Raw genomic sequence first — 269,899 nt, 5'->3', positions numbered from 1 at the left:
ACTGAATACCCCCCTGAAGCCATCTGACGTCCACCAAAGTGAAAAGGATTTCAGGTAAAATGTTGCAGAAGAGAGGATATAACACTTCTGGTGTTTGCAACAAAACTCTTACTTACGGACAACATTTCATAAATCGCCTGAACATTCGGCACAGCTTTGGTGGAAACGCTGTTGTTTCTGTGCTGTACCCAGAAGAAGTTACAGTCACTCACCTGACCTGTAATTGTCTGCTATGGGTTTTTTGTGCTCACACAGATCACTGGGGTGTAGCATGCTTTAGCCCCACTTCTCAGCTGGCACTTTTTGATGTTACTTCCCTGATTTAGAAGAGAACAAGAAGCAGCTGGCACAAAGCTAGGAGCGCTGGCTTGATGCCAGATGAGTTTCCCATACAGTGCCAAAAGTAATCCTCAGTAACCTATTTAGGACAGCATTAAAGCTGCCAGAGCAAGGACTAGGAGCTAGTCCCTAGTTTTCTTTGTACTGACACTGAAAAGGGAAACAGCTTTCAGTTCTGTATCTGGGTTAGGTTCAGCCACGTGGGACTGGTTATGAGAAGCTGCTGGTTGAAAAACAGTTGTGCGTCTTAAAAAAAAAAAAAGACAGGAAAAAAAAAAAGAAAAAGCTCAATATTGCCCTTACTTCAGAATATACTTTTGTTTTAATGTGACAGTTTTCAAGTCATGCCAGGCAATAATGGCATCCTAAGGAGAACAACGTATTTAGTCAACTGCAGTGATTTAAGATTACTTAATGGCTCTGATTGGACTGTCCACCTTAATTGATGAAGCTATACTTCTTTAGGAATATCTGAGCTTTTTATCTTGCAGATACTTGTGTTTGTGAGTATATGTAATTGTATGTAATATGTAACTGCTGTAGTTTCAGACTCACGGTGAAGTTCTCCAGAGCTAAGGGGTTAGTTATTTGTCCTATGAAAATAAGTAAATGTTTATGGTGCCCATGGACAGGGGCAGCTGAGAATATGTAGCTATGACCTTCCCTTTTACAGGTGCTTTGGACAAAAAGGTGCTTTATCAGATCTTTAGGTCAGTTTGTAGTTCTAACTGTTCTATCTGACATGTTCTAGAAGCTGGGAGAGCAGACAATCCCTGAAGGAGGCTGGTCATCCCCTCTGTAGTCTGTCTGAAGTGCTTCTGCTGACCAAAAGTAAATGCAGAGCCTTAGAAATTATGGTGTACATAGTTATGACTCTCATGCTGCAGACTCTCAAGACAGATGGCATTAAGTGCTCCCACTTACCTACTGTTGGTATAAATTACCTCATAAATGTCATGGTAACCTCAAGAAGTCTGATTACTAATCTCCTAAAAACTCCTCAAACCCGTTCCTGTCTTCGAAGCAGCAGGATCATACAAAAGACTTTATAGGCACCTTTTCAGTAAGTTAATAAAACGTAAAGCCAATAATAATGGCAGCTAGTAGGTAATTCATCACGGATGGTACACTGCTAGTGTTACATCAGCATAGGACTGTCATTAGAGGCTGATATCTGTGTGTTAGCAGATGAACTATGCATTAAAAAATGAGATTTTATTTTCCACAAATGAGGTCATTAATTCAGACGCTCTTTTTGTCTCTCCTTATTGTAATGAGGTTGCTAATGCAACACAATGAAGCTGTGCTTTATCTCAAACAACTGGAAACTTGGGATTCTGAACCATTCTCTCTGTTGAATTTTTATTAGTACTGACAGTCTGGAACAGAAATTGAGATAATGCTATTTTTATTTTTTAATCTTAAATATAACATAGGGCAAAAATGAAAAGAGCATGACAGATTTCTGAGCAGAGAACAGATGGGTGGTTTGGCATGGATACAAAGATGTACACAAACTCATCATTCTTATAGTGAAATATATGCTTATGGTGCCTATCAAGTGGATCTACGGATCAAGTAGATCCCTTTCTGCTACACAGGGTGCTTTATATCGTTATACTATAAAGTATCTAACACTATTGAGAGCTAAATGGTCAAATGTTCTTGCTCTTCTTTTTGTCAGTTCTGTCACTTCTTCAGTTTTGCACAATTTGCTTTGTGGGTGCTCAGTGTAACCAAATGCTGGCTTTCGTCCTTCGCTTCCCTGGAGAGAAGGAGAGAAGTGACGGTGACCAGCAGTGTCCTGCCAGGCTGACTGAGCTCTGAGTCTCTCGTATCACGAGTGTGATCAGCAAACCATCTGCCAGCACACCTATAAGCACGTCAGGACGTGGATTTCAGAAGTCATTGATGGTTGAGTGTTCTTGGCTCTGGGAGTTGCCTGATGTGGAGAAACCAAGTCCTGTTTCTGCCACAGCAGTCGGCTGACAGACCAGCCTGTCTGTGAATGAAAACTCTGCTACAGAAACATGTTGAGCAAATAAACTGAGAAACGTGGGTGGATGTTGTGCACACTTCACTGCAGCAAGATGTCACCAACTAGGTTTCCCTTTAGCCAGTCTCTCTCTGTTCAAAGAGCTCTTTGGATCGTGTACTTCACAGTGATGTCTGGTGAACGTAACTCACTAGAGCAGGAAACTTTCCAGGGGACTGAACAGATAATTGTTTTTATAACAGTGCTAGAGTAGGTGCAAAAATAATATTTTGTTTCTTTTTTTCTTTTGTTTTGTTTTTTGACTGTGACTGCCATTTGGGGGGAAAGAAAAGGGTCACATGCCAGTCCTGCTGAAATCAATGGGAAGAGTGCAGCATCTTACTGTGTGCTATGAGAATTTTAAAGGTGAACTCACATCGTTACTTGGAGGGGAAATAAAAAATGGAACTTACAGAACCACTGAGATTCCAACTGAAAGTGTGCTTTATTTTTAATGTAGGTAACTTTTTCCTTCTGGGATGTCCTCAAAAGCATTGGTAGTGTCCAGGGCCTACCACATCAATACATGTTAGTGCCTTGAAGGGTAGGTCTGGCTGAATTGCTTCAACATAAGAGGTTGTATCTGGTAGTGTATGGCAACCTGAGGTCTATGGATTTTATGACTGCAAATGTCCTTTCTTTGTTTCAGTACAGCAATCTGTAGCTAGCACTGTTTATCAAGGTAATGTGCAAAAAAATGAGCGAAGTATCTCCATTATGACAGAAACCTGAAAAGTATGGCCCCTTCCTGTACCTTAGAACTGATTCACGTGGTCTTGCAATCTCATATTTCTTCCATTCTAGCTAAAGCTAATTGCACACAGACATCTTCTTTTATCTACCAGAAGCTTTACACATTTCCTCTTATTTATTCTCTTCTTTTTTGCACTTTTATCCTGCTGTCTGGGACACTTCCTCTGTTTTAAAACTCACTTGTAATCCCCATCTCCCCTGCCAAGCACACTGTCCTTGTATCTCATCCCACCCTGCCCTATTCTAGCCCCTTTCTAGATCCCTGTAAAGATTCTGCCATAATCAGTGAAAAAGAAAATTAGAAAACCCCAACCACGGGAAGGCTACAACCCTTCCATCCCTCCAGGCACTGTGTTGCTCAACAGTCAGCACTGCAAATCTCCACAACTGCTTTTGGCATCACTGCACAAATTCTGACTCTGCTGTGCTGTGAGTGATTAATGACTAGTTCCAGAGATTTACTCTGGTGATTCTCACATGAGGCATAAAGGAATCAATTGCCTCAGCAATGTCTGGGAGCAGAGTATGTCAGGAATATAGTTTGCTTCCCTGAGTTTATAATGAAGCATCTTATTGCACTCATTGCTCTAAGGTACTAACTTAATATGTTCTGCATCTGCTTGGTCTGAGCACTGCAGGTTTGCCTTAGCAAACTGATAGAGTTTAGTAAGGAATTCTTATTAAGAATCTCCAAAACCACAGTTATTCTTATGGTACAAAGCATTCAATTTAGCCACACTTTATTTGTTCAGCTTTTTATATACAATAGTATAAATCAGAATACTCCAAAGCAACTAACTTCTGGATACTAACCAGTCTCTGTCACCAAGTTTTAGTTTTAATGTTAGGGAAAATAGCAAGGAAAATGGCAATAGTTCTGCTCCATCATAAAGCTCTAAGACAGAATAGTTCTAACATTTGTACTAAATCTTTCTCAGTGTTAACCCTGCAGATCAGTACAATTGAGTTAGATAATTGATATATCCCTTCCTGAGATGTACGTTGGTGAAAAGGAGAGACGTTCTGTCTTGTAGTTTTGATTGGCTCAGATTCTAAATGCGTGGACTTCTGTGAAAAGAGTTTGGGCTTTTTAATTGGACTTGATTTGACTTTGAAATGTAAAAATCAGAGAACGTTCCACTGAAAGTGGAAAGTTGCAGCGTGGAGCCCAGCAGTGATGTCCTGTCTGATATGCTGACTGTCAAGAAAACTTGCTGCACTGCCAGTCTCTCATTGTCTCTATGCGTCTACAGTGTGTAATTCTGTTCTGAGGTGTCTTAGAGGCTCCTTTTGTTTAAACTTATTTTTTATCTCTACTTTTCCATCCTGGGAAGGTATGCATAATGAAATAGTATCACAGCAGCCCTTTGAGTTAGGGTAGCAATTTCATAATGAAGAAGAAATGGAAAAGTCAGATGTCTTGTGAAGAGCTGTTGTGCACTGGCAGAATGTGTCAGGAACTAGACTGACGACCAAGCCTGTGCTTCTTCTCAATGCGTAGCTTGATTCTGGTACATTTTGAAACTGGGGATGTTTGGAAGTGTCCAAAACCAGTTTTCACTGTGTACCATCACACCCAAACTTCTGTTCAACTCAAAGACTTGTTGCTACCTTTGCTCTCCCTCAGAGCCCATTGCTTTGTGCCTGTTTTCTCTGCAGAGGTGGTGTTTTTATCAGCTCATGGTATTTTTTTCCTGTGAGTGAAGAAGTCGAGCATTTTCTGTGGCTATGTAGTCTTGATGTTTTGTTTTTCTTGGGTTAATAGTACTATCTACAGGAAAGCCTGTATTCTTTAGTATCAGGAGTCAAGAAAAGACTCAAGAATTAATGTGAAGATAAGTTTGCATTGCACTGGGGCTATATTTAGGCCTACATCAAGACTATATTTAACTGTTCTTTTGATAAAGTATAACTTCTGTATCAAAGGTTCCATGGCCTTTCTTCAGTCTAAGGGCTCCCTGTTTCTACCTGCATACACAACCTTCTGATTTCCTCAGACAGGATTTTGCAGTAGCTGAAGCAGCAGTCTGCTTGGGTCCAATGGTTCTTGCATTCCCATCCCAATAGCCTGCCAATTCCAACACTACTTTATCTGATGTGTCAACGGGCCAGCAGGGTTTCATAAAATTATACTTTTCCTTCAACACTTTAATCCCTCCTTCTTTTCTCAAGAAAAATTCTTAAGACTGCAGTAAATATTGTGCCTGAGGCCTGTAGAGTGATACCCAAGTTTTAACTGTGCTGTTTGGCAATTCTTGGTTATAACACCCTGAAAAATTATTCACTATGAATCCCTCTTGGATCTAATTATGACCTGTCAGCAAACTGGGTGTGGGCAAGAACGTTTTAAAAAGCATTGTTATTCATTTTAAGCAAGAAAAACAATTTGATGCTATTTTAAGAATGCCCCGTGAGTTAAAGAAGAGAGACCCAAAACTAGTGTTTAAAGCAATTCCACAAGATCAGCTTCAAACGGTGTGGTACGGGAATCCTGTGTTGTGGTTAATGGAAAAGATTTCCAAAGACAGAGGTGGAGGATTTGTTTCATGTAACATTTTTCCACTATGGCACAATGCTTTTTGGTAGTGTTGGCTATAAACTCCTTCTGAGGTTTGAATGTATGGAGAAAAGGTTGGAGGTGCTTGGAGTTCAGTACAAAGGTCTGTAGCAGATGCAATGTAGCAGTTCACTGTAAAATTGAATTTCAATACTGTGGTGTCGCTAAGGAACATATATAACACCACACCTTCTCCCTTCTATGTTTATTCAATCTGTGATATTTAATGATCAGTTTTGCTGTCCCGTGTGGACACTACAAAAGCTTCATCAAATACACAGCTGAGATTTTTGCATGCAGGTGTGCTGTAGTGGTAGTCATACCCCTTCCCCTCAGACTGTGCTGAACAGCAAGGAGAACAAGTGGGTCAGTTTGGGCATCTTGGACTGCCTGGACTGTGGTGCTGTAGCCAGGAGCAGTCTCATTCACCTTTGGTAGTGCCTGGGAGGAAAGCAGAGAGACAGATGCATCTTAACTTTGGCTTGCCGATGTGACTCCCATCTTCAAGAAAGGCCGTAAGGAAGACCCGGGGAATTACAGGCCTGTCAGCCTGACCTCGGTATCAGGGAAAGTTATGGAACAGATGATATTGAGGGAGATCACACGACACGTGCATGGCAATAAAGGGATCAGACCCAGCCAGCACGGGTTCACCAGGGGCAGGTCGTGCTTGTCCAACCTCATCTCCTTCTATGACTGGGTGACCAGACAGGTAGATGAGGGAAAGGCTGTTGATGTAGTCTACCTGGACTTCAGCAAGGCCTTTGACACGGTCTCCCACAGTATTCTCCTAAGGAAACTGGCAGCCCGTGGTGTGGACAGGTTCACTCTTCTCTGGGTGGAGAACTGGCTGGAGGGCCGTGCCCAGAGGGTAGTGGTTAATGGAGTTAAGTCCAGCTGGCGTCCTGTAACGAGTGGTGTCCCCCAAGGGTCAGTTTTGGGGCCCATCTTGTTTAATATCTTTATTGATGACCTAGATGAGGGAATTGAGTGTACCCTCAGTAAGTTTGCAGATGACACAAAGCTGGGAGGATGTGTCAAACTGCCTGAGGGTAGGGAGGCCCTTCAGAGGGATTTGGATAGGCTGAACAGCTGGGCTGAGCAAAATGGGATGAGGTTCAATAAGACCAAGTGCCGGGTCCTGCACTTTGGCCACAATAACCCCATGCAATGCTATAGGCTTGGGGCAGAATGGCTTGAAGAATGTAGAGAGGAAAAGGACCTGGGGGTGTTGGTTGATGCTCGGCTCAACATGAGCCGGCAGTGTGCACAGGTGGCTAAGAAGGCCAACAGCATCCTGGCCTGTATTAGAAATAGTGTAGCCAGCAGGAGCAGGGAGGTGATCATCCCCCTGTACTCAGCTCTGGTGCGGCCGCACCTCGAGTACTGTGTTCAGTTTTGGGCCCCTCACTACAAGAAGGACATTGAGGCCCTGGAGCGTGTTCAGAGAAGGGCAGCAAAACTGGTGAGGGGCCTGGAGCACAAGTCTTATGAGGAGCGGCTGAGGGAGCTGGGATTGTTTAGTCTGGAGAAGAGGAGGCTCAGAGGAGACCTTATAGCACTCTACCACTTCCTGAAGGGGGGTTGTGGTGAGGAGGGGGTAGGCCTCTTCTCCCTGATAAGTAATGACAGGACGAGAGGGAATGGCCACAAGTTGCGCCAGGGAAGATTTAGATTAGACCTCAGGAAGCATTTCTTTTCTGAAAGAGTGGTCAGGCACTGGAATGGCCTGCCTAGGGAGGTGGTTGAGGCACCATCCCTAGCGCTGTTCAAGAAGCGTTTAGATGAGGTGCTTAAGGACTTAATTTAGTAGTTGGGTAGAGATAGTGATAGGAGGATGGTTGGACTAGATGATCTTATAGGTCCTTTCCAACCTTATGAACTTATGAACTTATGAACTTATGAACTGATGTCTTCCTCTCAATGCTTTTCAGCTCAGCTGAATTCAGGACAGTGGTGATCTTTTGCTAGGTCTCTAGGGAGTATACTCTGCGAAATACAAATTTCCTTGCCTTTTTGGAGTATATTTCTACCAATGTCTGTCCTTTTCTTCACTCTGCTTTTCCAATTCTGCATTATTGCAAAAAATAGCCTTTGAGGTAGCTGATGAGCCTCCCTTAGCCAAGTGGCTGCAGCCTGCCTTTGTTATTCTAGCCGTGTTTCTTATGCTTTCCCTGAGACTGCATTTTTTTAATGAAGCAGAGAACTGTTTTTTGTAATCATAGAGGCCATTTAATCAAAATATTTAATTATGTCTCTCCAATTTAAGTCTGGAGCCAGTTCAGGTTTGTTATAATTAGAACAAGATTTTCTAAATAACATTTTTCAGTATCTTTCAGCTGAATCGGAGATGAGATTCTCAACTTCTGTTTATGGCAGACATTCAGAAGAGTCTGTAAGTGTATCTGTAACTCACACTGACTTCAGTGCTGGTGTTCACAATTCCATACAGATAAACATATGCTTAAGTGCCTTGCTAGTCTAGGCCTGAATGTCAACGCACAGCTTGGGAATTTGATGTGTTTTACCAGATTAAAGAACTGAAATTATAAATAGCTGTTTTAGGACTACCCTCAAAAGTCAGTGATTTAATTTTTAATTTTAGTGAATATGTATTTTGCTGGTATTGTGATTTCCAAGTGCATTGAGACAGCAGCAAAGGGTGACCCCAAGTCACAGGGGGAACACGTGAGAGAGAGAATGTGTCAGGCCCTGCTGTGACTGTGGTCTGGTATAGTGCCAGCCTTGAATTGGAATGTGCCCTGGACATGGAATGCTAGAAAAAAGGACCAGGTAGTGCCATAGTCTTTGGATGAATGCAGAACCAGTGGTTGAATTCACACCAGAATGTCTTTCATACAGTGCTGTTTATACTAAGAAAACTGGAGTCTGATTTGCTGATGCATTAAGGTGCTCTAATGGGGGCAGACACTAGTTAGGTGTATGTATTTGTATATAGCAGTGGCTTTCTCCACATAAGATGCAGTTTCATATTCACCAGTACAAGTAAGTAGCCAGTTTTAATGTTTCTCCTCATGGAGGAGAAACACCGAGTATAGTGAGAGCTTTAAAATTCAGTTTCAAGCACAGATGTGTGAAACAAACACTTTTTGAAAGACAAAGACCTGTGCTGGGAGAAAACCTTTGAGAGTCCTGTGCCTTGGTTTTCAATCGCTAGAGGGCAGTATTGCATCAACAATGAGAGTATGACCTCTCCAGGCGTGTAAGCCTCTTACTACTGAGTTTTAATTTGGCACCTCTCAAGGGTAGCAGTGATACCAATGCTGTCTCAGTTTTATGATCATAGTGCGGCTAACAAACCTATTTCTACTTTGATTTCGGTCTAGTGATCTTAATATTCATGCATCTATATCTCCTCTGCTTCTTTTTAGCTTATCGTAAGTGCTTCAGTGAACCTTATTCACTTCTCTTTATGCAACATAAGTAAAGAAATTATGAGATGTAGGAATAGTTTCCCAAGTTATGTTATTTAGCTCAACAATATTATATAATTAATTCATTTTCCCACCTCCTCAGAAGAAGGCATCTACAAAATATTTATGCATTAGATCCTGCAGCAGAGAATGGTTAGATAGAAAAGTTGTGACAAATTATTCATCTTTTGCAGATGGGTATTGCTTTGCATTCTGTCTCAGAAGGGTGTATCTCTGCTTTGTGGTGTTGCTCCTCTCTGGCTTTTCTTTATAATGCTGGTACGATGTTTACTGTAAATGCATTAAAAAAAAAAAGTTTTGTTCATGGTGCTCATAACCAACCAAGCACTAGAACAAAACTTAACATAAATTTACACTTCAAATACTTGTACAACCCGATTTCCAGTTATAAGCAATTATGAAATGTAAAGATCTGAAATTCCTGCAGTATCAATAAAATTATTAAGCTTCCTGTGGCTAGATAGAACATTTTAAGATACAGAACTTGGCATAGGAAAATCTGTATTCTAAAAAGTGTGAAGTGCCTTCTGGGTGGCACACCTAAAACTAGAAATGTCTAATTGAGAGCTTGCTTGGTGTACTGCTGCTCTCTGCTTCCTCTGGAGCTTTATTTTGGTTGTTGTTTGCTTACCACGTTTCACTGAAATTGGCCAAGTACCTGTGGGGCTGCCCCACGCCTCCCTCCACAAGACTTGCTCCCAGCACACAGCCTGTGTCTGGGGGGTGGACCTCACATTCCTGCCCTGACCCTGACCATGCACTTTGCATTGAAAAGCTGTCGGCATTCTTGACGTGGAACTGGCTGTGAGTGATCAGTTATGCAGAGTTTATCTTGCTAGACAAACTGTGTGCTATGGGGGGATCCTCGGTGTCTTTTTAGGAGACCTTTTTGTCTTTGGTGGTGAATCTAATTGCAGATAACATAATCAACATTTATCACAATGTTTCTCTCCTACTCTGCAGACTTCTGGCTTCTCCCTTTAAAATTTACTGATGCCCTTCGAGATCTCTGAGGCCAATGTAATTCTTTCAGCTCTCCTGTTGTGTCATGGACTCCAGGATTCCCCTCTTTCCTTCAAAGCCTGGCTTTCAGGTAGCAGCTCCTCCTGCAGGGTCCAGGATGGTCCATCATCCCAGGCCTCTTCATTTTCCCCTTCTGATTTTCCTGCCTCTGAATGCAGAAAGGAGAAATCAGTCAGAGACCAGCTGAGACTTAAGATGCTCTCTGGATTTATGTCATTACTTGGGCACAGTAGGTATTGATGTTAATGCAAATGTCTTCCACTAAGACAAAGACAAAAACAAAACAAAACCAAAACACCAAAAGTTTAACTGTTCTAAATTATGTTTAAAAACAAACAAACAAAGCAGCTTCTGAAGAAGTGCAGAACAGCATAGTGCCATTGAAACCAATGGGGCAAACTGGCTTACACCAGCAACAGCTCTGCTGCTACTGGCCTCTTCTGTCTCATCAGAAATGTCTGCTATTAAAAGCACAGCCTGTAATTTGGAAACTTGCTTTCAAAAAGCTAGATTAATCACAGAATTATCTGCAGTGTGATGAAAAGGCTGTCAGAAGTTCTGTAGTTGCTGAATTTCTGACAGTTCATGGGCTTGGGCTGCTAAATGGAAAGACTTGCTTTTGTGCATGGTCCCTACTCCCTGGGTCTGCTGAAACCGAAGTCTGGCTCTGCTAGAAGCCCTGTGTTGGTAACTGCCCACAGCTAGAAAGCCACTCATCCAACCAGCTGCCAGGTGCTGCTGCTTAGTGACAGAGCTTGTGGAGACTAGCTCAACAGCTGTGCGAAGTAAGTGGGTGGTTTCAGCTCAGGTGTTCATCCACAAGCCTGACCAGCTGCCCCAGCCCCCAATTAGGGTGTACTGATGCAGACTATGGACGGGTGCAGCGAAGGAGAGCTGCTTGGTCTGCTACTGTCTGCCCTGCCACTAGGTTTGAGGCTTCATGGTGCTGAGACAACCCTCTGAGCGTCTCCTACCACCGGCACCTGCTTCTTCTGTAGCCAACAGCAGTCTTTCCGTTTCCTTCAGAGGGCACTGAGATAGGTTTCTGGTACCTCCCAATTCTGGCAAGCTGAAATAAACCTTCCTGGAGAAGGTCACCACATCACCTCCTGTGTTTTCTTTGCGTTCTCCACCATACTTATTATAAACCACCTTACACTGTCAAAAGAGTTCTGGAGGGGTTCAGCACTGTTCTAATCTCCAGCATGTTTCTCTAGGGTGAGCAGCAGACTTCAGCGTCTGCAGACTGGCAGTCTGCTGTCTTTCACTAATGCTACAATCAGTTCATTTTATTTTTTTAACTCTATGCCTTTATTTGCAGGCTCTCAGTATGAAATTTCTTTTGGTTGTTTGTCTAGTTTTCAGTTTCACAACTGAAGAACAAAAAACACTTTTAGACTTTCTTTTAAAAACTTTTTTTTCTGGGAATCAAAAAGCAGCCAAAGACAGAGTACTGAATAAGTCCAATTATGTTGCATTCTTGTGGTTGAGTAAGACATAGAGCAACTAAAACAGAGTAACATAAACAGGGAAAGCTAAATTAAATACTTACATTTGTATAGTGCAAGAGGATCCTGGGCTCAGGAATGTAATTCAATCTTTATTTATTTTTTATGTAGACGGTGCATAAAATTGCTGGAGATCTTTGCAATACAACTCTATGGTAGTGGAATACTTTTTGACTAAAGAGTCAGCTAGTGTAGTATTGGAAGGGGGGCTAAGTGTTTGCTCAGCATGCAAGAGAGCTTTGCCAAATCTAAAGAAAGGATCACTGAGTCAGTCATGGCTCTTCATAGTACAAAAGCAAATTATCAAATGGATACCTGACACCAAATGGGGAGAGAGAATGTGGGTGTCTAATTGTCATATACACGGTCTGCTCAGCATTGGAAGTGTGAAGTTCTACTTGAAGCAAAAAATGATTGTGGTATGTAAGGAATGCAGATGTTTATCTATATATCATTGCCACTGGGCCTTCTCACAGCCCTGCTAATAACTGCGCCGCAGAAAAGCTTTTGGACTTTTCCAAAACAAATCTGACCTTGCTATCACTCTGCACTTCAGTGTGCTTTGTACAAAAGAGGATACATGAACAAGCAACTGCAGCTTAGCACGGATGTTAAGAAATGGCCACAGCACAGTATTTTGTAGGTGACGATAGGGATGGAAGGATTTCTTCTGAAGGCATTGCTGTTAACTGGCAAATTATTCACTCTGTGCTTGTGATTGATGCACAACCTCTAGGGTTTACAATATCAGATGCTGGCAACTGATCCCTGAAGCACCAACACACGAAGCGGCTATTTCCTGCTGACAGATTGAACTGAAGAAGCTGTAATTTATTAAATACATTGCTAGTTGGTTTTCTATGTGCACAAATGCCAGAAGCCATTACTGGGGCGTTTAGGGAGTGAAGGAAGTTTGGTATTTATGCACAAATGAAACAGAAGGTGCATCATAACCTTAGTCAAGTGATGATCCAGTTGAAAACTATATCGATGATCAGTTTCCGTGTTTATGCACCTTTATGAAGGAAGATGCTAAGGCTCTTTATTTCCACTCTCTTCGTGTGGAAATGCATGAAAGACCAGAGGTTTTTCAACTGTACCTAGCATCTCAGTGTTGAGTTCTTACCACGGTTTTTCAGTCAGGAAAAGGTGATGAGATTTTTCACAGCTGAATGCTGTTCCTATGAGAATAATCAAATTGAATTTGGCTTTACTATTTTTAAAGATCTCTGCTTGCCTCATGATGCTGTAGGAAGAATGCTCGGTGCTTTGCCTGGACATCAGGTGTGTCAGAGCTGGTATGGGAGTGCTAGCATGAGCTAGCTTCTTGTTCATGAGGCACAGCTGCAGTCTTGTAAGAACGATTTCTCTTTTCTCCATTTCTGTGGTGGAAATGCTCAGTCAGAGCCTGAAGCAGTGATGGAGCACCTGGTGGGAAGGCAGGGCCAGCCCAGGGGAGCTCAGGTGCATGCAATGCACTGAGTGACCAGAAGGGGTGGAGCCAGGATCCACCCCTTCCAGACCTCATTTAAGGGTTGGCAGTGGGGGTGAGTGTATTTTGTTGGAGATCTCTGCCTACCTGAGACCTTCTTAAGGTAAGCAGCTTCTTTCCTTTATTTCTGTGGCTGTTACATCTGAGCAAATCCTTACTTGCTGCAGCCTAGGATCTTGCTGCCCTGCTGTCATGGCTGTGCTTTCCATTGTGTTACAGTCCCTCTTTCATTTTGAGGGCTGGGGGTTTCTCATCCAAGTGATCCCTATTGGTGGGGTGGGGAAGTGCCAAAAACTTCTCTCAGGAGTACTCAGGCATACGCATTGATGTGTGGGCTCCAGGCTTTAACAGACTTTCTGGACCTATGTGAGTAACCTCCATTTCATCCGCTGTCAGGGAACAGCTGTAGGGTTTTGCTGCAGAGAACATAGTGCCTGCCTTGTCTGGCAGCGCCACTTCCTCTGCACTCATCTGCTTCCTGGTGAGGGAATCTCCAAATTTGCCAGTGGACTGTGGTCAGAATTAAGAATTAACTGCGTGAACTTGATGTTTGTGATTTCTTTCTCTGTGGTATTTCTGGCAAATTGGGTACCTGAGTTGCTAAAGAGCTGGAATATTCTAGAAATAAAGGCATGTTTTGTAGGGATTGACAAGATGTACAGTATAATCAATGTCCAAGGGAAAGCCAGGAGAGCAGCTGGAGCCTTGCTCAGAGTGGGAGAGCTCCATTCTGTGAAAGGTAATGGAAAACTTTACTGTTTTGTTTTGGTGCTGGGTAACTTGATCTGTGTGGTTATTTTTATTCTTTTCTGTTTACATTCTTAATGCCTTTTTCTGATTTTTCAGCATATGTATACTTTTTCCTCCCTTCTCCTGTGGGCTCCTGGATAAAATTTTGCTAAAGCCCCTTCCCCCTAAAAACATAGACAAATGTAGATTAAAGCTATCTGCTTTTGCAAGAGATCTGCATTCACACCATCACTCTCTGGATTAAGATTGCTGTGGTTTATATAGGTGCAGCTGCTTTCTAATGAAAGCCCACGTCTGCCCTGGCTTTAATATCAGTTAACAGCAGTGAAGCCATTAACCCTCTCTGTTACTTCTACCCTTTGTCCTATGCACATGTGAGAAATTTGTCTTATTTCCATGGGACTTGGCAATAGAATAGGGAATCTGTAATATAAATTAAAAACAAAACCAAAAGACAATCAACAGGAAAAATTGCATCAGCCCAAGTCTGTGGTTTGTTATGTGGGCTCCTCTTGATAACTTCTGAAACTTCATCCAAATGACCTCTTCGGATCCTGGGTGGAGTAATGCTAATATGATGTAACAGACCTGAGGTCAGTGCATCTCCTCCCAGTGTGTGGTCTGTGAATAATATCTGGGCCTGTGGGTCCTAGAAGCAGTGATCTCTTTGTGAAAGAATTTAAAAAAAAAAAAAAGAGTAGTTGTATCACAGTTAATACTCCCATTTCCTCAAAGAAGCCATTCACTGTGAAGTAGGAAGGAATATGACTTTTCAACACTGATCTTTCAAAGAGTGCTGAACAGTGTGGGCTCTCTGAGGGCTGAAGTTGGGTACAGAACCCACGTGGAGACAACTTAATGAAGTCTCTATTTGATATGAGTGCTTGCAAAACAAAACATTTTTGTTTCGATGCCTACAAGTGGGTTTAATTGTCATCTTTGAGCAGTGTTAACTGCAGGATATGAGAGAGGTTATAAAACAATCGCTTCTCTCTAAACATGAATTTAAGAGTATTGTTCTAGATGTTGCACATTTTAGGATGTCAACTCTGGTGACTCCTTGCTTCAGTTTATAAATGTACTCTGTAGAAAGTCTGGTAGTTTTAAGGGCAACCTAGAGGGATGTTTTTTTAAGTAAATGGAAAATTAACCTTCTTGTGTATGCCCTATTCCCCAAAATGTTGTTTAGATTTGATATGTTAAGTATCTGAGTTTAATGGAGAAGTTCTACGTCTTTGTCTGTGCTACTGTCTCTTCTGATGTAGAGCAGAATTATTGCTATAATTATTTTATCCGGTGCTTTTATTTATATGTCGTGGTTTCAGGTTGTGAACTTAATCCTGTAAAAATTATTCTTAATTTAGGTGGTTGAGATAAAGCTTATGGATGGTTTTTGTAGTAATAGTGGACCTGGTGTATGTCTCTGTGGGGTTTCAGATAGAGATTTTTGCAGTGTCTTAAGTGGGAACGCTTTTTATTTGTGATCTCCCTTGCTTGTGCCATGGCAATAAGAATCTGATGGGAACCAGGGCACTATCTTATCAAAGGATTAATTGAAGAAATAAGCTGTGAAGGTTGTCTGTAGCATCCTTCAGAGTTTCAGAATAGGTACCTTCCATATACATTCAGATAGCAAACTAAGATTGTTATGTGTTTATCAACATACAAGTTAAGTACTACCCTGTAAATTAGTATTGTCAGTATGTCCTTGAGAGCAATTAACCAAGCTTTGCAGCGTACCATCTTACTGTGTTGTAATTGAGCCAAAAGACAGGCAGGCAGATTGGTCAGTTTGGCCTGGTGTTATGTTTCTGTTTTGTTAGCAGGAAGACCCTTTTACCAGAGGATATTCCTATATTCTTTTACTCAGGTATATTCCTCCTAATGTGCCTTTGAGTGTTTGTGTGTATAAGTGCATATTTGTCTGTGCCTAGAGTCTGCTATTCTTGCTCAAGAACAGCATCCAGTTCTTCAAATAGACTGGTTAGGGCCTGTACATAACTGCCTGAAAGAGTGTCTTTTTCCAGAGTTAGTTTGTCTAAAAAAAAAATAAATAAAAAAATAAGCACACTAAACGTTTCCTTAGGAACAGTTTCCACGCTGTTCTCTCTAAGAGGTTAATGGAAATAATATAGACAGGAGAAAAGTAGGCTCTTCAGGACAATGATTCAGAGGAGGAATCTTCATGTGCTTTTTATCGTCAGTTGTTCAGCCCTGGAAAATCCTGAGTTTTCACCAAATGCTGTTGGAAATATGAAATACCACAAGCAAGATGGATTTCAGGTAGAAATCCAGGGGAAGAAAGGCAGTAACTGGCCTTTCAGCTATGTACTGGGACCTGGGCAGGAGCCAAAGAAGGAGACACTGACATCCACCAATTGTGGATAAAGAACAGTGGCTGATCAGTTATCATAAGTAGCCTGTTTTCCTCGCATTAGTTTATCATTTTTTTATTTATTCAGTTGACAGTGCCTGCTTCTCTTCTGAGTTGGAATTGAATTGGATAAGAATGTTTTCTGAAATGAAGAGCATATATTTTCATCTATTTTCACTGAATCTGATGATAAATTTGGTGCACATTAGAGGATAATAATGGAATACTAGTAATCAATTTTTTTCTTTGCTTTAATAATCCAGAATATAGCCTGTGACCTGGGGTGAGGGGGGGGAATAACACTGTATTTATGCAATTAAGATAACTTTGTCAAGCTAGATCTCTGAGGAGATAACATGTCTGAGTAAGCATGGTTTATATATCGTAAAAAATAGTGATTTTTCTAGGTACTGATACTTGGCAAACATTGTACTGAAAGTGGGAGTACGCATAATTTTTTAGAGGTATGGCTAGTTAAGTCTGAGTTACTTTATATTAAAATTATACAGTAATGCTTTGTCATACCTCAGATGTAGTTACTGGAATAAAAGTAGATTATCCTCCAGGGGTAAGAATCACCTTTATTCCATTACTGCCTATGCAATTAAAACCACACTGGAGGGATCATGTTGCTTTAATTCCATTGGTACAATCTTTGGACAAGGCCTTCTCTGTGTTACTGAGCAAGGAAGCCTTATCTCCTAATGACCAAGACTCTGTGCCTTTTTCTGTGGGTAACTAAAAAGTGCTTCTTGTAATTGCGTTCATTTATGAGTCTTAATCTGGTCAATAACTACATTCCCAGCAGTTGTTCCTTGTGAATGTGAAAAAAGAGGAGTCTTGCTTTTCTCTAAGTAGAATCCAACTCCAAACCAGAAGTTTTTACAGATGCATCTTTCAATTACACAATAAAACTAAATTCTCATGAAGAACCCTAAATATACACCTGCCACCTGAGTGTCAGATCCAAGACTAGAGAGGGCTTACTTCTGCATAAATTCACAAGTCTTGGAGCAACCATTTCTGTTCCTTGGACAGGGAGTCCTGCATGAGCATCAGGTTTTGTGGTATCTCCTATGTACAGCAGCTATTGAGAGTTTGCTGATGCCAGAATGAAAACACAGAGCTGCCACTCCTCCAGGTTCAAATATAACCTTGGAGGAATATAAGTGGAAGTATAAGGAGATGAATAAAAAGTATGGCAGCAAGCAGATTCATTTTCTTGCATTTTACACGGCAACCAGGCCAGCACCCACACAGTAGTGGCACTCAGTGTTTTCACAGAGGTCTTCTTCATATTGCAGTAAGTAAAGCTGACCTTAAGCTGGAAATGAGTATAACTGGCAGTTTTGAAGAGTTGCTCCAGTTTTGAAAGTGCCTGTATGAAGGGGGGAATCTGTCCCCTACCTCTTCCCTTTGAATTGTCTGATATTGAATAAATGGATGCTTTTGATACTGCATTATCTTCTTGGACTGGCAGTTGTTTTTGTAGAAAGGTTTCTAGAATGCTCATGCTTTAACTCACTGAATTCAGTGTCAGAGTTACTGGTGATGATTTTTTATTTCTTTGTTTTTTACAATTGGAAGTAATTTTGATTAATTTCTCCAAGTCCTATTTTAAAGTTTCTAAAGCTCATTGTTGTTTTTGCTTCATGTCTTATGTTGTTGCTGCAGATTATCAAATTGTATAGAAAGGCTCCCATCTGGTATTTAGTCATACACTGGTTTTGATCCCCAAACCACCTTTTTTTTTTGTTCATGACACAGCTTTCTTGTGGAACTCAGGACTGGTTTTTTTTTGCCCTACTGAACATCTGCCTTTTCACTGGGAATAACCATCGTCTGATGTCTGCTCAACCTTCACTATATGAATGCGGTTGTCACTCTTTTGTCATAGAAAGCCAAATTTTCTTGTATCTGTTTTGTCTGGAATGGTTTCAGCAGCATTGCTCAAAAAAATGTTCCTGGATTAAGCTTCGTCTCTAAACCATACAAACCAACAGCAGTCACCTTGCCATGCCTCTTATGGAATAACTTGGGCAAAGCAGAATTCATAGGTCCTTGTGCCCAGGGCTTTGTAAATACAAAATGAAACCTTCCAAAGTATTAAATGCAAAAGTGCACACAGCTGAGTGATAAACCTTGTAAAATAGATTTTCTCTCTCTTGTATGTCCTTTCCTTTGTCCTTCAATTAAATCTGTAGAACATACAGAAATATCATGGTGAACGTTAATGATTTTTTATGGTTGTATTTTTTCTCAGAGCCTCAGCTGCTACAATAATTTGATTCTTCATCTTAGTTTTCAGAAGAAGTTATTGAGCTTCTTGTGAGAAAACCTCAGAAACACAAACGTCATAGACTTAAATGCTATTAAAAAGAAAAGAAGTTCAAGGTTGATTTAAAAAAAAAAAAAGGCTGCATTTTGATTTGACTCCTTATAGGGAAGAAGTTGATTTATTTTTAAATGCTTGAGTCTGACGGTCCTTAATTTATCCTCACACTTTATCACTGCTTAATTATGTCTCTTCTGAAATGGTAGGAGAGGCTCAAACTGTAGCAGACCTCAACCAGTTTCTACCAACACTTGTTTTTGTTGAATCTGTAAAAAATCTCTCCATATATTGCCACCAGTAGCTGCTTTTCCAAAACAGGACTGACTCTCAGAGCTGAGTCCCCTTCTAGCAGCTGCTGAATATGAGGGCATGTATCTCCATAATACAATGCCTCATCTTACTGGGATTCTTCCAGTGTATTTCCTGCCAAGAGCAATACAAGCCTTTCCTGGTAGACTTTAACTGAGCCAAGTGCTCTTTGATTTGAAAGTTAGTTTTGCCTCAGCAGTGAGTACAGAACTAGGCCATACAAACAGTTCCTGTATAGATCAAAAGATTATTGTATGTAGGTATTAACAGCTAGCATTATTGATATTAATGAAGAGACATACTGTGCTTACCATCTGCAGATGTTGGAGTGGGTGGGTTAGATTTAGGTTTTAGGGAATTGGAAACAATCTGATTTTTTTTTTCCATTTGGCTAATTATGAAATGATTCTTAAACATATAAGAGTGACTAATTGGGCCAATGAATTTAATGGGATGAAAGGCAAGTACAAAACTGAAGCAAAGAAAGAAAGGATAGGAAAACAACACGAGGGCTTCAGCATATATTTAGCCATGTGGGATTTCTGTAGGTACCAGAATGAAAATTTTTCCCATAACCACTCAGATCATTTTTCAGTCTTAGAAATCCAAAATTCATTAGAATTTGAACACAATAAATATCAATTGCAGAGGTCATTATTGCCAACTTGTACATGGTTTAGAATACTTATGTATCCTGTGTCAGCAAATAAATCGGTGGTTCACAGGAGGAAATGTATGTATGGGTCTCGTTACCTGCCCTGTTGCATAACTGATTATTATATATTTTCTGCTTGTATGATGCTGCATCTTAAGGTTTTAAAATAGAAAGCAAATCTTCGCATTGTATTTAGTTTGGAGAGTTGCATGGTTTTTGCTAGTGATTGTTTGCTGCTGTGAGGAAAACCTTCAATGTATTATTTATGTGCTGATTGTGGTGGCATTGCTTTTCTGACATTCAGCTTGTTTTAAAGAATGAAAGGGGCCACAAGCAAAGGAGCATGCCTGTCAGCTTTGGCTGTTGCTATAGCAAGTCCTTGCTTTTAAAAGGAAAGATGACTGGGTTTTCATGGCCTTGTGGATCATGTACCAGCAAACTTCAATGATAGCAGGTTTGTTTAAACATAAAGTAGAATATGCTAATATGCTATAAAGATGAGTAAGCTAATCTGTGGTGTTTTCTGGTATGATGGACTAATTACCCTTATAGCCATTTAGGAGGAATTTTTTGTGAGCACAGCCTACTCGGTGTCTTTTCTATGACTCCTCTTCCATCATCAGTCCCTCATCTCTTATGGACAGCTTCTTTCTTTTTTTTTGCCTCTTAGGCTAGTTATCTTGTGTGTTCTCTTTGCTCCTTACATGACCTCATTGTGACTGTACATCCCTGGGCAGTAAGGATGTACACTGTGAACGCAGGGTTTGCCTTGGTGCATTCTGCAGTGTGCCTGTAAGCTGTGCAGCGTGGACAGAGGCTGTGCTGTGGAAACAGGGCACATGTCATAGAAGTCTCATCTGCAGTGTTCTAGAAACAACAGTACCAGCATAGTGTAGCCCAACTTTAGCTAGGTTTTCCACATTCAGTAAGCAAGTAGGAGCGTGTTAAGGGAACTGGTTTTCATCTTTTAAGGCTGATGTTGTGTATGGTGTTTCCTCTGCTTGTGCACAAAGGTGAATTACCAGTTCAGGTGTAGCTGCCTCAAGTATCAGCTAGGTTTGTTTGACACTGCACACAGGCTGAGGCAGAGCAGCAAGCACAGTGTGGCTGGTGACTTGGCTGCTGGCGTGGCTCTGAGGAAATGGCATCTTTGTCTGTGCTTGAGGACAGCTGGGAGGCCTAGGCTACAAGGAAGGCCCACACCGCACCCTGCCCATGCCACAGCAGAGTTCTTTCCCTCTGTCTTCTTCACGAAGGAGATGCCATAAGGGCAAAGGGATTTGCTTGAGGCTCCACTGAAAATCAGTGGCAGCAGCAGCACTGTTTCCTGAGTCAAAGAAGTGCCTATGCTCCAAACCACTGTGGTGCTCCATCGGCTTTCTATCAGCATATTACATAATGTAAGCCTGATTAACAATGATAGGTTTTATCTAACCTGAGCCAATGAACTTTAGGCTGCATTGGAGTGAAGGGATGAATTACATGGTAATTACAGGATGCAAGAGCTCTCCAAGAACATTTTAAGTTGAATGTATTTGATATTATGCAGATATAAAAAGGCTGCAGGTGGCTGCTCTCTCAGCTTCACCTCTTGACTTTTGGACTGTGCCTCTACAGAGGATTTTCAAACACTTCTATGCTGGGACAACAGACGATGGAAGGCTGCCCAAATACAACTTGTATCCTACTGGGAGAAGAAGAAATGACCATCCTCATTTTCAGCTTCTCTGTGCATGAGCATTTCTTCCTGGCCAACAGACATAGAAAAGAAATAAACAAAAGAACTGCACTTTCAGTGAAAATTCCTGCGTAAATAGCTTGATGTAGAACAAAGGGTTTCAAATAATCTCAGGAATAAGCAATAAGCTACTGATTTACTGCACGAAAAGAAAGTTGATAACACTGTGGAAGTATCTTACTGTATATGGGAAGGCATTTTATTTGCTTTACCTAAAAACAGAGCTATATTACACTTTAGGTTTATTTTTCTTTTGGTGTGCTAGGGTGTGGGACTGTGAAAAAACTGTTTTGCATTGCATTTTATTAAATGATGTCTCATCAATGGTGTATGCTTTTATCATACTTTATTGTAGAGATAGCTGTAAGTTTTATTCCCAGGCATCACGTTTTAAACCCTTTGTCCAGACACTGATTTCAGTACTTATTGGAACTTTCTAAAGAAAGTTTTCTAGAAAGGTTTCTTTCATTGCTACTAAACTTGGATGGCAGACAAATGAAGTGGATGAAAAATATTTGTTTGGATCGTGGCATGTAGGAAAGTGATCTCAGTTCAATAGCCTGTCCCAAGACATTTGCTTTTGATGTAGTTATTTTTTGGAAAACCCTTCGCTTGCTGTAAAATGTATTATTAGTGAAAAGCTTCAAAGCAAAACATTCTTCCCTCCCACTTTTGATTATTTGATAAAGATTCTTAATGTAATCATATGGTTAAACTGATTATGCAAAACAGCTTTTTAGCAATTAATATTTGAGCAAAAACCTGTTCTAAAGAGAAACCGTAATAGGTCGTTGTTACACACTCAGATTTCATAAAGAGCTTTCATAAAGATGCTTAGCTAAGCTTGTTCTGTACAAACAGAGAAATAAAAGGCGTGAAAAAACTCATCACTTGAGTCTTTTCTGCCGTGGAATCTCACTGTGAATCTCACTGTCTTTGCTGATGCTGTGGCAGCTTCGTCTGCAACTCCCTATCATTTTTTTCTTGGAATACTTTAACATAATCAGTGCTTTTGCACTGCGATCATAAGGTTTCATTATTTTTCTTAAAGCTGTTAAAAGAGAGAGTGGTACTTTGGCATGGATTCACAACAAGCTTTGATGAGTTCCAGAGAAGTGACTGTTATACAAATACAAAGATTGAAAAGAACTTGTTATCTTTAACAAGACCTTGATTGGATGTAATAAAAGTTCCTTGTTAATTTACTGAAGTTAGCAGCTATGCTGGTAATGAATTTATAATCAACAACATTTGATCTTCTGCGGAAGCTTTTACCCCTTTCTCCCCCCCAAAAAAAAAGTTTCTGGAGAGAGTCCAGATAATTTTCTTTAATAGGGATTAAAACTTTAAAGGAGTGCTGCTTTATGGTGACCCTTTTTGGCTGTTTATCAGAATACTTATGCAGCTGGTAAATGTAACTACAAAATTCTGCGGAGGGATGACTATTTTTCCTTAAACAATCTCTGGTCTCCCCGCCCTGCCACGGGCAGCACATTGTTTACAGCAACACTGACAAAATAAAGCATCACAAAAATGAGTTACGTGAACAGGAAAGCTTTGATTGTGCGGGAATAGCTCCAAAAATGTCTTCTGTTTAATGCATGTTAAATGAAGTCATTATCCTAGAACTTTCAAGTAATCCTACCCAAATAGACATAACTTGTTTTTAACTAATTATGTTCCATTTGGAGTTCTGAGAAATAGTCTATATTTTTTAACATAAATTAGGACTGACATTCACATTAGTACTGCTACAAAATGCTGTTCAAGTATTGTGCTACATTTGTAGACAAGTTTTCCTGTTGACTCACTTGGATTTTACGGTCCTCTTTATGAACTAGTGGTGCTGGGATTTGGGGTCTTGGTGAGGAGGAGGTCATGTAAGTGTTGTTGTTTTTATTCCTTCTTTTAAAAGTCTCCAAATCAGTCCTAAATACCCTCAAGTTGCAACCCCTGCTATGTACTATCCTGTTGTGCTGGGGTGAGAGCCAATAGCACAGTGACAGATGGACGGGGCAGACAGGTGGCCCGTATAATCCATCCTATGCTATTTTTATAAGTCTATAAAAATGCAATAAAGAAAAAGGTCTCATTAGGTAGAGGCAGGGGGCTGATTGATTTGCAGGCCACACTCAGTTTATAGCTGCCTTCTGTGTGAAAGTCCACCTTACGGTGTGACTTTACCCTGTTTGCACGGCTTGTTTAGTCAGACTTAATTTACTTCTGGTAGCGCTGAGCATTATTCATGTTTTTGTGGTGTCTTCTATCCCAGTTTGGTACCTAGTATAGGCTCATTCTCAGTCCACTTTGTACAAATGAAACTCTTAAGCCAGAGGTCAGGAGGAAAGCTGGGTGACACAGTTCTACAAGTGTGCTGTCTGCAGAGGCAGGAGCTGGTTAATAGAAAGGGAAACTTAAAACTGTCAGAATCTCATTTCAGCTGGCATGTATTTTTCTGCACTGCAACAAGCAACAGCTCCGAATGTTGAGAAAGGCTAAAGGGAAGATGCTCTGTACGTGGCACATCTGGGTGATTCTCAGTGTTCCACTTTGTCTTTTGTTGTGCGTGTTTCCGGGGAAGAGGCTTTTCTGTGGAGGATGAATAAAATAATTTAATATTGTACAATGAGGCAGAGGGACTGAGGGAGCCGACTGCACCAGCTGTGCAGCTTTCTTCAGTCTGTGCTCATTGTCCTCATTGATGGCCAGTGTCACTGCACAGGCAGTGAGGTGAGCGGGGACTGAGAACATGGGACATCTTGCTGTTCGTAGTGTACTTCTGGGGATAGAACCTAAAGAAATGACTAGTTCCTACAGGCATGCTGGTAACTGCAGTTGTTTGTGTTCATATAATCAATTAATATTTCAGTGAATCCAGTTAAGCTCTTCCTTAACAGTCTCCTGCATCTATGAGATCTAGACATTCTCCTTTGGGAGTATTTTCCTTTTATTTATATTTAAGTTCCTGCTTTTACATTTTATTGGATAATGCTAATACTTAATAAGAACAGCAGTTAATGACAATTTGTAGTAGTTTCAGGGAATAGATGAACTTCAATTAAAAGTAGTGGTTAAGTCTAGTGGAAATAATTTCAGAGCATTCAGTATTATAAATGTTCCCCCAAGTTTTCAGTCTTAAGAGGTCTGTTACTTGGCAAGTTGGAAATTCTCACAACTTAGCTGATGGCATTTCAATTCATTTACTCTTTCTTACTGGATATCTGAAAGTTCTCTTCAACCTTAGAAGAATAAAATGAGAATGCTGGCAAACTTAAACAGCTTTGTTCTAGCCAATAATTACTTGCTAAATTGTATCATCATGCCAGAAAAGATTTGAGTCCGGAGTTCAAGTAAGAGATTCCAGTTACCACTGTACAACCTTCCTCAGAGTCCACTGGAAAACAAAAAAAATCTGAGTATTTAGTTCAATCTCCATGTCTATTTTTTTATTATTATTATTATTGTGCTCATTCTTCGTTATTGCTGTTGTTGTCTTCTTCCCTTCCACTTCCTTTTTATTCAGAGAGAGAAACAAGCAAGCAAACAAGCGATCTCCACATGATAGTCAACCACCCAACTCATCCATACCCTTCGATACTATATGTTAACCCCCAGAGTTGGTTCTTCAAAGCCATAGACTGGATTTGAGGAACCAATTTCTGTTAATTTTAATGGAGGTTGCACATCCATCCCCTGAGGCAGCTTTGAAAAATCTCCACCAGATTCTTTATGGCTTTTAGAGGAAACAAGATGTTTACCCAGTGATGTAGCTGCATTTCCTTAAGCACTGCTGGTGTAAAGTTAAGAATCATCTTACTTCCTCAAATGCAAGTGTGCCATTTTTCTCTGCAGCTAAATTTTCTGTTTCATTTCCATGGAGTCCTCTATATAAGACAATTTCAAAAGGGAAGAGCAGTTTTGGAAAGAAACTTGTAGAAGATCCTTTTTTCGTGTAAGAAAAATAATACCATTTTGTTTGACATGTACCCTGTACCAATCATTTATATTCTTCTTCTCTGGATGCTCCATTGACAGCTTTCTTCAGAAAACTGATTTCCTTCAATTCTGCTCTGAATGATTTATTTAGAACATATTTTATCTTAACAATAGAGGCTTTCAAAATGAAATTACTGAACCAGGGAAGGGAGAAGGAACGGGAGAACTGTGGATCCTAACAGTACTAATAAACAGTAAACCTAAGAACATTTTCTATTCTTTTACACACATACCTGGCAATAGTCTGGATTCACTTCCTTATGCACTGGTACTCTTCCATCTGAACTGACTCTGAGAAATAATAAGATCAAAACTCCAGCCTTTATGTTAAGACAGTTTCCTTAGGAGTATGTGTTCTGCAAACATTTCCTTTGAAAAATGCAACAGTTTGCCATGAATATAAATGGAAGTATCCCTAGTTATAGTAATGTGGATGGCTGCTAAATTGCATTTAAATTGTCCTTGTTTAATATATGTTCTGTGTTGTCTTCTGTGTATATACCCTTAGTTATGTTTTTGTCAGATTTGTTTTTTAAAATGCATTATAAATCTGATTTCCTCATAAACCAGTCTGGAAAAGGCCATCTGTACTGGAAACTGTTTTTAGTGACTTGACACTTTGGCTCTTTTATGTCGTGAAACGAGTTTTAATTTTCTTAACATAGGCCAGGCATGGTACATAAACTTCTTCCCCCCCAGGGAGGCTTTTATGTTTGATTCCTTTAGTGGCAAAGCTTTTGAATTTCTCCCCTTGATTGACTTGATTATGATCTTACCAGTATATATCCTTCATGTTGATGAATTCCTGGTAGGCATCCTCAAAGGAGTTTACAAGCCTCAATGCTAGATGAAACAGAAGAATTAAATTATCCTTGCAAAAGCTGCTACTAGTGGAAATAGGAAGTTGAATGTTAGTGCTAAAGATTTATTTATTCTCTGGGTATCTAATTTGAGATACTGGGGAAAGGCTCCTTTCTAGGGAATTGGTGCTCTAAGGTTTCTGCCAGGTGACTCTGAAGCTGCACAAACTCAGAACTCAGTTTGGAAACGTGGGCCCCAAACCCTGTGAACGTTGTCCTGGTTTGCTCTTCTCAATGTGACTGCAGTGACTTCTACTCCATACTTCATATATCCATTTATTTACCTTTCATCATGGGAGTGCCAAGGGATGCTCTGAGATCCTAGGGCTGAGAAAGCCACGGTGAATGCAGCAATACCGGAATGCACGCACAGAGGTGAAACTAGGAAGATATTTTGACTTTAACATTGTGGAAATTGTTGAGTTGCTAGTGTAAAGAAAGATTCATGGTTTTGGTTTTGGATTTTTTTGCTGGGTTTGTTTGTGTGTTCAGGAAGGAAAATCTTTTTTTGGCTCTCTTCTAGCACTTAGTAATGCACCCTGATCAAAGCATGAGTAATTTTTGGTACTCAGCTTTACAGTCATTTGCTTTCATGACATTAAACTTGTTGAAGATCCATTAGGAAAGTGAGGATTTATGAGGGCTGTTTCAAAAGTAATGCCTCCTGTTTTATTATTTTGGCCCAAGATGTCAGAGTGGATGTTGATGGGATGGCAGCGGAGATTGAATCTTCCTACCAATATCCCACTGTTTTGTTGCCATGTGACAGATGGCAGCAGAGAAGCACACTTCATGAGGAAACAGTGGCACTCGCTGACATCCATTGATGCTTCCTGAACATTTCTAGAGACCAGTCAGTGGGTGTGAGCACAGCGAGGTGGTGGGGTGGAGCATTTCAGCAGTGGTGACAGCAGTATGAAAGACAAGCCGTGTTGTGGATGGCCATGCACAGCTGTCACACTGTGAAATGGAGCTCTTCCATATGGATTAGCAGATTACAATGAGGGAACTGTGTACAGAGCTGAACATCAACTTCTGTGCATTGGAAATGATGGTGACATTGTTGGAATATCAGAAAGTTTGTATCAGGTGGGGCCCATGAATGCTCATACTGGAGCAGAAAGAGCACTGTATGCATGTTTGTGAGGACCTGTTGAACCAATAAGAGGCTGAAGGTGACAGTTGCCTGAATTGCATCACTACTGATGGCGAGACTGTCACTGCTACAAGCAGTGTCAAAATGGTAGTTCTTGGAGTAGTGACACGTGAAGTCCCCGCTGAAGAAGCTGAACATGCTGCCCTCAGTTGGTAGTGTGATGTGCACTGCCTTTTGGAATGGGAAGGGAGTGATCCTTCTGGATTTCCTGCAACTTGGACGAACCGTGAACTCTGACTGCTGCGTTATAATGGTGGCTAAGGTGAAAGCTGGAACTTCCAGAGCCGGGCCACAGAAGAAGACGGCCTTTCTCTTGCAACACAGTAATGCCAGACTTTATACCAACTTGAAGACCATGAAGTACGTTGCCAGTCTTGGTTGGACTGTGTTATAGTGTGGATCTGATGCTTTCAGACTTCCATCTGTTCAGGCTGATGGAAGATGGGCTGTGTGGGCAACATCTTCCTAGCAACAATGGGAGCAGCTGTGATGCAGTGGGTCACGTTTACAAGTGCAGCACACACGCTCTTGTTGATCTCTGGAAAAAATGCATACCTAACGCTGGTGACTATGTGGAGAAGCAGTGTTTTGTAGCTGATAATCTGCTCTATCAAGTAATGTTATTGAAGTCTTTGTAGCTGCTGTAGTTTCCATGGAAATAAATAGGGGGTATTATTTTTTGAGCCGCCTATGTAAATTTTATGCTGCTAAAAATCTAGCAGAAGCATAAGAAAATCTGTTAGCAAAGTGATGGTAAGTCTGGGTGCTGCACCTTTAAACACCAAATGAGCAGGAAGGAGTCAAGAAGCCTTTCCAGTAGGACACTGGAGCCAGACTGACCTGCTTATTCCCCTTTTGTGCTTTCACACCCATATAAGTAAACAGAGATGATTGGAAAAGGAAGCTAAGTGGGGAGAAGCAGGATCATCGTCCTATTTTTCACATCCTTTTTTTTTTTTCCCCTCATCAGAAAACTGTAGGCTGAGAGTTATTGCAAACTAATTCACATAGATGGCAATAAATAATACTGGAAGGGCAAACAGGAGAAATACAGACTTAAGCTGCCTGAACACCAACATCACTTTAGACCTGAACATCCATATGTGTAAATTATTTTCTAAATTCCTAAAATACAAATACTACAGAAATGCAGTGCAGGACAGCAGGAGTGCCTCAGTACAGAGCTTCCCATATGTTGACTGTAAGTCTCTGCTGTCATTGTCATCGTTGTTAGAGCTGCCTGAAAATGTTCCAAATTTTATGAAAACTGTCATGACCTCGTTTCCCGACTTGACAAATAAAAGGATGCTTTTTCAGGGTGGAGAGAAGTGTTATTATCACTAGTGAAAGCAAGTTTCTTTTTTTAAAAACTGTTTTAATAGTTGTTTCCATTCTGGTAGGTCTGTGTGTATAGAAAATGATGCCAGAATGTTAACAGTGCACACTGCCAGAAATCAGTTCTGATTTCCCTCTTTCTTGCTGTCCTATTATAAAAGTAAAATGATCAGTGTTTTAGTTATTGCTTCTCCTATTCATGTTAGTTTCTAATCTGCTTTAACACCCTGGACATCAGCAGTCTCCTGCAGTAGTATTTTCTAAGACTCTATGCTGACAGACGAATTTTTTTAACCAGTTTTGACTTTGCTGCTATTCAGTAGAGCAGAGAAGGAGGACAGTAAGGGTTTGTTAAGGTCTTGGGGTGCAGCTGGTTCCCAGGGGTAACCTTTTTGATCGTAACCCAGTAGTGCTCTTATATTCCACCCAAACCACTTTTTCTCCAGAACCTTTTGCTGTGTACCTAGGCAAATCCACACTACAGACAACTGGAATTGTTTATCCCAGAAACCAGAGGTTTCTAATTCTGTAAATAGTTCTAAATGAAGACTGGAAAGTATCTGTCAGAGATGTATTTGCTTATGAGAGTATTAATAAATGAACGTGAATAGCACAGAAATAATTTCAGTCAGAAAACTCCTGAGTTAGCCACAGTTTTTTGGAATATGTAGTATGGAAAAATATTTCTCCATTTGCTTTCTGATGAGGTTCTGATATTTTCAGAGCTCTGTAGATGCTTTCAGTCCAAGAAGAAATCTGATGGTGCTGATAAGTTCTGTGATTTGCATTTTGTAAGTGAGGCCACAAAGAAGGTTGAGATGCTGTTAGTTTCAGCACGTGCTGGGGATCATCTGCCTGGTGACACTGAGACGTGAGCTGTAAAAGCTCAGTTTGACCCAGTATGGCTCTGACAGGTCAGATCCCTTCCCTAAGGGACTTACAGTTGCTATACCGTGTAGGTTGCATTTGCGAAAAATTTGAAGCTGTCATTTTTCTGTGCTGTGCCCAGATGTGTGGCTATGAATGTTTCACAGTCCACTCCAATGGCTGTGGTGGGGGAAGTATGTCTGGAAATAAGGTTTCTCCTACAGAAATATGACAAAAATGGCAGCCAAGACCACAGCAGAGGGCTTGCATGCAGGCAGGAGGTGAAGAGCTGCATGGGAGACTGCTCAGGAATCTTCAGTCAACAATTGTTACCCAGCAATGGACAAGACAAGGCTGATGTGGTGGTTTCCTCACCCTTTCTTTTCCATTATACATCCTTTTCTCATGTTTGCCTTCTGCTCGGAACTTTTAAAGACTTTTTTTCCTTCCCCCTTTGCTTCCTTCCTGCTTACAGAGAGTAGTTAGTCACACAGCCATCCGGGGCTCTGAGACCGTGGGGGCCTTGTGGGAGTTTCACTCACTGTTCTGTTGCATTTTCTTCTTGAGGCTTATGTTCTAACAACCGTGCCAGTAAGTTGACAGAAAAGCCTCCCTGCTCTCCAGTAGCCTTTAGCACTTTTGAGTTGTTGGGCAAAACTAATTGAATTTGTAGAAACAGAAAATAATGAGGAAAAATGCAGATGAGGTAAGGGAAAAGCTTCAGGGACTGCACTAGAATGTAGATGAGGGAAATCAGATCCTGGGAATTGTCACTTCTAGAATGGCTTTGACTCTGAATGAATATGAATTAAAAAAAATACATATTTATCATTGCCTTGTTTAATGGTGTAGCATGTTAGCAATTTAGCTGTCACCTAGAGGCACTTTGTTCCACAACCAAATAGCGGCACTGCATCTTCTCCCTTCAGTTATGTTATTTCTTTTTGGCATGAGTTTACTCAAAATGATCACCACTGCCTTTCCACTGATATGATCAACTGCATAAATAAGGTGCTTGAAATAAGGGGCTTTGCAGTCTGAGGGCAGAAGGATTGGAAAGCAAGGCAGATTGTGAGAGCTGAGGGAAATACTAGGGCCTGATAGCTAGAGTTGATGGGGCAGGGAGGAGGATTTGGGTACAGCTGAGCTCAGCACAAAGCACAAGGGAGTGCAAAACAGGTGCTAGTACCAGACTGGAGGAATATTGCACAACACTGATATGTAGTGGAAGTGAAATTGAATTGTCTGCAGTGTTGAAATGAGATGAAATAGTGCTTATAGCTTCTGCTCAGTCAGATGATGAAATATATATTCCTGGGCTGCCTGCATGTTCCGGAGACCTCCCTGTTCTAGTAAATCTACCTCTGATGTAATAAATAAACAGGTTTTTAGATCTTACTAAATCTTTCCTGCTACATTTATCACCAACGTTTTGGTGTAGTTGTTTAAGGAAAAGGGTGGGAAAATTCCTTTTTCATTGAGAAAGTGGACATTTGAGGAATGACTCAGCACAGAAATACATAAATGCCTACCATGATGCTCAATGACTTGTGTGGTTCTCTTCCCTCTTGGCCCCTCTCCTCCAGGTGAGCTGGCCCACTCAGGTGACACAGCAGGGGTGAGTCCCTGTGTGCCATGGAGCAGGCTGTGCTGCTGGGAGAGACTGAAGGCACAAATGGGATTGTAAAGTGCTTGGACTTCAGCTCCCATAGGGTGCCATGAAAATACTCCCTAGCTGTGATGGGACTGTCGGTTTTCTTCATGAGCTTCCTGTTTGTTTGGTTTTTTTTGTGGAATTTTAGTAAAGATCAGTGCACAACTTTCTAGTATTCTCAGACACTCTTCCGCCATGTACTTGGCAAGGATTGAAACATGTTCATGGCCTCCACTGGTCTGATTCCCAGAGCTCACTGGAATGGAGTATACTTAAAAGCTCTTGGCGCCTACTGGGCAAAGGAGAAATTAATGACAAATGCTTCCAAAATGTGAAAGCCTAAAACCTTCAGTCTTTTAAAACCTGGTTCCCGTTGGTGCTAACTTCCTTTTCATTGCCAGATAATGAACCTCCACTTCTGTTATGCGTCCTCTTCTTCAGCGTGGTTCTGTGCATAGCTCCCGTCGTGGTCAATTAGCTGGCAGGAGAGGCCCACAGCAGCAGAGACTGTTGCTTAATTGTTACTGTGGGATCCTGGTGAAATGTGCAGTTGCTCGGGCTCATTTACAATTCTAACACATCCAGCACACCCTGCATCAGGAGTCCTGTGAACTGGACAAAAGTTAGAAAGTGGCAGCACTGTTCCTGGCCAAAAGCTCATTAAGATAGACATCTCCTGCTAGTGAACATCACACAGATGACACAGGCAGCTCGCTCCAAACGAGAGACATTCTTTTGTTCTGCTTTATGAGGGCTTTCTGATAAAAAAAAAAAAAAAAAAAGAATTTGAGGCTACTCAAAGGGCCAGCTGTGATATGAAGGAACAGGTTTAAAATAGCTCTCGGGCAGTAAATGCTTAATGATCAGATCTTTCATTGGTCTTGGAACATTTGAGGAAACTCAGCCAGCTAAAATATTTGTTGATTACTTTAACAGAGGCCCTTTGTTCACATTATCATGCAGAGTAATTAAGCCGATGCAAGCTAGTCCCCTTAGCTATGTACATAATTAAAATGTTAGACTGTGATTAAACAGACAGTATTGGCACAGGGAGCACCTATTCACTTCATAATAGAGTCCCATCACTGTGTTAGGCTTGTTTTCACCTTATGTTATTTGTTGTTATTTTGGAAAAATGAGATTTATACATGACAGATTGTGGTAGCTGTGCTTCCAGCAAGGAGCTAATGAGATCTTACAATGGAGAAAAGAGATATCCGAAGTATTCAGTACATAGAGCAAAATACAAGAAAAGCACATTAATCCATCTTACTGTATTTCAAAGTTCATTTTACAGAGGCTGTCCTTGGGTTTGGTATCTCCTATGCTCTAATCAAACCTCCAAAGTGAAAAGATGATGGTTGTATTGCAGCTGGAGCTTTGTCAGGAAGGCAAGCTCTTTGAACATAAGAATATTTTAATTCAATACATTTCCACCTTTGTTAATTTTTGGATTATCCTTTATAAGGCAAAAGCTTATTGTCAAACATTCATTCTGAGGTCTGAGGTCTCCCAAGCCTAAAAACAAACTTTTGTTTGGGATTCACTCTCAGTTGACAGTGATGATAAGTTAGGATATTGGCAGCAGCAGACTGCCTTTTCCCATGCTTTTGCAGAAGCAAAGACCTTTTTATTTCCAGGGCAGTAGAGCTGGAATTTTTCAGAATTTCTCCCGAACAGAAGTTCTTAGAAGGTAGATGTCTGTTCTTCTCCTTGTTTTGGTCACAAAGACTCCTTTTACTGAAAATTCCCCAAAGCAGAATAAGTACAAGAAGGTATCCTTAAGTCTATGACTAGGAGGAGGCTGAAATGGAAGAGACTCTTGATAGAAGCTGTTATTTTGATGCAAAGGAGATGTCTCTATTGTTTTTTACTTTGTTTGCGTGTTCCAGTGCAGTAAACAGTCACTCAGAGGGTGGGATGCACTGGAACAGGTTGCCCAGAGAGGTGGTGGAGACGCCCCATCCCTGGTGGCATCCAAGGCAAGGCTGGATGTGGCTCTGGGCAGCCTGCTCTAGTGGTTGGTGACCCTGTCCATGGCAGGGGAGTTGAAACTAAACAGTCTTTGAGGTCTTTTTCAACCCAGGCCATTCTATGGTTCTGTGACTTTAAGATGTGTTGGCTGTGGAGGCAATCCCAGAAGAGATCCCATATTTTATTTTGACTGCCTGACATGTATGAGACTAGAGAGATCTTTAATTACAATTAAGGTCCTTGAATGTGCTTGGTGAGATGGAAATAAAAGCTAGACTGGTCCTTAAATCCTGTGTTCATCCCACTGACCTGAAGTAGAACCGAGAGTGGTGACATGTCTGCTGTGCTCCGTAATCCTTTGAGCTAAGCAGTGCCCAAGGAACCTCTGCTTGGAAGTCTGATTTCACAGGTTGTGCAGCAGGACTTGTAATGAGAGATTTGCAATGGCTCTGAAAACAGCAGTTTAAGAGGAAAACGTGAAGATTAGAACAAATCTTTCTCCATATGCTTATAGCAGATGTTGCCACAACTTCCCTCGCTTTTTAACTTGTGCCTTTGGTCCAGATTGAAGTGCTTTTCCTGTGTCTGGTCAGATGTTCCTCTAAGGTGCTATTAGGCTGATTTCCACAGAACTTGGCTTGGCAGTTTAAAATCCTACTCGATGTATCTTTTCTGCTGAGTTTCACTGAAACTTTCAGAGTTTGTCATGACTAATGTGGATTTACAGGGAAGCATATTTTAAGAGAACAGCGGCAGGTAATGAGTTTCTGGTAGATTTGAGCTGTGTAACCAGAAATCAAGAGGACTCCATTTGCTTGGTACTGAATTTCTGGCTTTAAGAGTCTTCCTGCAGACACGTGTTACTGGAGATTAATTCTTGAGGTACTCTTTTAGCAAATGCACCTTTCAACATTTTAATAGTTACCAAAAAGATAAAACATTGCTTAGGAAGTAAACTACGATGGGGAAGCCAGACCACAGAGCACCAGTTCTCAGTGCTGATCAGTCAAGTGTAGTTCTGTAGCTGCCATGTGTTTTTTCTGGTCCTCAATTTCTCTATGGTTTGCTTAACTTACTGCTTGAAATGTGAATTATTACTAACTATGTTTTGTTAGGTATTCCATTTATTAATATGAGCTGTGATCATCATAAGCATGGCAGTTATAATAGCTTTCTCTTACTAAGAGTGATCTCATCATTAGCACCATTTCGATGGAGTCAATAATTCCCAACATGTGCTGAGAAGGAAGAAACTGGGAGCTCATTGCAAGCTGATGTCATGGGAAGAGCCTGGTCTCTTCAGCAGGGACTCAGTGCAAAGGGCTCTGAAAAATGTCTGATTTGGTGCTGTGAAGAAAATGCAGGGTGGAAAAAGCTGTTTTAAGTCCTTAAATAACTGTATGAAATGCAAAGCTTTGACAATTATTATCAATCGAGTCTTTCAGTTATTTATGACTGCAAAATAATAGAAACTAGTCTAAATTTTCCTTCAGTTCCTAAGTAATCTGCCTTTTTTCCTCTTGCTTGTGAAAGCAATCCGTAATTTATAAACTAAGTCTTTCAAACAAAATAGCAGTGGGGTTTTTATTTCCAGAAATTTAGCGCATTCGTTGAAGCTCAAAATAACTTCTCTTTTTTTAAATTTAGGCTTGTTTATAGTCATGTACATGGTGTGCAGTGAGTGAGAAAGGCTACTGGTAGGATTTGCTTGTGTGATTTTTCAACTGTTTTGCATTAATATGAGTGGCAAAGTTAAACTTACTGGATAATGAGTCCTGATTGTAAACATCCTCCAATGTTTATTTTAGTGCTGTCACTGGACCATTTTTTTAGAGGATGCCACTGTCTGGCGTGATCTAACTGCGAAGATTTTGTGAGACTTAGCTTACGTGAATAGATACTGTGAAAGTGTTCAAAGCACGGATGTGTTTTCTACTAGCACAGAATTAAGAACATGAACTCAGGCACCAAAATACAGCTTTTTGGACCATACTGTCACTTGGAGCTACACATAATAAATTAAGATTATTTTTTTAATTAACTGTATTTGCAATCAAATCTTTTAATGATGGCTGTCTATTACTTTATGAGCTGTGTATAAAATCGTAATTACAAATAAGTAAGAATTTCATCAGTGAGAAGAACACTCCAAGATGTCACTTCCCTTGCTTGGTGCTACTGTAGACTTTCCTTCTACATCCTGAGTACTCTACAAAAAGTTTGTACTTGAACTGCATATTTAACAGTGCCTGTGCATTATGCACAACATTTTAATAGAGGAAATTTTAAAAAATATTAAAGTCAAGCTAGATATTTTAATGGTAAAGCCTTAATCTTCCCATTCACAGATGCAGAGCAAAAATATTCACTGGTGCATAAACCTTAAGCATCACTTGAGTCCTCTTCATAGCTCTGAAGTTAGGGCACAGAATAAGGCGGAAATGATCGTTTCCCCATCCTGTCTGTTTGCACAGACTCGAGTGGCAGTGTGGCTATAAGTCTGGCTGTACCTTCGCTACACACAAAACACTAAAGCATGCTGAAATGTGCTCAGTGCCTGTGCAGTGTGTGTCAGTACAGGTTCTTGGGGGACTGAAAATTCTTAAGGGACTTTATCTTGAAGAGACTGAGTATTTTTTTATTCACTTCAGTGGGAATAGGTGTAGTTTTAATTTTTCTTGGCCTACGTTTTCTTGGTGTTGCAATTGTGAATCAGACGAAGAAAGAAATAGAAGTAAATCTATAGGGGATGAAACTGACTTTGGTGGAGAGATCAAGTAATTGCTGGTGCTGTTTGAGAAGCAGTTAGCTACACTTAAAGCTTGTGTGTGTGCTGGACTGTCTCGGTCTCCTGTGCTGAGGTCAGCTGAGGACAAAGTGAGAGGTTTTGCTTTGAGTGAAAGAGAAATGAGGCTCATTGCTTTTTTTTTTTTTTTTTGAACAAACTGACCTAGCAGCCGGTGTGCCTACATTAAAAGCTCTTTGCTCGGGTTAAACTCAATTATTTGTTTTTGCTTTGGCTGCTTTGCATTCTTGCTCACAGTTGGGTTGGTGTTATGTGAGAAGGGCAGGGTTGTGGGTTCATATTCATATACTCATGTTGTTGCAGACATACTTTACCCAAGAAGTAAAATAGTCCAAAACCTCAATGGACATGAAGACATTTTTCAAACCTCAAACAAAAGCAATAAATGGAAATAAGGATTAACTTTGTCAATTTTCACCCCTCCCACAATAAATCTCACAAATCTTGGCTTTTATCTTAGATGGATAACACAATAGGCACCAGAGCACACCAACGTTACGCAAATACTTCATGTGCTATCAATTAGTTTGAAAGTATTCATCATCTGAATTGTGAAATGGTTTGACCTTTCTTCCTAATGGAGAGTGTACGAAGATGTGAGATTTAGGCTGTCACGTTCTTTCTCTTGTTAGGTATCCTTCAAAGTTACTTCAGAAGAGCTCAGTTCTGACTAGGCTCTCCCTTGTTACCCTGCCCCTCTCGTTGCTCTGTGGAATGACACAGGGTTAGAGATGATCTGTTCTGTGACAGGGGAGTAGGGGTGAAGCAAGAAGCAAAACTGTTTAGTTTTGTGCTAAAAAACGATTTGGAAGTTATGAAATCAAGAGAATATGTTCAGAGGGAATGCAGTTGGGCAGTCCTGCCTGGCAACAACTCCCACCCCTCATCCAGCTCCTCCTGGGAAGGAAAGGGCTGCTGCAAGAGGAGGTGGGAGCAGAGTCATGGAAAGGACTCTTGTAACTCACCCAGCAACATCACACACAGAACAGCTTGCTTTATCAACAACTTTAGAGTTTATTAACTTATAAAACCAGGTCAAAGTGATACAAGTACATAAATAAGTACTGTAACAGACATACATCCCATGAACAGAATCGAAAGCATGATGACACTGTGTATTTTATTGCCCCAAGTGATGAAAAACTGTAAAAATGCAACACTGCATTTTACTAAATTATGCTTATCATTTTTTTTGCTCTTCTTAGAACGTGTTTATTATAAAATAAATACACAATCTGGACTCCACCACTCCCGTCACAAATACAAAAAGCTGATTGCTGCCTTCTTAAAAAGCAAACCTGGTATGCTTTTCTCTCAGTCTTTGTTCACCAGCTACTACTACAGACTATGTCCATGAGGTGAGAAGGCCACTGCTGCTTTTCCCACCAGATAGCTACAGTTCCTCAGGATGTCTTCCTTACAGCATCTTCACCAAAGGAAAGATTAGGATAATTCATGGCTTATTGGAAATTTATAGCGAGATGTAGCACTTCTACAGCACATTTCAACCCAATAGATGCCACATGCTGTGGGTTTTGCTAAGACCAAGCTGGTGCTTCTGCAGTTAATTATGTTGTGGTGAGGCCTCAGGACCTCAGTTAGGATGCCCTGCTCCTCTTCCACATACCCACACAGCACTTATGGAGGCTATGACACTGTGGAAATTCAATGGGACAAATCACTTTTTCTTATGGCCAGGTGCCTGTTCAGACTCTGTGCACATGGTGGTGATGTCTGTGCCCCTGCGTGGCTCCGTGAGGAGAGGCTGGGGCTGCCATGCGCCGTCACAGGGCTGCAAAGGCATGGCTGTGCCCAGCAGTGACCCCTCTCAGGAAAGGGGGATTTCAGAAAGGGAAAAATGGGTCTGGCAGTGAGGGGAGGATTGTGAGGAGGCGTCCCAGGCCTGGGCTCCCTGCAGCCTCGCTGGGCGGCTCTGCTGACAGGACTGGGGCTGTACAGGACCTGCGCTGGAGCAGCTGTCCTCACTGCAGCCTGGCGAGGTTTGGTTCTTACTGACATCAGACTGGAGTGATTTTTTTAATTGCAGATCCACCTGCCTGCTCCCCTTTTAGCATGTTTTCATGACACAGTGAACTGTGTTGAACACGTGGCAGGGAGGGAAGTGTTCCTATATGTTAGTTATTCTTCATCCAGGCCTAGGGATGTCATGATGATTATATGCAGGACTCTAAAGTTACGATGTCCTGGATCACTCGATGAGTTATTCTCCTAATTCCCTCCAGCTTTTCCATCACTTTCAGCCTGTCCTTCTTACTTGCTTCTCTTTGCTGGGAAGCCCTGTGCTGCCCTGCCCACATCAGAGCAGGGCCCGTTCAGCACAAGGTAGCCTGGCTGAGGGGACCTGTGGGGAGGTTATCCATGTCCCCTTGGGGTGGTGAAGCTTTGCCTGAAACCTGCTTTTGGTATTCAGTGCTGAGCTCTCCTGCACCTCCGTCTCTTTAGAAATGGGTACACTGCTGCAGTGCTGTTGCTGGCAGAACAACAAACCTCTGAATCCTTGCAGTCACTGTGACTTCAGTCCCTATGAAGACCCAGCCTCTGGCTCGGCCCATTTCCATGAAGCTTTGTTTCCTAGTGTGTGTTTAAACAGCAGTGTTCTTACCCACTTCTGGAGCAGAAAATGGAGTCAAAGCCAGCAGTCATTTGCTACTTGGAAATTCACCCAACACTGCAGCCCTGGGGCGGTGCAGCATTCTGATGACACTTCAGAAAAAATATTTTTTTCAAAATAATGACCTTCTGCTTCTTTTTTGGCAGATGAGAGCCACCTTTCTTAAACACTGTAGTTGTGCTGTACTAAATTTAACAGAGTATTCCAAAATTCTTTTTCACTGAGATAAGAGTTTTCAGAGGGCTACTGTGTTCTAGAAGCTTGCTGTAGCTGTTTGGTATTTGTCATGGGCGAAATCTGTCCTTGAAGCTTGAGAACTGGGAAGTCGCCATCAGAAAAATGCAGAAGATTGGCTTTGTAACAAACCAGAACAAATAAATTAAGCTCTGTTGCAATGGAGGAGTTACTAACTGGGAGGTGCAACCCCCTACGAGTTCTGAAAGTGCTGCAAGTATTTTACCACCTTCTTCAGCATCACTTTAGAAGGCAGTCTATCAGCCAAGACCGCGTGTTAATCAGGCCCAGAAGAATGAAGTTATTAGGGCTGTGATTGAGAGATAATACGTACATTTTTCAGAGAAGTGGTGGTGGAAACAGTGAAAACCACTTAAAAGCGAACATTTGCTCAAGTTGCTACAAAAATATAGTGATTGCCACTAACACCTGCTGTTCAGTTTATGGACTTTGTTTGCTCAACTACAAGACATCATCCCAAAGGCAGGCTGCTTAGGAGTTTGTTAGTTTAATTCTGCTTTTTATGTCTCCGACACAAGTATTGTAGCACTTGTCTTTTTCTTCCACTACTTTAAAAAAATCCACAAGCTGTTTCAACTCCAGAAATGGTATGAGCTCGGCACAGGAAATAATGCTTTCCATAGCTCCTGCGCATTTATTAGGTGTCCTTCTTTTCATTAGTTTCAATACTTTGACAAATAATAAAAATGTTCTGTTTTCTCTTTTTAACTTGTAAAGAAATGCAACTCTGGGAAAGTACAGTCTCTCTTTCTACTTCCCCCACCAGTAACACAGAGCCTTCTAGTCTTTTGGAGGAGATATTTGAACGATTGACACAGACCACTACACATAAAGCAGCAAATTTGCTGTGCATGATGTGAATAATTACTGCGTTATAGTTTTGGTTTTTAGGGCAACTGTTGACTTAAGCAAAATAAGCCTGCAGTCCAGCTGCAGATCCAAGTTTTCATAAGTTTTCTTGTGTTTCTCCCTCCAGTGCTGTCTCCCTTAACAGTGACCCTTTTCAGACTTCTCAAGGTACAAAACCTTTACCAAATCCTCAAGCTCAGTCCTGCACACTCTGCTTTCACACATTTGGCTGATCTGAGCTTCTCCCTCGCTAAATATTTTCCACTGGCCTGAAAACAAAAACACAAAGGAGAAAGACACTGACTTAGGAAGGACATAGGGAACTTTGGAGTCACTTACAAGCATTCTCCAGACAGACTGATTCACAGTGGTCAAAGAGAGGACGTCCAATCCTCCCGTGGAAAGTATTCAAAGTATCTTACAGTCATCTAGCATATCCCATGAAAGACTCTTTTGTTATAAATAATAAACAAGAACCTGAGTATCCTTTTCTTTAAGCAAGTAGTACTATTTGCTTCCACCATTCATGAAGTCAGGTCCTCTGATTTATGACAGTCATATAAGCACTTAAATATGACGGTAAATGAAAGCATTTAGAAGTCAGCATTTCATGCAATATGAACTCCAACTACCTGCATATTATACAAACTGTATCAGATAAAAACGTTCAGGTATAGTTTTGCTAAGGTTATTAGAATTGCTCGCAGCCCTGAGAACTAGGATATAATAGTACAGATAACAATGACAAGTGCAGAGAAGACTAAAAGGAACAAATCAGGAAACCTTCTAGACAGAAAGGTGTCTGCTTCTCACTTAGTGTGTATTATCAAGAATAGATTGTTCCTGGACAAAATACTTCCCTGCCTACTAGGAACCTCAGAAAAAATGACAGTTTGTAGTGCAAAAGAACTAGTAACTAAAAATGCCTATACCTTAATTAAATTGTCAAATGAGGAGTCATATCTTATTCTAGATTAAATGCAAAAAAGAAAATGAAGTAAGAGTGGTAAATGAATTGTACTGCTTTTCAAAAGACAAGTTTTAATAATAAAAAAAATACTAAGAACATAGAAAGAGCTTCTTTCAAGTACAACACTTATATGTATACAGGCTTCCATAAAGCCAAGTAGTGCTGTTGTACTGACATCAGTCATATTTCAGACTCAAGGCATTATAGGCAGAAAACAGCCAATTTGTTTTCTCAAAATGACAGGAGACTAACACAGCGTGCTATGTGCACCTACATTTTAAATTGCTATATTTTGATTTTATACGAAGCCACGTACTGGAGGAACACAAGGCTGTTTGTCTGCATTGAGTAAACTGGTGTATTTTTCAAGGCTGTGTGGATGGGGAATAGAAGCCTGAAGAGGTCAGAATGTTACTTACTAGAGGTTGTCCTTGTTATCTGTTTGAAGTAGGGAAGCTCTTCAAAGTCCCTCTTGGACATTTTCTCAGTGTAGAAGTGACGCAGAATCCCTTCAGCAAAGATACAAGAAGTGGCTGTTACTGGAAACATGCCCATTGCTCTAAGCCTGGGGTGCTGCCTGGCCTGCACGTAGAATTACTGCTGTTTTGAGCAACGTTGTGAAATAATCCTTACCAATAATGTGGATTTTCAGCCTATTCTGTCAGTTTGCTACCCCAGTGCTTATCTTTAGAGGATTCATAATTGCAGAGAGTTGCTGAGGGGTGTGAGAATTAGCTGATTTTTTTCTGACACAGCTAAAATCTTTCTTAGCTTGGACAAATGTAGAATTACAACAGGAGCCAAAATCTCAAGTGTCTTGGAGGAAAAACAACCAACCAAACAAAAAACCAGTACAATTTTGTTGTGAGCTGCCATTTTGCCTGTCATGAGTTAGCAGATGTCACTGACAAGTCATCATAAGGCTTTGTGGCTTCTTGAACGCATGGTGGCTATTAACCATCAGATCCCCTGCAACTTTGGTTCTGTTCACATTTGGGGTTTGGCGTTGTGCTTTAAAATGCATTCTGGATATAATTTCCATGGAAAGGGCTGCACCATATGAGGTTTTCCTTAGGGGATCACATCCTTACTTAAATTGAATTAAGTAGATAGGATCTTTAAGGAGCTGGAGATAATATTTTTTTCTGTATTAACTGCTGAGAATTTGCAGTAGTGCAAATCTGAAAACTTCTCAATTTCCTTCTAATTTTACCAGTTGGTTTAATAAAAGAAACTGCTTTCACCCTTAGTACATTTATTGTCAATATTCTAGGCCATCACGAATGCAGTTACAATCACTATGGAACACAGGACAGATGGGACAGACAGCAATTTCAATGGAAAACTTTTTGGTCCAGCTGAATAAGCATTTGGTTCAAACCCCACTGTTCACATCTCTGTCAGATTATACATTATATTACTGACAACTGACTTGGTTTTGTTGTTTTGGTCATAATGAAGGCCAGGGGTTTGTAGAACTAGAAATTTTGGTGTTATTAATAACATAGAGCAAAATGTAGTAGTAGACATGGCTGTAGCACTGGTATCCAAAATAGTGAAAGAACAGCAGTCTTTAGATGCTTGGAATTTAAGCTGCTCTGGCATTTCAATGAGAGATGATGTATTTTAAAATATATAACTTGTTCAACTCACCTTTTCTGATTGTCCACACGTGTATTTCTATTTGGGGTGGTTTTTCAGTCTCTACTGCAATTTTTCTGATCGTTTCTCCTTCCTCTGTGAAAACGGATTCATAGACGGGAAAGGTCTCTTTCCCACAGAAGTAATCTTTGTTGTCAGAGTTTTGACTTGGCACTTCTTCTGTTTAAGAAAAAAGCCCAAAACACATTCTACAGCTGTAAACAAGTCTTCCAGAAATTACTTGGCACTAAACCAAGCAGGTTTAGTTTTAAATTAGAATTTTCATAGAGTCGTGGAATATCCCAGGTTGGAAAGGACCCACAAGGACCATCAAGTCCAACTCATGTGTTCGCTCACATAGTCTTTCAAATCCATCTCCAGCTAAGCCAAAGACATTTAATAGCATTATATTCTGCTGGGTTCCCACTGCCTGTCTCTGGTGGCAAGAGAGTATTTGTATTTATAATGCAGTTTCATAAAGAAATGAGCTATATTGGTCTGTGAGAATCCTCAGGATTTTTGAACCACTGTCCACTTTTCAAGCATATTTGAAATAACAGTGGAAGTCTCAGAGGTAATTAACCAATAACGGAAATCAGTGGTTCAAGAGAGTGAAGAAACATGAGCTAATGTTTTGTTGAGGAAAATGGCTGGGGGAGAACCCTACTTATTCTTCATTTTGCTCAGCAGCAGGGGCCGTGTAGGGATGTGGCCAGCTAGCAGTGCAGTGCATGCCTGGGCTAGCAACAGGACACATTATCTCAGGACTGCCTGGTGGACTCACAGGACATACAAGTGGAAATTGTAATTATTCTAATGGTAATTGGAAGTTGGACAAGAATGGGAGAGAGATGATCCAATGATTTGAATGTTCTGTGAGTACTGTGGTGGGGAAAGAACTGCAGTTCTGACAGTACTGAACCATTTACGTTTCTGTAATATTCTCTTTGGAAATGAGTGTCAGGAAGTCATGCTAGCAGCAGAGAGAAAGACAGGGACTGATGAGGACATGTGCCCCACACAGCAAGCCCCTCATTTGAGGAACAGCAGTGAACAGGAGGGCTAGGCAGGCAGCTCTGTGTGTCTCACATGGATACCTCTGCGCATAAATGAGAACTGTGGGCCCTGCTATTGCTATTTTCATCAGATCTTGTGACCAAAGCCCTTGACATGCACAGAAAAAGGTGGTTAATGAACAACTGTTTTACCTGGACAGACTTTGCAGCATTTTCCTTCTACTTTCTGAGGGTATTTGCAGGGATATTGTTCTGGGCAATGAATTTTCTTACATTCTTGTTTGGTGATGTTGCAGGTGCACAACACACACTCTACAATTCCAAAGGCCCGGAGATTAGGGTGCCAAGATTCTCCATGGGAGTATGTTTTGCCATTTGAAACACAGACTACAAAAGAAAAGAGAAGGTAGAAAAAGTACAACTGGAAAAGGTATGTTTGTTGGCTGCTTCTCCATGAATTTTCATTTGATTCTTGCATATTTGTTTAAATCAGTGTCTATACATAATTTGTTAGTGTCTCTGGCTCACTTCACTACTTTTTTGCTTCAGTCAGAGTTTTGACTCTTAAAATGAGCCAGAGCCTGTGATCACTCTTTTCTGAGCAGATTGGCCTTGATTCCAAATTCCACGGTGCCAGCGTCCATCACTATTTTGAGGACAATGGAGAAGGTGGCTGAGTCAAGTATTTGAGCAGCCCCTCTCCAGCACACGCATTTCAGTTGTGCACCATTAACCAGCTTATAAAACTAACTCCTCCTTCCCACAACTGATCTCAGTCCACGCACAGGGCATAGCATGCTAAATTGGTTCAGGCTTTTAGTATTGAATCTGCAGTGGGCAAAATCGTCACGTTTGCTACAAGTTATCTGCACAACTGCTCCTAGCATTAGCTGAAGGTGGCTTTTGCAGGGAGAGCCATACTATGAAAAAGATGGATTAGTGCCACCTGGGCCTTTAATACTGCAGTCACACAGGACGTCTGCTACGTAACACAGTGCAAAAGCAATGGGATGTTACAAAAAGAAGTCTGATGTCATTTGTGGAGATATGTATGACCGTAGGTATATAGGGACATTTGGCCTTTGGAATCACAAGGAAACATTAACTTGAAGGATGTCTGTGGGGCTGAGATTTCATTCCAAGAGCATCTAAGCATCTCAGAATATATATAATTTTCATCTGTGCCCCTGAGAGACAGAGAAATACAGCTGCCAAAAGGAGAGTGGAAAAATTCCTACCTGGTAGAAGCCAGTTTGGGTCACCCTGCACTTAATGGGGATTATATCACTTTACACCATGTTCGCATTTGTCCTATAAACCTTTCTTCTTTCTTTTTAAATATTTTATAAACACAAAGAAAAATGCAAACTAATCCTAACAAGGTGAAAGAAAGGGCATTGCCTGAATTCTAAAAGCAACTGCAGTGAAGCTGGGGTATATTGCAAATATTTCCAATTCCTCTAATATGCCATCATTTTTATTAATGCTTTTATTTGTAAAATATGTTCCTGTTTTGCCTGTAACTTTCAAAGGCAATTTAATTTTTATCTGTAATCTGAAATTTACATCTAACTGGTAACAGATGTGATCAACTGGCTTATACTTTACTGAGTTACTGAGATTTGTGGTGAGTGTTCTTTGTAATGTATTGTCTTTCGTGGGGTTATGGTATCATTTGGTTTATAATTTGCTACTTTTTAACTCTTTAAGACATGGCTTTATTTTAGAGGTGGAAAACAGTTTTGTTTCTCACGTGAAAGCAAATAATGTATTATCTGTATACTGAAAACGTGAGAGAAAAAGGATCTGTTCAGCACAGAACAGTCTGGGGTAGCAAATGAAGCCTCCAGTAGAAGCCAGTATATGGCATATAACTTCTAGCTCCCAGATGCCCTGTTTTTAGTGTTCTTCCCACTCAGAATTATAAATCTGTATCCATACAACTACATGGCATTTCCACGTCAGGAGAATTGCTATGTGTTGTTTTTTGGTTTTTTTTTAATTTTGTTGTGTCTCAAGGGACATATGCATTAATTTATAAATTACTAGTTAATTATGGAAGAACAAAAGAAAATACATGGTCAGCATTCTGGTTTCCACCAAGGGGATCACTCAGACACTCTCCAGGCAGTGAATGTGTGAAGCAGCAGCCGTTACTATACTGCGTTCAGAAATATGCTATTCATCTGCATGCTTTTTATTTGCTGAAACAAATCGGTTAGAAATTGCTTTGATGATGTCTTTATGTGTGAATTACATGTCAAAGATATTACACTGTGCGGAGATTCCTGCTCCTAGATTCAGCATAAAACACTGGCATGATCTGAATGCTTTTTCATGGTTGTTCAGGTGGATAATAAAGATCCTATGGCCAACATTCCTTCTGTTAGTTAATACCTTGAAAGATTAGTTGGCCCTAATACACGAGCTTTTAACTCTTTGTGGGTAGTTTCTGAGTGCCTACTGACTGGTGTTTGTGGATAACTGCTTCTCTGAACATGCACTTTCACAGCTATTTATTTTATGGCTGCTTCGACCTGTTCCTACAGACCTCCGCTGGCTTTTGTACACTCACTGTGGGAACTGAGCATCCTGTCCTTTTGGTTGTACAGCACCCGCTGTCTCATGAGCTGGACAACAGATATTTTCCTTTTTTTTTTTTCTGTCCTATAATGCAGCAGGAATGCCTTAGTCATGTTTGTATAAGGTCTGCAGTATGGGCTCGAAGTCCTGCTGCCCACATAATGTAATGACATATTATCAGAAAGCACTAAGGGATTCGTTGCTTTGGTTAACTTTGCCTGGTAACAGCTCAGACATCCAATCCAGGCTAATTACCTGTTCTGCTTCTACTGTTAGACATGGGGGGAGGAAAAGGACCCCCTGCATCTCAGACAACCAGCTTAAAGTGGGGGAAGTCATGATATTTTCTTTCTTTGGAATAATTTTCTAAGCCTCAGAGGCAGAAAACTTCCAATTCTACAGCAAAGTTTTATGGCCTGAGTTTTGTGGGACAGTTTAAATACATTCAGTTTGCAGCTAATAAAGTTATAAAATAAGTGACAGTGTAAAGAACATAACCAGAGTCTATTTCCTACTGGACAAATCCCTGTGTGAACCAGTTGGCAAATTTATGGGCATCATAGTGTCCTTTGAGGCACTTAGTGCTCACTTCACTGGTCACAGCAGCATGTGTTTTCTGAATTATGTAGTACAGTATCACAAAGTAATTCAGAGAGCAACACAATAATGTTGTGCCTATGCAGACTGAAATGACCTGTTGTATTGGCAGGCACAACTGACCTCAGTCAAGAGCTTATTTCCTATCCTTTCATCTGTTGCTTTTGCCCTCTGATTTGCATTGGGTTTCTTGCTATCAGTGTGAACTTCCAAGATTCTGCTGTGTATTTTGAGAAAAGATATTTGTAGGTGGTAAATGCCTGACCCAGAGTAATACCATACAAAACACTTGTCTTTACCTCGTCCGTGCTTGTGCTTGTTGTTGATAACAATTTGTACTATCGTTCCTGATGCTTGCTGGGGATCTGGTAGGACTCCACGGTTACTTCTGGCACTGTGAAATCGTGGAACATTGACTACCTGCCTGGTGGAGCTGGGTGACAGCTCATAGTGGGAGCGGTGGTAAGAGTGTCTCTGGGGACAGAAAGAGAGCAGGAAAGTGTCTCATTCCAAAGAGCACAAAGAGAGAGGCTGTACTAGAAGATTAACACAGGCAGTGATTGTTGCCACTATCATCAACTAGGCATTAAGTGTAAGGAATGGCACCACACAAAAAAGGCCTCACAGGTTTTGCAGGTACTTAACATGGCAATAAAGTCAACTACACATACACAGTTGGAACTTCTCTCACCAGACTGTATATTCAGTGTAGATGTCTACATCTAAATTGATCACCTGAAGTCTTTTATCAAGTACTTCTTGAATGTGATCCATCTGACCTGTTGTAAATCTCAGATGAATCACAACCCAGAAGTCCCCATTTAGCTCCATTTATTAGAAACAGAATTCAGTTAGGCACCTTCTTTACTTATGTCTGCTTTAAGAATATGTGAGCCTTCCTCATCAAAGCTGCTTTCTGCTTGGACTGCAGTGGGAGAACACATGTGCAGGATGACCATCCAGCTTCTTGTTTGCATCCAGCTGCTCTGAACTCTCATGCTGGGTTAGCCAACTATACACAGGCTGAGCAGAACCTTACTTCAGTCTGTCTTGCAGACTGGGAAATCTCATTTGATTTGTGTAGAAAAGTAGTCTGTGCAGTGTGTTCTCTAGAGCAAAAGTGCTGGCTATTTTCAGAGAATTATTTTCCAAAATACCCATGGGCATGAAAGGATAGTGTGTACTACAGCAGGTATTTTATGAGGCATGTTTCTTCTCACTAATCCAAAGACCTGTTGGTTCATGTATTTGGGTAGTGTGCCTAACGCTTAAAAGCTCTTCATGTTCTCTCCAAGTGCTGTTACAAAAAGCCTCTCTTGAGTAAGTTGTTAGTGGTTACTGTTAACCCCAGAGGCAGTGAAGCCCCTGAAGTAAATATACATATGTATATATATGTCAACTAGGAACTAAGAGTTTGTAATTATGATTCTGAAGTGTTGCTTGCATAGCAAACAAAACACTGTTTGTTTTTTTTTTTACTGAATTTTATTCTCATAGAGCATGTACAGTAAATACCAAATTCAGAGCCTACGGGAGCTCGTGTAAGTTTGTAATTCAGACTTATTCATGAATTCAGGTTGAGTTTATTAAGGGGCTTGCTGCAGTAGATATTCCTATGCCTTGTCAGACCTGTTAACATCCTCTTGTTACTTTTTTTTCCCCCCACAATGTAGTGGCATGCATGGCCAGAAAATTCTTTATTTGAATTTTTTATATCTTATATATTTTTTTTAATCTTTATTATATATAGAAATGTCTTTAAATCACAGGTCATACTTACAGCTTCCCTGTTGGCTGGCTGTCGGAAGATGTCTCCATCAGCCTGCTCCCAGGATAGCTCTCCATCTCCTGTACATGAAGCAGAGCAGTATCAGTTAGGGGAGTCATTGTGCAAGGACCTTGGAGATACCTAGGGAAAAGTCTCACTCAGCTTCGCAGTTAAATTTATCGGTCTTTAGTCTGACTTGATTGTGTTAGATTCTGTAGAGATGACTTCCAGACATCCTGGAATATCTGTCCTGCACATATATTTATGTGCATACATATCCCCCTCCATATGGGTGGTTGCTTTTCATTTATTTATTTATTTATGCTTCATTTTAAAAAGTATATATTATCTACAGTTTGCATGGAAGGCAGCAAGTAACTGCAATGAGTTACGGCAGAGATGTTATATATGAGAAACTGGCCCACTAAGACCAGATCCCATGTAAGCTCACAGGATGCTATATCTGAATGTAGAAAGCATGAGATGTTGAAGCATTCATTTTTGAATTGGGCCAACAAAAGTAGTACAGAAGTGAGGCTCATAACACTAATGACCCTCATAACGAAGCAAGGACATGCTGACTTGTCTTTTAAATAGAAAAGGTTTTGCTAGAGCACTTGCAGTCTGTACATGTAATGCAGAAGTAGTGAATGCTCTTGGGAATCAGTGTGAGGGACTTGCAGAGCCAGCCTCTGGTTCCCCACAGCCAAACATGTGATCATGGAAAAAGTTGGAAAGAAGAAACTCCGTTTCGATTCAGGAGTAACATCCAGCTGTTTTTTGGGTAAAGACAAGCTTCATAAATACATACATAGCTAGTGTGAGCCACATGAACATTACGACAGGCAACCATCAGTTTCAGGCTAGAGAGAATACAGCTGTAAGAGTTGTTGAAGACCTACTGAGAGGTGTTCCTTGACAGGACAAGCCATGGAACTTGAACTGATATCTGGTTCTTGGAAAACTTGTACCAGAGCAGGGCAAATCATTTAGTGTGGAGCTGACCTTGGAATTTATGCCAGCCTTGGAATTCAGATATAGGTACTGATAAAGTTGTTTTGCTAGTGGCACGAAGTCTAGCTCTGTGTGTGCTAAGCAATTACTCTGGCACACCGCGCAGTACTGCCTCATCATGAGCCTGCTGGGTTACACAAATGGCACACAACAGTGCCAGGCACAAGCTCGGGCTCCTAAGGCAGGACAGCTGCAGCAGTGGCATGTGATCCTGGTGTGGGACAGCCATTGTGCTGATGCAACTGTGTCTCCAGTTCTGGAGTGAACTTGAATTCACTCAGTCAGATCCATCGAGGTTCCGCTACCTTATGATATTTTTTGAGAACTTTCCATTTAACTGAAGGGGAAGTTGAATCGTGAGGTACAAATCTTCATCCTTGCTCAGGCAAGTCACAGTCAGTATTCAGTCACAGCTGAATTTTGCTGCATACAGATTGATACCTAATTTAAACTGAATTGAAATTCACCTCTGAATTTAAACTTTTATGTCTGGTACAACTTGAGTAGGTCTGATAACTCATCAGATAGAAGCTCGTCTTTTACTTCAAAACCTGTCTAGCCAAAAGCAATAACAACTATTTGAGCTCACTCACTCACTATTTGAATCACTGATTTTCTTCATCATTATCATTAGTCCATTCTTTCCTTGTGTCAGTTTAGGAAAACAAAGCTAGTAATGATGCCCTGCTGGAATTAGATGTTTAATTTCCCAACATGCATTGGGTTGTGAGTAAATGAGAAACTTGCAGACAGCATCCTAAGTGACAGTGCTGGTGCACAGACAGAGGAAGCAGTACATGCCAATTTGTGTCCTGTGCATGTGTAACACTTACCTCTGCAAACTGGACAGCAGGACTCTGGAACAGAAACTGGGAAAGAGCAAGTTAATTTGGGACAGGTCTTCAGCCCACAGTACACATTTCCTTCCTGCCAGTAAAACACAAGGAGTATTTAGAAGGAGTCATCAATTCTATTGTACTGTATATGCACTTTTATAGACATGTTTAAATCTAGTATGGGTGTTTACATATATGCCACTGAAGTAGCCAAAAGCAGAATATTAAACTAATGAAGAGTCTGAATAGCATTTCTTAAAAGTATTGTCATGCAGTGGGAACTCCTTTTGTTTTACAAAAAGGAGAAAAGGTAAATAAGTAAAAGTGTGGGGAGGGAAAGAACTGCCATTACTATAGACCTAAAAACCTAACATTTACACCTGGTGAAAATTCTTCCCCCCACTCTCCCTTAGTTGTGTCATACTGCTGACCTGGAGGAAGAACTTTGCAGTGACACCTCCAGTCACTAATTTGTTCAGTAGCTGGCCTGTTCAGTTTGTCATTAATGCTGAATATGATGATAATTTGATCAGAGGAGGTCCTGATCATGTTGAGAGGGATGTTTCAGTTCAAAAAGTGCCTCCAAAGAGTCACTGGGTGACTGCTCAAATATGCTGGATTTTAAATTGGTGGCACCTCAGGAATGAGTCTGGGGCCCAGTGCTGACTTACAGAGCTGTCCGGTCCCAGCTGGTGGGGCTCTTATCAGCTAAGCCAAAATGAATCCAGTTTCATTCCATGACTCAGTGCTGTATTTTCCAGTCAGGTTGAAGTGAAATGTTCTATAAATGCCAAGAAGCAGTTGTTTACCTGCTGCCTTGCACTGCACGCTTACCTACAGCAGATGTCTGACAGGGTGAGCTTTGTCCTCTGTGTTTGGGCAGGAGGCAGCCTGGCATTCACCAGGTGCCATGGACTGACTCGTAGTGCTTTTGCAAGTTTCTGCATTAAACCCCATTTCCCAGCCTCTACTGTGTGCTATGGACTGTGTGCATTTCAGTGCCATGTCTTCTGGAAAGGTGAAATGAAGCTCAGACAGAGCAGGGCTCTGACGAGCTGTGGTACTTACTGAGCAGCTGCACTGGGCACACTGGTTTGCTTGCCTGTTTTGGAAAAGCCCCTCTGCCACAAACATTTCACCATGATGGTAGGTGGTGCCATTGTATTCACAGGATTTTCCAGTGATTTTGCTGCTTACTGAGAACAGGGAGTCTTCTGAAAGCAATGGGAAAGGAACACTTCATGCAAATTGTCCTAACAACAAGCAGTACCACAAGTACAGGGATAGAAAAGCTTCCCTGTTTCTCTTTATTATCAAAGGACAAGTTTTGTCATTCTGCAGAAAATGAGTGAAATTCTCACGCTGCTACCTTGCTGAACTTTCGTAATTCACACTTTGAGTTGGCTGTCCCAGTTAATCTTTGGATTTTGATTTGACCATGAAGGCCAGCACTGATTGCCCTCTCCCATGCTGCTATGTTTTCTCTTGTCCTGTCTTCTACAGCCTTTACAATTAGAACAGGCAGGTGCAGTTAAATTTACATGGCTTTTGGTGTTTTAATGTAGAAGGCATGAGGCCCTGTATATACACAGAATTCCACTGTCAGTAACACCTTTATGGCATTGTTTTCCCCTTCTTAGAACTGGTATTGCTTTATTAATGATATGCAGTGCCGTAGCACATAGGAGTCAGTTGCAGGTTAGCCAGGTGTACCACAGGGCAAGCAAAAAGCTGCTTCTGTGCCATCCACAGCACTGACCTGGTGGGCAGGAGGATTGATCCTGATGATGGAACTCTGTTAAGAGCTAACAGGCCTAAGAGTAACTGTACTATGTACTATATAAATGTTTGTTCCCTATGGCCTTCACCCTTTGTTGCTGTTGTTTTCAGAATGAACGAAACTTTTTGAAGGCAGACTGCAAAAGCCACCCAAGGCCAATGCTTGTCTTACATACATTAGAAGATGAGATGTGCAGGTCAGTGCATTTTGCAGAACTGAGTGCATACAATGAAGAGCACAAGATGTCAGTGTCTGCTCAATCCTGAAACTTCTTGTTTCAACTCAAGATCTTATGGAGTTCTGCACCACATGGGTCAAATTTTCTTCTTAAAGTTATCTGCATCTCAAGTTAAAACAATCCCTAGACTGTTTAACTATCACACAGCTGACAAACTCAGCAAAGGGATTATATTTCACCTATGAAATATGCCGCTTGATACATACTGGCAGCAAATATGGCACTAATACGTTTACATTTGTATGAATTTAGCATCTCAACATGGGAAGAGGCAATTTCAACGCGAGCTCTATGGAACTAACAGTGGAGTGTTTGTTCTCTGGAGCCAGCATCACTGCAGATTTCTAGGAACACAGCTGAAATTTCATTCATTGGGTTTGGGCTTTCATGTAAAGGAAACCTGACCTGAGCATTTGGGTTTTGCTGTACTCCCTTTTATTGTCTATCAGGTGAACCCGGGGAGATTACTTTTTGAGAAACTATGCTGCCACAGAGTGCCAATTTCTCAGCTCAGTTTTCTGGTCATAAATACTGGCATTAAACACTGACATTTAGGGGTTTTGATAAAAGCATATCTTTTGTTATGTTGGTTTCATCAGATATTAGTTATCTTTCGAATGGTAAATGTAAAATCTGACTGAGGAACGTACACATACTGCAGTGTTTGAAAATCTGGTGGGTCAACAATGAACCTGTGGGAGAAAGGCTGAAGTTATCCATTTAGGGGCCATTTAGGGCCCCAGGCCTGATATTTGATTTCTCTTCAGAGTGAGCATCGGAGTAACAAATGCAGCATTATTTCAGTGCAATCAGAGATGTGTATGGTACCCTTCCAACATCTTACAGAAAGCTTTGACACAAAAATGCAATGTTTTTTGGTTTACTAGTAATGCACATTCTGGAATAGCAAGATGCATGTTCTAATTAAGACAGATTTCCAAGTAATCAGCAAAAGATTCAAGTAACAAATCCAGCAACTGTCTCATTAGGCACAAATATCTGAAACCACAAATAAAGAAGTGCTTCTCAGGACCGTGTCACTTCCCAAAAGTTATGCCACCACAATTTTTTGGAAAGCCCAAGAAAGCTGAAAAAGGAATTATCAAACCCTAGATGTCCCCTGTACCTCAGGTAACTGGAAGAACAGTTGAACTGGGAGGAAAATTAAAGGAGAAATGAAAGAAATAGTTCTTGCTTGAATAAGAAATGAAAGATAGTTCTTGCTTGGATATGAGAGCATGTGCAAGGCAGTTACTGTGCCCTATGTCCAAAGACAGCATTGACTTGTGGCTTGCAGATGCTTGCAAAGATTACTCCTTGAATGACTCATTACTGCCATCAGAATATTGGATGAAGAGTGTGAATTTTACTGCATGTTTACCTTGGTACATGCCACACTGCTCAGATCACTACAAACTCTCCAAATGCCTTTAAATAGTAGCTTTTGAATAACACAAGGAGGATGGTCAACTTTCATTTATATACTTCTTTTTATCCCCATATCCTCAATCATTTATATCCAGCAAGACTTAAACGGTTGTAGGGTTCCTGTGGATTACAGGGTTACAGCCCTGTATATGACAGCTGAGTCAAGAAATGCAAGGCTAAGTGAGGAGCTATTGCTGCCTTTCTAACTAGAAGAGGAGGAAAAAAAAACAAAAACAGTGTTTCTTACATAGCCCATGCTTACTCTGACTTCTGCCTTAGTTTCCAACACTGTCAGGTTAAATGATAACTAGATATCTCCTCAACTGTTTAAAAAGATGATGCTTTATACTGATGCATTATTCAAGGCGGAAAAGGACAGCTGGCAATAGGATGGCTTGCTCTGGACCAGTTCACAATTTTCTGCTGTATTATTTGCTTAATAATAGAGTCTACACAGAAGATAGACTCCTATATATATATATATCCTATAGGAGTATATATACTCCTAGATAATATATATATATAATTATACTCCTAAGTATAATTATCTCTCTGAGACCCTTCAGGTTTGGCACAGAAAGGGTAGAAAACCAAGTGAGACTATTAGAAATGTATCTGAAATGATGTGGGATGGCTATCTGAGATCAGCAGAGGACCAGGAGGGTCACAGTGCAATCATGCACTCCAGCTGGGAATGGAATTACTGTAGCCAGGATGGCCTTTCAGTAACAAGAACCAAGAGGCTGTGTCTTTCTCAACCCTGAGCAGATGGTGGCAGAGACAAACTTTCCTTTTCAACAGAACTGCGATACAAGTGCTCTGCGGACAACAGTAGCTGGCTGAGTGTGTGGTTTTGCTCATCTGGATTTCTTTTGAAGTTGATTGTAAAGGTTAGGCCTCTAAATCATAACAGCTCAATCATAACACACAGCCCAAAACACACATATGCCTGACTGTCTTTGGAATGTGGGTGGTAATTCTATTGCTATTTGGATGTCTTATTTAATATAATAATCATAAGAAAAGTCGGTTTCAGTAACAGGCAGCAAGACCATGGTTTTGGTCCTGATACTGCACATACCTGTGCATGTGGTTTTCTTTGAGCACATTAAGTGAATGGGTCTATTTAGTTGCATAAAACAAGGTTTAGAAGTTTCAGATCGAGACTGCATGATTCTTAGTGCAGAAAAATACATGCAGTCATAGACTGGAGAGGCCGTACTGATGAGTGCAGTTGACCTCCTCCAAACACAGATCTGAAGCTGCAAGGAAGCTTTGTAACACATGCCTGTATGTAGCTTCTGGAGAGAAAAAATCAGCCTGAGATTGACTTTCTACAGCTAGGGCTTGTCTTGGTTTCTTTTCTAGTGCTCTTTGAATCATGGCTAATTAGAGGAGTTCAAACTCCCTCATATCATATTCTCCTGTAGAATGTGAAATTGTAGACATTGTATATTCTTCTAATAAGTGCCAGGTTGGAACTTTGAAAAATGTTGCCCTTAATGTTGATATCAGCATGCATTATTCTGTGCCTCAGTTAAGGTACATAAGAACTGGGTTAGCTAACTGCAAACATGCTGCATTGCTCAAAGCCCTGTTTGTAAACCTTGTTCGTTAATCACAACAGTTCCTGTAGCTTTACCTGGCAGTTTAACAGTGCTGAGTAACACTGCCTTAATTAGCTGCTTCTGTAAAGCACCAGGCAAACCATCTGTGTGAATCCTTTCAATTAACTAGATTCAATGTGACATCATTTCTGGCATTCATAGCCTGTCAGTGGAAGCAATATAAAACATAGGCTGAAGATGTTATATATAGCATCAATGGAAAAGGTAGTATCTTTGTTTTTGTGGCTGCCATTTGTTCTCCAAGTGTGCAGACTTCAAAATAGAGGTTGACAGGCCAAGCCTGTATTGCCTGCAATTTTACAGGGTTCATGATAAGACCAAGAAATCATTTTACTAACTTTTACAAGTTAGTAAAATGGATAGCCTGACTTATCACAGGTTTAGCATTAGGTGACAGCAAGGAGCTAAAATGTGGAGCCTAGGCTGAGCACGACTTGCTATGAGTTTGAAGTGACCCTGCAGGTGTCTTTAAAAGTTTAGAGTCTGGCTGAAGGTTTCAGGGTTTACAAGCAGGCAACAGAATACAACCATATCAAAAAATGGATTTGTTTTGAAAATTTTATTTTTGAAAAGCAATTGGATACTGTGGTGACTGTGCTTATACCAAGCATTCCTTTCTTCCAAACCTGGGATTCTCACCACCTTCTTTTGTCTCCCTTAGGCTGTTTTTCATTGGTGTGCCATACACACAGTAAATCTGGCCTCAGTAAAGCCAACAGAAAGCTTTCTTCAGGATTCAGCCTAGGTGCTTGCTGTCACTGTGTATCATTGCTGAATAATTAAGATTCTGAGTGGGGAGATGGAAACTTGTAATGGGAGGAACTGTTGAAGTAGAAAAAAAACAAGATTTTCTATCCATTCAGATCTGTAGTGAAGCCTGATATGAATGTTCACTCTGAACTAGATCTACTATCTCTATAGCTATATCTATAGCTATAGCTATATTATATATATATATATACACTGTATATAGCTTACTGTGTGAACTGTTGTCCATTTGACAAAAAAAGTTTGCCATGAAGGGACACTAACTTAACATGCAGTGCCCATGCTTTCCTAACAGACTGTGATGTAACAGAATTAGATATGAATTTGATAAACCACAGAAATCTTCTGGTTCAGTGGAGATTTTCTGGCTCAGTCACAAATTTTTCACAGAAACCCACACTGGATAATCGGGGGTGGGGGGTATTCGTATGCACAGTGGCCAAGAATTGCAGGAGCTTTCTGGCTTCTGGAGCTCCCAGTCTCCAGGGAGCAACAGGACAATGTCACATGGATCACAGGCAACTTTGGAAATGGCATCTTTTAACCTTTTCTGCTTACATCTGTATTTCTTCCTGAGTTGTTATAAAAGCTTGTTCCTGAGATGCTTTATCCTTACTTGGATATGAAGCAGAAGAGCATCAGTTATCTGCAACTAATCCCTTGAATAGCTTAGACAGATTCCACTGGCAGTTCCTGCTCTTTGGATCAGTGGTAACATCACTGGAAGTATCTGTGTGTGGGTAGTGAAAAGCAGTAACTGGCTATGGGCAGAGTAACCCTATGGGAAATGTTACCAGAGGGTGGCTTTCTTGAGGTGAGGAAGGGCTTCAGAATCCATACCTTACTACAGTCAATGAGGCTTGCAACTTGGATCCTTCTGTACATACAGATATACTTGCTAAGAAACTGGCAAAGCAAACTTCCAGTCAGTATAGTCATGGCCTGACAATTGGTGAGCTATTTATGATAAGAAGTTTGATCTGCAGCCAATATTAAATTGAAATGGTAACCAAGTGTACATCTGAAGAGGAGATGGTACAAATTAGGCAAGGAAGGTGTGCAAGCAAAACTCTTGCTTCTGCAATCTGCTCAGCAGGGTCTGGCAGCACCCTGCACAGCACTCTGGAAGGGTCTGTGGGCTTTTATTGCATCTCCATAAGATACATTATTGTAAAATATTCTGACTGTTCTTGTTAGTACTTTCCTTAACACTCTCACTAATGCTTATTTTAGTATCAGAACATCTGGTAAAGATCATTTAAAAAAAAACCTAGAGACTCTTGGCTTGCTGACTTAGAAACTATTTTTAAACTGCAACATTCAGAGTCACCTAGTGTCATTTACTGAAAAAGATGGGCTTTTAACATCAAGCAGAAATGTGAGGCACTCAGCCTGGCTTGGTTTTTGCAGTTTGTCTGTTTTATTAACCACCCTTATAAAAACAAGCAAGTGCTAAACAGTCTGAAATTAATCGTGAGGTTTAATGCCTTAAGAGACTTACCATACTGGGAACTGTTCTGCAGATAGTCTCTCTGGTCTGTTATAGGTGGATAGATGACAGATAATGAATTTTAATCCAGAGAGGATTTTATGACGTTTTCTGAATCAACATGGAGCACAAGCATTTGTTTTGGAGCCCTATTCACTAGGCAAGGAATTGAATCCTGCTGTAATTCAGGGGCCACTGTTAGCAGTGAGATCTCTTCTTCGTAATCACTTGTATTCCTATTGACATCTCTCCTGCGTAATCACTTGCATTCCCAATGAACTTTAGTACTTACTGAACAAAACTGGAGGAGTTAGCTTAGTTGCAACAGCTACTTCAAAGCTCTCTAGGCTGTACCCCTGTGCAGAAAGCTCTCTTTGGACACCAGCTAACTGGCCAATGCACACTGTGCTTCCATACAGAAATCAGGTCACCCCAAATTGCAACGTGACATCATGTGAGACCATATTACTTGTCTTGACATTTAAAATTGGCACAAGAATTGCAGGATGACTATTCAGAGGCAACATACAAAGAGCAATTATGGAGGTCCTTAATCAAAATGAAACAATTCTTGGAAGTGTGCCGATTGTGAGCATTTCTAGTGCCAAAGGGGAGCAGAACTAGAGCATGAGAGTAACTCTCCCTATTTTGCTTATTGAAAAATACCTGAAACCTGACTCAGCTTAGATCCACATGCTGTCCAACAAAGTGGGCAGCAATTAAGGTGACCTCAGATTTGTTTTCAGAACATTGTTTGCCTGTGTAGGAGCTGCACGTACCTCTAGGTCTCCCTGATAAAAGTTTATTGTTACTTCTCCACCATTGTGAAGTCAAGGTCTGTTCCCTGCAAGCAAACGTGTTTTCTGGAGTAACTTACTCAGTTAATCAGTAGAAAGATTCAGGGCTAATTCTTGCTTTTTGAGTCTTTATACTGGTGGATTTTTACTGCAGTGCTAAAGCTGACATAATGGCTGTGTCAGGTTCCACTGCGAAGAACAAACCATGGGAGGCCCCAAATTACTAAGTGAAGTAGCCTGGGAAACAGTAATGGGATCACTTATTCCTTTGCAGAAAAGTGTATTTCTGGATAAAATCTTGCAGGTGAAGTTGCTGGTTACAAATGGAGTTGAAAAGCAGCTATGTAGAATAAAAAGCCAGTGTGCAATGACTGCAATTGGTGGTAAGAGCTGGAAGCATAAATGCAGGGAGGACAGAGATGCAGGTAAGATGTAGGAAGCATTTTTTGTTACCTCTCTAGCTCTCTTCTGCTACTCCCAGAATGCAGGCTCCAGTTGCCAGAGGCCTACCAGTGTGAAAAATGCAGTGTTTTCATCTGCCAGTGAAATATTTTTAGGACAAAATGGGCCATCCTTCACAGGGATTGTGCATCTGTCTCAGAATGGATTTCACTTTGTATTTGTGTGTGGTGCAAGACTTCCTGAAATTAGTGAACTCAAGCAGTGTCACTTGTGACTGCAGCTCTATCCTGGGTAGGAAGTGTGCCTCCTGCCCAACTTCAGCTCTTGTCTGAAGGTGCAGCTGGGACTGACAGCAGTAAAAGATGTTCTTGGCTTTTTTTTAATTTTTTTTTTTTTGAGTTTCTGGTGAGTGTTAAAACTTTGGCCCTAAGGTTGCACCTTGTACATGGTGTAGAGCATCTTTCTCACCATAGCACAGATTAGTTCATTTCTTTCAGATGGGTCCCAGTGACACTATGGAATGACTGCTCAAATAAAACAGTCTTCAGTGAATAATTCTGGAGGCTGGGACTCCAAGCAACGTGTCACATTTTAATTTGAATTTAGGGACAGCAGTATTGAAAAACAGCTGGAATAGTATGCATGGATGCAAGCAATCATGCAGCTGTTGTAATCAGCAGTATCCTTGTGTTCAAAAAATGTGCAGTTGTAATACTTAGGGACAGGGTACAGTGGGCAGTATGGGTGGTATGTGGACGGTTGGATGAGATGACCTTAGAGGCCTTTTCCAACCTTCCAACCTTACTGATTCTATGATTCTGTGACTCGTCCTGTCACCTAAGGAATCAGAGCTCTGAAAAAGTGGTAATGAGTACTTTGACCCCTGCTGCCTTGGTGTCTGTGTTCCAAGGGGTTCAGCCAAAGCTCTTCCCAGTCCTAAAAAGAAGCTAAGCGCTAGTGACGTTCCAAGCAGAGAATAAAGAAACCTGCCTCCAGGCAGAAATCCTCTGCACTAGGCTCTTCCCTCTGCTATGCAATAAGCCAATGGAATATGGTTATTATATATATGAAACAGCTATTCACTATGAGACACATATTTGCAATAGAGAAATGAATATGTGTTGATAATCTGATCCTTACAAACTCAGAACAGAGCCTAAGACTTAAGTAAGTGAGGGCAGTATCCTGCAGAAAGGGATTATGCAGCTTGCTAGGAGAGTGACAGTCAAACAGATTTTGACGTACTTACACTGAACAAATCTGGAACAACTCTGTTGATTGGACTAACCTTGATGCATCCAAACTATTTTTAACATACTCTTTCCGAAAAGATCCTCATGTTTATATGGGAAAAGGATGACACAAATAATATATGTCTGTGTTTATGCAGTGCATTTCATTCATAAATAGCAGTGCTTTCATATAACACACAGCACTTGCCTATTTTCCTGCAGTCCCAATGAAACTAAGGTTAAACAACAGCAGTAGGTTTGCTTTGTGCACAGAGATTCAGTTAATGCTCATATTCTGATCCATTTGTACCAGAGGATTCTGTGCAAGAAAACTTAAAGCTGGGAATCTGGATTTTCTTACTCTGCCAGGGTGGTTCATTTCCCCAGAAAGGCCTTTAGTGCAGGAGACATTTTATAGTCGTGTCTTGACCACCTTAGCATGTGTGTGCTGTGCTAGGGCTTCTTGGTAAAAGAGAGACAAATCCAGGGGGGAATAAGGAAAAGAGAAGGCAGGGCATCACTGTTTTATAAGATGCATAGTGCATTGTGAAATACAGTGTCACAGTGACCTGGGACAATGCATGCTTTCACTTTTTCCAGTCAGTTGCCAAGCTTCCCTTGCTATATGTGCACACACTTGCCTAAGAAAAGCATGAAGCCTATCAGCACTACTTCCTGATCTGCTGCTAGTGAAGTTTCAGGGCTGCACAACTAAACTGACAGACTGCCATTGCAAACTGGCTGTATAAGGTCAAAACCAAAAGCTGCTGAAAGTGCAAGCGTTCTTACCACTGTCATGTCAAGAAGGGTAGAGAACACAAATATTGTAATGCTAGAACTAAATCCAAATCCATTGTCTCATGAGGATTGAGGAACCTGAGGGAGAGAAAAGCTGCCCACTGCTCCAGTGCAGGGTTACCTCCTAGGGCTCAGGTAGCTATTCAGAGGCTGGAGGCTCTTGGTGGATTATAGCACAGTGTAAGAGAGCAAATGGATTTCCTTCCTATAAAAAATTCCTTTACTTAATTTCTTCCCTCTACTACTTTTGTCTCCACTCCACATGAATGTGTCACCTCAAGGTCTGATCTGAAGTCCATTGAACTAAGCAGATTTGGAACTTGGCCCAAACACTTACTCTGTGTGGTACGGCATAAAGGCAGTTTCCTCTTTGATCTTCTGACTCATATTTCTAGCTTGCTCCTTAGCATTTCTAGAGAGGGAATTGTATTGCAGTCAATAACTGCATCTGTTCTCATAGAAAGCTTCATCAAAAAACTATCAGATCTAACGGAAACCTGTTGATTGACCATGGTAGGCTGTGGGTCAGCCTTTTCCTTCGGCAGTGCATCACCATCAAAATTCTTATAAATCCGTGATTTAAAGAAATGTAGATGATGTGTGAAGGTCCCTTTAAAAAACAACAAAAACAGTGCAGTGATATTGTTTCTAAAGCAGTGGCTGAGGCTGACAATAAATCTGGATTGGAAAGTTGTGCACTATCCCAAAACTGCAAACACAAGTTCTAAACAAAATCCATATGTTCCTCTCAGAGATGCAGGTGTCAAAGATATTAAGCCACAAAATGCTTTACATTAAAAAAAAACTTCAAGGACTGTGTTAAGCTCTAAAAAGTGCAAGGTAATTCAGAGGTAATGGCAACAGTCAATCTTTAATATGGTCAGCCAGTAGAGAGTGTATGAAACTCATTGCTTGAAGGAACTAGTAGCACCTTATCTAGACAGCCTAAACTTTCATACAGATCCAAGGCAAAGGTGCAGTTTCACTGTAAACCCTCAAACGGCTGTTGGTTGTTTGTTAACTTTCTAGGGCTGAAGTCAAGCTCTTCACATTATTTTAATATATTTTCTGCAGCTTAATTTCCTGTGTTTTCTTTTATAGTGCGTAAAGAAACTGCTCAGCAAAACTCTGACGGAGTCATAAAACACTTTCTAGGTTGCTCCATTTTAATTCCTGGTCAAAGATTCAACTATTATGTGACTTTCCTGTATCCAATATTATCTGTCACTTTCCCAGCCAAGGAAACAAACTGAATTAAGCTTTGCTGGACTTTGAAACCTTTCTGAAGCATCTTTGAAGCTCTTGGAAGTTGTCTTGGAAACATTCTGAGCAGCCTACCCTGCCTTATCATATCAATGCAAAGAAGTTCTAGTCCAGTCATCCATGTGTGCAGATATGTTGGTTTTCTTTCAGTGCATTTTGGATGCTGATTTGCAGATAGATTGTTTGAACTTTTAAGTTCAAAGAATTCAAGTCATAACCTCAATCTGGCTGTGATAGCAAACATTCCTTTATGTAGCCAGTAACAAAGGCAAATTATGAATCAAACCAAATGATTTGAGCCCAGGTCAATATGAAAAAATTAAATGCCTCCCAAGAATGTCTATACTGTTATATTTCCAAATAGCATTATTTCTAAATAAGCTATTTATGTGAACTATTTGGCTGTAACCCACTGTTAGGACTATGCAAAAACCAGAACATCTCACTATTTTCTGGCACTGTGCAGCGTTTTGTGTGTCCTTCAGATTCCAGATGTGAATATCCAACTTGTTTTTCTGTGAGGAGTAACCATACCTAAGCCCACAGGAATCAAATGTAAACTGGGAAAACTTGAAAATTGCTCTTACTGATAGAGAATAGTATTTCTCCAGTTATTACTATCAGCTGCTGTGTGTGTTAGCGTACATATTCTGTGGCCTTCTGTCCTATGACTAATGAGAGCTTGGGTCACAGGTCATTTCTGATTTCTTTTTCATCATCTGAAGAGTGCAGAGGAGGGCAGTGAAGGTGGTGGTGGAGCTACACAGCCTGCAGGCAGTGTGAAAACATAGATTGAAGGTCTTAAGGGATTGGGATGCTGAGGTAAAGTAACAAAGGTGGAGATAAACACTGAAGCTGAATATGCAGCATTTCTTCTGTGAACTGAGGCTTATGTCACACATGTGAGAAGGTGCTGAGAAGTGGGAAGGATGCTGAGAATGTGGGCAGTTATTCTAAAATCCGAGATGTGCCTGTAGCTCCAAAGAAATATTTTTGCCAGCTGGCTGTTATTTGAATGCCAGTTGATGTCAGGAAAATAGTTGTAGTAGGGCTCACTGATAAGGTGGTTATGAACTTATATATCCTGTATATGCATCTGTTGCAGAAGAATTAGATGTTATTCTGTGGATAAATAATAGACAAGCATGGATAATGATTTCAAGTGGTCAACATTTTCAGGAGTCTAACTTCTTATAATTCTGTCAGGGAATTCTGCTGCTTCCATAACTGTGGACAATGTAGAATGGGTAAAGAATAAAACCAGTAGGACTTCCAAGTATTGAAATTGTTTCATTAACGTTGATAATTCCTTAAGTTTCCCTACTCTTTTATTCACACAGTAGTTCTGCATAAAACTCTTTCTGTATACTGAGTTTTGGTTTTGCTCATATTTTTAGTACTGTGCTTGGTATGGAGACACTGCCAAGGACTTTCAGCTGTACATGTGGTACACTACTCCATCACTGGTAGCCTGGACTTTGTAGGTGACACTTAGGTCAGATTTTGGAACTCCATCAATGCTAATAATCAATGGATATAGCTGACCTATATGAAGGCTCTGAAGGGAAACCCAATTATTGCAGCATTGTACTGTCAGTGCTTCATTTCACTGATGCTTACGCTATGATTTTTTTTTTCATCTGAATATTCCTGCCAAGATTTAGTAATTCTCAACCAATGTCTTCTACAGCAGTTCTCCACCATTCTTTAGTCCCTGCTAGCCTGAGAGCCCATCCTGCATCATGCACAGTGCTCCCACCTCCTGTGTGGAGTGGACTAAGAATTCAGTATCAAAATCACTCACAGGCATCACAAGAGATGGACTCAAGATTTCTCTATAGCTTCCTCCATAAAATGACAGCTGTTGTTGCTGTGTTGTTTGTTTGTTTTTTTCATCTCACAGACTATATCTCATCTTGTGGGTGATCTGCAAGGTGTTTTTTTGTGTTATTGTCTCAAAATACAGCAGTTATCCACATTCAATAGCTATAATATTTTCTGCCATCAGACTGAAGATTAAGAATCATTGAAGAATGAAATGTTATCTCCGTATCATTCTTCTCATGAGAATCTCCCTATCTTCCTTAATCCTTTTACCATTGCTTAGAGGAAAGGAGGTCACAGGCTCAGAGATGCTTTACACTACCATGTGACCAATGGTCTCAAATCTCTTTACAGGATAATGTGAAAAGTGAACTTTCTGGCAGAATAATTCCTGAAGAAATTCTGCCCAGGGACTTAGAGGGGCAAGTTAACATAATGGAAAAGGGTTTCTATGATTGAAGCCTGTCAGAGTGGAGAACCTTGAAGATCTGTGGTAGAGCAGAGATTGGATCAGACAGCAGAGTTTGACAAGTCACACGTGAAGTCTAGATCCATCTCCGAATTCTCAAGAAGTGCTTAGGTATTTGAACCATGTATATTGGTTTGGGCAAAATTTGTAGAAAGATGATACACACTTTGGCAAATTACTCATAAAATTTTTGATCCTGAGTATTGCTGTAATAGTCTATTTCAGTGTGGAAGTCAAGATATGAAGTGTTTCTGACTAATTTCAGGTGGTGTAGCACCAGTCAACAGACATACATCCTATTTAGGAGGTAACAACTGTTTGTTTACTAGCAGCTATGTGTTCAGTGAGAGGCTACCTGAACATCTTTTAATATTACTATTTTTATATGGAATTTTTTTCTTTCCTACTGAAATCCATCTATATGAGGCAATTAAAACTTTTTGTCACTTCAGTGAGATTTGGGCCATGAGTTTCTCACTCCGTTTTATGAGAAGAGTCAGTGATGGCAACAAGAGTTGTATAGAGAACAGGAGCTAGGAATAACATTACAGAACGTTCTAGCTGCCCACGATGAAAATCTGGGTTGTAATTCAGTGCAAGATGCACTGTATTATACACAGGGTTCTTGTTTACATGATCTGTATCGGGTCATAAGGTGGTGTAAGTACACGTGTTGTGAGACTGAGTCTTTAAGAATATCAGTGCTACAGAATGCAGTGTGTTACCTGGAGGGTGACTGGAAGCTGCTGTAAGGAACTCAATGAAGGCAGCACTGAGCACACTGCAGCTTATTTTTCCCACTTCTCAAGTGACTTTTGCACTGCTGTGGGTTCTGCACTATCTTAACTAGGCTGCTTCCAGTGGCTCAAGTAGCACATTCAGAGACAATGGCTGTGACAAAGTCATGCTGTGGTATACCATGCAGACACAGCCTCATCCATTTTAGGTGATGTTCTGAGGCCACTGCTGTAAGATACCTGATTTGGTTTGTCTTTGCAGTTAGTCAACTCTTTATAGGTGCCACCTGGCATTTTTTATTTTTATTTCAATATCTACAGAACAAGAATTACATCAGAAAAGTGGTTTGAATTTGATACAGAAAAATTATAGTACCAAAGGAGCTCAAACACAAATGTGTTACTAATCATGAATGTTCCTGGAAGCCTGTGTGTTTAGTCGGGGCAGCAAGCTTGAAAAATACTTGAGCCAGATGGGCTGGTTCATACCTCAGTGTGCTGCCTTATCTGCTGAGAAATCAAACCAGCAAGTGGAATATAGAAACCCTTTCTAAGTCCTGCAGTGTGCGATTTTACTTCTGATGTCAGCATTCTCCATCTTGTAGTTACATCTTCCAGAGTATACTCAGTATTTTTAAATCTCAGCCTAGATTCTACATCTCTGAGGCACGACTGTTCCATACAGAGGTGATACAACTTACAGTAAATGTTCTATTTGGAAAGGCACAGTCTGTAGGAGTGACAGAAGTCAGCTGCAACTAAACGCTTTCAGAAGCTGTAAGTGAAGGTTATTTTCATGGCAGAGTGCAGCAGGTATGAAATCCTCTCTAGCTCAGAGCTGATCCAACCCAAAGAATGGCAGTGAGTTATCTCCCTGAGTCTCTAAATCACCTCTCCCCTGATATGCCAGGAGCAATCCTGAGGGGGAAGGAAGGAGTTCAAGCTCTGTTGCTATGATCAGGTGTATGATTTTAAATCCACCTGAGTGGATAATTCTTTGGCCCAGCTCGGCGCTCTGACTGTGGGTTGTCAGAAAGAGTACTCGAGTGGGTGATATCCTTTTGGGCCTCACTAATGTGTAAGAAGAGTCTGGATGAATGCAAAGCTAGTTGTTTTGCTTACGTGGTGTGATGATAAAAATGCAGCTCAGATAGTAAAACAAAGTACCTTTCAGAGCTGTAAAAGGGCAGATGGTCTGGATTTTGCCAATGCTAGTAAGGATAAGTTTTGAAAAGATACAGAAAAGTTAGCAATGAATCTGTGGTAGAAGCTGGTAGGGTGAACCTCTGGTGAAAACTAGAAGATGCTTCATAATATATGTCTGACAACTACTTAAGATTCATGGTGGCTGGTGCCAGGGAGACAGGATACAAACACTGCATCTCTTTGTGTCAGAAAGTCCAGTGTCACTATGGATGCAGGAGACATGAATTCCAAGGGGAGAGCAGTGCCAACTTTTCTCAAAGGAATCCCTTCAGCAGCTCCTCTGCTTAGGTGCTTAAGAAGGTCAGTTTCCAATGAAAGTAGCTGCCTCCTGGCATTGCCTCTGCTTGATTAAATAAGGAGGCAGTTATTTGTGCAGTTGCACTCTACAAGGCCAGCAGAAAGCAAGGAGGAAGAGCCCAAAGTGACTGTGACTAGCACTACTCATTTCTGAAATGCAGCTTGAAGAACTGAGGGGAAACATGGGTGACAGAACGTAACGAGGACCTAGGAGGACAATTCAGATGAAGGGTTCTGGGGCAGTGTTTGGGCACCTTCCATTAAAAATAACCGGGGAACCATAGGAGTGAAACTCTTACATAGCTGCACAAGTGATGTTGCACAAAGAGCATCGTGTGCTGGACACACAGAAATGGAAAGCTGGCATAAGATGTGCAAGAATGCTTGAAATTCCTATTCAGATCAGGCATGAACATTTACCACTGAAGACAGAGCATCCAAATATGAAATGTATAATCATTGCAGAAAGCAGAATGCAAACAATCCCTGAAATCACAAGACATTCCTGCTCATCTTTTGTGTAACACATTGGTGCAGATTTATCTACGTTACAGATTCAGTTAGGGAAAAAATAAAGCTTACTGACACTCCTGTTTTCTAATGAGCTGCTGCCAGCTAGCAGTTTAACAGCCCACCACACATAGCACGTAGACTATTGCTAGACTCTAAGATGGAAGATAATGAAGTTCAGGAAAGACTCAATTTTCTGGATTTATCAATTTAAATGTATATTACAAAATTGTAGCTGAAGACTGTGTGAATAGCAAGAATTCAATTTGATTAGAAAGATTTGAGAGTTTACAGGGCCTCTTACAAGGTTGTTGAAGAATGTTTTAAAATCTTGATTGATATCAGGTTTGCAGCCCCACAAATAGAAAAAAGACAAACAGTTCACTCAGTTCACTGCCAAAGAGCAATTGAAGCAAAAACAGTCAATCCAGAGACATTTATGATTCAGTACTAAATACTGTACAGATATAGAAAAAAAGCCCTCAACCAACAGTTGCTGCCCAAAACAGTAATTACACAGCAGTAGTGGGATTTCTGTTATTTAACTTCAGCTGTCAGAGAAGTAAGCATCTAGGACTATGGTTGCCTGTGCTGCCTCCATAATAGTGGAGGCAACGATCAGACAAGCATCTCCAGGGAAAAATTCTTCTGGATAACAGGATGAATCACCCCCAGAGGACAGTGTGTTTCCAACAGCTGTAAAGGGTATCTAGATGATTCCCTTGCCAACTGGAGGTTAGATTAGTTGGAAAAACAGAGGAGCTTTTGGACAAGTAATCCTGCTTTTGATCTGCAAATGGGAAGTGTTGTTCATGTTCCTAGCATCTTACTATTTTACCTAACCATGCTAGTTGGGCAAACAAAAGATATTATATTACAGTCTTTCTTTCCTATGTATTAGACCATCACTAAAGTGTTACCATCAACTAGATGCTAATTTATTTTACCTAGAGTTGGACAGGATGAAGCTCACCCCAGAACACAAGAAGACCAAAAATGCTCAAAGAATGTACAGTAATTATCTCAGCCAAAAATGGCAATATTACATCCTGAGCAAAAAGCGACTGCCAGCCTGTCTGAGTAACAGTCAGCATGCCCACAGCAAGTCCAAGTGCACGCAGTATCCCAGTAAGTCAGAAAGATGGAGTCCAGCTGCAGCCAGAGTTCATTCGCATGTCTGGGGGACCTCCGAGCTGCCCCTGAGACATAGCTGCCCTCCTTAGCTGCCAGTGGTAAGAGCACTACAGCAGGAGAAACACTGGAGGTATCGGGCTCACTGCTGGCGTTCATTGGTGGCTCAGGAGGTCTCTGTGGTTCTGAGAACTGTTGTGAGATTGGCCTTGTGATCAGAAAGCCATTAAGCTGCAGGGACTCTAATCATGATGTATGTCTAACTGTTTCCTCTGTAAATGTGATCAGGTCATTTTCCATGACTGTACAGAGGTATGTGGGAAGACATACTGCTCGGGATTTAAATGTAAAAGAAACAGAACACTAGGAAATGTCTTGAGGGAAGCAGTCCTGCGCTGATGAGCAGGGATTAATCATGTTAGTTTAGGAGGCTGCTGCATCTCTTGAATGAATAACTGGCATTTAAAGGGACAGGCTGCTGCAGTGTGCATTAACACCAGTCTTGTGGGCTGACAGCTGTTATTACTGTACATGCACATGCACTCATGGCACTCTGGGACAAAGGCAAGAATAAATGTTAGGAAGGAGTCCCCTCCCTGATCCTTATACAGTAATGGCGTAGATCTCTGTGTCCAAAGCTGCATTCTGATTCTGTTTATGGTACACAGAGAGATGGCAGCAATTCTAGGATACAGCTTGTCCACCTGTTTTAGGCCTCTATCATGGCATCAGAGGAGCTGTGCACGTGCTTCTTCCTCACCACTATTTAAAATAGGATCCTAGATACTTAGGTCAGATATTGATAGATATATGGCTCTGAAAGTAATGCCTCCTATTTATTTCCATGGAAACTACAACAGATATGAATAATACTACTTGGTAGAGCAAATTCTCAGCTACAAAACACTACTTTTCTACACAGTCTCCACCATTAGCTGTGCATGTTCATCAGTGATGAACAAGAGCCTCCATACTGTGCTCATACTAATCTGCATCAGCAGAGGTGTACCACTGTCACTGTTGCCACTGCTGAAATGCACCACCACCCAAGTTCTCCACGTGGAGGAATTCAGTCACACACCCTTGCCATCCACACTTACATTTCAGATGCCATTGTGTCAACTGTCCCTCTGCTGCCATCTGTCACATGGCAACAAAATGTAATGGGATACTGGCAGGAAGGTTCAGCCCTTCCAGGTGAGTATGATTGTCATGACAATTGAATGCTACCAAAAGTTTACCCAGGGGTGCCAGTTGCTCTCCAGTAAGTGTGACCGACGCACTGCAGTCCCTGCAGAACACAACCTGACTTGTGCACTCCTGACCCTCCACCACTGCACGCAGCCCCAGCACCCAGGTTTTGGTCAGAGAACAGCCATTTTCCTCAGACAATTAAACTCTCTCTGGAGAAAGTCAAATAAAACCCCATTCTGTGATGCTGCGTGAATACTTTCTTATAAGAAACAAGGGGTGCCACTAAGACAGATGTTTAGGAAAAAGCTCCAGTCAAGTCTAGCAGCCATTAGGCCATGTCGGGAATGCTGTAACAGCCTCATGAAAGATCCTGCCTAGTCTCTTTCATACAGTGGCTCTTAATAATGAGCTTATAATAAGTGTACAGTCTGGAGGAATTTACTATACAGTATCCAATTGGATTTATGTAGTCATAAACTTCCACAGCACTGCTTCTATGATTTACTGCAGTCCCCACTAATGAAGCTATGCCTGGATATGAGATGTAGAAGACAGATTTAACCAGGCTGGTTGTACAGTGATACTATATAAATGCATGTGCATTAGGGCATGTTGCCACAGCAATTTGTATTTATTTATTAACAGAGAACCATTGCAAACAACTGTGTATTTTAGCCTAGTCTTACGAAAAGTGACAAAAGCACAAGCTTTGGAAATTTGTGGGATGGGCTTTTATTGTGAGAGAGTTTAGATATAAGGGAAAGAGTGGGGACCAGATAGTCCCTAGACCTCATCAATGAAAATTCTGCTACCTTCTGCTTCAGCTGTAGGGGACTGGGCTTGGTGGCTTACCCAATTCCTTCCCAAACCTTTTTCCTAAAAAGAAACCAGCACAGGAAATACTCAAACTTACTGTAGGATAAGGTTCTCATGATCTAAATGGATATAGGACATTTTCTTCACAGAAGTTTTCCAGCACAGACATTTCAAGTTGCTGTTAATTAGCATATTAAACAGCTATTTCAGAAAGGACTGCAAGTCATTAATATAAATTACCTGGGCATCGCGGGCAGCACAGCTGTGGTACGTGCACAGGGGAAGGACAGTGTAGGCTTGGACATCTTATTCTGCTGCACAGTACATTTCCATTCTGAGGGCAGAACATAACACAATACTTTAATGAAATGGGCTACCTTACAAATCTCTGTGTTATCTATTCCACGTTTGGATATTTTAAAAACAAATGCCATTTTACAGCATTCTGGTTTATGTCACACCACTGTAAGTCCAGACTACTTCAACTGCCTATGAATTTATGTCGGGGGTCAGAATGTAGCAGAAACACATACAAACCTTAAAATCAGAAGAATTGCCTAAAAATGGATTACAACAATCTTCGTTTCTGTTTTCTTTTGAGCAGATTCCACTTAGGAATTGCATTTCCAAAACTAGACAAGATAATGAATGGTGGGTCTCTGAGATATCCCCTACTGAGGGTTAGTTCAAGACCACAGGAGACAATAGTGTCTGTAATTTTTCCTGAAAACTGTGGAGAGTCTTTTGTTTTCATTTTATGGGTTCCCCAGTAGACAAAGAACACCAGTTGGTAAGTAGCCATTTTTCTAAGAAATATGAGCAAGTCTGGGGAATACTGTTCATTATTCATGTCATTAACATAATATTTTATTTGACCACATCTAAGTTTGATTTATAATTAAAACACAGGGAATTTTCCTTCTCCAGTGTCTGTAACCAGAAAGGACTATCCATTTCAAATTCCCATTTCCTATCTATAATTCATCCTCCTAATTTAGCTCTGAGTTGCTCTTGTTTATAACAAGAAGGATCTTTCAGCATGAACATTGATACTATACTATGACAATGCTACGACTATGTAGGTTGAGGTGGTGTTGGGAATAAACCATTTCATTTTCATGTGCACTGAAATGTTCCTAGTGGAGGTGCAGACTTCCTTAGCTTCTGTATGTGTCGGCATTTCTAGCCACTTTTTGCAGGATGAGGACAACCCTTGGTCTGCACGGCTCCTTGCCCAGTAGACCATCATCTGAGAGTCTGTCCTGCAAAGAAAGGCTGGCTCTGTGGGCTGGTTGGCTCCACACTGCTTTCCTGACCTGTGCCACGGCCCTCCTCACTTTTTATTTCTTAGTCCTATGAAATCTCTTAGCTGAACGTTTACTTCCTGTGCATGATCAGCTGTGATAAAAATTCTGCAGACCTCCTTCACTGATCTTATGTTTAGATTCACAGGGACATTTGAGAGTCCAAGCCCCGTGGATTACCAGGGGACTTCAGCTCCTGCACACCTCTGTGAGTTGAGGCCATGGAAAGCATTTCTGTGTCAGACACACTAAGTAACAGTGCAGCTCTCTTCCCCAGCTGCATTTCCAGTGCTGACTGCAGACAGCATTCACTTTAGCCCCCTAAAGCGTGCAGCTCCCACTGATCAGGGAAGGGGGGTGGTTGGTGGTATGAGTGAAGGAAAGGAGGAACAGGGTGAGAACACTGAATTATGTTTAGATTTATTCTGGTTTGAGTACATAAATTGTAACTTGTTAAAATACAATACTATGCACACACAACCAGGAATGCTTTTTTTTTTAATCCCAGGTTGAATAATTTGGCCTCATTTTAGCTAGTTAATGTGTCTTGCCTTTTTCTTAAGCATGCATACATTAGGTGTGTGTTTGGTGGATGGATGGACTGACTGTTGTTCAGAGATGCACCACAGATCTGTCTCTATTTCCTGGCTGGTGTTACATGTTCTGTGTGGAGATCATATGGATCCTAATGTTTGAGGTCAGGAATGAAATGCTGGCCACCATGGCTGTGTAGACCTCTGGGGATTTTGTTGCATTTCTCTGAAGTGTGAAGGAGTAGGTTGTTGCTCCAGACTGTCCATGCACATGTTGTGCCTAACTGATTTCCTGCCTGGGAATCATTGGTGAGTGCCACTCAGGTTTCTTTAACTTGCTGTCTGTGGTACACTGTAGTCTCTTCTTTTTATGCTGAAATACTGGGTTTAAGGTCTGTGCTTATGTTATGTCATGAGATGTTGCCTAATGCTTTACTTAGCTTTAGCTGAGTCAAAAATATGGATTGCTGAGAGTTCTGTGATGATCTGGAGCCTGTACTGTAGAGGTCAGTGCTCTGATGGCAGTTCTGCTGGCTAGGCCAAAGCTCACAGGAATGGCTGGATGCTGCAGTTGCCTGGAGTCTTCTTTCTGTGCAGCAAGAGTTGCATCCCAGAGATCCTTCAGCATCCTCATTGCTGAGATAGGCTCTAGTAATATCTTGCACCCTCACAGTACAACAAAAGTAAAGCACAGCAAACAAGCAACTTGCGAGCTGTATCTATTGGCCATTGACACAAGCAGTTTTCTTCTTTACTTCCCCTGTTGCCCTGTACTGTCGCTCTGGTCTTCCGTGGACACATGAGAAGAAAAGAGATAAAGCACATCCCATTTGCTGGAGCCTGAAAGGGCATAGAGTAATGCTGTTCTCTAGAGGAGCCTTCCATGCACTTCCTCATCTCTCCAGGCTATCTTCCTTAAAAACACTAAGCAGTGATTTCTATCCAGATCTCTAGGGCTTCCAGGGAATTTCATCCCCACCCAAGGCACAGCCTTCCAGCAATTCAGTGTTTTACCACACACTGACTCTGGGGGAGTTTGCAACTTTGCACACAGAGCAGCAAAAGTGAGCAGGAACTCCTTTTTGCTATAACCAGGGCTTTTTATTCATAGTACATTGCTTTTGCTCTTACAGATGCACTCTGCTGCACAGATGTGAGATGCAGCCAGGCTTGTGGGACTACTGTTAGTGCATCTCTGCGCAACATTGTAGTAGCAGATCCCCCAGAGCAAATGCTGCACAGAAGCCCAATATCTTACACTTGCAAGGGGGGAAAATAGCCAAGAAAAATGTATTCTACATTAAATACAGCAGACAAAACTCAGCATCTGGAGTGTCTCATGTGTTACTCATTATGAAGCAGTCCAAGGGATGTATTCTGCTCCTTCTCCACTCCCTCCCCAGCACTGCACAACGTACTCAGAGGGTCTATGACAGCTGCATCCTAGTGCCAAGCACCAGCTGATGGTAAAACCAAGGGCCCGTGCTTTCATCTTCTGGCCAGTTATCTCTCCTCCCTGTACGCTGTTCTCATTTTTCATCATCTTCTTTATCCTAAAGTTTTATAAATGTTATTATCAAAGCCTTGTTTTTCAACATTTAAGGCAGGAGGTGCTTTGACTATGGAAATGCCCTCTGGAAGATATGGGCATTGTACATATATCAGAACACAATAAAATTTGGGTTCAACATAAAACTCTGTATTGATAGAATACAAGGATTACATGTCATTAACGGGGCCCAATTATTCATGGTGTGACACTCAGCATTGGCAAAGCTTGTGGCTTGTTAAGAAGCATGTGTGGCTGCCCCGTACAAGTATTTTTGCCAGCACTGGCCTTTTCTGTTAACATTGTCCCTTAACAAGGGTGTTTTCCCTTCACTGCATCTATTTCCCGCAGCATCATCAGTGCCCCCTAGCAAAAATAGGCTTGGTCTTTGTCAGATTGTGGATACAACATAGAGGATTCCAGCAAGAAGTTGTAGGATCAGTAACTCAATGGTCCTACCTCTGAGCAGAGACAGTTAACACAGTAAACAAGTCCATAGGGTTCTAGGTAAGGATGCCATCTTTCTCCTACACGGTACTTCTTGTCTTGAAACACACAGTATGTATCTGAATCTGTAAAACAGTGAGTGATTGAACGAGTTACAAATTAGTGATTCCACTCTGTAGATGAGAAGAGCTTTTACAGGTATGATATTTCCTGTATCCTATCTTTGTGGACAGTACAGAACATTTTGTATATAATTCCTTTTTATTCTTTCCCTGGAGAATGACACTTAGAGGTGGAACGCCCTTAATTTCACACACTGTTTCTTATCTCTCAAACTAAAATAAATGAAATAGCCTCATTCCAAGACTGCAACTCCTGAAATAGCCGAATACGCAGTTCATACAGGGAGGGTTTATTCTCTCACCTACTCAGGCATGGGCTCACATCCCACTTAGGTAACAGAACTGAAGTGCTTGATTGCTCAGACAGGTTGAAAGGAAACAAAACCTTGTCATTACAAAGCCTCAGCAACTGTCTGCACGCAGAAAAATCTGAGGTTGTACAGTAGAGATTTGTAAATAAGGTGACTTATGGAAGGAATATACATGTTCTGCATTTGCACTGCATGTTCAGCAGCTCCATATTTTAATAACTCGATAAAGAGAAACTTGTGCTCATATTTCAAAACAAGTGGCACTGGCTTACATATGCATCAGCTTCCAAATAGTCATTAAATACTCATCGTCTTGCAGGTAGCTTTGCAGATACCCATCTGCCTATTAGCCATTACTGCCCCATCTCTCCCTGTCACATTACAGTTTCATATTAAAAGCTCAAATCTCTTAAATAAAAGGATGCAGTTCTCTGTATTTGCATGAGAGAAATCCTTGCTGTTGTCTTAATGATGACCAAATTCACTTTAATTGTTGTCGTCTGTGACAGTTTAGCATAGTACCTCTCTTCTGAGAGATAACCTAAGCAAGAACATCCTTCATGTGTGCTAGGCTAAGAGAAGGTAACAAGAGGTAGAGATTAGCAGTAGCAGCTGTGAAGTGAGCTGCTAGAGGAGCATGACAGATGAAATGCAAGGCCTGAGAGCATCTGGCTGCAGCAGAGGCTGGTCATTTCTCACCCCGATCGTTTCTCACCCCATGCTTCCCTTGGATGAGGATCCCTGCACGCTGGTTTTTCTCTAAGTTCAGCCCTTTTTGAATTAAATCTGTTTGTTGGTTGTTTTTTTTTTTTATTCCATCTACATTCTTAAAAGCAGAAGCTTCTGACATTGAGGCCAAAATGTTAACAGCTTCTCAAGGGCAAGCAACCTGCTTTCTAAGAAGGCCAAAGCTGAGCCGCACGGCTGCAGCGCTCCTCCGCGCTCACTGGAACGGCTGCTGCCCCCAGACACGCTTCCTGAAATGTGCTAACATCTCCCACAGCTGACAGGCTTTGTAGAAATATTCCTCTGTTTTGTTTGTGTTCTTTTCAGTGCTTCTCATCAAGTTTTTAACTGTGCTTAGGCTCTTAATTTTCTCAAAAGATGTATCTAATCCAGTTCATATGAGATTGTTTTTGGAACAGAGAGGAACAGTCCCAGGCAAGATTTACACTAACTGAAAACCTCAGCACAATGGCCTTACACAGGGGACAAAATCCAGATAATCTGTCAGATGTTTACAGAGGTCACTAAAATAGAATTAAGCACTCTCTCAATTCGGGGTATTTGAAATAAAACAGATTCTCCAACTGATACATTGAGGACTTTATAAACCTGCATGGCTTCAGGAAAATGTGCCTCAAACACGGGTGTGACCTGATCCGACTAAATGTAGGATTAGGAGAAGGAGGAACAGCACAAAGCTTTGAATGCAGCTCGTCAGTTTGGGACATTCTTGCTTAGAAATCTTTTCAGAACCACACTGGTCAAACAGAAGGAAAACGTCAGGCTTGGGGGAATATGAAAGCTTTGTCAGAAGTCTACTTACGTTTTACTTGTTCTAGTTTACCTCCGTCTATGAACAGGAGACAGAGCACACCAAGGAAGATAAAGTGAAAATCCTCCAATCTCCACTTTCTTCTCATCTTTATCAACAAAAGGGAGAGAAAGAGCCTCCAAGGTAGAGAATGTTTGAGCTGCTGGAAAGAAAAGATGAATTAAACTCGAATCCAGCAATACTCCTAAATTCTCTGACACGTTTTCAGCCAGCACCCAGAGATCCTAAGCTGCCCGAAGCAAAAAATCTGTCTGTACCAGAGATCTTCATTTCGTGGAAACACCTTTGGCTTCAAATCATTTCATTTTTGGAAAAGATTTTCCCATTCATGAAAGCTGAAAAGTGGAAGTCTCGCTTGATTCCAGAGCAGAATACTTTGCCTTCATCATTAGATTCCCCTGGGTCAGAGCTGGCACCTTGGCCCCACAGTGTGGAAATCTATGTGTAGGGAGAAGTGCTGGCCAGGCTGTGGGCAACAAGTCCTCCTCATGCAGTCTAACAGGCTCCCCCCCCCCGGCGTGATTCACCCCTCCTCCCATCTCCCAGCTACTATTGTTCTGGGATTGGGTACAATTAATTTTTCTAGACTTAACCCTTTCATTGCCTTGAAATCTGGAAGTACACTGCCACCTTCATTCTACGTCTTTGGTATCAAACCCTTGCACGTGGAGCAAAGCATAATGAATCTTCTGAGAGCTGCAGGGATGGTACTGTACTCATTCTGAGCTCCATTCTGTTTATTTATTTTTTATTTTTTTTTGCTTTTAAAAGATGAATTATTTTATAATAAAACAACAACAAAAAAAAAGGAAAAAAAAAAAGGAAAGAAATAATTAACTAAAGCACCATTTATTTTTTATAGCCAACTTGAGATTCTAAATTAAGAAATCTGTAAGTATGTTACTGCTCATCAGAGTTCATTGTCCAGAGTACACTTGTCCATAACTTACAGTGCTGAAAGGTTTGGGTTTGATTTTAAGAGTCTTGGAAGTGGTTTTATAAAAGTCTGAAAAAAAGATTCACCATTGGAAAAACAAACAATGTGCTCTGTAAACCGATTTGACCTCCTCAGATTTCGTGTAAATAATAGAACGGCACATGAATGTGTTTTAGTTGACAGATAACCAAAGCAGAAGTAATAATTCATGTATGTTTATTCAAAATTAAGGGGTGGATAGCGTAGAGAAATTAAGTTCATTTTTATATGAACTGTGAGGAAGTCACTGAAGTTAGCAGCCACTTGGGAAGAAAACCTTCCTATTAAAACTGCTGCTGTGATCCAGGGTACTTGTAACAAAGAAAGGGATTACCTGCTCCTATCGGACTGCTTTTATTACCTTTGCTGTTTCGGGGTTCTCTATAGAGCCCCAAAGCACCACCAGAGCAGACGTCTTCCTTAACACATGTCAGTATTTAGTGAGCTGTCTCTATTCAAGGGGCTCATTCAAAATAATGCAAATTGCATCTGAAAACATTCAAAAACATAATGCCTTTTTAAAAGCACACTCCCTATGGCAGTAAGAAAATAAAACTTTCCATTTATTTTGGAAGCTGAGGATAATATTCCAATTTCACAAGAAAGATGTAAGTCATTTTTTCCTTTCAACATCTTCAAATCACATAGGGCATTTTTAGGCCAAACAAACTTCTAAAAACTTATTTAAGATGAAAACCTCGCAGCCGAGTCCCGGGGCACCACGTGTGTGTGGAGCACAGCAGCAGCACATCCCTGGGACCGGCAGAAATGGGAATGCTCAGTGCTCCGGCCCTATCGGGGGTGCGTGAGCACACTGCATTTATAGAGGGAGCACAGTCATCCTTTGTGCGCTGCTTTACCTGCCGGCCAGCTGGGCCGCCTCGCCGGGAAGGGGCTCCGAGAGCCGTCTGTCAGTGCCACATCTTCAGAAGGAACAGTATTTTAAAAGTCGGACTGCTTATGCTCAGAAAGGCTGCACGTAGTGAAATGGAAGAGTTAATAACTGTAATGGGATGGGGACTTTTGATGTCTTCCTTAATTCTCTTTAATTTCTGCATTGTTGTTACTCCAAATATAAACACATACTTTTCACTATTAGCACACTCCCTTTATTTCCCCAAAGGGCAACGTCCTAAAAATATTCCTAGATTTAAATAATCGCTTAGGATTAACCTGTTAATTATTGGTGCGCTTTCTGCTTAGCAGAAACAAGGGAAGCGATCTCCTTCTCACCGCAGCGCAGCGAGGCGCGGGCTCCGCACCTCCCGGCTCCAGCAGCACCGGCGGTGCGCGCGTCGCGCTGGGAGCGGCGGAGCGGCGGCTGTCCAGCGGCGGGCACGCACCGCCGGGGGCCCGCTCCGCTCCCGCAGCCCCGGTCCCGCAGCCCCGCGGCCGGCCCGGTCCCGTCGGGGATTTCGGCCCGCGGGGCTCGGCCGGCGGGGCTCGGACAGCACGCGGGGCCCGGGCCGGCGGGGACGCGCTAGGGAGGCTGCGTCCGGCGTCCCCGGGAGCGGGACTGCGGGGCGAGCCGCGCGCCGACGGCAGCACCGCGCTTTCCCCCCGACGAGAGCGCGGCTCACAAACCTGCGGGGCTGGAGGCCGCTCCGAGCCGCGGCGGTGCCGGGGGAGCCTCTGCGCTGCGCCGGGGCGCGGGGACTCGGGCCGGGGGCTGCGTTGCCGCTCACGTTGCCATAATCTTCTCCCGTCGCTCGGCCGGGCTCTCGGCTCTTCCCTTCTCTCCCTCGGCGGCGGTGGGCGCGAGCCGGGGACCGACGGCCGCCGGCGGCCGTAGATCGCGGGGCGAGAAGGCGGCGTTCCGCCGATCCCCCCGGACCCCTGCGGGGCGGGCGCTCCGCGAGGCCCCGGGCCGCCCCGGGACACCTGCCGCCTCCGGGAGGCCCGAGGATGCTCGGCGGCCGGTCCTGCCCCGCGGCCCCAGCGGCACTGCGGCGGCGGAGGCGGAGTGCAGCCGTCGGCCCGGCGGTCCGCCTCCCGCCCCGGCCCCCTCCTCTCCCGCGCCCCGCTCCCGCCGCCCGGCCCCGGCCCGGGGTGGAGTTTGCTCCGCGCCGGGGGCAGCGCTCGGCGGGGCGAGAACCGCGCCCGCCCCCGGGTCCCCGCACCCCGCCGCTCTCCCGCGGCCGCTCACACGTCGGGAGCCGCCGTCCGCGGCGTTTGGCGGGCACCCTCTGATCTAGGCAGCCCCGCGCCCATCTAGTGTGTTGGAGATTCTGGTGGGACTAAATGAAACCCGTGACTCGTGACATTATATGCTCGGTCAGACATTCTTGTGCTGTCTTGCTGTAACCCCTGTAACTAGTAAGAAGAGATCGGCGAACCCTTGACAAATGATCTGAGAAAAAGGGTGAAGTATGAAAAGACACCATATGGAGAAACAAATTACAGCCCGTTTCCCCTGCTTTGGGAGCGGGTGCTCGGGGAGCGCTGCCGGTTGGTCTCGGCACGCACCTCCGGGCGCGGCGCCTTCCCGAGGAGCCGGACTTGCATCTCACCCACCAGAGCGAAATCCTGGAAGGACAGTGCGAGGAGCAGTGGTGTGAGTGCAGTGGATGGCTTTTGGAGGGACGTGTGGTGTGACTCCCTGAGACAGCAGCGCTGTGTGCTAGGGAAAAACTACCTTGTAGCTTTTAGAATTACAAGAGGAAGAAAAAAAAAAGCTGCACTCTGGAGCTGAGGTTTTTGAAAACACTGCCCCGCGCTTATGGCTGTCCTCTGCCACTCTGCTCTGCTATGCACAGGCACAATCCGTGTTCCTAAGAAATAAAAGGAGCACTGAGAGCTTTTAGACCTGAACGTGGTGGCTGCTGCCACGGGCTGATGGCTCTGGGGGAGTCACCACATGGCACAGGAATGGGCAAATGGGATAAAGGACACTGAATTGGAAATAAGCTTGTCACTGGCACTGGAAGACAGACGATCCAGGCCGTGTGAGCTCTGGTCTTGCAGAGCTGCAGCCATGCTCAGGGACTGGTACAGGTATGCATACATCCTTCCAAATTGTGACCTTGCATTAACTTTAGAAGCTGAGAACCACACACACAATGTGTAAATCTGTCTGGAAAAGAGATTACAGATCTTTGTGAGCAGGAACTCGCCATCCTTGTATTCAGGTGGAAGGGTTTGATTTCGTAGCATCGGTGTGACCTCAGTGGGCACAGCTTTGTGACAGGGCAGAGCTCAGTTTTTTGCCTGGACATCCCCAAACAACCCTCCTGTCCCGGCACCAACACATCTCACCTCTGGCCACTGCCCTTCGTGTGCGTTGCTCCTCTGTGCTGGTACAACACCCAGTGCTTGTGGGTAAGGGCAGCAGAAATCCTTGTGGAGCTCTCCATGAACAGTCGGTGTAGGAGTAATGAGAAATTAAACATTTTCTATAGACTGTGACCTGAATTCTTTCGCGGAGAGATTCTTAGAAGAGAAATTCCTTATTTGGCCTGAAGTGTGCTTTGTGAGAGTCGTGTTAGATGCCAGCGCTTCGCTCTGCGTGCTGCGAGGCTGCTGCAGGACATAGAGCTGTCTGGAGGTCCGTGGAGATACTGATTCAGGTGTGAGACCTGTGGTGAGCACAGAAATAGAGCAAAGGGAGCCCTTCTCCCACCCTTCGGCAGATCTAGGTTGTAGAGAATTGGTTGAAAGAGCCTTTCCCTCAAGTGCGGGTTTGGAACTCAGAGGGAACGTTGGCAGCGTGCCCCGGACTCATTCCGCTCCTGCTGCCCACCCAGAGCCGTGCGTGTTCAATCGCGCACAGGGGCAGAGGCCACTTCTGGATTTAGCCATGCAGGGCCCAGAGGCACAGCAAGGGTTACAGTTGTTGGTGCCAAGGGCAGAGTGACACATCCTGGACATCAAGTGTGAATGAGGTGTTTGCAGGTGGTCTGATGGTGAGCAGCCCCTGCTGAGCTCTCAGAGTTTTCCACGCCATTGGGTATGAGCAATGCTGCACCCATGCCTGAGCCCTTCCTCTTTTCCCAGCACTGCCCAAGTGCCACTGAGGAGTAGGTACAATTAAATGTAGTCCTCTCTTGTGTCTCTCCATATCCTGCTGTGCTCTGCCTCACATTGCAGCTCACAGCCCTGAGTTAGGGAGTCTGCCCAGTAGGCTGCAGTGCTGTCGTGACTGAGAAACCACCTCTCCCTGTGCTCTCGCCCTGCACTGGGCTGTGACTGAAGCTGAGTTCTGCTGCACATGTGTGACACAGAGCTCCAGAGAAGCTGGAGATGTGGCTCTTACCCATCATGTTCTCAGGCAGAGCTCACTGCTTCAATGTGCTCTGTGTCCTGGTGTCTGGAAAGGAAAAAATGGCTCCCAGGAGTCGGTATTAGAAATTTGAGGGTGCCCTAAGTACTTAAGAGCACAGAAATATGGCCATGCAACTCTCATTGGAGATGACAGACCTTATGCAGCTAACAAGCTGTGACCTGAGAGCAGAAGTCTGACTCCCTGTGCTGTGTTTCGCAGCGGCCGCATGGCACGCAGATATCCTACTGTTACTCCTCAGCTCTTGTGGAGAAAAGAAAAAAGAAGATAAAAGATTTGTGCCAATCTAACATGTTTATGCACCATGTAAAACTCTCCTAATTGGATTAGATATGGAGTTTTGAGAGATGGTAGGCACGTGACACAAGTGCTGTTTGCTTCCTTGTCTTTTTCCATTCCTCTCAAGAAAGAAATACTTACGGTCAACTTTTCAATTTTGAAAAAGTGTGGAAGGAAGTTCTTAAACTCAATGAATTTCTTCATTTTTGTGTTCTAATAAATTCTGCTAAGCCCTTTGGAAAATGTATCTTAAAATGCTAAATATTCTTCCCAGGATTTTATAATAATCTCTAAATTACTTTTTGTGGTTTGGATCAGCCCTGCGACTCTCGTACTGGGAATACAGTCTGGATGTTCATCAAGCAGTCTTCGCATACGCTATTAAACAAAAAGGGCTTCAGATGTGCATGATTTAGTGATTATGGCATAGGATGGTCATGAGCATTCCCCACCCTCCTGCTCATCCTGTAGCACTGACTTCATCTGTGGTGGAGTTTCAGTCCTCAAACGCTGGAAATTAATTATTTAGCAGAGAGACAGATGGATTTGGTAAGATGGAGGTCCTTGGATATGGCTTGCTAAAAACGACAGCAGCATTACATAAAAAGTCAAATTGCAGCCCGGTTCTTCCTCACCTTCAGGCAGACTTATTCATCTGAAACTGAAGAGCACTTTCACATCTTTCATTGTTCTATAGAAACAAAAATGCAAATCATATATACACTCCTAAATCTCACCTCCAAATTCTCAGGTGAACAGGAAGTCATAAGAGTTAACAGATATGAAAATGCAGGAGACCAGAACTGCCATGCTTCATTCTGCCCTAGAGCAGGTAACACTTAGTGAGGTGGGCGTTGATAACACCACTGGATTTTGCATTGATCTCGGAGTTCTCTTCTGCAGCTGTTTCTAATCTAATCTAATCTAATCTAATCTAATCTAATCTAATCTAATCCAACCCAGTGTAGAGATTTATTTCTATCACCACAGCAGTGTGTGCAGTATTAACCCTGATCCCACAGATCCCTCTCATATCTGTAGTGTTACAGAAAGTCAGCAGGACCACTGAAGCAGTACAGGGTTTTGTATCCTTATGAACTACATATAAAGTTATCCTTCACCATAGCATGTCACAACATCTGTACTCAGAGGTTTACTGACACAAGAACAGTAATAAAAATGTGTACAGTGTCATCACCACGATCCGTAGAAGCAATTATTGCTCAAACTTTCAAGTGAGCCCAAGGAACTGGCAATAAACAACAGTGACATTGTGAGGACTGATTGGTGACATTCCCAAGTTGCATTTGTGTCTGTCCTGTCTTGAAATTTCTAGCTGGGGAATCCTTGACCAGATGGATACATGCTGCTGTCAGTTATGCATGGTATCTCTGCTAAAAACCACTGGATCCTGATTTATCCCCTTCCTGTGCTTATCCATCTGAGTTACTTTTCTCTTTTTTTAAAGAAAATCGGAGCCATGACAGATTTTTAATTTTTTTTGTCTAGTATTAATGGTAGTAATTAATTTCTTTTGCATTACTTGTAATGGGTGTTGAAGGCACAACACTGATAAAGCGGTTGAAAACACATCACTACATCACTAGGTAATGTAATCTCAGCAAACAAAGAGATGTTCCTTTGCTACATGTATCAGAAAATAAAGATATCTTTATTCCAAACTCTCAGACAGCACTTCTGGGAGGAAGCCTGCACAACACACAGTTCCTGCTCCAACCTCAGAGCAGTACTGTCTGCTGTGCAGCAGCACTTGGTGACTGTGGTCAGTAAGTGCAAAGGAGCATCCAACAATCCTCACCAGCCATCAGTTTGGAGTCCTGGGAGGAGCTTCACCTGGATTGCTTTCTCGGTGCCTGAGAGCAGCAGCAAACAATATAGTTCACATAGAAGAGTAGATGTTCTCCCCAGTCATTGGGATCGTCGTCTGGGACCTCACTCAGTTAGACATGTGCAGGAGTTGGAAGGAATCACAGTGATCTGTGTTCGCTGAGGACCTGGCCGTGTATGAGAGAAGCAGTAACAAGTCCTACAGACTGACCACAGCATGATAAAAATCCACTTGCTGATGCATTTCTCTGTGGCTGGGGTCCACCAGAAAAGCTCTGTTCAGTCATTTTCCAAGGCATGGCAGAAGGAGTCCAGGCCGACTGAATGAGGCTCCATTCACAATTCAAATATACTTTTATAAAACTGTGATTAGCGCTGCTAATCTCACCTTGGTGAGCCAAAGACAATAACAGGGAGGTTACTGAACACCTTCGCTATTATGTAATTCTGCTCCTCAGAAACTCATTGGCGTGAGTGCATTCGAAACCCATTAGTAAAACTGAATTTTCCAAATGATCTTTCTCTGGGGGGAACAAAGTCAGTCGTGTGCCAGCATGGAGCCAGCGCCTGCTGGAGGCTGAGCCTTCACAAATCCCATGGCTACCAGTGAGACTTTGAGGACGCAAAGTCCTTCACATAACTGAGCCCAACCATAAAATGAACTGATGGTTGCGGAGCTGCCGCTCACGTGCATAACAGCACTGTGTAATTACTTGTAACAGGCCCCGGTGCATCAGACTGGCACCAACCCGGGACAGTGTCCTGCCTCGTTCCACCTGCGCTTCGTGGGACAGCACTGCCGTCCTCCCACAGCACTGAGCGACCACGAGGGGACTGTAGGACACAGAGTGCAGGGCCTACCCCTCTCCCTCTCTCCCTCTCCCTCTCCCTCTCCCTCTCCCTCTCCCTCTCCCTCTCCCTCTCCCTCTCCCTCTCCCTCTCCCTCTCCCTCTCCCTCTCCCTCTCCCTCTCCCTCTCCCTCTCCCTCTCCCTCTCCCTCTCCCTCTCCCTCTCCCTCTCCCTCTCCCTCTCCCTTTCCCTCTCCCCCCTCTCCCCTCACCCTCGCCCTCGCCCTCGCCCTCCTCTCTCCTGTCTAGGCCAGCCAGCCTGTGCTGAGCCTTTCTTCCCAAGAGGTTGGTGATTCTTCCTCACAAAGCTGAGAAAGAGGGAAAAAACAGCTGAGCTTCCACAAAGAGCCACAATGCATTTTCATCAGAGGATGGCTAGAGTGGAAATTTCCAAGAGGATACTGCTGAAATTGGAAGTAGCTCTTTGAGAGCAATTATCTGTAGAAGTTTAAAGTAAAGAAAACGGGGGATTTCCCTTAATTGTTAAAAAAAAATCAGTATAAAACACATGGAGAAAATAAACAAACAGTGAAGACACTGTTGCTAGTGGGCTGGCTTTTTAAGTATTACTGGAACCTCGCAGAACAAGAGTTTCTTTTATTCTCTTTATCCCAGTTCCCTACTTGCAAGGTTCTTGTGTGAACATGCAGCAGTTTCCAAGGCTGTGAAATTATCAGACCTGGACCAATGCCAGTACAAACCAATTTATTGGGGTCCAGCAATTAACTAAAACCTAGAAAGCCTGATTAATTGTGGCACTGCTCAGCAGGGAACTTTCAGGAAAAAAAAATCAGGACTAAACTCCATGCAGTGTCTCTGTTCCATATCCCAATTTACACTATATGTAAAGTTTCCTCTCCAACTACCCTTACTATATTATTTTACACCATGCACCAAGAATAATTACAATACCATTTGAGAAATTGTTGCTTTGTGGCTGTCTGGACTATCATTTCATAACAGCTTTTGTCCAGTTATAATTTTCGGATGTAGAATTCATATCTTATTCTAACCCACACAATAGGATATGTTCTTTTAAAACGTTGTTTTGTTAAGCTTCTCTCTGGAGGGACATGGGGAGCATCCAGCACTGCTCTGTTTCTTCATTTTCCCCAGCTGTTGGCGCGTGTGAGAAAAGTGAGGTTTGGAGGTTGCTTGGAATTGTTTAGGGTGCAAAACCCAACCAAACAGAATGGTTGAGCTAAGAACTGATTTACTGGGCAGAGTATGTCGCCTGAAATGAAGCCCTGCAGTCTGAGGGGACAAACAGGAGCTTTTGCAATTGGGATGTCTAAAAGCTGCATTAGGAATGTCTTACACACTGTAAGAAGCAGTTACAAGGTGTAATTAAGGTGTTAGCTGATTTCATTATGATTGTGTTAACAAATAGTGTCCACATAAGGTGTTTTACTGCAGGGCTTGTCATAAAACCCTATATATAAACCAGAATTTTAAATTCTCGTTTCTGTTTTCCTCAGTGGTACATTAATCACTTTTAGTATAGATTTTATGAGAAGAAAGTAAATATTACAACTCAGTGTAATGCACTGCTGCAGTGTATTATAATGGATAATGCAAAACACTGGATCTAGCAATTCATCTTAATACTTCTTACATCAAAATAATTCAAGGACTAGTAATGGAAAAAAGCTGTCTAAGGGTAAAAGGTAGTGGTAAAAAATCAGTTACTCCTGCCCAATGAAAAGGAAAAGAGAATACATGCAAATGTTTTTAGCTTTTCAACATCATTTTATATCCTAATCTGCATCCAACTGTGACACTGTCACATTCTCAGATTTAAAGAGTGCAATCCACAGACAGGGCTAAATCACATTAGGCAGTGGTGATAATAGAGCCCGTGCATGCATGACATCCAGGCAAGACATCTCGCTGGCTCTGTAGGGTGATTTGGGACATCCAATGAGGTAGGAAGGGCTGTCTCCTCTAATTTCACTGTATTTATTGGGGATTTGATGTATTTTTTAAAAGATATTTGCAGTGGAAATCGGTTTGTCGGAGGTCATCTAATTGAATCTACAACCCTGGCAACCCTTCACAAAGGCTGCCAGAAATGACCGAGTTGCTAATGTTTAACTGTGAATACCCAGCAGGGGTCCTCTGCAGGGCTGAATACAGTCAATTATGTTATTTTTCTAAATATTAGTGACTCAGCTGTCTCTGCTTGTGAAGAGTTGCCAGGGTCACAGATACAATCAGACAGATCCTCACCCTCCTGCACTTCTAAGAGATGGGGTGAAGCTTTTAAATAGCATGTTGAATCATCCTGCAGCAGAGGGAAGGGTCCTTGCAGGGCAGTGCCTCTCCTGCGAAGGCTCACGTGCAATCTGGTGGCTTTGGGAGATCACTCCCCTCATTCCAGCGGGCCAGGCAGGGTGATGGTTCAGTGTTCAGGGCACTGCCCCCAGTCAGTGGGGAACCCACTGAGGTGGGAAGGGGAGCACGGCAGAGGTCTATTCTGAGCAGCACCCACTGCCCAGAGAGCTCTTCATCTGAGATACACTGAGGCCCCCACAGCCCCGTTACTTTGCCCCTTACACAGAACTGCAAGTATTTTAGGTTTTTGTCACAGTTTCCTTTGTTTTTGCTGCAAAGGCTCTTTCCCAGATCCTGGCCTTCTCTAGTGACAGCATCCCTGTTCCTGTGGTCCTCAGCCCAACTCTTATCTGATCAACAGCATTTGGTAGAAGGCAAAAACCCTCCCAGAGCATTTGAGTACCAGTGCATTGTTTTGTCTCAAGTTTTAGGTAGTGCTTTGAAGTTGATGAAGTTTCCTGCTTTATTTATTTATTTAGTTATTTCCTGATTATATGGTTGTGGCCAATTCCCAGCAATTCTAAATCTATTGCAAATACTCTGCCAGCATGCATCCAAATATAATCTAGTTCTGACATCGCTAATGCTGATGCACACAGTTTCCATGTACCTTCAGGAATTGTATCTGAACCGCAGTGGATGAGTTCAGCAGCTGTCCATAGGAGCCCAGCTCCTACAAGGTGAAACCTTTATCCCTCTGTGTCCCTGTGTCTCTTAGTGCTGGTAAAACCGGTCTCAGTCTGTAATGATCACTGCTGTTGCAACTCTGACTTGCTGAAGGTATACAGTATCAATGTGGGATCCTGACATTTGCTTGCAGTGAGTTCAAAATCAAGAGTCATGAAATGTCTTTCACTGTTTGACATCAGTACCTTTTGGGTCAGAGTGCTGGTGTGCCAGCTGCGTTAGAATAGCAGAAGCCAAATATAACTGCAGTGAATGCAGAAGCAAAGTTTCAGGTTCAGAGAATACGACTTCATACAGCTGGACATCATCAAAAGGGTGCCTCTGTAGCTTGTTCTCACTATAAAGGGAGAAAACCAAGCCACCTTCTACTCAGGCTGGAGTTTCCCCTGGCTGGAGCTCCCCTAGGGACAAAGAAAATAACCCAGCAAGGGAGGGGAGGCTCGCTGTGTTTGGACAGCCTTTCCTCTTCTGATCTGCTTGTGCCTCTCAGGAGGAGGAATTCCCTAGGAAGGTTTTGATGTCTGGCTAATTAGCAGCCAGTATCTCTCTCCTGTAGGAGGAGATGGTTTAGGGCAGCAGTGGTGGTACAGTAAACCATAGAGGAGATTCATTTGTGAATTCCTTGCCTTCTCCCCAAATTTCTGTCAGGATGGGCAGATATACAGTGTAAAATTGTCCTCAGGCTGTATATTGAGGACTCCATCCTGTAAACCTGGAAGCCTGGTGTTACTAATGGTGCAAAGTTGCACTTGACCTATTCTGGCTGCAGAAATGATTGAGTCAACTGCATCTTTTCTTGCACTCCAGCTCATCCAAATATTTATCAGTGAAAACTGATACAAATGATGATGTCTGTTGCTATAAGCTGCTGAGGAACATGCACCAGAGAAAGACACTATTTCCAGCTTGTCTCAGCAAATGCACCTTGTCTTTCTGTTGACACTGGTGCCAGTCCTTGTTCTCTTCTTTCTTTGTTATTATTGTATAACATTCAGTAACTTAAACTCTTAGCTGAATTGTACCAATACCAAACATGACTCATCAATCAGTGTGTTCATCTCAGTTTGTGAGGGAAGAGTTATCTGCTGTCTCCGCAGAGCTTTATCTTCCTCTGTGCATTCAGAAGTTACCAACATTTTACTGGTGATTTGTTGTGAGAGGTTTTACATTCCATCTCTGTGGCTTTTGTTAATGCGTAGGAAAATGTTTTCTTCGGTTAATTGAAGTCATTAACGTCAGCATTGATTGCTTTTTGGTTCTTCAGTGCTGTGGCTTTTGACAAGCTGACAGAACTAAGGAATATTTAAAAATATCTGATTGCATGATGCAAGTACCAGAACATTACTGCCTGACAGTAAAGTGAGAACAAAGCGATTATTTGCTGGTGTTGCATCCAGACACATTATGAAGAGGGAGAAGGGAGCTGCAGCAGCTCAGTGCTCTGTGTTGCACTGCCAAAACATATGTGCCCCTTTGGGTTGCAGGGGTTGCTGCTAATGGAGGAACTGTCCCTGAGCTCATCTGGTTAATTTGTGGCTGGCAGTGACACCTGCTCTGTCTTGCCTCAAGGAACATGGAGATTTGTCTACATTTCATGTTATCTTTTTTAGAAATGGGGAAGCTGAGTTATAGTAAGAAGAAATGCACTGTGTGCAGTTATCCATCAGGATTAGAGGAGAACTACAGGAGATCCTGACTGCTTAGTGTGCTACCAACTGAGTGTTATTTCTGCCCAGTCAGTATGCTCCTTATTGTACTAATGTGTTCCTTTAGGTATTCCAGGTCTCAGGAGGATCCAAATCTCCTTCTTCCTCTGAAATGGGAGAACCACACGTGAGATCACAGCACTGTTTATTCTTCTACCTTGAATCTCTAAAAGAGAAAGGAGAAGGGGGTGATATTAAAAATCAAAACCAAAACAAAAATGAAACAACCAACAAACAGTACTTCCCCCAGACTGAGGAAAAGTTTTAAAACGAACCAACCCACTGTTTGCTTTCCTTTTACAGGCCACCTTCCAAATCTACACACGGGTAACTGCATTACAAGGAAAGGATTAGCACAGAAAGGTTCCCTAAAGTAGACCTGTTGGAATTATCTTCAATATTAAAAGCGGAGTGTTTGTTTTCTTTAATATGGAGGGCAGCACCAATAAAAACACCAGTCAAAGAGGCCAGTATTACTAGATCACATGTCTGCTTTTATCTCAGAGTGGAGTTATAGTAGAATGATTTCTGCTTGGAAACTTTAAAGCTGGACTGCATCCTTTCATGCTGAAATCATATCTCCTGCAAGGATTATTGGGGGATATAATGTTTCCTTCAGCTCCTTATTTTCTCCACTCCTGAACTTGGACTCCTGACCTTAACTTTTCTCTGGTTATGACCAAGCATTGGCCTTCAATTGAATAGCTGAGCTTTTTACAATCAGATCAGATGCCGCTTTTGTAATTTCAGACTCATTTTGTGACATCGATATTGTAGATCTTAATTAAAAAGTCAAACCTTTTATATCTTGGGTAATGGCCATACTGAAACTGCTGGGTTTTGCTCCTATGTGTGTAACCATCCAAAGCACTCAGTGTGTGTGAGTGAAGCCAGAGGAGCTGAGTGTGGTCTGTATGTGGGCCCCCTTTCCTCTTTGTGTCCTTTCTCCATCGCAGTGCTGCACCTGTGCTTTGCTGTGTGCGGCCACAAAGGCTGCTCCATGAGTGGCAGGTAATTCAGATTTCATGTTGCCCAAGTCTGGAGCCTCTCATTAGTTGAAAGAGCTAATCAGACAGAAAGCTGAGGGGCTCTGCAGTTAATTACAGGCAGGGTTAGGTAGTGGGTAGTAAAAATACCTGTCGCTTGGCTATATCGTTGTCTTTTGCTAGCACCACTGGGGGCTAATTGCACTGGATTATCTGTGTAGATAAGATTAGATATATTGTACACTGGAGTACTGAATCTGGACAGCCTTCTTTTCATGGGGCTCATGATGTGTTGTAGTTTTTGTGGGTTTTTTTACCTTTTGGTTGCCCTCTGTTAATTGGGTGTGATGTGTCTTGTGCCCAAGGAGGCTGAATTTTGGCTGTGCAGATACAGTGTCAGCTTGACTGCACAGCTCCTGATCCTGTAGCCATCATATTTGATTGTCTTTGAGTGAGACTCCAGACAAGATGTCAGAATATGGTCTTGAAATTGTACAGCACTGTGCTGGATACAGTCATATGTTGTCGCTAACCACTGCTTCATGGATATTTCTCAGTTGTATAAGTGTGAAAGGAGGGGAAGCCAGGCACCCCTGCTGTATCCTCTTATAAAACCTTCACTTCCTCCCAGTCTGATAGTAAATGTATTTCCTTCTGGTGGGGTCAGGACAATCACAGTATTTTTCAGAAACGCAAATTCAGAAGTTACCTCGTGAAGCCTATCAAGCTGAACAAGTTGTTTTCCAGAACACAAGGTACGGCTGAAGGAATGGAACTGGTAAAGTTTTGTCTCTGAAAATAGCAGACAATCTTCACTCTGAGAAAAGTTAATAACAGAAATGTCTTTGCTATAAATGGAAGCAGAATCAGTGCCTATCAAAGAGCATCAGTGTGCAGGGTTACTGCTACCTAAATTACTGGTACAGATGAGGACGGTTTGAGATTTTCACAGATACAAATAATGAAAATTAAAAAACAAAATGAAACAAAGTGATATGTTTTGCAAAATGATTTAAACCAGACTATAAATCAGTTATCTTAGATTAACCATTCTCTTAGGCTTATATACTTACTAATATGCTTTTTTTATTTATTAATGTTGCCTACTGGTAGTAGTGACAGCATGATAAACAGGCCTGTTATTTATTCACCATCCTGAAAAAAGTAACTTATTAAACAGACGTAACATAGAAAATGAAACTCTTCAGGCCCTGAAAGGATTAGCCATTACTAATTAAAGTTGAACTTGCAGATAAGCTCTTCTCTATTAGTTTTAAAGTAGGGAACACTGTCCCTTAGTGGTGGCAAGGCAGAATTGCTCAAGAACAGTTGCACAATTATTTGTTCATCTTATTTTGCACATTGTGGTGGATGTCTTTGTTGCTAGCAAAGTTGTCTTCTGCTCGTCACCCTAAAGGATCTAATTGCTTTGTGTAAGAGAATGTTAAGACCATTTACATGACTATTAATGTAACTTCTTGTAGATCTCAAAATGATATTTCTGCCATACAGCATTTTCTGTCAGTGGTTGTATTTTCTGTTTCAGCCCTAGTGTATGACAGCTGATCATCATCAATAGGAAAGAAAGGGAGTTTGGTGGGAATGCTGCTAGAGCTTGGCTACACCATGCTCCCTCTTTGTACCTGCTCCCAGGAGGTCCCCAGGTCTCAGTTCTGAGTTATGCTGGCACAGCATGTAGAGCTAGTGTGAGCATAGAGCCTGGGAGACAGGGTGCCTGGATTCTATCTGCTTGGACAGCAAGCTTTTGGGGGATTTGTCTTAATCCTGGATATACAGCATTCAGTGTACTGGGATCTATTTGGTATAGCTGGATTGCCTCCTAACATTTTTTCTGCTACAGAGTATGTATGCATGTAATGTTAGCAGGAACAGGCTCAGAAGGTGTAACTATAGTAATCATGATTGATTTTCCTCACTCTAAAGAGAGAAGAAAAAGAAACAGAACCTTTTAGCAGTGCACTGTCTGCACCTCACCACTGCTTTCAGCCTCATTTCCTGAGCTCACGGCTTTCTCCAGGCATGATGGCTTTTTCTGTGCTTGGTCTAAATCTTGCACTCAGCTGCTTTCAGCTGCAAACTCATCTCAAATCATCCATTGAAGCTTTTTAGGGGAAGAGTTGACCCTGTCTGAACACTGACATGAACACTGACATAGTCTTCTCCCATCATAAGTGCATCCGCACAAAGCTTTAGAGCAGGACTTCCTCTGGAAATGGCTGTGGGGATCTTCGGAAACTTGTACATTTCTAACCATCAGCTTATTCTGCTAACTTAACAAGCAGATGTTTGGCTGCAGCACTGGCCAAAGTAAAAGAAGTGGCAGTGAATAAAAGCACCATTTTTCATTAAGAATATCGGTAGCGTGATATAAAAATTGCCAAGTTTTGAGGAGAAACAGTCTTGTAATTGCTTCAAATGCAGAAGAGTGGTTTTTACTTTAAGTTTGTGGTTTTTAAGAGCATTCCCCTCCTTAGGGAGTTTGTCTCTGTTTTATTAACAGCAGACTGTTTTTTTTCATATTGTAACATTTATGGGGGGAAATACGTAATTTTTATACACACTGACAGCATATTGCTATTCAAGTACTGATAATGGAGGTGAGCAATCACTTACCAATGTCCAGAAGAAAAGGAAATAAAAGGAAAACAGAGGAGTTGTTGAAATAGAAACCAAGACATGACCTGCAGAAGTGACCTGCCACTGCCAACTCTGACTTGTGTTGGATTGCCCGTGGCCATCCACGATGCCCACAGCCACCAGGCAGCCTTGTATTCAGTATGTGCAGTAATACCTAGTGAGGACTCTGCATCACAGGGGACTGGCTCTTGGGTACTTCTCCCCAAGGAAGATTAACCAAGCACGCAGTGGTACAGTGGATGCTTTTCTAGTTAACGGTGTTGCTGGGGCTGTTCGGTAGCTCCCTGGAGCCTCTGGGTATCTCTGCGCTTTTGCTTAGGAATGCTTCAGGACTCAGCCTGTCCAATCTCCTTTGCTGCCAGTTCCTCAGACTCTTACCCTCTGATTGCATTGGGGCATAGAGATTTACCCAGAGAAAGATCATAGTCGGGCTGGACGTGAATCACACTAAGATGGGCTGTGATAAGGGGAGGGCAGTGAGGTCCCCAGAAGCAGAACCTACTTGCAGATTCCAGGGGAAGCTCTTCCAGGGATTCTCCACTGATCTCATACAGCTCAACTGCTAATGCGTATTTGCTTTCCCACTTACCAGCTCAGCTTACATGGCTGACAGCTCTCAGAACACAGCAGCATGCCCGTGAGCTGCTGGCAGGTACAGTGGGTGCTCAGGGAGACTCTCCTGCATGGATTTTCCTGCTGTATGTTTGGCTGGATTCCCTGATGAGTGGAAACCTTTGGCTGTTCTCCATACCTGTCCCCTGACTGTACTGACACATGAACATCTGAAACAAACAAAAAACTGGTGTGAACGTGTGTTGTATCAGTGAGCAGTACTCCATGGCTGCTGCATGGCTCTTCAGGCACAGAGCTGAGAAAAGGCATGGCTTGTTGGGTTGAAGCAAAACACTGTTCCTTTGCCCTCCTCTGCCTGCAAGGCTGTCAGCGCATTGCTCAGTGCAGTCTTTAGGAGAGCAGCTTTCTCAAATTGCATACAGACTCATCCTGGAAGTGCTGCCTAGTAGTGAGAGCAAGGCATATGTGCAGATCAGACACCTACATCTTTCTGGCCACTTTGTACCCCCTGCTAGTCGATAGCAAATCCCTTTGCTTTGTCTCCCCTGTGGAGAAGTGGCGTGGAGGTGTTGCTCAGCTTTGCTTCAGCACCATCTGCGAGATGCTTTGGGATCCCTGGGACTGAAGGAGGGTGGCAGTGCATGTGTGTGCTGGCGTATCGTGTGCATGTATTTTGGGGAGTCTGTGGTAGACTGTTAATGGCAATCTGCTTTAATTACATTGTGGATTTGTTTGTATCAGCTTCATGCTCAGTCTTGCTCCTTTTCCATTCGTCCCAGGAATAGGGGATGGTTGATTTCCTACAGTCGTACACATTTGAGAAGAATTTTAAACACTTGAAAGTATCAATAGCACTTCAGTGCTTTCATGAAACTGTCAATTTTTTTCATTGGTTTTCTGAAACTGCTAGATTACAACAGATGGATTCATTTATCTAGCTCTGCCTTTATATATATTTAGATGGCTCCCATCTCTGTGGGACTTGTGTGCCTCCTGACTGTTTTAAAATAGAAAAAAGGTGTTTCCTTCCCTGTCTTGCTTTCGATCTAGCCCATAAGAGGAATAGCTTGATTGACTTAAATGGCTTGGGGTTATTGGACTGGCGTTCCCTGCATGTTTCTGCATGAAGAAATGAAGCTGAGGAGAGAAATTTTGCTTTTACTTCTGAATGTTATGGGATCTGGGTTATTTACATCTCCATGGGGCAAAACCAGTTCAGTGGTGAAGAAATACTGCCTGGGAAAAGCTAAACTCCCTGACTGGTCCTACCCCTTTGCCTCTGGTTACTGTGTTCCAGCGGGAGCTGGCTGTGGAAGGTTATGAAAGGCTCTGGATATCAGAACAGAAAACCAAAGTTCTGAGTAAGAAACCTGTGTGAGCAAAGCACCAGGCTCATCTCCATTGCTAAGCAGACATTTGTTGCGTTTTACAGCAGCTGTGCTTTATTTCAAAGCGTAGGGAGTTGCAGTAATTAAGCTGCAGGACACAAATTCATGCATCAGTGTGCCCCGATGTGCACTCCCAGGATGAGGTTCAACCTTATGGCCCATCCCAGCTGCAAGAGGGTTCCTCAGATGCCCTGAGGCTTTGGGGCAGGTACGGGTGGGACATGCTGCTCCGGTGCTGGTGGGACACGGAGGAAATGTTTAACGTCAACGTGAGCACAGAGCTGGAGCTGTAGAGACCAGAGTAGCAGGACCCGAGAACCAGGAGACAAGCAGATGTCAGCATCACTGACCAAAATGTCCCTTTTCCCACACGGAAGGAAGGGGAATGACGGAATTTTGCATGAGATGATTTCCACCGCGTTGCTGCGAGCAGGTGTTTGCGGGACGCCTGGGACCCAAGGGGTGTCTAATGAACGTCCACATCGCCTCTTGGGACACTTTCCCGCAGTACAGCTGTAATAAACCTCTTCCAGCCCCCGAGCCCCCACGCACCCGGGCGACGACCACGTCAGTGTCAGCCCCGCTGAGCGGGCAGCGGTGCCGCCGTGCCGCGGGATGTCACTGCGGAGCCGCCGGACACTTGCGCCTGGCTGCCTCCTACGGCTCTGACAGCCCGGGGGTGTCCGCCCGCAGCACCCGGCCAGGTGTGCCCGCAGAGACAGCCCCCGCCGCGGCCCGAGGAAGGCGCTGTCCCCCTCGACCCCACCGCGGGCTCCGCTCCGGGCTCGGGCTCCGGGGCTCCGCGCCGAGGGGGGGGGTTGGGGGCAGCCCCCGGCCCCGCCGCAGCGCGGAGGGAGGAGGGGGCCGACGGCGGGTTTCACTTCCGCCGCTTGCAGGAACCACAAGCCCCCAGAATGTATTAGAATAATCAGCATAGAAGGGTCCCGCCGGCCCTCGTTTGTCCCCCCTGGAAAGGGAGGGAGGAGGGGGAGAGGCAGCGCGGCGGCGGCGGGCAGAGCCATGCGGAGCCGCTGAGAGCAGCACCGCCGGCCGGCAGGAGCGGCGCGGCCTCCGGCGCGGGAGAGGCCGGAGAGCAGGTCTGTGCTTTGCTTTGTTCCCCGCGTGCCCGGCACGGCCCCGGCCGGCAGCGGGAACGGCCCGGCCCGCGGGGCTGCGGCTGGGAGGGGCGGCACCGCCCCGTCCTCCCGGCGCTTCCCGGCCCGGAGCCGTCGCGCCGCCCCGGGCCCTCCCGTACCGCTCCGAGCGGCGGATGGGCGCGGAGCTCCAGGAGCGCCGACGGCGGCAGCTCACGCAGCCTGCGTGCCCGGGGAGCCGCCCCGAGCACGGGCTGCGGGGCGCACGGGGAGAGCCCCGGGTGAGCCTCGAGCGGCACCCTGTCGGTGTCTGGAGGTGCTGGGCACGCAGCAGGCTGCCGGCTCGTCGCTGGGCTGCAGGCTCACCGGGCTGCTTACGGCCGGCGATGGCCCGGGGCTCGTCCTGCTGCCCGAGCCGCCTGCCGGCCCAGCCGTGCTGCCTTGGGTCGGGGAGCTGGGCCCCAGCTGAAGCGAACGCCGCCAAACCCACCGAGCGGTTGGAGAGGCAGGTGAACAGACACTAGAAATGGACGCGGGCGCTGTGGATTTCTGCTGAAGCAAACCCAAAACTTATATTAGCCCGCAGCTGGGGTCGGGTGCAGAGCTGCCCTTTGCCCGTGTTTCCCGCAGTGCTGCTCAGGGGTTTTGTTGGGCTGTGCGTGTCCAACCGAGGCAGCGCTGACATCAGGTAGAGACCTTGTTGCACTAGTGCTGGTAGCTCCGGCAGAGATGACTTGTTGGCTACTGGAACACATCCCAGCTTCCCCTCTCTCCCCTCACCTCTTTTTTAGAGGTAGCTGCACTATTTGTCCATATCTAAGTATCATAAGCATACTCATTTTTGTCATATTTGCCCTTGTTTGCCGTATATGATTTGATGTCTGGGAGTGCTGAGCACCTTGAATTTCAAGGTGCCTTGAGCCTGTGTACTGCTCCATGAGCCTTTTGTTTTGGAGGTCTTTCTAGAAGCTTGCCCCATGTAACATTACATGGATGTCTGACAGTGATAAGGGAAGGGATGCTCTTGAGTTCACTATGAGTTTGTGGAGAAGACCCTGCTCTGTCATTGCCATTTGGCTGCACCTCCCATTTTCCAGTTGGCCCTTTTTGGCCAGCCACACACATTGTGCTGGAGCACTTCTCCTCCTGCCCTTTCACAGAAACATGTCACAAGCGGGAAGAGAAAGTGCAAGTTGTTGAGTCTGCATGGTCTGCAGAAACGAAAACACAGCACAGTGTGCTCAGTTCTGAAAACAGGTGAGGAGGAATGAGAAACAGTGAGGTAGTGCAAACCGAATGCTGTGTAACTAAGGCTGTCTTGCTCATTTCCTTCCATAAGGTCTAAAGGTGTGCAGCAAGATTTAAAAATTCCTGTTGTATAACATGTAAACCAGGCTCCTGAATCCTGCCCGCAGTGATCTTCCTTCCCTTCGGTTCCCCAGCACGAGCCTCAGCCTGCACCCAGTGGACACGTGGCTCAGGTGGGGTGGCTGCTTGTGAGACTTCTGAGAATGGGCCATAGCCCGCAGTTCCCCCTTTACCTGTGCATGTGCAGAGAAAGGGAAATAGTTTTATTTCGCTCTGCTTCCCTGTGAGTAACTTCTGAGAGCCTTCCTGCTCGTCCTGTGACTGCAGCCTGTGGTGGAGACAGGACACAGCAGGTGCGTGTTGGTCGGCTGGAAGGGAAGGCTGCCTCGAAGCTGGTGAGCTGGTTAGAACCACTGCTGTAACGTGGCTAACAGCACGGTGAGCTCTGACAGCTGTGTGCACCTCTTGTGTAAACCGAGTCTTGCAAAGGCAACGATGGCTGCAGCTGGTTACAGTCAGCTGGGAGCCCGGCGTGTGTACACAACACCGCCTGCCGCGGGTAGGGGCTGTGTGTTACTCATGGTGGAGGTGTCACAGTATGGGTGAGCTGCAAATGAAATGTGGTCAGGTAGGTACCAGCACGATGCTGAAGCAGTGTGACACAGGGACACGTGTCACACTGTTTCAGCAGCAGCGGCAGTCCTGGCTTCATTGGAAGTGTGACTCCTGAGTCCTCCTAACATGGACGTGTAAATTCCAACACTTTCATTCAGTGCTTTGAAAGTGAGGATAGCAGCACTGTTCCAGCTCCCCCAAGCCTCAGCAGCAGCAATATTGTTCAAATGGCATTATATAGATTTTTCTTTTAAACTGGGTTTGGTCTGCTGAGGACAAGAAAGTCTGAATATATATCTGCATCAGCAGAATGGCACTAAGTGCAAAATCCTCAGCTGACATGAGTTTTTATTTGCATCTTTGCTGGTTCCAAACTGCATTGCTGGCTGATGGCTGTTCCCAAGAGTTATTTTCACAGAGGTTTTGGAGCAGACACTCACACACCGATACACCTCTAGATTTTGTGTTCCCTGATGTTTCCAAACAGATTGTCACTGCTTGGCAAAATAACTGCACAAAACACGCTCAGCAAAGAAAGCTTGGACCTGAAAATACCTCTGGGCATTAATAGACATCACTTTAAATCATCAGATCATAGCTATTCCATTTATGTACACAGTCTCTCACAGTGCTGTCTGAGATTCGACTCTAAAAGTTGTCCTCGTAGTTGAAGCCTTTGCCCTTCAGATAGAACTAAGTTAATTTTGAGAACCTATGGGATTTTCTTCCTGTTGATCTCCCCAGTAAAGTTTCTTCCAGCACATAGTGTTCCAGAAGCTTCCAAAGGTCCCCAGTGTGGGTGCTGACCACTGGGGATGTTCTGTGGGGAGAGCTGTTACTTGTCCTGGCTGAGCACCAGCAGTCTGCTTCCGTTCTTCACCACTGCGGAGGGTCCACTCGAGTATTATAAATGTGCCTTAACGTTTACTGAGGTCCTGTGGTTCCAGACACAGCCAGGACAAAAGAGTAATGTGGGATGGAAAGGTCTCTGGAAGTCACTGAGCACAGCCTCCTGCACAGGGCTGGGCTAATTTATGGCTGGTTACTCAGGACTTTATTCAGTTAATTAAGAACATTAAAAAAAACAAAAACAAAGGGAAATCACACAGCCTCTGTGATCCCATTTCACTGTTTGACTGTCCTCATGAAAAAGCCAATATCTCATCAGAATTTCCCATGTTTCAGCTTGTGTCTGTGGCTGTTATCTTCCATTGTGCTCCTCTCCCAAAGATTTGGCTCCACTTTTTCCAGTGCCATCTTGTTACATAAAGATATAGAGAGATCGAGACTGGGAGAGACGTGGAAGGGCTGTTTTTGTAGCTGCTGCTGGTGGCACGCTCGGTTTTGGAGCCAGTGTTAGCAGTGTGAGAGCATATGATGTACTCTAAGGTCCAAATGGGTTTGCTCTGATGTGATGATGAGCACAGCTGTAGCCTTGTGAGGATCCTGTGTGAAGCATCGTTCTGCTACACCATGCCTTCAGTTCCAGCATTGTGTGTCAGACTGAGGAGCAGTGTTACAGGGCTGGAATAAGTGTGTGCCTCCTTTCACCTAGGTGTTTTTCTGGGGACATCCTGCTTGAAATCCATTTGTTGGCGTGTTGTCCTGTGAGGGATTCATTTGTTTTTGGAGTGCATCCATCCCTTAATATTCATATGGCATAAGAGAAAGACATTTCCCACCCTGATACTGGGCTGTCTGAAAGTGCTCCAAGCAGTCACAGACCACAGTGTCAGCAGTTTCCCAAACTTCGAGCCCTTGGTGCTGACAGCTGGCAGCGTTTCTTGCAGGCTGGCTTGTGACCATCGAATGGTGCAGGAGGGACATGTTTCTGCAGGAGAGGTGTTGCTAGGTTGTGAAGTGTGTTAATGAGATCTTTCTTGATAGGCTCAAGCAGGTTAACACACTTTGACCTACATGTGATGATGTATTAGAAATCAGTTAACAGTGATTGAATTTTCACTAATAATTTCTCTTCCAGTCCTTAATGGCTAATTTATGCAGAGGTTAGCAGAGGGCAATAATCAAACAGTGTATTTTGCATAATAGGACAGAGGATCAGCTGGAAAGACTGACCTGCTGGCTGGCAGTTGGTGCAAACTGTTAGATTTTAGTGGAAGCCTAAGAACTGCCATACTAGAGGAGGTCTGAAGGTCACCTCCTCTGCTGTCTCAGCCTGGCACCACTGGTCCTGGATGGAACAGGGGGCAGCATAGAAACCATACTGCAGGACCTTGGGAGTTAGTTCATTCCTCACACCACAACTCGTTTTTGCCTACAGAGATCAGCATGCAGTTTGAAGTGCTAGTTTATCATTAGAAAGCAATGATATTAAATCCTGGGACAGGCTGCCAGGGGATGCTGCAGCATCTCCACTGCTGAAGATTTTTAGGACTAAGAATGCAAGTATTGCTTTAGGACAGAGGTGCTGAAGTGAGGGACTCGAGTCTGCACCATCAGCTAAATACTGCTGAGAACTTTCATTTCCAGCATGCGTGGCAGCTGCTGCTTGCAGGACCACCTCTCTTCCTTGCTCTTCTCCTAGCTCTTGTCATCAAAACCATCCCTTCCATCCCATCTGTGGGTGCATGCATGACGTGTGCAGAGCTGGGCTGGGGCACAGCAGCCCTTCTGCTGGCTGATGAGCTGAGCAGTGTGGTGCAGGAAGGATGGCACGGGCTGAGCTGGGAGACAGCTTGCTGGGATTCCTTGGTTGACAATCTGCACTTCTGATCCCTTCCTTTAATCTTGTTGGGTTCTTGGTCCAGCTTCAGGATGGCTGCCTGGTTGATGGGTTCTGGGTTTTAGTTATGTAGGCAGAAAATGCATCTTTTTTACTTCAGTCTGCCCATTTATTTGTGGGAGCTCTGTTTTCATAGCATGTTGAAGCACCAATGTGAAGGCACACACAGCGGCCAGAAAAATGTTTCACGGTGATACTGGCAAACAAAGAGAAGCTAAGCAAAGCATGGGAGGGGTTACTATTTCCCTCTGCCAAATGTTACACAAATACACTAAAATACAAGAGAGGGAGCAGTGGGAAAAGATATGCATTAAAACAACAGTAGTCATTCCATTGAACTCAGTGGGAGTTTTTGCCCTTATGTTCACTTCTGCTCCACACCTACCCCTTAATATATCTCATCAGTCTTTCCATTGCACGAGGGCCTAATCAAACTTCGGTCAGTCCTGTTCAGAAAAACAGTTTGTCGCTAAGAAACAATGAATCCAGTCTTTCAGATTAAATTAAAAGCCAGGAAGAGCCTAAAGCAAAGCAGGCAGTGAGACAGCTGCCCCTGGAAGCGGCCCCAGAAGGCTGGGACTGAACCTCTGCCCCTCCAGCTCTGCAGGACGGAACCGCACTGCCCCTCCATCGCAGCGCGCGGACAAGGAGTGCTTCTGCAAGAGAGCACTGTGAGTGCTGGAGCATCACAGGACTGTAATCAGCTGATTTGGATGCTGTCCCCGGCTCTCCCTTTGCCTTGCTGTGAGAGGCTGGATTGTTCAATTAACCTCTTTGCTCTTGGCCTTTTCCAGATAGAATCTTATTTTTGTTTATCTCTTTGAGATCTTCATAAAAATGATGCTAAATGTCTCACTCTGTGCAGAGTCATCCGGAGGCAAATCACATAAAAGCTCTGTGAGTGCAGCACATTTTGGCCCAACAGATCTTTAACTACCATTTCACTGGAACCCCTTACTAACTGCAGAGCCTGAAGGGGAACATCCTCCTCTTTCATATTCAGCAAGGCACTCTGGGGAGGCCCCTGCCCAGCTGGTTGTCCACGACAGCGTGCACTAGGAGAGCACTAGGAGAGCACATGCCTGTGACAGATGACTTGAGGTTTTGTCGCAGTGTGGGGTTTCATTTCTGCCATACCACCTGCAAATGGTGGCAACCGTGTGACAAACGGACTGCCTGCATCCTTGGGTTTTCCCATTGGGTCAGAGAAACAGTCCGTTTTTCTTTTCAGCTCACTGTTTATATTATTAATTATTGAAGGGAGGAGATAAAGAGGTCATGGTTGTTTGTTGTTGTTTGTTTTTTGCCCTTCTTTAATATTTACCTTTATTTTTTATTAAAACTTGTGTAAGATTTGCCCTCTAACAGCTAACGAGGCTTACCCCCAATTTCAGCTTTGATTGGGGTATCCTTGGCTGCGAGCCTGCACAGGAAGAATAAGGGAGGAATAAGCTGAAGGGCTGTTTTTAGGGGATTTTTGCCTGTTTGTTTTCTTCATAGTGCATTTGGTGCTTGTTTCCATGAGAAACCACAGGTAACCACAGAACTGAGGAAATTCTAGAATCTTGGGAACTGAGAGGTGAAAGATGAGACATCTGAGGGAGAGAGATTTGCAGGCAAGAAACTGTTTATGTTTGTAGGGAACATTCAACACTTGCCTGCAGTGCTTCAGCTACAGTTATGTTTTTTTTCCTGTAGGCCACCCCAGCTTGGCTACTAAGTACAATCTGAGAGGAATTAATTCAACTTCTGAGATCATTTAAAAATAATGCTTTTAGGGACATCATCCCAGCTCTGCAACAATAAATATCCAGTACAAATGCAGGATAATATCTTCAAATACCCTGTTTTATTGGAATATCTGTGTCTTCCTTCTTTCTCTCATTCTCCCTACAAAGAGCATGAGAAGTCTTAGATCTGGCAGCAGCAGTTGAGACTTCCCCTCCAACAAGTGTTACCACCTCTCTGCATCTGCTTGCCTTCTGGAACAGCTCACAAGGAGACGACTGCAAGGGTGGAAGGTTCTTTCTCCAAAGGTAGTGTCAAGGCATGCTGCTGGATACACATTTCCTCTCCACTGAACGTTGCTGAGCGCTGTGTTCTCTTCAGCAGGCTACGTTCCCCTGGCACGGTTGTGAATTATCATTTGTTATTGTGTGTAGAACTTCCATCCCTGCAAGTACCTGACTGGAAGGAAATAGATTGAAATTTGAAATTCTTGAAGCTCAACACTTCTGAAAAGTAAACCCTGCGCAGCTTTGCTTGAGATTATGTAGGGAATCAGATTCCAGTTCCTGCCCATATTTTTTTCTTGTATTTCATCTGTTAACCACAGAGCCCTGAGCCTTCCTCCGAGCTCCTCATCCACAGAAGGACACCCATAATGCAGCAGGGCCCAGTGATCTGAAGCATCCTCCAGTCTGTGCAGTTTTCCCCACTTCTAAAATATTTCCAAAGAACTTGTCATTTTCAAGCAATTCAATTAAAAAGAATTCTGCTGAGCAGGATACAGGAATAGTTGTGTTTTTGCTGCCCAGATGTGACTTCGTGAATTTTCCAGTCACACTCAAGAACTGCTGGTATTTTTTCAAATAAAATGATGAGATGACTTATTTTCACTTGGCAATTAGTACCTTGGCTTTAGGGAATGAAAGCTGTGTTACACAAGAAGCAACAACATCAACAAAGGATTTTTGTCTGTTCCTGCTGCCAGTTTGTGTTGTGTGTAAATGTGTAATTCTCAGCTGCCTCGCCATCTCCCATGTCTGGAATCTGGGGTGTGCCTGTGGTGTGGAGCGACTTGCCTTTGCTAGCTCTGTGTCAGGGGCAGGCTTGTTTCAGGGAGCAGCGTGGGGCGCGAAGGGCTCAGCCGACCTGCTGCCATCCATCCTAGTGAATCCATGGTGACCACTAGATGTTTGCACTTTTGCCTTGGAATGAGATTAACCGTCTGTGTGCAATCCTGATGATTTTTAACACCTGTCTTCATTACAGGATTTCCCATCTCAAGAGCGACCCAAGGAATTGAAGCCATGGTTGCATTTTGCAGTGGTAAGGAAGAGTTACGTGGGCATGAGATTTCCACGTGGATTGGTTTGGCTCTTCTTAACCTCTTTTGTTGGAGTGTGGAACTTACACCCTTCCCCTTTTCTCCTTCCTGTTTCTCAGATGGGGAAAAAAGAAGTGAGCTGTGCCCCTCTGTGCCTTTCACGCTGAGCACTCGTGAGGTGTGGGCAAGCTCTTTGCTGATGTACTTCCCTTTTTTTGTTAGACTGACTTCTCCCGTAGGATTTTCCAGTTTTGATGTGGCTGATGAGTGGAGTTGAAAAGTTCTCTTGATGGTTAATAACCGACCAGGAAATTAAACTGGCTTAGCAGCCCTGTCCAAGGGGCACCAAGAGTGAACTGCAAAATTGTATTTTCAGAAATTAGAAATTAATTCATAATTGATTAATTCAGCAACATGAGTTAACTCGGCTAGGAGGACATCTGAACACACAAAGCTCTGTCTGCTGTTAATACTAAGATAGCAAGCATGCATTTGATGGAGCACAGTACTTCTAAGTGAAACTTAACTATACTTACTGGAAGGGCAAAATGTCTCCTGAGGGATTGCTCAGGATACCCCAGCTGCCGATCTGAGCTTCTGCCTGCAGCGTCCAAGCCTCGCTGCTTTTTACTTAATGCTGAGCCTGCAATTAGTGGCGGGGTGAAGCTTTGCCTTTTTTGCAGTCTGGAGAGTTGTGTTTTTGAATCCAGGTAAGCACATGGATTTCATTCAATTTTAAGGAATCCAAGGCACAGCTTCCAATTTTGCGTTTGGAGTTTATTGTGGTTCTCAGTGAGCAAGCTGAATCTCTAAATGCTGCCATTTCTGCTTACAGGCAATTACAGCTGCGACTGATTACACACAAAATAAAAGGCAATTTAAGGGAAAAAGCTCTCTAATTTAAGAGCTCTAAGCCGTTTGTCCAGATATGTTTGCATGGATCCGATAGAGTACTGCTCGTTTCCTTTCGTTGTGTGTCCGAAGTTTGAATGAGGTGCATATGGAGTGCACTTGTTACAAAGGAGGCGATTTCCTTCTTGCTTGGCTTGCCTCTGAAATACGTTTTACGTAATGAGGCGCTGATTGCCTAAATTAGAAAATCAAAACAATGCTGTTGTCTCGTTTGGTAGGAGGCAGAGGTGGTGTGGACCACTGAAAGCTTGCTTAAAGGCAGACTGTGACCCACTCCGTGCTATTCTTATGCTAATGTGAGAATGGGTATCCTGGGCACCATCTGCTGTCCCTGAAGTCCCGGCCTTGGGCATTCAAAATTGGTTTGCTTTATTAATGCTAGGCCATCCAGAACAGCAGCGGTGCATTTGTTAGAGTCTATGAAATCAGAAGTTCCAATTGTAAGCATACAGAGATAATTGTCACTTTTAATAATACACTCTAACGTGATAGCAACCCATTTTTCCAAGCCCTTAGACAAAGATGCCATCTTTCAGGCTGCAGTTAGCGCCGGCAAAGCTAACAAAAGCCTCTCTGGCTTCTCGGGGAGGTGGGTTTTGCATCCAGGGAAAGTCATTTCCTTACATGCAGGGATGGATTTATTGGCTGGCTCTGCATTTTAACTTTTGTAAATGCCCCCTAGAGAAATAGAGGCAAGTCTTGTTATAAATCAAAGTTAATAAATAGGACATACGATGTGGTTATTTTTAGAAATGCCAAAGTGATGGGGTATCAAATATCTCCATCTAGTCTAATTAAACCAGTCAAGGTTTAAAGCATACAGAGCTTATTGGCAGAACAAATGTCTGCAGTCTCAGTTGTATCTTAATAAAGCCTCCTCTAATGATGATTCTGTTTGCACTTATTAGCTGTATAGTTCTTTTGGTGTCTGTGGCTCTAATTAGAAAGCAATTCCTTTTGTTCGAGTACCTGAATACTTAAACTGCTTGTTCTAAGTACCTGTGAGGAGCAGGGCAGGATGGTCTGAAGGTAGCCAGCAAGCTGGATCCCTCTGAGCTGCAGCTTTCGCTCTGTGGCCTCAAAAGTGGCTGAGCTCATGGAGCTGAGTTCTGTTCCATGCTTATAGCTGCACAGTGCAGGCCCTGAGCTGGCACTGGCCCCCAGCAGGAACCAGCATGCTTCTGCCTTGGGCAGGCAGGGCGTGGGGTATTGTGTCGGGGTTCCTAGGCCCAAAGGCACTGTGGCTTGCCAGGTCTGGCCCCACACTGCTCTCAGGGGATGTGAAGGGGGATGGAAGCGTGAACAGGAGGCAGTGGGAAGGCAGTGTGATGGACTGCACTCCCTGCTGAAGGCAGCTTTGTGACGACCTGGTGGGAGATTGCTTTGTGGCAGAGGGGGAAAGGAACAGATTACCCAGGGCTATTGGTGGCCCAGGGAGAGTATAGCTTGGGATTTGTGAGTCTGAGGGTCCTTATGTCCTCTCTTCAGTACGATATGTGTGCAGAATTTATTTCCAGTGACCTCTGCGTTGAAAAAAAAATACAGCAAACCAACCATCTCCAGTTACCTAAACAAGCAGCACACAGCCAACAGGGCGAACAGCTTTCCTAGCTGCTTTTATCCCCTCCCCTGCCCCCAAAGCTTTCTGGTTTTACTTTCAGTTATGGGTGAAGGAGACTTCAGGGCCAGGGAAAATGAGATTTAATTACACTGTGGATGGGGATTGTTGCACAATGCTGTTCTTTCCTATCCCTGTCTCAAATGCTTGAGAGAACAGCAGAGCTAATGCAGGTGTTCTTCAGTCCTGCGTGTTCTTTGGGGCACTGCAGGCTGGGAGTCAGACTCATTCACTGTGATGGAGACAAAGAGGAGAGAGGCTCTCAGGGCTCAGTGTTTGTGCCACTTGTGCCAAGGACAAGTAAAATCCAAGAGAAGTGGATTTAATATTATAGATGTCTTTTTTAGCAGAGAAAAATGTGTACGCACTCCTTAAAGTTCTGGGTGTATTTGCTTTTTTTTTTTTTAATCTAAAAGTAGCCAGTTTTGCTTTGGCCTCCTTGTTGTAAGAAGCAGAAGGAAGTCCCTGAGTCATGTGTAGAGGAGAAAATATTTGTTATCCACAGCTCTTAGTTGAACAGTGGGATATAAAGGACAGTTTGAGAAATCACTCTAGGTAATATTCGCCCTTGGATCCCTCACTGTCTGGGATTACTTCTATGCCACTCCTGCATTTGGCTCAGGAAGAGGAGTCCTTGTTCCAGGAGCCCCTGCAAATGGAGTACTGGTGCAAGGCAGAGTGAGCAAGGGGAAGGTGTGACCTCTTGCGAAAGAGTGGAGGGCAGACAGGTGAAAATGTTGTCTTTTGCTCTTATAAGCTGAGGTATTGAAGTTGTGTTGAGGTCTGAATATATAAGAGAAGCATACGGATTGCTGACTGCCCATGGATTTCTCAGTGATGCAGGACGCTCAGCTTCTGCTAAAGTAGGGCACTGCCTGACTGGAGGTGCAGCCTGCTGGCAGTGCAGGTCAATGGGCACATTGAAGTTCAGTGTGTAGGTGCACCTACTTGTGAATGTGACACTAGAGATGCATATGCAGACCTAATGCAAGCGTTGAACCAGGTATTACAGGTTCAAGGTCTCTCATCTGTCAGGGCGATGCCATCTCACATCAGGGATGATGCTTGAACCTTTCACATTTCAGCTCACTGCAATAATCACTGGGTTTGCATGCCCTGATTGGAAAGGCTCCCATTTAAATGTGGATGATGCTTCAGAATGATTCTGCTGCATTAAAAGGCTGGAGTAGATCTCATCTCGTAGAAGGCACTGAAATACTGAAAGCTCTGAAAGTTTTCATGAAGCAAGACTGTTGTCTTACCAGAGCTTAGAATCAGGGCATTGTAGAACTTCCCAAGTTGGAAAGGATCCACCAGGATCATCAGGGAAGTCAGGAGCAGCCCGAACCAAGTACTGACAGAAGGTCTGAGATGATGACACTAGAGCTGTGTGCCTCATCCTTTTCATTGATGACTGGTTAGGAAAAACTGTGTTGTTAGCACACTGGTGCTCACGTGAGATGTAGGGATACCTGCTGCAACCTACTGAGGTGCTTTGGGAAGTTGTTTCTGTGAAGGATGCCAAAGCTCTTGGAGAGATGGCAGTGTGCTAGGCAGCCTCGTGAGCCTTCCATCACAGCCTGCCAGGCTCTGCCTTTAGAAAGTCACACACACACACAGACACCAGTAAGAGGAAGTTTGTCTGTATCTAAAGAAGCTAAACAGAAATAGAGAAGAGTACCCAGAGATGGCAGGACTGCCATGGATAAGTTTTGTTTTTTCTGTGCAAGGCTCTGTCGAGTGACAGCTTTAGTTAAATGTTGTGTAATTACTCACTTTTGGAATGCCTAATGCAGTTTCCTTCAAGCTGCAGTAGTTTCACTCAGCACCACACCATATTTTCTTTGTTCCATCAGATGTCTTCTGCTACAGTTCTGGGGAGGCCAGAAGACAGGGATGGCTGCTGGAGATGCTGGCTGCTGCTGCTGGTTCGGGGGCTGTGCCTTTGGCTTGATCTGATCTCAGGCAGGTTCAGGCCAGGCTTTTTAAGGTGCTGAGATGTGTTAAATGAGCACTTAGGAAAGCAAACCTCTGCTCCTTCCCCCTGCATGTGGTGGTGTTACTGCTGTTTGGTGCTACGGCCCAGCTGGGCCACCTCCACTCACAGACCCCACTAATGCACCACCATGGGCTGCTTCCCGGCTTCTGCCTGCACATGAGGCAAGTCATTTGCAAGGACCTAATTTGAACTGGTAGATCAAAATGCTTGCAACTCTGCATATGCTTCCTCAGGAGAAAGGAATGTTTTCTCATTCCTGTCTTATTTCATATTTCACAGCTGCAGTTTGTCTTGTTTCCCCCCCGCCTCAGGCCCAGCAAGTGCTGCAGTGCATAGGGGTTTAAAAGATTATTTACTTCAGGGCATTGATGCTGCCTTTGAAAATTTATGTATGTTTAGTTTGTTTTACCAGAGACTCTTATTAGAGCGGCATGGGGAGTTTGCAGGGAGAAATGAAAGGCAGTCAGTATGCATATTTCTTCCAAAAATGTGCTGTACAAAGATATGCCTCTCCAGTTATCTTAAGCAGGACAGCTTATGATGATCTTTTCTCCTGTGTTCATTTTTCCTTCTCAGTGCCTGTACATCCCACTCTGTACCCTTTCTAAGTCCATCTCTGATGGCACTGAGAGCTGAGTGTCCTGCTGTTACCCAGCACAGGTGGAATTGGTAGGAAAGTTAACACTTCCCCAAGAAGGAGTTCAGCATTAGAACTCAAGGAGTGTGGCAAATATGTTGATATAAGCAGAAGCCCTCCCTCTAATTCAAAGGGGGAACTGAGAAGCCCATTTCCATAGTGCTACGTATCAGCCTGCCTGACATCTGGTAGGCTTTTGTCAGCTTAGGGCTCAGGAACATATCGCTGCTGGTTTGCCCTGTGGTGTATGGGGATGCTGGAAGGTTAGGTTGGATTTGATGTAATATGAGATACATATTTAGTGTTTTGCTGTCTCCTGTCTGCCACTCTCCTAAGAGTAAGATTCAGAGCTAAGTCTTGGCCTCCCAAAGAGCCAGGCCCGAGGCTGCTTGCTTACCCTGTGCTGAGTGTGGGGAAGACAGTGTCGGGGTTGGCAGAGCCTTGAGGTGCCACTCATGCAGCCTGCAGAGAAGAAGTCTCCTGCTGTCGGAGGCTGTGTGAAATGGGTGCAGCAGTGCACACAACTGAAGTTTCCCTCTGAATTATGTTTCATAGAGGTCTGAAAATTCATCAGAAATTTGCTTGATTTTTTGAATGTAGATGTCCACATTGGGGTAATTGGGAGAGACTAACAAATTAAATCCATCCAATAGCATCCACGAGGAGAGAAGACATCCATATCTCTTTTACCTGTGAGAAGCTCATAGAACAAAGCCTAATGGGGATGTGCACGCTTACTCACTTGTGTGCATTGTCACGGATCTGATGATATTTGGCCTGAAATCCCAGCCTCCATACTCAGATGATTTAGGGAAGGATTCTTTGTTTTCATTTAAGAAACATTTCTAGTTGTCCTTACTGTGAAGAGAAAAAAAGGAAGACTTCAACACATAGCAGCAAAATGCAGAAACACCGTAAGGCAAACAAAGCATGTTATTTCTAAGAACATCTTGTTTTCTAAGCCAATCTCATTATTTTTTAAGGTCTGACTAATGGTTTTTGAATGCTCAGGTTGGCTTTGGAGGCGAGACTTGATTTTCCACAAGTGCTAAGTACTTTGCTCCAGCTGTCACACCTATAAAAGATCACCCATTAAAATCATGCCTGGGGTCCAGTAGTCAGACACACACAGCTGGGGGTTGGAGGGAAGTCATGCAGACACCACGGCATGCCCAGAGCTTTGCCTTGCCTGCGGTGTGCCATGGCAGGCATGGGCTACGTTAAGCAGTGACAAAAACTAACAGCAGGAGCTTCTTCATATGGTCTTACCATGTCAAATATTAACGTAAGAAATGTTATGAAGCAGTTGGAAATCCACCAAGCTGAGATTTACATCTGAAGAATAAATCAGGTTAAAGGGAGGGGGCAGTAGAGAGAGACCATGGGGGAAGCAAGAAGGAACCTTTCTCTAAGGAGTACTGTGGACCGAGTGAATTGGGAGTTTTGTCTTTATTTTAATAAGGGACATGAGGATACCAGTGGAAAACTCATGGAGACAAAGCCCATCTTGCAGTGTTATTTTATTAATCTTTGTGTTTTGAGGTTTATCTTAAAGCCTCAGCTGTTGAATTCAGGTTAGACTCTCAGCATCCCTTCAGAAAATCATTTCTCGTCTTTCCTATCCCTGAAAAAATGAGCGGAAACCTGAGCCAGCAGCACGTCAGAGGAGGAACCTTCCCTGTCCCCAGCCCTGTAACTGCTCTTTGTGTGTGTTTATTTTGTAGGCCCGAGTTTTTGAAGTGCCGGGGCTTAGCACTGTCCCAGCTGTTACCCCTGGTCACTGACAGGACCTGCCTGCATGCTTCCCAGTGCCTGTGTTCAGCTGTGTGACAGTAAGGGCTGCCGTGCTGCTTCTCAGCCAGACTGCAGTCTGAGCATAGCAGTTTCCCAGTCAATGCACTTTCTGGTCTTTTTGCATTGAAGGCAGGCTTCGGTGAGAGCTCAGGGTCAAGGTCAGCAAATTACCAGAATTAATAGAAGCAGTCAAAGCTTTAAATGTTTTGTAGTTTTAAAGGAGCCTAAAAGTTTATAGCACAAATAAAATGCCAGAAATCATCTGACATAAAATGTTGGTCTCGCTATTGTTGGTTGTTTTTTGTCTTCCATGTAAGTTTGGCATGAAGCATGTGAATCTGTTTGAGCTTTTGGCAACAAATTAATAAATCACATCCTCAGTCTTTACACTGAAATACCTTTTATACTTAAAAGATGGTATAAAATAAACGCACTTTCCAGCAGGTTCTCTGGGCTGTGCAGATCTTTTGACGATGAGAGAAGATGACGGCTGTTGAGTGAAGATGGGAGAAAGCTGTGTGTGAATAGCAGTGGAGGAAGGAGAGCCCTTAATGTGGTTGTAGGAGATGTATTCTACCCACTCATTTTTCCAATAAATACATTTATACATCAAAACCAAAAGTCCCTATGTGAACAGTGCAGAGCTAAGCCTCCCTAACAGAGTGCTCTCGATGAGCTCCTTTCTCTCCGCAATTCTACTTCTGCTTTTCAGTGACATAAGCTGCTATTTCCACCTCCGCGTTCTCCTGTTGTATGAAGCCTCTCTCTGTCTCCTGGGGATGTTCCCGAGTGTGGAGGGTTCACAAAATGCCCTTGCCTGCAGATAGGAGAGCTTGGTTTGTACAGCATGGTGGTAAACTGGCAGGTGAAGCTGCGTGTGCAGACAGAGAAAAGTATTCTTTTTTTCTTTTCTTGTATAAAGGGGCTTAAAGTGGGTTAATTAACACTGACCCCATTTAAAGGAGGCCTTATGTGGCTGCCTGATGGAGGGGAAGTCAGATTCTCCATGTGTTGGTGGGAGGCTGTGTGTGCAGCAGGGCGCTGGGCTGAGCAGGCAGTGAAGCCTGACAAATCGGGCAGCTGCTGGCCCCACAATGAGCCAGCTGGTTGGGAAGCTGGGCTGTGTCACTGAGCCTTGCATATTCAAAACCAGGGCAGATTTGCTCCTTTAATTACAGTGTTCCCCCTGGCCCTTGGAAGATGGGTTCGTGACAGGGGGCTTGTTAAGATCAGGGAAGATTTCCTGCTTACATCAGCCTCCAAGGGGAGGAGGAGGTGGAGGACAGCTGGGAAGCTTGGGGTTGGGGCTGGGCCTGCATGCTCTCTGTGTTGGACAGGAGGACAGAGGGGATGGCTCGGGCAGGGGTTGTGCCAGACTGATGCTGCACATGTTGAGCTGATCCTCCAAAGTGTTAAAAACCAAAAAACAATTCTGGTGTGGAAAATGTGGCCTTTGATTTTTAGACTTTTCCTTGGGCCCATCTCTCCTCTTGTGCACAGAGAAGAAGCTGTGAAGTACAGCTGCTGCGGTAGTTGTGTCTGCTGCAGGGGAAGTGAAGGCTCCAGCCTTTATGATCCCAGCAGCAATCCCACATGGATGTGTGCTCCAGGAACAGGGGAACCCTCCCTGTGACAAGTGCACCATAACCAGGCAGGTATCTGCTGAGTGGTTTACATAGCAGAACTCTTCCTTTGTTGCCTTTTGGCCCTGTGGCTCTGAGTGTTTTCCATCAAGGTGATGTGGTCCTCTGGCCTTGCTGGTAAGCAGAGCACTGGTAAGCACCTGGTGCTCCTGATCTCCCCAAGGGATATTGCCTCTTCATGTCCTTTATCAGTTACTGCTTAGGTGATAGAATCTCGAAGCTGCAGTATTACTAGCAGCCCTCAGAACTGTCACTTTACTTTGGTATATACGCTCTCTCTCCTCTTGTTGAATAGGAGGGGGGAGGCAAGCCCTGCATTTCCAGAGAAACAAAAGGTATTAAGCTACAATAAAGCTTATTTTTGAGATGAGCAATAATAAATTAATGGACTGATGAGGGTCATTTGTTGGAAGCAGGGCACTGATCTCCCCAGGTCCACCCATGCCGTTTAATTGCTCATTTCAGCAATGTGACGGAGAGCGCATTGAACCTGACTGCTTCACCCTTCATTTGTAGGAATGGCATTAGGGAGACCCAAATGAGAAAGCAGCAATTGCCATGCAGTGTCTCAGAAAAGTGTGTCAAACTAACAAGTTTGCTCATTTTCTGTTATTATTCCTTCTAAATTCTGCACGGGAATGGAGGATGTGGTCTGAATAGGCTCATTAGGAAATCTGATCAGACCTTCCCTTCTCTGAGGGGAAATTCAAACTGAGAAACAGCCCGTGGTTGTGGCTGAAGGATGGCACTGCACACAAAGCCATAGGCTGGGATGCAGGAGCTGTCTGCCAAGAGGAGTCCGAGGCACCCACACAGCAGGATGTGAAGCATTAGTAAAGCGTGAGCAGTGCTGGCAGCTCTGAAGCAGAGGCAGTGAGCAGGGCAGCTGCTTGTGAGGCTGTTAGGCTGCAGTGTGCACTCCTCAGAGAGGATCTCCCTTTGCGTGGATCCTTTTTTTATTCCTTGTGGATCCTGTCAGTCAGACAAACAGTGGTTGACCAGGGCTAAAACTAGGATTGCAGCCGTAGTTGAACTAAAGGTGAAACAAGGTGAATCTAATTTGACTGGATTGGTAATCACAAGGAATATTTTTCAAACTCTTTTGAGTCGTTACCTGGAGGAGGGGTGTAAGAGTTGGGAGAGGAGTTTCTGTTAGAGGTGCCCTGCTGCTCCAGAGTGCTTGTTCGCTGGTGTGGGGAGCTGAAACCGGGCAGGATCCTGAGCTCCTTGTGAGCTGGTACTCAAGATGCAACCAGACTGTTGGGTGACAGAGAGATACCTCAGTGTTCAGCTTCCCAACAAACTTCTGTTCCCTGGTCTTGCGCTGAGACAGACACTGTTATGCAGTTGAAAAGCACTCCTTCTCTGAGGTCCTACTTTGTTTCATGTTTCTACACCCTGAGTTAAGGATTTCCTAATGGTGTGACAGGTCAGTGAGAAGAGAGTCATTGTTTCTTTTGGGACTCTCCTGGGCCTTTGCAATAGCAGCAGGAAGAGCTGGGCAGGAAGGGCAGCTCCCTGCTGAGCTGTCTGCCCAGGGCTTTTTTGGTTTAGTTATGTTGTGGGAGAAGAGGGATTGGTGGAGGCTCTGTCCTGCCTCTTATCCGTGGGATCTGCTTGTCAAAGTACCAGATTGTAGAGCTGGGAGAAAGCAGAACCACTCTTAGGGAGCTCTTGTTTCAAGGAATGGGTTCTCCACTCTCTTGTTCATTTTCCCTGCTTCTGTAGGACAAGTGATGTCCTCAATTTTATTTTATTTTGGAAATGTGGTGGAGCTATACCCTGTGACACACTTTTAAGGATTTTAAATCCCACCTGTATTGCGTTCAACAAAACCCACTTCATTTTTTGGAAGCAGGTTTCATTCTGTGACCTGGCGGACTGTGCCTGTCCAGCTGTGCTGCCAGGTTGCATGGATGCTGATGGATGCCAACCTTGTGGTTGTGACCCTTGAGAGGTTATTTCTCCTTTGGTGTGACTGATTTCATGGAAGGGACTCATGCTGCCAACTTCTCGTAGTGAAAGCTGCAGAAGCAACAACGAAGTAGCTTGGCTAGGCAAATCTCTCAGGCCTAACGACAGTTTGTTGTGCTTCATTAATTGAATGAAAATGACTTCTGGAACCAGTTTTGCAGGGAAATACTCACCTCTGAAGATGCAACACCTACTTTCCAGTACCCTCACAGTCTAGGTTTTCTTAGTTGTTTTTCTTCCCAGGAATGTCACGTACCAGGAGATGCAGGCACTATCCAAATGACTGTGGTGCTGTGGGTATCTGTGTGCAGTGTCCTCTTCTGGCACAGATAACAAAAGCAGGGCCTGGATTTAGCATCGCTCGCGTGATACCAGCTATGCTGGTGTCTGCTTTGGTTTGAGGTGATGTACTGTGTGGTGCATCTGAAAGAAGCAGGATGTGCCAAAATTAGATCCATTTATCTGCCTGCCTCAAGTGTACAGCTTTCAGCTGCAACAGAGCCCTTATCTAAACCAGTTCTTCCTTCTGTCCTTTTCTGGTAAGAAAAGTAAAAGTGAAGGACGAACCTTTGCTCCTTCCCATCCTTTACCACTCCTTGGGGGTGGCTTTTGTGGGACAGCTTTGTCTTGCAGACTGAAACGTGCAGGGCAGACTTGATGGACCTGTCCTAAGGTCTGTCCTGCCAGCCCTATGGGCCTGACCTCATGGTGCACACGGCTGCAGAAGATTGCTCTGTGGCTTATGGGGCTGGCTGGGGGCATGGCTGGGCTGGGTGGGCTCAGGCATGTGTGTGGTCCAGAATCAGGTGGGCTTATTTTGTCCTGTTGGGAAAAACAACGACAACCAACAACAACAAAAAAACCCACAAGTGGGAACAAGTGAAGTGGGAGCACTTCTCATGCCACAGTGAAGTAAGGTGCTGCAGTGATGTGTTGTCCTGCTTGGTTGCCCTGCACATGACTGCAGCTTGAAGCCAGCCCTGTCAGGGGACTGTGTGTGCGCCTCACTAACTCGCAGTGTACTCAGCCTGGCAGGGTTTTCCCAGTTTGTTAGAGTCATCTGAGGAGGAAGCTGGATGTATTTTGTTAGAGCATCATTTTGGATGCTCTGGTGATCCACAGTCACACTCTTAAATCTTCAACTAAGTTCTCCTTTCTTGTAGGGCTTCTTTTTCCTTTCAGAAGTGAGCAAGCCTGGGGCCAGAGGCAGAAGACATCCTGCCCTTGTGGATTTGGGGGCTGGCTCCTTGTGACCTCCCATGTAAGCACTGCCCAGCATGCTCTTCCCTCAGTGCCCCAACGGCAGCCCCTGCTTCTCGATGACTGCTGTGCTGTGAACCTGTCTGGGAGCTGCTCACCATCCTGTTCTTCAGGGTGAAGAGGGCACAAAGCGAGGAGCAGAGGCCTACTGGATGAGTCCCACTAGAAGGCAGCCCGGCCCTGCCTGGAGTGAGCCCCAGCTGGGGCAAAAGATGCTGTGCTCCTTGGGGAAGGGTTTTTATAACATCCAGAGGGATAGGATTTCTGCTCTTGGACACTGCTGTTGCACAGGTGGTAAAATGTGCCCTACTTCTTGCCTTGGGCTTAGGAGTGAGGCAGATAGATGGAGGCATGGTGTGGGGTGGAGGAGTGGACCCTGCACCTCTGCTCTGCCAGCTGTAGTGTGGCAGCAGCAGTGGGATCCTGAATTGTGGGAGTGCAGTTCCCAGAGTCAAGGTGGGTTATTTGGACTGCTTGCGTGCTGTCTGCTGTGGCTTATCTAAATAGATCAATCCAGACATTTCTGGAGTTTCTCTTTCTCTGGGTATGCCATACACAGTACTTAGTTTGCCTGTTCACAGCTGACTAAATCTTTTTAAGAATGAGTCACTCCCAAATGAGAGGTGACAACGGATATGCAGACAGCGAGAAGTCAGGAGTGAGATAATGACTATTAGAGAAAGGCTAAACTAAAAAGGGAAAGAGCAGTATGAACTGCAGCCCTTATAAATAGCACTGCACTAAAAGGATGGGTTTTATTTGGAAATGCAGTTCTCAGGGAGGGTTTAGGTTTTCTGACCTGTAAGTTTGTCTGTGAGCTTGTCCTGCCTTGCCAGCTCTGGGAAAAGAAACTGGTCAGCATAGGTTAGTGCTGGGGAGGTGGTTCCCAGGCAGCATCCTGCTCTGGGATGGGTTGGGATGGGGTGGTGGTGCCTCATGAAATGACACTTTTCCACACAGTCAGCCTTGCTGCACTGTGCAGCAGGAAGAAAAGGATGGGATGGGACTCCTTAGCCTGGGCTCCTGCCCTTACATCTGTGGGGGAATCCCTCACTGTGTAACACTGAGCAGAGCACTCTGCCTCTGCAGACGCTGCTGTCCTGCGGGTGGGCATGCTCCAGTGGGGACCTGAGTCACGCTGGAGTTGGTTTTACACGTGGGTTGGGGATGGACATTGGCACAAGGTTATTGCCTAGGGCAGAGATCTGCAAAGAGCTGTAGGAAGGTAAACGTCCAAGTCTCATTAAAATGCAATGTAATTATAAAATCCCATTAAAAGGCAATATAATTATATAGCTTTATTTTACTTCAGTTATTTATATTTTGTGTAACGCACGGTGATTTTTTGCACGCCTCTCTGTGTTAAAAGCATTCAGTGAAACTAATGTCTTTCCTGGTGCTGAAAATTAACCGTTCACTTTTTCTAATTTAACACTATAAAAAGCAAATGTTCAATTACTTAAAAAATACCATATCTCAAGAATTCATTTATCTCTGTGTACATCCAAACATCTTGCGGTGTGACCAGAAAGGCAGCTTACAGCTTCTCTTCCTGAGGAGGAACCAATTGAACTGGGAGGCAGCTAGCAATCTTGAAGCTAAAGGGGCAGGTAGGTGGAAGATTATTTGGTGGAGTTTGTCATACTGGTGTCCTCTTTTGTTCACTCATAGTTGAATGAAATGTGGTCCTACATTGGTTAACAGAAGCAGGAGGGCAACGGAATGGTGTTCAGTAGCTATGGGAAAAGCAAGGAGGGAACAGAGAGAATTTGGCCCATTGGCAAATGGATGGTTTGTGGGGTTGCATTTAGTAATTTCTTTGTGGAAATGCGAAGCTCAAAGCAGAGGAGTGGAGAGAGGGGAAGTGGCTCCTGAGTGTGTAAAAGCCACTGGGTGTGTAAAATCCGCTGATCATTTGTGCTAAAGGTTATCCTGGGGCATATTCTGTATCCACGGTGAAGTGTTTTCCATTTGGTCCCAAATGGGACCTGGGAGTGCTGCAGCCCATCAGCATCCTGCAGCAGCTCCTCCTCGGAGAGCGATTCGTTGTGACAGATTGTCAGGGGATGCTGGCAGTGCGAACCATCTCAGGAGCTGGGATTATCTTTTTGGTGGTTCTGTAGGGTTTTTTTAACTCCCATTTTTATTTGTTTGAGAAAACCACACTGCTTGTGAGGAGGCTGAGCAAGGATAAAGGGAACCAGGGAGGGTGTTTGTCCCCGTTACAAAAGCGGTGGTTTGGGCTGTGATTTATTTGCTTTGGAAAATGTAAGGGATTAAAATGAGAGAACAGAACTCAATTTCTTCATACGTTCTGATCTCACTGACCTCAGAGCAAATTGCTTTCATTTTCTTTGCTCATGGTGTTTCTTCTTGGTGAACGTGGCCCTTTGGAGTTACCTGAATCGTTGATGCTGGCTTTGACTACGTTGTGGTCTGTGCTTGGGCTATCTGCAGACATCTTTGTTCAGTCTGATGTTTCTGCCAAATTCATCCAGAGCACATGGAGAGGATGCTGCTGCTTTTTTTCTTATAAGCCTGGGTATGAATAAATTTCTTCCACCCAGGTCCATCCTCTGTCAGCTCCGCACATCACCCTTCCCTGGGCAAGTTGTCAGGTCTCATTTCAGCTCACTTCTCTTGTTACTGCACAAGTCGCTGCTCCAGCCTGATGGCTGCATTTCCTCCTCTCTGAAGATCTCCCCGGTGCCCCTGTTTTGTCCCTGCCATCCATCGCCTGCTGCCCACCATCCCTGCCCTGCTCCCTGCTGCCTGCTGCTGCAGCACTTCCATTCCAGAACAGCAGCTAGCGAAAAGCTGTTGGAATGTAGCAGTGCATCTTTCAGTTTGGATTTCCACATTTTAGTTAATAGAGAAATGCAGGTTTTTTTGAATATTTATGCTCAGGCAGCAGCTGGCACTGAATCTAAGACTTGTCTCATCTCCTGCATGGAGCTGCCCCAGAGCTGTGCTGACCAGTGCCATACAAGGTCCTGCGCTGCTTGGAGGTGGTGGAGAGCTGTTGCCAGGCTGCTCAACCAGTCAATAACTAATGCTCATTTGTCTGTTTTCTGCTTCTTGATGACAGTTGTGTGATAGCCCGATCAATTTTATCATTGCCATTCATGTGATGGCCTCCTGCTGCTTTACCCTGTCTTGTTGTTTTAAGAAAAAGGAGAGCAAAAATCGGGGAGCCTCTCTGTTTCCACCAGCCTGGGGATGAGGTGGAAATGCCACAGATGTTTGGATTTATTGTGTTTTTTAAATCTTGCATCAGTTTTCAAGATCAAAATCTCTTGTTTATTATTATTATTATTATTATTATTATTATTATTATTATTATTATTATTATTATTATTATTATTAGTGACAGCCTTGCAAGTATAAATAGAGAAATCACAGACAGTTCCCTGGCGACTGAGGGCTAATATGTGAATAATCTCACCTCCTACTTCATACCAGTTCCATAGGAAGCAGGCTGTATTACGCACACCAACAGCCTTCCTTCAGTGTCTGGTCTGGTGCATGAAGTGTGTGTGTAAATACCTGCAGGGTAGAGCTCAGGTCACCAGTGTGGGAGGGACGGCGCGAGTAAGGTGATGGGACCCTGTGTGGGCACCTGGTGCAGTCTGGAGCTGCCTGCACACACGAGCACTGGGGCTGGGCTCACCAGCGTGGTGCTCGTTATGTGCTAACGGTTCTGTGGTGTACTTAACATCCCAAGCTATCTGATCCAGTTGTGTTTGAAATCTCAGCCCTCTGGTTCTGCTCTACCCTTAGCAAACATCTCTGCACTCTGAAGGTGTTCTGGAAGTGACGAAATCCTGCTAGGGCACAAAATTACTGAGGGAATTAGGGGATGGAAGAGGCACAAACTACAGAGGTTGAGGCTTTTGTTCACTGGTTTATTTTGCTTAAATACACCTTAACATTAGGTGTCTGATGTTAAATAACATTAGTTTAGCAGAAAAGCCTGCCTGCTGCTGGGGAGGAAGCTGTGCCTGAAGAACAAATAGCTCTTCTGGAGTGCAGCTAACCAGCACATCCCAAAGTGCTTTATAAATGAGGCCGCTTTCCTCATTTTCCCTCCCAGCTGAGGACACTGGCACTGTGCGTGACGTGGGGAGTTGCTGGATGGACCAGGGTGCAACTGGGACCAGAACTCATCTGTGCAGGATGAGTTGGAGGTGGCAGGCTGTCCCTGGGGCCTCCCCGTCACTGAGTCCTGTTCTGGAGCTATGGCCATGGCCTGGGGAAGGTGCTGGAGAAGTGGCTGTGGTGTGTACCTGTGTGCTGGCTCCCTGCAGCCCCTCTGCTCACAGTCCTGGGCTCAAGACCACAGCCTGCCTCACCAGTGTAGCTGTTTTGATGTTCTACATGCTGTGCTTTTCTGAAGACTTCCTCAGGGGAATGTGCTCTGGTCTCCCTTTCCTGCAGGGGGCCACAGGACTGAGGAACTGTGAACAAGACACTAGAGCAGATTTGTGCTGAATTTGGCTTCTACACTGCGTAAGGAGTCCTCTGGACCCAACCCCAGCAGGCTCATTGCCCAGCCTGACCCAGCCACCGCTGCACCAGCAGCCTGCTCAGTTCTGCCTCCAAGCTCTGAGCTACAGCCCGGCCTCCAAGTCTGGGACTTAGTGATGGCATTTCAAAAAGTTTTGATTGATGCCAAACCAGGAGGAGATGTGAAGATCCTACAGGACGTTAACAAATCACCCCATTGATTTATTTACCATGAAAATCGCCCTGAACGAATTGCTCTGATTTATCCAACTTTACTTCATACTTGTAATGGGAGGGACTGATTTAGTGATGCTGAGCCCAGCCATTAATGTAGCATGTCCATAAATTGTGGTGTGTATGTGTTAAATTGGGACTTGTAAACCCCAGTCAGTCTTCTAATTTCACCCCACTGCTGTGATCCTGGGCACCTTGAAAGTTTCCCCAGCTGAACAAAGTGTTTCCAAGCAGAGGAATGCTGTCAGCTTTGTCTTCCAGTGATCTTCTCTCTTAGAACCTGGGGGTGCTCTGTGCTTTGGGGTTTGGAGATGAGTGTGATCACCTTCGGTTCCCCTTTCTCAAATCAGCAGAAAGAGGAGAGGGATGGATGTGAGGAGTCACCAGGTCGGGGAGAAAGGAGCTCTGGGCTGTCTGCAGCTCTGCAATGTCTGGTTCTTTTATGGCTTGCTACTTTGTGTGTAGTGGAGTCACAGGAGTTCGGTATTGGGAAGGGGGAGACAGAATTTAAAGCAAGAGGGCTTTGCAACAGTTGCTCAGTCTGCCTTCCTGAATTATTCAGGTTGTGGTGTGTTGCCTTGTACTCTCACAATGAAGCTAATAACTTTGTAACTGAGCTAGGCAAGTGTGAGGGGAGTTGAGCATCCTCTCTTCACCCCACCCCCAAAATTTGCTTTCAGGTCTACAGTGCACAGAATGAGTTCTGTCAGGTATGAAATACAGCTGTGCCTTTGCCCTGCGAAGCTTTCCACCTCCATCATTTTTTACTTTACAACAGTCCTGGGCTGTAAGGAGTCAGAATTGGCAAGCTCTGTGTCAGAGATGTAATTGATGTTTCTTCCATGAGGACATCTAAGGGGCAGGAGCTTCTGCTGTGTAGCAGGTACTCAGTTCACAATCACAGGTGGGCACGGATATACTTATAAGACAGTAGATGGCTTTGGTTGCTGGAACAAAGTAGAATTTTAATTAGATTAGGAATTAAAGCAAACGACCCCCTACTATGCTATTCTCAATGCTAGGTAATAGCAGATGAGGCCTTGATTATAATTACAGTGTCACGGGTTTTAAAGCTCTGTACTGCCCATAAGAGTGCTCTAACAATGACCTCCTGCATACTGAGACCAATCAAGGCATTTCCATTTCTGCATGCCTGGATGAGTCCCTCATAAACAGGGCTGCACGAGGGTTGAGGAAACAGAGCCGAATGTTCTCCTGAGTCTTGTACCTGGGCAGGTTGACTGAGTTTCTGTGACTTAGTGACCCCCTCGTTCCCCCCAGCAGCAGAGGAGCAGCTGTGCTGGCAGCATCACCAGACATCTGCCTGCTTCTTGCACTCGGTGCTCCCTGTGAAGGAAGTCTGCGGGCGTGCTGGGACCTTGGAGGCAGCAGCTCGGGGTGGCAGTGGGAACCTTCCCAGGCTGCACGGCTGCTCCATACTGTGCTGTGCCTGCCTGGCAGCAGCCCTGGCTGGGAAAGGCGAAAGGAAAAACACGAAAGCTTTTACAGAAATAAAAGCTGAAGAGGTACACTATTGCGATTAAGAGAAAGCTGCCTATGAACAGTGGGCTGCAGCTGTCGATGAACGCTGATGCTGGTTTTAGAATTCGTTAAGAACACCAGGTCCTGTGGAGGAAGTCATTTTTTCCTTCTTTTCCTGCAGTTATCACCGCTGCAAGGAGCACTGTGTACAGGTCTGCTTTTGTCTGCAGAGCCGGTAGCTCTCTTACTCTCAGCAGCTATGGGGAAATCTGGGACAGCCTCATTTAGTGACACAATATTCTGTGTTGGAATGGAATCCTGGTCCTCATGAAATCAGTAGCAACATTTCTCCTGGCATCAGAAGAGGCAGTGTGTGTAAAACTGAAATGCATAAAAGCTAAGGCTGATCTGATCTCAACTGGTGTCATTTAAATTGAACAGTTTCTCCGTGACATGGCGGCTCTTAGATCCCAGAGCAGATGGGACCACCACACACAGGGCTGGAGGAGATGGCACTGAGCAGCAGAGTGCCTCTGCCTGATTTCGGAGCCCACAGATAGTCCTGTGACTTCAGAGGGAGGCGCTCACATGCCTGGCACCAGAGAAGTGCTGAGATACCCAAGCCACCTCATTTAAGGGATAATACACACTCTTCCTTGAATTCTTGGCTTACCAGGCCCCTGCCTGACTACCCTGACCTGTGAGCCTGAGGAGGGCTGATAGCTGCTTTGGTCGGCAGGCTCAGCCAGCACTGGTTAATTTAGCAGTGAAGGTGGACTTAAAAAAAACAACAAAAAACAAAAAGAAAAAATGCAGAACATCATCAAACCCTACACACTGCTTCCCTGTGCTTGGGAATTTCAGATGGACAGTGCTGCTGAGAGGGATGTGCTGTATGAGTGTAGAATGCAACTGTGGGGCAGCAGCCCTCGGTCTTTCACTGGCACTCTTAGAGCAGAACAGAGGATGTGGTGGAGCCTTCCAAAAGCAGCCCAGGCAGAGGCAGAGTAGAAAGAAGAGGGACAAGTAGCAGTGCCAACCCAATTGCACTGGTATTTATTTTACTCTGTGTTTGACAAAAGGGCTTCTATTTATTTTGAAAGTGTTTGAAAGATTATATTGAGGAGAGACATGGAGGTGGTGACAGTGGAGGTGTACAGGAGGGAGGTTTGTCTCCTGTGCTGAAAGCAGCGTACGATCCAGCATGGAATCCTGCCACGTCAAACCTGGAGCACTCAATCCTTTGTTAAGGTACTGAGTGAGTGAGAGCACTGCGTCAGCTTAGAAAGCAAACCTCGAAAATCAGTTTTGCCTATTTCAAGCCAACTGACTTTATCCATTTCTTTCTCTGCACTGTATGCTGTGAAATGTTAACGAGGATTTTAAGAAGCAGACACTCTGCTCACTTTGATGTGCTTGTTTGCTTTCTGCATTCCGTGTCTCTTGGGCAATATGCTGTAAATGTTGATGGAGAACGTTTTTTGGGGGAAGAAACAAGCACGCTTCCTTGGAGAAGCGAGAGCTGGAGGTGGAGGCTTTTCTCCTGTGCTCCGACTCCTGCACGCTCTGTTGAAAGAGGCCGTAGTGTGCAGAGTGCTCCTGCACTGTGTGCTGCAGTGCGGTCCGGGAGAACCTGGTCCTGGCCTGCAGCAGTAGCGGTGAGATGCCATCCCCATTTGGAGGTCAGGGGCTGCAGGCAGCCAGGACGCATTTGCTGCAGCTGGAGCCAGAGGTCAAAACTTCAGTCAGCGTAAGAGAGGGACGGCCGGTGCTGTGTGGCTGTCGCCCAGTGGGATCACGCCTAGTTGCTGTCTCCCAAGGGCTCTGTCAGTCCTGCAGCCTGCCTTCACATGTCAGCTTGGAGTAACCTGTTTCAAAGATCCCCCATCCCACAGCCTCTGATGCACTGAGGACAGTGACCGTAGGGCGTGTGGTGGCTGACGTGGATGGGGACAGGAGGAGCGGGGCTGCTCTGTGGCAGGGCTGCTTTGTCCCTCACTGTGTGTACTGCATGTATCCACCAGCATGGAGCTCACCTGCTTTCCCTAGCATGTGTCTGTGCCCAGCGTGCCTGTGCTGTTGTGTACTTACACTGAGGACTTTTGCAGCACCCCTAAGCTGAGCCAGGTTTAAATGGGAATGTTGTCTGGAAGCTAAATGGTTAACAGAAAGCCATAGCACCTGTCTGCAGCCCTGCTCCCTCCGATGCTGCTGAACAGCATTTCACGATGGCAGGGAAATAATTCAGTACAGCCAGGCCCTGCTCTGTGGGAGATGAATGGAGCACAAGTGGAGTGGAGGTCACTTGTGTTAATCTGAAGCAAATAGGATTGTGGAACTAGGGGAAGGGGGTGAACCTCCTTTTATGTACAAATTCTATAGCTCGGAGGCTTAGGAAACAATTTATAGTAAACATTTGCAAAGTAGCCATGCCATTAACCTTTTCTGGCAGGAGAGACAAATGGTTTTCCTGCTTCATTTTGTGCAGATCTCACGTTTTGGTACATATGCAAATCCTGCTGGGTGGCAGCGTCTCATACAAATAAGGCTGAGATGCAGAGGCAGCTGAGCAGGCGGGATGGCTTGTGTTTCCCTGCAGCTGCAGCTGGACCTCTAGCACAGGAGGGGCAGAGAGAGCCTGGTGTGTAGGGAGGGAGGAGTGACCAGAAGTCCTCCTGAAATGCTGCACAGTAACAGAAAGCACTGCATCCTGCGTTTTTGATAACCCAGTGAGCATCCATCAATTCCACTGTTTTTCTGTCCGTATCCTAACTTCTCAAGGCATGGAAATATCTGAGCCAGTATAATGGCTGTGGGGAGGTGATGTTTGGGAAGAAGAGATGGTCAGCACCTTTTTGAGATCAAAACTAAATGAGTGGGGAAGATGATACAGCAGTGGAACTCAAGCAGGCAGCTTTGCAGGCTGTGTGCTGTAAAGATACCGTGTGGTGCTGCTGTGTTCCCTGTCCCACAGGCAGGGTGGGGCTGCAAGTCAGTTTCTTTGTGCTGTTTCACATCAGTTAGTGGTATGCCTGTGTAGCATTGCCCTACTTACAAGCCTTCAGTGTTTCTGATCCCTCTGCAACGTTTCTTCCACGAGCAGGCACACGTCAGGCGCTTGCACTTTCAGGATGAAGTCCCCAGTTCTCTCCAGCTTTGGCTGAGCTTCAGGTAAGCTGCTGTATGTTCACTCCTGGCACACTGGAAGGTAAAGTCCCCATAGTAAAGACCACAAATTTGCAGTGTTCTTTGGTTAACACATGCCCTGATATTATCTAATAGTATCCTCCAGGCAGGAGAAGGGGCTGCGTGGTTACCACTGCCTCTCCATGGGTGCGCATGCAGCCCGGGCTCCCTGCTGCCAGCCTGCTGCCTTGAGAAGTAGAGCACAGCTGCAGGGCTTGCACGTGCCTCACTGGCTCCATTCCCTCTTGCTCTGTGATCTCTCTCTCACACCAAGCAGCATGGCTGCATGGGGTGCTGCTGCTGCAGACTGCACTGTGTGTGAGAGTAGATTGCCTCAGAGCCTTCGGTCTCCCCAAGTCTGTTTCCTGCCCAAACCAGGGAAGCTGGGATTTCCATGTGTTTTTGAAGCTCAGCTCTGCTGAACATATACATCCTGTTTCTCTGTGTTCATTCCTTACTACTGAAATGCTTTGGGAAACTCCATCTTCTAAGCAGTATGCCATCTCACGGGCCACTGCTCGCTCGAGTTTGCTTGTACGGTCATCACTGCCTAGAAGGAAACGTGACATTGGTTTGACATGCTTGGCAGATGAGACAGGGAGAAATACATCTGTGAGTTGTTAACTGAGAGTAATGTTTCTTACCTTCAGAGCATATGGATATTTTTTCCCTTCTCTGCTGAACATTTGGGTGTTTCAGCAATGTCTGTGCCCAGAGAAGGTTTGTCTGGGCAGGGAATGCCATGGGCTGCTGTGCATGTGCTGTGCTAGGCTGAGCACCTCTGCATACTCTTGCTTCATGGCTCAGCCCCCCTGCAAAAATGGGCTTGCATCAGTTCTGGCACCTCGCCTCTGGTCACCAGTGACCTGACTGTGTTGCAGGAGACGTTGGTATTTCACCCTCATGTGAACTCAGGGGTCAGGAGAAACCTGGCTTGGTCCCTTCCTTCAGCAGCTGGCAGCCCTTTCCCCAGACCTTTCTTGTTAAGTTTTGTGTATGGAGGTCAAATAATTGTTTAATGTGGTATTTCTCTGAGCATATTATGTACCATGCTAAAACCTCTGGGTTTTCTGCCCCTTTGCTGGGCGGTTCCCAGTTCTCTGTGGTTAGAAGCAGTCTCCTAGCCTACAGTTCAAGCTCTGGACAAACTCTACCTATTGGCCACGTCATCAAGGAAGAAAGACAAGATGCAAAGGCTGTATTTTAATTAGACCACAGTATAATTAACACACCTGTGAATACAGCCGGGCTGAACACCGATGTTCTTGCTCATTCCCACACCTCTGGGGATTTGCTGCCAACCTTCCTCTCTCTGTGGGAGGAACCTGGAAGCTGGGGGTCCTGAGCTCTGTTTCTGGCGGTGCCACTGATTCACTTGTGACCTTGCGTGAGTCCCTTTGGGTTTCACTTGTAGGGCTTTCATTTGTAGGAGACAGATGAAGATGCTTCCCTTGTTTTTTGGCACTTACTGTGAGCCCTAATTAACACTTGGAAAGTGAGGAGCTTTAGGCTATGGGGTGCTGCAGAGGTATGTTGCTGTGGGAATACAATTAATAAATAATAACACAAATGGCACAGGAGTTCCCAAACTACATATTGCAATGGTTTATTTTCATGATTTGTTTACTGCATACGGTCCATATGAGTCATACTGTATATCTCCTTATTTTTTATTACTGCTGGAGAAACCCTGACTAGGCTGCATGAATATTCTGCCTCCTGAAGTGCTGCCTTGATGGTGCTGTCTCTGTGCTGTCTCTTGTTCTGTCTCTTGGCCATCCCTGTGCTGTTGGGCATTGTCCTTTCCAAGAGCAAGCACCAGAATTGACACTGCTGCAACCCAGTAAGGACGTTTTGCCCCTTAGCAGGGCTGTGCAGGGGCCTGCTGGGGGTGAGGGATCCAGGCCTCCTGCTGGAGGTGGCTGTGTGCAGGGTGAGCTTCCTGCTCCAAATGCAAGGTTGCTCCCTGTTAAGGTGAAAGAGCAAATAGGAAGAGGTGGCCAAACAGGGAGAGGAGGCAAGGCTGAGAGATTGGAGCTCTGGTCTCAGGGAAGGCTGATGTCTGTACATGGAAATGGGGAGAGTTTGCCCTGTAGGGTGTTAGTTACAAGTGTGAAAGGATGAGCTTGGCTCACTGTCCAGGACAGTCATGGAAGGAGCATACAGATTCTGGGACCGTGTGGCACACCGTTGAAGTGTCTCTGCTTCTCCCACAGTGTGTGTCAGAGACTTCTCCATCTGAGTGTGTTTTTGGTGTACTTTTGGATGTGTTTCATTCTCTGTGCTCCAGTCCTTTGCTCTTCATCTCCCAGCAGCCTTTGTCTGACAGCCCTGTCAGTTAGATTGGCATGTTCCCGCTGCTGCCAGCTTCTCTCATTTTGCCAGGCTTCTCTCATAAATTCCCCATGAGTGTAATTACCGTCCTGATGAGGGTTGGTGCTGCGGGGCTCTCCTTCAGTGGGCTGAGCTCATGAGTTCCCTGGGCTCTGCTGATCTCCTTGCCATTTAGAAGCAGTGCTGTCTGGCAAATGCTTCTGACTTGTGCCTTTTTATTCTGCTGTGCATGCTGTGCAGATCTGAGATCCCCTTGCTGCATTCTTCTAGGAAAGCAGGGTAAATTACCAATGCTCATCCCTCCAATGGCCATCATGTACCCGTTGTGATAGGCAGCTGTGTGACCTCCCTCATGGCACAGCCATTCCTTCTCACTCTCAGCACACTGTGAGGTAATCTCAGTCCTAGGGTTCTCTTTGCAGCTGCAGTCCTTAGAAACTGAGTCCCGGGGGGTCAAACCATATTTTGGGGTGTGAACCAGGTTGTGTATATGTTGGGTGGACTCTTTTTTTTTTTTTTTTTTTTCCATTTACCTCTTGTTGTCCAGAAACATCATGAATAATTCGTTATCTCCCGTCCTTACTGTCATCCCCCTGCAGGAGCCAGCGGTGCCTGCAGCTGGACAGCTCCGCACCCCTCGACGTGGCCCTGTGAGGTTAATTAAGGGAGAAAGTGCCGGCAGATGGCACTCCTGAATACACAGCATTGTTTCAGCGTTTTGTGGGGCCTCAGTCACTACTTTTGGGTGGGTGTAGCAAAAAGTGCAGCACAGGACAGCATTCCCACACTGGATTCACACCCTTGGCTGCAGGCTGGTAGCGGCCAGCGAGCTCAGGCAGCAGGGCAGCAGGGGCTGTGTGTTAGGAATGATGATGATGGCCATCCCCACTCCCTGGGTCTGTTCAGAGCAGATCACTGTCCAGAGCCTGGGCGAGCAAGGACCCATGAGGGAAGTGCAGTGACTCAGGCACTGCTGCTTCAGCGGTGGCAATTTTGAGTGCACAGTTTACTGTGGAGACAAAACGACTTTTGCTTGGAAAATTACAAAGTGGAGCAGTCATTACAGGGAGTCCGAAGTACAGCAGGTTATTCTGCAGTGCTGACGCATCTGTGGGACTGATGGTGCATCCCCATTTCCCATGTGCTGATAAGATGGATCTGTTCTCGTTCCCTTTGTGTTATTTACAGTAGGGCCGGGCACTGTGTGGAGCAGTGGTATGACAGGCTGGCTGCTGCCTCGAGCCAGCATCCCCAGGTGAGGTACGGTGGGGATGGGGCAGATGCAGATGTCACCCTGCAGCCTACCTAGGGTAGACCTTGCTTTCATATTTTTGGAGTCAAAAGAGAGAGGAAAATTCACACTGTGTGAGAGCTCTTCTGGTTTGGGGTTTGCCTTTTTGAACCCCAGCCAACAGAACTCAAAGCCCCTGAGGTGCCGTGCCCCCGACAGCTCTGCCTGGCACAGCAAACAACTAGGGCTCCACTCTGCCAGCATGCGGCCCTGCTGGGAGAGCAGTGACATTCAGGCTCCTGTTAGAAGACGAAAATGGCATCACAGGGCCATCTGAGGGCACATTTGCAGCAGTTGGAGTGAAGGCAAGGTATGGGCTCTATTTCTGAGCCAGGAGAGCAATCTGTTCACAGTCCCTGGGACTTGTCAGCCCAGGAATGATTAGTGAGGCAAAAGGCCTCGAAGCTCCTCCTGCCCAGCTCTGGTGAGAGATGGTGATAAGGAGCGTGCACCCAGGAGACAGCTGGCGGCAGCAAAGCAGTGCCAGTCCCTCTCACCATAGTGTCTGTCCAGCTGCTGTGCTCCCAGCTGTAACTCACCTGGTGTGCAGCTCTGCACCGTGTGCTGTTTTGGAGGGAGCACGGCTTCTCTGTAAGATAGGTGGGATGGCACAAAGGCTCTGTGCCATCAGGTCTCTGATGTCTGTGTGGAAAAGTGAACAAGGAGCTTGGATAAAGCCACACCATCTGGGACTTCACATCCTTTGTGCTACAGCCTGCAGCCTAGGCTCAGTGTGTGTGCCCTGCACACAGGGAGTGGGCATGGGGCTGCCTGCTGCTGCTCTCCCCCGACAATGAGGAACACATCTGGCATTTCCTCACCTGCTTTGCTGAGACTTTGAACTTGTGGCATTTTCTGCCCTCGCCGTGGGGTAACAGTTCCTTCTGCTGGGGCGGGCACCCATCGCCTCCAGAGCAGAGCTCTCCCTGGGGCTGAGTGAGGTAATTGGCCTTTCCCTGGTGTGAACCAACGGCTGTGCGAGGCAGCTAATGAGGAGCAGCCAGGGTAGCAACAAGATTAAAAATACATATGAACAAACGTCTTGTTTTGACTGCAAGGATGCACTGAAGCATAAGAGTCTGGGTCCCACAGTAAGCCAGAGGCACAATGTGTTGGCATTCAGACTGGCGGCTGCAGCGCGGGCAGCGGGAAAAGGGAGGGCAGGAGCCTGCTTTACACTGGAGTCAGCTGGGGTAATGCCATGCCGTCACCTATTGCATTTGTCTGAGAGCTGTTGGGCTGCAGTGCGGATACGTGGTGTGAGAACAGCGGGATGCTCTGCCCCTCGGGATGGCACCTTTTGTTGTGAAGGTGGTTTGTATGGAGCCTTTATCTGCTCACCAGACACCAAGAGCAGGGAGGTGGATGCTGAGCGTGGTGATCCCGTCTGGGTGGGCCCAGGGGCACTGGCAGAAGCTAAGCAGAGTTGTCAGCAAAGTGCACAGAGGCAGTGGGTACCCATGTTGCTTTTTGTTTCATGAAAAAATACAGCAAAGGTATTTAAATTTTAATTTCTATTTTAAGGGTGATTGTTCTTGGCTGGGTTGGGTCCCTGTAATGCTTGACAAAGTGATTTTCAGAGAGTTGAAGGCTGTCAGCACACCCCAGTCATTTTCCTCTCACAAAGGATTTCTGGAGGAAGGCTTATCCTTGCACTGCAGGAGCTCGCTCTGGCAGGGAACCTTACCAGCTAGCTGCCTGGGTACTGTCATGGCAGGGAAGGCTGTTTGGTACCTGGGCTGCAGGACGTGCACGTGGAACCTGCAGGGATGGCTGCCTGCCCTCGGACCTCTTCACAGAGACATTCATTTGCTCGTGGAAGGACCTGGTTTCTGTGTTGTATGCTGGATTCACCAGGGACCATACATGTCTGAGCCTGGGATTCCTTGTGTACCTCAAGGCAGAAATACCTCATGGAAGATGAGGGTTAGTGGAGTAGTTGGGCAACCATGTGAGTTTGTAGCCTGTGTGCTCCATGAGAGCCCCCACATCTCCATGATGGAGACTCAATTCCTCAGCACTCTTGGGGTGCCTCAGCTGCAGATGTCAGCAGATCTGGGGTGAGGGGCCTCTGACATGGCACTGCAGTGCAAGGCAGGTCCAGTGCTTTGCCAGGTCCCTGTCCCCAGTGGCACTGAAGTCATGTTTATCTTGGAAGTCCGACACGCCAGCCCCATCCTGTATATTAGCAATTCCAATAAAAATAATAATTGGATTCAGTCCATTGAATTTAACATTTAAATGTCAGCTGGGGATTTCTTCCTGATCCCAGCTCTTGCCTAGGTGACATCAGATTAATATGCCTGGTTGCATTCTCTGAACGCCCAACATCCACAGACAGAGATGAGGGCTGAAATGCAGTGCTTTCTGCACTGCTGTGCTTTATGGACTTGACTGGAGCTGGTCGAAAGGTCATGCCTGTGATTCCTGAAATATCATTTCTCTTTATATTTGATTTTGATCCGAACTGGATGGAGAGCAGAACTTCCTTAAATTTGCCTTGAAGTAAGTGCTCCTGTTGATGCAAGCTACAGTAATACTTTATTGTTTTAATGAAGCTAATCACTGAAGGTGACATTAAAAAGGTCCTCTAATTCATGACAGATCTCACTCTCTCCCTATGGACTGATTTGGGATTAGGAGCTCATGAATGTGTCTTTCCTTAATTCAGTTAAAAATTATTTTGCTATTGAAACCTGGGATCTTTTGAACTTGAAAATATGTTGTTTTTTTACTGAACTGAAGGTGAGACCTTTCTTCCGAGCTTGTGGCCTTCTGTCTCCAAACCAGTGCTCGGCACTGTCTGTGTTATGTCAAAACAGACCATAACTTCTGTGTGAAAGATAAATCTATGGAACAAACTTATCCATGGTGTTTGTAACCTGCACTCTTGCTTGGCCGGGCTGCCAGCCTTGGCGGTTCCTTAGGGAGTTCTCTTCTGTGAACAGGTCTCCCACTTTACTGGCTGAGTCCTGATGTACAGGAGGGCTACAGAGGATAAAGGAGAGGGAGGTGCTGGGGGGGTTCAGACGGATGCAAAGCAGGAGTGGGTATTGTCCTCTAAAGAGGTAACCACAAGTGAGGGTGTGTTGGAGGCAAAGTTGTGTTTCAAGATCCATTAGTTTTCTGTGTATACTTGGGTTTGTTTCTGGCATGTTCTGCATCTACTATCATGATGTGGTCAGTCTCATTAAGTCCTTTTTCCAGAACTAGTTCCTGGAATCTTGTTGGAAGTGTTTCAGAGAAATCTTTTCAGCTGCTTCAGCTGCTGCAAGTTGTTTCTATCATGCAGACCCTCCCTGTCCTAGCTCTAGCTGGTGTTCTGTACAGCAGGGGAAAGAGGAGCACTTCAACTAGTTCAGCTGATGCCTGTCTGCTGTAGCCTGGAGCCACTGGGTCTTTTAACTCAGTGTCAAACACTTTGCCTGGTCAGCAGCTGGAGAGTTTCTTGCATTTTAATGTTGCAGGTCACAGCCATGGGAAGCTTGGGAAAGGTATTCTCTGAGTTAAGTCACGTTCTACAGCTTGGCCTAATTTCAAGGCTTCAGACTAAGAACCTGATATGAAAGAGCTCCAGGACCACAGACAACCTTGTCTCTGGTCTTCCAGCTGTTGGAGGACACTGCCCCGAGCAGCATGGTCATAGAACCTGGCTGTCATGGGATGTTCTTCAGGCAATGGAGTCTTTGTTTGTGGAGTGAGAACCACATAAAGAAGTCTCTCATCTCCAGGCCCTCTGGGCTGATGTTATCTGGATGCCTGGAGTACCTTTGCCTTGCAACATGTTGGTAATCAGGCTTTCCTTTATACACTTAAGCCGTCGTGCAGTGCCCCATGTTTTCTGTCCATAGTACCTTTGTTTAGATCCACCCATGGTGAAGCTCCACTGGCATCAGTGGGCACACTGTAGCTGTGAAATCAGAGCTCACTGGCAGTATTGCATACAGTGCTGCTCCTGTTCTCTTTCTGAGGCAGAGCTGAAGGACAGTGGTCAAAAGTGAAACTAAGTTATTCATCTTGGCCCTGATTTTCATTGGTATTAAACAGCAGAGACTCCACTGACTGTATGAGAACAAACCATGGGTGAATGTGCCCCAGATCAGGCCTGTGTCCTCTTTGTTGAGGCTCTGAGCCAATAGTGATGTCTTATTTTGAGCTAAGGAAGAATAAGTGCAGATAATCTATATATGGAACCACTGTAACAACGTCACCAGCAACAACCCTGTATTGTGCTCCTAGGAAAACGAATCCTACTCTGCAACAGGCACTGACCTAGTACAAGATTAGTTCTCAGATACTCAACAGTTGTGGGAAAAGTAGATCCTTGAGAGAGCGGAATGAGCAGAAGGAGCCATGTGGAAACAAGGATCTGGTTTCATTTGTGGGGACAAGGAGAAGGAACCAGTGAAATGAAAGCAGCCTCAGCTGCTTGGAAGGAGTAATTCACATGCTCCTGTGTGGAAACTGGCAGGGAGCTGAGGGTCTGGGATCTCTTAGGGATGCAAACCGATGCATGCTTCTGTGTGCTGAAGGTCAGCTGACCCCTGAAAGGAGCCCGCAGTGTCCCCCCCTGAGCCTGCCAGTGTGTGTCCCAGCAGGCACAAGAGCCGGTACTATTCCTGTGGACAAGTGGTTGGGGAAAAATTGATGCCCCCTGTGTGTGAGGCTGGGAGGTGTCTGACTGCAAACCAGATGGGATTGGACTACAGGGATCCCTTAAAAACTCGGAATCCTGTCCGTTGCTCGGCAGGAGTGTGCTGCCAGGCTGCAGTGTGCCCTGCTTACAAGCTGCGTTAAGGTGGGGCTGTGTACACTGAGGCTGCCAGTCCTGCTGCTCCTGTTGGAAGGCAGTTTAAATTGCAGTTTGCAGAAAAAATGAAAGAGGACCTGGGAGTAACAGTAGGACCCGTGGGAGGCAGTGCTGTCGCCCCACTCTGCTCGCTGCCTCAGTTTCCCCTCTACCCTAAGCAGCAGGGCAGTGCTGCAGGGCAGTGCACCTCACAGTGCAGAACAGCTCACTGTGGCTCAGGCAGTGTTTCACAGCACTGGCACAAGCAGCACCAGCTTGTGTTATCACCCCAATGTGACACCCTGCTCCAGGACAGACATCTCCTGGCAGACATTCCTGTCCCTTTGTTCCTTCCGAGGGCAGGAGCCAGCAGCGTGGCACCCAGAGTTACCCTGAGCACTTGGGTGGTGTGTCAGCTCCGGATTTTGTACTGTGTGTGGTAGGAGGGCAGGGTGCCCAGTTCTGCTGGTCCCAGGTGGTGGGTTACGTCCCACGTGGTTGTTTGCAATGGTTGTGAGCATCCGGCAACATTTTAATGAGGTATAGCAGTGGTATGTTGAGAAATGCATCTATTAAATACAGCCTTTAGTCACTGATTGGTAGTTCATTGGTGTGTGTTGATGTTCTTATTGCATGTCAGTTAAATCCACGTTTGAAACGTTCATTTTGAGTAGGAAAACCATCATTTGAGGCAAAAATATAAATAAAAGTACAGCTGCTTTTAGTATAAGGTTTTATTAATAAATTTGTATACTGACTTCAGCAAATGTTTATATTATGAATTTGTAAAACAGATGAAGATGATATGAAGGGAGCCTTCTGTCAGTTTCTTTCTGTAAGGCCAATGATGAACTATCTGCAGAGGTGACTTCCACCTCCTCTCAGGAAGGATTCAGCCTCTTACAGGACGGTTTTCATTGTGCCCATGGTGCGTGTGGTCCCAGGGAGCAGTGCAGTGTGCCCACATGCAGGGAGCAGTCAGACACATTGCACTGACAGCAAGGGATGTCCTGCGAGCTGGTAGGGGACAGGGAGAAGCCCATAGCAGGGCACGAGGAAGGGAATGTAAAGGAGAGGACCAAGTTTCCTGAGGCAAGGAGACAGTGCACTGTGCACAGCTGCTGTGGGAAGGCACTGTGCTGAGTGCCCTGTGGGATCCCCCAGGCCCGGTCCCCAGTAAGGACCAGGGGATGTCTGTCCTGCTCGGGCACTCTGGGAGGGCCTGCAGGCAGCCCAGCCACGAGATCCCTGTGACGGGCGTGTTGGCTGCTGGGCCCTGCCTTGCAGGCGGCCCGTGAGACCAGTGTGAAGCTTTGTGTGCTGTGGGACCTTGCCACCTGCCCAAGCCACAATGCCCCCAGGGTCCCAGCCAAGGCCCAGGCCCCGTGCTCAGACCCCCGTGGCTGAGAGCCCTGCTGGCAGCGTGCTGCCCGATGCATTGCTCCGTGCTGGCTCCCACCAGCCGAGCTCCTTCCAGGGGGGCCGACATCCCTCCTCCCTCAGAAGCACCAAGAGTCCCCAGCACTGTTCCGTTTGGGGACAGCCCTGTTGTCAGGACGACGCGCCGTGCGGAGCTGCTGTGAGGGCTGAGCCTGCCCAGCGCCAGCCCCAGCGCAGCAGATGCTCGCTTGCAGCCAATCAGCAGGCGCTGGCAAACCATGACATCATGGCCGAGCGGGCCCAGCGTTTAGGCATTAGCTTTCAGCATCCTTCCATGTCCCGTCTCACCCCAGTCAGCCCTGACACGGGGCTGCCCCCACCCCAGGGTAGGGTAGGGATGCTGAGCCATGTCCCTTCTCTGGGTGCACGTGGGTCCCTTTGCTCTGCTGTGGCCATGTCCTGTGCAGTGCTGAGCTGGGTCCTGCAGCATCTCCCTGAGCTCCTGCCCAGCCTCAGCACGTGGCCTCCGGGAGCAGGATCTGGCAGCTTTTCAGAGGGGTTCCTCTTACTGCTTGAGAGCACTTCCCTTATTTCCTGGCCATCCTATCCCAGCTCAGCATGCATTCTGTTTCTGTAAATGTTGGTGCTCGGCCACTCTTACCAAGACTCTCACGCCTTTTTCCGTAGGAATATGTGGTTTTGGGCAGCACGAGCCTGCAGTGCTGTGCTCAGCACATGAGGCTCTGTGTGGTTACACCTGAATGGTGAGCGTGCTTCGCCTTTGGCTTCAAGTCCTCGGGGCTCTCCCTGTAGAACAGCGTGTAGGGAAGGCTGCGGAGCTGCTGCTTTGCTGTACTGCCTCACTGCGTTCTGGGGACCGCGGCTGCAGGTGGGGCTGAGCCCTGATGGCGGAGGGGGGCGCAGCCCTCGAATGCCAACCGCAAAGGCACGCACTGCTAACAAACGTCTGCGCCTTTCAGGAACAGCTGTCGCACGGTCGCTGCTGGCGAGGTGTCCGTGGCTCCCAGCAGCCGTAGCTCCTGTGCTGGACGAGGGCAGGAGCCCTGCTCTGCGTTTTCCATTGCTCTAAGTCACGTTTCTGTTCTTCCACAGGGGGAAGGAAGATGAGCCCCCCTTCCCCACACTCCCTCGGCGGAGGCAGCCAGCAGCTCGGGGTGCTGGAAGCCCGCTTCCCTACGGCGCTCGTAGGACCAGCGTCACTGCGGCCTCGTGCTGACATTGTTTCGGTTGGACCCTTGGAAAGGGGCGGGAGCAGCTCACCGCACCGCGGCCCACGCAGCCGAACCGCGTCGGAGGCGCGCGGTGCCCCGCGGCAAAGCCACCCGAGGGGGCACGGCCTGCACCGCTCCGGGCAGCGCAAACGCCTCCGCGCTGCTTTCTTTCTTTCCGTAAACCGCGCACGTGCGAGGCCGGCACCGCGCGGCCCGGGCATCCCCCTCCGCCGCCGCCTCGCACCCGAGCTTCGCCCCCGCGCGCCGAGCGCTCTCCGCAGCCGGGCGGGCGCGGCCAATGGGCGCGCGGCGGGCGGCGGGGTGACGACAGGGCCGGGGCGCGGCGGCACGTCCCGGCGGCGCGCGCGGCGATTGGCGCGCGGCAGCGGCGGCGCGAGGGGCCGGGCGCGCGGCAGATGGGCTGCGGCGGGGGGGGCGGCGGCGGCGCGGGGCCGTGGCGGGGGACGGCGGAGCAGCATGACAGCGCCGGGCGCAGGTAACGGGGCGCGGGGGGGGATTGGAAACGAAAGGTGGAGGGTGCGGCGCGGGGCCGGCTCCGTAGGGCCGCGGCGGGGCCGAAGTTGTGTCGGCGCGGGGCCGCCGAGCGTTGCCTGCCGCCCAACAATGCCGCCCGCGCGGCGGGGGCTCGGCGCTATAAATAACCGCGGGGGTTCGATGCCGTCATTGAGCGGCCCGCGCCCGGCAGGGCCCGGTACCCGCGGCGCGGAGCCGGGGCTGCGCCTTTGTCCCGGGCTGCGGGCTCCCGCGGGGCTCCCGCTCGGGGCCGGCGTGCCCGCGGCTCACGCGGCGCTGCGGTCCGCGCCGCAGGCGGAGGGGACGCGCGGAGCGGCGCGGCCTTCGGGCTCTGCGGGCCGAGGGCTGGCTGTGTTTCCCCGGGCCCGGCGGCGAGCGGTGCGCTCCGGGCTCTGCCCCCGGTCCCGGGGCGGCCCCTCCCTTCGCGGCGCTCCGGCGGCCGCGGCCTTCGGGGGGGAGGAGAGGATTGAGTTTCTGGGCACGTTAGGCCGCCGCTCGGCCACAGCTGTGGCCGCGGTGCTGCGGGGGGCAGTGCCCGGAGCGTGCAGCTTCGGCTGCGGCGTGGCCGTGCCCCGGGCCCCGTGCTTCTCGTGGTGCCCGCTGGCTGGGCCGCCGTCCCGGTGAGGCCGGGCACCCTGCTCTGCTCCCTCTGCGGCTGGTGGGCACTTTGCTGGTGGCTGTAGCAAAGAGAGGTGTCCCTTCCTGTGCGAGCTGTTCTCTGGGCAATTCTTCTGTAGGGGTCTGGCCAGGACTTGGTATTTAAAAGCATATGGAAGTCAGCATCCACATTATTTTGTGTGTCCTGTGCCAGTCCCGTGGTCTAGAAGAACAAAATCTGTCGTGAGGTCTTCTTGTACCCCTTGTGTTTCTTTGCAGCTCTCGTGCACACAGCTGCAGGACAGCTGAGCTCTGACGTGCTGCTCGCTGTAAGGAGCTCGCTCACTGCTGCTGGCCTGGCAGCGTTGCTGCCGGAGAGCTGCTTTGTTGTGCCAGGCCTTCACGTCTGCCTTCAGCTCCTTCGTTTCCACAGTGCCTGCACAGGACTAGTTGTGAGGGGCATGTTGGCCGTGCTCTGGGCACACTCCCCATGGCTTTGGGATGTTAACACTGCTTTCAGTCCGTGCCTCACTAGTGTGAACACTGGTTTCTCTTCCTTGTTGTACTACAGGAGCCCCTTGTCATCTTCCCCTTTCATTATATGCTGTAGCTCCTGCAGAAGGTGCTTGAAGCTTTTTTTCCAGGAATTTCAGGGAACAGAGTAAGTGGGTGGCAAGGGCAGTGGAAAAAAGAAAGAAAAACATAAACTTATGTTCACCTGCAGAGATAGGCCTTTCTACTTGGCACTGCGGTTTTCTGTTTAGTGAGCCTCTTCTACCTGTACGTGTCTTTTGCTTTTTACCCTTTAGACACAGTTGAGCTTACAAGGGATGAAGTCTTCTGTTACTTCTCTGTGCGGTTTGATTTGCCTCTTGCTGCTCCATCAGCTGCCATTCTTACTGAAGTGATTGGTTGCTGTCATTGGGGCTGGGCAAGCACAGATGATGCTGAGCTTTGTCTCTCAGCTGGTTGGTGCCCACCCACGTACCAGGGCTCATTCTGCACTGGAAAAACATGAGGAATGTGAGGAAGCATCTGTGGTTCATTAACGTTTGGAGATCTTTTCCAGGTGTGATCAGTGATGGGGCACAAACGTCAGCTGTGGTTCATGTGCAGTTGGCAGCAAATGTGTATGCTCTGTTGGGGATAGCAGAGACTTTTCCTGTGTTCGATTGGACAGGTGCACCTTAAGTGATACCCTCAGATATCCTCACTGTGTTCAGGGCACTTGGGGGAAATTCTAGGTGTTTCTTCATAATTCTAGGGGCAGAGATGTACTTTTTCAGAGAAATAGAAGCAAAGCCCTTGGCTTCGGAAAGAGACACGTTATGTATGAGCCAGTAGGTGTGCTTTGATCCAGCTTGCTGCACACCTGTGTTTTGCTTTCGTATGAAACTGTGTATTGCAGTGTGGGGTTTGTCCAGCCCTGGGGTACCGAACCACCCTTTCAGCACCACGGGGATTCCACAGCCTGGATGTTCTCATTTTCTTTCTGATCCTAAGTGTTGCAAAAGTGCTCTGGCCCCTTAGTGGGCTCACCACTGCTCTGTGGTTCGTGTGTGCCCAGGTGGGTGCTGCTGTGCTGTTTTGCCACATCACCTGCATGCCAGCCCCATGGGCTGTGTTGGCAGAGGGGTGGAAGTGGTGGGCCTTGTCTGTTGCTTTCCTCGAGTAGATTGGTGCTGTTGCTTTATTTGGGAAGGGCATTCAGAAGTACTTCCATTCAAGAGGAGCGGAAGGCCTCGTGGTTTCTTTACTCTGTGTCCTCTTCCTCTTTTCCCGGCGGTGAAAGCAGAAGATCCTCCAGATGAGAAGTTTCCCAGTGCTTCCTTGCAGAGCATGTTGGTGTGACCTGCAGTGGCTGCATGTCAGCTTGCATCTATCAGGTGCACCCAGCACTGCCAGCAGCAGCATGGGGTGGTAAACCGGGGAGGGAAGAATGGAAGTGGAACAATTAAAATCCCTTTTTTATTATTATTACTATTTTTTCTTTGTCTTCTGCCCTCACGGGCAAGAGATTATGGACTTGGGTTTAGGATGTGCTTATAGTGTCACCACAGAAGCCGTCAAGTGTGTGTTTTCAGAAATGGAGGCTTGGAAAGTGCCTTTAATTGCAGTTCTGCTTTGCACAACCCAGATTGTCATGCTTTGAGCTCAGGTTTGTTTGTATCAGGGACAGACATTGATACCACGGCTCCTATTGGGGCATGAATATTTCAACGACTGAAATGATGCCTGCCTGCTCCAGAAAAGAGCTGCTTACATCTGTGTTTGATCTCTTAGTGAGCCTTGCTGGCTCGTGTTGGCACCCTGGTTATTTGTTTCCTGCAGATGGGTCTCTGTCACTGTGCTGTTACTTGCCCTTCTTTGTTGCTGAGGCTCGGGCTACCCGAGATGGGAAAGATTTCCAGCAAGAAAAAAACATTCCTGTTACACTGCTGAGAAAGCACTTTATAGGATGCACCAGCCAGAGTGAAGCGGGTTAAAATTTGTAAGTCTCTGCAGCAGTAATCTGAGGAAGAGTTCACTTTTACTTCTGCCTCACATCCTGCACCCCACCTGCCCTCTCTGCCTTTCCACATTCTGTCAGTCTCTCCCTGCTTCATCCTGCTCTGCAGGAATGTGCAGTCCTCCTCTTCAGAGACATTAATAATGAAAAATGACTCCAAAGCAGGTAATTAGGGGGTACTTCCTTCCATGATCCTTGATACAGGCGGTGACAGCTCTGAGCAGCTCGCTCCCCGGGGCATGCTGTCCTCTCCTATGGTCCTGGAGCACTCTGTGTGCTCAGGGTCTGTGTCGGGCTCCTTCATATAGTGGGGAAAAGCAGTAGCAATGTGGGTATGGGGCAGTTGTCCAGCCCTAAGTCTTAGGGTGGTAAGATACTGCTCTGCTGATTTAGTCCCATAGGTGAAGCAAAAGGTTAGTTACCTGTTTTTTTTTTTTTGTATTTTTGTTTTTAGTTGTATTTCGTGTTGTTTGCATTGCTATTCTCCAGCACGGTGGCAGAGCTTGGCCTTGTGGGTACAACTGAACAAACATGGTCCTGTCTGTTTGAGGAACGTGTCTGTTGGAGCAGTGATCCTGTGCCCTGAAGATCCCAAAGCCTGTTCTTCCATGAAAGCTGCTGTGGAGGTTTGCAGGAAGTGGCTGAAGTGAGGTCTGGAGGAGGGGCAGCAGGGTTGGGAGGGCTGGCTGCCAGTGGCAGGTGCTGTGCTACTGACATGGGCTGCTTGGAAAACCCAAGGTGAAGTCAGATGGGCTTGGGAGCCGGCAGAGCAAGGGAAGGTACCAGACAGAAGTAAATGAGGTTGGATTTCTGTGTCCTGAGCTATCTGTGGGTGAAAGGAGGGGCCTGGTGTGGCAGGGAGCTCATAGACCTCAACTGAGATAACAGACTGTGAGCCAGCAGCAGCTAGTGTGGGCTGCATCATGCAGCATGTAACTTCATGTTTGCTTTCTGAAAGCAGAGCCATGGCACTTCCCTCTATCTGTGCCCACTGTCCTGCGGCCCTGTGGCTCGTGTGGGACATGCAGCTGAGGAGGTGCTCTGGATGATTTGTGATGTGCTGGATGTTCTTGAATCCAATACGAGGAGCTTGTGGGAGGGGATCGTGCTCCTGAGTAGAAGGAATCTTGTGTTTTGTGGCTCCCACCCACCGCTGTGATCGTGTGGGGAGTGGTTGTGGGCATGTCACACCATGTGGTTTGTGGGGGATCTCTCGTGGCCGGGGATCTTTAGAGGGCTCTTTAGATGCTCTGTGTTGCATTTCACGTGCTTGTGTCTGGGAGAGGTGTCCCTGAATGCATGTATCTCATATGCAAATGCATTTCGAGATGCTGTGTGTTTTATCTGTATTTAGAAAAGGAACAATTTGGAGAAAGAATCCACCAGGAAATGTTGGTTTCTGCAGGCACAGGGCTCCTGGCAGGGGTGGGGGGGAGGGAGGGGTGGGAATGAGGGGGTGGTTCACTGAGGTTTTTCTCTTGTAGTGTTTTGGGAAAACTCCAGCCAAGACCCACATACAGTCAAATGAATCAGCCTTCCATTTTGCCATAAGTAATTGGCAGCTCTAGCTGCAATGCAGTTTTGATGGATGTCTAATACACTTCTTCTAGGTTGATTGAGTGAAAGCCTGCAGTAGCTGCTTGATACTGAGTTGGCCTTTGTCTGGAGCCTCTGAGCTGGTAGGAAGACATTGTGGGCTGCTCCTTGAAAGGCAAGCATTTGCTGCTCTGGTCTTCAGGCTGCCATTGATGTTCGTCAGCTAATAGAAAAGACATTTCTTGTATCATGCAAGCGCAGGGGGCAGTCTAAGCTGGCACACGGCACTGTTGCTTGGCACAGGGTTTCTGTGGAAGAGTCTCGTTTTGTAACAACTTCAACAGAATATTCATGTTCTTAGAGGAGTGAGTGTTCCTGTGCTGACAAATGAAGCCTTTTGGCCTTCTCGTATTCCTGTAGCAAAATGAAATTCACTTGTTTTCTAAAGCATCTGGTGCCAATTCAGACTCAGAGGCCTCTAAGTCTGCTATGGGGTTTCCAGTGGGCTCGGGAAACTTACCAGACAAGCTCAGCATTCACTGCTGGAAGTATCTGGGGTAACTGGAGGGCTTTCTTGTCCTGGAAGCAGGACGTGTAGAAGCTGCCCTTGGCAGTCTAAGCCTTGCCAAATGCCTTTTATTTCCTGTTGGGAGCATAGTTTTACATGGAAGGATTATGTTGCTTACATGACTTGAGTGTCTGTTGGTAAATATTGACTTTAATAGCATACGCTTCACCTTAACAGGATAACAGCAGTGTGAGGGATGGATGCCCAGTACTGCAACTTTTGCATTCTTTACAGTATTTTAAATGGTAAATATCAAATGTATTATCTTGTTACATTTGGAAGTCCACTAGAAACAAGTTACATAGAGGAAGCTGTAGTCATTCATGTGACTAGTTCAGCCTTGGGGTTTTAGTCACGGCCAGGACTTTGGTGAGCTAAACACTGGCTAAATGGAGAAAGAACAAGGGTAGCCTGGAGGAGCTCTTCCATGGGACCGCCTCATGCGGGCAGCATGTGGCCTTCCTCCCTCCTGCCCTTCTGCGGGGGAGGAAGCATTCACAGAAAGTGCTAATGTGTAGTCCTCGTGGGGAGCAAATAGCAGGCTGTCTCCTGCATTTTGCACCTGATGTGAAACACAGAAATGACTGTTGTTACCCCGCGCCTTTGTAGGGGACAGAGGAGGCTGCTGGATCTTTAGAGACACAAACGTACAGAAAGCAGAACGGTGCTCTGCTTGTTTGGGTCAGTGTTCTTTGCATACCTGGGGAGAGATTGCATCCAGGCTTGCTGGGCTGAAGTTTCCTCTTTCTCCAGTTCGCTGGACAAGTGTTTTACATCTTCTTCAGCATAACTTAAAATGGGCATTGCTTTACCTTGATCTGGAAGAGAGCTACCATTTCTACAACTCATGCTGTCATGTAAGTAACCTTTTTCTTTTCTGAACGAAGTCATTACATCACAATGCAGTAATCCTCTGCCTGTGGGATAAACCATCCTCTGTCTCTTATCTGCTTCTGTTCTCTTTCAAAGTGTTTGTGGGGGAAGGAAAAATGAGGGAAGAGCAGAAGTCCTGATTCTGCCCTGTTAAACTATCTTTAGAGAGAATAATGCATGGGTTGTGCCTGTGAAGGGCTGTTGTCTCACAGAACTATTGCTTTGATACTTTATCCACAAAGTGAAGCTCCAGAGCCTCAAGTCAGAAGAGCCAGGGGATGAAATTACACCTTGGCCAGGTTCTGACAGGTTAAACTTTACAGAGATGCTGGTAGCAAATTATCCGCAGGCTGAATTGCAAAGGAGGGCTTTCAAATGGTCTTTAAAAACCTGTTGAGGAGATTGAGTGGATAAAAATAGTAAGGTCTCATGTCCCTCTTTTTGTCTGCCGAGCTAAAAGCAATCTCCAAAGAGAGGACCGTACCATTACTGAGCTCTCAGCCCAGAGGAAGCTGGGGCTGGAGCAGTGGGACTGGAGCAGTGGGGCAGGTCAGCATGGAGCCGACAGCCTGACCTGCTGTCTGGCCATCAGACCAGGTTTCCTCCTTGCTCATTGCAGTTTCTAATTTGTTTGGGTGCACCAGGGTACTTCTTCCAGAGTCCGCTTGCAGCACAGTGTAGCATTCATAGCCAGCCTGAGGTGTGCCCGATGAAGTATGGTTCATAACTGTTTTCAATTTGTTTATGAAGGGAGTAGGTGGTGTGGTTGCCTGGACAGCAGGAGCTGTGCTTGGTGACCCTGCAGGTCTCTCCCAGTCCTGTGTTTCTGTGTAACTGGAGGAGACGCCATCTAAGCATCAGGATGCCAGTGATGTAATTTCAGCCTGTCTGGCCTGAGCACCACTGAAGTCAGAGAGGCTGCACATGTGCAGGGAGGGACTGGGTTTGATCTTCTCTGTTTCTATAGAGAATAGCAAGGTTTGATTTAAAATGAAACTAGTTAACTGAGCCGGGAAGGAATGGATGTGCATGTGTTGATTCCATCTTTTACTTGCTCCAAGGGGAAATAGCCCCTGGTAGTTTTCAGGGAAGCTCCAAGATCTCTTCATTATGGTGAGTAAGTAAGTTGAGAGATCAGGTGGTAGGATCCCCACAATGGCTTGAAAAGGTGTCAGGCCCTCACCTGAGGTGGTGATCCCTCACGTGGATGTTACAGTGGTGGATCTATTGAAGTAACGCATCTAGAATCCTGTGTAGATGTAGTGGTTACTGGCATGCCATTCTGTAGCAGTTCTGAGCATTTCAGCAGTAGTGCATATATCCAGAAGCTGGAACTTGTCGACTGCCTGAGCTGTCAGCAGGACTGGGCTCTGCTGGGTGCCACGCAGTGCGTGTTGCTGTGCCTTCACAGCCATCAGAACAGATGAAGGCAGCAAGTTGCTTGGAGTGTGAGCAGAGGAGCTTGGGTTGGGCAGTGCCCATTTGTCCCTCTGCAGTCCATGGAGACGCCAGTAACAGCCTCTGTATCTTCATGGCAACGTTTCTGTGCATTGTTGTTATCCCCAGAGTGTTCTGTCCTTAAATCCAGGAGCCTTCCCATAGGCATGCTGCTGACATCGCCCTTGTCCATGTTTCAGCTGTGCTGCTTCTGCTGGAGAAAACAGGCTCTGGATGGTTTTGTCCAATGTCTGAATGTTTCAGTGGAGGATGGGTAATTTCCAAATTAGATTATTTCCTTAACTTCGTCAATCACTTCCTGTTATCAGAAAGTTTATAGCACATTGGTTTCTTCTGCTTTATTTGCATTATTGGTGTGCTTCTGTTTAATTCTGGCAGAACTGTTGGACCCAGACTCCAAGGGGATGACCACGTTGCAGAAAAAACGTGGTCATGGTAGGACTTTCCAGCCATCAGTTATCACAGCCTTGACTTTTCTAAGAGTACGTTTCAGGGAAGCATTGATTTTTGTTTGCTAGTGTGATTTGTGAATTGCTGAGTTACAGCTGTGACAGCAGCTTCTCCCTGTCTTTAAGGGTCAAACACATACATGTGTTTGAAAATTGCAGAATCACAGCTTAAAGTCCTCTAAACATGCTTAGCTGAGTGTAGTACCTTTCCTTTTGTGCAGCTTTAAAGCCAGATGTCATGAAAAACAACTTCTGGTGCTTTGATGTGGGCTCATTTTCTCATTGATGCTATCCATGTTGCACACCCGTTGCTCTGTGGTGGGTGTGAGTGCTCACTAACTGCAGCCGTGTGGGGGAGCAGCTTCCTGCTGCAGAGTAACGTCTTGGCTGTGGGTGCCAGAGCCACATCTCAGACACTGTCCCTCTGGGCTCTCCTTTCCCTGTGCTTTGTCTTGGACGGTACTGAGCAGTTTCTGGTACTGGGGTCCCACAGCCCTGAGCTGCATTTCTATGGTAATGCCTGTGCCCTGCTCTCTGAAGACAAAAGGTAGAACCCAGTTCATGATCATACTGGGCTCATTTTATTTGTCATCCCAGGAAGTTGGTATCCCTGAGCTTGAGGGACTCACCTGATTAGAGTTGTTTAACTGCGAGGCAGTTACCAATGAGCGATGCCCTTGCTTCCACTTGTGCAGTAGCTGAGCCTCAGCATCTCTTTCTGTACCCTTTCAGCACCGGTGGTGCTTCATTGGCTGTGCTGAAACCAGTGCACTTGGAGCTGCAGCTCTTGCCTGTCAGTTTAAGGGAAAACAGTTTTTCTGCATTGGTTCTTATAATGTTGGAAAAAATGTCATCAGTTTACCCTAAAGCTTTTGTTCCTGGAAGTGTGAACAGGTTAAAATTGAGAGAGATGAAAAAACAAAGCCAACTCCACGCAGCATCCCAGGTAAGCTCTGTGTGTAGAGAATGGAGTTTTTCCCACACGTTGAATTACTTTGCAGCCAAGTTTCTGAGAACTGAATAGATCTGCAAACTTGTGTCAGAGCTCAGCAGTGAGGTCACTTCCAGCAAAAACCATTCCATCGTTAGTGCTCTCTTAGTCTGCAAGGGGTCTCACAGCACAGCTGCTATCCTGGGGGCAGTCCTTACAAAATATAACAGCCTTTGGCCAAACCCTGCCTCCGGCCATGTGATCTGACCTCAAGTTTTCATTTAATTTTCAGAACTGAGGTTTATAGAATAGCAGTGTGTAATATTGGCATCAGTTCCCTCTTGATCTGACACCTAAGTAGCATTTGCAGTAGGAACGTGGTTTCAAGATTTCTGATGTATCCCAGCACACATTCAGCCTTTCTGTAGTGCCCTTTCTAGTTGCTCCCCCTCTCACGTTTCCTTTGTGATGCAGAGCTCTTTGGATGGGCATTCTGCAGATGGCTGCAGGGGTCAGCCAGTCCTTCAGGAAAGGTGTTTCCTTATAGACTGGAGAACACCCAGTTCTGCCATCCAGGCAGCCCTTGGAAGAACAGAAACCTGTTTTCTTGTGGGCAAAACAAACCTTCTGCGAAGACTTAAGGAGATATTTCATCTCTGTTTGTACAATCTATGGACTGGGATCATATGTTGCACTTGGATATAATGCTCTTGAATGTGAATGAGATCAAGGCACTCTCCTACAGTTTGCTGCAGCTGAAGGAAGTTACTTTAGTGCTGATGAAAATTGCTGAGAGTGTAATGGTGTACCTGGGTAATCGTGTCTGAGGTCCATCAGTAACACTGGGAACTTCTGTTGTGACCGTGGCCCAGCAGTCAGTGGTGAGTTCTGCTCAGTTGGGAACAGTGCAAGCTCAGAAAGCTGTCCCACAGTCTGCCTGGCTGGCCTGTTGCCTTCTAGCACAGGTAGACCTGTGGATCAAAGGCTGATGATGTTAAAACTGGGATCATGCTTTTCTTTCTCATGCTTGTCCCTCAGAGAAACCAATGAAACTAGTCAAGGACACAGGGTAAGAGAAACTTTCCAGCCCAGGAGGCATCAGAGGTCTGTGCTGTGTGGTAAGAATCCTGTTTAAGACTTGAGGGAATGCACCCAGGTGCTTCAGCAGTGCCTGGTGATGGCACTGGGAATACCAGAACCACAGCTTAGCCCCCAGTGCACTGACTGGTGGGGGAGGCCAGGAGTTGGATGGGCTGGAGAAGCGCTGGTACCCCCATGGCTCACAGAGGTGGCTTCATGGCTCTGAAGATGTCAGCTTTGTCCAGGCCCAGAAGCTACAGGAATATGTTCTGGGTGGGTCCAAGGAACTCCTGTTTGGCCAGTGTTGTATTTGCTGTCCGTGAGACTGGTGGGAACTGAGTGCTGCCTTCTGTGCTGCTTTACCACGTCCTGTCTTATTCTCTGAAAGCAAATGGATGAAGTTACAGCCATAGCTGTCTGGAAACTTGAGGAAAAGATGTTAAGCACAAGCATTTTGTGTTGAGGAAGTCTAGGCAGTAAATACAGGAATGCTTTGGCTGCAGGTGGAGGCCTTGCGTGAGCAGTGAGCTCTGGTGGTGCTCACAGGTCAGGTGGGTATTTGTGTGAAGATTCATGCGAGCTTTGTTTTGCCCGAGAGAATTTGGAGGCTGTCTGTTTCTCTGACTGATGTTGTTTGTTGTCTCTCTAAAGTCTTCGACAGAGAAGGAATTAATACAGTGAAGTGTATGTGCCAAGTATATCATGAAGAGATGGAGGTTTGAAATAGAGTTGAATATTTCTGTGAGAAGCGTTCTGTTTTCAAGGCATGCTTTAATGACACATCTTAGATATTCCTTGATAGCATTCCTGCTTGATATTGTTTGTAATCACCAGGCCCTTATCTGCTCTCCACCAGTATTAGCTGCAGCTTAATGATGTGTTATTATATTGGTTTGTTATCACTCAACTTGCCAAGTCATTTATCTCTTGGAAGGATGGAGAGTGTATTGCATCTCTCTCAATGCTCTGCAACACGTGTGTTTTGCCAAAGCCTTGGGGGAGGAGCATTTTCTGACATGGCAGGTGATGCAGACCTAGGAAGGAGGTGTTGCACACTGCCTGCACTAATACTCAGTGAGGTCACCTTAATATCCTGTTACCCTGTATCTGCGGAATTTGGTAGGAAGGAGATCAGTGAATAGCCCAGTGACACGCAGTGATTCCTGCTCTGTGCACACCAGTTGGATTTTGACAGCTGTTGCCATCAGGTTATCACTGGAGATTTTTTCCTGGGCACAGACAGGTGAACAGTCGAGGTGTGTGAATCCTGGGGCACCAGAGCAGCTGCAGTACTGCCTTCTGGAGACTGAGCTGGTGCCACAGCACTGGGGGAGGGCAGCAGCTTTCCCCCAGCAGCCAGCACAGGCCAGGGGCTCTCTGCAGGGAATGGGCTGTGCTGGCAGCCTGCTGTGTCTGAGAGCTGCAGGGACAGCTAGGGCTGTGGAGCAGGCATTCGTTTTGTCTTTTGACTTGCTAAGAAATGAGGGCAATTTATCCTGTCAGTCTGGGAGGAGTAAGCTCTGAGCCTGTCAAAAAAGTGGCAGTGGCTTAACCGATTCAGTTGTAAATCACCTGCTCCAGCGGTGTGGATGTAGACCGGGTGTAAACACGCTTGTGCAAATCCCAGCCTTTGCTTCAATCCACTTTGTGCAGTTGGGTCATCAATTTAAGTAATGCTGACTGCTGAAAGAATTAGGCCTGCTTTAAACATGTCAGCCTTAAAGCTCAGATTGTAATTAAATGTTTTCTAAGGGGAGTCTGGTGTCCTCAGTGGTGTCAGCCTGGGTGTGGAAGCTGATCCCAGTCCTGGTGGCCCTCTCCTCCCTTGGGGAGTTACTGTGCTTAGGGCCAGGTTGGGTGAATGTGTGCCCTGCCTGTGCCACAGCCCGGATCCTGTCCTCAGAGCTTCAGGGTAAGTCAGCAGGTGCTGCACATGAGTGGTCTGGTTCAGACACACCTTCCCTCCTGCCTGTAGCAGTAGCTTTGGCAGAGATGTTCATGTGGGGCAGAGCTGTGTAACGTGGCTGTGTCTGTGTGCTCAGAGCATGTGGCCCTGTGCCCTTCGTCTCCTGAGCACTCCTAAAAGATTCTAGGCCAGGGCTGCTGCTCACGCTGCGCTTGGAAGAGCTGATTTATGTTGAGTCCAGCATCACAGATTCTCTGGAAGGACAGATCCAAGTTGCCTGTGGCATATTTGTGAGAGAGCCATACTAGTAATAGGAAATAATGGCAGTAGCACCTTTTACTTCCTCCAAGCACTGCCCAGCCATTAGCTAATTAATAATCTGCAGGAGATCCCTGGGAGAAGGCCAAGGGCTGCTGTCCCTTGGCTGAGCAGAAATCGCAGCTTCTGTGGGCTCCTTTGGAGCTCAGCATGTGGTGTATGTCCTGAGCTCTTCCCCTGTGCCACAGGAGATAATTTCTCTGCTGTCTCCACGGCTCTAGGACGTTTTAAAGCTTCTCTTTTAAACCTGGTCTAGGGAACTGCTTTGGCAGGGGGGTTGGACTAGATGATGTGTGGAGGTCCCTTCCAAGCTCTACAGTTCTGTGATCCTCAGAAAAGAGGGGTGGAATTCTATTATTCTATTATGAAGCTTACACAAAGGACTGAGGAAACTATTCTGAGGGAATGTGGACGCCCTGTGATGGGCAGGAGCCCTGAGCACAGCTCTGCCATGTTCCTGTTAATGGGGACTCGTTCTCTAAGGGAACAGAAACTTGAATTCCTGTGTTGTGTCCAGGGATGTACCCTTCTGACAGAGCCCTCCTGAGCAGTAGCACATTCCCATGAAAACTTTCTCAACCAAGCATGTGACTTCCTGAAAAATTAATGACCAGCTCCAATTGGAGACCTTGGTGCCCCCAGGAGCCCAGCCTGTGCCTGCTGGATTGTGATGTGTCTGTGGGGAGGCAGAGTCCTAGGTATGGTGTTGCTCCCAGGTGGCCTGGCTTTTGTTACAGCGTAATTGCAGCCACTGAGAAATGAAGGAATTAAGGCACGTTGTAATTAAGCAATTGACCAGAGCTCCTGTGGTAAGTTGGTTACAGAGCCTGAGAGGGCATCTGATTCCCAGGGCTTCCTCCTGTGCACTTACACAGGGAGACAGGACAGGAAAAACCCTTCTGATTTGGGATCTATTTGAATATTTAAGGCTGTATTTTTTAAAAGACCTCAGCTCCCTTTGAGAAGAGCAAAAATTATGGGAATGCCAATAGCAGAATGAATCACTGATTTGAAAGTAGTTAACCACTGAACTTTGGAGAGCTGAATGGGACCAGTGGCTGCAAACACGGAGGGGATGTGGTCAGTGCCTCTAGCAAGGGAGTGTTCATGGGTGATACAAACAGCTATGCCTCCCTCTATGGGTAGAGGCAGGGTGCTTGAATGCCAGGGTATCAAGGTAGCATAGCAGAGAGTGCCTCTAAGGATGGGACAGCTGTGTGGCAGTAGGACTTAGTGCTGCAAGCTGACTCAATTGTTTGAGGACAGAGGGACAGAGCTCGTTTTCCATAATGTTTATCTGGGCTGGGGTGCTTTGGGTGGTGGGTAGCTGGCAAGTGCAGAAACATGCTAGAGCAAAAGATATCACTGTCATTGTCTTCAGCTGGCAGTGACTGCTGTTCTCTGGAGTGTGGGAGATGCTTTGTATGAATTCAGACTGTAGCTTTGCTATGTGAGGTGTGCGTACAAGGTATGGAACCTGGGAACTTGACTGGGCAGTTCACAACTGCTGGTGGTGAATGCTGGACAGCAAGAGGAGAGCTGGGCTCCTGGGGCATGTGGCAGGGACAGGTGGTGGGATATGCTTGTTAATTTATCTTGGTTTATTAGGCTGTTTCGGACTGTAATTTAATCTCTGTGCATTGATTTCCCACTTTGCAAGCTATGTGACTGGTGGCTGTGTTCTGACGAGCACGCTGATTACTTCTGGAGTGCATGGGGATCATTGGAGGCAGGGACAGGCCTTACTGAAGTGTACCTGCGTGGCATCAAGGGATTTAATTAGTTATTGCTGGTGAGCGACTTCTTAAACCTGAGATCAATGGCTCAATGAGTGCACAAAGTGGTATCAGTTTGTATAGTATAATGTATCATTTTGATAGTAGAAGGAAAGTATTTTAGAACACAAAGCAGTACAGAAACGAGTCCCATGAAGCGCTACGTTCCTTGTGGAGCTGTTGCAGACTGGACTGAATCAGAAGATTATGAGGTAGCCATAAACCATGGTGTGATGGCCCTGTTTCCCAGTGGAGACTCATGCAGCACAGGCCCGACTGGGGCTCCTGGGCCCTGGGCTGAGCTGAGCAGTGCCTGGCAGAGCGGCGGGACATCACGTGCCTGGCACACACAGAAGTGATGCTGGGCTGCTTGTCTGGGGGCCTGGGCTTGGCCTTGCATTTACTTTCTTCCCAGGGTTTGTGCATTTACTAGCTGGCATCCTGGCACTTGGCCCTGCTGTGGCAGGCAGCCTGCTTTCAGCGTGCTGGGCCTTAGAGGTGCCCTTGACTTCGGTGGGAGCAGGGGGAATACGGTCCTTGCGGGGCTGGGCAAAGTGCCTGAGTCAGGGAAAGGGCAGGCAGCCAGGGCCTTCCCACAAAGGCAAGGAAGTGGGATTCGGTTAGCTCTTACAGGAGCATTTAGCTCCCCAGCTTGGAAGGGCTCATAGGAACCTGATCCAGCACTGCCAGAGTCTATTCTGTGACTTCAGTGGGAATGGAATAAGACTCTAATTGCTTTAAACTCCTTGCACTTTTATCCATAACGATGATGCTGATAAGCAGAACTGAATTAAATGGTAATAAAGAGCTGTCTTCCCTGTACTGTTATCTGGTTTCTCCTGATAGAAATGTCTGCATCTGCATTATTTTAAGTTTGGTTTGGTTTTGTTTTCCCATGGTATCGTGCTCCCTTTAATAAATAATTTGTGGTTCGTTGTGGCAATTTTCTTAACTCCTGAAAAGAGCAGATCCTGTTTCGTATCTCTTCTGGCTTTGAGGTGTGTAGTTGCAAACAGCTTCTGCCCTCCCTTTTTCTCTTAGCATTGCCTCCTGTTTACAGTTGTACCCACACCTCGGAGAAGTTTGCTTACTATAAGGTAAATATTGACTCTTTTCTGTTTTACCAACCTTTTATTGCCTTATTTTGTTCCTGATGGCAGATAAATGTTGTTTGAGCGGTCAGGGATTATTAATTTTGCAAAAGAACCTTCATCTCTTCTAAGTGAGGGAATGCTTGCTTCCAGGTGTGAATAAGCAGCATAGATGGTCGCTGCCCCTCTGTAGAGACTGCTCTTGGGTTTCCCTCTGAAATTCACTGTAAGGGGGGGGGAACAGTCCTGAACATTTGCTTTTGTGCATCCTTGACCAGTCTTCCCCTGCAGTGCTCTCCCAGCCCAGGTGTGCATGCTGAGATGCGATGAGGCAGAGCCCTGTCCTGCTGAGCAGGGATAGCTGAGACTGGGGCTGAACAAATCCTTGTTGTTGCTGGAACTTGTTTCACCTGCGGCAGTGACACACTGATGAGAACAGCAGGCAGTGGTGCATATTATCAGCATAAGTTCTGAGGACTTTTCTGGCTGCTATTTCATGACATGCAGTCTTGTGAAGAGAAGATAGTATTTTCTGCCTGTGATCTGGCCTGTCGTGGAGCCGGTGCTTTATGACTGCCTGCAGCACTCTGAAATGGCCTGGAGTCTCCTATTAGAGCTGGGCAGTAATTTGGTGAGTTCATCTGCTGTCTTTTCCACTGAGACATGCATGTTGTGTTCTGTTCAGGTTCTCATATCTTTTTGTTTCCTGCTGTTAGTGACCAACTGGGCAGTGCCCTGTGCTGCTGCACTGCGAGAATATGGGCAGTTATCCTGCAGATGCACTCCTCAGGTTGTTGGCATTGCCCCTTCTCTGGGCCTGGGGCCTGGGGCTGGGATTTCATTCTGGGGCTGGGATTTCATTCTGGGGCTGGGATTTCATTCTGGGGCTGGGATTTCATTCTGGGGCTGGGATTTCATTCTGGGGCTGGGATTTCATTCTGGGGCTGGCCTTGCTGTCAAGCAGTGGATGACTCTGTGTGTCTGTGCCTGTCAGGCTGGAGCGATGACACCACTGGTTTTGGGGGGGTTTAGTAGCAGCAGCTCCTGTTTGCCCACTGACCTCAGAACAGCCCTTGTTCTACATTTCCAACACTTGGTGACATTTCTCTAGTCTAGGATTGGCTTTTATCTGCAGCTGGCTCTGCAATTCAGCTGGAATCAAACTGGGCTTTGATGTAATGGCACAGCAGCACACGTAGCCTGGAATGGCTGGCAGCTCATCAGAGCCTGTCTGCCTGCCCTGCTCCTCCTTTTGCAGGAGCACCCCCATTCACTGTGTGCACTCCTGTTACTTTCTGGGGACTACACCCTAAGATGCTCTGTTTCCATGTGTGTTATCTTGTCAGCCCAAGGTGAGCAGTTTTGTCTTACGTTCTGTACTGTGCTGTGAAACACAAAGCCCGTGTGTTTCAGACTGTCTGTCTGTGTTTCCTGGATTCCTCACATTCTCACCATGTACAGATGCTGCTGCCCTCAGCTCTGGCTCCCTCCTGCCCTCTGTCTCACTGCTGTGATGCTCCCAGTTTCTCTGGAGCCCCCCAGGCCCCTGACTGTGGGATGGGGCATCTCAGGCTGTCGTCTCTTTCTCTGGAAGATCTCAAACCCCTCTAGGGTTTCACACAGACGCTGTGACGCACAGCTCTGTAACCAAAGCATTCATTTTCTCTGCTTCGTGATTTTCCCTAAACAATGGTGCCTTTAGACAGGTTCACTTTGTTTGAGGCCAAACAATATATCAACCGTTCTTGTTGGGCTTTTTTAGCTGCTGTCCTTGGCAACAGTGTCTTGCTCATTCCTCATAGTTTGCTGCCACTTAATAAAATAACTCCACCTCCATTTCTCTTGTCTCTTCCTCCTCAAGGACAGCACAGTGAGCAGGTTGCCTTTGTGCTGCCACTGACTGTCCTTTCAGCCCAGCAGTTCCTAGGGCTGCCCCCCCAGCTCCCATTTGCTCTGTGCCCAGCTGGCACCTCGTGGGCCTCTTTTTTCTGCTTGCTGTCTGGGCTGCGGGTGCTGTGTTGCATGTACCCTGTGCTGCCTAGCGACCCGAATAGCTGTCAGGTTCCTGAAACTAAATCAGCTCATTACTAGGCCCCTTTAAGTCTGATAGATCTGAAGACGTGGAAACCATTTCTCACCTGCACTAGCAGCAGAGCTGAATTCTTTGTGGGGAAGGATAGACGCAGTGTGGCTGTGACCCCTGCGCTGGGTGCCCTGTGCTCATTGCCTCAGCACAAGATGCCACCCTGTCTGTGTCCTGCAGGGAGAGGGCACAGCGGCTCCAGGCTTCTGTCCTTAAGTACTGCTGCTTTGTTTCCTCGCCTCATCAAATCCTCACTTAGTTTACTTCAGTTTTTTTCTGAGGTCTGAAGTCGGTGTAAGTAGGCAGCAGAGGGTGTTGAGTGGTAGTGGGCTGCGGCCAGCAGTGGGGTAAATGCCGTGAGTCTCTTTGCTAAGCTCTCATACTACAGATCTGGCGTGTGCCTGGCACCAGCGATCTGTTTTAGATCCTGCTGTTTTCCTCTTTCCTCTTCCCTGGCTGTTCCTGTTTGTTTACTTGCTTCTGTACTTTTTGATGGCTCCTTATTTTTGGTGATTTCTTTGACTTAATATGGGGTCATGTTGGTGTTAGTATAGTTCTGGAGTTTTGCGGGGATTTATGTGAGGACCTCAGGGTGCACTTCCTGAGCAGTGGAGGCACTTCCCTGTGGGAGCAGCAGGTGCACAGCCTGGACAGGTGTGCTGGTGTGTTGTGAGCAGATGTAGCATGGCTCTTGTCTGCTTACAGCAACAGATTTTGCGTCCCTTTATGTTGGTGACTCACACACACATTCCCATGTTCTCCAGACAAGGCATCTTTGGCTGTAAGAGCAGCAAAGCGGTTTGTTCTGCAGAGAAGTTGTGGGAAGCAGGAATGCTACACAGAAGTGTGAAATACTTGCCTGCCTGCCATGGTTTGTAGCATGGACGCTGCCATTTTTAAAACCAGAGCCCTGCTGGCTTGAGCACTCCAGTACAGTGCCTGGGGCTGGGATTGCCTTACTCCACTCTGGAGAGTGCCACCACCTCCTGTGGTCATGCTTTCCTGCTCCAACTTGGAGTAGTAGCTGAGAAAGCCACAGATTCAGTGTGCGGGCCCTGTTTTGCTCTCTGAATGCAGGTTTCATCTCCCTGCAGCCTCTTCAGGAGTGGCATTTGTGTGTTGCTCTCTGGACTCCCCGCCCTTTTGCTCCAAACCAGGGTCCAGCAGGCACTGGAGACATGCATGCAGCCGCTGCGTTGCCTGCTGCCCGCGGCAGACATGCCATTACCCATGATAAGATCACTAACGTAGCAGGCAAATATTAGATATATGAAGCTAGTCAGCTGTAAATAAAAAGCCTGGCAAAGAATAAAAGGCAAAACGCTGTCCCTGGGGAAGTGAAGGGGATATGAATGCCTTCCTGCCCTAGTGCCCTACAGAGATGATGCAGAATCTGGAATGCATCCAGGTCCTGGTGAACAGCTGTGTGATGGGCCGGGGCTTCGGCACCTCCTCACCTGCAGGCTGGAGCTGGGACCTCCTGCTGCACCTTGGTGTGCTGCTGGACAGCTCAGTGCAGTCTGTGCCGACGGTGTTTGGAGGCCTCAAAGGCCCTGTGCCCTCCTGAGGGGCCCTGCACTGCTGCGGAGGAGCAATGGGCGGCTCCTGCTGGGTATTTCTCTGCCTTGGCCTTGGATATGCCTTTTAGATGCAACTTCATGCTCCTCCTCTATCACATGGGCTTAAATAATGCTGTTTACTACAGCAAAGCAGGCTGGGGATTGCAGAAGCAAAATGAGCCGAAAGGTGACTTGGGAGGTGCTGGGAAAGGGCAAGTGGCTATCGCTTTCACTGGCATTACACTGCAGCTTCCCTGTCCCCATCACAGGTGCCCTGCCAGTGCCTGGCAGCACTCTGACTGCCCAGAGCTGCATTCTGCATGGAGCAGAGAGCTGCACACATGTCCCATTGCTCAGTGAGACCATGTCCCTGTGAAGGGGCTGGCTTTTGGCACACAGTGTTTGCATGGGCTGGGGGTTGGCGGGGCCCTGTTGTGCTTATCATGATGTATCTGCTGTGAGAATGTCAGGCAGAGAGCAAACTGGAAGAGTGGAAAAAGCACCAGCCCTGCAGAGAACACAAGGAGCATGGAAATGAGGATTTTGTCTTCTTTTCCCCTTGTTTTCTTCCAAATTTTGCTTGATCTTTTATTTTTTATGGAAATAAAATGCAAACCTTTACAGGCAAGATACCAGCTGGCTTATGAAAGGCCGGCTCAATGCACCAGCTGGAGTTCAGTAGGAATTTAGGTGTCCAAAAAGTACAAAGTCAAAGATTTTATGTATATATGCAGGGAAATGGAGAGAATGTTTGTTACAGAAGCACGTGCAAGGAGAGGGGCATCCTTGGCTATTGTTTAATGTGAGAGGGAGGACAGTGATGGGAGCAACCTGGCAAACACTGTGACTGGAGCACACCCTGCTCAGGTCACTGTCTGTTAGCACAAGCACAGCGGGTTCAGAGCTGTGTCTTTGAGCAGCTGGGTGCACCCCTGTGCTCTCAGCCTCCCATCGCTGAGCAGAGGGCTGCAGGGCTCTGCCTTCATTTGGGCTGGGTGCATGTGGTGAAGTCTGTGTGTGAATGTGTGCTGGAGACAGGCTGTGCCTCCTCCAAAAGCCCACAAAGTAGGGACACAAGGTAAAAGGAAGAGGACTATCAGTTCTGACCAGACTCGAGCTCTGAGGCAGGAATAAAGTCCATGTGGAGAACTACTTCAGTGTATTTACAGTGATTTAAATCTGCACTTTGTTTCACAGTGGGCACAGGTTGTGGACTGGGGGAATGTGGGATTTTTGATGGGCACAGTTGGTTCAGAGGCATCCTCCTCTACTTCATGGAGTCCTTCAGCTGTGTAAATAAAAAGCAAAAAAGGGCTGGAGTGGGAAGAATGTTGTTTTTTTCATCACATGTGAATACTTTTTCTGGGTATTTTTATCATCAGCTCGTTCCTGGAGCTCTTATTTCGTTTTGGTATCCTTCACTTGTAACTCCCCTAGCTCCACCTGAAGTGTCAGCAGTGTCCACAGGCAGTGGCTTGGAGCACAGTCTTTTGGATTGCTTTTGTCGTTTGGTTTTTTTACCCCTTTTTTTCCACGTTGTGTTCATAGCACTGTGCACAGGTTTCCCAGTAGCTGCTGGACTGGGCAGCAGGGCTGGCCCTGGTGCACAGGGCTGTTTCTCCCCATGCCCTCTGTGCACATGCTTCTTCCTTGCCATCGTGCACCACCCCATGGCTCAGGCCAGGTGGATGGCCTAGCTGGCTCCTGGGGTCCAGGGAAAGGACAGTAATTTAAGTCTGAAGAAACATTTAGTGAAATAAGGCCACTAAGTTCACTGTTCCTGCGTTCACATCTCCTCTATATTCATTTATTTTGCAGTGTTCTGGAGCAAACGTGCTGTCAGGAGGGAATTTGGAACCAGCATTAGGGAATTGCTTAATAAAGCTCCAGCAGAAACTTGGTTCTCAGCTGTGTGTGCGTCGGTCGTGCCTTGGAGAAGCACTGCATTGGGGTGGCTCTGGCTGGGTACAGCCTGAGCTCAGAGCAGTGCCTGCAGGCAGCAAGCAGCTTATGGCTGCTGCTGCAGGGGCCAGGAGTCACTTGCAGCAAGTTTAGGAGGTAACTTCTGTGTAAGTGAATAGGCTGGAGGAAATTGTAAGCTGCTTACAGGGTGTTTGCAAACAAACAAAGAGTGCATTCATCGAAGAAATGACTGTTAGAGTCATTGCTCAGCTCAGTGCTTGTTTACCTGCCTGGGAGGGTAATTGGAGAGCAGTTGTGCTGTGAGGCCATGAGAGGCAAGGTGAGGGTTAGGTGTTACTGCCTTGGTTGCTGGGTAGAGCTCCTGCTGAGGTTGGTGTGAACGCTGATATTTCAGGGTTGCAGGTGGAAGCACTGAGGGCTGTCCTGCAGCACTGGGATGTGGAGGGCCTCCGAAGTGCCCCAGCTCCCTGTAGCACTGGGGCACATGCCCTGCTCTGCTCTGCTGCTGCACGGCCCTTCTTACTGAAGGGCTTTGGGGGCAGTTTTGTAACTTAGCTAGGCTTAGCGGGGAAGAGAGCAAACCCTCATGCACATCATGACACTGTGATTGCATTCATTCTGTGCAGCTAACCAGCTGCACTTACACTTCTACGCTTAGAAAGACTACAAATGAACATGCAGCTGTAGAGAAACATACAGTCCTCCAGCAACTGTACTGGGAAGTGTTGTGTAAGTCTCTCAGCCAGTATGCAACAGAGCTTCTCAGTGCTCAGTGCCTCCAGAGCTGCTTGGTTACAGCCCTGCTGTTCTGTGGGGCATGGATGAGTATTGCTGGGAGCAGAATGGGGCTCATACAGCTCAGTAATGAAATATCTTTTTTCAGGAAGTGTATTTATAAACAAAGAGCTCTGGGGAAAAAAGAGCACTGAATCTTCAATTACATTTGCAAAGCTGCTGCATGGAAATTGGCACAGCTCTGTCCGGACAAGGGATCTTAGAAACAATTTTGCTGCATCACAAGCTGCAGCCGTATCTCTGAGGCTTTGAAAGCGAACACTAATGTCTCTGTGAACAGGATTCTCTTTGTGAACTCTAATTGGAACCAGTCCTGCCTGAATGCTGCGGCCTTTGACATAACGTGACTAACCTAGGGAAGCGGTCCCAGACCTGTCTGTGAGCAGTGCTCCTTGGAGGGCTGGCTTGGACAAAGGGGCAGCAGGAGGCTGCTCTGTACCTGGAACTGACTCCAGGCAGTTGTGTGTGTGTGTGTGGTTCTGAAGACATTTGTGTGCATTAAGTGTCTTCCTCTCCTTTCCCTGGCTTGGCAAGAGCAAGGTGGAAAAAATACTAAAGGTCAAGCTATTCGGGGTGGGGGGACCGAGTCATGGAGCTGGATGTTGTGTACTTAAGGCCCATGTTTGTCTTTGCAGCTACAGAACTGGTGACTGGAAGAGGTGGGACAGAAGGAGATGGATGTTGTCCCATAAACCTGCAGTGGTTGCATAGAAGTGACTGACCTGATCGAGAACTCAGTTTTAGTTTTGCTACTTGGCCGTGGAGCTGATGCGCTCGCATATGCGTTTGTTGTTGTGTTTTCAGTGTAACTGTCTGTTCCTTAAATCCAGTGGGCATTTATTTCCTTCAGAGTCAATGGGCATCAAAAAGAACTTTCTCTGGAGGTAGGTGCCGGTGCCCATCTCTTCATTGCACGCACATTTCTGCCTCAGCAGTCTGTCACCAGCACTGCCTTGGCTGCTGTGAGAGGAGGAGGTCTTGGAGGAGCAAGGTGAGAAGATCCTGATGGTGGTACACTTCTTTCGGCAAGTGTCAGCTGGCCTCTTCCAGAAGCTGTTCGTGAGGACAGCCTGGGGGCTGCAGCAGCTCGCCGTGGTGAAGCACTCTGAAGCAGTGTGGTTTGCTGGGATCTCACCTCTGCTGCAGAGTTGTTCTGCTTTTGCTTTAAGTTTCCCCTCCAGACATCAGGACTGTGGGGGGATTCTGAAACATGTGACAGGAGTGAAAACCAACAGCAGGCTGGCTCTCTGGGTTTGTATGAGTTGCACAGCGTGCAGAGACCCCAGCACAGCTCCCACCCCTTCAGTCCTGTGGGTTTTATGTTCCTGAGGGCATTGAGCTCCTCACTCACTGCAAATTCAGCACTGTTCTCCTCGAGCCCGCAGTTCTGATTTGGTGGGAGGTTGGCTGTTTCTGTCTTACTTTGTTCTGCTGAGGAGCTTCTTCAGAAGGCCTTGGGTGGGTTATGAGCTGCTTGTGTGTTCATTGGCACTCCGTTTTGAGTTGAGGTGGGGCGAGTTAGCACGAAGTTAGATGTGAGAGTGAATGTTCTTTTGCCATGAAGTGAGTGGTGTATGGAAATTCTCAAAATTATAAAGAATGGAAGAGCCAACGGGCTCTGATTGGGAAACCCATAAACTGTTGGTGTCAGTGTGTGTGCTGCCCTGTGGTTTGCTGTCATTTTCATTCAGACCGGCTCTGGGAAGTTAATATCAGCCGTTAAAGCTTTGAGGCCGTCTTCCCCCCCTTTTCTCTTCTGGTTCAGAAGTGAATAAAGAAGCTTTGTACGATTCTTGAAACCAAGCCTGAAACAGCTCTGAACAAAATATAGTGTTCTTTTCAAGATCATGGAAATAATTACATCATAGGCAAATTGGGCCAGAAACCGTTAATAGTATTCTTTGTGGAGTGAAACCCCACGGGAGGACCTGTTTGAGCAGAGCAGCATTGTTTACAAACAGATACAGTGGCAGAGGCAGTTGTCCCATTCCGAGGGACAGCTGAGGTTGGTGCCATGTAATAGACTTCACAGAATGACTGCAGGCTGGGGGCTGTGCCCGGCAGCTGAGCACTGCGGGTGCTGGAGAAGTCCATGGGGGTGGGTTTCAGGGCGGACAGCCTGTGCTGCTGTCAGCTCCTGGCCTGCCAGGGCTGTTCACACGGGGTGAGCACGGCTGTGGGGTGCCTGTCTGCTCAGAGCACCCCGTGTGCGCACAGGCCGTGCTGCTGCACGGGGCGGTGTGGGGCACACAGCACTGCATCTCATGTCTCTGCTGTGGGAGCTGGGTCGCACCCGGCCTCGTGTGTGTGCCCCTTCAGCAGGAGGGAACATGGTCTCTCCCACTTCTTACAGCAGTTTTCAAAGACCTCTTGCATTTCAAGATAGAAATTGCAAAGGCTGTTGACAGTAGCTGACGTAAATCTACAAAAGAGTGTGGTTCTCCGGGTAAATGGCCATGGTCTGCTGCTATGTGAAATGCTAACAGCCAAAATGGCCATGTCGTCCTGAAAACTGGGGCAGGGTGAGCATCTCTGCCTTTTCCAATTGGTCATGCAGTTTTTATGTGGGAGGTGTTCTCAGGCAGGGCGGTGTGGGTTTGATTATCTGATCTATGGGCTGGAAGTCCTGGGGAATGTCAGCTGTGTCAGTCGGGGCTGTGCTGCAGGCTTTCCTCGGCCCCGTGTGTGTGGCTGCAGCTGACCCATGGTGCTGCGTGGCTCTCCTGCCACGGTGCCAGGCCTCGCTGTGTCAGCAGCAGCCACTGCCTTTGGACAGTGCTCCTGAAGAAAACTATGACTTCTGCAGTTAAAAAATAAATAAATAGCAATCGGTTGCTTCATCTTAGATTTAACAGAGCGGCGGCTGGCTGCAGGAACATGTGTTATCTGTGAAGCAGTGCAGGGATGGCTCTGCCAGACGCTCACCGTGAGTCTGCTTGTGCCTGCCATAAATGGAGCTGGGAGGCAAGGTGCTTTTAACCTTTAACAACATGCAGCAGAGCCCATGTCACGTCTGATCCGTTCAAAATCATACTCTATTTTCAGGTCCTGAAACAGTTGGAGTTTGTTTTACTGAGCACTGCTTGTTTGTGAAACCAGCTGGTTAGTGCAGGCTGGATTTTCGGTACTGATGAGGAATTCCCAAAGTGCTACCTGCCCCACGTTTCCTCAGCATGTGGAACTTTGCAGCAGTTCCTGGCTATCTTTTCCTTTGGGTCGGTGCTGCTGTTCTGAGCAGCTCACGATGAGCTGTACCCGGGGTTGGGTGGTGCTGCAGGCAGCCCGAGAGGTCTGCGTGGTGACAGCACAGAGAGACACACCTGAACTGTTTTCAGGGTATGACCATTTTCCCACTCAGTGCTGTGATGAATTTTAAAGCATACGTGTTGCTTGTTTCTATGTGCAAAAATGGTTTTAGTTAGTACTTCTTTGAAGCCCTGTGCTTAGGGGTAAACCCTCTGCAAAAACAAAGTGAGGGGAGAGCAGAGGCCCCAGTGCTTGCTGCCTGCACTGCCCAGCGTGCTGCCTCTGGCTTACATCGCACGAGTGGTGCCCCCGGGTACCAGGTTGTTTCAGAAAGCTGTGTAAACTTGGCTTCATAGGCCTGGTTTTAGAGGAGGAGCTGGCCTGTAAAACAGGAAATAAAACGTTCATTAGAAAAATTGAGACTTTAAGAGGAATTAAAAAAAAAAAACCAACACTTTTTTTTTTCTACTGGTGCAATTATTTTTAGGAACAGCATGTATTTAGGGCAACCAGCAGCAGGCTCACTCAGAGCAACCTCTCACAGACAGCCTTCCTCCCCCAGCAGCAGGTTTTCCACCCCTCCCCACATGCAGCACCTCACCTGACAGGCGTGCTTTGTGTTCTGTTTTTGCAGGAGGCTGTGAGGGCTGCTGAAGATGTCCGATAGTCTGGATGTTGAAGAGAAACCTCCAGCCCCGCCGTTGAGAATGAACAGCAACAACCGTGATTCTTCAGCACTAAACCACAGCTCCAAACCGCTCCCCATGGCCCCTGAGGAGAAGAACAAGAAAGCCAGGCTGCGCTCCATCTTCCCGGGAGGAGGGGATAAAAGTAAAGTATCAGCATTGGGTGGCTGTGTCCTTCTCTGGCTCTCTGTTGGTTGCTGTGTTTTCTTTCTGCCCGTTTTCTTTCTGTTTCAGTTGCAGAACATGGTAATTAAAGTCACTCTGAGCCTTCTGTTCCAGTTACTCTAGTAACATGTTCCAAAAGAGGAGGAGGTGTTCAGGCAGTTCCTGGTTTGTCTCTGAGAAGCCAGTGAAACGTGCACACACGTTGTGCTGCTTGCCTTTAAAAAATGCCCCTTCAGTTCAGTTCAGTTGGTTCGGTTTCTTTGGATTTTGCTTTGGGTTTGCAGTAGAACCAGAGATGAGGTCATATGCTTTACAAAACATGTTTGCAGAAGTGAGAAGGCAATATGCCTGACACTTCCTTCTAGTGCTTTTGCATTCCACGGATGGGAGCAAGGCTGTTCTTGCTTGTTCCTATTGCAGTGACAGTGGATGCGGAATGGCTTGATTTCAAACCTGCTGGATGTGTTCACAGAGTTTCTTAAAAATGCTGGAAACTGTGTTTCAGTTGCATTCTCTGAACTGTGTCAGGAGGTAATCAAGGAGGTAAACTAACCCTCTTATTTTAATGCCCTCAACCTGATGGGTGCTGAGGGAGCTGACTGATGTCACTGCAGGGCCACTGTGCATTATCTTTGAAAGGTGCCCAGGCACATTACAGTACGACTGAAAAAAAGACAGAAGTGACGTTCACCTTCAAGGAGAAGGTGTAAGGAGCTGCATGCCACTCAGCCTCAGTTGGTACCTAGGAAGTCAGTGGAACAAACTTCCCTGGAAACCATTTGCAAACATCTAATGGACCAGAGTGTGACCAGGAGTACTGGGAGAATCTCGTGAAATATAGCCAGAGGAGATGTTGCACCTGGGGGCAAACAGCTCTGTGCACCCGTGGACACTGGGGTCATCCTGCTGGAAAGCAGTTCTGCAGAAGCTGTGGGGGTCCTCGTGTTCAAGAAGCCAGTCCTGCCAGCAGTGTGCCCCTGTGGCAAAACAAGCAAACGAAAAAGGCCACGAGCATTTTGGGCTGCATGTGGAAGTGTTGTCAGCAGGTGGGTGGAGATGCTCATCCCCTCCATGCCTCGTGGGAGGGTGTAAAGAAGACAAGGCCTGACTTCTCTGTGAGGTGTCCAGTGCCCCTACAAGAGGCAGTGTGACAGTACAAGACTCAGTAGTACTGAGTACTCATCTCATACAGAGTCTGTGATGGGACAGGCCCAGGCCTCAGGCAGAGCTGGCTGTGTCACATCTCATACCCCTGCCTTCTGGGAGCACTGTGAATTTTTGGTTCATTCTTTTCAAAGGCCAAAATTAAGCAAGCTGGGAGAGATTTTAAGTCCCAGAACCATGTGGGTCACTTCTTCCCCTGTCTGCTGGCAAGTCAGCATACCAGCGCTCTGAGGGAACATCTATAAAACAGGGGGTGCTGAGCATGACATACAGAGATGGCAGATCCAGAAACAGCCCCTCCTGGAAATGCTCAGTGACATTAAAAATAGATACAATTAACTATCAGTCAGAGTAGTCTTAGGAAACATGCAAGTATCATGATTTTAAATGTTACTGGGTGTAACATTTAAGTAAGCTGAGATTTATTGCTTAATTGTGATGGGTGAAATAAATGGAGGAAATTTAACTTGGCTGGCTGGGCCCCTGGAGGTGGTTCTGTGTTGTGCTTGGCTGGTGGCTCAGGGCATCAGCTGCCCAGGGCGTGCTCTGCACACTCAGTGACACGTTTTTCAGAGTCCTTCTGCTTATAAAACCAGAAGATGATTAATATGGCTGCTCTCATGGGTGCAGTGCTTTGCAGCCTCACGGATTTACAGTGATGGTCCAGTGGCTGTGCACAGAAGTGAAGGAAGCACCATGATGGGATATGTGTGCCCAACCTGCAGGACCTTCATTGGCACAGCAGGCAGGGTGCAGGGATGGCTGAGCTCAAGTGCAGGGCTGTGCACAGGGGCCAGCACTGTTTTGTGGCACTATGCCAGCAGAGCAGTGAGTCTTGGTTTTCAGTTATGGTTTAAGCACTTCTGCATTTAAGGCCTTGCTTTGGTAAGCGGCTGATGTCTGAGGGGCCCCCTGTGCTTCTACAGCCACATCCCAGAGCAGCTGACTTGCCCAGCTCCTCTCACCCGATCCTGGGAAAGGTGCCCCCAGGAAATGGGGGCTGAGGAAGCCAAGGCAGAGGTACTGAAACACCTTTGCAGTGCCACATGGGCATGAAACCCACTCCCCATGACTCTACTGAAGCTGTGAAGTTGGCTCTTCTTCCCCATGATGACAGGGGTGGGAGCTGCAGCAGAATTCACAGTGCTAGCCTTTCCTTTCAGCTGAGAGCTGTTTCCTGAAGAGAACTGAGAGCTGGAAGAGCTCACCTGTGCTCTCCCAACTGCTCGGATACATCCCTGCTCTGATGGTTAAGATACCCACGATTACTGTGCTGTGATAAACGGGTCAAGATTAGTGAAGGAGAAATAACGGGATAAGGTGCTGGGCTTGGACATGAGGAGAGCAGAAGGGAGAAGGAGCAGGCTTACAGGAGAGGGGATGGAGGAAGGAGCAGGGTGAGATGAGGAGGCGAGCAAACAGGAGGGCATGGCATGAGGTCAGGCTTTTCCTCTCTGGAGGAAGGCTGCTGCTCAGCTGACTCACATTTTTCTGCCAAACAACTGCTCTTTTTTTTTTTAGCATAACGATAATAATAATAATGCTGATGCACAGCTTGTGGAAGACAACACTCTGCTTGTTCTCTTTCCATCTAGTAGCTGCTGGGGCAGTGTGGGTGGGCCCTTGTGGCCAACTGCTCTGCATCAGGAGCGTGGTGTATGTGGGGTGGCAATTACAAGCAAAATCTAGTGTAGAACCCTTGAATCCAAGCAGTCCCTGCTCCATTCATGCCTTTTCATATTGTTTTGCCATCTTACATAAAACAGGAGCAGTGTGGATGGCAGGGCACAGACAGAAGTGTCAGTGTTCGGACCATAGGCAGTATGCTTGCAGGCTGTTTGTGAAGCAGGAGCCAGGCCATGGGAGGGAGCTGGGATGCTTGTCCTCTGCAGGAGTGCTGCTGCTGGGGTGTGCTTCCTGTAATGCCTTTGGCTGTTGCTTTAAACTGAGTTTGGTGGCCCTTTAAATCCACTTTTCCCTGAGTTTGCCAGTGGATGAGGTAGGAGTAGCCAGTTTTGTTATCTACAGTAAAAATTTATATATGCTGAACAAAGGTGACATCTTTCAACTGGCAACATTTATCCTGAAAATTAAAGCAACAACACCTTGGAGATAAAAGAAGATAAAAAGCCTCTGTGTTATATGTGATGTATTGCTGTTATCATTACTGAATGCCGAATGAAAATAATTCATCAATTAAGATTGTGGAGGAGCTTGCAGTACAGATGAAAGGTGACATTTAATTATTTAATGAGGATAAATGCAGCAGTGCAAAGGAAGGATTAGAAACATCCAAAGTACTCAGGACTTTAATTAGGAAGAGCAGAGCATCTTCCTCTAAATTATGCTGTAAGGTAGGAGAAGAAAAATGTGCAAAGGGAGCTTTCCTTTCTTGTAAGATAAAACATAACTTATGCTGATCTGTCCCATGGAGTTGTGCTATCTGTGAGCAAAAGCAGATATAGGGTGTGATGGTATGGCCCATGGGGGACATGCTCAGGAAGTGGGCAGGTGTTGTACTGGGACACAGGAGAGTAGTGAGCAGGGAATTGCTTCATGTTAGAAGGATGATGCATCACAAGATGGGTTTTACAAAGCTCTGTCCTGGCTGATGTTGGTAGAAAGGGAAGCTTGTGTTGGAGATAAGGAACAAGCTTCTCATGCAGCTATCTTTTATGTGTGTAGCATGGCTGTCAGTGACACTGCAGTGAAAGGTAGAGATGGGAACTGAGAAACTGCTCCTTTCTGTCCTGCTGATGTGTCTCTATGACTGACCTATGCACTTCTATATTACCATTAATCGTGTTAACACGGTGGTGTTTAGAGATCCTGATGGGATACCTGTTGTGGTGAGCACAACAGAGCAGGCAGGGAGAAGGTGGGGTGGGCAGCAGAGGAGAGGTGGGGTGCTGATGAGGTGTAGAGAACTCAGTTTAGTGACACGAGTTGATGTGATTTATTTTAGCCTGAGCTTTGTGTTCATCTTACTGAGTTTGCCTTAAGAACTTTCACATTTTGCAAGCGAGCACCATGATATTTGTTCTGTTCCAGCCGTGAGCATGTAACTCCTCACTGAAACAATGAACACAGCGGAGAGCGTGGCATTGCCCTTCAGCTGTGCATGATGTGCCCCTGGCACGAGGGGACCCAGCAGTGAGCTCCACACTGTATTATTCACCCAGAGCAGAGTTGTCATGGAACGTGTGGGCGCTTGGGAAGCCAGTAGCTCAGTGCCTGCCTGCAGACCGGGTCTGAGCACGGGTTTGTGCTGCCTTCATCTGTGTGCTCAGGAGGAGTCCAGAGCCAATGTTGCCGTCACCGTTTCTCAGGACTGTCACTGTTGCACGTGGATTCTTGGTGCAGCCTCTCTCAGCCTTTCTTCTGCTTGTTCTTTGTCAGGGTCAGTGCAGCTGGGCTGAAGGGAGGTTTGTCAGTAGTGGAAGCACAGGAGATGGACAAACACATGGGTCGTCGCTTCCAAAAGGTGTTAGATTAGGAAGGAGAGAGGAAATGTGCAGGTTGACTGGCTTCTAGGTCTGTCTCCTTCAGTAAGGTACTGTGCACTCAGTGAATGCTGGCTGAGGGGCTTCAAAATTACATGTATATATTCCTTGAAACCTGACTTTTATGGGTATGCATCTCATAGTTAATTGTGAGCTCAAGTGAAGCTTTTCCAGAGGAGTTTATGGGATTTTGTTGCTCTGCAGATTCTGTGGTTCCTTATGCAGGAAGAGCTGCTGCTTCAGTCTTCTGCTTCAGCGAGGAGCAAGAACGGGACCTTCATCTTCTTCTGAGCTGCCTGCTTTCATTGAACCTGCAGGAGCATGGCTATCTTTACACCCTCTCCTCTGATTTGTCTGATTTTGGTGGATTCACAGCACGCTGGAGAAGACACTCATACAAACAGGCACTTGCACACATCCTGGCGTTCTTCACTTCCGCAGGAACCCACGGAGCAAGAAATTAATGGGTAGAGGTTAAAACTCAGTGAAGAAAAAAACTGATAATAGAAGCCATAGTGCTCAGAGGTGACCTAAGATGACTTTATGAGCTTACAGCCCCATGCTTTGACAACTTCTTGGAAGAAAACCAAAATCAGATATATCATCATCTAGGCATTCTCAGGACAAGGGCTGACAGGCTGGTGTTGCATTAGTTTGGGTCTAATGGTCAAGTAAGATTATCTCTGAACTGTCTTTCACATACCAATACTGTTTTGAGTGCATGTGATTGTGAAACATCTTGAGGTGAAAAGCTGTGCAGAAAATAAGTGCTTGTTAACACTTTGCTTCTAGCCAATAAGAAGAAAGAGAAAGAACGCCCTGAGATCTCTCTTCCTTCAGACTTCGAGCACACGATTCATGTGGGGTTTGATGCCGTCACTGGAGAATTCACAGTAAGTACCTGCTGTGTTGCATATTTACTAAAACTTCCAGTTCCTTTATGATAAAATAGCTGCCTGGTGCCAGAAACAGCAGATGACAGCAGCCAGGCTGTGAAGAGAGACCTTTATTGGTTGAGCTTGGAGTGTTCTGCTTCTGATTCAGGCTGTTTTTTTTCTCCAAGGATTATCACCAGTGTCTGTGGAAAATGAAAACTAGGAAGAGTGTAGGTGTACGCTCCTGTCAGTCCCACCAGCTGCTACAGGGGTTGGTTATCCAGCACTGAAAAACCCCACGCATGTGCATAATGTGTGTGTCTGCAGTCAGCCCCAAAGTGCTGAGTCCAGCTGCTCTGCAGACAGCTCTTGGAGGTGCTGAGCAAGTGCAGTGTTGTCCATTCATTTTAATCCAGTAATCTTCAAAATACATCCATGGGTCAGGTGCTCAAATGCATTTCTGTGCTAATAAAGTAGCAGTCAGCATCTTACATCAGAAAGTGTATGAAGCACTGGGAAAAATGAGTCTGGTAGAAGCCCGGTGAAGTCTGCAGGGGACTCAGAGCATTTTCTCTCAGACTGCTGCCTGGTGCTGAAACCATTTGTCAGAGAAGTGAGGATGGCAGTGAGTTTACATGTGATTGAGCTGTGGAGGTGAGAGGAGACACGAAGCTGTGTGTACCATCAGCAGTACTCTGTGAGCTGAGTGTTTGGACCACGTTGTCGCTGTATGTCACGCTGCAGTGTGTGCTGCATACACCACACAGGATGGGACAAATCATCCTCCCGGATAAAATACAGCTCATTTCTGGAATTTGAGCTCTAAATGTGATTTCTTTATTGCTTTTCTACTTTGACTGCTACTTCTGTTTTCCGAGAGCAATCCAGAAGGTCAGAAAGTTCCTGTATGCTGCAGCAGCATTGGCAACAGTAGAAGAAAAAAAGATGCTTAACAACAGCTTGTCTTCAAAGGAGTGGAACTGAAATACTCTTAGTAGTTAAGAACTACAGTTACACTTAACATATGTAGACTAGTTAATTAGCTTTTTTTAAACAAATGCCACTCTTCTTTCAACCAAAAGGATAGGTGACTCCTCCCATGCAGCCTGCCAGCACAGGTCTTACCGTGCAGTCCCAGCAGAGCAAAGAGTCACTCAGCAAGGGGATGGCTCTGCTAGGAGCTTCTGTCGGCCCCTGCAGGGTCTCTGTGCAAGCCATGCATTCCATGTCACACGTGGCATGTTGGATTTGTCCCAGCCTGAGTACAAGTGGTGTATCAGGTGTCCTGCTGAAGGGACTGCCACGAGCTGTGGCACCTGAAGTGTGGTCACAGTGTCTCCTTCAGAAGTTTGGAAGTGCCATGGGAATGTGCAATAAGTGTGCAAATTGATGGTTTCTTTGTGTTCCTTTGCTTTTGTGTTTCTGTTCGTTTCAAATGATGACAGTTGTCATGCCACGTGTGTTTGCTCTGCTGGTGATGTGCAGTGCATTTTGCCATTTCCTAATAGCCCAGAGCTCCATCTCCACGCAGAGCTGGGAATACCTGCATGGGCTCCTAAGCTTTGGCTTTCAGGCTTGAGCATCAAGCTGTGTTGTTGCTCATATGTTGCATCTCCATTTCACTGTGCTTGGAGCAACCACGTTGTCAGAGAAATAGGACCAGAAGCCCAAAATAAAACTGGCTTGAAGCTGTTGGGTGGGAGCATGCTTCTAGAGCTTTTTATTGATCTGTTTTGAAGAAACATTTGCATTTTCTGAATGGAGGAAGAAGTGTGGTTTGCAGGGCTCTGGAGTGAGTTCTGTGAGGCATTCATTTTTGGAACGGTTTCCTGATCCCTGTTCTAGAACAAAACGTGTTCCAACCAAAATTCCAAGTTTCAGGATGATGATATCAGCAATGGGAGAAAGGCGTGGCCACAGGCGCAAAGAAATGGCTCATGATTCTTCTATCCAATAAAGCCTTTCTTTTGAATTGCCTCAGTTTTCAGTCTGGCACTTGTCGATCCGTTGGGTCACGACAGCACACAGCCTCCTGGTGTGAAATCCAGATGTGACCTGCTGCTTTCTCCATGGCACTCTTTGGTCTCACACAGTGGCCAGCTGTGATCTTGGGGCTGGAGGACCATTTTGGATGTGTAGAGCCATTCAGAGTTCCTAACCTGGCTAAGAACTGGACAACCAGCAGAAGCTTGGATACTTACCTTTTTGCTTTGTCAAATTTTTAAAACAGAAATCCTGAGTAATATTTCCAGTCACTTGCTGTTAATCCTCAGCTGTGCCTTTTTTATAAGGGAGAGAAAAACTGGTATGAGAAAGAAAGGAGGGGAAAATAATGCTTCTAAACTTTGGAATGATGGTGATTCTTCTGTTTTCCTAAGCCTGCCTTCCTGTAGCCTGTCCACCGCCCTATTTGGTGTCTGCCTCATAGCTCCCATTTTTAGATGGGACTTTCCCCATTTGGGCCCATTGGTTTCACCTCCTACCACCTTCTGAGTTGTCCCACGTTCTGTTTTAACTTTCTTTTCTTTCTTTATTTACGTCCATTACAGCCAGATCTCTATGGCTCACAGATGTGCACAGGGAAGCTCCCAGAGGTGCGTCACAGGCCCAAAAGAAGCTTGCATCAAAGTGCTTCTTTGAGATGTCATAGAATGCAGCAGCAGGTTGATGTGTGTGCAGTAGATTTGTTGCTTGGCTTATCCCACTTTTTTCATGAATCCCAAACTCTGGAGGCCCATGTCACACATTGTTTTCCAGAGAACTTAGGAGGAAGCCATATTGAAATGTTTATCTCTGTTGGGGTGGCACCAAGGGTTGAGCTCCATTCCGCAGGCCCTACAATTTGCTGGTAGATGGTAGCTGTGCAGTAAATGGGGGAAGTTACAGGCTCTCAGATTTAGGAAATTATACTGGATATTTAAAGCAATTGTTTGTTAATATGATTCTGACACAGCGTTGCAGCTTTCAGCGATCGGATCAATTTTCAAACACCACCCTTCCTCGTTAGCTGTTTGAGGTTTCACCCAAAGCATTGGCACTCAGCCTGCTTCCTGTGCCCTGAATTTCTGCGTTTCTACAGTGGAGAACTTTAAAACACTGCAGGAGCTCAAAAATGAGATCCTTAGCAGCAGCAGCTGCAGTACAACTCGGTGTTACAATCTTGAGAATTTAAATGCAGATGCTTAACCCCTCTGTGGTCTCTGATGTGCTGAAAATTAACTGTGTCAGGGTGGGGTTTGCCTCTTGATCAGACAACAGTGATCATTCCTGCCACGTGTTTGCACTATTAAGCATTAAAAATCCAGTGTAAAGCTCCTAAAATACACAGTGTTGTCCACAAATATAGAATAGTCTGGTCATGTCTGCACTGAATCACCAGGAAAACAAGCTAAACCTCAAATCATTACTCCATGGAAGAGCAATGTTGATCGAAAGATGAGATTCATGCACTTTTTTTCCTATCACAATCATAACTTTCTTTTCTTTTTAAAGTTGGATCCTGGTTTTAGCTCTGTATTTTGATAGAGAATGATTGCATCTACTGTATATGATTCTAATTTTAATTGTGAAGTATCAATCAGAATTTCTGAAAGTAATCTTACAGGTAGCATGGGATCTTGGTAAAGATCTGTGCACTGTGTCATATGCTCTTAATTCACATTCTCCCCGCTTGACATCTACAGGGCATTCCAGAGCAGTGGGCCAGGCTACTACAGACCTCCAACATAACAAAACTAGAGCAGAAGAAGAATCCGCAAGCAGTTCTAGATGTCCTCAAATTTTATGATTCCAAAGAGACAGTTAACAACCAGAAATACATGAGCTTTACGTCGGGAGGTAAGTTAGCATCTTGCTGCAGAAAAGGGGACGTCCGAACTGAAGTTCCGGGATGCTCAGTGGTCAACAGCCAACCTTAGGAAAGTGCATGATGTGAGATGTGTTGATGTGAGATGAGTTAATTTCCCCTTCTGTCCTCTGACTGTCATTGATAACTCTGACTTGTCTTCATCTTGTTTTCAGAACTAAGTAAGATACTGGATGGAGCAGTCACTGTCATTTTGATTCAGAAGCATCAGTGGCCAAAAATCGTGTTTATTTTGTTTCTTCCTTGCATCCTTCTTTCTTCTCAGTGTTGGAGTATGAAGGATGTCTGTTTAGTCCACCTGAGGAGTTACTGTTGCTTCCTAAGAGCAATGGACTCTGAGGAATTTTTCTTATTTTATGAAGAATGTTGAAGGGCTTTTTCATATCAGCTGTAGAGAAGATTATGCTGCTGTGTGTAAATGTGCAAAGAAACCCTGAATGGCTGCTGCAGTGGAGCCCAAAAAGGGCTCTGGGCACAGAGGAAGCGAAGGGAGGCAGTGATGAGCAGAGCAAGCTCTGCAGCATTCCAGGAGGATCCCCATGAGCCAGGCACTGCCAAGCTAAAGCCTGCAGATGTGATGGTGGTGTCATTTTCTGCCTTGGTTGTGTACAGTCTGCAAAACTAGTGCAGCATTGCGAAAATAAGAAAGCAAGGACTAGTCTGTGCCATGGTTTGCTCTTTTTTTTCCTTTCCTTTGGCCTATTTTTTTCATTTTGCTTAACAAGCACTGGCTTGTGATCAATCCAGTAAGAAAAGCAGAGTTTTCTAAAAGCAGTGTGTGTGGGTTCTGCGTTGATGTGTTCTGCTGTTTCTTAGTAAGTGAGGCACATTCAGAACAAAGATACCAGCAGTGCACCTTTACTTTGGTAAAGCCCATGTTGGCAGCTTCAGCTGATGAGGGGCTGTCTGCCTCCAGGGTGCAGGCAGCATTTCTCACCTCGCCCAAAGCCGTTCCCTTCTGACTCATCGAAGTGTGGCAGCAGGGTCGGTTTGCTGGGCCCCAAAACGCAGTGGGGCAGCTGCTCTGAGCTCCTCCTAAAAACTGCAGTTTTCTTTCCAGAAGTTGTTAATGTTTGTCATTGTTTGTAGGGAATGCATCTTTTTGCTAAGGTTCAGAAGTAAAGAATTTAACTGTCCAACTTGACACTTGATGTCCGCTAAGGTGGTGAGGAATTATGTGTGGACGTGCTGAATTCACAGTTGTCAGCGTTTGCTCCCAAACTCAGAGCTACCCACAGTCTGAGGGGGGATGTATCTGTGTTCAGCATTAAAACAAGGACTTAATGTCTTGACAGAGCTGTTCCTGTGCTGTGTCACAGTAGAAATCCCCCAGCTCCCTGGAACCTCTGTGGGGACACGCTCGAGAGCATCAGCGTGTGCAGCTTATTGAATGGCAGCTTTTGGGGGAACAGAAGCATTGGATGTTAAAGAACAATGCGTTTCATTTATTTTTAACCATGTTTCGTTGTATTTTATTTACTGGCAAAGCAGAGAAAACAAAATACTCAAGGAACAGAGAGAAAGAACGCCCTGGTACATTGTTACGTTGCTTTCTGTGTGAGATAACTTGCTACTGGAAGGATGTTGTGAAAGAAGACTGGTGTCAGTTTGGATGTAGTGCTGTGCGAGATTGCCCACAGCAGATTCTCCCTTATAACCGTGTTCCTTTCCCTGCACATTGCAGATAAGAGTGCCCATGGATACATAGAAGCCCATCCCTCGGTGAGTGTGAGCATCACCCTTCTGCCATCCGCGTGGTTGCAGAGCCGTGTTGGAGTGCTGTGCTGCTGGGCTGCAGGCAGCTGCAGCTCAGTGTCTTTTGGCAGCACCAGTTTTCTGTTTTTCCCTTTAAGAACTTTGCTACAGATGAAGGTCTGGTTTTGCAGCCAGCAGATTGCTCACTGTTCTTAGCCATGGTGGAATATCTGGTTCACAACAATACGCAGTACTGTTTAATTAGCCCGTTTTAATATAGCTTTAACAACTTAGTATTCGTTTCTATTACATTTTATGATTTATCCTTAGAACAGCTGGTAATGTATCTGAATATAAATAAGGTTATAATTGATATGTAACTCACTGGAGCCGCTGAAAGAAAGTTTCAAGTAACGATTCACTCTAATTAATACTGAATTGCCATAGCAATCCCAAAGATGTACTCATGACATTCGCATTAACGTTGACCAGTTTTATTAGTGTTAACGTCGGTGCATTAAATAGCAGATGATTGAGTGGGGATTTGGCTTTATTTTCAAGTGCTAAGCAACGTAACTTTAGGGCTGTGATTACGCAGCAGAGGCTGTGTAGAATGAAATGAAAGCCATCTTTGTTTACTTCTGTTGTTGCTTTTCACTTGATGCCACTGCCATTATCTTTCATGGAACAAAACTTGTAGAGGTGGTTTGGGTCCCGTGGTGCGGCACAGGCAGCAGTGGGGTGCTGGGGTCGGCCCTGGGAGGTGCCCACGGGCTGATGCTGTCCTACAGAGCAGGCTGCTCCGACAGCAGCGAGCAGTCCTTGCAGTCTCTGTAATTTCATTTCACTCCTTAATGGGGGTCTGGCATTAAGTAATATGACATTGTATATGTTCTAGCTGCACAGTTCAGTTCTGTCAGACCAAACGTGGAGCCCAGTGGAAAAGCTAGTTAATAAGAGTTTATCAGAACAGAAATGCAATTATTCCCTTCCTTATTTTTTCCTGAATCTTCTTTTCCCCACGTAAGCAAAGTGCTCGTGATGTATAGAAAGCAATACATGGATGTAATATATGACAGTGATGTACACCTTCAGCAGTGCCCTTTAAAGCAGTGCCCAGAATACGTCGTGTGTCAGCCTCTCATTCTGGCCCTGTCTGTGGCCTTTTTCTCCCTTTGTGTTGGTGCTGGGTGTTGCAGAGCAGGCTGTGTGCAGTGCTGGGCACAGCACAGGAGTGCTGAGGGGCTGCTGCTGCCTGGGGGCAAAGTGGGGCTGACACATGGGGTTTCTATTTGCTGCCTTATGATTATGTGAAGGGGATGGTAGTGAAAAAGGAGCTGCTAAACAGGGAAATTTGGCTCTGTGAAAGTGTGCAGTGTGACCACTGCAGGGGTGAAATGATAGAGCAGCAAGCAGCCTTTCCCTGCAAGACAAAATTCCTGGCAAGACAGTGTGGGAGGCTTTGCACACTGAAGTGTGTTAATTAACCTGGCCAGCAGACACCTGTTAACTTAATTAACTGCTACCATTTCTGCAGTGCTAGAGCAGTTAACTAGCAGCCAGGTGGGGTTTCTAGTGATAAATTCAAACACTGCTTTTGGTGAAATCAGACTGTGAGAAAACATGGGCATTATTTAGCTGTTTGTATTTAATTTATTGCTCCAGTGATGTATGGGATGCAGTTCAGGAGCCCACGTGTAGTTCACTATGAATAAGTAAAGAGCAGAAATGAAAAGCACTGAGGAGAATTAAGAAAGCATGGTAGCTATAACCTTACAGTGGGTGGACTGAAGGGTGTGGGGTTGCTGTGGGCACGCAGAGGCTGCTTTGTGATGTCTGAGCAGCCAAAAGTGGTTCATAGTTAACCTCCCAGTGCCCAGTGGTGGCTGTCACTCATGGTACTGTGTGTCCACAGAGCACAAAAACAGCATCAGAACCCCCGTTAGCACCGTCAGTCTCTGAAGAAGAGGATGAAGAAGATGAGGAAGAAGAAGATGACAACGAACCCCCTCCTGTTATTGCACCACGGCCTGAACACACAAAAACAGTAGGTCCTGGCTTTGGGCAGCACTGCTGCAGTGCTGCTCTGAGCTGCGTGCTTCCAACCAGACAGTGTGTGCTGTTTGGCTGAGGGCTGTAGGTCGGCCACGGGCCACTGCTTCACCCAAGCTACTGATCCAGGAGATCTGTTTTGAACCTAATTGTTCAGTGTGATGCTGATTAAAACAGTGAATTTCATCGTAGCATCAGATAAGAGGTAACACTGTGTTGTTCGTTGCCATTGGTGTTAACAGTGGACAGGTTGGTGCACAGGACCTGTGTAGGGAGGGCAGGCTCCAGGAGCCTTTCACACCCCCGTGGGACGTGCAGAACTGTCCCCTGGAGGTACCCATCCCTCTCCACAAAGCTCCAGATGTGAGGAGATAAATAAGCTGCTTAGACTGCACTCCTACACGACAGAAGTTCAGTGAGAAGCATCCTACCCAGGTGTGTGTTGTAACGAGCAGGAAGGACTGGAAAGCAGTTCCTAGTGGAACTTAAAACTTGAAATCACTGATGAGAAGTTATTTCAGCAGTTGTGATCAGAAAAGAGAAATGCTTTCTGTTTCTCTTCAGACACCTATCCTAACTGGTCAGCACTCCTCATGCTCAGTATTGCTGTTGCAAACTGTTGCCTGCAGTGCCATCCCTGGAATTTTTAACAGAGTCCCACTGGAGCAGTCATTTTGCTTCCCACATAAACAGATGAGCGGGGGGGAACAAGGCTCCCAGACCCTGATGCATCTTTTTTCTGCAGTCTGTCAGCACGGGGAATTAACTGTTTGTCACCTCCCAGAAAATAAATGAAAATGGAGTCCCAACCCTGAACCTTGTATAAAGCTGCCCTTCATTTTTCCTTATCCACTTCGAGAAATGGAGAGTAAAAATGAACGTTTTAAGCCCTGGATGTGGCAGATAGGCACAAGGAAGATGCTGTGTTTGAATTATGGTCTCAGGGCACTTGTGCAGACCCTTTTTGACATGAACTATTTATTGTTGCAGATCTACACGCGCTCCGTAATCGAACCTGTCGCTGCACCAGCACCAGCTAAAGAAGCCACCACTCCCCAGCCTGAAAACTCCAACACAAACACTTTGTACAGAAACACAGACCGGCAGCGAAAAAAATCCAAGATGACAGATGAGGAGATCCTGGAGAAGCTGAGTACGTGTTCTGTATTTTTGTCTGACAGAGCAGTGCTGTGTGTGTCTCCGGCACGCGGAGCAAGTGTTCGGTGTCACTGGGTCCTACAGCTCCTCACACAAACTGTTCCTGTGCCTGCAGGGGATGGGAGAACACTGTGGGGATTCCTTCTGCCTCTGGGGCAGCTCTGACTGAGTTGGATCTGCCTGAGTTTTCTGACTGTGCTTAAGGCTAAGGAGGGAATGATTTCTGCTCGAGCGGAAGGCTGTGGCCTAGTGAATGGCCTGGTTAGCTCCAGTGTACTGATGCCCAAAGTTAAAAGAATATTTGGCTTCCTAAATTGTCTTCACTTCCTGACTTCTCACCAGTACTTTGCAGAAATCTCTTAGATGTTTTTTTAACCTGTAGGATGCTGCAGAATGAAGCAGATTCCTTCAGCTCCACTGGGTCTCCTCCCCAGAATGTTCTAGTGATGTAGTTACTGGAGTGCCACCATTACTGCAGTATTTCTGAGCTTGAAATCATTGACATTCCCCATTTAGTCGAAGAGGACTCCTTTAAAAGAACATCACTTGAGAGCCTGGATAGAGAGGAGCTGATGTTTTCAGTGTACCCCAAAAGAATGAAAAAACACTTCATACAGCAATCCTTATTTTATTTCTCATGCTCATATATGCATCAGTGAGATACGTGTATGTGACCTGACCAAGTAAAATGCACTGCAGGTGTTTCTCAGGAGCTAAAGCCTCCTGCATATCCACTGCATAATCCTCAGATATGTGGTGTTCTCACAAAGCTAATTCCCAGTGAGTTATTGTTGGAATCCTGACTGCTGGCCCTAAAGCCCTGCGTGGATCATACAAACATGTCACGCTCTTATTGATAATGCAGCACAACCAGTTTCATCAATTCAGTCAGACTTCAGTTCCTGCACATACCAGCTTGCAGCTCTGTTACTGGATAACCTGTTGGGTTCATAAGATACCCGTGTATGCCATGTGTCTCCTGCTGCCTGGCAGGGCAGTCAGTGGATTGACCTCCTGCCCATTGTGCCCTCTGTTAATATTACATCTTTAATGGGGGGCGACCACTTGGAAGGTGCCCAGTCTGGCTGTGACTTCTTCACAGTGGTCCTTCAGAGTTAATTCCTGCGCAAGCCAACTGTGGTGCCACACATCCCTTCCCTGCCACCAGTGGTGTGTGTCACTGCAGGGGCTGAAGCCCTTTGAAGCTGCTGCAGGTGTGTTCTGTGCCCTCAGCAGGTGGGTGGGCCTATACAGAACTGAATGTCGCTGCTGTTAGAGGGCATTGCTGGGATGAGTTCCATGGCTTTGGCTGAGGAGATAATGGAATAATGTGTTCATTCCAGAGCAGGCAGGTCACCTGCAGGTATTCAGCTTCTAAAGGGAGGAATTACAGCTCCTTCCCCGGGGCTGTTGGAGGTGGGCTTCTGCTGTGAGCTCTGCAGGTACCTGCACACCTGAATGTAAGTGCGTGTTATTTGTTGACGCTTGCGGCCCTCAAATGGTGGCTGAGCCCTAAAGTTCTGCGGGTTATGCCTTTGAAGTGTTACAAGCTTTCATGGTTTGTTTTTTTTCTTAAGAATTTGATACTTGTTGAGTAAGGTCTGAAGATCTGCCTTGGGCAAATTAAGATGTGGGCAGTGAAAATCGTCCCTTGCTTCCATGAAGTCATCTGAAATTGTGGACAGTGCTCTTTTGTAGCAGTCCTGGGGTGATGACATTAGTGTGTGTGTTGGGTTGGTTTTTGTTTGTTTGCTTTTGAACTCACAGCACTTACTCACCTTTCCAACTTTCCCGCCATTGATTTCATGCTCCTTTTATGAAGGTGTCCCCTGCCTTCTTTTATCTTAAATTGCTTTCATAATTCTTCTCTGCTTGAAATAACTTGGGCTTTTTTAGAGACACCTTCATTACACATTTTCCTAGGGAGTAAAGCCTGCAATACTGAGATAAGATCAATCAAAACTCTGTCTGCAATGAAATCATGAATATGTTCCACTGCAATTATGAAAAAGAAGTGGCCCAATTCTGCTTTCTTATCCATTTAATTTAGGACTTGATAAAGGAAAGTGCTTGGAGACATCACAATAGCCAGAGTGTTTGTCTTTAGTCCAGCACAGGAGCGCTCCTCTGAGCTGGAGCTGTGCAGGGTCAGGCAGGTGGTGTCAGTGCTGTGCTGCTGGATGGGAAGGATGGGCTGCTGTACCTGCACAGAGCTGATGGCACTGTGATTGTCAGAGGTGAGAAGCAGGAGGTGGTGTGCAGGGGCAGCAGCACGTCCCTGCCTCTGCTGCAGCACTCGTGTCAGGGAGCACTGGGGCTTCAGTGAGGAACCCAGCACTGAGGACACAGTGTAACTGGGACTGAAGGAGCAGTGCAGTTCCATCCAGAGAGAGCAGGATTGTCAAGAAAAAATGATGGTTTTCTCTTACATGGCCTTGGTGTTGCTTATATTTTGCTTTTCATTTTTAAGTACATTTGAGTGCCGTTGAAGTGGAAGTGAACAGGCAGTGAGGAAGAAAGCAGTGCTTCTTGCAGGAGGTGCACATGGACTGGAGATCAGTGTTGTTGTGCCACTTCTCAACCTGGGGCAAACCACAGCTCCCCCAGAGCCAAGCAGTTTTGTTCTGCTGGAGTCAGTGCCAACGAGCAGCAGCTGCAGCGTGTGCCTCTCATTTGCCAGCTACTTCTCATCCACTGAATGGAGGAAAATAGGAAAGCCAACAAGTCTTGAAAGCACTACATCCTTGGCTCAGACTCAAGGCAGTACAGTTGCAGTACCTCCTGCAGGTGGGGACAACAGGGCAGGGCCACTTTGGGCAACTCGAGCAATCCCTGCCAGCTGGTGCTCGCCCTGCTGTCATCGCTGCAGTGCTGGGCACGTGGGGGTGAGAAGCACTCTGCAAAGGAAACCCCTTCCCTGCAGCTCCCGTTGGTGATCTTGCCATGGGCAAACTGTTCAAGCAGAGAAGTGCACCACGTGGTGCTGCTGCTGGACCTCTGCTGCCCCGTGCCCGGGGCTGGCCCTGCCTCCCAGGAGCCCACCTGCCCTGCTCTGGTGGAACCACGGCGTCCCACCGGTGCAGCTGCCTGCTATTGCCAGCTCCTGAGGTGTGCTGCTGGTGCAGCATGGTTCTTGCTATGGATCAGCATTTGTGCACTGCTGAGAGTCAGGCCAGGTGCTTATTGCTGGGCCAGGTCGGGGTGAAGGCGAGCAGTGCTGTTGTTAGAAGCAGGGTCTCCTTTGTAACTTAACCTGGTAATCAGAGATGAGAATCACAGTTTCTAAAAAAAATAAAAATAGCATTACGAGATGTTCTTTTTTAAAAGGGTGAAAAGAAAACTTTGGCAAATGACAGAAAAGTTGAAAAGATTTATACGTAAATGTAAAAGGAAAAAAGGCTCTGTGACTCCAGCTGTCACCAGTGTTCGTGAACAGAGAAGCACTTGCACTGCTACTTGCTCATTTCTGATTCCCATCAATACTCTTCTGTGCTGGCTGTCCTGCTGCACAGAGCAATCCCACAAGGACTGCAGGAGCCCAGGCCCTGCTGGGGCTGCCTGTGCTGCTCCCGTTACCCAGCAGCCCATGTGCACATGGCAGCCCTGAGCACCATGGCTGTGTTTCTGATCTGTCCAAAGGTGGTATCTCTGTTTTCAAGTGAACATCTTCTGTCTTCTTTCTTTCAGGGAGCATTGTGAGCGTGGGAGACCCTAAGAAGAAATATACTCGATTTGAAAAGATTGGCCAAGGGTGAGTCCAGTCATGGTAACTTAGACACACACGAGCTGGGTGCTCTGCTGCTCTAATAACAAAGTGGGAAGCTGGGCAAGCTCCAGCACGCTGAGACGCTGGGTTTGGATCCTCAGACCTCTTGCTTCTTTACCAGTGTTTTAACTCTGGCCAGAATGAGTCGTCAGGGACCACTTGCTGCTGGCAGTGCCTCATCTGCAATGGGACTGGGAGGATCTGCCATCCCTCAAGTGTGCAGCACTTGTCTTCTTGGAGGAAATTGTTCCTATATATTTCAAAATAATACAGCCACACTTAAGGAAGAAAACAATTCTGCTTCCTTGTCTAAAGGAGCAACTTACCAAATGATACTTATCATACTTACACTTATCAAAGCTCTCAATAACATTTTCAAATATATTACTAATAAAAATACTCCGATGATGGACATTATAGCCATGTAGTTTAGAAATTGAAACTCAAAACAGAAACAACAAAGATGAGTAATAAGGGCAGTGTTGGTGTGCAGTGTACTGAAAGGACGCTCGCCACCTGCCTGATGGCACGCTGCTGGGAGTCCATCCAAAATGATCTGCTGAGCTGTTCTCTTTGGAAGCCTTACTTTGCTTATTCTAAATAGGACTGATCTGAAACACTGCCTATGTGAGGAGGCAAGAACAAGAGAAATGACATCAAAGATAGATATCTGAGATGCATTTTAAATATTGGCAGACTCCCTGCTTGGTCCAGGCTTTCCTCCTTGGCTGTGTTGTAATTCCAGGAGGGCTGATGCTGTTTCTGTAAGGCCAGGAGAACGCTGCTGTCTGTGCATGGCAGAGTGCTGCTTGCTGACATCAGGAGATGCCTTCCTGCCTTAACAGAGAGCTTTGAAAGCAGGGTAGCGTGTTGCTGACCTACGGCTGATGCATACTGAAGAAAGCCAGGCATCCTCATACTCTTTTTCTGGCAGGCTTTTCAGTAGATAGATCTTATTTGATAGGACACTTGTGAGGAGTTTCTTCTCCACTCACTGTATAGAACCCTTTCTGAGGCTCAGGGTCGCTTTCTAACTGCAGCTTTGGTTCTTATTGTCCTCTGTAAAATGTCAGTGGGCACTCAGAGCTGTGCCAGTCTCCTAAAGGTGTCAGCTAAGAAGTGAGATTCAGATTAAACACGTGAACTGATTCTGGCTGTGAGTCACGAAGTGACCATCATCCTCACTCTCTGTCTTTTGTTTTGACACTGCTAAGAGTGAGGTTATACAAAGGTGTCTCAACAACTGCTGGAAAGACAGGCAGCCCTGAAAGGGCATGAAATTGGTTCCTCTGGCACAGTGTGCAGCCAGAAGGTTGCATGCCCTTCTTTCAGAGGGGCTGGTGTGCTGTGGTAGTGCTGCAGGTTGAGTTAGCTGGAAGCAGCTGTCCTGGGGATAACTAGGGCAGTGCTGGGTGTCTTTCAGACCTGCATTGCTATTGCAGTGAACACATGAATGTGAGACTGTTTTGTTGTCTGTTTTTGGACTCCAACTGCTCACAGAGCTATTTGTTTTAAGACCTGCTTTAGCTTTTACAATCTGAATTACAGTAATGCTTTTCTAATACTAGAACAGTGAGTGCGCTCAGTGCTGTACTTCAGATTACTTCGTCCCACAGTCTGTAAAGGAGGAGAGATGGCATTTAGGCAATCAGGGTTACACTGTGGGGAAGAGAGCAGCTTTCCAGTGGCAGCCAGTGAGCGGGTGGAAGGCTGCTGCTAAGGGAGGTTCAGCTTCTTACATGGGGAAAGTGACTTGAGCAGCTCGTAGAGCCTCGTGGCTCCATGCCTTGGTAAGTTAACGAACAGTGTGATAGTTTTGCAGCCAGCTGAGGTGCTGTGCATAGCTCTTGCTAGGAAAGACAGCAGTGATGGAGCCCTGAGCTCTGGTTTCTGGTGGTTGGTTTGTTTGCTGGGTTTCACTGCACCTTAGTGTCACAGATCTCTGTAGGTCCTGGTAGTTGCCTGACTGCATTAAACTGAAGATATTACAGAAGAGTTTAAAAGTTAGATACAGATCAGAAATTATAGCTGCTTAGAAGTCCCTAATGCAGAGTCACAGAGCCTTTGCAATTAGTTCACAGCCTTACTTAAATTCTTCACCTTTATCTGAGCTCTTCGCAGATGGCCTGGAGCATACCAAAAGGCATCTTCATTTAAATAACTGTTTTTAAATAAATCCTGACAGGACTGTACTCGGGAGGGATGGCACAGTGTTAGAAAATCTAAATAAATGATGTTGGCTTTTTGTGAAAACAAATTGGATTAATCTCAACAATTAGTCATAGAAAAAGGCATTTGCATTTATATTAAAAGCGTACATGGCATGCCCAACGATAGCATTGTTCCCAACACTGGCATGCAGAGCTGCTGCTTGAAGTAAGGTTGTCAGAAATATTTCAGGCACTGAGAAACAGAAGCAAACCAAGCGATCAGGCAAAAATGAGAAAACTGATTTTGTATTTTCAGTCTCTGGGACACCTGCGGGACGCACAGTCCCACTTCTCAAATCCCCACCTGGGCTCCCCCTTGCCTCTCTGCCTGTGCAGCCGTGGGTTCCTTAAGAGATGGCAGCACACACCCCTGAAGGAAGCCCCGGTGGAGTTTACAAGCCCACAGTGTCTTATAAACTCAGAGGGATTTGATGGCCCTTAGCACCGCTTGATGAGAGGCAGGTGGTCTGCAGGTCACCTGTTTCTGGTGGCTCGGTGCCACCACTTACGTGTGCCATGGAAGCACAGCACAGACACTGAGGAGCCCTTCACGCCTGGTGCACCTAACTGCAGTGCTGGACGGCTCCTGACAGAGTGAAGCTGCCTGAGGTTCCTCCGTTGTGAGTCACGGTCAGTTTTTATGTGGGACATCACGTGCCTTCACCTGCTCCAGCTGTGACGTCAGGGGGCTGGAGAGCTGTTCCTTGCGTGCTAAGCAAGCTGTCTCCAGATCCTTTCTTCAGAGGGCTGGCATGTACATTTGGGTTCCCACGGTGACTGGATAATGTCACCTCAGTTTTGCAGATAAATTCAGATAAGTCTAAGAAGGTGTGGCTACATTTCTTGTTACATTTCATAGGATGAAAAAAATAAACCAACCCAAAACAAATAACAACAAAGCAAAACTGGGGAATATTTTCCAGGGTTTTGTGAGGGGGAAAAAAAAGTAGAAACAACTCCTTAAATATGGAACTAAAATAATTCAGGATGCACACTGGAGATGTGCACCTGCCCTTTCTCATCACGCCGGTCGTTGATCTCAGATTCCTGTGCGGCCGAGGTCGCTGTGCTGTGTGCTGCTGCAGAGCTGAGTGAGTGAGGGAGGGGTAGGACCACTGCAGGCAGCAGAGACCCTGTCAGGGCTTGCTCTCATTCAGAGGCACAAAACCACTTCTCATTCTTTGGCTGCTGTTTTGTTTCTAGGGCGTCGGGAACTGTTTATACAGCGATAGACATCGCCACAGGACAAGAGGTAAGCAGCAGCTGCCCCAGCTGATCTTGCAGGACTGTTCTCCCTGGCAGGAGCTGGGGATGGGTTCTCACAGTGCCTGTAGGTCTGCACAGAGCGGTGTCGGCTTGCAGCATCATCTGCTGTTTTCAGCTGCTTGGAGAGCAGCACTGTGCTTCTCTGCCTCCATAGCTGCATGCCTGCTGGGCTGACTGCTCTGCTGCTACCACTGCACTGAGGTGCTGCTCAGCACCTGGAGAGGTGCCCGAGTTCTGGGCAGGGGTTGTCCTGTGCCCCTGGACACTGTGCCTGGGTTGGTGCTTCACCCTGAGGCCAGTTCTGAGAGACGTGTTTCCTTTAGTTTTCCTTTGTCTTCAGAACAGCTCGGTGCTCTCTGCAGTGCTGTTGGTCCTGTCCCAGTGCTGTGTTACGTCTGTTATCGTTGAGTGAATGTTTTAGAGATGTCTGCATAGAAATCTCAACAAGCTTTCAGGCTTGATTAAAAAATACATTATTTTTACTGCCCATGTACACATACTAGGTCAGACACTTCCTGAATTTCTTTGTTCCAAATGTGGATGACGTGCTCGTAGTGAGGATGTTCTGAGTATAATGTAACTGTAGTAAGAACTGCCTCTGGGCCTGGCCATAGGTCAGCCAGCAGTACCAGCTGTAAAACCTACAGGTCTGTGGCCGTGGGCCTCAGGGAACCCAGGTGGTGGTCACAGTTCCCTGGTGCTGTGAGGAATACATAGCTGTGTTGCACTGCTTGCTTTTGGGGCCGGAATAATGCAGAGAGGGACGTGCTGTCCTTCAGAGGACTGCACGCTGTCTTCATTGCCAGGTACGCGGGTGCAGCAGCCAGCTGGGTGCTGCTGCCATTCATTCCCAGTTTATCTTAAGCACTGATTCAGACAGTAATACCTTTTCACATGGTTTCTATAGCGTGTTTAATCTTCAAAGTATAATACAAGAACCAGTTAAGGGGGAATCGTGTTTAGAGTGCAGTTCTGTGTTTTGGTCATTCGTAAGCTGGTTGATGTTCACTGAAAATGGAGAAAACTTGTGTCAAGGGCAAAGATCTCTGCTGAACAACACCGTGGTGTTTGGGTGTGACATCAGTGACAGCCCCTGATGCTGCGTGGTGACATCAGCCTCTCACAAGGGCTGGTTGTGGGGAAGTTGGGGGCCCAGGGGTTGAGAAGCAGATCTTGAAGAAAAGCAAAGGTAACTGACAAGTCTGGGTAGTGGCTGATTTAAAGTGACATCTGAGCATTCATTTCCTTTTCTAAGCTACAGTTTTTGGAAACAATATGCAAATCCTGTTGGAAAATCTGTCTGACATCAGAAATGAGAGCAGGGAGAGGAGAGGGGGTCGTCACTGTCATACCATGTCAGCAGCACTAGAGAGGGGGAGGCTGGCCAGACTGCCTGTGGAGGGAACAGGAGGCAGACCTGATACAGCCACAGGGCCACATCTCCCCATAGGGTGTGGTGTGGGCCAGGGGCTCTTCTCAGCCCACGGGAAGGTGCTGTCCTGTGGGAGGCCTTGGCGTGGCAGGGAGGGAAGGAAGGCCTGAGCCTGGGGGCAGGGCCCAGTGAGGAGAGCTGGACTGGGCGGGCGGCCTGCACGAAGATGAGGAGCCGGCCTGAGGTGGGGTAGGTACAAGGTTCAGAGCAAAAGCTGGTGTGTCTGGGGCTGCCAGCAAACACATCTGCTCTCTGGTAGTGTGAGATTCCACTGATGCTGCCCACCTCCAGTGGTGCTCTGTACAGGCAGGTGCTATGGAACCACTCTTAGAGGCCCACAAGTGTCTGGAAGCCACAGGTTGGACTCAGAACGCTGCGTGTGCCCATAAAACAACACAGAATGGATTTTTTTTAATTTATTTTAAAGCCAGGTAATTATTACAAACTCATACTGTTATTTAGGGTTGCAAAATCAAAAGCCAGGAAGTTAGGAAATGCCAGAATTTGTGTGTGTGTGTGTGTGTGTGTGTAACCTTAATGATCTCAAGTCAGCAGCAATAGCAGTTGTTGACACAATCATTAAAAATCATAGAATTATTAAGTTGATAATAATTATAATTAAGAAATAATCATTAAAATCATAGAATTATTATTTTCCATCTGCTTTTACATATTTTCATGGTAATAAAATCATTTGCTGCTTGCAGAAGATGCATGCATAATAACAGTGGTGGTAATAAATTGAGACCATCTGAGAAGAACAACGGTCCAGAGAGTGTTAGACATTGGTTGACAGTAAAGATGTTTTTTACAGATTTTATAAGGCAAGGTGTGTGACTGTGTGTCCTGTGACTGTCACCCAAGCAGGCACAGAAGTAGGGTGCTCTGAGTACCTGTGGTGCCTGGTAACAGCCACAGCTCTGATGCATTGTCCCAAGAACACTCCGCGCTGGTTCTGATCTGGGGCAGCAGACTGTTGGAGCTGATGCATTGCTTTCACTGTTGTTTTAGGTGGCCATAAAGCAAATGAATCTCCAACAACAGCCCAAAAAGGAACTAATTATTAATGAAATCCTGGTCATGAGGGAAAATAAGAATCCCAATATTGTTAACTATTTAGACAGGTAAGTGGTTCTGCTGTTCTCACATAAATGTTCATTTATAAATCACAAGTCAAAGATTGAGGAAAGCCTGTGGTCATTGACAGAAAACTGACCTCTTTATTATCTATAAAGATGTGTATATATGTGTGTGTGTTTATGTGCAAATAAATGCATGGGAGGAGGTTGCTCTTTGTATGTTAATCCCTGGCACGACACAGAAGCCCAGACGAGTGGAGGCTGGCAGGGAGCCCTGGGTTCAGCTGCTCCCACCCCTGCTCCAGCACAGCCACCAGAGCAGAGTGCCCAGGCCCATATCCTGAACCATCTGAAGGTCTCCAAGGAGAATCCATAATCTCTCTGGGCAGTGTTCTGTCACCTGTACAGCACAGAAGTGCTTATTTACGTGGCATATGTGGCTCCAAGAGCGTTTTCAAAGACCTTGATCAGCCCTGTCCTGCTTAAACAACTGCCTGTAGCTCCGCTACCTCCACGTTGTTAAGTTGGTCATGTTTTGTGGACGTTGTGCAGATATATCACCATGGAAATTATTTTCCTTTGGCTTTTCCATCTGTTCCCATTGGTGTGGATGCCAGAAGGACCAGGTTCTTGTTTTCAGGCACACGTAATTTGCCAGTTTTTAAACTGTTGTCCCCGTTTCCCCATCTGTGTAATGCTTTCCAAACTGCTGACCATTTCCTGTCCTCTGTGGTACACACCTCCCTGCCATGGTTAGAGTAAGTTGTGCTGTCTTATTCCCAGAGTTACCTTTCCTGTTCCACCATGATGAACCAGGTGACCTGATACGTTCTGGTTCCACGTTTATCTTTGCCTTTACTGAACTGTGTTTTTCACTTGCTTGCCATCTAAGACATATAATTTTTTATTTATCTGCATTTCTCATTTGGACTGCACAGGTTTTTAGCACTATGTTTCAGTATTTAATGGTGCTCTGTGGCCTAGAAGGAATGTCCATTCATTTTATTCTTTGTTTAAAAATGAACAGGAAAGAAAAGTTACTGGTAATTTTCCTAAGACAGTTTAGTTACACACATTCATCCCAATGCTGTTGTTGTCTTGTTTCAGCTACCTAGTAGGTGATGAGCTCTGGGTGGTTATGGAATACCTGGCTGGAGGCTCTCTCACTGATGTTGTTACAGAGACATGTATGGACGAAGGACAGATAGCAGCTGTCTGTAGGGAGGTAAGGGATCCTGTCTGTGCTTCTGATTTCTGGGGCGGAATGGTACTTCTGTGTGGGTGCAAAGAACGTGAGTGATGTAGTGTCCAGATCTTTGTTTCTGTGTTGCTTTGTTAATGTGGGAGAAGAAAAGCACCTTAGTGATCCACCCGCCAGTGTCACTGCATTATGCTCTGCAATTACACTGCTCTCTTTCCCACTACGTGTTACTGTTCTCAGCTCTGCCTCTTCCAGCATTTGTCTGGAGCGTGTCTGTACTGCAGTCCCTGCCTGTAAAAGCAGACGTGCTGGTGGCAGAATTTTAAAATGATAAAGAAAAACAGCGACTCATTTATCACAGTTCTCAGCTTAAAAGGACAGCGTTCCTCCCCAAATGGCATTTGCTTCTGAAAAATGACTAATGTTATTTCCAAATACACTGCAGGACGAAACAGTAAAACCTTTGTCATGCAGCCTTCCACCCAAAAGTGATGCACTTCATCCCGAAGAAAATGACTTTTTCTTTTCAGCAAATCATAGTTTGTCAAGTGGATGAGAGCAGCACGTTCACTGTGGCAGCAGTCATTCAGTCTGTGCTTTCAGGGGACAGTTGGTAACAATAACTGACGTTTCTTTTTCCAAAGTTAATGTGCCTTCATTTAGGAAGTTATTATTCTAGTAGTGTTGAAGCAGCAAGCTATTCCTCCTGACAACACAATATTCTGCCATTACTCTCAATTCATCTAGAAATTAAATCTTTTATAGCCATTTCCTTTCTTGTGTGATGGAATCAGGTCATTAATTTTTACCCTTATGTTGTTTTTATCTATCAGTGCCTGCAAGCGCTGGATTTCCTTCATTCAAACCAAGTGATTCACAGAGACATAAAAAGCGACAATATTCTTCTCGGAATGGATGGATCTGTCAAATTGAGTAGGTATTCTTGGCCAAGCACTGCTTTCCCAAGATGGGGTGTGGGGCTGCATCTGACTGTTACCCAGAGGAGTGCCTGTGACAGTGTACTGAGCACTGCTGCAAGCTGAGAGCACAACTCCAGCACACAGAGAAATATGGGAAAGAAGAAGGTGTAATATCTGGCCTTCATGCCCCTCCAGAGACCACAGTGTATCATCTGAAGTCTTGAGTGTATAAAAGTCGCTGCAGAGTAAACAGCCATGACTGCTTTTGCAGCTAGATTCAACAAGATGTTCTTTGGTGTAAAGTGGGGATCTCTGTTCTTGGTTTCATATTTTTAGATGGCTTTAACAATACCTGTTTTTGTCCTCAGCTGATTTTGGCTTCTGTGCTCAGATCACCCCCGAGCAGAGTAAAAGGAGCACGATGGTTGGGACTCCTTACTGGATGGCACCGGAAGTGGTGACGAGAAAAGCATATGGCCCCAAAGTTGACATCTGGTCACTTGGGATCATGGCGATAGAAATGGTGGAAGGAGAACCTCCTTACCTTAATGAAAATCCTCTCAGGGTAAGGTACAAATAGAATCAGACACCACTGTCTTCTTAAGCTGTCCCATGAATAGACAAAATCCCAGGCACATCAGCTTGGACTGCTTCCAGCAGGGACAGCGTGTAAAAACATCACTGGAGCATTCCAGCGTGGGAGAGCCCTGGCAGACCAATAGCACAGAGCCAGTTCAGAAATCTCTTGGTTTTGTGTTAATGATGCAGAATTTCTCAGGCAGTTTGTGAAATCTCTGTTAGCTCTGTCTCTGGTAAGGATTTTTCAGTGGCAGATTTCCTCAGCTGGTGAATCTTTATGAAAGAGTTGCAGCTGTATCTGCAGACCCATTACAGACATGGGTCAGTGCAGGTTGGTTACCTCATTCTTTCAGGTTACTGAAATGCTATGATTTTTTATTACCATTACTTTTCTAAAATGCACGAATGCTTGCAATAAAATAATGAATTTTTATTTTAAAGTTTTTAAATTTATACCAACTCTTAAAATGAAACTGTAATAGGGGAGGAATGTGTAGTAAGGAAAACGCTCATAATGGATAGCTAAAACAGATAAATGCTACACAGTTAATTCCTGATGGGAGACAGGAAGCTGAGGAAATTAAATCTTGCACCTGTGTACATCCATGAGTTTTGTTAAGGCTACAGCTGATACACAGCATGACCTTCAGGTCCCAGTGGCAAGGCTGCACTCTGTCTGGCACTCAGACTCTGTGCTGCAGACTGAAAGAACAAACAGCTACAAACAGCTGCCTGGCCATGCTATTTAAGGAATGCAGGTGACAAATACACAAACTTCAGTCTTGTATTCTTGCTGAAAAAATGTTCCTGGGTCTTCATGGAAACAGGTGGAGTCTTGTGTTTCTGTTTTTCCCAGGCACTGTATCTGATAGCTACAAATGGGACACCAGAGCTGCAGAACCCTGAGAGACTCTCTGCTGTGTTCCGTGACTTTCTGAACTGTTGCCTGGAGATGGATGTGGACAGGAGAGGGTCTGCCAAGGAGCTTCTGCAGGTAAAATGAGACGTGGCCACGAGTAAAGCAGGTGCAGTATGTAATGGCACTCTCATCCGTTAATCATAGAATGACAGAACTGTTTGAGTTGGAAGGGATGTTTGAACATCATCTAGTCCAACTCCCCTGCACTGAACAGGGACATCTATAGCTTAAGCAGAGTGCAAAGAGCCCAGTCCAGCCCGACCCTGAGTATCTCCAGGGACAGGGCAGCACCACTCAGTGGGCAGCCTGCTCTAGTGCTTCACTACCTTGTACCCTTTATGAAGAAATTCTTCCTTATATCTAGTCTAAGTTTTTCTCTCTTTTGATTTGAAATCATTTTCATTTTGTCACAACACACTGTGCTATAGAGTCTGTTCCTTTCCTTCTTACAGCCCCCCTTTAGACACTGAAAGACTGCTGTCAGATCTCCCCAGGGCCTTCCCTTTTCCAGGCTGCACAGCCCCAGCTCTCACAGCCTTTCCTGGCAGGGGATGTTTCATCCCCCGGGTCATTTTTGTAGCCCTCATCTGGACATGCTCCAAGAGGTCCATTTCCTCTCCTGTACTGAGAACTCCACATCTGGATGCAGTACTCCAGGTAGAGATTTCATCAGGACAGAGCAGAGGGACAGGACTCCCTCTCTCACTCTGCTGACAACACTTCTTTCAATGCAGACCTGGATGTGGATGCCTTCCTGGGCTGTGAGAGCACATTACTGGCTCATGTCCATCTTGCTGCCCACTAGTACTCCCAAGACCTTTGTGGCTGAGCTGAGCTCAATCCTGTAGGCTTATATTGATAGTGGGGGTTGTCAAGAACGAGGTACAACCCTTGGACACTTGCTGAGGTTCTCCTGGGCCTGCTGCTTGAGCCTGTCTCAGTCTCTGAACGACATCCCATCCCTTGGGTGTGTCAGCCACATCACACAGCTTGGTGTCATCTGAAAATCTGTTGAGAACACTCTTGATCCCACTGTCAGTGTCACTGATAAAGACATTGAAGATCCTCAGCCTCAGTACTGACCCCTGAGGACCACCTCTTGTCACTAATCTCCTTCCTGACATTGAGCCATTGGCCACTGCTCTCTGGGTCTCACAACCGGTTCCGTATCCATCGGCTGGTCAATTTTATCAGGCCCCATACACTTGTACACAATTCATTCTCATCAGGTGGTCTCAAACTTGCTCGTGCTCAGAAGGTCCCCACAGTCCTGTATATCCCTACTAAATAGAAGGGTACTGCTTGAGCTTGTAACTGAGTAGCTGACTTTGGGAAGTAATGGTTTGTTTCTTTCTTTCCTTTGGGCAGCATCCATTTTTAAAATTAGCCAAGCCTCTCTCCAGCCTGACTCCTCTGATCATTGCAGCAAAGGAAGCAATTAAGAACAGCAGCCGCTAGTGCTTTGGGCTGGCATTGTCCCATGCCAGCTCACTCCAGAGCAGGACTGAGAAAAAACTCTATAGAACCTCAACTCTTCTGCTGCAGGACGACAGACGGATGGATGGATGGATGGATGGACAGACCAACAGTCGCAGTCATGGTGGTAGGAGGGGAGAACAACTGTTCTCCAGTCCCTCAAGGAGTAAAAACTTGCATCTTCTCCCTGCTTTCTGGCTCCTTAATTTATTTTTAAGATGAAACAGGGCTTAAGACAGAGAGGTAACGACAGAAAATGCTTTGCTGCCTCAGCCATTTTCAAGGTAAAGCAGATTCAGTTGGAAGATTCCCTTCCAACTCACCCTGTGAATAAGATGTACATTCACTTTTAAATTGTCAACTGTTTCTTAAAGATGCAAAGTCTCTTATGTTTTGGGTTTTGTTTTGTATAGTTTGGAATTGGAGAAGGGTCTTCATTTGTAACTCCAGACTGTACTGCCTTTTGAATACAGCCCACTCACTGGTATTTGCCTATTCATTACCCTTCTAGATGAGGAAGAAAGTGAAATTGCATTTCCAATCAAAAACAAATCAGGAGTGGAGCAGTCAAAACATCCTGTTGAGATACAGGCTCAGCTGTGAATATAGTGTTTCTGTTCTTGACAGTTTCATTTGTAGAACTTGTAAAATGGGTGAGAGTCTTACTAAAATGAGAAAGCAGAAAGATCAGTTTGCTCAGAAAGGGCTTGTCTCATGCAAAGCTGTAGGAGAAATATGAAGTGAGAGCAGGCCCAGCCTTGCCCAGTGCTGAGCCCCATGGATGCCTTTGCAGAGCACAGAGCAGCCTCAGCATCTGTGACCCCAGGCTGGAGGAGGGCGCGTGCAGCAGCAGGCCATCACGGTGTAATCACCTCTTCTTGGCACTGGACTGATCATAGTCAGCTCCAAACTGGTGGCAGGCTGCTCTCGAGGGTAACTGTAGCAATGCTTCAAAATGTGCAGACTGGTGGGAGTGGCTCTCTTTGGTTTGTGCAGAAGAGGGGGGAAAAGAGACTTGGGTGTTGCTGTCACTTCCGAGGATGCCTGCTCTCCTGGTCCTCTTGTAGCTCCCATGAAAGTTTAGGAGCATCCCTCTTAGCAGAGGGAAGGGCAGCCAGGCTACTCTGCAGGCTTTTGTGCAGGTCAGTGTCCTTTAGGCCTGTAAGTTCTGCCATGAAAACTGCAATACTGATGCAATTGAGTGATGGCTTCTAGGGTTCTGTTCTGTCTAAGCCAGTCCAGCAGATCACTTTGGAAGAAAGTGCATTTAAACCTGGAGCACTGCAGTGAGCAAGAAATGCAGAGCAGATTGCAGAACTATATAGAGCCATAAAACTAACCTGCTATATAAGCTCTCCTCCATACAGCAAGCACTGCTGAATACAGTTCTGAGTTGCTGGGGGAGAACAAGCCCTGGATGTGACTGAGGATTGTGCTTGACTACTCTGCTGATTTGTAAGAGAGCAGAATAGTTTTAGTATGCCATTTGTGTTTTATTTATTTTCTTCTGAAAGGAGTGTAGCTTCACTCAGAGAAAGCATTTGTATGGAATATCTGTTATGTATTTTAGTAGTACAACTAATCAAAGATCTTCGGAACAGCAGATGAATCAACACCTATATCCAATGAGCAGAAAAAGGAGCAAAACAGCTTTCTGCTGTAATTCGTCATGTTTCAGGCCTGCTCCCTCTAAGGGCTAAGCAGCCTTTAAGGTACTAAAAGCCTTCACGTTTTGCCGGTACAGATGAAGGATGCTTGGGCTATTCTTGAATTAGGCCATTAGGTTGTCTGGTTTTGTCTTCTACCATCTTTGTGTTGAAAATGTCATTAATACTGCTGACTATCCCACCCTCACTCTCTCTGTCCATCCCAGTATCTTTGCTGACAGAGGCAGCGCTCATTGAAGTTCACAGAATCATAGGACAGGTTGGGTTGGGAGGGACCTTAAAGGCCATCCAGTTCCAGCTCCCTGCCATGGGCTGGCTGCCCCACCCCGCCTGCCCTTGAGCACCTCCAGGGATGGGACACCCACAGCTCTGGGCAGAAGTGCAGGGCCCCACGGCCCTCTGTGTGAAGTGTCCTCCTGACATCGAACCTAAATCTCCCCTCTTTAGGTTTAAAAGTGTTCACCCTTGTCCTGTCACTGTCAGACCATGTAGAAAGTCAGTCTCCCTCCTGTTTCTGAGCACCCTTTAAGTACTGAAAGGCCACAAGGTCTCCCCTTCATGGGGAGCACAACAGATTTGATTTTCAGATGTCAAATAAGAAAAGATCTTTGTTTCTTTTATAAGGCTACATTCTTCTCTGTCAGCTCAAGCTATCTGTCTGGGAGATAGGCTACCTGAGGAAAAAAAGATTTAGGCTTGAGAAGAGCTGCCCTCAATTTGTAAAGCATTAATTTGAATAAAACATTTGTACTCCATGTAAGTAATGCAGAAACTAGTGGCAGTTTCTCCCTCCAGTATAGCATTTATTTTTTTCCTACCACGAAGGAGCAGATGGCCATCCTTCAGAAGGAAAGCACTTTTTTATGGCACACGTTTGCTGGACATACGATACACTTAATGTTGACAGATTACACTACTTGGTCTTTTTTTTCTATTTATTTTCTTTAGCAAAAAATATCTCAGCATCCCTCTTTTCAGTTAGATTTCACAAAAGGTAACAAATAAATATAGGAAAATTGGACGACAGCATTATTCTTCTGATCAGTGTATGCTCCAGCATGCAGGATATTGTTGGCACTGGTGTTTTAAATACAACTGCTTTAATAAGAGGCCTTACTTTTTTTTTTTATTAAATGCTATTTTTATTTTTGTTTGTATTAGCAAATCCAGAGATTTTTCTGCTAAAAAAAAATCCTGCGGGGCAGACAGGATACAGCAGAGATCACCTCTGCCAGTGGCTTTCTTTCAGCATGACTGTAATTACCCAGCTGGGACTGCTTTACATTCAGGGCAGTGCACCACCAGCATCCCTGTGCTTCAGACAGTCTCTGGCACACAATTCTCAGTCATTAGATACTGAATAGCAGCTGCTTTTATAATTTCCCAACTCTGATAGGATATGTGGAAGAAGTGTATTAGTAATAAAAAAAGTCTGTCCTGAAAGGGGCAAGTCCTGTGTTATTTACAAGCTTAGGATTGACACTGTTGGTAACTTTAGAAAGAAACAAGGCAAATATAAAATCTCTGGAATCATCTCGGGTGTTTTTGGACTGCTATCTTCAGATTAAGCAATTAGCTATATATATTTTTGAAAGTATTAGAAATAGGCTGTTTCTGTTGCCAGATGCATAGATAAATTGTTGTATGTTTCAAACACTTTCATTCCAGGGTTCTAAAAGACTGGTTAATTGCCTTTATTTTTAAATTCATTAAATAATGGTGAAAAAAAACCAACTATCTAGAGCTTGACTATGATTCCCATCCCTGTAATGAAGATATGTGAAAATGACTCATTAAATTGCTGTGGGTTTAATGAGTTCTAGGACAGAAGTATGACAGCAGTAAAGTCAGGGAAGCTTGAGAAGCACAGAAAAGATTATTTATTTAACAAAAAAGAAAAAAAAAGAGGAAAAAAATAGCAAATGTACCTATTAAGAATTCCACACACACTCCAAGGAGCCTGCACGGGGGTGGATCTCACAGTGCTCTCAGGGTTTGTTCACAAACTCGGACCAGGGTTGCATTCTTACTTCTGTGTCTCGCACTTCTGTGAAACTGTGTCTGTTCTCCATCTCTGGATGCTCTTTGGCCAACTCATGCTACACAGAAATGAGCTCAAGTATTATTATTTTTTAAGCTATTTGTGTTGGATTTCTGTGATGCCAGCAGCTGCAGCTCAGCAGCTCTTCAGTTAGTTCCCCCCCCTGCCATCCTGACACCAAAAACAAAGCATGGTCCAGTCACCACAAGAAGGGAAGTATGTACTTCCCTCTGCTAGTTGTAGGAAATGTCACTGTATCTGTGGTTCCAGTATAGTCACCGCTTTGGCCACAGAGCATTCCTTACCCTGAGCTTGGATGCATTTGTTTGCTTGGTGGGTTTGATCACAGCTGGACTAGGATTCAGCACGAGCTCTGCTAGCTCCTGTGTCTACTGTGGAAGACAGGAGCCAGCTGTTCTTTGCTCAACATCCAGAGTGTGTATGCTAACACAGCTTAGCCTCACTAAACATCATCAGGACAGCGGTCCACAAACCTTCTCAGTAGACACATGCAGTACCTGAGCGATAGGGCAAGCTGATGCAGACCCGTAAATAGAAACATTCAGCTTCTGTTTTTAACTGAGTGGCTAGATAGCTGTAATTTTAAAGCCCTGGTTTTCAGGAAACAGGCAGAGGACTACCTTTATTTCAAGGGAAGACATTCGCATTTCTTTGGGTGCAATCTGCATTTTGGGGTTGGGGTGGGGGGTGGCTTTAAAATCTTCCTTTGCTTGTGTCTGTCATAGAGCTGACAAGGTAATTTCTTTTCCTGGCTGAAGCTTACAAAATCTTGCTTATCCCTGTGTTAGAGTTGACTGCCATAATCCTAGGCATGTGTCATGTATATAAACAATCACTTTCTTGAGCCTGCCAACAGTTGCATGCATCTTTGATGATAAAGTAAGTCATCTCAGAAGGAAAAATAATACGGGAGAGAGAAGGAGGGATGCTCACATGCGCTTCGCAGATTCCCTTTGGTCTGCCATGAAGGTAGGAGCCTGCAAACTTTGTTCTCACTGCTTACCTGTTCTTCCAAGCAATTACTCATGTTCTGCTAGAATTTGACTAAGAAAACTAGGGAGCAGTATTATTTGTTAAAGTTGATAATATGGAAAATTGCAGTAGACAGCTTCCCAGCAGCTCATGCATAAGCTTCAGCATATCAGTGTTAGATGCCTTGTGCTCTAGTGGATTGGCACCACATTCATAACTGCCTGGGGATCATGCCTGCTTTCTGTGAGGCTCACTAACGTTTGCCTGGCCCAGCTCTCATGTCAGCTGGACTCAAATGTGGGTCAAAAGAGCCAGCAGCCACATGCACACCGTTTGAGTCACAGTACTCTGAGGGAAGAAGTGTGCAAACTGTGAACATGAGTACTGGTTGCGTGTCTCCTCCGTCCTTCACTCCTTCCAGGGGCTTCAAACAGCTGTTCTCCTGAGGAGAGAAATTTAAACATCTCACAGCTCCTGTTCTTTCTAATCTCTGACTGAGTGTTGTCTCTTTATGTGCCTCTTCCTGTGCTCTGTGACTGCTATCTAAGATTGTGTAACTAACTGGCTCAGATAAAGTGCTTGAGATCCTAACTTTTCTGCCCTTTGATCTGCCTGTTTACAGCAACATTTAACATCTTTCTCAGTCTGGACAGAGTTATCCTCCACTTTGTGTAACCTAGAGGCTGTGGCCAGCCATCTCAAGTCGATGCTCCCATCAAGGGCTCCCAGGCTGGCATAACACTACTGAAAACAAGGGTGAATAGTGGCAGGTGGTTGTTTTGAAAGTCAGATCCTTTTGCTGCTGAATATTCTGTGTTTCATTTGATATCTAAGTGTGTTTTTGTGCTGGACAGATACAGGTACTGCTTCTACTCCCAATGAAGTCAGTGAGAATTTGGATTCCTTGGCAGCAGAACCTTGTTGCTTTAATAAGCAAGTACTGATAAAGCCCTAGGTACTGAGCTGGGTCCCCAGAGGTGTCCCATGGCCAAAGGAGCAGGTGGGTAGTAGGGAGCTGCTCTTGTTCTTTTGCTCCATCATGCAAAGCTATTCATGTCAGAAGTGAGTCAGCATAGAAAATTTGAAGCATGCAATTCTCTTACATCCATATCTGCTGAGATTTTTTACCTTTGAGCTAAAGGTGCACAGAGGCAATTGCTTTTTGTCACACTGTTTGTATTAGTGTTAAATAATGCTGCTAAATCAGTCTGTAAAACAGCAACAACAAAAAAAGCCTCTCAGCTCTTCAGCTGTGACACTCACAAGCTGCTGCTATGTGCTGTAGCAGGGGAGCTGCTCAAGGTGGGAACCAGTAGCAAACACTGTGTAGCCCCTGGTGCAAAGAACACCACTTCTTGGGTGGATCCCAAATTCACACTGGGAGCTGCTCTGGTGTACTGGTGCTGCATCTGCACTGCAGATGCTATGCATACAGACATACATCTTAGGAAGATCTACAAAAGAATTCTGCAACTCTTGACTGGATCAGGATGTAACCGACTCTAAACTCCAGTTTAGTCTGAAGCAGCCAGCTTAGATCTAGACTGGTGTCTGCTAGGTTTTTTATTCAGGGTATCCAGACAAAAGTAAACAGAGGAGGAGCCTACATTTTCATTGTTTATCAGAAATGTATCTCATTTTGCTGTACATTCCTTTTTTAGGACATGTTATCTGTTAAAAAAAAAAAGAAAGAAAAAAAGAAAAGAAAAAAAACAAAAAAAAAAGATAAAAAGCAAAAACAAATGTGTAGTGGAAATCTTCTGTAACTTTGGATGAAGAGGTAAATATGATCTTTTTAAAAAGAGAACTAAGTTATTTACTTTGTAAATGTGCTGATGGCATGGATCCATCTTACTGACCTCAGCATCTTTTTTTTTTTTTTTTAATATTTTGAGTTTTGTTTCCAATATTAAGTTATTTTAAATTGTGGTTGAAGCAATAGAAAATTGAAATATGGATTGTGCATGACTGTGTCTTGAGTGTAAAAATATTGCAGTTTGAAACTTGGACCTAAAGTATTGCAAATAAAAGTTATAAATACCAATGGAGTGTGACTGCAGCCTTTCCTATAGACGCCGTTGATACTTTTTTGACACAGATTACCAACCTCAATCATCTGCCCTTAGGGAGACTTCATCTGTTTGTGTGAAAAACTTTCAGCTTCCACCTGTGCCACCAGAACATCATGTTATGAAGAAGGACTTACTTTGTCTAAGCTTGTACTTATCCTCTGCTGCTGGAGCTTCTTGTGTCTGCAGCTGCACACAGACCCTGTACTCCTGTTTGCACTCACTGAGTGCTGCAGCTTTTCAATGTGTTGTGTACCTACTGCTCCATATTTATTAAAAACAAAAAGCATCTCCTCTTCATGAATGTGGCAGGTTACAGAGATGGCAGTTGTGACTGTCTACCCCTACCAGAACTTCATTAGTCTTAGTGAGCTCTTGTTCAGCTGCTCCCAGAAAGCTGTGAGAAGATCACCTGGCCATGTGCTCTGAAGTTAAGCAACACCAAAATTAAAGGTATGTGGGCAACCTGAACACCACTCCTGAACCTGCTGCACTGTGCATGGCTGTGTTGCACCTAGTAAATGCTCCATCTCAGGGGGGGGGTTCTTTGTGAGCAGTGTAGAGGAAGTTGGGAGGGGGCAGTCTCTGGCTGTGTGCAGTGGGTGAATGTATTGTGGTGTGACTTGAACGCAAATCTCACCGATTTGTGTTCAACTCACACCAAGGCACTGATCCCAGCTACCTGTTGCCATCAGGCCTGTGAAGACACATCCCAGCTCTGCTGAGTCTGCACTTAACTACGGGCCCTCAGATGCCTCCTGCAGCCTCCTGCTGTCTGCCTGCCTCACTGTGCTGCAGTTCTGCATCCCGTGGCTCCAGCACCTCCTGCTCCCATGCTGCACCTCACCCCGCTTCTCCAACGCTGCTGTTGGTGACCTGAGCAGATAAGGGGAAAGCATTGCAGCAGCAGCACTTGCTGGATGCCTGCAGCTCGCCTGTCAGGCCATGGAAACACAATGGTGCATGGACCATGGCTAGCAAGAGTGTGCACTGCTCCTGTGAAATGCACAACAAAAATACACATGTAGACAGGCTGTGAGCATGCCAACTAGTGCGTGCACAGAAGTACACAGAAGAGATGCTGAATAACCTCTTAACACGTATCATCCCAGCTCTCCTTATATACATGTATACACACAAAGATATGTACACCTCTCTGAAAAGCGCTTACAAGGCTGCATGCTGTCTGGTAACGTGCACATATTGTAACATGTGCACACACAGCCACTCTACACAAATAAACAGATATAAAAAGGCAAGCCCCTGAGCTAGCTACCTAGTGCTACTGCTCACTAACGCTCTGTGTTACATGTGTTCAGAGAGGAACGCAACAAATACATTCTCAGTTAGTTAGCTATGTGTATCATATGACGTAGTATACACATATTTATAGATAGATACGTATAAAACACACGTATACACATACATTTAGTATTATTATGTAAGATAGCCACAAATAGCAAGAGTGGCTATGTAATCGTGTATATTGTGTAAGGATATGTACAATGAGTAGCTGGTGAAAGATGCAAGCATAGCAGGAGTACCATGCAGATTATAGCTATATAAATAACATCTAAATTTATGTGGCTAGAAAGATCTCATAGAGCAAGATATACCCTTAACTAATGCTCTCTTTATCTCTCTACCATCCCTGGAGGTGTGCAAGGCCAGGCTGGACAGGGCCTGGCAGCCTGGACTGGTGGGATGCAAGCAGCCCACAGCAGGGGGCTGGGACTAGGTGGGCTCTTAGGCTGCAACTACCCAAGACATCCTGTGAGTTTATGATTAATATACACACAAGTACTCAAGTATACACACACACACACACAATGACACATATAATAGTCTCTCCCTAACTGGCTGTAAATAAGAAATGGTATATAACATATTTACCCACCTCCCTAGGCAGGCCATCCCAGTGCCTGACCACTTTTTCAGAGAAAAAATGTTTCCTCAGGTCTAATCTAAATCTTCCCCGGTGCAACCTGTGGCCATTCCCTCTCGTCCTGTCATTACTTATCAGGGAGAAGAGGCCCACCCCCTCCTCACCACAACCCCCCTTCAGGAAGTGGTAGAGTGCAATAAGGTCTCCTCTGAGCCTCCTCTTCTCCAGACTAAACAATCCCAGCTCCCTCAGCCGCTCCTCATAAGACTTGTGCTCCAGACCCCTCACCAGTTTTGCTGCCCTTCTCTGAACACGCTCCAGGGCCTCAATGTCCTTCTTGTAGTGAGGGGCCCAAAACTGAACACAGTACTCGAGGTGCGGCCGCACCAGAGCTGAGTACAGGGGGATGATCACCTCCCTGCTCCTGCTGGCTACACTATTTCTAATACAGGCCAGGATGCTGTTGGCCTTCTTGGCCACCTGGGCACACTGCCGGTTCATGTTAAGCCGAGCATCAACCAACACCCCCAGGTCCTTTTCCTCTCTACATTCTTCAAGCCATTCTGCCCCAAGCCTATAGCATTGCATGGGGTTATTGTGGCCAAAGTGCAGGACCCGGCACTTGGCATTATTGAACCTCATCCCATTGAGCTCAGCCCAGCTGTTCAGCCTATCCAAATCCCTCTGAAGGGCCTCCCTACCCTCAGGCAGTTTGACACATCCTCCCAACTTTGAGTCATCTGCAAACTGACTGAGGGTACACTCAATTCCCTCGTCTAGGTCATCAATAAAGATATTAAACAAGATGGGCCCCAAAACTGACCCTTGGGGGACACCACTCGTAACAGGACGCCAGCTGGACTTAACTCCATTAACCACTACCCTCTGGGCACGGCCCTCCAGCCAGTTCTCCACCCAGAGAAGAGTGAACCTGTCCACACCACGGGCTGCCAGTTTCCTCAGGAGAATACTGTGGGAAATATGAATTAGTACAATTATATAAAAAAAATTGTATTTCAATACATACATATATTACTATATGTAACTACACAAGTCATGCCAAAAATAATGCCTCCTATTTCCGTGGGAACTACAACAGATAAGAGCACAACACCACTATTTGATAGAGCAAACTCTCAGTTGCAAAACACTTTTTCAACAGTCACCACAAGCTGTGCATTTTCACCAGACATGAACAAGCACCTGCATGCTGTGCTCATCAAAATTTGCACCAGCAGTGGAGCTCCTCTGTCATTGTCACCACTGCTGAAATGCACCACCCACCCCTCGCTGTGCTCACAGCCACTGTTTGCTCTCCAGAAACATTCAGCAAGCATCAGTGAATGGCAGTGGGTGCCATTCTGTCAGACTGCCCCTCTGCTGCCATCTCTCACACAGCAACAAAATATAACTGGATCTGGATACTTTGGGAAGGTTCAGCCTTTACTGCTATACTGCCAACATCCACCTCTGACATCACAGGCAAACTTAAAAAAAAAAAAAAGAGGCATTATTTTTGGAGCACTCTGTGTGTGCGCGCGTGTATAAAAGTAAAATACATGGTATACTAGTTTTGTAAATGTTTTTTATCTTATACAGTATATTTTCTAAATAATGTACAAATGTGTACACAGACCATGACGTAGCTATGAAACTCTTCCATCACTATATGTATGTCTGTATATATACACACACACAAACATACATACAACTACAAAACCCTGTATTTCGTGTATATAACTAGATACAACATATATATATATAGAGATGGCTAAAAAGAGATATGTGCTCATGTATATATGTGTATATACAGACATATAGTGTGTATTTCTATATATACACAATATATTTATAGGTAGCTAGTATATGCTACAGAGCTATGTGTGTAAATGTATCATATATAGTATCCAATATATATACATCAAGACAGACTGAGGAGAGGTGGGAGTGTGTGTGTGTGCGCATGGCCTCACAGATAACACAGAACCACACTCACAGTCTCTGTGCACTGTCACACATGTGCATAATGAGACACGCACCCTTCTATAACCACACAGAACTGTATCACTCATTACTGATACATATATGGCACGTATAGATATGTACACTCACAGAACCCTTATAGAACTAGGTAGCTCACCCTTTCCCTTTGTGTCTCTTGAAATATACAGAAGATTGCAGTCCATGTATTTCGTGTGCACTCCTGTAACTCTAGACACATACACACATACACGTGTATATGTGTATATGCATTTATGTATGCACCCTCTATACATATCGCAGGATTTATCTGACACACTGTTTATATACACACTATTTAAACACATTTACAGTACATGACGCATACCATAAACTAAATGCTATATATACTTTACAGACGTGTGTATATGCATACATCTAAATGCACACACACACACACACACACACACACACACACACACACAGAAGGGCTCCTCCTTTCTCGTACAGTCACAGGATCCCTGAGGTTGGACTATACCTCCAAGGAGTCCCAAGCAGCAGCACGTCCCCTGCCCGCGGCCCTCGGCGCCATGCTGCCCTCCATCACTAACACTCTCACAGAACTCTGTAACGCCATCGCCTGCGCTGAGGGCCATCGATATATACACAGCCCTCAGAACTACGTAACTCCACCACGTGCCTACATACATTAGACGCTTATAAACGCATACGTACACGGCCCGGAGCTCCGCACGCCGCACCGACAGCTCAGCTCCCGCCGCTAAGATGGCGGCCGCAGCGCCGCCTGCGGGGCGCGGCGCGGAATGGCGGCGCACGGGAAATCCCCTCGCGAGGGCCGGAGCTGTTCCGCGCGCCGCTCGAGCGCCCCCTTGCGGCGGCGTGCAGAAACGCAGTGTGCGCTAACGGGGTTCCCGCTGCCGCCAGCGGTCACGTGACCCCGTCACGCTGTGCTCGCCCCGAGGTCCCCTCGCGCCCGGGCCGACCTGTGGACGGGCTGCTAGGAGGCACAGCTAATGTGGAATGAAATAGCACGCGAGGAAAAGAAACACAAACAGGCCTTAATTCAGAGGAAGGGCAGCCCGGTCTGAGTTGCTCCCTGTATGTCTTGCCCGAGCTCTGGTCTGCATGAGAAGTTTCCTGCTTTTTTGAAAGAAAAGCGCTCCGCAATCATATCAGAGTAAGCAACTCTAAAGCCATGAGTTCACAGAGAACAGCAGTGCTGCCAGCCACACGCAGCCCCCATCTGACAAACGCTCTGTGTGCAAAACGGCTCGAGCTCAAGCTATTTGGAAAGAGTTGGATTTAGGTAGTTGGTACATGCAGCTAAGCTGATGGCAGTGTAATACCCTTCACAGCTTTATACTCCAGCCCTAACATGTCAGACAAATCATTTTCCTCCCACAGCACTGATCCTTTTGGAGCCCTGAGCAGTCTTACTTAAAAATCCCTTTTGAAAACATTAACTCTACCAAGGGCCATTTTATAAGTTATAAATATTGCACAAAATGGCTGATGTGGTTACGAGGTACACAGAAATACAAGTTTCCTGGCAGTACAAAGGGCAGAATAGTAAGCCTTTAGCATCACTTTCAAGACCAAAATTTGCAACCGTACAAAATCCATTTCTGAGAGGTCTGACACAGTGAGCCTCTTTGGCACTGCCAGAATCACTGCACAGCCTGACAACTCAGAAGCATCTGCTATGACTGAACCTCACTGACAGCCTATATGCAAAAGTTAACAGGAAGTTCGTACCCAAACCTCGCTTTGAAGAAAATCTCAACAATACCCGTCCTCCATCATACCCAATTCATTCTGGTGCTGCTCATCACATGCAATGAAGCAAAGGGAGTGTTATTTCATTTTAGCATCAAGTAGTTTAAGCAAAACCTCCTTAGCAAGGTGGCTTCCATTACTGAGTTTGTCCTCCACTCAAAGCCACAGCTGAACTGTGAGGTGGCCAAAGATATCAACCTGTCAATCATCAGCTTGGAGTGGAGAACAGGAAAATACAAAGAGAGCCTTTATGCAGGCAAAGCTGTCACTTCAAGATGTGCCTCTCTACTTCAATACTGCCATGACATGTCCGATCTTACGTCTTATGATTGAAATCCTTGATTAACAATGTTTTAGCCAACGAACAGAAATATCTGATCTTTAGCAATAACAGTGAAATTAATAACAAAAACAAACAAACAAACAAACAAAAAAACAGTGTGAGGGAAGAGAACTCCAATCAAAGCTCAAACAAATCCCCCTCCCAGAGAGAGTCTAGTAGCGAACAAGGACATCAGGCACGCGCGTCCAGCTTGTCCTTGCCAGCCCACCAGCCTGCTGGCATGCGGCCATGGAGCTGCAGCTATTCCTACCTGCCTGCTGGGAACATGTAATGATGCACTAGGACCTGTGAGAACAGTCATATCTGCTTCCAGCTTACATGTCATGAGCTCATGAAGGATGCCGCTGGGAAGATGCTTATGAGCTCATGTCTTAATGAGCTCATCTGCTGACAGTTTGGCACCTCTTCTCCTGCCTGCTGTATCATGAACAGAAATATATATATGTATATTTTTTTCCCTTTAAAAGCCCCCCTTCCCATTATCCATGATAATGGGGAATTTTAGAGAGCTTTTTCTTTTTAAATCAATTGTGAGTTATGTGTGTGAAACCTTTGCTTACAAGTCATTCATACAGAAAGCACAGACAAGCCCTCCTGCTGCGAGGTGACAGCTCTGTCTGGCTCTGCAGGGCTTTGGTATTCATAGCTCCACGAGGTCATCGCTGGAAAAAACCTTGATGGTGATGTGACCTGGCACCTCCTCAGCTTCTTGGCTGCCTCTGCCTCGAAGTTGCAGAGTCTGCTGTTCTCTGGGGTCACTGGGTGAAGCTGCCAGCAGCGCCTGTCCAAGGAACTGGTCACACAAGATGTTGCTGTTCCAGACCTAGAGACAAAGGGACAGAAATAATCCCAGCTGAAGCACTGCTTCTCTTTCACATTCTACTCAAAAAGGTTGTGCTGGAGGAGGGTCATTCCCATTAACCTCTTGGAAGAGCAGTGAGGAGGGGGCGTGCATCTAAATTTAGCTAATTGTCTAGCAAGCATGTGAGAGATTCTGGATTTGCATGCTCGTTTACATATGTTATGCAAATAAGGAGCTAAATGCAGCTTTTTGCTTTCTAGGTCAAAGCCTGCCTAGAAGAGGAATGAAAATTAGCAGTTTGAGCTTATCAGCAAAAAAAAATAAAATAGGTATAGTCAGTTTGTCCATGCCACGTGCCTGCTTGTGCTCACCTGCTTTTCAACAGTGCTTTTCCTTGTGACTGTTAGAGCCAGATCCACTCTGCCCAGAGTGTTCACTAAGTAACAGCAGCTGCTGCTCTATGGAAAAGACCTGAGCTAAAGAATCAGTAAAGCAGCTGAACAGTGTCAAGCACAGCTCCATAAGAGAGGCAATTTTTGCTCTTTTGTCTTGTGTTTTCTATCCCCTTGGCAGCCCACCTAGTGTGGTGTATCTCACCTGGACAATGATGGGACTGTCGATGTTCTTCCTGTAGAAAATGACTTGTGTGTTGAAAATTGCTTTGGTAGCATTGTGTTGTACAGGGGAGCGCACTTTCTGGTTCTCACACTTGATGAGCACATATGGATCTGCTCCTAAAACACAGCCATTAGAACACAGAGTGGTAGCAGAGACCTGCCCAGAAACCCAGCAGGAGCAATGTCCTCCTTTGCCTGGCAGCACCACTGCTAGCAAGCATGGGAACAGGACACCAAAGTACACCACCTCCACTGCTAGTTCCCCATAACTGACAGAAGTGAAATGCCTCATTCTTAACAAGTAACAACTGAATGCTCAGAATTAGAAGTTGAAAACTATTTGCCACAAAATCAGCCAACTCCTTGACTGGGATTGTCATCTTCCCATCTCACTTACACATCCTCATTTAACACAGTCTTCAAAGTGAAGCACTACACTTTGCAACACTGCTCAAGACATGAGAGCCAAAATGCATCCATGTGCATGTGATCTGCTATGCAGTTCTGGGCTACCGGGCCTAAGTGGAAGGTCAAAACTGTTCATCCTCCACTGTTCACTGAACACACACCTCAGAGCCCAACTCTAGACTGCCTGGCTTGAAAATGCTGTCTACCTCCTTCTGATATGAATTTCATATTAGCGTTAGGAGGTAATTTTCATGCAGCAGTTTCTCTTGCAGAAAACAAAATATTGTCACAACACATAGGAGTACACTGCTTTTGACAAAATTTTCTGTAGGAAGCTGTCAAAGCAAGTCCTCCACACTTTCTGATTTCATTCCCATGAGCCTGATAGAATTTCTTTGGTTCTATTACTTGGATCTATGTTATCTTAAAATTTAAATTATTGTAATATACTTATGTCTCTGTTAATAATTTAAATTACACTTTAATCATACATAACCCACTGAGATGATCAACATTTTAGAAATGTGTTCTAGTTAACATTTTCAGTTTTTATAAACACTGATATTTTCTTTTCATTCCAACAGGGAGCAAGAATTGATTTGGAAAAAAAATTGCCTTTATCCTGGAATGGGACTGATCATTCCACTTTCTAACTTTAATTAAACACAAACATTACCATTTTTGGTATTTCACAGTAAGTATTTCTATCTATTCCTAGTTTTAATTGCATCATATCTATTTTTTTCACCCCCTTCCACTTTTGCAATATGTATTTTAAATAAACCAACTGAATGTGCATAAGTGTAAGTCAGATTCATGATCATTTCTCACACATTTTGTCACCATCTACTTGAAAGTGCCACCACTGGAATGACAGTCATAAGGCAGCAGCATTTTAAGGCAGCTTTCATTTTTAAATAATTCATATCCAGTTCAATTTTCCTCAAACATATCACTCAAATGCCTCACACAAAGCACATAGCAGCTACATCCAAAACAGAAGGAGTTCCTTACACTGATGAGAATGATTTTTCCGCCTGCTGCACTGTGGATGCACCTGGCCAGACATGTGGCAGGCCTGTTACCCGGACAACACATCACACTTTCTACAGCAGGTACCAATGTATTGGCTTTTCTGCGAGGCAATTACTTTCTGTGTCACTGAACGTGTGGATTTAGCTCTGGGGCACGAGGCAGCACCATGCTGTGTACCCAATGATGGAAGGCCTCCACCCTTTGCAAAGATATTTGGAAAATGGATCTCAATAAAATGGGGTCTTACATGAAACAGCCATGGGCTAGAGCAAAGCAACATCTGATCATTAACTGTAATCCAGAGACAGGGCATAAGAGGTGGCAGGGAAAGAACACAGAACTTTAAGAGTTAACAGGTGAATATGCTGGACTGCAGAACTGTTAATGAAGGGACTTGCTAAGTCAAAGGAAAAGGAAAACTAACATCTAAAAGAAATATTAGAATTCTCAGAAGGAGATAGAAAAAAAAAAAAGGAAGGCAGAAAGGACATGAAAGTACTTGCACAGCATGACCTCATGATTGCATTGCTAAACTGCCACTTATATCATGGAATCAGAATGGCCTGGGTTGGAAAGGATCTTAAAGGTCACCTAGTTCCAAACCTCCTGCCATGGGCAAGGCTGCCCCCATCTAATCAGGCTGCCTAGGCCCTCCAGGGCTGGAGCAGGAAGAATAGCTGTAAGTCTAGAAGAAGAGAAAGAACTGGGAGAGCTGCATATGTGGGATGAAACAAGAGATGTTCTCAGCTACAGCTGGTCTGGCTCTTCGCAGCAGCATGCCTGGTTTATTTACAGTACAGTGACAATGCAGAAAGGACTACTAATGTGGAAAAAGCAATATCCTAGCATTCACTGTAAGTTGGGAAGGAGAACAGCTTCTACTCTGGCACTCATTGTGGCAGTGGAATAGGTTCAATTCTCAGTCCTATATATGTCTCAAGCTTTCTTGTGCTTTCCCTGGATATCTATTAGCTGCTTTTTGCCCTCTCTTCCTTCTATTTCTCAAACTGCTCTCAGGGCAACTGCTGTTTAAGGCACCAGATTCCCTACCAGGGAGGTCATATATCACGGATCATAATACCTAGTTTAGGAAAGAAATGGTGAAGGAAAGGTCATTAAATATGTGAATTCAGCATGGAATTCGAGTGGAAAGACTTAATGCAGATGATTATTTTTTTCCAGAAGATAAGCTGTTAGGAGAAGAGTGTGACAGACAGTAGTGAGAGCCATTTTTAAAGCAGACTTGGGAATGACAGGCAGGTTAAAAATCCAAGCACACAGCACTTCCCCATCTTCTTGCAAATCTGCCACTATACTTGGCTCCCAAACAGTTGGATCAACTTCAGCACAAGCTAACTCAGTGAGGCACTTCCAAGAGAAGCAGCCAATATGTGTTCAGAATTGACTCTAGGCAGCTAGATTCATCTGTTAATCTAGCAGCAAACCATCCATTTTTCCTGACAGGACAATGGATTAAAGACAGCAGCAAGGAAGCGCTTTTAAATAAACATTTATAACAGAGATTAAACAACCTTATTCTGTCAGGGGAGCCAGGCTCTGATGACAAGCAGCTTATGAGCCAGGCCAGGAATACACTTGCTATGTAATCTTCATTCTCTTCCAGTTTTGTTTAAGTAGTTTCTCAGAAATTTGTGCTACTCACAACTCCCATACGATGTGATGAACAGTGCATTCAAATCTAAAACCACTCTATGCAACATGTATCAAAAAAAGGTACTTCTGTACAGAGTGCTGTTAGTTTCCACATCCCCATACACCAGTGTCAGAGTATGGAGATATTCTGATTTTTTCAGGACACAGTTTGTCACAGAGAAGTAATAAAATGTCTCAGTTCTCAGAGGCTTCAGAGAGAATCACATAATCCTTCATTATGATCAAGTTCTTCTCTCTCTCTGCTAATAGATGATAGTGATGCTTTACACAAACCAGGCAGGCAAGCTGGCCAAGGAGGAATACAGCTAACTGATGTCAGAGACCAAGCATAGGAAAACAGCAGCTTGAGAGCTGAGAAGCAGGTACATCAGCAGATGAAGAAGTTAGGAAACCCTTGTAAAATGCAATGGGATCATCAGACACAGCAGCTCATGTGGAAACAAGTTCCCATCAATCTCTGCACCAGAAAATGAGTAACAGTAACCTGTGCGTGTGAGGCTCTCTTAGCAGCATACATAATTACTTAATCCACCTGTTTCCTATGTGAATAAACACTGATTGAGTCTAACCTGAATGGAACCTCTACTTGTCACTCCAGATGGAAGCTGCCATGTGGCATTTTGTCTCAGCTTGCAATATTGATTATACAGAAGGTTGCTGCTGACTTTTAACTCAAGTTCACATTGGGAAATGCTCCAGGAATGGCAGATAAGACTTATTTTGGTAACTATTCATGTGGCTGAGGTCTAAACTCACTTCTGAGACAGCTGATTTGAAATCTCCAAGCTTGCATGTCTTTTTTGATTACCTGGCTGCTATTTCTCCTTGAGATATGGGAAACAGAACAGACACGAATCCAGAGAAGCTACAGAGATGGAAGATACCATGGAGATGAGAGATGACAACAAGTTGAATTATTTTGTGGCAGTATTAGGAAACAATCTCAGAATATAGGATATTTAATGTCCAATTAACACCTTACTTTCTACTGTATATTTACAATTCACTGTGTTTCAGGGAATTTCTACATTCGAATTTTTCAGTGTACCAAAAAATGCCCGAAGGTGAGAAACGTGCCATATTCTACTTTTATATTACCAAAAATGGAACCTAGTGTCAGTCAGAAACTTTGCAAACTTTGCTGCAAGGCACCCTCAGAAGGCAGTGTAGCTGTGGGTGTTATCCTTGTCACTGCACAGCTTGGTTTTAATGTGCAGCACAAATATGCACATTTGATTTAATGATTTCTTATTTATGCACTCTACCTACTCCATTTGTCTAAAGATGCTATAAGATATGGAATTCTGTAAGATAATCTATGAATGTATCCTGTGAGCTAGAGGCACTTAAAGGAAAAACTATGCTGATAAAGAAAGATTCAAATAGATTTCACAGCGGAATTCAAGTTAACAAGGAATGCTGATGGAAGAATGATCTCAGCTTTTCTTCAGTGCCCTATGAATGGTACTGCAGGCTGATTTGGTACTGCAGGCTGAAAAGAGACAAAGGCTTTTGTTAAAATCTTTGTGTTGACACAAAAGGAAAGTATTTCAACGTTTATGGTGAAGTTTTATTCAAAGGCAAACAATAAGATTCATTGAGGGTTTTGTGCTCAGATTTTGCTTATGTTTAAACAGAAATTCTCTAAGCCCATTTCCTATATACAGTTCTTCCCACAATGGGATACATTTTCAGTTTTGTCAAGGCAAGTTATGAGCCCAATCCTGGGTGCTGAAATCAGAATGAAAGGTATTTCTGCTCAACCTGAACATGTGTGGTAGCACTGGGTCCTAACAGTATTTTGGGCTGTGCAACTACTACTACGACTATCTAACACGTTAGCTTTAAGTGCCACTTGTATATTCCTGAGATGAAGCCTGTTCTTTGGCAGCTGCAGGCAACTGTTTTTAATGATCATGTCAAGACTGTAATTGTGCTAAGGATTGTGAAATGCTAAGGGTGAAGAATTGGCTTTCATTACTTTATTGCAGGTAATGTTAGAGAAAAATGTTTAAGGAATTTTAAATGGGGAAAAAAAAAACACCTTAAGAATGGAAATATCCTTCACAGGGCAAGCACAAGAATGCACTCTCTCTTTTCAAAGAACTGCTTTGCTATTTCTGACACATGTAGCCCCTTTATTTATCTCATCCATCCATCCTGCCTTTCTGAGAACTTGAAGCTGTATTGCTTGTTTGACCGAGGTGTCTGTAATCTCATGTTTTTCAAGAGAAGAAAGAAGCAAAAGGAACTGAAGCAATGCCCTATATTTCTTCCCTTCAACATTCCTGTCCCCTGAAGAGACAACCAGAGTTAACATAAAGGGACTTGCACAGTGAAAACTAGATTTACCCACCACTCAGGGGGAACCAGAAGCAACTACAAAAAGGGAACAAAACTGTAGCCAGCTAGTGGGAGAAATTTTACAGCTGCTCCACAAGTCTCAGGATGAACTGTACTGAAGGTCTGGGTCTAATGACTTCTTTACCACAAAGAATTAACGAAACTGAGTTTCACATATTAAAGTAAAGAGGGTTGAAGAGTTATCTGGACCAAATACAGCTGTTGTTTCAGCAGCCTGTTCCAAGTTCACTGTATTATCCACCTCTGCTCATTTACTTTCTCTCCCCCCAAGACTTCGAGCTCATCTACTATTCCACTGATCATGAGCATTGAAAGATGACAGATGCAGAGTAGGAGTAGAAAATGAGGAAGTAAACGACAACTGGACATGTTTCCTAATTAACTGCCAACATCAGGTACCAGAAAGACATTTAAATGTCTTTGTTTCAGGATACTTCCTTCAGTGTGTAGGCACACAGTCTTGTACAACTCATTTAACTTCTCCCTCTTACAGTGTACCTAGCTAAATACCATATTTCTTCCCTTGAAGTGCTACTAAGCCTGTGGTAATGAAGAGCAAAGTGCTCTGACAGCTGTATCACTGAGGTAAGTGTAATACACCACCTGAGTCTGTGTTGCTCAACAGTCTCCCTGGATTTTTCCATTCAGAAAACAGATACCCCTGAAAAGTTAATTTCTTACTAATGCCTAGAAAAAGCTTCTTGGGAGAGTCTGGCTACTACCGACCATCTGTACCTGGATAGATGACACATGACTCTTGCCAGTTTACATCATCTTGTTCCTCTGAGTTCTCCTTTGAACAGATTTTACAATGCATTAAAAAAAAACAAAATTCCTACGAACCTTCAATTTGTTTGGATAATTTCTGACTGCTTACAGGTCAACTCAGCTCAGCTCTGAAGGACTGAAGAAGCCCCTTCCACTCTTCCAGGCTTGCTTTACACTTACCACCTGATCCATCTTGCTCCTGTAAACCCTCTGCAGAGTGGATTTTGATTTGGGTGATTCTGCGTGGATAGCCACAAAGAAGGCTCCAACATGTCATTTCAGGCTTATCTGCTGTCAGCTCTCTGAAAAATCAAGGCAAAGCAATTGAAGCAATGAATGTCAAGCAAACTATCAATGGTTGTAGATTTTTGGCCTTTTCTGAACTTGAGATTTGTTGCAAATTCGTGGTACAGGAATAAAAGACTTGCAGAAATAAACAAATCAAACCACATTAAATGTATATCATCTCTTGCATGACAGTTAAACAAAAATGGCAGGACTTTTGTTTGGTTTTTTTTTGAAAACAGAAATAATATCAAAGCTAGACAAAAACTCACTGTACCTAATTTAACTGAGAACTACTTTTGCCCTCACAGATAACCACTAGTTTCAAATGAGATTGGTTAAAAACAGCATCAGCTGTACCAGCAAGCATCAGTTCTGCCCTAAAACTTGAGGCAACTACAAAAACCAGACTAAATGATTAAGAGTTCCAGTTGTTCTTAGGTCACCAAGCAAAAATGTCCTGAACACACGGAAAAGCCAGTAGGCCATTTGGAGATTCTCGGAGGTGACTGAGGCCATCTCAAAGGACTCCTTCTGGGGTTCTGAAGTGATACATGTAAGTGAGTCAACAGGTCAACCAGGCAACCATATACAAGGAGGTGCAGCCAATACGGGCAAGGGAAGATCTCACACAACTGTGCAAGCAAAGTACCTGAGCTTTGATGGCACATCTGTGAAGAGTCTCAAGATAAACTTTGCTGTGATGCCAGGAAGATATGTTGTTGGGATAAGGATGTAGCGGCCTTGCTTAAGGATCTTCTTCAAGAACACATTGCGTGTGTTGATGTACGGAGATGTGGCCACTCTCTCCTGCACAGTCAGCTTGTGTAGTCGATAGCTTCTGTTATCTTCTACCTACAACCACACAGCAATAAAAAGATTAGTGCAAGGAGGGATATCAGAGACAGCAGGCAGGATTTTCCCCTGTATATCATGCAGCTTTTCATGGGCAGACAAAACCCACTGATTTGTCACAGTTCACTCACTGAAGTTGTGACACACATAGGCTCCTGACAGGCAATTCAGTGCTCCCAATGCTAGCCCACACTGGCACCCAAGCAGTGCTGTTTTGCACTTCACTGCACTAGTACATACATTTACTCATATATCCCTAAGTGGAGGTGACAGTTTGGGACTGGCAAAGACATTCATCCTCTAAAAGACATGATGCTACTGCAGAATCTTGAATATCTGCAGAGATGATGCACACTCCAAGGACTTCGTCTGCTGAGCTACACTGCCATCTTAGACGAGGATGAGATTTATCTGCCTGCTTTTTACAGCAGGCTGTACTAGACTAGTGCAAGGCATGGATGGACTATGCTACTTTCTAGACTGACACTTTTCAGTACATTCCATAAGCAGGTGATGGTCAAACATACAGGTGTGGGATAGATGCCAACAGTTGTGACTGTTACAAACTGACTGTTTTTGTAGTAGGGCCATAGTCTGAGTGCAGCTCATCAGTTACAGCAAGGGATTATAAAATAATCCTTCTCCTCAGTGAAAATGCAGATGCATAGCTATTCTTGCTTTCCTCCTGCTTTTGGTCCTTGCATTTTCATTTTACACAATTTGCCCTAGGAGTGTAATTAAATTTCTGTTTGGGATCCCTCTGGCTTCTTTTCACATGTGCTCATTTCCTACTCGCTGCTCCAACTTTTGAAATTGCTCTTGACTCTTTTGACTTATTCTAAGTGGGGAAAGAAAAACTGCAGACTTTTAGAACTCACTCACTTGGCTGTATTTGCTGGTGGAATGGAAGTAGGAGCCTCCAATAAGAAGGAGAAAGAAAACCTCCATGTTTCAAGCATTAGTATTTTTTTTATGAAAATACTATCTGTCTCTTCAAAGCTTGGAATAATGGAAAACATTTAGAATTCTTTTGCAGTAGGTAATAATGACTTACGCTCCTTCAGTTCAAATAGAATTTCACTGAACCAAATTCAGTGTAGTTCAAATAGTCTGTCTAATGTCAGCTGTGGTGACTGAATGCAGTATGCACACACACAACTTGTGGTGAGGAGAGCCAGAACCCTCTGTGATAATCACACCTCTTATCTGCCAAAGATTTCATTTGCCAGAATGAAGTAAGATTCAGAACAGACACTGAACCACTTGTGCAGATGGCTGCCTACCTTGAAGATTTCAAAACCAATTATGATGTTGTCTCCTTTTCCTACTTTTTTGCACCTGCGCCGATCTTCCTGTTGTAACGAGATCAACACTTTGTCTTCTGTCTTCTTAACATCAAAGATGTACTACAATAAAAGAGAGGAGAGAGTAAGCTGATGAAAATAAAGCCTTATTAGACAGAGGATAATGCCATCACCAAGAAAATGGATGAATAAAATGAAGGGAACTGAAAATATATTTAAGGGTAGGAGGAAAGTTTTGCATAACATAATCCCAGCAATTTACATCTGAAAATTAACACTGATTAAAAATAAAAACACTAAAAAACACACAAAAAAGCAGATAAATTGCCTATCAGGGCAGCATGACACAGTATTAAAAAAATAACTGTTGAGGCAGAAGAAAGGAAGAACTGCTCTGAAATTTCCGTTTAGATATATGTAAATCAGGAACAAGATAAAAAATTAAACCAGTCATTCCAGGATGGGATCTTTGTTCATTTTAGATTGTTCTCTTAATCTGACTATCAAAACAGGGACAGTGAGTTTCAAATATCATCTTTATACAGGAGATGCAAAGGAAGGAATCTTCCAAATGTTATTTTCTTTTCTGTGCTCGCATCTACAATTTCTATTTAATATAAGAATGACAGGAATGTTAATTTGGTCTTTCTCAGATTTTCTGAAAACCTTAGGGACAGTTGAAAGGGCTAAGAATGCCTCCTGCATCTCTAACATGCAGATCTTTTATCCAAACTGTATAAACTTGAACCGACCTGGGTTTCAAGCCAATCAGAGCAATTTATTTCAAGCTTAAGCACCAATTCCTGTCTCAATAAACTGTACTTGAATACAGTACTGAAGCAATTCTACCAGATCAGTTCAAATTTGAGTATGTAGGCTTTAAGCACACAAAAAACATCCAATGGGTGTATCTGTATGTGATAAAGAATTAAACGCTCAAAGTGACTACAGGTTTTCTTTCTTGCATACAGAGGGCAAAACCTAAGTTGTCAAAACCAAGGGAAGGAAAGAGGATGGTATTTATCCTAAGTTTAGACAGATCCTGTTCTATCTATCTAAATGCAAGTTCCATCCTCAGAGACCTTTGAATGAATCAAACAAATAAAAGCATAAAACTGCAACAGTGCACAGCTGGGTGCTGTGATTTAAGCTGAGATTCTCTGACTAGCATGGGAAGAAAATTTGTCAGCAGTTCTGTCTCTCCATCCCTGGCCCTCCAAGAGGGCCGAAGAGCTGCTGAAAAGCCAGACTTCACTGAGCTTTGGTCTCAAGTAGGTACTGAGATTGCCTTGGATACTGTTGTGGAATGATGTCCTGTGATGACGTCCCACCCCCTAGCCATGCAGTTAGAGCTGTACTGAATACAGCACCATACCTTTTCTCATCCCTCTCTGGACTGCTACTATGTGCCATAGTAAATTATGATAGCCCCAAGCTAAAATAAATGTGTTTCAGCACTGCTATTAAGAGGCTTTTAATCAGCTAGCCTAGAGACACCTGGAATAAGAAGAACTTCCATTACATCAGGCATTGCACTCAACTGTAACATTTATATTTTGTTCTCTGTGATAGATAAACATTTACAAGTGAGGCCCAGACAAGCACAAGGAATACATCCAGTTCATACATGGGAATATCTGAATAAAATCATCTTCTAGGAAGAAGGCACTGTCACAAGTCTGAGGAGTGAAGAACTGCTTCTCCATCTGCTCCCAAAACTCGAGTTAAAGTGGATATACTTCAAAACTGTGGAGACTCTCACCTGGGGATTCTGAAGGAATGTCTCCATGTTATCAAAGCATCCACCACAGCGATTCAGCAGAGGCTCTGAATTCTTTGTCCAAGCTCCATGCATCATTTTTGTCTCCCAGGTCTTGTGAATACTGAAGTAGGAGGTATTCACAATCCGGCAGATGTCCACATCAGTGAAATTCTTACACCAGTCCTCAAACGTCATCCTATTCCACAGGACACCAGAAAAATCATGGCTTATTTAAAAGTAAACAGTGCTATCCACCCAAAGAGCCAAAAGAACACATGATGCCTTTCAGTAATTTAACAGCAGACATTGTTCAGCTCAGGACAGACTCACCAGAAACTTCTCCGTGTGGAAATACTTGTGAAGTCACAGTCACACTGCCTTAGAATTTAATTTAAAAAATTCACCTCAGAGTATTAAGTCAAAATGATAGGTTGTATCTACCAGGCTGGATTTAATAACTTCAATTTTTGCAAAGACAAAGGAGATCACTTCCAACCAAAGAACTTTCTACTCACTCCTCAAGCTCACTATTATGATCCTCCTTGTTATATCTGTCCTTGAACAAAATTCAAACCTAAATGCTCTGGACATCAATTTTTATAGCATCTATAACCTCCATCTGCCAAGGTAACAGGATGGATTTCAGTACAGTTAGAAAATATTTGCTCCTTCTTTGTAAAAAAGAACATGTTGGTGTCTCTGGACTACCATAGCATCCTGGCCCATTAATGCTCAAGGAATTAATCCTACAGGTGGCTTCTGGTTGCCAGTTCTGACAAGTAAAGCAAACACAAGGTTTTCCATAGTGAGCCCTGCTAGTACATTTGATGTAGTACTGATGATCCACTGAAGACACTGCTAGACTGCCTTGTTGGACCAAGTTTTAAGCAGGGTAGAAGTGATTTGAGTTCTGGAGATTCTGTAGAAAATGGACAGTTCCAGTCCATGTGCTGGAAGACACTGACAAAAAACAAAATTCATTTGCTGCAATTGTATTTACTGGTACCTTAGTCCTGGTTGACCTAGAAATCCTACAAATACACACAGCAGTCACTAAACAGAACTGACAGTATGTTCAGTCTTTGGTGCCCTGTCATATAAACTGGTACATGTGTTGTCTTGGATTATAAGTGACTGTCATAAATGTAGATAATATATTTTGAAGGTGTTTGAAGTTTGTATTTACTGAGAACTACTTATTTTGTTCTACTAGTTTCTAATCCATTTTTTTACTGTTCTCCCTCATCTCTTGGGAGTTTAAAAGAAGCAGACCTTGTGTTAACTGGATAATCTATTATCCATGTCAGAAAGTTGTTTTTGAAGCTGTTGAATTGCAGAGATAATTGTGATTACTCAGTGTAGCCATTATCTCCAACCCCTCCACAACTGCCACTCACCAGAACTCTCCATCATTCTCAACAGTGAGTCCCAAACTTTTACGCTCTGCACTGCTGACTTTCTTCCACTCTTCAGAACTAGAAAGAAAAAAGGGAAAGGATTTACTAAGTTAAATTTTCTTACCTGGAAAAACAAAATTCTCTCATGGTCCCTCTTTATAAAAGGACCATTGGAATATAAAATGGTATATTATATTATAAAAGATGCATGGCTTAAAGGAGGATTTAAAATCATTAATTGATTTGAAAGATGCTAGAAATGAAAGAGGTGAACAGCAAATTGGCACAACTAGAGCAGAACTTTACTGATCTCCTTTGCCACACTCTAGCTTAACATAGTTACAGAGTTGTTTTAGAAGGTGAGATTGACTCAATTTCTTAAAGGCTCTTCAAAGAAATGTGGATTTCCTAATTAGGAGTGTATTGAACACTTCTCTTAAAACTAGAGTATTATCTTTGTCTTTCAGTCTCCTTGAGAGATATGATGGCTCCATAGATTGCTCAGAACCCTCTGAAAAGAAACTGTTGCAGTGTAAGCCTAGCTTCCAGCTTCCAGAGTAACACTACACTGCACTGCCTGGTTTAGCATGCATCGTGTTCTACCCAGACCCCAGAGGGACACACCTCTCTACGTGAGAGCTGAGGATTCTACACGTAAGCATTCTGATGCTTAGATCAGATAACACGACATAATACAGCACAAGTCCCTTCTCTTATGTGTTAACAGGAAATAAGGGAGCCACGATTCCTAATTCCCTTTCCATATGTATTTGGAAGATAAAGTTGGAGCTGAAGGAAAGAGAGGTTGCCAGTCATAAGAGACATTTTCTTTATCAATTTGGAAAATCTCAAACCTCTGTTAGGCTAAAAATCAATGTGCCAAGATCAGAGTCTGCTGGAATGAGCGGCAGCTCAGGCAAGACCTAGCACACCATGAGGGCTCAAGTTAAAAAAGACAAACAAAACTCTTCTTTTACCATTCTACCAGCTTAGTATTTCATCTGAATCAAGCTTTCATTTGAAACGAATAATTTTTGCTAGCTGAAGCATGGAAGATAGTTAGTTATTATGCTGTAATGAGTGTTGCATTATTGAATACTAACAGTGGCTGGTAAGCACAGTGTTGAACTGTAACATCCTAATTAACTGTTTTTCATGTATTAATTGCCAGCAATGGAAAACACCTCCTGCAGCAATCATTGCTAACTCTGTAGGGGTGCCTGCTAAGCTCACGGCCCATATGACAACCTCAATATAAAACAGCTCAACAAACTACAAATATGGTAATTATAAAGCATTTTTCACCAGCTGCTTAAATTTGCTGAAAGATTTATACCATCCCCAGCAGATAGCAATTACAGACGAGAAACTGAGTCACAAACAAACTCAGTGGTGAATGTGGGAACAAACCTTGACTCATCGCCTTAATCATAGGCTATTTTTCTACTCAAGATCCAGTGGGCCAGAAGAACGATATATTAAGATCCAGAAAGTTAAAACCTACTGGCTGCTCCTGGATTGCTCGTAGAATGGGAAGAGATGGTAGTACATTTCAGATCTCATTGAGTACTGCAGGCTGTCACCATGTCTTAATGTTCAATCATGTGTCCAGCTTCTGGTGGTCCTAAACATAACATCGCTCCTTTAACACTGGATTTTCAGCACTTACGTGTCACTCCAGGCACCATTCCACTCTCTATTTCCCCAGGGATTCCTCAGCCTGACCATGAAGAGCTTTTCTGCCTTAAAAGAGAACATGAGCCTTTCTCCAAGGTGCAGCTTCCGAACTGCAGTCACTGAGTAGGCATGACCAGCAACGAGACCTGTCTTTGCTTCCACCTCATTGGCTCTTCCAGAGGAAGACTTTAGCACCAAAAATGACAAAAAAAGAGAATTCATGTCATTGAGGGCATCTGACATCTACTCATTCAAGTGGCAGGACAAGGAAGGCTTATTTTCTTTAACAGAGCTGCAGGCTTTCTTAGAAACTGGGTTTGCTGCTCGTAGAGTTCACACAAGAAGCCTGGTTTCCAGCTGTAACAGTAGACTGTCTTGCTGGATCACCAATGAAATGCAAATCTAAGTGTCCGTAACGTTTGCGAAGATACCAAAAAATAACACAACTTCATTTAATGTACCCAAAACAAAATCTTTTAAGTAGACCTAAAATCAGAAAAGCAGTAATGAATACAGATGCTGGAGCTGATGAGAATGACTGGACCTTTGCAATGTCAATGAAGTGTTGTTTTCGAGCAGCACAAGGACTGGGCAGGAGAGTGGAAAAAGTAAAGCTGTGGCAGTGCTATAATGCTGCTTCTGAGCCAGAAACAATCCAGATGGTTGTGCCTCTGGATTAATAACATGCTACCTGATGCCAGCATGGGCAGCTTTGCAACAAACCATATCCAGAATCTCTCTCACCTGTATTGGGCCATAATCCATACACTTTAAGACACTCACTCATTTGGACAGCAAGAAAGGCACATCTGACCCAGTGCAGACCCCTGTGTGTAACTTGCAATAATTTAATTAAGAGCTCAGTGTTCAAGAAAGGCTTTGCTCTGGTGTAGAGAGATGGAATTATTAGTACAGTGCATTTCATAATTCTATCTCCATTATTTTAACCCATTTCAAAATTTCTCTGGTCAAAACAGACCAGCCTTTTTCCACAGGCAAGTGCCACACTGATAACAGAAGTGTTCAGTTCCAAAAAGAAGAAATCAGGAAATAAATGGCAAAAGAGAAATTTATATCAAATCAGAAAAGACAGATGCTCTTGCAAGTGTGAGACTCTCTTCGCCTTTCATCAGCAGCAGCTCCTAAAGAATCAGCACATGTGTTACATCAAGACTGGCAGACATTTCCAAAGGGTTTGGGCTTCCTCCAGTGTAACACTTTCACTTGCATTTTTCTCAACAAAAAGCAAACTAGACTCTTTCACAGCACAGGAGCCTGTATAATCTCTCGCTGTTTTTATTATCCTCCAGGCCTTTCTCAATTGCTGGGTGGACTTTCTTCTGGGACCATTTTTTTTTTTTTTTTTATTTAGCTGAGATACTTAAACATCTGTTGTTCAAATTTCCAAACAGTGAAGATCAGGGCTATTTTGTAATGTGAGAAAAATGATGATGTGTTTAAGTTAGCAAGGAAGCCACTCAAGGATTAAATATTCTACATCTAGCAAGCTTCTCTGCATTTATGATATATCTATCAAAAAGTGATAAATGCAGATGAGTCAAGCCAAACCAATAGGAATAGCCCCTGCATAATCATGCTTAGAGACATCTGCATTTAATTTGACAGGCAGAAATATAATGCCGAGAAGACATGAAGGGATTTCAACTGCCTAATTAACTGATTTTTAAAATACAACTCCCTAGATTTTGTCTACCTCTTTACCAGATCCATGTTAGGAAACTGAACTATCTCAGCATTTGGGACCAATGAATTATCTCATAAACTCAGTTAATAACAATCACACTGGTATGTTGTCTGGTCTGCCATCCTAGTCCAAGCAAACAAGACTTGTATTTTTAAATACAAATTCTGACCTCATGACAAAGGTAAAACAAACACCCAAAGACACAGAAGAATTTGTTTCTGAGCCGTTGTTTTGTGCTGCCGGGAGAGATGGCTCAGGACTCCTATCCTGGCTGAGTTCTCAGGTTCAAGTTAACTTCCCACAAGGGACCATGTGTTCCTCTTTGGTAGTATGTCACTGGTACAGGGCAGTTTGTGGCCAGGCACAGTCAGACATATGAGATTGTCAGGCATCTCCAAACACAGCTGATTTCCTGTTAATTCTAAATAATTGCACAACAGCCATGACATTCATACAAGTTTCAGAATGAATCAGCACTTGAGGGTCCTTTTAGCACTTAGCTACAAACAGACATTGGAAATAGTTAAGTGTTACAGTAATATGAGTGTTGCTTCATAGATGGGGAAATCAAGGCAGAGCTCAGCCTTTCAGCCCAACTCCAACTAGCAAGATGACTGCAAATCCACAACCAGAGTCAAGAAGTTCTCTCAGCACTATGCTGCTGAGCCTGTTTTCTGTAAATGAATTTCCCTAAGCAGTAAAGAAACGAATGCTGCCAACTGGCCCGTAAATTAGAGCATTCTAGGTGCATTAACCTCGGGTCAGTACACAACTGTGACCATTCACAAAGAATGGCGTTTCAGACCCACAGTAAAGTGGCCAACAGCACAAATGGCTTTGTGGTTTTGCGATTGTATTTGGTGACTCCTGGAACTGCACTTGGCTGAGTGCACTGGCAACTTGATAGCTTTTTCCAAACAAAGCTTTTCCAAAGCATACAAATGAAGGTCATAGTGAATAAATTTTATCTAGTAGTAATATTTTTTCCAGGTAAGAAAGTTCACTGAAATGAACTCCAAAAATCCATCTCTCCATACATACCGCTATGAAACAGCTGATCAGTCCACCTCTTCTGTGCACTTTCAGCAAATCTTCAAACAGCTTCATCTGCTCAGAAATAGTCTCGCTGTATTTTCCCTGTACCAAATCAATAGATTCTGCCACTGCTCCAGTGAAATCCACAATCGCATCTGCAGCACTGCCTCCATCCAGGGCTTCGTAAGATCCAGCCAGCCTAAGGGTAACATAGAACATTTTAATTCATTGTATTCAGTGCTTTTAGAAGTGCTCTAATTTGGTTTGAATTTTGTGACTCACCTGGGAAAACAAAACAAAGCAAAACTACAGATGGCAGATAAACCCTTGCTAAGAAGGAGTGGAAAGACCTTCAAGGCTTTGGGCTGCTGAAGTGTAGCGCATTGAAATTTTCAATCTCTTTTAGGTTATCTACTAGGATCAAACCTAAAACCCCTGGGAAGTATGATAAAGCTGAGAGACAAAATAAGCAGATAGATAGAAGAGACAGCACTGAGATCTAAAAGGACAATGAACTGCTCATACTTTGCATAAGCTTTCTCCAATAATGCGCTCCAGAATTCATTTTCCACATTGGAATGGCAGTAGATCAATGTCCCATCAATTGTTGGCAGCAGATCATCAATAACCACCTCTGTCCATATTCCAAAGCACCAAAAACGGAAACGAAAAATCCCAGCATATTTCTCTGGTGTTTTAGGATCCCATTCTTGTTCTTTAAAATCTGGAATCACCTAAGAAACCATGTAAGGGAAAGTTCACTAAAGACATTATGTTAAGATTTATTCAGAGAGCTGAGTGCTCTGGGGTATGCACTGTGCTAGCATTCAGCTTCATCAGCAGCTGATCTTAAATAGATAAAGCAGTGAAAGAGCTGAATTTTGTATAAAGAAAGCCTATCTTAAAGACACTATTAGAAAAGTAATATTTGAATGGAACTGCAGAGAATGACCATTGCTTTGCTGTATCTTTTCTTTGGTGCTCAATGAAACTGTATGGTGGGGACATCTCAAAACTGAAAAAAATGAACTTTTAAAGAAAGGGAAGATTTGAATCCTCCAATATACACCATTCATCAGAGCCATATTAGCCTCTTCATGCAGCAAGCATACTGGTCACCTACCTGCTGCCAGAGGGTCTTCCTCAGCGCCAAACAGGAGCATGCAGCCACAAACCAGCAGTTCCCCAAGCTGCCTTGGTGCAAGTCATGAGAGCTGATTCCATTCACAAACAGATAGGGATCTTGACAGAGATCCTAACAACACAAATCAGAGATTACTGGGAATGACCACAGCATCCTTCTGCCAGCTATCCCTCTCTACACTTGTTCCACAAATTCACATTTGCTGTTCTCCCTGTCAAAACACCAAGTTTCTGTACCAGGAAACTCAAAAGCATTCTGACAAAGAGTACATTTACAAGTCAGAGTACATAAGATTATTAAACTTTTTATGTGTAGACTATATAGCCTTATCTAAACACCAGAAGTCAGCCTGTTCTGTTGTTTTTTGGCTTTTTTTTTTTTGTCCCTATTTCTGCTCTCAGTTGTAATGATCTTTGAGGACTAGCATGCATTCAGTATTTAGTAGAATTATTTGACATTAGGACAAGTGAGTGGCTGAAGATGAGTGAAAGGAGAAGAAGGAAGCATTACAGAGAAAGGCTTTGACAAAGAAAAAATAAACATCAAGAAAGCAGCAGGAAATGATAAAATGATGCTACTGAAACCAGAAAAGCTTATTTTCTGTCTTTGCCACTCCTCCACTCCTTCGGCTGTCACGAGCTGCTGCAGTGATGCCTCCACCCAGAGCTGAAGAATGTAGAAAATACATCTTTGAAATGTACTTTACAGTCTCTGGGTCTCCTTTCTCTCATTGATTTGGCTCTCATTTGAAGAACTTGCCTCCTCTCCCGTTACTTTCCTGTCTCCATTTCTATTTACGTGCAGATTCTCACCAAAGCATAGTTGACTCCTGCTGTAATGTCTCCCTCCTCCTTCCTAGCTTTCCCCTTCCCGTGTCTTTCTCAAGGGGTACAATGATAGCCTGCAGTCCAAAGCACCAAAAGGAGCACTTCATCAAACAGGAAAGCTACAAGGGTGTGTTTTGCAGTAATACTGTCTTTGTTACTCTTGGTAGGAGTTCTCCTAAACTGATACACATAAAGCCTCCCAGCTTCAGACTGCACCAAACAAAACTTCCAAAAACAGCCAATCCTCACATCCCATCATTGATACAGAGCCAGGTCCAGGATTGCTCATGATGTTCTCCATCTGAATCACTGCTTTTCCTGACTGCTTAAGAGGATGGAAGAGCAGACAGCAGTAAGAAATTCTGTTGTTTCACAGTATAAGAATAACCCTACATTTCAACCCTGTTGGAAGGGAATTTGCATACTTAGGCATTAGAAATGCAGAAAAAATAACTCCATCTCACCTCCAGATTGCAGGAGGCTCCACATTTACTGCAGTCCCTCCAATTTGTTACTAGCAGTAGAATGAGGAGCTGGGCTCCTTACCTGTTGGGTTCTCATTGTCCTCGGATAATTACAGATGATGATTCCAAAATACAAGGCATGTCAGAAGTTCTCAGCCTTTCCTTTGATGGGACTGTGACAAAACAATGGCACTTGAACTTTTCTTTTCTTTTTTGAGAACAAAAGGAACGTAAGTGCTGAACTGAAAGCTTGTTTTCCTGAGCAGGTTTAGCAGAGAGCAACCTGTGGCAGTTCACTGCAGTGCATGGAGCTGTTGATGTTTCCTCTAAGAGTAAGAGGTTGTGGGGCTCTTTTTTGTTGTTTTTGGTTTGGGGGTTTTTTTTGCATGTAACAATTGGTAAAAATTTTAAATGCCTCTTGGGAAACAAACAACTCATCATCACACGGCATTGTTGTCTGTCAGTGGTTCTTAAAAGTAAGTTCAGCTAGAGACAGTTTCAAAGCTTACTAACCAATCTTGCTAAAAATTCTGAATAACAAAATGGTGAGTATGAGGAAATCTGACCATCTACAATACACTCAGCTCCAGAAAAGGACAGGTTTGTTCACCTGTCTTGGTGCCCACTTGAAACAGTAACTTCTTGATGTAAAGAAACAGTTTCCTACTGCAGAGGTTAACATCCGTTGATCAGCTGGCCCTGACTTCATGGTGGGAGTAAAAATTCCAAATTCACCATGGGGAGAATCAAGTTTTATATCCAATTTATATTTATGTCTGGTAGTGATAATTTCCAGTTTGTTTTTCCTTTCAAAATGTTATTTTATTATCATAATAAACAAGGAATAAATTGATCCTCCAGGATTAAAATTCTACAAACTTTGCTGTCACTATAGGAAGCCAAAGCTTTCATCAGTTTTGCAAGAAATTAAGCACTACCATGTATTACAAATACCTTATCTCATTTGGTTTTCTTTGCCAAAAATAAACACATTAAACTATCTCCCTTTCTAATTGAAATACGTCTCATATCTCACATAGTCCTCAGATTAAAAACAGAGAGCAGCAAGTGTTGAATGCCAGACATATGGATGAGATTAGCATGTGTGGATCATGGCGGTCCAAAGTAAACACAGAACAGCAAAACTCAGAGACAGCACCACACCATTTCCACCACAGTCCCCATATTCTAAAAGATCCTGCTTGTTAACCTCATGATTATTAAACTGCATAGGAGACTTGGACATCTGAGACTAACACAGAAAGAAAATGACATTTGCCTCAGCTCCTGGCATTAAATACATGCGTTTCAACAGCTTCTGTGATAACTGTCACTGTGTGGCTTAGGTGAGATGCACAGTAATAATCAGATGCAAACCACAGCTACTGCCAGCTTAAAGCTTCCACCATTTATGCAACATTGCACATTCTAAAGAGTACTTCTGAGCTATCTAAGCCATGATTCCTTCAAAACAGTAGGAAATATGCTACTTAACTACACTGCTGTCCACTCCTTGTGAGGATCTTAAGGCACTTTTGGTTGCCCCAAGCAATCTGACTTTAATTTGTATGAAAAAAATTGTTTCATGTCACTTCCAGTCTTTCTTGCACCACGTGGGCTCCAACTATCTGACATCTAACACCATGCAGCCTATATCACTGGTGAAATGTGGTAGCCAAGCCCAGATATAACACTCCAAACAAGGCCTTGCAGTACACAAAGCTCTTGCTTACTAAAGTTGGGGAGCCATTTCTGTCTTTTTCAATTTAGTTTTGCATACTTTGGTTGTATTCAGACTCTGACCCATCCTCTGATCTTTTTCTATGGACTTGCTGCTTAGGTCATTCTTTCTCCCTATCTTAGCCAGGAAGTTACTTAACACCAAAGCACTGTACTTGTGTTAGAGAAGTAATGCTGAATTTCATTCTATTTATTCCACACCACTTTACCAAGTTCAAGTTCCGAACTCTGTTTGCAAATTTGTGAACCTATCCCTATCTGTGTCCTACAGTATTTCCAGTACCTGTCTTCCTTGTTCCTCATTCAAATAGTAATGAACATATTGAGTAGTACCAGATCAAGTGAAATCTATGCAGGACTCTAACGATACACCACCATCTTGAGAGCACTCCAAGTGATTTATTTCATTAATTTTGCATTCACGTTACAGAAGACTGAATCAGCCCCAATTTTCATACTTTTGTAGGCCATACAAGGGCCTACAAAAGCCAAACTACATGAGATGTACTGCTTCTTTCTTAGTCATAAGACCCGTCCCACTCTATGCTATAAGGAAGTCATGATGGTACATATGAAGTGTATCTCAAGCAATACCCTCTTTACAATACAATGTATAATATGAAACTTACAGTGTTTCACATCTGCGTGGCAATGATGAATCGCGGTCTGGAATTTCACTAAGACACAAAAGCATTTGGACTGTGGTACAAGAATGAAAGAGGGCAACTTTGCTACAATATATCTTAAGAAATCTCAAAACAACGTCAGCTGCGGGAGACAACAGACTCCCATTTCACTGGACCTATGAAATGGTTATGAAGTACAGGAGAAAACTGAGTAATTTCATTCATTTTGTTGTGGCTACTTTGAACCTTCAGGAATCTTGGTAAAGGAAAAGGTTACTTTAGCTCTGATGAAGTATCTGTTGGCACAAGTCCATGAACTACCTAAATAAGCCATATTGGTTATGAAGAGGGAGAAGGACATTCAGAGGGTTAATTAATTCACTGTGCATCTTCACAGACAATAACTGAACCTGTATTGTAAAGTATTATGAAAAATCTCCTACAGATGAGAAAAGGGAAAGGTCATTTTTAATGGATTAGGGCTTGTCAATTGTCTGACAAAAAAAAAAAAAAAAAGTTTTTGTGAAAGGAAAACTTTAGAACCATAACAGGGAAGAAGAAAAAAGCAGTACCAGTGTTTTCAGATAAGATTTTCAAAGGATTCAGTAGCATTTAGAGCTTACTTTCTTCAGGAACATTTAAAAAATGCAGTCCTAACATAAAAATAATCCAACATTGCTTATAAAGAGACAGGATCTTTCCTTTACTCTAACACACTGATCTGCTCAAGCCTGGTACACCACTGCCTTCATTTTTTTTATTTAAGTAGTTTCATTTATGTCAGAAATGATAATCTTTTCCATTTTCTTTCCTCCTGTCCTCTTATCATACTGAACCAGCTCTTGCAGAGAGTGAGTTTGGTGTAGGAAAGCAAGGGAACAGAAGCGTGAAGGGCAATTCTTCCAGAATATAGAGGCAGAAATTCAGCTTGTCTGCTGCTAACTATGAACCAACCCCACCTAAAGAAGAGTAGCAAAGACAGCACTTATTTTGAGGCTGTGTATCTTTAGAGATAGAAGAGATTTTCTATCTCATAATAAATCCCAGATGTGCTGGGATGTTTGTAGAAATCCCTTGCCAAGGCAATAGCAGTTAGCCCTAGAAAGAAAAATAGTTGAGTTCAACTGTGCTACCTATTTCAACATATGCAAAAAGCCTTTTGCAACCTTGTTTTGCCTGAGAAAACTGTTAAGGGAATGAAAAAAAAGAACCTTTGAGTTACAGTCACACTCTGTGGTACAGCTCTAACCTCCCAGAGGACAGCTCTAGGAGAAACTTCCTTCGAAAGGAAACAGGTCAGGTATGACCCCAATTGAAATAGCCCTTACTGGGACTGGAAGTGGCTATTATGATCTGTCCTGTTACAGCTTGTAAATCTACAAAAGGTGGTTTTGGTCCTTCAGTTTCTGTCTGTACAGCCTGAGCTCAGACTGCATAACTTCTCCATCAACTTCATGCTCATTCTTCAGCAACATCAGTTTCTGAGAGCAAGATAATGCCCAATACAGCTTAAAAAAATAAATCCACCCATATATAGGCAAGGGGAAGAGTACAGTTTTCTCCACCCACATGTAAAATATGTTATTTGTGGATTGGGAAATAGTTCTTCCCAACACTCCCTCTCTAATAAATCTTGTTATAAAACTAAATGGATTACAAACATTTTTATAGCATTCTTCTTTTCCATGTTCAATCTGGGGCTAGCTGTGACTAATCCTCAGTACTGGCCATCAGTTTCAGCCTTGCACAGTCTACAGGACATGTGTATTTAGGGAAGACTGGAATCAATGTTTGTGAAGAAAAAACAACACAAATGCTGGGCAACATGGTGTGTATTTTGGCTGCCACTAGATTTCACCTGACCCTTGGAACACTAGAGCTGCTCTCATCCAGAATGCTGACAGCTGTTGGAACGGGTATGAGTGATTTGCTGTAGGACTGACCTTCTCCTGAACCTCAGGAACAAAGTGTTTACTGAAGGTCTGAGAGCTCTCTGCCACTTCATCACAGAAATGACTCAACATGCAGTGAAGGACTGCCTGGTCTCCCTGCATTCTCCTACAGGTATACTACAGTATCTCTAGCTCCACCATCTTAACTATGCGATGCTTTTGATCAGTGTGATACAGAATTGTAGCACATTCGTACTACTTTGCTTCTAAAGCAAAGACATGTTGTTTGAGAACATTTTTTCTCATTGAACTTATAAGACAACAGTCTTACTCCTTGCCTTTTCCCCTTAGCACCTATTTCCTTCTCCACATTCAGCACTACAACCTGTATTACTTTTCCCTCATGAACAGTAATCAGAGAATCCATTCTGAGCACCAGATTCACCTCAGGTAACAGTCACGTCCTCTCAGCCATGTATATCAACTCTGCTGTAACCAAAACAAGAGTTCTTTCAAATGAAGATGTACAGTTATTACTTTATCAGCTCTCAACAGTGTGACAAGACTAGAGAGAGGTATCTTTATTGACAGCGTAAAAGAAAGGTAAACAGTTCAGAAAAGACACATACCTTTTAACCTGTTGCTACAGAAAATGCTGACCCAGTGTCTTTGATGAGGATTTCATCAAATAACTGAAGTAACACACATTAAAAAGCAGTTCCAGCTAGCTACAGGAAATGCATTCAAAGTATCACAGTTCAAAACCCAGAATACAACCATTTTACTGGTTATTTCCCCTGCCATTTATATATATACACACATATAAAACAACTGGTTATCTTGAATTAAAATCCCCCAAAGACTACTTTTGTTATAGTGAACATAGACATTGAGCAGACATCCATTACTGAGATCACTTTAGGTTGGTTAACGTTGCCATCTGTTCTGAAATACCTTACTTCCTCCATGTCTCACTCATCAACAGCTTCATTTTCTGTGGACCTTCAGACTCTGCCGTTCCAAAGCTACTACTAATTTGACATAATCCAGGGAAAATAATTTAGTTAAAAGTGCCATGTAAAATCAACTAAAATTTTATATATTTCGATTTCCGGAGAAACATTTTCCATTAGAAAACAATTCATTTTCTGGCCACTAAGCCAATATTTTCTGATAAAATGTTCTCTCTGCTGTTGAGAGTGACGCTCCTTGAAAAGAGGTGTTGCCTTAACATAGTAAACATTAATTGAGGCTGGAGGATGTTCAACACTTACTATTGTAAACGCAGACATCAAAGGAAATTTTGTACGATGACTTGCCCACCAGGAGAAATAAGGACACTAGAAATCTAAGTATTTGATAAAATCAGTCATAAATGAGTCCAAATCATTATTAATGACTGAAGCATTGCATGACAGCATGGGGATACACAGCACAGGGATACACAGCACATGAGGAAGGACTCCAGACAAGTCAGACTCATTGCATATGAGCTGTGCAGTCTGCATGTGTATCATAGTTGTTTGTTTGGGAGTGCTATTTAGCAAGCTGGAGCCACTCCAAGTTGGCTGCCAATAGTCAAGGGATCTCAGAAGAACTGACCTTCTTTTTTCCAGAGAAAAGAAAAGTAATGGAGGGCATTTTCAATAAAATTTTGATAACCGGGTAGCAAAACCAGCCCAGCTATTCCTTCTAAAGGCTGGGAATGCCTCTGCACTAAATATGCAAATAAAAAGGGGAAGACCAAGTTCAGAGACAGTCAGTTTAGAATAACTATCTGACATACCTCCCAGGCATAAGTGGTGTGGCTGAGGTTAGATCTGGCCTGTATGTCTAGTCTTGGTTCATCAGTGTAAAAGGCCACCCACCGTTCTGCTGTGGGTACTTAGTGCTTCCTCAAAACATGTTTTTCAGTCACATTTGTCAACTAGTTTCCTAATAGGGAAACCTAAAACAGTGAGAAAAGAAGGTTGGAAAACTTCATCATCAATTTTTTACAACACTGAAATATTCAGCTCTGGACCAGTGCAGAACCAAGAATTCCCAGGTCTGCACTCCTGACTGTTTGCCTCTGGCAGAGCTATTTTCTTTGCCTGATAATAAGCACCATTAACAAGCTCAGCGGTCAGGACCTTTCTGGGCTTGTCCAGTCTGACCTAATGCTGTGCCTCAAGGGGCTGGTAATGGATGCAGACTGAACTCTTAATCACTACTTTCATATGGAAGAGAATATGTTTTTTAAAAAAGGTAGTAGATTTCAGTAGATTTCAGCAAAATCGCCCTGTTTGATGTTATTACATGGTGAAAGGGCATTGTGTAGCAAAAACAAAGTCAGGCAATCTAAGAAATGTCTGAAATGAACATTCAGATAAAGATGGAAGTGTTTGTATCTACTTGTAAGGAGTAGATACTCATCCAATAGCAATACACAGACCTTAATGGTTAACAAGCTCAAATCTAAACCATATCAAAAAGCAGAAATCTCTTAAGCAACAAGCTCCTCCTCTCCTTGTTCCTTTTCCAGCCAGGCATGGCGTCAGCCTAGATGCCAGTACCTACTGACTGTGACAGTTACCTCCGGTACTTTATGAAGATAAAAATCTTTCATCCTCTTCTCCCAGTCTTGATATTCCTAATCTCTCATCTTTTCCAGACAGAAGTGTTCTTCCCCACTCTGCTTTAAGTTTTTAGTGCCTGGGATAACAGCGCATGAAGCAGCCTGCAATCTCACAGCAGGTGCCACACCATTCTGTACTGCATGTTCAAATTATGACATAAAAGGAATGGTGAACTTAAATACAGAATCCTGATCATAAGACACAAGCTTCTTAAAATATTAGATGACTTTTAAATTTTAGATTTTGAAAAATACCAATTATGCTCTAGCTAGAATAACCCCACTTCTCTGAGCTTACAGAAGTCAGAGACAGAGGAGTATCTCAGTTTTAACAGGACACATACAGAGATATGCCTGATTCCTTGCAGAGAACCACACTTAGTGCCATCTGGACACCAGAACTTTATCAGAGCACTCACCTACAGGAAAGAAGGCCCTTCCTACCAGGTTTTTGACCTTTCTGGTATGGCTTGCTCCTTTCATTGCCAGAGTAGTGTTGCTGCAGCCAGGAGAACAATAACAGCACCTGGTGTTATAGAGGTGCAAGCAAGTATCAGGGCAGCCAAGTGTTTCAAGGCAGGGCTAAATACCAGCACCCACTAGAGTGGTAAAAAACATCACCAGTGTTACTGATTTGCAGTCAAAGGGAGTAACAGAATAAAAGAAATAGATCGGCAGAGAGAGAGAACCCAAAATGCATGATGCCTGCTTGTCTGACAGCCTGTACATAAAAACTACTTTTCATTTTAAAGAACATCAGTCCTTGTCAAAGAGTTCAGATTCTAAGCTATAAAAAATGCTGCCTCAAAAATGAGGCAGCAGCATTTGTTTTACTTCTGAATACTAGAAGTATTTTTATGACTCAGGTAGACTAATGTCAATTTGTTCATCCTCAAATTCACAGAAATTACAGAAAGGACCTTATTTACACATCTTGAAAACAAACAGCTTACATTCCTAAAGCTTCTTTTAAAACCTTATCTTGTTTATTTAACAAGAAAGTTACCAGCACATGAGATGAGTCTCTTGAGTTCACAGGGAATCAGTAAGAAATTTACTTCCACATCCCATAAACCTATTAATAAAGCTTGCTTCCGGTTATCTCACTTTCGTAAGGGCATCTCAGTAACTAATAAAGGATAAGTCTTTCCCCAGGGTAACCTGCTTCCATTCAACTTCTTGGCATGGTTAGTTTCTTCAAGACACATACCCAATTACCAGAGTGGGTAGAAATCTCTTAGTAAGAAGGCACTGCTGAGAGAAGAGGGGAACAGTACCCACATGGAGACAACATAACTGTAATTGTACTTCCTCTGTGGGAAGGAAGGCAAAAGGAACGAAGACCTTTATAGTAAAAGATGCTAATCACTCACTATTCTCCAACATCATTAGTCTGTCTTGCAGACCACAAAGCATCCTCTGAATAAGACCAAAAAAACTTGGCTGCTCAGTTTTAAGGCTGGAGATGCACCGTCTCCCTTCTGTGCTCAGTCTGGGAACATTCTACATACTCTGACAAATGATTCTAACTTCATGATCACTGTCAAGGTGTTTCCTATCCTGAACCAAGACTTTCTGGTTTCCCTGTCATTCGGTCAGACGTGAACCAATGCAGACCTTCAGCTTTCCAGCAGAAGTCAGGTAGTTGGGGATTTTTTTAGTCTTTACTCAGTTATGATCTTATCCCAGTTGAACTACAACAACTTTTATCTCTATTTAAAATATTCAGATGCTTAAGAGACCTCTTGCCTGGAAAAACATAGCAAGGAACTTTTTTTGTCTTCTAATTTATATCATGTTGTTTCTTCATGTAGCACTTTCACTGTATTTATCAATCTTATTTTTTATTTTCCCACCTTGATAGAGAAATACCGATTTGTATTTACTACTTCATTCAGTTAATTTCCTTCAGTAAGCACTAACATTACATCTATGTGATACCAAACTAACACAAAGAATGTTATCCAGCTGTCAGAAAGTAGAGAACTACAATACAGCAGATGGGAGACCTAGAATATTTTATCACAAAATTCACTGCTAATAGACCTGCATCTTCATCAGACTTCTGATCCCCACCAAAATGTTTTCAAGACACCTAAAATATTCTATTAAAGATGGAGGCTCTCCAGAAACATTGAGGAAGTTTTAGAACTTTATGCCTCTCCATCATCTGAGAAGACAGAAAACACACAACATCTTCTGTTCTGGGAAACAGTCCGCTTGCCACCTAAGAAGAGAGGTTTGAGAGGTGCTGGTAACTCAAGCATGAACATTCATCTTGACTTAAGCACTGCTCCACCTCTACACACTGGAGAACATCCCAGAACCGCTCCCCTGAATTTCCTTATGACGCGCCAGGAAAAACATCTGACGCCGAACCCCGGCAGGGATGCTGAAGTCACTCTGGCACTCCTGTGTCCCCAGCAATCTCGCTGCTGGTGCTCGACACACACCACTTCCAAGAGAAAGTTATGAGTCACCTTTTAACTCTAGCCTCACACTATCAATCAGTGATTTATTTCAGTCGTGGTCCAATAGTCAAAGTTAGTGGAAAACATACAGAAACATAACTCTCAGAAGGCAAAGCAAGGAAAAAAAAATATTTGCAGTGTAGACATTATTTTCACTAGAAAATAGAGAGTAATCATATTATTAATTTACTCTCCCTGACCACAGAATCACAGAATGATTGAAGTTGGAAGGCACATCTGATGGTCCCCTTGTCCACCACCTCTGCTCAAGCAGAGCTACCTAAAGCAGGCTACCCACGACCATAAGTATCTTTTGAATATCTCAGATGATGGAGTTTCCATGTCCTGATGGCACAGCAGTGGGTGATGGTGACTCCTAACAACATGCAACTGCTACTCCTACACTACAAAGTGTTTCAGTTAACTGCACTTGAAACTAACACGTGCAAAAGACAAAATTCAGTTGCTCAGAAGCTGTATCTGTTAAGATCTAATGTTATCTTCCAGTGCATTTTCCTGAAAAGGAACACTTCATGGACTCTTCCTGCAAATTTAAAAAGAAGCATATTCAGAATTTTTCAGCTCTTAAGATTAAGTTAGAAACAACACCTCACACCAGCAAGGAAGCACTTCCAAGAGGTTCCTTCAGTTCCAAAGGATTTTTCAAGGCTTCCCTTTAGCCATAAAAACACACAGCTTCATATATTTTTAAATAGAATTAACCTTGAAGGAAACTGATTGCAGGATAGGAGAATAAAGTTCAAACTATTTTGAAAATATAAAATATAATAGCTTAAAAAAAACCACAAAAAAACCTCAGATGCCAGGACCTTACTTATCCTAAAGACCCTGTTAAATGTGGAAATAACATAGGGTGGGGAGGACGACACATAAAACCCTTAGCATACAAAGCATTCTTTCAAATTCAGTCTTAAAGTAGCTCCACTTCAGGATGTGGATGCTTTTCACTCTTGGAGAAAGGTGTTGACAGAACAGTACCTTGATTTTCTTTGGAACTGGCATGTTTAGGCTGTAATTTTTCCTTCACAGAAGCCAGACATTTAATTCTTTGGGAGGTCTACATCAATGAACTAACAATTACTGTAAGAAGACTTAACACTATCTGAGGATTTGATCCCCAGGCTTTTTGTTTTACAGGCTCAAAATAAATTTTACCATGTCACTCTTCCCATCATCACATTGCCTCAGGACAAATAGAAGCTGACTTTCTGAGAGGCCAATTTTCATTTAATGACAACTGAACCAACTAAACAAAACCTGACTCTTTAAAAAAACATTCAAAACCTTGGAATTGAAGTGTTTATGTTCTGGAGGTGACACTGAGGTCATCCTGCATTTTTGCTACAGAGGAAAATATAGCAACAATGAAAGAAAGCCTCCATCCAGCCTGAAGGAGGGAAAAATAAACTGGAAAAACTGCCAAGAGAGAAGATAACAAAACATGGGCATCTGGAGAGTTGTCTGCTTGGCAAGCATGCATGTCATTTACAAATGTTTGCTCATAATTATATCCCTGGAAGACTTGGGTGAATAATAGCATTGAGAAAGATGCTGCTTGCAGAACACTGCCTCTTCATTGTATTTAAATAAATGCAACATGCATTGAAGGTTGAATATACCTAAGGATGCTGTCACAAAAAAGGGAACACACACTGCCCTAGTACTTGTGAGAAGAAAGAAGGATGGAGCTGTGTATTAGGTCACCCACTGAACATACAACTGTACAACAAGGTTTCCAGTGGAGCGAGGGCAGGAATGTTGGCAGAGTGCTGCAGTGTTTCTTTATCCTGTAAGGACATGCACAAAAGGGCACAACTAGGAACAAGGAATTTTATGAAGCTACACAAGACTGAGCCATACAGTTCATGTCATACAGGGTCCACCAAGTCAGCAGACTGCAACAGCAAGGTCAGACATGGGGAACTGCTGATGGCTGAAGGCTTTCTTAATTCCTTCATCGTCTCTTCTCGTGGTAAGCTTCATCTTAGCAATACTTTCCAGGGAAAATGAAATTATGGAAATAATATAATAGGAGTGAGCAATAGCTCTATTCTGGGAACACTTCAGCAATTCCAGAAAAGAAAGCATCACAACTTCACCAGATGGAAACATTAAGTCAGAATATTCTGTAAGGAATGGCTTACCCAGGCAGAACATGAGATGGAAACGTGACAAATAATGTTATCATAATGCCGCCCATACAGCTCATCAGGGAACAGGCAAGACAACAGACAGCCTGGTACACAGCAAAACTTCTCAGGCTTTGAAAGGGGTCAGGGTTTTGCCCCCAGAAACATGTTTGGCAAGCTGCATCTTGTTCTGAGCCACCACGTCATATCGATGATGGGAAGGAGAGTGAATCAAACTAAGCTCATAGATTCCCACTCTTCGGAATGGGATTTTTTCTAAAACAACATCTTCAGGATAATAGAATTCTATCTGTTTCAGTTCCTATAGCACTTCTCAAACACCCATTTCTCCCTAACACCAGTTCTGGAGCACAAGGTTCTCCCACGCAGAGTTTTCACACTGCTTAACCTCCAGCAGCACAACAGAGGTCTCCTCAGGGCTATGCACACTGTCGGAGCCAGGAATGTGGCTGATGCAGAATGGTTGGGAGAACCAAGGGAACCCTGAACAAAGTAGAGCTCCCGTTCTTATTCCTGATGAATTTTCTCAAGCATAGAAACAGATCCCACTCTGAATGAATACTGTAACATTTTCAAGGTTTCTTATTTAGAGCGTGGCTGAGCCACAACACATTGAGCTCCCCAGCAACATCCCCCAGTGGCAGCATGCAGGATGAATTTCAGCCTTGATTTGAACCGCAGATTCTGGTCTACGAAAATGGGACACGGACAAGGGTCATAGAGCTGGATGCACTCCTCTAAGACTTGAACCCTGGCTGCTGCCAGCAATAACTGCCGGAAGGGATTAAGGTGCTTAAGAGATCCCTGCTCGTTTGTTTGGCTCTGTGAGAAGAGTCCTCAGGGCACCACACACAGCTATGCTTACTTCCTCACTACAAGAACAAAACAGTTGTGAAAGAAATCACATAACAGTGCATCTGCAATAGTCCTTTGCATTTGAGCACTGCTTTGCCCCATTACTTTTCTGGGTTTCTTGGACCCATCACCTAGAAAAGCAGAAGGTTACACTGTCCACCAGGAATACTATTGCTTTCTCATCACCCTTAGCAAATACAGTAATATATTTATATTACTATTTCAGTAACATATCTTTTTTAGAAATAATTCCTTCCCCCCACCTACCTCCCCCGCACCAAAAAAAAAAAAAAAAAAGAAAGAAAGAAAAAAGCTAGCTAGCCAGTATCTGTCAATACTATGGTCTGTGTCTGCCTTCAAGATGGAAAATGTCCCATCTCTGAGCTGGTACAATGCAACTCCAAAGCACAGCTTCACCACTCCTCCCATTGCACTATTCTGCTTCCCAAGTCCTTGTGAAGTATCTATGTACATACATCCATGTCAGCCAGTTCTGTATGGGGATGTGCAAGTGTGATGCACTTGCAGATATTAAGTCATCAGGACCAGACAGAAAACTTCTTAGCGACTCTGGCACCCATTATCCCTCATACTTGACTTTTGCATTAGGAACTGGGCTGGTGTTATCGCCAACAGAGATGCTATTACAAGCAAACAAGACAGTGAGTGATTTGAGGGGTTACGTTCGAAGAATAGCAGGCCAAATCTTCAGACAACATTAACATATTTTCCAATTCAAGCCTCTGATAATAAACTGTAATTAAAGCTGATGCTGGGAGAGACAGGCCTTGCAGCAGAGCACATCACAGACACTGAGAGGATAACTGTTCTGAAATCATGAACTAGTACAATGGCCATGTGCTGGCCCTTTGACCCAGGATAGCTTACCCTCTGCCATCACCAGCTTCCTTTGCCCTCAGGTGCTTGAGCAGGGACACCCTGTGATTGCTCTCTTCTACTCAGGCAATAAAGGCCCTTAACTTCTATCTTTAGGTGAGCTGATTCCATGAGAGGTTGTCTAACAAGAGCATACTAGTACTAATGTTCATCTTAAACACAAGAGACTCAATTATACACTCTTCAGCATTGCTTTGCAGCTTCCCCCCTCCCCCAGGCTGCATTCAAATGTTGTGAACTGTCATCCATGATTTACATGGCTAAGTGAGATATGCCCTCTTAAATGCTGTTTTGAAGTGGCTGTGTTTGTAAATATCTCATCACAGCTCCATGTGTGAATTCCTCACGGACCTAGCAGCAGAATGAGATGGAGGGAGACTCACAGAGATCTGAATCTGCCTTGGCAGATAGAAATCCTCTTTTTGGTTGTTGTTTGCATTATTCTGTAAGAGACTTATGAATACCCACAGAATCTTCTGAATTTGAACCTCACTGTCCATGGATTGGATTTTTTTTTTCTTTCAGCAACATTAAACTGCTGAAAATATTTTCAAGTTGCTGAGGGAGTCCTTGGGCTACCCAGTCCCTACATCCAAGTATTCTCTGAGAACACGAACTGTAAAACAGTTCATTATATACAGCTACAAACCCTCCAAATTCATAGCAAATCACTGTAAGAGGAGCTAGAAACGAATATGCACATACTCTAGTACCTTCACCACGGCAGACATTTACTGTGCAAGACAACTATACTGATAAAGTCCTAAGAATAGTTCCTGAAGCACAGAGACTTTATGAAAAAGGCTGGAGAAGCCCAGCAAGAGCCTTTTCAGAATGTTTAGATCATCAGCTATGATACCACAAACAGTAGATAACAGATAATTTGCCTGGACAGCTTGATTCCTTTACTTCTGCTAAGAATTTAAACAAAGAGGCAAGAAGACGAGTAAAGAGAAACAATACAGAGCAAACAGGGTCAGAACACGTTGAAGGTGTTTGCCCTTAAAGGTTTTCCCTTCCCCATTTGCTTTTCAGAACACCTCCAGTGAAAAGAAAAGTTCAAGAACATAGTGGGAGAAAAGAAACAAGACCACGCAGTTTCCAGGGAATTGCTTGTCTGGACACCAGCATAACACACCATTCCAAGTAATCTTGGGAGATCCACAGAGAGAGTCCCGTTTATAGCTGGAAAATGTTTCCTTACTTCCAAGAAAATTTTCAGTAAGCATTTCATTTTAATTAGTGCATTTAAGGGAAAGCTGCAATACTGAATATTTGCCCACCAACAAAAAAAATTCCAACTCCTACTCTTTTCCAGAAGTGCTTGCTCTTCATATAGACCAACTACTTATAACAGCCAGGACTATCAATAATCTTAAACAATTATAGGATCATAGTAGGAAAGCACTAACAATGACAATGCTCTTCTGCTACAGTTCTCCATACAAGAACATATATCCCAGGTTGCAAGAACAAGAACTCCATTTCCAATGGCTTCCAGTTACCTCTTTAGTCTCAGTACGTAATTCATTTATTTAGCTTATTATCACTGTTAGCATCGAGACTGCATGAGGATAGGAAAGTGAATTGTAAGTTATTAACTTACTCTTTTATTCACGTGCTTGAATTAGTCTATATTATTCTACAATCATACAAGCCTTGAGATATTTTTTCTAAACAAGTTCTTTAAAAATATGCTAAAACAAAAAAAATAATAATCAGTTTATTTTTTATTACTTATACCTATGCTCTCTAGCCACGCCAATAAGCTGTCCTTGTATGGTCACTGTGAGAGCCTGGTTTTGCAGCCATCACCTTATCACAGGACCTCGTAGAACTGTCACTGCCCCGGCTTGCCATGAACATTCAATTGGCTTGAAAAGCATTTCTGAAATGCAACTAGAGTCAAGACCAGGGCCTTGTAGCTCTCAGTGAATAAAAACAGTTTTGTGAACCCTTTTAAGCAAGAATTGGTGAGTGTTCTTTAATTAAACGTTGTTCAGCTTTAAAAGCACAGAAAACACTAGTCTCAATACACTGAAGCCATGCCGGGATGCTGCTAAGTGCTTTATTACATCTTGAATTTCAGTGGGCTCTCTCTGAATGTGCCTCTCTTATACATCAAATCACCTCCAGCTCAGCACTCCAGAGCAAGACCAACCAGCACCAACCTCAGTCAGACATTGCCTAACATTTCCACCGATGGTGAAAATGATCTCCAACTGACTTCATCACAGACATCAAAAAAGCTGATGCTGGATCCAGCCAATCCCAAATTACAGTTGTACAGTAAGGACAAGGCTTTTTCTGACCATGATTTGAAGGGCCTTGCCCTCCACTTTTTGACTCGGATGTGTGGAATTTCATTGTTAATATCAATAACATCCACCCATCACCGTGCCCCTTCCCCCCAGCTCGAGATTAAATCCAACAACCTGAAGACAATTTGCCTTAATTGCAGCTGTATCTCTGTTTGCAGGGCAGGCTGACAATCCCTGCCTAGAATGTGCAGTTGCTGGGGCAACGCGTGCAAAGAGCATGCCTTTGTGCTGCCACATGCATCTTCGGGAGCTGTGCCAACAGCCAACAGCCGAGCCCCCACAGCTGGGGGGATTTAACGCCTTCCTCCCCAGAAGCAGCATGCCAGCCTTTGGCGCAGGGGCCCAGCAGGCAGCCCGTGGCCAGCAGTGCTTCTTGGCACACTGACAGCTACGTGGGCACAGATGGCTGCGGCCAAGCTTGGCACAGTCATCTACTGAGGACACCATAGCACCTTACCACATCAAACATTCAGCAGAGCTAGGTTTCATTTGCAGGAGTGTGCAGTTCATTGCGCTCATAGCTAATGAGAGGAAAAAGCATTCAGCACTGTCAAAAAGTAATTTTGTTCTGAGGATTTCCTGTCTAGCTGCTGCCACCCACCTGCCCATCCACACTAACAGGAGGTTGTAGCATATCTAGAGGATTACATTGACTTCTCTCCATCTCCATGATTCTAACCTAGAATCATAGCATCATTAAAGTTGGAAAAGACCACAAAGACAATCCAGTGCAACCATCAACTCAGCATCACCACATCACTAACCACGACCCTCAGTGCCGCACCCACCCAGGGACAGTGACCCCACACCTCCCTGGGCATCCTGTGCCAGTGCAACACCACTCTGAGCAGTTCTTACTAATACCCCACCAGGACTTCCTGTGGTGCAACTTAAAGCCATTATCTTCTGTCCAAAATAAGATCCATGTGCATACCAACATTTCCATCAACCTCTCCTGTTATCTCCCAGGGCAGACTTCTTCCCAGATTTTACCTCTCAACTTCTCATATTTCTTTGAGATGAATGCTTTAAAGTTACATTGGCCTACTTTGCCCAAAATCTTTTATACCTCTTCTAGGAAAGCCTTCAGTCCACAAGGCTTACACACTAATATTAAAAAAATATATACCCTTCCCTTTATACACACACACACATTTATCACAGGAACATCCGCTAATCTTTTGAAAAATCAGGAACAAGAAAATCGTTTCTGGAGGTCAAGATTAGGAGCTGGATCTGCTGTTAACTGTGAATAATACTGTAACAATTATGAATGCAGTAACAAGGAGGCCATTCACATGTAAACTCAGCTAATTGCAGCATAAATAAAAGCCAGATAAAATGCTAAATACTGTAATTGAGGAAGTTCTGTACTCCTTTAGGAGCCCAACACATCACTAGTGGTGGAGTGTGATGTCTGAGCCACAGAAAGTTACAGTTGGGATCTCAGATTCCCTTGACCAATGTACGGAAGACAACATCCACAGCGTTATGATCTGTGGCTGTGAGAGAAGCAAAAGGAATAAGAAGCCAGGCATGCTTTATTTGATATCAATTCAAGGCCAAGTCTTTTACAGCACTCCTCTTCTATAGACACACCTCAGGGAAGCACAAGAATGAGCAAGCTGCAAGACACTGGTGCACAGCTCACACAGCCCACCACCTGATGCCACCTTTGTATTCCAATGAAAGTTCACATCTTTGAAGCCAATAAAGGGATTTCTGAGCTTCCTCAAAGGTCAGCAGCAACTCACAACCACACATTTCCTCACCTCTGATACAGTCATGATCCACACTGGTCTGTGTTTCAAGCACAAATGCAAATGTCGCAGTACACAAGGCAGATCAATTTGTGTTTGTCTCCACCTCAAGAGTCAAAAACCACCAGCAACAGAGAAACGTGGGAGTGGGCAAGGGAACAGAAAGTGACAAGGCTGTTTCTGGTTCCAGATGTTGCAGCAGGCTTCACAGAACATGTCAGGGTTTCACAGAAGAACATTAATCAGACCCTACAAAGCTTGAGGGGGGAGGAGAGGCAAAAACTGCTGCTCTCATCAAGCAGAGCAGAGGCCTTGTCTTTAGCCAGAGAAGGAAAAGAGGTTGAAGAGAGAAGGAACCACACTCAGGTTGACAGAACTGGTCATTATATCAAGAGAGCTGTGGGTGCAGTAAGGAAATGCAACAAATCAGGAAAGTGTCACTATTCACAGCAGCTGTACAATCTAATTTGTCACACAGGAGGCAGCAATGTAACTGTGCCCTAAGAGTTCACATCCCTCTGCGATGCCAGTTTATGGCATTCCCCTTTAATCTCCACCAGCTCTGAAGCTCCAGCTCTGGACTGCCCCAGGCACCATCCTGGCACATAGCCCAGGCTGAGGAGCTGTCACTGCTCCATGCTCTGAAGCTGTTCCTGCAGTGCACTGTGGGGCAACCACTCAATCCAGATGCAGCACATCAGGATGCTTCCCTTTCCAGTGCCTCTCTTGCTATAATGTCCCCAAAATCAAGCAAGTCCCTGGTCTTATTCATGGTCTAGCTGGAAAACAGAGTGAGAATGAAGCTGAAACTTACAGAATACACAGAGGACTCAAACAACAAAGCCACACATTACCCCTGAGGGACATTTAACCCAGATGTGTCTGGTGCTGGGCAGTATCACACAACCTTTTCATGACACTTATTCTGCAATATTTATGAGTCTGAGATGCTATTAAACCATCTGCTTCCTGTGATCTCAACACCTGTCCCTGAGAAAATAAATGGGACAAAGAACAGAAATGCAGTATATGCACAGCTGACCCAGGCAGGCATGCACTGCTGGCATGGTGGGAAAAATTTTCTGAGGCAAGTATTGGGGTGGGGGAGGCTTCCAGGGTTCAAATCATCACTTGCAAATACAAAGATGTCTTTAGGTCCTCAGGCAACTGATATTTTCCACCAGTAAGAAGCAAACAAAAGCTGGTGCCACCTCCAAGAATCACGAGCAGATGCAAGTCAGAGCTCCTGAGTTCTCCAGCACCGCACCTGCTCACACTCACCTGGACAAGTCACCAACCTGCCCCTCCCACACTGCCCAGTTTGAAAACTGTTGAGTTTGTTCCCTTTGCTGTATCACTCAAGAACACAGTACCTAATTTCCCAGTCTTTATCACTCGAACAGTGATAACCATCCCTGAAAGCATGAGTGTGAAGAATGGAGAAGCAGACCCAGGCCACGCACTGTTCCTAGGAACACAGCAGGCCAGCAGTAAGCAATTCCCCACTTGCAGGCAGACATCTGACCTTCAGCACCAGGAGTGCTGGGGGTTCACTAGACACAGCAAGGAAGCAGCTCAGCAGTAGCCTCAGCAAGTGGCTTAGCGTCCTGCCTAACTGAAAGAGAACTAGCTCTGCCTTTCCAGAACACGGGGGTACAGCCATAGCCCTTTTGTAAAGAAAACATGCATATGAAAGCAAAACCAGGGCTTATAAAACAGAGGGTCAAGCAGAGAATCTGGGAAAGCACGCAGTAAGACGTTCCGTCAGATGGACTGTTCCTTTCCTTTCCAAATACCTGAAGAACATGTCACTTATCTCTGAGGCAAGCTTATCTGCTCTTTCCCCATACAGATGTGTGTCCTACCCGGAGGATCTAGCTGTTTAACGCTGACAAACACGTCCTTGGGATTTAATACCTTTCTAAGGCCCATTTTATCAGTTGCAAAATTGTGGCAAACCCTCGTTAAAGACAAGACAGACAAAACATCTTTGTATCACAGCGACTGCAGTTCCTGGGTATTCTCACTAGAGCTGCTTGCTGCTACGAGCCAGCGCTGAGCAGGACCACCACACAGAGGCAGTGTTCGCCCTCAGTAAGGGGTTAACCAGCACAGGAGGCACTGATGTCCCTGGGCCAGCAAAGACTGAGGGCAAGGGGCTGCTCCTCCCTTGGCAGAGCACAGCTGCCCCCAGCTAAGGAAACAGGACCCAGTATTGCAAATAAGCAGTGTTCATTGCTCTTATTTGTCAGCTGATCTTTCCATAAGGAAATTTCTCCTTGGAAAGTCACACCATCTGAGGGAGAATGCACAGTAATTACATGGTGCCTTCTGCACTCTCCTCTTTCTTAATACAGGGGTGCCACAGAAGTAATGCTACCCTGGCTTTGTTCTCCTTCCCAAGAAGTCTTGTACAAAACAACTAATTAATGTCAGTCTGTTAATGAGCTATTGCTGTGAGTGACTAGAATGAACAAACAGAACATACTTAAATTGCAGGTGCAGATCCAAAGACGTGAAATGCAGGGGAGGAAACCCTTCTCCCCCCATCTTCTCTCTCTTACACTTATGCTCCTTTCTTCACTAGGACAGAATAAAACTTTTTGGAACATACAGACACACTTCCTACATATTTACTTTGTCTGACCAACACCAACTATTTGTGGACTGAACAAAACATGAACATGTTTCTGAGCTGAAACTAGAATACTAGCTTTTAGTTGGGAAAAGCTTTCGATTCCCAGACCCAAAACATACTTCTTGTGACAACTGCATCAGTGAAAGTAACTGCAGAGGCACTGTGTGCACCGGGCAGCACAGCACAGTTGCTCACACAGCCTCATAGAAGGGTTTCTAAAGTGAGGACCCATTGCTCACGTCAGTACACAAGAACCAGCATCTGGACATGCTACCCACTGCCTGTATACACGATGGAAGGAGAGAAAACAGTGTTCCACTGTTTAGGAAAGCAACTCCTGTTCTGCATACTAAAATCTGAGTACTGAAGCTGCTGTAAGAAATCAACACCACCAACAAAAACACAAAACAATCTTATGCTATCCTGGCAAATATAACCAGGCTTGGTCAGTCTCATCCATCATCCCCTCTCACACAGGGCAAGGAACAGTACCAGACACACAGAAAAGCAGATCAGGTCGTCAACAACATTTTCCAAGAAAAGCCACACAAGTTCATGCTTCCAGAAGATAAATCCTATTCCCAACAGTGAACACGAGTAAAGTTAAGGAAAAATCCATCATACTTCAGGGTAAAGATGCTTTGTACATCTAGCTACAAGCTCCCAACGTGCTTTTCATTACACTTGAAAGAGTATGAGAACAGATGACACTCTCTGATGGAAAGCCACATGGTTAAAGCTGAAAATGGTTTTATGTTCCTTCCTTGAATTATTTGTTTACAGCTGTGAACTGCTTTATAAAACCAAGATATGTGAAGCATGAGGCTTCAGGGCAAACCAATTACCAGATCCCAAGTATAAGTAATATTAGCAGTTTCAATGCGCAGCACATAAATCACAACCAGAAGAGACTGACATGATATTTAGTTCCTGATAAGAAGCCAGCTGAAGAAGCAAACAAACATAAGCATTATAGGCAGTGAGTGGGCAGATAAGTTTTTCATTCTGAATATGAAATCCCTACAGTATAGTCCAGATTTTATAGAAGCCAAGAGCAAAATTCACAATCACTTCAACAAAGTCATGCAGAGATCAGTAATGATATCAATCGATAAAGGAAAACTCTTCATCTATTTTGGGTAAGAAGTACTGCTAAAGTTTCATTAGTACCTCTGTACTCAGCAGAGGAAGAAGGTGTTGAACTCAGTACAGAAAAAAAAAGGTTTATAAACTCCTTTGAGAACACAACTTCTCTTCTCTGCAACAGCTACACATCTATGTAATTGAGTATTCCCTGGGAGTACCTAAGGAGTACTTCCTTGTTCTGTGGGACTCAACCAAACCTTGTAAGACCTGCAGGTGTCTGGGCTCCTCAGTTCCGTTATAGTTAATACAAAGGGTAAATTTAAGAATAAACTGTGCACACATTGTTTCCTCTTATTTTTGGCTCTTCTCTTTCCTTGTTCTCCACAAAAAAAACAAAAATCACAAAACAGTCATTTACAGATAAAAACAAACAATTCAGCTACTTGAGATTGGACTGATTTCCCCTCGCTACTGTGAGTTTTCCTTTCCCCACATACAAGTTACAAATCGCTCTGAAAACATGTGGAGAGCTATAATAATGAACAATTGATTGCATTGATTGATTGCAGTTGCATGATTGATTTGCTTCTAGCATTCCATGCACAAATATTTATCTATTCTGTTCATAAGTTCTAATTTTCTGTGTTTTTACAAGGATTGTATTTTCCTTAAGGGTTAAAGGTTTATTTAAAAGGGTTATTTTTTCCTTAAGGAAAAAAAAAGAAACAAAACATTTGATATCTTGGTGGGAGCACTAGATTTAATAGTTAGAGCTTAGATTTTACATTGCCATCACTCTGCCTACACACCAAACCCCCAGAAGTGACAGGTAGCAAAGAGAAATTCAGTTAAGAAATCTCAACAATTTCTGAAATGCTTTTGTCAACAGAGCAACCTGTAGAGTTACATACTCACAGACAGATCCAGAAAATGAAGAATATATTCTCAGAATATATTTCTGTATTGACTGATCTATTACAGACAGGTATTCTTAATTAAACAGAGGGATGATCTAAAGAGCACCAGAGCTGGAGTTACCTCACAGGGTTTGTTATTAGAGAGCCATCAACAGTAAGGAGTATGATCAGGCTGTACAGAATACTTCCTTTTTTCAGGCATGACTTGCTGTATGGATTGCACACTGACAAGAAATGAATGGACAAAGGGAGGAAGAATGGACTACGATAGTTGTTTCAGCACAGATAAGATGGTGGGATGGAATGGTGCAACTAGCATCTCATCACCAGAGGAGTGAGCGCTCGTTACCTTTGGGCGCTTCCATTCAACTTTTCCTCGTGGGGCTTTCTGATAGTAAAGGGACTCATCTGAGGCTGGAAACTCAGGATCCTCGAAGAGCTGCCTCTGCTGGATACACTGCCTTTTCAGCTCGTGGTACTTCTGATCTCTGAAGAGCTGAACTGGTGAAGACATCTTTCTGTATAGGTAAGATGAATATTGGCTTGCATTAATTCTGAAGTCTCTTTAAAGTCCAAAGCATAAAGCATAGTGAAGCCCTCATGAGTATTTGACAATAGAGCATATGATTTATTCTAAACAAGATTAATTACTAATTTGTTTAAGAAACAGATAATAAATAAAATTGCGCTAAGTAGTAGACTTAAAAAACAAAAACAAAAAAAACCCACAAACAAACACTATCACATATATAAGGATGATACTTTTCATTTCCTCTTACTAGGAAAGAAATTCAAGGTTCCAGATAAGAAACAAATATAGCACTTTGCTTTGTCTAATGGATTGGAAAAATAACAGAGTGGATCTCACCCCTCAGTTTCGTACATGTGAAGAGTCCTTGCATCTCTGTCCTTGCATTCTTCTTTTGACCACTAACACTTAATTATCTACTGCAACCCTTTCACCTACTGAAAATGGAAAACAAATTTCCACAGTTATCCATCTCAATTTAAGTGGCAGTTCTTTAGCCAGTATTGTTGCTCTTGATTTTTGTGTTATGTTCCAGGGAGCTGAATTCCCAGAAGTTGCAAATATTTCCAAATAGTGTTGAGAATAATAATAACCACTAGCAATGAAAGAAAAAAACCTAACTTGCCTTCAAGGCCTTGATTCCAAGAATCACGACTAACTATCTTTGCAAGATTAGTCATAGCCACAGAGCTCAAATAAGTTGCTCAAGATAATTCTAAAAATCAAAAATTGACCATACAAATCACTTAGGACAGTCTGAAGCCTAAAAAACACGAGGGATGGGGATGCTCCCATCTTTGTACGGTGCTATTTGAAGAAAGTGGAGAGAGTATTTGAACTTACTCTGTATGGAGCACTTCTTTTGTACAGGAGTTTCTTTCCTCTTTCTTCCCAGTATGGGTTAAAGATGTATCTCCCTTTCCTTGAGGTATCTACAGCAATAAAGACAAACACAAGTTACCCTCCTGCCAGCTGTAAGAGTTAAACCACACTCTTGCAGCAGAGAATGGTGTTACGTTGTCCTAGCAGCCTACTTGCTGTGTCCTGGTGCAGTGATCTCAGCCTGTGATGCACAAGCAATGTGCAATACAAATTGCATAAGATTCCACAGATTTGTAGAAAACTGAACTAGGCTAGGCACAAGCATTTCCCAGCAGGCAAGTGAACACAACTGGGGAAATACAGAGAAGTAATGAGGAATACATGGAAATGTCAGATTTGTGATGTCTGCATTTGTGCATGAAAGAAAGCTACTTTGGCCAAAATAATAATGTAGGGATGGTTTTGAAACCCTCCCTCTGTTCTTCTCTCTCTCCAATCACGCCTTTCCTTCTGCCCAAACTAAATTAGATAGTGTTTCAAGGATGTGAAGTGTTGCTCTGCTGTATTCACTCATAGAAATGGGTGCTCTTTCAACTCACTGCCATTCTTGCATCCATTCCAAAGCCTCCTAAGCATGCTCAATGATATTCACCTGTAAGTATACCCTTGTTTCTACCAGCAGAATCTTACACAGCAAAAGGACAGAACAAGAAACAAGTTTATATGTGATATTTGGATGAAGCAAATATTGAATGCCTGTCTAGTAAAGTCTCTCTTTGATCAAAACTCCATAAATAATGTTTGCTTACATCAGGACTATTAATGACTTGGAGTCAAATTCTTAGACTGCTGGGATAGAAAAATTTATTGTGTCTTCAGTCAGGCCAAGGCTTCCTCTTTTGGGACAGGACCTTATACTCTCATGTTATCCAACTTCAATAAAATAAAACTGTATGGAGTCAACTGTTCAAAAGCAACGCACCTCACCAATACTCTGCTGTTTGTAACAATTCCCTTTTTTCTAAGGTTTCTTTCCTTGTTAATTATCCCCCAAAAATGTCACAAGGCATCTCACTTAGCAGCTGATTTCCCAAGACAAGATGAAATAGACTTGCTTCCCCTCACCAATCAGTTCTTCAAAGTCAACTTATCAATTATAGAAAGATAGCTCAGGGACAAGAGAAAAGTATTAGTTTGGCTAATCTGAGTAGAATACAGATTATCTCACGATAACTGGCATTCTCTCTAATTAAAAATTACCCACAAGCTAAGTAAGATTCTAAACTGAGCCTATCTGCAAGACACGCTTGTTTTTAGAATAGGGTGATAAAGTTTTCAGCTGCTATTGCCTAGCTCATCGAGATCAGTCTTTAACAATCTCGCTTCCCCACCCTTTTCTCCCTTTCTGTCTTCTGGATTGGAACAGAAGACATTCCAGTATTAACACCCCTACACCCACTGCACCACAGCCAGTACAGCAACACCACACACTGCATTCGGGAAGCACAGTGCACAAACTCAAGCTGCTGGCTGCATCTCCCTGGGGGGAATGCTCCCAAGGATGAGGAAGCTGCCAAATAGCTTCTTCCAGGATCCTGAGCAAGGGGCTGGGCACAGTCTCTACTCAGTGCCCAGGATCGGAGCACTGAGGCAGAGGGATGGCCTCACCCTGAGGGCGTTCACCTACCAGCCCAACTTGGTTGGGACAGGCAGCAAGCACCTGGTTCCCACTCCAGTGACTTGTTTTAGAGCAGGTCCCAGCTGCTGCCCCTCAGCTGAGCACCGAAGCTCCCAAATTACCCAGCTGTGCTCTCTGTCCAATCTCGAGTTCACAGTATGCATTAAAATAGCCCTTCCTTCATTTCAACAGATTTATCTTTGGTTCTGCTGGCACTCACAGTGTGAAGCCACACTTTAGGGCTCAGTAGTGCAGTCCTAAAAATATCATAAAAATTAAGTCCTAAAAATACCACGTTTTGGAGACCCTCTGCCACTCTGTCAAGAAGAGATCACTCTAGAAGGACAGAAGACAAAGAAAAAAACAGGAAAAAAAGACAACCAAAAAGGCAGCTCTACAGGTTAGACATCATGCTTTTGCTGATTGTTTCCTTCTCTGACTGTATATAACTGTTAAGCTCTTTTCTCTTTTTTGGTCTCTGAGCTGAACCCCCCAACAATTCAGCACAGCTGAGCCCAAGGTTCCTCTGGAGCCATGACAAGCTCCTTATGCCAGCAAGAGGACAGGAGGTCTCACATCTCTTGACTTTCAAACACTGAGCTGTAAGGTCTTTCTCTTACCCTCTCTTCTCCAGTGGAATTCTTATTCCAATCAGCAGCACCATGCAGCCAAGTCACTGCAGGTCAGCTCTTCACAGGGTCACACCTCAGCCAGGCAGCACAAGCACTGTGTTCTCACTCACAGTTCATACTCAGATGCCTCCCCGTCACAGTGTGCAAGGCTCCATCTTAACCGCTGCTGCAACAGCTGCAAATGCCAGCTTCTGGTGTTAAAAGCAGCCTTAAATTAAAGGGACATCCACTTGAAATCCAGTTCTTCACAAGATCTTTAAGTATTATTCTCACTCTGGAGAGCTGCAGCCAAACAGCTTTTCTTTACACTCACATTTTCCCATCCTAAATGTTCTCTTCCCCAGCTGCTATGCAGAAGGGTCCACAACAAACAGAGCTGACTAACTGTCCAGACAGGCTGAACAAAAATTACACCCTAGCTGCCATTAAAGCCGTGCCATGAGCACACAAGAACTAACACAAATGTCATCTCTTTTAAGCCCATTTGTGTCACTGTGCGTAATTAAGCACCATGCAGGATAAAAAGTCAGAGAGGAGCTGCCAAAGCTGGGGGGCTGATGCTCCATACACAAACCCCCTCCACCTCTGCAGGAGGGGTGCAGGGACAGTGCTGTGCTGGTTCTGCCTTACAGAAAGCAGTACTTTCCCTTCCAAAGATGAACAGTGCCAAGCAGCTGCAGCAAAACCTCTGTTCTAGATGGAACTCCTCTTCAAGGAAGAGACTTGGCATGATATACTACATTAATTCTACCACATACCCCACTCCTCTGTTCCAACTGAAGGATTCATAGGAATTTTCAAGCACAGCACCAGGACTAAAAGGGCAAAATAAACTTCTAGTTGATGTTTAACTCCATAGTGGAACAAGAGGCTGTTCCTTCCAACAAGCAGCACCCAGCCTCAGGCCTGCAGCCCTGCTGCTCCAGGAGCCCCAGCTGGGGTGAGCAGGGAGATGCCAGCAGGGACACACAGCACGTGCTGTGCCCTGGGGTAGCATCCTGGTTTTAACATTGCCCCTTTGCTATTACTGAGCTTGCTTGTCTTTCATGCAAACAGTAACATAACCAATAATAACCAGTATTTGGGTCTCGGGTTCCCATTTTTTAATTGGAGTTGTGAGCTGCCTTAACGCTGTGCAAAAACCCCGACTCCAAACTCTGCTCTTTCAGAACCAATCCATCGCTCAGCCTCAGAGCCACTGTTTGGATTAGGACAGCAACAAAAGGACTCAAGTACTTAACTGTTAGCAAACATCTCTTCCTTACAACTCCTAGCTCCATTCAGAGCAACCGAGTCAGTGAGTGCCTCCAGAAAAGCAGCCAAAAGCTTTCAATTACTCTGAACTGCTTTTCTATAAAACTCCTAATTGAAAGCGCTTCCACGACTCCAGCTGGAAAAGGTTATTTCCTTCTCCTTCTGTGCAGAATGACTGCAGGTCCTTACAGAACAGTGACTTTGCAATTCTGCATTATGTGTCAGGGAATTTAAAGCAGTTGCTTCAAGTACGCTGTGGTTTCATGATCCTGACCATTACTTTCCTAACGCATGAGAAGCATCACTGCCCATTACATTTAACCTTCCTACTGGAGAAATTTACTCATTTCTAATTCTTTAAACACTTCAACACACTAACCACACAGGCAGTCAGTATGCTACATAATGCACATCCTTTGCTCTTCAGCATCAACTTATTTAAAGCACAAAGGCAGTGTTAAATGTGTATTGTGTGGATATGCAATTGCATTAAGAGCATGCTCAATTCAGATCAAATTTGCTGCACAGGGTATTTCATAGCACTGAGGTCCTGCGTTAAGGACCATGGTCCTTCTCAGTTGTTTTGCACAGCAAGGCTCTCCCCGTGGGATGAAATGCCAAATCTTACTGCAAGCTTTGGAACAGCACAGTGGTATCATGTTATTCTTCCTCTCATCCAGCTTTTGGATTTTCAACAAAATAAGGTTAATTTGTTTATGACACTCAGTAGTTCAATAGGTATATAAAGGTTTCTCTGTCTAAGCTCAAGAATTCACTGCAGGAAAAAAAAACACAAACATTTTAATTCTCATAAGCAGAAAGATGTCAACATTGTGCTGCTGCTCAGTTTTGCCATTCTTTGCATTCAGATTGATAGATCAAAGATCACATATTTTCAGCTGAGAAGAGCTGCTTCTATGCAGAAATCTGGGGGAGGCTAACTAGATAGCAGGAGGAGGACTGGCCACAACTGTTTGCTTATGGATGGCATCAAGGAGCAGCAGAATCTCCTGGCTACAAACCAAAACTTTGCTATGATAGAATTAACCACATGTTCCTTCTCCTCTACTGCATGATAGTGCTTAACTAGGGTTTTTTTCCAGGGCTCACTAGGACAGAAAGATTTCATATAGTAGTAGCTGGGAGATAGGATGCAGCTTCTAATGCAAAGCCCATGTACAGCAGGATGGCTGAGGGAGAAGAGTTTCAAGACCAAGTATGCTCTTCCAGTGAGCCCAGGAGCTGATCAGGAATCGTTCATTTTCAGTTTGCAGTTCACACACTGATTCCCCTATCCTCATGAAACACAAGCTGCATGCAAAGCTACCTGTGCCACTGCTAGAATGCCTGCATGGTGGCAATGAGGGGACAGAACTTGGCTCTAAGTGACTGAGTGTAATCTCTCAAATGCAGAGGGTTGCTGAAGCATCACTCCTTTCTCCCAACCTCTCTCCTAGTTCAGTTATGGTCAGAAAAACTGCAAACCCCATTCTTACCCTCCAGAAAGGCAGTGCTGGATTCACAGCTCTAACAAAGCAAATCCTTTGGAGTTTGAAGTGCTGGCTAATTTGCAAGCTGTGGTCAGTCCTCCCACAGTAAGGAGCACAGCTGTTTGTATTTGAGGGCAATGGCTGAGGGTGCTGGGGCTGCACAGGTGGAGCGAAGAGCAGCTGAGAAAAGCCAGACTTACACGTGATTATGCCCCAGAGGGAAGGGCTCTGTCTGGCATGAGCAGAAATTGTGCCACGGCCTTCAACCAAGCTAGAAAAATAGAGTCATTTTTTGCAACTCCCAGCCCTATCCTAATGTGAGAAGCAACCTCCTGGAGGGCCTCTTGCACCAAGAGGGTGAGCAGCTTGGCCACAGGGGCAATTTCATTGGCAGCCACTAGTGGAAGTCCACGCTGCACCAAGCAGCTCTGAGTAACGTGAGACAGTTAAGTTTCTCTGAGTACATCTTAGCCCCAAGACACTCATGTTTTGCCTGTGTTCTGCTGCAGATGCACAAGTCCCTTGTTAGATCTCAGCATTCAGAAATTCAAAACACTCTGCACATCTGGACTCGAAGGGGCTCCGTAGAGCAGGCAGGGTGAGAGTACAAGAATGCACACAGAGCACTGCAGCAGAACAGCAGGAAGTGCTTTTCTAAACAACCGCACACTGTCAGTGTGTGTTACAAGTACGTGCTCAGGGATGCTGCTTCTGTTTCAGGACAGAGATTGCCTCATTTTGGTGCTGCTTTGTTTTGTGTAAGGAAACCTGTTCGGGCCTGTGTACATTGCACAGCACCCCATCTTTGTCCATCTCGATTCCAAGCTGACGCAATATTGCTCTTGTTACTGATAAGCAAGTGAAGACACAAAGTGTCCAAAGGGCACTTCTTTAAAAAACATCCAGGCAAACAGGATTTTCCAAACTGCACAGCCACCAAACTGCACATAGTTTTTAAAGACGTGACCTTCCGTGGCATCCACCATAGCCCTAATCCCAGTGAGAGTTACAGCTACTTACAGAGAGGTACTATTCCAGTTTTAAATTCAAAAGATTGTAATTTAATATGATGGATGCTGATTGTTACAATTCACATTAATGCAAGTCAAGAGATCTATAGCAAACTGTAAAGAAAATGCTAACAGCAATGTCAGCCAATTTGTTCCAGCCATGCTTTTATACTGAAACCACAGGAAACAACTCCCTTTACAGTTCCAATATCTTTCCATTCTGTCTTTTCATAAAAGTTAGTTCAGAAAAGGTCTACAATCGCTAATTAACGGGTAACTCTAACAGGATACTCCTTTATTTTGTGTCTGCTTATCTACTATTTTAGACACAGTCTAAAAGTCTCTCCTTGGGAAAAAATATGAAAGATGAAAATACGCAGTTGAACTTCACAGTGAAAGAACCCACAGTGAGAACCAGTATTATTTCAGATCAGAAACAGTATGGAAAATGGAATTATATGAGAACTGAGATTAAATCACACTTCACCATTCTGGCCCCCTTATTTGGTATAGCTGATAATGATGGCTGTGCTGGTGTTTGGCTGGTTATTCCAGAAATAATGAGAGCAGCCACGCTTTGCAGTAAATCACAGTGACTGCTTGGTTTGGTGTTAGCATAGAACTGTGATGCCACATTCTTTAAGAAATGCATCTTACAAAAGCATTTTGTCACTGTGCTTCCTGAAGAGCTCATCATTAGGAACAAGTGTCCACCGTGGTGCTGAAGCTGAAAATCAAGTAAATAAAAGTTTCCTTAATACCTTTGGCACTTACCTGGCTGACCTGGGTCCTGCTCCGAGGCACATCAAACTCCAGACTGACTCCTGCAAACAAAGATTCCCTCGGCTTCTTAACCTGAAACCCTTCGGATCGTACCAAGAGCACATCAGTGGAGGGGTGTGTCTCAGGATGACCCTTCCAGTGATGATGAATCACAAGGGACACCAGGAAACAATCTGAGCTGACCCAAAATGCAGAGTCTTGTTTATTCCTGGTAAACTGCTATCTGCAGTTGTGGCTGTAACTGGGAATGAATTTTTAAAGGAAGAGATGAGGCAAGGCTGCTTGGCAGAGTTGCAGACATTTTTTGTACGGAAAACAGGGCAGATTAATGTGCATCATGAAAGAAATGATGTTCCTTATTAGGCTGCACACTGCTCCTTAGTTGCATAAAGCCAGTGTCAATGCCTCGGCCCCAGCGTGCCCTTCCGGTAACTGCCTGTCCAGGCCATGGGGAAGGACACACAGCATTTCTGTGGGACCTGCTGTTGGGTGGTGGTTGGCAGACCAAGAGCTACAGCAAAACCTAACAGGTGGCTTTGTGCCCTCAACCCTGAGCCCTGGGCAAGCCCAGAGCAGCCTCCCTCAGGGCTGGCTCCTGCACACTGCCAAGTTCCGAGTTTGTCTGCTCGCAGTCTAGCATGTGCTTAGATATTGCTACTGCCATCTCCCTTGTGGAGGGGAAAACAGCCTGAATGGGGAAGATGTCCTGCGAGAGCCACAGAACACACTGCAGAGGTCCCAAGCTGTCCAGGAAGCTGAGCTGCTCCAGGGCTGTGCCAAACTGCTCTTCATGTCAGAGATGTCACAGAACTGCCCACGCGCACTCAAGTGCTTGTCCAGTCTCACTCCTCTCCCCCTGCTAACAAGGGAAGATACGTCAGTTCATGCATAGAAATTGGGAAATTAACACATTTTCCTATGCTGTGATAAAGCATTTTTAAAAAGGTCAAAAATAAATTGCCATTAAAAATTGGTTTTGGTGAAATGAGCTTCTCTGCATACTCCACTTAGACAACAGTTTCATTCCGGGTGAATCCTGAATGTTTGGGTTAACTTGCCACAAAAGTTTTTATTTACATTTTTGTAGTTGTAGTCCAGTTCTTAAACAAGCATCACTTAAAAAAACATTGCAAATTGTTGTTCCTATCAGTAGACTTAAATATTGTCCCTGATTTGCTTCCTCCATGTCATTCTTCCTATCTAAGTGTAGCTGGTCTGAGTTTGACGATAGGCCCACTCCTCCCAGACCTTGCTAGTCAGCAAATCTACTTGCCTACAGGAATTTGGATCTCAGGGGACAAGTTACACTCAGAAAACACTATGAAGACAAAGTGTTAAATAATATCATAAATGTCTGTTCTTCAGGGCTCGCTGCAGGACTGTTTGCTTTCTTATAAAAGGCTTCCTTTTGAAGGCACGCTGAAGTTTGGACAGAAAGTCCCTGGAAGCTGCCACTATAGCTCTAGCATGTAATACATAAAAAAGCCCTGCACCGTAAGGCCATGTGTTTTCAATTTGTGATTGAGTAAGCAGACTAGAGTTTAAATCATAATAAAAAACCAATGTCCTCCTATATGCATCACACATGCTATGATTCATTTGCATGATTGAGGGAAGAACATGAAAAAGCATGAGTACAACAAAATTCTGCTATTTTCAGAGGTGATAATTTTCACAGCTTTTATAGACATGTTCCCATGTAGCTGCCTTTGATCCGCCATGAAACAGAACTATGAGAACTTTTTAATGTTTTAAATCTGGTGCCACAATCCAAGAATTACATGTAATTTATCTGCGCTGAGGAACAGCTTCTCCTGAAGTCTCATCAGAAATCCCTTTAGAAAGGAAGCAAGATGAGCCTCACAGGCAGGCAACCAAGGGCAGGTGGACAGCTGTGTTCTCACTGCAGAACCACGACCTTGTAATTCAGTAGGACTGCATCAAAACACTCACAGAGACACACTCACATTCAATGCCATGGCTCGAAAGAGGTCTCCCAGGCTGGGGACAATGTGGCCTGTAGCCAGCAGCCTTCAGCCTACCAGCTGGAGGTATCCTGAGCTCCGTCATCACACGCTCACAGGAATCACTCCTCATCCCTGCAGCACCCTGCTTTCAAGTGCACCTGGCTGAATTGGAGCTCTGCAGGCCAGCAGTGGGCCCCTCACAGCTGCAGACAGGACACAGCTGCGTTCAGGGCAGGGCTGCTCATGACATGGCTGCCAATGACTGCAAGGGATTGCTATCTAGAAGCAAGCACTGATTTTTCTTCTCCACCCAACCTGACCCAGGAGAGTTCCTCTTAGAGAAGCACTCTCTTCACAGAGAAGGACGTGACAGCACTCCAGCTTTGGACTGCTTTGCACTGAGGCTGTTCTCATGCCTGTTGGAGTTGCTACTACAGCATGGTGTCAAGGCGGCTATGCCCCACTCACAGTTTTGGACCACAGATGCCTGCAACCTGCCTGTCAACTTGCAAACACACTGCACAGCCAGGTTCTTGTGTCCCACCAGAGTTACGCTCATCTATTATTCACTTAAATGCATGGGGCAATTTATTAATAAAACATTAGGTGGTTTCCAGCAGAGATTCTCCTTAAAGCCTACATGTTAATGCTACTCTTTAATTTAGGCAGTTTTGTCGAGGGGGCCCAAGAGGCAGAACTGGAAAACTAACCTCAGCACACAAAACGCTCTCAGAGTTGCATATCCAGTCGAGGTCTGACTCTGCACAACAGCAGCACTTTCAGCACCTGAGGGGGGGCTGCAAGAAAGAAGAGGACAGACTTCTCCGCGGGGTCTGTTGAGACAGGACAAGGAGAAATGGTTTCAAAATAAAAGAGGGGAGATTTAGACTGGATATAAGGAAGAAGGTTTTTGCAGTAAGGGTGGTGAGGAATAGGCTGCCCAGAGATGTGGTGGTGCCCTATCCCTGAAGACACCCAAGATCGCTGGATGGGCTCTGAGCACCTGGAGGAGCTGTGGGTGTCCCTGCTCATCGCAGGGGTTGGACTGATGCCCTTTAAGGTCCCTTCCAACTCAAAGAGGTCTGTGACTATGATTCCCAGGGCTGTGCTTTGCCTCGGGCTGCAGCTCCGTGGCCACTGCAGGGTGTCAGTGCAGGCACACAGATTTGTCCTCCAATTGCATTAACCACGGAATTTCTAATCTTTAGAAAAAAAGGGCTTGATTTGAAACACCGATTTTAACAGAATTCTGGACGGGGGGGGGGGGGGTGGGGGGGAATAAAAGAAGTCAGCGTTGTCACTCCCTGAACTCCCTTTGGGAACAGGAGCTGAGGCGGTGCCTGCGGTTACTTTTTGGATAGGCCCATCATGGAGGAAGAGGAGCCCGAAGCAGAGCAGAGGACGGCTCCAGGACGAAGGGAAAAGCCCGCAGTGCTTCAGGGAACGGCTGTGAGCGGAGCACCCGAGCCCCGCAGAGCCCAACCCCAGCGCGGCGCGGCCCCCCGAGGCCACAATGGCGCATCCTCAGCCGTGGGGCTCCCGCCACCGCCTCAGCCGGTCAGCGCGCACAGTGCCGCCGGGCGCCCGGAGCAGGGGGCAGCGGCTCAGGCTCACGCCGCGCTCCTCCCGCCCGCTGCCGCTCGCTAGGGGGCGGCGTCGCCCGACGGTCGCGGCCGTCCGTCAGAGCCGCGCGGGCTCCGTCCCGCCGCCATCTTCCTCCGCCGAGCGCGCCTTTTCCCGGAGGGTTCCCCGAGGAGGAGCGTTTTCCGTTTTCCGCAGCGGGCGCCTCTAGGAGCGATGTCCGCCTGCAGCAGACTGAGCTGATAAAGCCGTTTAACAGCAGTCGTTGGAGGGGCTTTGGTCACTTCCTACACCGTCTGTGCGATGCTGCTACTTGAGCCAGATGCGGGTGCTGATAACTCGGCAGCTGCCTTAGCTTCACACGTCAAACTCTTGGTTATCCCCAGCAGCACCTGAAGTAGAAGAAATTCCAGGTGCGCCTTGGCCCTCTGCCCCACGTTTTGGCTCTGGCCCTGGGTGGTGCTGCAGGTCGCGCTGAGCCCCGTGTTTGTGTCAGGAGTCGAAACCAGGTCTCCTGAGTCACAGTCCTGCTGCCCTAATCACTCTTCTCCTAGTGTGATTGCCCAGCAGTTTTACTGACAACTGATGTTATGTTCTGATCTGCAGCAAAGCATCTTGAGTCATTTACAAGATTGAGGATATTCTGGGCAGGCTTGTTTTTCTGTATTTAAATCTCCATCTCTAGCTCTGGAGTAAGCAGTGATGGGTGCTTGTCCATGTGTGCCTGGGAGTCTGTCCCAGAGTGCTTTGTCTTTTGGTGGTAGCATGAAGAGAGTATCCTTTAGAAGGAGCTATGAGAAGGGCACAGGAGGACACATTTGCCCTCATTTTTCCAGCACATAACTACATTGCCTCCCCTTTCAGTTCCCCTTCCCACCCAAAGGACAACCCATTCATTTGCAGAGCTACAAAAGCGTGGCCTCATCTCACTGCATTTGGCTCATCTTCCTGTTGAATGTGCACAGTAGTCCATGGGTGGCCGACCTCATTTGAGAGTTGATTTCATTATAGATCAAGTGTGTTCCTCCCCTCACATATCTCATAGTTATCTTCTTCCCTGATGAGGACTTCTTAATTAAAGCATGAACAATTTGTGACAGAACAGCATTTTCCAAAGACTTTCTTTCCTGGGTGCACAAAGGCGTTGTCTCCAAGGACTAGGCTGTAAGCTATTTATCACGGCTCTGTTGGTGCATCCTGCTCTAGATGTGTTCAGCTTTCTAAGCAGCATTGCAAGAATCATATTTACAGCCGGTCATAGATTTGGCTGTGAACAGATGCAATATTCATATTTTATAGGACTTTTTCCACTTCGCCCTGTTAGGCTGCTGTACTGTGTTAATATAAGCTCAGGTTGGCTTTGCTGACATACTTTACAACAGATCTGTGACCATATGTGTCACAGAATTACATCTTTGCCCCTTTCCTATCCCCAAGGAGGGGCAGTTGTATTCCCTGTTCCACCAGCAACTGAGGACACAAGGAGGATGATACTTCCAGTGGGAAGAAGGTCACTGATTGCTCCAGTGCTCTCTACCAAGCCTTGGCAGTCTTACAGTGATCCTACCTTGTGTCCCAAGAGCACCCAACCATGCAGTGTCTCCATACTGCCTTTGAGATCCGAGCTAGTGCTGCAGGCCTGCAGCTCAGCTCCCTGCACCACGTCCCACTGTGTGGTGCACTCAGGCTCTTAATCACACCTCCTATGTCCACATTTTCATAAGCTTTAAAGGCAACTAGAGCTGCAGGTCAGCCTAATGGGACTGCTAAAACACTGATATAATTGAAGTATTGCCACTGGGTTGTTCAGACCACTGATACGTTTTTTAGCTCTCAGGGGGGCCTCGCTGTGGTTATGAGTGCTGTTATCATTCGGACATCCCTGCTTGTGAAGGTGGACAAACACAGATGGGCATGTTGTCTGAAGATCAGCAAGCAGCAGGCCTGCAGCAGCGACCCCACAGAGAAACTTCTAACATTGCACCTTGATGGCACACAGAAAGAGTGTATCTGAAAAAGGGATCAGACTCATAATGTGTTGCTCAAGAAGACCAAGATCTGAACACCGGCACAGAACAGCATTTTCAGTGATCAGAAATCCTGCGATTGACCCTCAGTCTCCACACACTGCTAGAAGCAGTGAAGCTGCTGTGAAGAATTGGTGCTGTGTGAGTGGCAGTGAGTGCCACTGAGTGGACGTGCTGTCAGGGCCTTCAGAAGTAAGCTTCATCTCCACAGCTCCAGTTGCGTTCCCGGCTGTAATTCCTGTGGTAACTGGAAGAACAGAGGTTTAATGATCTTACTGGCACTTCCCATGGCTGTATGTGGGTGCTAAAAGCACACCCTGAACACCTAAAGCAGAAGATGACACATGCATCAGGGATAGAGCACAGTCAGAAGAAACAAATCTGTTTCAAACAGCTGTTCAGCTGCCAACATCCATTTGGGTGCACAGGCTGGGAAGACCTATGGTTAAAATACATGAACTTCCAGCAAAAAGTGACTTATTTTTACTCTTGTAGCATTCTTTACTGGCTCTTGCATTTTCACTGCTTTGTACAACATTGGTGGCCCTGCTAGACACTGTCCTGAGCAAAACAGGAGGGTGTCCTTGGGAGAAGGTGCTTCTTCGCAGTGACAGACCACTCCAGTAAAACCCAACTGTAGCTGGTACCCTAGAAACTGGAATTTGGATGAGAGCTGGGGGTGACAGAGGCCAATGGGAGTGGATGTCACCACAGGGCCAGCACTGTGTCTCCTAAAGAAGGGAGATTTAGTCTGGAAATAAGCTTTTTTTTTTATTCTTACAATAAGGGCAGTGAAGCATTGGCACAGGCTGCCCAGATCGGTCGTGGAGCCCCATCCCTGCAGACACTCGAGGTCGGGCAGGACTCTGAGCACCTGGTGGAGCTGCGGGGGTCCCTGCTCATTGCAGGGGAGTTGGACCAGATGATCTTTAAAGGTCCCTTCCAACTCAAATGATTCCATGATTCTGCAGTGAGAGGTGTTTTGCAGGCTCCAGCTGTCCCACTGTTCAGACTGAGCATGTCACTGGTGTTCCTGATGGCTGCTTGTTCCATCCAAAGCTAAAATGTGTCTCGCAAAATCTTTCGTGCTCTTCACCTTGAGGCAGATCAATGGAAATTGAGGTACTCAGTGCCTTGTTGCACTCAGTATAACCTCGAAGAGCAATAAACTGAATAAAAATGTTTGCATATGTGCTACTTTCAGGCTTTAGAGGAACGGAGCCACAGACCCTGTGAAGTGGGACTTTTCTGGGATCTGAGGAGAGCAGTTTTATGTCAAACACTGATGAGAATTGAGAAACTTAGTAGACCTACTTGTGAATAAAAATACAGACTAAAGATGAATTATTATTATTTTTGGTGTCAAAGATGTGTATATGGAGATGAAAACCATACAGTGTATAACATTACTCCTACTCTCTTGTGCACAGTTGATAATGTTGATAATGTTCTTAACACAAAGTGTCCAACTGTAACTCAGTGCACCACACTGAGACCGAGTGGGTATTACTCACGTTAACGGTACTGCAAATTCGGGGCTGAAAGCCTACGGGTTTCAAACCATTGGAGTTCTCGTACTTATCTGGGGACTGCAAAATTCAGTACTGCTGACCTGGTGCCTTAAAAAAAAAAGAAAAACGACAACTGTACAGACTCTTTTTCCAGACGGTTCACATCTATTTGCAAGTGTGCAAGACCTGCATTATGGTAAAGGTGATACTTGCACGGAGTAATATACTTTTGAAGTTTAGGTGCACCTGGGAGAAAGATTGGGGCAGCAGAGCAGATTGCTGCAGTGGAAAACAAGGTGCAGAGCTCAGACTACCAAGGGAACAGTGTAGAGGATTTAGATTTGTTGACGCTTTTAAAGGTGTTTTATTTACAAAAGATTAAACATCATCACATAATGATGGAGCCAGAGAATTGATGCTACAACCCTGCTCAGCGTTTCACAGAGCTAGGCTGACAGAGCCCACCAGTTCTGTTCCTCCTGGTATGGCTGCCATATTTTGAGCTGGAATTTAAGGCCAGCAACCACAGAAAGCTTGGATTGTGTGCAGCTGGCAAGCCTGACAGGCAAAAAGTGTGTTTTCTTTGATTAGAACCATACTGTACAGCAAGCAATGGCTGAGCATCAAGTCATGGGGATTAGGTCTAGAGACCAGCCAAAGGGTTTCCAACTGGGACCAAACATCTGTTTCTGCCCTAACATCTGACACCACATAAGGCCAACGTGCTTAGACCTAGAGCTTTTGGAATAAAACACTGTTTTGCTGCTCTGGTGGAATGTTACATTCAGAAATACCTGACATGGATTTCTGTCTAAATCTGGGCTGATGAAGTAGGAGGCTGGACACCAGAAACTTAATTTTGTTCTTATTTACATGGCTGTAAATCTGGAATAATTCATATGTGTCGGTGGGATTTATATTAGGACAGCAGCAGCATTTCCACAGGTCCCCAGTGCCGGCTGTTGGTACCATGCTATGCCTGTCTAGGTTTCTGATGACTATCTAGAGTTTCTGGAGTAGCGATGATAGATGCACACAGTGGTGTGAGGGTTTAAAACCTGCCATTTCCAGAACATTTTCCATAGGCAGAAACACTAACTCTTATGTTTTGTTTTGTTTTTTGTTGATCTCATCTAATATGTATCTCCTTGAAAAGACAATAGAGTGCTTTGTTTGCTCTTGGTATGCAAAAAGGCACAAACAGTATTTTCTCCAGTACTCGTTCTGCCTTTCTGTTAACATTTGCTTCAGCTTCAATTCATGCACATTCAAATAAAGGCTGTTTTTCTTCTACTGCTTTTAGTCTGGGAGCTTTTTTTAGTGTGGTCTTTTATTGCAAACAGTACTGTACTGTATGTGCTTTTTCTGGCCTGTTCAAGCATGCCAAGATAATGACAAATAGGTGCCAGTAACTAGCCAAGTGGGGCCATGTGTTGGTAGCCCCTGTGCTGTTTGCCACTTGGCATAGGGTCTCCTCTGGAACTAGAGGGCAAAGAGTACAGCCCTCTTTGGACTGAAATGAGGTGACCATAGAAAAAAAAAAGGTTAAAAGGCTCCAACTGAGCAGGTCTCTTTGGGAAGAATTTGATCTCTTTCATGGCAGCCTGGTCTACAGCAGGGATGAGCAGAGGTGACTAACCACCTTCACTTTTAATTCTGCACTTTTCAAGTACAAAAAACATGAAGTGTTTATGGTGACTCTATAATTAAATGAGAAGGTCCAAGCCTTATTTTGTAGGCTTACAAATTAAAACGCCATCATCTTCACTGTGGATACGATGAGGTAGCTGTGAAAGCAGAACTTGAGGCATTTTTCAAGCTTGTGTGGAGATGCACAACAAACAGACATCTTTCTCAAATCTTACCAAGCCTCCCAAAGCTATGTGGGACTAAAAATCCCATGCTGTTGAAACCTTGTTGCTAAGGAAGAGGTCAGGTTAAGGGCCAGATCCTGCTCCTTTGAATGCACAGTTCTGACTGAAGTGCTGCGCATAGGAAAAAGTTGCCCTTGGTGTTTCCAGGTCTCCTACAGTGGGTCCCTTTAGTCAGAAGGATGGATCCTTTACAGGTCAAGGCTGTTTCAGGCAGACAGATGTGGGTCATAATTAATTCAAGACAGTCACATTTTGCTGGTCTTTTTTCTGCGTTTGTGCAAGTACATCCAGGATTGATTTAGGAAAGCTGACAAAGAAAAATGAACAAGTACCGCTGTAATTTATAAGACTTAGTGAACACACACTTGGCAAATAAAAGCATCAGAAAAGTTTTATCGGCCTAAATACTGAAACCAAATTTTATTTTTTGAAAATGACATTACACACATCTTGCAAATGTACATTTAGATGAAAAAACAATGAATAACAAATATTGAGAGCAAAGCTATAAAGTGGACAGGTTCTCTGCTGCATGGCATTGCGTTACTAGAATACTCAGACCTGGGATGGTTATTACAAGTGGTAAAAACAGTTCACAACACCTCACAAAAATGGATTTTTTTTTCTAGAAAGTCAAATCTTCTAACAAAAGGAAATTCTGCTAAGGGAGAAGAGGCATGGGGAATAAATGCGTGGATCAAGGTAGACTGTGGTTTTGAGGCAGGGTTTTGGGGGGGGATTTTTAAAGTCCATTTCTTACAAAATCCATCTTTATTTGTGACCCCCTCTTTTCCTAACCTTTATTTCCTGTCCTCCTTTGCCAACAGAACCACGGCTATACAATAATAAGCCCTGTGTACTCAACCCAGAGCTTGGGAGTGTGGAGAAGGAGCTGCCTGCAGAACCCATAACAACGTAATTCCTATATATCATCCACTATCTCCCCTCTGCTGTGTGTCCAGTAAAATCAAAAAGTGCGTGCAAACTCTGCAAATCAGGGCCGTGGGACTAGTCCCATGTCAAACAACCAGGTGTGGAAGCCACGGCCAGTAGCCCACGTGCCACATGCCTCAGCTGCAATGGATCAGTAAGATCTCATTGTTTAGTGGTGCAAACTTCCAAAGATTAACTTGTTCCCCAGTTCAGAGGCAACAGGTGATTGTTCTCCATCTGTTTTACCTTGAAAGAGTCTAATCAAAGTGCCAAGGCAGGGCGCAGTGAGAAATAAGTTCCCCAAGAAAATCTGTTGAGAACTGCTTTTCAAACCTCATTGTATATCATTTTATTTATGCCCAAATCTGTACTTTACAACCACGAGAGAGACAAAGATAGAATAGAGAGAGAGGGGGAGAATCTTTCCAGGAGGAAAGGAAAAGCTAATTTAGAGAAGTACAAGACCATGCATTTACTCTCAAAAGCTTGTTCACGAGCAAGCTAATATTTCTAACACTACAACCACTCATCTACATCTGTTTGCTAAGTAATCGAGTTCTACCTACAACTAGGGAGCAGAAGGGTTTTTTCTTTTCTTCCCCCTCCCTTTAAAACGTCGATAAAAATGTTTTCTGTACAAGTTGAATGGCACAAAAGGTGGTTAAAATGCTAAAAAACTCACCACAAATGGAGAATGCAAAATTAGTTCAAAACATGCATGGACTGTGTACAGGTAAGCAGGGAATCATTGGCATAAAGCTGCAATATATTACAAGATGATACAGTTGAGATCTTTTGGCATAACCTCCGCTTGTTCTGTCCCTTTAAGAGAAATTCACATGAAAATTTGGAGTAAAGGGAACTCGAGTTAAATACCCAAGCAGAAAGTTAACTATGGGCAACACTATTTGTCTGCAGAGGAAAGCATTTCCCCTCCCCTTCCACATACACCCCCAGAGTACAGAAGTCAACATAATGCTTTGTGTAGCATTGCTGCAGGCTTGCCAAAAAGAAAGTTCAGATAGATCTGATAAGGAGAACAAATGCGTCATTTAAATTAATAGCTCTTTGTACAATGACATTAGTTAAATACCTTACTATTTAAACAAAACCAAAATGAAATTCACCAATCCAACAAAACAATAACTCAAACCTTTACCACCTATGTGTCCTCCAAGGTTATGTACACAGAGTTTAAAGTATACCAGCTAAACTTTAAACCCGGCTGCCCCTCCAACCCCCACCCACTGAATGGCAATAGAAAATACATCGTGGTCTCTCAGTTATACTATATTGCAGCTTTGTTATTCGTGATGAAATCATACAAATTCAATGAATGACCTAAGACAGCAATCCGTGATCAGGTTCCAGTTCAGCTGTGTATCTCCCTCCCTCAAAACCACTTCTGGGCAGACTGGCAGCTCACAGAGAGCTGCAGAGTGCAGGGCTGTGAGTGAAGGCAGGCCATGCTCTTCAGAGAAGAGTGGCACGAAGAACCCAGGCTTATGTGATGAGAGCCACTTACCTTAGCTTGAGATTTTATTTGTAATTAAGAAAATAGGCAAAGGCTAGTAACAGCAAAGTCATCAAGCTGATACTCCTGTCCTGTGCTTCTAGACTAGTCAGTGTCATAGAGTACAGAATATCAAGGAGGGGAATTTGTCATCATTTAAGAGAATAGATTAGTCTACACAGGTTTCTTCTTCCTAGAAGACCCTGGATGTCTTCTAAATTGATAATTACAGCTGTACTAGTACTGCCACGGTGGTAAAACTGCTTGGATCACACATAATCTAAATAAGAAGCAAACTAACAACAATTTTACATGTCAGAATTCAGCATGTAATTATAACTCACAGGCTTTCTTGTTCTTACATTCAATACTTCTGCTTCACCTTATCTATAAACACCAATTAACAGTGCAATTAGTTCCCTAGACATTCTTCTTAAGGAGACACATTGTTAGATATCACACTAAATCTGGAAAAAGCTCTTCTGATGTACAGAAGGAAAAAAAATGAAAAAAGCCATTTTGTTCTACAACCCATCAGTGACTGTGTGTCAGCGTGACAGGGAGAAGGAACATCACTACATTTCAACTGCCACCTGCAAAGGGGAGAGAACTTAAGACCCATCTGTACCTGCTGTGCAGAGGTTGGAAGCAGATGGAGAAAAGCAGCCATGTTGGAGTTTCCCAAAATGAAACAAACCCACAAAAACACTGAATGTTTCACAGGGATTCTCTGAAGGTAAAATTCTTCAGTTCTAGAACTGGGCCTGGACACCAGCTAGGGGTCCGTTCAGCTCATTACAGACATCTCTTAAGCATGACTCTGAACATGGGTTCCTCAGAAACTTGAGGATTCAGAATGAGGATATGGTTTGGGTCCGCCCTGACCAAGTGCCACCAACATGTTCCACCCTGACTGCAAGTACCAGGCAAACTGCTGTGCTGTGCAGCAGCCCTCACCGCTCAAATGTGATGCAATACAAATTACCTCTATAGAACTCAGGCATGTGCTAATTGCAAATAGAGATGGAAGAACCAGACTGAATAAAATCAAAAGCAGCCTTGAGATTACACAAGTCACCTAAAAAAGAACTGAACCTTTCTTTTATGTCAGAGACATTTGGTAATACTTTACTCTAAAAACTGATCCAACCATAACCCTCTATTCTGCTTGGCACTAGATGGGATTAGGGTGGAAAAATACCAAAAGAAACAGAAATGCTGTTTTCCATAAGCCTGTTGGGCTCAGGGCATGTCTTGGTAGACTGAGGGGAAAGAAGGCAAGATAAAGACTCTCTTGGACCAGAAAATGTAGAAAGACTTTGATTTGCTTTGCTGCTTGTTAAATTTTCAGTCTTAAATGTTTTAAGATATTTCAACATGAAATTATTTTAGCTTTATCATTAATTACAATAAAACTACACAAAATATCTCCTATGTATAACTTGCTATTAGAGGTTTATAAGAGCTGGGGTCAATGTGATTTTTTTTCTGCAAAGTCTGCAGTTGTCAGCCAGGAAACTGAATCTGCACTTACCTAATCAATCACACAATAATTACTAACAGTAATCAATCTTTGACATAGGAGACCAACCTTGGCCCAAATGGATTCAGCTCCCATAATTACAGAGAAGCTTCTGCCAGTTTTAAACAACAAAGAATTAGGAGCTTTGGGTTTCTCTTGCATTACACTGTCAGATAATCTACAGAAACAAAGAGCTGCAATTCCTATGGAAAAAAAAGAAAAAATAGAAAGGCTGAGAGTAAACAGCAAAAAAATGTATTCAAATGAATTACCTCTAATGCCTTTTAGCATTAAATTCATATTATGAATTTAGAAGAAAGATTATCACAAGAAAACCAGTGTTAAACATGGATCCTCCTGCTCACCATGGCCTTTCCATTGATTTATTGAATGCAACAGCTTTCACATATGTGGTTAGGGATTTCATGGACAAGACCATCATCAGCCCTTCTGCCTGCACAGCAGTTCACATTAACCTCTTCCAGAAGCCTGTCTGGACTTATCACCTGGTGCAACAGGGCTGAGAGTTCTTCCAGTTTGCTGCACTCCATGGGAAGGGCCAGGAGATTCCAGAGATGCCCTTGTTATCCTCTCATACATGTCTTGTAATTCCCCAGTGTGCCAGACCTGTACTTTTCTGAGCCACTGCATGCTGATGAAATTCTATTTCTGATCTAGTAGGGAGGAATAAAAATAAATCCAAACTGTAGTCTGGCACTCTCATTCAGCGAAGAGCTGGATTTTCCCTTCACCCTCTTAGGGATGACATAGGCATCCATATGCCAGCAGGAGAGAAAAACAGGGGCAGAGGAGGAATTTCAAACCCAGTTCTTCTGCCTGCGGCCAAGTGTGACCTTATTTCTGCCAGTGGGAGTGGGACACATGCTGTTGTGGCAGATAGCCTGCATCCTAGCTTAGATACCTGCAGGGGCAATAACACTCTCAACATGCAGCCACAAACCCCTGCTGCTTTTCCATCCAGACCCAAGCTGTAGATCTGCAGTTTGCACTACCCCTTTTGCTTCTCTTTGGAATTTCTTGGCTCTCATCTTCCTTATTCCCACACATCAATGCTGTTGATGTTTCCAGTGCACTGCCTCATGCTCTCCCTTCCATCCGATTTTCTGTGATGTTCAGGCTCATTTCATCACTCAGAAAAGATCTTGCAGCAAATGCCCCCTCCCATTCCTTTTGGAAACAAGTCTTTTTTCTTTGCTTACTGTGACAATAGCCATCATGGCATCTTTCTCTAATGGTGCAGCTTTCTTTGTTTCAGAGGACAGACTCTAATTGCTGCAAAGATTTGTTAATTCCCTTTGGGAATCCTCCTGCTTCAATTGTTTGAGTGGCAAACTGTCAGACCTAGGCAAGCTCTAAACTGGCTTCAGAGCCAGTGAGTTACAGTTCACTGAGTGATAGACCAAGAGCCAGAATAAGTGTGTTAAGCAATGAATACTGGAAGGCAATTCTTTCCCATGAACACTTTCTGAACAAGCAAGCTTTCAACAACAGGCCCACTGTTTTCCTGGTAGAAGGCCACTGAAATCATCTGACATATTTATTATTTTAAAAATACACAGCCTCAGTTTCAGATGGTAACATTAATTGCCCCTTGATACACACACATATGGGTAACAGAGAGAGGGGCAGTTGGGGACTGTGTTTAGGACATATGTGGCAGCTCCAGATGAGAGAACTTGGTTGTTGGATGTGGTCTTGCACTTAGAGGCACTGCTGGCTCCCCAACTGGTTTTGTCTGTTTTTCGTCATTAGTAAAATAATGAAGCATTTTTACATCATGGTTTTTGGAGACTCCTGAGAAGCTGTGAGATCCTGAAAAGACTTGTCTGAGAGAATGCATCATAATCTGCTTTTATAGAGTTTCAGACTTCAGTAATAATGAATAAATCTTAAGAGCTAGCTGTTCTATAGCTCCGTATATCAGCTGATCTCAAAGCACTTTATGGATGGAGATGAGTGCTATGGTCAGCTCTTTGTGCACTGGGATAATGTGGCACAGGGAGAACTGATCTGCTCACAGTTATACCGAAGACCAACAGCTCCGAATTTCCACTGTTACATTCACTAGGTTTGATTCTCATTTGCTCAGAAATTCATCTACTGGATGAACATTAGTGTCAGTGTTTTTTACCTTCTTTAAACAGTATCCTGATGAAGGGATAGTGGTCTATGACCCTAAAGCTCTGCATCTTCTACTGAAGAAGCAGTACTCTTACCCTGCCCTACAGTTTGGATTCTTTTAGAGCAGGCAGCTATGCAATGGCATTGCTGGACAAAAGCTTTTCCTTCCATCCACACACAATCTCTGAGCATCTCCCATCCAATAGGGATATTAACTTTTTTTTTTTTGTCAGCTTAGTCCCAGACCTGCGAACATCAAATGACTCAAACATTTCCAGAGGGGGGAAAAATAACAACAGCAAATTAACACAGGGGTCTATTGACATGCTGGCCCCAGGCTTTAACTGGAGGCACCTAGGAGAGATACCAGATCTCAAGTCAGGGCAAAGAGAGTGGGTGAAGAATATCTGAATAACAGGGTTGGTAGCTGATGCAGCAGAACCCAGCCCAGCCCAATCTATCAATGCTTAGTGGCTGCACTAGTGAGACATAGGACTCAGCTTTAACTTTTCCTGAGATACTGCAGAGAGGCCTCTTCAGGTTCATATGGATGGAACAAAGGCATTAGCCAGAAGTCTGTGATCCTGGAGACAGTCATTTTCTAGAGCTTATTGCATAAAAGCAAGATGGGCTAATCATCTCAAGAGGCTCAAGAATTAGTCTGTCCTGCCCACTTTTGTCAAGGACATTTAACCTAAGTCTTGTTGGACATGTGTAGTCATGCTTCCAAAGCCCAACACATGTTGGAAGGCACTTAAAGACTAAACCTGCTGCCTCAGTACAGCAAGGTGGTGATGATTAAGCTGGATCTCCTCTGGTATCTTGGATATGGTTCTAATCATGTTGCCTGAGCTGACATCACACTTCATCTACTTTAGCAGAAAATGATATTTATTCTGTGCCATCCATTTGCTTC

At 44.6% G+C, this 269,899-nt stretch overlaps 3 protein-coding genes across 7 annotated transcripts; 1 reads left to right on the top strand and 2 right to left on the bottom strand.

Annotated features, from left to right (window-relative positions):
- Positions 1–38,339: 38,339 nt before the first annotated feature.
- CHRDL1 (chordin like 1) lies at positions 38,340–78,763 on the bottom strand. Of its 2 annotated transcripts, none has more exons than XM_065729632.1 (12): positions 78,524–78,763; positions 75,955–76,102; positions 73,985–74,097; positions 70,380–70,473; positions 51,201–51,346; positions 50,130–50,223; positions 48,295–48,362; positions 46,814–46,988; positions 43,527–43,721; positions 42,331–42,498; positions 41,097–41,186; positions 38,340–39,976 (listed from the first exon to the last, which is right to left on the bottom strand). In XM_065729632.1, the coding sequence occupies exons 2-12, from the start codon at positions 76,049–76,051 to the stop codon at positions 39,846–39,848; spliced, it is 1,371 nt and encodes a 456-aa protein (XP_065585704.1). In that variant the 5' UTR covers positions 76,052–76,102; positions 78,524–78,763; the 3' UTR covers positions 38,340–39,845. The 2 variants fall into 2 exon arrangements, with proteins under 2 accessions (XP_065585704.1, XP_065585703.1); XM_065729631.1 differs by lacking the exon at positions 78,524–78,763 and adding an exon at positions 76,221–76,237.
- Positions 43,677–192,145, top strand: PAK3 (p21 (RAC1) activated kinase 3). Of its 4 annotated transcripts, none has more exons than XM_065729628.1 (15): positions 43,677–43,764; positions 161,471–161,667; positions 167,147–167,247; positions 170,913–171,066; positions 172,779–172,816; positions 174,705–174,836; positions 175,832–175,994; positions 179,687–179,750; positions 183,179–183,227; positions 185,685–185,797; positions 186,860–186,977; positions 187,787–187,886; positions 188,242–188,438; positions 189,309–189,446; positions 190,740–192,145. In XM_065729628.1, the coding sequence occupies exons 2-15, from the start codon at positions 161,493–161,495 to the stop codon at positions 190,827–190,829; spliced, it is 1,632 nt and encodes a 543-aa protein (XP_065585700.1). In that variant the 5' UTR covers positions 43,677–43,764; positions 161,471–161,492; the 3' UTR covers positions 190,830–192,145. The 4 variants fall into 4 exon arrangements, with proteins under 4 accessions (XP_065585700.1, XP_065585701.1, XP_065585699.1 ...); XM_065729629.1 differs by lacking the exon at positions 43,677–43,764 and adding an exon at positions 95,592–95,622; XM_065729627.1 differs by lacking the exon at positions 43,677–43,764 and adding an exon at positions 136,062–136,101.
- Positions 192,146–204,041: 11,896 nt separating this feature from the next.
- On the bottom strand, positions 204,042–253,980 carry CAPN6 (calpain 6). The gene is made up of 14 exons (XM_065729579.1): positions 253,905–253,980; positions 247,088–247,176; positions 246,065–246,233; positions 222,413–222,544; positions 221,815–222,023; positions 221,296–221,488; positions 218,542–218,735; positions 216,873–216,950; positions 215,476–215,671; positions 213,693–213,815; positions 212,207–212,409; positions 211,450–211,571; positions 205,001–205,137; positions 204,042–204,424 (listed from the first exon to the last, which is right to left on the bottom strand). Exons 3-14 carry the CDS (start codon positions 246,227–246,229, stop codon positions 204,242–204,244), a joined length of 1,935 nt encoding a protein of 644 aa, XP_065585651.1. The 5' UTR covers positions 246,230–246,233; positions 247,088–247,176; positions 253,905–253,980; the 3' UTR covers positions 204,042–204,241.
- Between the last annotated feature and the right edge of the window lie 15,919 nt (positions 253,981–269,899).

Source organism: Cyrtonyx montezumae, unplaced genomic scaffold (assembly GCF_038088225.1).
Source record: "Cyrtonyx montezumae isolate F1298 unplaced genomic scaffold, pur_monq_1.0 scaffold_11, whole genome shotgun sequence".
In the NCBI taxonomy this organism is placed as follows: Eukaryota; Metazoa; Chordata; class Aves; order Galliformes; family Odontophoridae; genus Cyrtonyx; species Cyrtonyx montezumae.
The sequence above is the reverse complement of the archived record's forward strand: the minus strand, read 5'-3'. Positions and strand labels throughout refer to the sequence as shown.

Bases quoted from the DNA above. Each gene is read 5' to 3' on its own strand.
- CHRDL1 (XM_065729632.1), bottom strand. From the start codon at position 76,051: ATGAGAAGAAAGTGGAGATTGGAGGATTTTCACTTTATCTTCCTTGGT. The intron at 70,474-73,984 runs GTAGGACCATTG...TTCTGCCCTCAG, and splicing joins TTAACTGTCTCTGCTCAGAG to AATGGAAATGTACTGTGCAG. The intron at 48,363-50,129 runs GTAAGTGTTACA...CTTCATGTACAG, and splicing joins CTGCTGTCCAGTTTGCAGAG to GAGATGGAGAGCTATCCTGG.
- PAK3 (XM_065729628.1), top strand. From the start codon at position 161,493: ATGTCCGATAGTCTGGATGTTGAAGAGAAACCTCCAGCCCCGCCGTTG. The intron at 161,668-167,146 runs GTAAAGTATCAG...CTTTGCTTCTAG, and splicing joins CCCGGGAGGAGGGGATAAAA to CCAATAAGAAGAAAGAGAAA. The intron at 185,798-186,859 runs GTAAGTGGTTCT...GTCTTGTTTCAG, and splicing joins ATTGTTAACTATTTAGACAG to CTACCTAGTAGGTGATGAGC.
- CAPN6 (XM_065729579.1), bottom strand. From the start codon at position 246,229: ATGTCTTCACCAGTTCAGCTCTTCAGAGATCAGAAGTACCACGAGCTG. The intron at 222,024-222,412 runs GTAGGTGACCAG...ATGGTTTCTTAG, and splicing joins GGAAGACCCTCTGGCAGCAG to GTGATTCCAGATTTTAAAGA. The intron at 216,951-218,541 runs GTAAGTGCTGAA...TTTTCTTTCTAG, and splicing joins AATGGTGCCTGGAGTGACAC to TTCTGAAGAGTGGAAGAAAG.